This window comes from Melospiza melodia, chromosome 5, assembly GCF_035770615.1.
Source record: "Melospiza melodia melodia isolate bMelMel2 chromosome 5, bMelMel2.pri, whole genome shotgun sequence".
Lineage (NCBI taxonomy): Eukaryota > Metazoa > Chordata > Aves > Passeriformes > Passerellidae > Melospiza > Melospiza melodia.
Genome location: NC_086198.1, coordinates 10,395,339 through 10,645,466, shown reverse-complemented (window position 1 = coordinate 10,645,466; position 250,128 = coordinate 10,395,339). Strand labels below are relative to the sequence as shown.

The 250,128-nt window shown below is 38.2% G+C and overlaps 3 protein-coding genes across 7 annotated transcripts; all 3 read left to right on the top strand.

Annotated features, from left to right (window-relative positions):
- The first annotated feature begins 8,453 nt into the window (after nucleotides 1–8,453).
- Nucleotides 8,454–62,565, top strand: KLHL2 (kelch like family member 2). 4 transcript variants are annotated; one of them, XM_063156258.1, is made up of 15 exons: nucleotides 8,454–8,552; nucleotides 11,465–11,590; nucleotides 15,796–15,902; nucleotides 20,450–20,571; nucleotides 42,570–42,732; nucleotides 49,646–49,755; nucleotides 51,118–51,234; nucleotides 52,237–52,386; nucleotides 53,320–53,437; nucleotides 54,068–54,265; nucleotides 55,021–55,122; nucleotides 56,029–56,157; nucleotides 60,387–60,527; nucleotides 60,675–60,818; nucleotides 61,446–62,565. In XM_063156258.1, the coding sequence occupies exons 1-15, from the start codon at nucleotides 8,530–8,532 to the stop codon at nucleotides 61,472–61,474; spliced, it is 1,779 nt and encodes a 592-aa protein (XP_063012328.1). In that variant the 5' UTR covers nucleotides 8,454–8,529; the 3' UTR covers nucleotides 61,475–62,565. The 4 variants fall into 4 exon arrangements, 3 of the variants coding, with proteins under 3 accessions (XP_063012328.1, XP_063012329.1, XP_063012330.1); XR_010027746.1 differs by lacking the exons at nucleotides 60,675–60,818; nucleotides 61,446–62,565 and adding an exon at nucleotides 57,042–58,633 and having other exon boundaries at nucleotides 60,387–60,474; XM_063156259.1 differs by lacking the exons at nucleotides 60,675–60,818; nucleotides 61,446–62,565 and having other exon boundaries at nucleotides 57,042–60,474.
- Nucleotides 62,566–63,616: 1,051 nt separating this feature from the next.
- MSMO1 (methylsterol monooxygenase 1) lies at nucleotides 63,617–72,417 on the top strand. 2 transcript variants are annotated; one of them, XM_063156256.1, is made up of 7 exons: nucleotides 63,680–63,703; nucleotides 64,230–64,349; nucleotides 65,544–65,852; nucleotides 66,895–67,043; nucleotides 67,950–68,076; nucleotides 69,783–69,937; nucleotides 71,468–72,417. In XM_063156256.1, exons 3-7 carry the CDS (start codon nucleotides 65,598–65,600, stop codon nucleotides 71,673–71,675), a joined length of 894 nt encoding a protein of 297 aa, XP_063012326.1. In that variant the 5' UTR covers nucleotides 63,680–63,703; nucleotides 64,230–64,349; nucleotides 65,544–65,597; the 3' UTR covers nucleotides 71,676–72,417. The 2 variants fall into 2 exon arrangements, with proteins under 2 accessions (XP_063012327.1, XP_063012326.1); XM_063156257.1 differs by lacking the exon at nucleotides 64,230–64,349 and having other exon boundaries at nucleotides 63,617–63,703.
- Nucleotides 72,418–79,316: 6,899 nt separating this feature from the next.
- On the top strand, nucleotides 79,317–134,891 carry CPE (carboxypeptidase E). The gene is given in 10 exon segments (XM_063156255.1): nucleotides 79,317–79,422; nucleotides 79,425–79,952; nucleotides 117,868–118,064; nucleotides 119,680–119,847; nucleotides 120,766–120,883; nucleotides 121,902–122,084; nucleotides 128,190–128,329; nucleotides 130,354–130,453; nucleotides 132,748–132,866; nucleotides 134,184–134,891. Coding segments are annotated over 10 exon segments (1,758 nt in total). The 3' UTR covers nucleotides 134,283–134,891.
- Nucleotides 134,892–250,128: the final 115,237 nt, after the last annotated feature.

Here is a 250,128-nt window from a genome sequence, read left to right as displayed (position 1 = left end):
AAAGATGTAGTATGGCCCAACAATGCTATGCTGCCCTTAGAGAAAGCTCTGCTTAGGCATTAGATACACAGGAGTAAATGCTCTACTTAGGCATTACCTTTGCCATATCAGTAATAATTACAATATTTGGGGACTAGCTGTCACAATTGTATCCTCACAAAGACACGTAATATCTACTTTTCTTCCTCTCAGTTTCACATAAAATTTGGCATGAATGGAAACAGGATTGAGCTCACAAACTTCTTCACATTCAGCTATAAGATATAATTATCATTACTGTTTCTTTTTTCATACTACAAGTACAATTAGTACTTAAACTGCATTCAGTTCTATGTAAAGAATACAGTCTCTGCTTGGAGAATATGGGGTTGTGACAGATCCCAACATTACTTAAAATACAAATGGGAAGTGAAAAGGTAAAAATAATAGTAGAAAATTTTATTTGCATGAATTGGCTGTAATAATCCTGAAAGCCATACTGTAGTAAGTGCAGTCTATGTTCTAGCCTCATACTGCAGACACTTCAGAAGTACTCATTTTATTTCAATCTCCTGTAAATTTTTTAGATCCCCTGGAGGTTAAAAAAACAGTTCACTGCTGAATATGTTTAATACAAAGGAACCTTTCACTCCTTGTACACTTTTAGATTTTCACATCATGTAAGTGATGTGAAAATCTGAAATCAACTTTTTGTGTTGAGCAGCACGGGGCTATTTGTGCATGGTAATCATGTAATCAAAAACTGCCACTTGCTATGCAGACTTTGCTTCTTGAGTAAAATGCCCATTAAAAATTCTGTGCCCTTTAAATGCAAGCTATTGAAAAGAGAAGAGCATTACACTGGTAGTGATAAAAACTCTTTCAGTCTTTCACTGATTAATATACAAATTTGAATGCTGGAGGCTTAGTGTGCCCAGGGGTTACTTCAGCTAATCTGTTAGTACAAATGATTTTGCAAAATGATTCTGCAAAATGTCCATAATGAATTCCAGAGTTAGGACTGATGAAAAAGGGTAGATAATATGGCTGTAGAGAGAATTTGGACTGCTTTATGCAGATGAAACAAAGAGTGAAATAATAGCAAAGAGAAAAATTGTGAAAAACAGAATGGGCACTCTTGATTACTTAAAAAAAAATTTACTGATTTCTTAGATATATTAAAAAGCAAATAAATTTGGGTTAAAGAAAGGATAAAACTTTTCAATTTCATATCTACTTTTAAAAATACACACCAGAAGTATAAAAGTTCAGAATTAACTATCACAATGTATCTCACTTTGTGCTAAAGATGAGTTTGAGTTTTAAATTAGCACTTAAGCAAATGCCTAATTTGCAGGGTGAAAAGTTACTCCCTCTGCAGAGTTATTTTTTTCCTTTTTTTTTTTTCTGATTTTTCAAAATCACATTTCTGTTTACATTCTGTTATAAAGCTATCACAATATGACAAGCATTTATTTGAACTATATAAAGGGAAACACAGAGCTTTTTCTAAAAATATTTCAGTTTAGATTATATGCTTTCTAGGGTGATTTTCTTAAAAATGAGGTATGTTTAGGATAATTACCTTGGGAAAACTACTGATAAAATTGAAATAAAGAAAGATGAAATTTCAAGGAAAAATCAGTTTATTTTTTTCCCCACAGTTTTTTTTCTCAGTTTTCTCTACAGTTTGTCTGAAAATCTTAAAATTAACTTGTCAAGAACTAGTTTGTGTAAATTAACTTTTTAGGCTGTATGGTTAAATATTAGCATTGCAACAAATATTCTTTTGAATATTTTAAGTTCTGAAGTTACCTAATTTTTTACCTCAGTATATTAACCCAGATCCCAATCTTCTTTTGCATAGAAATACTGGCAAGGGACTGTCCTTGATACCAGTGAAAATTCTACTCCAGAAACACCATAATAAGCTACTTATTCTGTGAGTACCTCCTTATACCAGAATTATTGGACTAAACATTTTCATATCTTTATCTTTGACTTAAATTTCCCCTTATTTTTTTTTCCAGTTTACTAGGAGTCCAATTTTGATAGACATTCTGTATAGCTACAAATACTGATCCTGAGCTATTTTGTTAAACAATGAGTATATGCTTATAAATACTAGAAGTATAAATACTTCTAGTCTTTCTTACACAGAAAAGGTTATTCCAAATGAAGATAAACTAAATTTCTGGAACAGCAGCATGATATGCTTTTCACTTTCTATGAACAACCTCTGCAAAATTATGTGCAGTAACTAGACCTATGTGATTGTAATTGCTATACCTCCTTGAATATAACATTTTAGTATTTTAATGTTTTTGTTTTCATTGCCTCTTTGTACAACAAAGAATCTGTACAATTTGTGAGATATATCCCACTTGCTTTTTCCCAGTCTACAGCATTTTTCATTTTCACTGAATGTCCCCTCAAGTGATGCACTCTGCAAATACTGCTCCTCCTGTCTTGTTTATATGCATATGAAACAGTAAATAATCAGTTTGACTACTTTAGCATACTATGCTGCTTTTCACAGTGTAAATTGCTCCCAATTACTGCTCTTAGGTAAGCTCACAATGAGCACGACTGGAGGAAATCGACGATTTTACTATTGGTTTGCAGTAAGCCAATCCTGGATACCCAGGAGAGTCCATCTCTCTGTCTCGTTGTGCATTCAGGAAGCACTAGATGGCAGTACATCAGTTGTTTAAATGTGATTTTAATTTATGAGCTGTAACTGTTTTCTTCTGAGAAAGGGGCGTGTTGGTTGATTGACCTGGTTAGCGCTATCTCACAACGTTGCTGTTCGAGTGGGAACATGATGGAGGAGAAGTACACAGACTTTGATGGGCTTGCATGTAATAGGTACCTTACAGTTATTATCTGTGAAGAAAATCACTTTTGCTTCATTTTCAAGTAAACAACGTTTTGATGAGTTAAACAAGATGACAGAGCACAACAATAAACAGAAATCTTTTCTACACTCGCATAAAGTAAAATCATCAGGGAAAAACTCCAATGACAGCTTATGATGCATTGTTCACTAAAAACTAAGTGTTGCAAATATTTTTTTTTCCTGGTGCAGGCTGTACTCAAAAATGGTGCATAACTTATTTCAGTAATGTATAATTCTGTGTTAAGGGTGAAACTCCTCATCAGCTTTGGTCCAACTTTTTCCAAAACATCCTTGCTGCAGGTTTCTGCTGCTACCTTTGCATCATGTCTAACTAGTAATGTGGCTACAAGGTGAAATCTGGTAATTATTGATGGGATTTCTTCTGATTTGGTGAATGGAACCCACTCAGTATAGAGACCTGACTGCATTATTCAGTATACAGGAAACAACATGAGTCTGCAGGTACAAGAACAGGAATTGCTCCATCTCTTTCACAGTTATCTCAGGAATACACTCATATGTGAAATATATATAGCTTTGTAGCATTGGGCTTTAGATCTACTCAACAAGATATCTACTTGGAATCTTTGTAGTTTGCAGTACAAATATGAATCATGGCTATGACCTACATTTGCTTCCATTTGTAACTTATTTCAGCTAGGACTTTCTTTTGGAAGCTGTAATCTAGAAGGAACACAGCACTGACCAGAGGGACTTGGCTTCTCCATCAAGTAGAATTCAAAAGTGTCATATCATTTGCTTTTTTTGTGGCCTTATTTTCCAGAAATAGGATTAGATCTGTTTACTAGACTGTGTGTCATATTAAGTCCTTTTAGAAATTACACTGTATCTGGTTTTGAACACTGAAAAAAACAGTTCATAGTTACTAATTTTCATCATCATCATTATAAGGTCCATGAATTTTACAGAAGAAATCTTATTCCTTCACCTATTTTCATTAAGTATGTGTTATTCTTAGTGCTTCAGCAATTGTTCACATAGGAAAATAAATGCTAGAAAAGACAAAATATTTTAATCCATGCTTAATTGTATTTCACTGATTTTGGTCACAGTACAATTTCTCTTCGATAGCAGCTGCTTTTCTATTCCTTATTTCACAATCCCAATTTACATGTTTTATTTTTTCTCTCTCTGCCTACTCTCCAGTACATATTCTCTGCAATCTGGTCCCTTTCTCAGTCTGCTGCATGCACTTTCTTGCATTTCCTTTTCACATTACTTTTCAGTGTAATTCTTCTCAGCTGCATTGATGTCCTTAGCTCAATGGTTCTCTGAAACTTTAAATATTCCATGCTTCTGAAGCAAGAAAAAGGAATCTCTTCCACTAGAGTGAGGCCTTTTAAGATTAGGCAATGCTGGATTAATGCTGATATTAGTGCTGGTGTCTTAGACAAAAGAATGTAGTAGTGTCTGTGTTGAATTCAAGTCCTGCCATGAATTCCACAAAAGTCCTTGTGGATTTGTTTAGATACAGGTGCCTGGATTGCATAAAGGTCAGCTGCTGGATGGTTGAGTTATTGAGGGTGAAATGCATGGGAAAAAAATGCATGTGTGCCCCCATGTATTTTGGATAAATGCATACTTATCTATAGATTTTTGTACATAATTTACTCTCAACTCAACTCAGTAGGATACAAATATAATGGATAATCTCAAAGCTAACAAAATGAAGAAGCACATTATTTTTCTGTTTGAAGCAATAGGAGTACTGAGAGGTACTTAAGTATTCAATTGCAGAGCCCTTCCTTTCCTCTCCCCTGTTCATAAAAAGAATCCCAGCCTCAGCAGCATGTCCTCATAAGCATTCTCCCCAAATCTTTCAGGAATGATGACTTCTAACATCTTAATCAAGAGCAAATGTTCTTACAACCTTATATTCTGTCCTTTCTTGGAGATGTCTTCCTAGCCTATATTTGTCATTTAAAAATAAGTAAGAACTTATATCAGTGCCCTCTATGGCTAAACCTAAACCAGATTTCTTCTAAGGTGACCATGTCAGCATAGAGCATGATCTCTTAAACATGCTAATAAACCACCATGTATGTATGCAGTCACATTGACTTTTACCAGCATTAGTTATTCTGTTTGTAGGGCTGTGTAACTTGTGGGACTATCTTGTTAGCAAGCAGAGCTCTGCAAGCATAACTGCATTTTCACTGGATGCAATTCATTGATGGATAGTATTGGGGTTTCTGTATGAGTAAAGTATTTCTAGTGTCAATAGATCTGAAGAACCGTGTGATCCTAAGTAAGCATTGGCCACATTCTTTGTAACTCACTAAAACAAGTGGGAAAGTGCTAAGAATTATTACAGGAACAGCCTGAAACATGACAGGGAATTTTCTCAGTAAATGCAGTAATTTGAATTGCTGCAGCATAAACAAAAATGACAGCTGTTTCATCATAGATAAGATACATAGCCCATTTCCTTTCAAATCTACATACATACACCCACAGACATATATAAATAATTTTTTTCTCTGAAAGTTCTTTTCTAAGAAGAGGTATTGGATCAAGCAAAATCCCATAAAAATCTAGGCCTTGTATTTAAAGGATGTGTTTTCTCATGGTTAGAGATACAGGTTGTTTTGCCATAACCACATAATGTATTTTGGATGAAGTCATTTTTGCTTCTATTCCTCTTGAAATTACTGAACTATAAAGATATAATTTTCAGGGAAAAAAAATTGAGCCTTGCCCTATTTGTTTCTTTCTCATGCTCTGCATCACAGAAATTAACTGAACTAATGTTGAACATTTGGCTCTGAAGCCAAAACAACACTGCAAGAAAGTGAGAGAAGTCACAGGTTGGAAATGTTTGATGTTAAGAATAAATGTTTGTACTGGTTTTGGCTGGGGTAGAGTTAATTTTCTTCACAGTGACTGGCATGGGTCTGTGTTTTAGATTTGTGCTGAACAGAGTTGATAACAGAGATGTTCTTGCTATTGCTGAGCAGGGATTGCTCAGAGCCAAGGCCATTTCTGCTCTCTCTGGCCAGGCTGGTGGGGAATTTGAGGGTGCATGGGAGGCTGGGAGGAGACAGAGCCAGGACAGGTGACCCCAGCTGACCACAGGGACATCCCACACCATGTGACATCATGCTCAGCATATAAAGTGGGGAGAAGAAGGAGGAAGGGGAGGATATTTGGAGTGATGGTGTTTGTCTGCCCAAGTAACCCTTACATGTGATGGGGCCCTGCTCTCCTGGACGGCCAAACACCTGCCTGCCCATGGGAAGCAGTGAATTCATTCCTTGATTTGCTTTGCTTGTGTATGCAGCTTCTGCTTTCCCTGTTAAACTGCCTTAATCTCAACCCACAAGTTCTCTACCTTTTAGCCTTCTGATTTTGTTCCCAATCCTACTGTTGGGGGAGTGAGTGAGTGGCTGCCTGGGGGGTGGCTGCTGGCTGGGGTTAAACCACAACAGCAACATCACTAAACAGTTCTGCCGTGTTAGCATGGAGCAGGACCTGCAGCTGCCTACCTACTTGCAGGATCTATATGCAAAGAGTGTACAAAGCCCCTCAGCTTCCAGACCAGCTGACAAGTTCACAGTGGTCTCATGTGGACCCTTAAACACAACACAGTAGAGTTCAATTAGGTCTTACAGATCAGTAGAAGCTGGGATCCTTGTCTTACAAAGTGATGTGTCCAGGAGTTTAATTATAGAAACCTGGAAGTGTGATGTGACAGACATCATCCACTCTCGGATCTACCCAGGCCATACCTGCTTATGAACTCAGACCTCGGACATGGTTTGTTATGTGGAGCCAGCTGAATTTTAAACCTCCATTTCAGAGAGCATTATTTCTGGCTGGCTCCTTTGGAGCAGACTTCCCAGCAAGCAAGTTTTGGTATGTATTTAAATCTTTAGCAAGTACCTTGTCTTCTTCAACACAACCCAGAGGCAAATCTAGTTGTCTCTTGAGAAGAGACAAATTCTGTAGTTACAAAGCACAGACTTCATAAAAACAGGCACTGCCAATTGTGATTATTTAATTTAGAAAAACCTCCAGTGGTAACCCATTGAAAAAATTTTGAAGTGTTCCCAAATCAAACATCACTGTAGTGAAAGAGGATTGGTAAACTGAGAAAACTAAAATGACATTTTCCTACGGAGGAGTATTACTGGAGATTGGCAAAAATGAAAATAACAGATTAAAATACATTTAGTTTTAATAGCCAGTGATTTTATTAAAAACACTGGCGAAGGCTTTCAGTATCCGTCTATAATAAGACTTCACCCAAAACACTCCTGCCATTTTGTTTTGTGTCTTACTTGAAATATGCTGCCCTCAAACTCTTCTCACTCTTAGAAAAATAGTGTTGGTCAGTTATTAGTAGATTTATTTGTTTAGAGATACTACTACTATTTAAAATCTTTACTCCAGTGAAAAAGCATTTTAATTTTACAGACACAATCAGATTTAAATATCTGAATTGTGTCCAGCCTGCTAAATCCATTTTCCACTACACAATCTTCAAAATTTGGAAATAACTTACAGAGGTTTAAGTACAGTAAATTATTCTCTAGTGCCCCAAGTCAGAAGTTGCTAAATGTAGATTCTTGATTAGTGTTGTTTACAAAGACACATTTGAAATAGATGTCTGTTCGTTTTCCTTTTTGCCATTTTGTATCACAGAGGCTACTTCAGCAAACATTGAACCACAATTCAAGTACTGAATGATCAACGTCAGCAATGTTTGCAAAACACAGGCCAGCTGTTTTGAGCGGCAGTGCTCCTGCTGGACTGATCAAATAAAAGTCGATGACACCCAGCAGGTCACAGGGAATTAGACCCCGTTCAACTCCTCCGTGCCGACGACACTTCTGCTCTTCCCTTCGCCCCTGCTCGAGCAGAAACCACCTGCATGAGCTGGTGCCGGGCCAGCTCCTTGGCTGGCCTGCCAAGAAGTTGCGATGTCCCTCATGGTGTGCACCTGCTGGCGGATTTTCTCACTGTCAGTCTCACTGAGGAGACCTGGAACCGCTTTCATTTTTAATTATTTTTTCCCCCGTGGGACAGAGCACCTGTGTGTCCCACGCTAGCACCCCAAGCCACCCTCGCTGGCGCTGAGGACACGCTGGCCCGGGCGCTCCGCGGGACGTGTGGCGGCGCAGGGCAGCTCCGCGTGTCGCTCTCCGGCCCGCCCTGAGCCGCCGCTTTCCTGGGAAACGGGAGACGCGCACTTGGGCGCTAGACCCCGGCTCATCCCGCTCGGAGGCCAGGCTTCTTTCAGCAAGGGCAGCGGCGCCTCAGCCTCCTCTTCCTAAAGCCCCTGGCCGAGGCTGTCCCACCTCCAGGGCGGAAGACTCCGGCGAGGCGCCCCTGTCCCACGGCGGGTACCGGAGCCCCGGCCACCACCGCAGGAGGTGCCGCACAGGCCGGGCCGGGCCGGGTCCCGCCGCCGCCGCGCCTGCGCAGAGCGGCCCGTCCCCGCCGCGCCCTCCCGCGGGCGGGCACCCGGAAGCCGCAGCGCCGGCGGCTCCCGGCGGCGGCGGGGCTCGGCCGGGCGGGCGCAGCCGCTCCCCGCACCCCGCACCAGCGGCGGGGCAGCGCAGCTGGCATGGTGCTGGCGGCAGCTCGCCGCGCCCGCGTTGCACGGAGGAAGCCCGAGCGGAGCCGCGATGGAGATGCTGCTGCCGCCCGTGTGAGTGCGGCGGCGGCGGGGCGGGCGGGGAGGCAGCCGGGCGCCCGGAGCCCGCCGGATCGGCGGCGCGGAGCGGAGCGCTGAGCGGTCCGTGGGCTGGGGCGGCGGGGCGGGCCCGGCCGCGCTGCAGCGAGCGGAGGTGCCGCGGCTCTCCGCACCCGGCCGGCCCCGCCGGGCCCCTCGGCACCGGGGGAGCGGTGCCTGCGGACGGGGCACGCTCGGAAGCGGCCGCGGGGCAGCGCCGGCGGGAGGGTCGTGTCGGAGACCTGGTGGCGGAACGGGTGCCCGCCCGGCCGGCTCTCCTGCGGGCAGCGCGGCGCTCGGAGATGCCCGGTCGTGCCGCTGCGGGCACCGTGCGGCGGGGGCAGCGGGCGCGGGGCTCCCGCGGGCGGGCAGCGCTGCCGGCACCCCCGCCCCGCCGCCTTCCCGTGTGCCTTCCAGCCTGTGCGGACAGGCGGGCTTTTTCTCCCTCCTCCCCCTCACTCCTTCTGCTTCCTCCATATGTGGTCCCAAATTACTCCTCGTTTGACTCAGCAGTCGTGCTTATCTCACTCCCGGTTTTCTGGTTATTTAGTTAAGCATCTTTTTTAGTGGCAGTGCCCAGGCGATGCATTCCAGGCAACCATGTCCAGCTGCACCTCAGCTGGCCGCCTCAGTCCTTTCACGGGCTCCGGGTCAGTGCTACTTCATCCTATGCCTTCGGTAGGTAGATTTCAGGCGTGATGTGCGTGAGGTTCTTGAGAACAAACTGAAAGAAACCAGTTGCAGACAGCTCTGGCCCTGTGGGTGAAATGGTAAGAGAGATCTCAGTACTTCAGGCAGAGTGGCACTTACCAAAACAGAAGGTGTATGACTGATGGTTTTCTAGGGTTCATTACCTTAAAACAAAGTCCCCCTTTGTGACAAACAAATGAAACTTCAGCAAATTAATTTCTGCTTCATGTGAACTCCTCCATCTAATCCAGGTTGCTTGGCAGCTCTTTACGGACAACTCGATCACTTTTGTTTTCATTGCATAGCTGTATTTGGTGTGTACACAGCCTGTATATATATACAGATAAATAGATATCAGTATCTGATGCATTGCTTTGGGATGTAGAAAGTTGCAATGAAAGTGTTCTATCTTGAACTTGATAGGTCAGTGGTATGATTAAAAGCTGGGTCTCTTGGTTATAGGTCTTTGGTGTTTTGAATGTTTTCTGCAGTCATTCATTTCTGTCTATAATTTTTTGGAATTCTGATCACAACATATGTCACATAATGTAGAAAAGTAACCTTCAGTCTAAAGGAGTTTGCTAGATAGAAAGTATTTTTCTTTTACTTCTATGAACTAGCATATTTATGTGCTGAATAGCATGTAACTTGTTTGGGGTTTTTTTTGATTGATGCAGAATTCCTGTCATTTGTCCTTTTTCAGTAATGAATTATATAATTTTCAAAATTGAACATGAAACTTTTAATTTGTATCAGTTTTGTGGTACACTGTAGTAAGTTGGTTGTAGTCAGAGTTCTGTGGATGGACGTTACTTGGTTAATTTTATGGAAACTTTTTACATTCCTTTGTTGCTTGATGTAATTTTGTACTGCTTTGCTCCAAAATTTTGTAGCCAGTGTTGGGATAATGAAAAACAGAGCCAGTTACTTGGCTTTGCACAATTGTAGTGCATAGAACTTAGAGTTCTAGGTTAAAATCTTAAATTATTGTTGGCTTTTTCTTTTAAATTCATTAGACATGCCTAATTAAAAAGTTTCAGGTATAGTAGAGGAGAGGTTGCAATTATGTGAGTCACTGAATATTCTCAGTTTGACTGTGCTTACCTAACGCTGGTAAGGCTGAATTTTCACTTGCAGTCAGATTGTTGATATTCCAGGGTTTGTGGCCCACCAAATGATTTCTCAGTGCCTTTGCTTATTTCCAGTTTAGAGGTTGAGGAATACAGTTACAATATTGTAGAATAAAGCATCACTGATGCTAAGCATTTTCTAAGTGCTACAGCAACACAGTTTGCTTTGTAAGAACAACGTTGTGACTGTAAACAGGAAACTCATTGATTTGGTTTGGCATGAGAAGTCTGCTTGCTGTTTGGACACTCCAAGTGACTGAGGAGTGTAGATCATGATTTTTCTACAGGAGTTAGTGTCTGTAGAACTTGGGTATGTCTTACAGAAAGAATTAATTGTAGCTAGAGGTCATGATTTTTCACACTGCCTAGTTCTTCTCTTGTTATTTGGAATGGGGTTTTGAGAGTAAAAATTAAAAGGCTGGTCACTTATGTACATTATAGTTTTCAAAACATTGAGTGAATCTACAAAAGTACACAATTTTTCTGTCGCCCACTTCTTGTGCTGTGGCTAGGGAAAGCATGGATACTTGCAGTAGTCATTGTGTGCTCTTCCTGTCAGAGGAGAACCAGGAGCTGTGTGAAACAGTAACTGAGGTCCCGGTAGAAGGGCAGAGAGGAGCTCTTACCTGACAGGCAGTGAAGGCAGTAAGAGACTGGGGTGATGGTTGCTGCATTCTGCCATTGATCTGTAGGGCACTAGGTGAAAAGTGCCCAAAACTCTGATTCTGCCCTCACTTCACAGCTTATTGGAAGTATTCTAGACTATTTCTCCACTAAATAAAATAATATTCACAAAACCAGAAAACATCCTCATGTTTTCTTTAATATATAGTTAGCCTCTGACAATGTCACTACTATTAGTCACCAACTTACTACTTCCACTTCCATGGGAATTCTACCTATTCCCCTACACCTTTTGTAATAGGGAAACTAAAATTGCTCGGAGTAAAGGAGAAGTTTCAAGTGCAAATCTTCTTCTCCCCGAGACGAAGGTGGCCAAAGTAAGAAGCAACAGCACTGGAGATTAGACAGAAGTATTAACTTTATTTTTTTCTTCTTTCTTTCCAGATGTACCAAACTTTGCCATCAGAAGCCCTTGGATCTGAAAGATGATAACACCGAAATTCACTGTCCTATTACAGTAAATCCATGGCACATGAAGAAAGCTTTTAAAGTTATGAATGAATTAAGAAGGTATGACTTCACTGTATACACCTGCCTGGAGTCCAAAGTTCATTTTTGCTTTCATTTGCATTTGTTAAGTTAATAATAATAGTTTGTTTATTAAGAACATGGAATTTCAGAAGTGTAGCTGAGGAGAAGGATTAAATATACAATGAAGTGATAACTGAATGATAGCCATGTGATGATAACTGTAACGTATGCAGTATGTTTGTGCACTTCATAAGTTGGTCAAAACTAGTTTTGTGAGACTTGAAAAATACTTACAGGTTGTACTTAAGGAGTTATAGCTACTGATCTTCTCTTGTATGTATTTCATCTGTGGCAAAAAGTGACTCTGGTTGAGCCTTCGGCTCTCTGTGTGCCCGTTGTTGATTTTTGTGGTAGGCTGTGAACCAGAAAAATATTAAAATTTTCTAGTCTGGAGACATAGGTCACAGTGTAAACCAACTGACTGCACATTTTCTTAGTTATCTTTTGCTTGTGCCCTGGGAGAAATTGATGAACTCCCAAATCAAATATTGAAAGTAACTTTTCTCAATAAAATTTTGTAAGACTTTGAGGGATAATACCATCAGTTTCAGTGAAACTGGGAGGCTGATGCTGATGATGTTCTTAGCATCCATATTGATTTATGTTTTACATATGAGTAGGTGAAGTGATGTTGAAAACTGTGACAGCTGGTAATTAGAGCTCACAACTGAGCTCTGGAAATCAGGACTCACAGCTATCACTGATAGTAATTTAGAGCTACAACTTACAGCAACAATGGAGAAATTAAATAAATAAAAATACTTCTCTAGCAGAGACAGTAATGGAGGCTGTGAAAATCCTGTAGTTCTTTGTTATTTCCTATATAAAATTAAAAATTGGAGAGGCTTCACCAGAAAGAAACACAGCAACTGATACCCTTTAAAAGTATGCCTCTGCCTTTGGCTTTTGCTGTTCCGTATAGATAAATCTTTAAAAGTGTGTGCTGGATAGACTGACACTTGTTGCTTCACCTAATTTACGCCCTTGGCTTTTTCAAGTGTCCCAGTAACCAGATGCAGTGTCTCAAGGAGTGTAACAGAGCCTGGCTAGAGCCAGTAGCAATGACTTCCTCAGGATGAGCAAGAGTTTACATGGAGGAAGTTCCCCAGAATTAATCTTAACAATAGTTTTGGAAGTTAGAAACCTTACCTGCATTTTGCTGTGTTTTAAGTAAAAGATTCACAGTCTTCCAGCAGAGTGCGTTTTTGAAGCCCATGGATTATTTTCAGAATATACTTTAGTTTCCATGGTTACCTAAATTCAAATTGCTGTAGAAGCAATTTGAGCAATTTTGCCTTGCATGTATAAATACTTAAAGTTTGAACAGGAGCTGTGCCATATAACCTCAACTAGTTGCCATTTAATAAGGTACACCAACAATATTTACAATTTAAGCTGAATACAGCTTTTAAGATGGTAAGTGGTAATTAAATAAAATTATAAACGTTTCTAGTTGCATTCATTTGTTTGAAATAATAAACAGAAAATCTTAAAAATGTTTCAGGCTTCATTGCTCTAAGCAAAGATCTAATATTAATCCAGTAAATTTTTTTTAAATTTAGATTCAACTTTAAAAATATAGTGAATCTTAGTGCTTTTCATTAATGTAGCACAATACCCGAGTATACCTCGGGTGTTTGCCTGAGGTATACTCTCCAGGAAGTGAATAGCTAGTGAAAAAATAATTTGCTTAAGCATCTAAATACATTTGGTTTTGAATGCTTAAGTCTCTGTGCTTATGTTAAATTTTTGGCTGCTGTCAGGTTGTCTGGCTCTAGTAGCTTGTTAATGAGTTTTTATGTGCCTTCAAATTTTGACAAATTTTAGCAATTTTGTCCTTTGTATTTTTTGTCATTTCATTGCTCAGCATCACCTCAACACTGAATAGAAAGCTCATTAGGAAAACTAATTAGTTCTTGACATGTGACAAAATTACACTCTGATGCCTATCTTTTCACTTTATTATAATTTGCTTTTATCACAAAGGAATTTGATGTTACCTATATTTATCAAAATTCTCGTTCTTGCAAACAAGACTTTACCAAAACCTTTTGAAGATGGGGGTAATGAAAACTTTCACTGTATGAACCAGTGAAGAATAGCCTGCAAGCTGGTAAACAGTTGCTCAGTTATTCTTAAATGCATACTTGCTTAACCCCCTTTTTATCATTTTCCATACTCTGATGGTTTATCTCCCACAATTCTGTTCATTCAGTCACTCTATATAAGCCAATTGGTACAATACCACTTCAGAACACAGCCTTTTCTAAAATAAATTGATGGGCCCTCATGAAATGAAGGTGCTGAGTTGCTGTGGAAGCCACAAGATGCTTGCAGCAGAGTACATGATTAAGTTTTTAAGCTTGTTTCTGCAGTAGTTTCTCTAGCTTGTCAGCTCTGTAGTAGCTCAGAGCATATTCATTCACCTGATGCAGTTCCAGACTAGAGGTGTCACTCTGTCTGTGTATGTGCAATGTAATTAGTAACCCTAGTTGTGCATTGATGTAATCTGTTGCTTCTGGCTTCATTGTTACCTTTAGTATTTCTGTGCAACTAAGTATAAAACTTTTTGTTCCTGTTGTCAGGTTAAGTGCAGGTATCTGATAAAGCTGGGTATCTGATGCCCTTTTATGTGTAGCTTTCTGTTTCCATTTTTTTATAATAAATGTAATGGTTGTTTCAAGATCCTCTGAATTGTGTGTTTTGTCTGGTACAGTCATTACATTGTACATATTGTTTGATGATAACTATATTGCAAGCTAAATTTATGAGATTTACATAGTTGCTGTAGGTATTAAGAGTTGAAAGCAGAAAGATAATTGCCAGGATTGCAATATGGCCCCAAAGTTTACTTGTGGCCACCAAAAGTTTTGGTGTGTGACCTCTGCAAAGCCACCTTACTAGAGTCTGGGCTCATAAATTTGGATAATTGCAGAACTGAGAGATGACAGAGTTTTCTTTTGGACTGAGGTGAATATCTGAGCAGTTTGGCTGAGAGCTCTAGTTCTGCCCAAGCAAAATGCAGCTGCTCACCTGACTTTGCTACAACTCAGTGTGATAGTTGCAAACTATCTAAAAATCTTCATTATGTATTCGGGAAGGGTAAAAAATTATCTTTTTGATGGGACTGAGAATAGAAATCACTAGATTGGTGTACAGCTCTAGGAATCCCTAAGGAATTCCACCCCTAAGGAATATGTTCTGTTAAGTCGTGCTTTTCCCTCTTCCCTCTGTTGCTATGGGTCTGAGTTTTGTGGATTCCATACTACCTTCACAGGGACAGTGCTAGCATGAACAGGAAAGAAGAGGTGACTGTAACCCTTAGTTAGAAGCTGTGAAGTGCAGCCTTTGTGTTGTGGTGTGTTTTTCTTTTTTTTTCCCCTCTCCTTTTTCAGTCTAGAAAATTGGATTATAAGGGTTTAAGTGGAAGAGGTATAGCCAATAGCTGTAAACTGTGTTAGAAACACCTGTGTTTCTAATGGTTATAAATGAGATGTTACTTTATTGCAACTGAACAGGGAGGAAATATGTTACAGTCACAAAGGACAAGAATACAAATGCATATAATGAAGATACAAAGTCAGTCAAGATACCAAGTTAGCCATAATAAATTCTAAATTGTTCAGACTGGAAAAAATAATTGCTATTGTGTGCATGGGCTGAATATGAAAAATGCTTGGAAAACAGTGAATATAGAGAAGATTGAGTAGTGGATTTGTACAATTAAGTAGGCATAAGTTTCCAATGTAATACAGGCACCTCAGTTGAAATTTGGATTCTTTGTTGTCTGTAAAGCCTTGTTTCTTATGTAATTTTTTTTTAGTGCTTGTATATATTAAATTCTGTTTTTTCTATCATAGTTGTTCAAAGGGGCCCAGACTTCCAGAGAGAATGTTCATAAATTGGGCTGATACAAATTATGGTTATTCAATGCAGAAAACTTCTGTGCAATGAATCACAATTCAGTTGTTTGATTTTTAAACAGTTTTGTGTACCCAAGCCCCATCCGTAATCTGATTGAGTAACAGCCATGTGGTTGTGTAACACATTTAAAAACAATGCTTCATCAACATTGTCTGCCTGCCTCTTGATGGCATGGGAAAAGAAATTGTGTATGATATAATATATACTTTTCTGTTGTAGTTCACTTATGTGAAATTGCCTTCTCTGATATTTCTAAATAGTCAAAACTTGCTGTGTGATGTGACGATAGTAGCTGAAGACATGGAAATTGCAGCGCATAGAGTTGTGTTAGCCGCCTGCAGCCCCTACTTCCATGCCATGTTTACAGGTACCAAATGTTTCAATACTTACTATGTTGCAATCCAGTCTAACTGTATAAAGAATAAATTTTCATGACTTTTGCTTTTTAGGATCTAATCTGATTTTTAGATAAGCCAATAGGAACATTTGGGATTCTTAATGATTTTTTTTTTGCGGTCTAAGGACATACTGTCAACATAGCCTTTGTTAGCATGATGAATGCTTTAAAAAGTCTCCTTAATTAAAAAACAAATTAGATGTTAAGTAAGCCAGTGATAGTCAAGTTGTTATACCCTTTAAGCCTCTAGTAATCTCACTTGTCCAAAAGAAGGTTAAAATAACTTTCATGTGAATTTTGGAGTAAATTATGTCCTTTAAAAACTAGTGCTTCTACATTCTTCAGCCCATGAGCGCTCTAGGCTCTTAGTAGATATGAAAGCTTTCTGTGGCTTTGGCAGCCTGTAGCTGGCGTGCATGTTTCAGTATTTTTAGGGTAATTCTCCATGACATATGTACTCTGCATCATTGCCACTACTTTTCTGTACAGGCTTGATTCGACTTCTGCTCACTCCGTGCTGGCCAAGTTACTGCTTTACTGCTAGAGCGGGAATGCTGAAGGCTTGCAAGGCTAAGATAGGTTCAGGTTCATAGGAGCCTCCAGCTGAAATTCCTGTGCTGTAGGCTTAATTCCATCATGGTTACAAATCACATTGAAATAATGTGAAATTCCATGCCAAAGTAAGAATGCTACTAAATGCATGTTAAAATTAACTTTTGAGGTTTTGTCTGTTCATCCTGAAATCTTGTGCCAGCTTTGTAGTTAATGTCAACTGTCTGAAATGAAAAGACTTCTCTGTAATCCGTTGCTTCTGACCACCATCTCAGATGGAGGTAGAAATGTGACTCTTGGCCTGCCCATATGCAAACAGATTGGTGTTTTAATAATTTTAATTGTATGCAACAAGATGGATGAAATTTGAAATGCTCTTGTGTTCTGGCGAAGCAGCTGAGCATTCTTGATTTTATAGGCAAATATTTTGACATATTCACGGCCAGAAGTGGAGTAACTTCTACAAGAATGCTTTAAAATTGCTTGTAAAATTAAATATCTCTTCCTCAAGCAGTTCTTTAAGTTTGCATTTGTGGTTGAGGCAAACATTGTGGGTGACTGATAAATTCTTTCCTCATTTTTACTGCTGTCTATAAAATTAGAATAAAAAAGGCTGCTTCTACAGTTCCTTTTTATCACCTTAGTAGCAGAGAAATGCAAGCCTCTTAATGTTAGTTCTGTATTAAAGACTAGCTGTTGTTGACTATCACATTGCAAATACTCTTTGCTCAGCATATAGCTTTTTATTATGTCTTCTGTGATTAAGACATTTCTGCTTGCCCTGACTGCCCTTTCTGTGAAGAAGTTTATTACCCATTCAGAGTGCCAGTGCAGCAGTGTCTGTAGCTGCTCTCCAGATGGAATTACTAAAATCTTCCCTTTTAAGTTTTTTAACTTGTTTTATGTTTTTAAATGTAGGCTTTCTTTAGCCCCAGTGGTGCAGGAGGTGGGAGCACTCACTTGAGTAATGGGTGTGAAGTGTTTAACTAATATATCTGTGGTGAGGTTTGTGTAGTTGGTGAGCCAAATAGGTGGGAGCTTAAATAGAATTCAGCTGTGGCTTTAAGAGTTATCAGCAGATTTTTTACTAGGCTTATATGTTGCCCACAGCATGGCCCAGCTGTGGTATTGGTGCATTTCAGCCATTCCCCACACAAAAATTCTTGAATTTCATTGTGATTGTTCTCTCCATGAAGCCTGGAATCCACACTTCCTAGGTGGATTTTTATTCTCATTCAGTAATCTGCAAGTTCAAATAAGCAAATTTGATCCCTTAACCAGCCACAAACAAAGGGAGAAGTATTTTCTATCCAGAATAAAACACTGACTGAAAAGACAGTGGTAAAAATTGCACTCTTATCTTTAGGGTTACTTCTTGAATAGAAATTAGAAGCTTATATTTAAACATGTGTTTGCAGGTTGATTCCATCATTCTCTGAGTCATTAAATATTACTGCAGTGCAGGCTGGGATATGGCATTAACTGGGTTCAAACTCTCTGCCTGTTAGTTTTTTTTTTTTTTTTTTCCCTTTTCCTCATTTGTATCTGTAATGGTAGCCCTAATAATTATCAGGAAAGAAAAATTTACTGTCTTTTAAAGTTACAAAATGTAGTAAGTTAGTAACAATTATCCCATGAGGAGATGGGGAAGAGAGTCCCTGCTATTTAATCTATGTTAATAGGAATACTTCTTTTGTCTTATACAGTGGAATTATTTAGAAATACAATTTAAATCTACTTAAATGTTTAGAGGAATTGAATATAAAGCATCAGAGAAGGGACTCTTCAGTGGCTATAGGGGCTGACTTCAGATAAGGGTGACGATGGCAGTTATCCTTAGGGATTTACCTGCTCTCTTCACTTCCATTCTCCGTTTCTAAAATTCTCGGGTAAAAAAAATAAAAAAGAAGAAAAAGGCCTTCTTTGCATTACTTTGTGAGGAACCATGTAAGCTTTTTAGATAGCCCCTTTGTATCTTTGTAGCCCCTTAGTATCTTCAACTCAGCTGTTGCTTTGCTGCTGCTGCTTGGGAGGTTGGATCAGCTCAGTGCTTTCTTTCAGTTCATGATATTCTTTCCTGTCACTAAGAGCTCTGTGGAGACATGGTGGTGCTGCTTCCCAGTCATAAACTGAGTTCTTCAGCAGGTTGAATTCTAGACTGAGCCTGCCTGCTGAGTGCGTCTCTGGTTTCCTCTATATGATCTAGCAAACAGGTATGGGTTGATCTAGAATTGTATAGGATTGCACATGTGGTTCACATGAAAGTTGGAAGCAAGTATTTCTGGGATTATTTTGGTTGGATGTTTTTTTGTTGTTGTTGTTTGGATGTGGGGTGTTTTGTTTTGGTTTGGTTTTCTTTTTCTTGTTCAGGGTTTTTTATTTTTATATTCTGGGCCTGGTTTTTAAATAGAGAAGGTGCCTATCCATGACTCTAAAAGCCTTGACACAAAATCTGAAAACAAATCTAATGTGCTTGCAGAATATCAAAATCTGCTCTCCCACACACACAATTTTCCCAGAGGACCACCTCCACAGCAGCTTGCATAATAAATAAGTTGCAGCTTCCATGCTCTGAAGATCAATAGGTTTAATCTGTGTCAAACTAGAAGCAGGAACTTGGAATACAGGGCCCTGCAGGGTTCTGCAGTCATCCTTCAGAGATGTAGGGGAATGTTTCAGAAGTGCAGGTGAAAGGAGAAAGTTCTGTGGGAGCTGGATTTTGCTGGTTTTTATGTCTTTTGAACTTCCTGCCACTTAAAGGGTTGATTTGCAATGCCATTCTTTGCCCTTCAGCTCAAAAAAAGGTATGGTACCATGAATAGTGGTGACAGATTTGTCAGTGATGAGCTCTTTGCTGAAAGCACTGGGTAAAATGCATTGTTTGACACTAACCCTGGAGACCAGAAGGTAACAAGCAATGAAAATGTGTATGACTTCATAAAAAAAAATCAGCCATGGTTAGCATGTTTTTGTTCACTTCTCCATCCTATCTGCTTTTCTTGTTGTATACATTAAATTTATTATATCACCAATACCCTTATCTCTAGATGTCTATGCCCAAGGGAAAGAAATTATATCCTATATAGAAGAATAAGAAACTCATATATTCAGAGATTGGGATATACTCTTCCAAAGTGAAATTTTATATATCTTCCAACATCACTTTTGTAGTTCATGTTTTGTTTCTCAGTGAAAGTCAGTGCAAGAAGGTTTAAAGGTCTGAGATTACCTGATCTGGAAGTCATATAGAAGATTATAGTCATTACTTCAAAATATATATTTGGATAATTATTTCAGCCATAAAGAAAATATTGCACTTTGAGAAACATCATATTTTAGAAGGTGGAAGATATTTTGCAGGCCTTTCTATGAAGATGGGTTGTGGCATATGGCCAACATGTCAGCCTCCACAAAATGAGATCCAACAAGTTTTCCCTTGCTTACCATTTTACCTTAGCTTGAGCTGTTAAATTGGAGCTGCAAAAGAGGTGAAATCACCAAGGGAATAATAAGTAGGCAAGGAAAGAAATATGTATGTTAATTCTTCTGTGGGGATATAACTTTTCTTATTTAAATAAATTTACTCTGGACTGTGTTTGGTATGCTCCTTCAGCTAAGAAGTTAATAAAGCTAGAGTACTTTAATATCTTGCTTTCCCAGCAAAACGTTTTTGTATGCATTTGAAGTGTCATATTTAGGTCTGATAACAATATTTTCCTGATACTTTACACTGGAAAAAATAGGTCACCTGCACTAAAAGTATTAACCCAGGTAGCATTTGCATGATGACAACAAAACCTTCCTTCCTCATTGGAGGAAGGAAGGAAAGGAAGAAATTAAATTATTAGTGTTGAAGTTTTTCTACTATCACAACTGTTCATGCACAAAATTTCTGCTGCTGTTAAACTTCTACATTCATGCTGTATTTCTATCTTATTTACTTGATTAATAAACTGTGTTTGTAGGTGAGATGAGTGAAAGCCGAGCAAAAAAAGTTCGAATAAAGGAAGTTGATGGCTGGACTCTAAGGATGCTTATTGATTATATTTACACTGCTGAAATTCAAGTTACAGAAGAAAATGTGCAGGTAAGAGCGAGAATATTTTCTGCAACAAATGAGATGCAATGTGCAGAGTCATTTATTTTGTCATTGTAGTTCAACTCCAACATGGGAAATCTCATCTGTAAACTGGAATATTTTCAGACCTAGTGCTTACATAGTAAGTAGTCATGCTGTTTAAATTCTGGCTCAAATTCAAAGACAATTCAAGTAAATTAAGAATTAGTTGACTTTAGTGGTCTTTGCAACCAAACTTTATGTAACGCAATAAAATAGATGGTCTACTCTGCCTAAAATTAATGTTGTCAGCCACCTCTGTACCACCTCTTCTCTAATATTTAAGTGAAATTTACATAAGCAAAGTAGATTTATTCCTTAATGTGAAACCATGTTTTCCAATTAAGCTGTCCTGTTTATTTTTTTTACTGTTAGCCTGCACAATAAAGTACTTTTCCCTGTTCAATCTCTGTAACTTGCTAGTGTCCAGCTGTGCAGAAATGTTTAGCTACTGATTTTTTTTAAATTAAATCAGCTTATATCTATCATGAAGGTTTTGTCCATCCCACACAGAGGTAATAAGTTTTTCCAATTGGCTGTACCTGAAGAAATTAGAAGAAAACAAATACTAGCTTAGAAAACATAGCCTCCTGCATTTAATATTTTCTAAATGGAGGTGGACTTAAGATGGACAGAGTAGATTTTCCTTCCAGTATCTTTTGAGATTTTTTCTAGACATTTGATAAGTTTAAAACTAGTTGCATAAGGGATGATATATTTAATTCTCATGTTTTCCTTGTACTGCTGTGCTCTTCTTTCTATTCTTGCCCAATGCCAAATAACTGGTTATTAGCAGTTATTTTGCTGCTTTAGCAGAGTGAAAAACCATGTTGCTGTGTTTGTCATTGAAAACTTCTGTTGCAATTATGTATTCTGAAATTAATTGCTTTTACTGGACATTAGGCTGAAATTAATAGCAATTTTATTGGCTGCTGAATCCAATGGGGACACTGCTTGTTTTAGCCATGCTTGACTGAATACTTCCTGAAATGAGAAATGCTGCCAACAAAATATCTTGCTACTAAGACTTCCATATCTTAGGTCATAAGTCGTTTAATTCTGCAAGACTAATTTCTTGTCTTTCTTAATGACTTGTTTCTTAAGAATCTTCCTTTTTAAGGAATTGTTCTGGCCTGATGATGAATGTACACAGTGAAAAAAAAAAAAAGGGCTGAAATTCTGTTGTATTTTACCAATCTGGTGGTTGCCCAAATCTCTGCTGTGGAAGACCTTGAGCAAATCCAGAGCTGTCAGAGATTCCCTAACAAACCTTTTGCTGCTTGATCATTCTGGCCTTTCATCCTTAAAGCAGAATATTCTGTCTTGCTGACAGAGCTTGATGGCCCTAATCTTGTACATTTGATTCATAATATTGGAGGAGACAACAGGTGTGCTACTGTATTTTTGCTGTAGGTGCTGTCTAGGAGGAGGCATCATCACCTGTCCTTGGCAATGCTTGACTCTTCCATGTTAATAGGAAGGAAAAGCATTACATTCCTTCCTCATACAGAAGTCTTTGTAGGCCAGAAATCCATGGGTTTAACGCTTATGAGTGTGATCGGGCTTTAATTTTCATGGCTTCATGTTATCTGTCTGAAGATAGATATCTGATGATGCTGGGGATGTTAGTATAAATAATATGGCTTGGTGAGTGATATTACAAGTTTGTGGTTGCTTGAGTACTGAGAAGAAAGTCAGACTTCTAAGTGGGGTTTTGATTTTTTTCCAATATAGTTACACTTTATTGTTGATGGTGAATATACTTGTAATATGACTGTATTGTATGTAAACTTACTCTGTCACTTTCATCCTTTTTACATTATTATTACTAGATATGTAGAGTTTATTTGCATTACAGCAGAAATAAGCGCTGTGGATAAAAATAAACATGCTGATGCAAATTCTTTTCCTTATGCTTGAAAGCCAAGATGGGGAAATTGTTGCTGTGACTTTCTGGAAACCTAGAAACCTAGTGCAGATTGTCAGGCCTTAGTTAAAAATGTGTTCTCTCCATAAGCGTATTGCATGCTATTGAGATTAATTCTAGCTCTCTATTTCTTGCTATATGACCTAGAATATATTGTGAAATTTTGGTAGTTAGGAATCTATTTTGTAGGAATACAGAAGTGTGAAAACCTAAGATGCAATTTTATGTTTGGATTAATGTGTTGAACTGGAGCATCAGCTTCTAGTTAGCTCCTTATGATTCTTATTCTGATACCCTTGATGGGATTTCAAGTGTATTATTCCATCTCTCCAGGTTATACATAGTAAAAATAGGTATTGAATTAATTTCTAATACGTGATACAATGTTTGAAGAGGGTGTGCAAGCTTCATGTTTAAGTAATGTAGAATTGCTAAGTAGTTCTTGGTACTAAAATAGCTGCGTTGTATATTTATGAAAACTAATTATGAAGGAATACATAATCATAGCCCAGCTCATTGGCCTTTCTCAAGGGGCAGGTTAACTCTGAGCTTCTTTCCTTAGAATCTTACTTGATGTAGATGTGGACAGGAGAGTGCTTCCTGACTGTGCCGTTGCAGCTTGTTGGTGAGAGCTGTTCATTTTTCCTCCCCGCTGTCCTGTTCTAACTTATGTATGTTTTTGAGCAGGTGTGGAGTAGACAAATAGGGTGTAAGTGTGTGATTGAGGAGAAAACCGCATTCATTTACCCGTAAACTGTCAGCACGGGAGGCCCTCATCACTGGCTGTTATCGCTACATTAGTTAAACACAAAAGAACATTTGTTCTTTTCTTCAGTTCTTGGTTCAATAGGTTCCCCCCAGCCTGCAACAATAAGACAGCTGGTATATGAATGTGTACATTCTTTTAGTGTTTGTCCTTCATTTGGAACAAGTTATTTTATAATTCATCTCTAGTGGCACTAACTTTGCATAATGCCATACCAATGTTTCTGCTGTATTTACATATCAAGTCATATTTTTCTGCATTCTTAACTCTTTGCTTTTCCCTTTTTTTTTTTTTAAGGAATGAAATTAAATGTCAGACTTAGTGCAATATCTCATTCTTCATATTTTAAGAAGAGAATATCCGAGTTAATGTTTTCAGAAGGCAAATCAACTTTTTTCCATATCAAATTTTTTTGATATCCATATATGTATTAACTACATGCAGTGCACAATGTGGGAGAGTTGGTTACTATAAGGAGCTCATGCGTGAGTAACTCTCCCACACTGTGAATGCACTGCAGCCCCTTTTTAGTCAGCTGTGCACCTCGGGCCTCTCCTGAGCACAAATATATTGGAGGAGAAATTCCTGCAGTTGTTGGTGGGCTGTGGATTTGTTATGGGCTTTAGAGGCCAGCCTGATACAGGCTGAGTAGGATGTGATTTGAATAAATACAAGTTAGGTGATTTGGTTCATTTTGATTCCCTGCTACAGGTCTCTGTTCCTTTAATTGTGCTTATACAACTATTTGCTGGACTGTTTTATAGAGCAGATCACTGAACTCAAAAAAACATCTGACAGCATAAGACTCTGTGTCTCCACTTCCACCCCACATGGGTTTTTGGGGGACTTTTGAGTTATCCTTAACGTGGATCACAGCCCTGTCAGTTGTTTTCACCCAATTGGTGAAAGCAAGAATCCCAAATGGGATTACTGTATTAAAGTGTAGGAACAGACACCAGTGTTGGAAGTAGATGTTTCTCTGCAGCCTGGGTCAAGCATTACAGGTAGTTTCACTTTGCTGCTACTGCTGTCTTGCTTTTGGACAAGGTGAGTGCATGAGAGATAGAAGAGAAAATCACAATAGAATTGTATTTTTACAATTGTATAACTCTATCCTGGCGTATTTTTTCCTTTTAAAATTTTTGTTAGGTACAACAAACATGAAGTCCAGAATCTTTAATGGGGTCATACAAGAAGTATAATTTTTTCTTCTGATTTTTTGAAATTATTCAAGGACAATGTTTGCATAGTAATAAGCATGTTATGAACACTAATATGTATGCATTTTTTCTTTGTAACTCTTACTGTTCACACAGATTGCCATAAAAAGTACAACAGAGATGCTTCTATTTGTATGGTGTCATTGGGTGTGGGCATAAGAGTTGACAGCAGATTTGATTTAAGGTGCTGTCAAAACAAGGTCCAAAAAAGCAGCTGATTTCCCCAAGAAATCCTCAAAAAAGAAGATCCTAATGTCCCAGCTATTTACTAAGGTAGACATTCTACAGTACCATGTTTGGTAATATGGGTTTTGACTATTCTTGCTAAATATAATCACCTCTAGCTGATCATCTTGCAGGGTTGTTGAAACCCTGAAAAATTCTTAAGGTTGAAAATGAGCCTGTGCCTCCCACCAAAACCTAGAGAAGTTTAAGAAAACAGATGTGTTCTTTTTAAGATGGTCAGCTTCTGAATTATATTTGTGGCATGACCCACAAGCATTGGGTCATGCCATAAGTTGGACTGAGGGCATGTTAAAGGAGCACAAAGAAGGAATGTGATGTTACAGGGAATAGCATAAAAGATAATTGCTGCTGAGCTCTGTGAAGTGAAACAGTGACTGAATGTATCGAGACTTGGCAGAACATATTCAATTTAACAATGGAAACTGGATAATAATCCTTAGGTGGTTTATTCCAGTTGATTTAATAGTTTTCCTAGTTCAAAAGGTAGGTAGTACCTGACTTAAATGTTCCTGGTCTATATTAGATTAATAGTACTTCTTTCTGTCATCTTGTAAAGCAGCTTGTTGCTGTCTTGCTGCAGTAATCTCATGTACTGAATGACTGTTCTTATTCCTATACTTTAATTTTTTTCTTTAGACTAAACATCAGAGACTGTTCTTTGGAGACAGTAGTTTCTAAATCTTTTACCATTCTTCTTGCTCTTTCCATATTACCTATATCTACATATTTAACATGCATTGGGAAAATTGGTCCATTAAGGCCTTGTTACTACAGACAAGAGTGAAACTGTTATCTTGTGAATAAAAAATACAGTGTTTGATTCTTTATGTCATTGATTTTCTGATAACAAGACATTGATTCTAGTAGTCATTATATATTTGTGATGGTAGAGAGAGTAAGAATGAGAACATCAAAGTAGTCATACAGTGGGAGAAAGAAATTCTGGCCATTTTGAGGGATTTGTTGTTTTAAACATTTATGTTTATTAGCATAATACTTCTAATGAACCAAAACTGCAACCAGTGGAAGTCATTATCTGATTTAATAGTAGTAGCGTAAGTTCTTTCGGTAAGTTTAGTGGGCAAGACTTCAGGTTCACACCAGGAATTTCCTGTTAGGAAGAGATGCCAATTTGCAAGTCTGTTTCCAGAGTATAATCAAATGTTAAAATTGCTTTTAATACAAAAAAAGTAAAGAAATTAACTATTTTCATTTTGGTAAATGTTTAATTATATTTTAAGATTCACCAATAATAGAAAAAAAAAAAAGAAAATCTTGTAAAATTATATCTGGTTTTGGGGTGGAAGGGCAGGAGAGAAGCAAGATGTGTACAAGTCATTTTAAAACTGAAAGAAAAATGTAGAAGAGAGCATTGCACAAAATAGAATGCAAAATAATGAACAGTACAGACTGGTATTTGTTGAGGAGGACAAAAGCCCCCAACAAATCAGCAAGGAGTAGATATTAATTTATATCTATCTATTATTATATATCTATTATTATTATTAATAAAAATGTAGTAGAACTATGTATGATCAATAAGATGAAGTTCATGCAAACATAAGGTCTGCATTTACTGTGCCTAATCTTCACTGGATACTAATTTAAAGACAAAAATTAAATTCTGTGCAGCGTGAAACATTCCTTATTTGCTCTTCTGCTAAGCATTAGAATAAAATCAGATAAAAATATTCAGAATAAACTGTTGTATTGTACTTTGAATTGGTGTGCTTATGATGAACTTCATGCAGTTTTATGGGGGTTGGATGTGAAATAATCTGTTTAGGAGCTACAAGTTTGTTCTGAAACTTGTATTACCAGATTGTCAGATTTAGTAATGGAGTTGTTCTTTTTCCCCACATCTGTGTCTCGTGATTGTCTCAGATTCTTTCCTTCAGTACCCTTTCTACTAAGGGTCAGGTCCACCAGTTCACAGGAGTTTAATTTAAAAGAGAGTTCACATCAACTGAACAAACAGCAGCTAGTTGTGTGTGCTTTTAGAGGAAAATGCAGAATGACTTAATAAAAGCCATTTATAAGTTTATAAGACTGATCTCTTTACTTAATATTTGCCGCAGTCTTTGAGCACATACATGATCAAATTAATAGAGCTTATATTCTGGTAATCTTAAGAGCCATACTAACTTAGTGTCTCAGCTGAGAGTCAAAATGCTCCCAGTAACATTGTGGTACTTTTCAAGCTTTATCCTTGAAAACAGGTGTTTTGTGTATATGAACAGGTGACTAAACTGTCTTTATATGAGTTAACTCATATACTGTGATGTGTGAAGAGCATAAAGCATGTGTTTTGGAACTAGTTTCACTTTTCACTTTACATATCTAACTTGGAATGTTTTTGAGGAGTTTGTGAGCCTGCCAATAAAGTATACCTTCAAACACTACAGAACTCCTCTTTTCCCTTATTGGATCAAAAGATGTCCCTCCCTTTCAAAGGGATCTATCCAAAGGGGTATATTTTCTTTATGAATATTGGAAGTTTTCTGTGTTAATTGGGGTAGATTTTTCCTTTTTAGAATCCAAGGCTGACTTTGCAAAGGTTCTTTACAAATGTGTGATTAGGCATTGTAAGAGGAGGGAGTTGAATTCAGTGCTTGAACAGAGACATGCATTCTGTGTCCTGGAAGTGTGCCTGCTGCTGTGGAAGTGGGTGGAAGAGATAAAAGAAATATTTATTCAACTGAACTGAATCCTGTGAAGCTTTCAGTGAATCTTATAATGCAGTAGGTTCTGTTTCAAATGTAAAATACATATTTTATGTAAGAAACTGGTTTGAGAGAAGGTAATGCTGAAATTGCTTCTATGGGAATTGGCTATTTTCCTTCAGAGAAGCTAAGAAATAGATGTGTGGAAAAAAATGCCACACTTAGAAACCTAAAAGGGGCAGGAAGGGCATGTCTGATCTTGATGCATTGACAGATGTGCATCAAGATCACATTCCTCTTCCTTAAAAAGCTTTTGATAATCAGGGAAAGTGAAACAGGTTAAACAGAAGAATATCTTGAGAAGAGTAGGTGCTGGCATGCTGTATCTAGGCAATTACATCCCTACTGGTCATGATTAACACCTTGCATGCCACCAAGAGACCACTATTAAGTACAGGTCCTGTACATCTCCAGTTGTGCAGTCTACTGAAATGCAGGGCTCCTAAAGAAGAGTTTTTTCTAAATTAGCAGCAATTTCAAATAGATGATGATGTTATAGACTGTGCAGTTTGGTGATGACAGCATGGGTCATGATAGCAGTTTTTCTAGCTAGAAGCAGACACAGCATTCTAGCAGATGCCAGTAACTTAATAAAACTGTTGCTGCTGTACCACAGGCTAATGAGGTTGGCATCTCTGAAGTTTGCTGTCTGATTTCATAAAGGCCTTTTATTTGCTTGCATTTGCCTCTATTTACTAACCACACTTCCCTGATAAAGCATTAAAAAAATCATCCCTATAGTATTTATTAATTGAATAGAATTTTGAGGCATGTTTTAAGCTAGTTGGTTGTCATTGTGGCTGTCCCTGTCCTGTCCCCACTGGACAAATCTGTTCTTTGTACAGATTTCCTCTTGCATCTCCACAGTCCCTAGACAGTCACTCCATCTTGGTTTAGCTTCCAAAGTCTTTCCTGCAGTACATGGCTGCTTACATCTTAGGGGCTGGAGACAGGGTATTGGACCATGGGAGTGTTCTTTTGAGCTGATTTATTGCTAAAGTCTGCATGCTTCTAAAGAAGAATGCAGTTAGGTCAGATAATGCCAATCCTGTTGAAGTTAACAGCGATATTTTGTTGTGGTTTTTTTTTTTTTTTTTTTCTTTCTAGAGATAATTTTTTGAAGTAAATGAGTGTAAGTTGTTTCTTTTACTGCTCCTAAAAAAGTGTATGGTGTCATTGGAAATCTTTGCACTGATTTCCCTGTCAATAGCCACGGTAGATTCTTTCAAAAAATGAAAATAGCTTTGACTTTACATTAAAGTTTGTTGATAGTATCTTTAAAGGTGAAATCTGTGAATTTGTTTCCTGTGACTTAAATTTAACTTGCCAGCAACTCTCAGCAAAATATCCCAGTGCAGCACATGTTCTTTTAAACAGACTGGTAGGCCAAATCTTCATTAAAACTGTACAGCTGTCTTTTAAGCTGTTCATATAGTTTTATTTTTCTGAGCTGATACTGTATTCTGATTCCCAAATATTCTCCTATAAAATTTTGGACAGATTTGGCTTCCTGCCTTCAATATATCATGAGTAAGGTGCTAATTATTGAGCCCTGAGGTGACAGGTTACAATCCTGCTTGTTTCTGAGATAGTTAAAGTATTTGTCATGGGCTTTGGTTCTCTTTTCTTCCATACCCTGGCTTTTTCCAGACTCAGATTAATCTTGAAAACACCATATTTCCACCATCATATTTCATTTTACCATCACTTTTTGCTTTGCCTTCATGAAAACCTAAAATGTTCTGTCCATAAACTCGCTTCTTTCTTTCTTAAGAGGTTTCGAACAACTGCACAAGTTCTTGAAAATATTTTCTTTTTCAAAATATGTTTTATGTAATCGAGCTATTAGAGTGTCAAGAACTATTTGATGGTTGTTGGTCATATTTCCCTGACACAGATATTATTAAAGCTTTAGGAGGAGATGGAGTTCTTTATTGGATCATCTTATAGAGCCTTAAAAATAAACAAGCCTTTGGCCTTCCTGCTCATCTCCACTTTGGCTGCTGTGGCATAGATACTAAATGATGAAATCTTTGGCAAAGTCTGAAGTTGTATTCAGAGTTATTCAGGTTAAAATACTTTATGAAACTGGCTTATCCTAATGAGTTTATGATTAAAACAGGATTAGCTGATGTTTTTAAATTCTGATGTGTGTTGAAACTACATGGTAATCCAAACCTTCGCTTTTATTCTTTTATGACAGTACAGTTCTAATAATATTAGGGGCTTGCTGACACTGCAGAGAGGTTCTTAAATCCAAGCTGACATGAGTTTCATTGCAAACCCTATTCATAGAAACATGTTTGGGTCTTACTGGGCAAGAACTTAATGCTGGACTAAACAGCCTTATAGTGTGCTCTTTGGTTGTGTGCTGAAAGACTACCACTGAGTTTTGCTATTGTATGTATTTTATACTTAAGGCTTCAAGCAACCATCTGGTTGCCTCCTTTTGACCTGTTTTTGTATTTATGACAACAGCTTTGAGGATTTTAATAATATGAGGGCACAACTAATATGTGGCATAGCTGGAGGAGAGACAGTGGCACACTCCTTGAATTTATATGCATTGTAAGACACGTCAGGCAACAGTAAATGATCTCATTTTTTCCAGTGAAATAATCCTAGTTGGCATTCTTCATTTGCTTATATGTGCCTGCTTGTCAGGAGAATGAGTGTAGGAGGGAAGGCAAAAGAGGAGCGTGATCTCTTTACAAGCCTATTTTATTACAAATATAAGCTTCATTAATTTGCACTTTAAATGAATAAGCTTCACCTAAGACCTGCTGACCAAAATACCAAGAAAACAGCTTTGCTGGAAAATTTAATATTTTGTTCTCTGACAATTTTTAAATGCATTTAAATTGTGTTTTTCTCTATTTTTTTCATAGCATATCTTTTGTGATTTTAGCTATTATATATGTGCAAAGTAGAACTGCCTGGTTTTGGGGCCACATTATTATTCTGTGCACTGCAGAATTGCTGCAGTTGCTATATTGTCACTCCCCCATGTTTGTTTTTAACTGAGGAACTGGGTTTTTGATGTGGCTGAAGTTGTGTTCCAAAGCCTCACGCTTATTTGATAGATGTTTGATGCTCTCTTAAAGGATTTCCGTTTCTGATCTGGCTTGCTTGGTGGTATGTGACAGGAGGAAATCACACTGTGTGCTCAGTGTGAGGAAAGCATTAAGGGTTGCTGAAGCTGGCAGCCTGATAACAACTAGGTGGCTGCAGCTCTGTATCTGCAAGCTCCAGGCTGGCAGTGAGGCTGAGCGTGCCTTTGCAGTAGGTGCGTGCACAATCCCGTGTGTACCGTGCACACTGCCCACCCCACAGGTCTGTGCAGGCAGAAACACTCACCTGCCGTCTCTGCTCTCTCTCGAGCTGGGCTGTCTTCCTAAAGAGTCTCTTGCACTTGTCTCTTCAATATCTTTTGTATTGTCAAGACAAACTGAATAAATACAATTCATACTTCATCTAGGGATAAATTCTTTCGCATGTCCTCCCCTGGGTTATAGAAGTTAGTGAAGTTAATGAGGTAAGTAGCAAAAGGGGTCTGCAGAGAAAGCAACTGCTGTGTCTATACAGCCGTAGCTGTGGTCAAGGCAGAGGGAAAAATGGTGGCAGGACCACCAGAACCAGGAGAAGCAGATGTTGCACAGATATGGCAAATACTCTCTCCTGAGGTATTCACATTTTTATGTTCCTGCCTTTTTTTTCTTTCCCTTCTGCAGATATCGTACTGCTATTTCTCTCTGTCCTCCAAATGACGCTTTTTAATTTTTTTTTTTTTTTGGCCATCTGAATGGGGATCCAAGAACTTTTTTCATAAAGCAAATTGAGTAGGCAGAAGGGTATGAGCCTTGTAAGAATGAAAAGATGAACCTGAATGGACATTTGAGCTGTTGTACACTGGCTTTGGTTGCCAGAGAGAAGTACATAAGGGAGAAACAGAACTAGGAATGAGCACCAGAAAGAAAATTAATCTAAAATGTGGATCAAAAGGTATGAGGAGTGAATTGAAATTGTCCCAAGACTGTAAAAGACTGTCTTGGACTATCAAGTGCCAGTGTGTGTAGGAGGCAGAGAGTCATACTTTTTCCAGAGAGAGATTGTTGTCTTGTGGACTGAATCACAGATTTCCCCTGTCTCAAAATCTCTGTACCTTCAGAAGATGTTTGGGTGTTCTGTTTTTTTGTGTTTTGGTTTTGTTTTTTGGTTTTTTTTTTTTTTTTTTTTTTTGTGGGAGGGAGAATGTGGGTTGAGGTTTATGAAACCACTTGTTTCTGCTTATTTGGAAGAGACTTGTGGGCAAAGGCGGTGAAGAGGCTTGTAGCTTGGCTATGTCAGCATGGTCTAAGCAGGAGCCAAGGAATGAATCAGAAACTCTTGGAGGAGGTGATGGGGTGAGAGAGAAGTGGGGTTGAGGCAGGAGTGTGTTACAGAAGAGATACTGATCTGTAATCCTGTACTTCAGAAGCATGTGATTCTGATTACTGTGGGAGGTGAATGGGAAGTCACTGAGGGATTTAAACAGGCATGTTTAATTTAAATGATAAAAAGAATAAAACACTTTTACTCAGCACTTCAGCTCTAAATATAACATCTATTCATTTCCTGCATATTGTTTCTTAAATGAGTGATTTAGGAGAGCGTGTGGGCTGCCAGAGCCATGCACGAGAAAGGTGCCAAAAACTAATTAAGGTAGAAAGTCCCAGTTACGCCAACAGACTGTGCAAGGTGTGTCCTCTTACACATCAAGGATAGGCTTAGAGAGAGGGTCAAAAGATGAAGTGCAAAACCAAATGAATAAAAACATCCAATCACTAGAGCAAATAGGATTTTATAGACATATTTGTAAAAATAATCCCTGCATACCCACAGAAAAGAAACTTTTGATGAGAGGTGGCTGAGACTGTATGAAAATGTTATGGTCTGTAACTGGCTATTCCTTGGAATTTCAGCTCATGTTTTAGTAAATCACAATGTCATTAGTGATCCTGAGCCTTATAGAGATTATCAAGGATTTGTTTTTTTTTAGTGGCAGGTGAGATAAGGAAAGTTCAAACTTCTCATATGTTTCAGAATTCTATTCATGAGTTGTGCATAGCTACTAAAAACCTTCTGTAATTCTTAGAGTGGTCCAGAAATAACCATATCAAAGGCTTTTGAGAGTCAAGTTATAGTCCCTCCTAAATTGTCACATGATGAGCAATAAATAGATCAAAAATTCCTAGGGAGGAAAGGAACAAATAGGAATAAATAGTCGGGTTTTGCTGTATCAAAGTGATTGTAATGTGTCACAGGCTTCCAAAAGACCTATTTCCTTTAGTCTTGGAAAGCAGGTAGCAAAATATGTAGGTAATGAACTGGTTTAAGTATTTTTTCAAGATCAGACAAAAATAGAAAATCTCACTGCTTTCTAGCTAAGCTAGATGTCAGGCTATCATGATCACAGACCAAAATTAATGTTGGAAAGTGTAAAGTAATGCATGGAGAGAAAAAAATTGAATTACTCCTACATATTGCTATGTTTTACACTAACAGCTTTTCCTAGTATAGAATAACATACTGAAGTCACCTTAGAAAAACTTCTGCTATTGTAAAATAGTGTCTTTAAATCTGAGCATAAAAAATGGCACATCTGTATGTCACTGTAGAAATCTGCATTATCACCTGGTACACTGTTGGATGGTCTAAAATATGACAGGAATAGCATGCTTTGGGGAAAGGCTTAAAGCCATTAAAGGCATGGAAAAGCTGTCATTTGAGAGAGGAAGGGAATTTGGGCCTTTTCTAGGTTGACTGTGAGTTGACTAAAATAGAACTCTTATTTTTCTTCCGATGTCTCTTTGTTTCAAAGACTCTACATACACTTGTAAAGGGTAAAAGGGTGAGTTACTAATTTATGCTGAAAGATAACAAGCTTTTCTTTAGAGTAACTAAAGAGAAGTGCACAAAAACATACATATACATCCATGGAGTTGTTGGTATGTTTAAGGTGAGTGAGTGCCTAAATGAATAGAACATTGCTGCAAAATGCATGAGTGCATTAGGGTACCAAGGTGAGCAGTGCTGCTTTCTATCTGTGCTGGTTGGTTTGAAAATAATTACCTGTGAAGCCTGGAAATGATACCTGTGTCACCATTAGGTAGACCGTGTTTCTAAGCATTATCAAAGCAAAGATTAGATAGTGTTTCAAAGCAGGTATTTTCACCTCTTAAGGTTTACCTCCCTAGTTAGGTGAGACTATATGAGGTCCAGATCTGGGTTGAGTTGACCTGTTCTAATCTTCTCCATCCTAGGTTTCCTTTTCCTCAGAAGAGGGGAAGACAGGGGAAGGGATGGTGCTGGTGGAAGCAGAGCAGTGCTGTGAAGCTTCATTTCAGTAAATACCGGGTTGAACCACATGCTGGGGAAGGATGGAGGACATAACAGATTCTGTCTCAAACCAGATAAAAAAATTGCTTCCAGTGTGACTCAGAGATGAGGAGATCCTTAGCTGGTTGTAGCAGAGCTAGACAAAGGCAAAAATGTTGCCATTTCCTTCTGTAGAAGGAAACTGAGATTTCTCTTTTCTCTCGTGCAGTTGATTAGGGAGAAGTGTTTTTTTCTTTTTAGAAGGTCTGGATTTTACTAGTTATACAAATATTCTTCTGGAAAACTGTGAAGTTCTACACTAGCCTGGAAGATATTTTAAACTCCTTGTTTTATGGTCCACCTGGGATTGGGATTCCATTGAGCAGAATTACAGCAACAAGCTCTAAGTATGGTATGGCCTAAAAGAGTTTACAGACTTGAATAGACTCTTTGTCCAGAGAATTTGTGGCTGCCCCATCCCTGGAAGTGTTTAAAGCCGGGTTGGATGGGGCTCTGTGCAACTGGGTCTAATAGAAGGTGTCCCTGCCTGTAGCAGGGGTGTTGGAACTGGGTGATCTTAAAGGTCCCTCTCAACCCAGGCCATTCTATAATTTTTAAAAAAAGAAAAAAAAAAGGAAAAAAAGGAGTATCAGATATGATGACCATTGGGTAAATCAGAAGTAATCAGTATTGACATCACAAGTTTTGTGATCCCAAAACCTGATGCCTTCATCTTTCCTTGCTAGGATGTGGTTGCCCTTTAGCTAAACATTAATAATGGAGGTGTATAAACTGCCTTCTCAGACTGACAGTTTGTACGACTTTTCTGTGTCTTGAAAATCATCCCACTGCTAGGCAATGCTAGAGGTGCTTCTAGTCAAGTTGGATGAAAGCAGCTACTTTTGTCTCAGCTACAACTTTTGCTGTAGGCATCAATGTCTCTATTTCTTTGTATGGCCATAAAGCTACCTGTGGCAAAACCTGAAAAGTAGCCCACGCCAACTTAAAGTGCAGAGGTCATTTGCTCAAATGAATGCATGTGTGCTTGTCCACCTCCCTGTAAAATTCAAGGTGCTTATTATGAGTAAATGAAGTCACTTAAAGAGACTGCACAGTTGACCTCTCTTACCTGCAGGTAGGTTCAGGACATGCTGCAACATGTAAGATGGAAGATGCATAAAGGCTTCCTTGAAAATGTTTCTGTTTTCTTGATATTGGTTGTGCTTCAAATGGTGAAATGTACGTACTAAATGTGCATCTGCAAAGAAAAATCAAATGGGAAGCTGTAGATGCTATTTACTTTGGGAATTTTGGCTCTACATATCTGAATTTTTAAAGCACAACATCTAGATTAAAGCATTTATGAAATTTGTCACTAAGCCTAATGCTTTTTTTCCGAGGAAATCCTCTGTGACATTTCTAGAATGCAATTATGGTCTGTTGTAGGAAACTGAGTGATAAGTAAAAGATTATCTTAATAAACTACAAAAACATAATTATGGTAAAAGCTTGAAGTAATCAAATATGTTTTGAGTCCACTGAAGGACCATTTACTGCATATTAGATGTTAATCTTGACATAATTTTTGTATTGAAGATAAGCACCATGCACAGAAATAATTTCTACTTCATGCTATTTCTGTTGTCCTTAGTTCTTGGTTTTGTATTACTTTAAGACTTGGTAGTATATATCTTCTGTACCAGAGAATGAAATAATAGAGCAAGCAAATATTCACAATCTACTATCCCAGTTATGCTGCTGTTTGCTTCCTGCCCAGGTTTAGGATTTTGCAAATGGCTTTTCAAGCCCTCTCTTTTAAATTGTCAGAAAATGCTCAGTTATACTAGGGGAACAAATCTTGTTTGTCACAAGTCATTCTGTAACATACAAAAACCCCCAGCAAACCAACAATTCCTTCCTTCCCCTCTCCCCACCTCATCAAATGTTTTTTGTATTCTTCAGGAAACAGCAAACGAACAGTTTTAGTTTCTTGTCAACCCTTCGCATCTCCAGTTTCAGGCGATCCTTTGAAGACGTTTCTATCGTAGCAATATTTGGTGTACCCCAGGTGTCAGTGGGGTGTGGGCTGAGGCTGGTGTGGTGCTGGAGGCTGAGCTGCTGCAGCTCGGTGCCGTGGCAGAAGCTCCCTGGAAGCTCCGAGCACCAGCTGATGCAGCGATTCTTTATGTGGGTCAGCCTTTACAGGAAGAAAGCAAACCATGCAGTGTGAGTTATGTTATCCTGCCTACTTAATCTTTTCAGCTTCTTCTAATCCTTCTGCAGGGTAGCTATGTATATGATTTGACTGCATAGCACTTCTGGTGCTGTAATTAAAGAACAAATTGTCCAGTTCCTGAATGACACAATATCAGAAGTAGCTTTGTTCAGACTCGACTTAGTCTAGTTTAAATTATGCTGTCCCTAAGAAAATACGATGGTGTTTTTATGCAGCTGTGTAATCTTCTAAACACTGAATTAATTAAAGTATGATGAAGGATTCTGAGCTTTCATTTTAGATTACTTACTATACACATACTTAAATTCAGTGGCCAAACTTCAAATCAAGAACTTTGTTCCTATAAAATCAAAATGTCTGCAATTTTTTTCACTGAAAGAAAAATGTAAAACTTTAAAATTTTTTTAGGTTCATTATGTTTTACTCCAAGTGAGAGAATGTTTCATTTCTATTACCAGTACACATACTGGTAATATGTGAGAAGAGAAGAAAAGGATATGAAAGGTGGAGCTTCTGCCTATTAACAAAAATAACCATCAGACTAGGAAATCAATCTGTCTGTCTTGTGTGAAAGCTTATGCCAAAATGTGCTTTCATGTGGTGGTTAAAGCACTGTTCTGGAAGAGAAGATGTAGGAGAACCCTGAAGCCAAGCAAGACTGCATGATTCTCCCTTGTAGACTAGATGGATATCCCTCATTATAGTGTATTACTTAAATAAGTGACTCTTCTGTAATTTCTTTTGCTTCATAAATCTTGTTTCTGTACTTCAGCGACCACTAACTGGATCCTAAATCCCTCCCAAAACTTCCACAACTACCCCTTTCAAAAAAACCCCAAGAAAACAACAGAAAATCCACCTCTGTGCTAATGTTTTTATTAATAACTAGTAGTTCATTCAGACTCATCTTTTAAGGTGCTGTCTCTTCAAAAGCTGCTTTTTGAGCAAATTACTTCCTATCAATTGCATGTCATTAACTCAAGTGGACTCTTAAGTACAGATTATGATGCAAGTTAAAAAGCAGATATGTAAAACACTTAGTTCTTCCTTATCCTTCATTTGAATCTGTCACAATGATTTCCAAGCTGGGAGCTGCTTAGTATTTTTTAGATCATGTCAATAATTTAAAATACTGTACTTTCATGATTATTCAATCATTTTCTACTGAAGTGGTGCTCTACCAATTTGTATCTAGTACAAGGGGAATGTGAGAGAATGGGACTGTTTTGTGATCTGATTCCCTCCTGTGATACTATGAAACTGCCACCTGCACCTGATTTTTATTTGCATAGGGCTCATTAAGCTAAAGGAAAAATTAATACATCCATGTCTTCATTGTGCAATAGCCTTGAGGATGTTAAGATATCCAGAAGGTATACTTCATAGGCTTCATGATATCATGTTCTAAACTTGCAGCTCATGCATGTCTTTAATTCCAGTGCAACCTCTTATTTTAGTATTTTAATACTGGAACACTGTGCTTAACATGCACGTGTTGTTCAGACAGAAATTCAAGCAGGGCTGAATTTTCCAAAATTGAAACTTCCACATTTTATCCCACAGATGCCTTAAAATATTTGTGTCTATTTTAGTGTTTTTGTATGCATACTCCCAAATAGCATAATTTCAATGCTGTGCTGAATGATTTCACTAGAATTTAGATTACACTTCAGTTACAAACCACAGTTTTAATTACAGCACAGATGCATGTAGATGAGAATAAAAAAATAAGATCATTTGGGTTATATTTAACCACTATGTTAATTTCCTTCTTCCCCGTGCTATGATAATGTAAACAGCAAATGAAGGAGCTTAGTATGCTGAAATGGTTATTTAAAACTTAAAAATAAATGTTAAACCTTAATCTATTTCCTCAAGATTTCTTTATTACAGGCATTAACATAACTGCTGTTCTCTGAAATTTATTTCATTTTAATATTGTAACTGAAAATATGCAATATCTGTGATTAGCAGGGAGGTAACTTGCTCTTCTGTGAGCTTCTATGTTCTGTTGTAGTGTGTTTGGATTCTCATACATCTGCTTTCCTCGATTAGTATCTTTCCTAATGTCTCAGATCTGTTTTCTTTCTTCTCCATGCAATAAAGTATGGAATTTTTCTATTTTAGACACCACATTATTCAATTCTCTTGGCATATACTGCTCTGATTTTTATTGGCTTATTTGCCTGAAAAGTGCTTCAGTGTTCTGAGAAATTTTGGGTTTGTTTATATTGTGGGATCTTGTTTTCAAAACCTGCAATGTGATCTGTCACTATTTTCCTATTGACATTATACTTATCTTAAACTGGTTTTGAATTTGAGCTAATATTCCTGGCAGAAATGTTAAGATGATTACAAGAAATTTGAAAGCAGTAAAGAAAATATTGTCTTAAGCATCTTCATGGCAGGTGTCACAACATGGTCTGTCTAGGAGAACCCCATGGTACAAAAAGGAATGCAGACAGGGCAGCTTGGATTGATATAAAATTACTGGATCAAATTGATTTAAATTAAACAGCAGAAAGCTTTAATCAATTTAAATTTTACTTTTTATTGAGCTTTGTAAAAGCATGTTGAGAGGCCTGTTCCCTGAATTTTTAATATCTCCCAGGAAGGGAGATTCTGCAGCTGTTTGGTACAACCTGTTCTGGGGCTTAATCTGCCTCACTTTAGGAATACCCAGCAAAACGCAACACAAAACAGAAAAAGCAACCTAACTCCTTTTTTTCCAGTCAGATTTTCCTATGTTCATACTTTTCCTTGTTTCCTTCTGTGGCTATGCATCTTCAAGAACACTCTGGCTCAATCTTCTATACCCTCACAATAAGTAGCTGTGGACTGTAATAAGGTCTCCCTTTTTTTCTTTTATGGCTGCACAAACTCAGTTTTCTTAGCTTTTCCTTGTAACACTACATGCTCCAGCCCTCTGATCATCCTGGTGGCTCCTTCCACTGGACTTGTTCCCCCATTCTCAACCAGCAGGGCAGCCACTGAAACCTGGTGTGTTGAAGGAGTGGTACCAGTCAAGGGGCCGTGCCTGTCAGGTCATCTAGCAGCCCTCAGGTGGGATGAGCAGCCTTGTCTGGTATGGAGGCACTCCAGGGCAGCTGCTCTGACCAGCTTCTCCTGGATAGTCCTTGAGGGACATTTAATGATTGCCATGAAATTTGCTGGTTTGAAGATACTTGGTACTACATAGCGTTATGTTTTGATTTAGTAGAGACATACTGCAATATGCTGAAATCACAACACAAGCGTGACACAGCACTTGAAATATACATTTGGATCACTATGCAAAAGCGATTCCCATTTCTGATCTACATATGCCCACTGTCAGGATGAAGGGCATCTCCAGTTCACCAGGAAGGAATATGTGGGCTAAAGCCTTCTCAAGCCTATGGCTCTCTTGAGAGCTCCTTCTGTTGCTTTTTAGATTTTACACTTTTCATGGGACTGAGCCGTGTCACATACGTACTTCTCCCCCTGCTGGCCTGGCTCTGCTGGGGGAGACCTTACCTGTAATTATTTTAGAAAAGGCTGTTTGCATAACCTCATGACTTACTGGTACAGCCATATACCTAAAGGAGAAGTCATCCTCCAGTCCCCTTTATGTGGAGATAAATTTGACTTTAGGCCACTAGATGCTCATTCTTGTATTTCTTCCTTGAGTTCATCACCTGTGCCCATCTCCTCTGAGCCTTCTTTCCTTGTGGAGGTTTGCTCATCACTCAGGCAGCCTGTATCTCTTTGGGACTGTTGCAAATGTGTTCCTGGTGAGCTGGTGGGCCTGTGAGGACCTGGAGAGGTGCCTGCCTGTTCCAGCTGCTCCTCACCTCCAAGCTCCACACAGGTTTCAGTCACGTGAGGTGAATGTGTCCAGCTGCACAAAGATGAACAGAGTCGTAATGCTGTCAGGAAAAAACTGGAGAGAGAAAAGCTGCAGGCATCATTAGTACCCTCAGCCCCTGACATACCCCTTGCAGATATCTGAAGGACCACAAGAAAGGGCAGCAGCCTCATTTACAGGTTGATGATTTAATTGAGTTGTGAAGGGCTTGAATTTACTGCAGTGAAAACATGGACCCATGTTCCAGGCTTAAGTAGATCCCTCTTGACCCTGCAGGTGACATTGCAGGTGGATTTTAAAACAAATACTTGCACCTGGTCACAGTCCTTTTTTTCTCAGTGGGGTTGGAAAGATGTATTTGGCATGATGGGTGCTCAGAGCTTTGGGAATAGACATGTCACTGCAGGAAGGAGAACCAAAAGGAAATAACCAGGCAAGAGTCTTCACAGGCTCGTAAGGGTTAAATCATTTGCTCTAGGAAATCTAGCAGTCATTCTGAGATTCATCACCACAATTTTGACACAAAGAAAGAGAATACCTTATTTCTAACTTGCCATTAGTAGTAATAATCTCTTCAGTTTTCTTTGATTATAAAAAAAATAGCCACATTGAGAATATATTTTCATAGAACATATTTTCAAGAAAACGGAGATTTTTTTTCCCCACCCCTGCATTTCTTGCAGTACAAAGCAGTATGCGCATTACAGTATTTTTGATCTTTAAAGGAAAGTTATGATACCCTCTGCTGGCTGTTTTTGGAACAGATCTGAGCTATAACTGACCAGTTTAGAGTCAGCAGCAATTAAACTTAATCTGTACTGCAGTTTTAATGTAGTATTTTTTATTTTGGTTTTTTTTCTGATGGATTTGTGAGGAGTTTGGGCTGCTTTGGTATTTCTTCCCTCTTTAGTTCTGTCCCTGGCTTCAGCAGAGTAAATCTGACTGTGATGGAACTGTATTTTTGAATGCAGGTTGTTATGGCTTTCAGACCAACACTTCTATAGGTACAAATGAAAATAGCTAGATGTTATCACAGCTCTTGTTGCCTAGTAACCAAAGCCCAATGTGTAATTCAACGAGATAAATTTGATGCACTTTTCTTCTCTTTTCCTTTTTAGCAGCAGAATGTAAAATACATTTAGCCTTGAATGTTTTGTTTTGTGATAATTAAAATGTATTGAAATCTCTAAGTTTGCAAGCTCAGTTACAGTAATCTCAGAACTGAAGTAAATTTCCCATAATGAAGAATAATCTGGTTCTTGTAACATTCCTTTACTGTTCATATAGGTATGCCAGGGTAACTGTGAATACAAATATTAAATTATTTTCTCCATGCCATTCTCAGACTTCACATTTCCATTTTGTATTCTGATTTGATGATGGTTTTACAGATTTTTCTACTGGATCCATTTATGCAGTCAAGGATTGTTCTCAGAATTATTTTCTCAACTATACTGATAATGTGCCTAAAATTATCTAAGACTGTCCTTGAATTAGTTACTGAATTTGTGATCAGGTATGAAATGTTTGCTTCATTGGGGCAAACTGTGTAAATAAATACTTGTAGTAGATTTCTGGCATTGATTTTTTCTCTGTAAGTTAATGATTATATCTTATCATAGAATTAACAAGCAAATGAATTTATCTACTCACTGTTATAACTAATCATACTGTGTTCTGATAATATAAATTGTATTAGTGATATTATCTTAGCATTTATATAAACATATGCCAGAATAAAACTATTTCACTGTACTCTTTCAACCTTGTAATGAATAACCTTTAAGCTTACTAGAGTTGTTTGAAATTGCGTAACACTGACTTTTATCATTATTACATCTTTTCCACTTACTTTGTTAGACTTACTAAATATTTTCAAGAATTATCTAAGATTTAAACTAATTTTTAAGTATTTTGCTTAGTAATAGTCTATCTGAGTGCAATCACATTTGTGCCTTTTCTAAATTTCTCCTTCATTAACAGTTGATATTCAAACCAAACTCTTGTTAAATGTGCGATCCTTTATTTTTCCTGTCTATATTGATTGCCAGACAATCTTGAATTATTATTCTTCCAAGATGGTCAGAGACTTCTGGGGAAGTCTGAATTCTGTCCTTACTGGAATCTCTTGCATAAAGATGCTTATATTTGGTGGTGACAAAAAAAAATGGTAGTGTCCACTGCTTGCATGCAAATAAGATTTACATATTCTGTCATGGTCTAGAAAACTTTCTTTTAAAAATATCCAACACTGAAGGCTTGGACTAGAAAACTTTCTTTTAAAAATATCCATCTGAAGGCTTGGAAATGAGATGTAATTATGAAATGCTGGGAAATGCAGGAAGGGAACTTGTGAATGAATATTGGGAAGAGTTTAAATAAAGTGTGAGTTACAGTTTGTGGAACGAGTTCCCCAGTGAACACAATGGTAGAGATGTTGCTTGTTATTCTAAATGGTATCTGTAGGGAGGTAAAATCATGCTCCTGCTGGGTTTTAACTTCCTCAGTTGCAGAATGCTGAAATCTTCCTCTTTATTTTGGTCTTGGTTTTTTAATGGTTTATTTTGTTTCCCTAATATTCACAATACTCTTGTATAACATCAGAATTGAATTGGGACATTAACCAGCTCTTGCTTCTCCTTTCAGGTACTGCTCCCAGCAGCTGGTCTCTTGCAACTGCAGGATGTGAAGAGGACTTGCTGTGAATTTTTGGAATCTCAGCTTCATCCTATCAACTGCCTGGGGATTCGTGCTTTTGCTGACATGCATGCATGCACAGATCTCCTGAGCAAGGCCAACACGTATGCAGGCAAGTTCTCATTGCTGGAGCACACACTGATGTGTGTCAGTGTGGGTGGGCTCCAGAGGAACCTGAGTTTTATCCAGGGCATTGCAGACATGTATCTCCTGATGAAAACTGCATTTGGTCTGAATGCCTTCAAGAGAAAGAAAGTGTGCTGGCTGGCCCACAGTTGTATTTAAGTTGAATGGGGCAGCATCTTCTCAGACTATTCTGACTCTGCAGGGTCCAAGCCATTTCTAATCCAGAAAGAATCTAGCTTCCTGTTTAAAATCCTGCACCGTCACTGAGGGGAGGAAATCGGGAAAGAAGAATTAAAATTCTGACAACTACCATAAGTCAAAGTATGTAGGAAGCACATGGGGGAGGAAATAAGAAAAAGGCATTGGGTCTTAAGAGGGGTAGCCCCTGCACTGCACTAGAGAAGAAGCAAGAAATGTAATGTTGGGTATTATGTAATCAACTTATCTTCTGAAAATCCTACTCATCTAGCCAAAGACCTGAAATTTCTTACTCTAAAGGGTACCTATAGTCTCATCCACTTGAATCTTGTATTTCATCTGTCTCTCCAGCTCTCCTATTTTCATGCTTGGTACTAACCTTATCTTTCCTCTGCAACCAAACCACCTTCCATTTCTGTCAAATTCCCCCCAAAAGCTTTCCTTATTGTCATCATATTCTTGGAGTACTGCTGGCCTGTATGACAGGCTGCCAGCTCAACTCCTACTGTGTATTTGCTGTGTCTGTGGGGTGGATTTTAAAGCAATGCACAGTCTGTTCTTACTCTTGAGATAAATATGCTGTGTATAGTCAGAATGCATAGTCAGGTCCATTCTTTGCTCTGCCTTCTTCTTCCTAGCACTGTCAGGCTTAGATCAAGAGCAATAGAAAAAAGAGAATTAAAAATTAAATGTCCTGATAAGGCTGTAGAAAAAAATACGTATGACTGCATTGCTTTTCATAACTTTCCTTAAATGCACAGTGACCAATTAGCATAATTAAAAATTATTACAGAGTTAAAATTGAATATTTCCCTGAAATAGAGCACTAAGTGCTTCAACTCAGGTTGTAATAATAGGCTTTTTATTGCCTTGAATAAATTTAGAGCTCAGAAAGGCAAGGACTTTGATGAATGCTTTCAGTTGTCTTCATTCCTAGAAATGCTGATTTGTGGTATAGATTTTTTTAACTCACAGGAGATTATAGTATTTCTATCATGAATGATTGATATATCAATTAAAAAAATGCAAAAGCTTTTCAGGTTGTTTTTGAAAGTACGAGCTTTTGTAATGCCTGCCTTACTTGTGAAGTTGTGGTGTGCACATGACTGAATGACTTTGTGGTTTTTCTATTTAGACATCTATGCAAAAGGTTTTAATTAAATCCTTTTGTCTTTGAGTAATACACTATTAAATCCAAAAAGCTATTACATGTTTTTGAAATAGGAAGCAAGACATACATTTATTAACTAGAGTTAACGTTCAGATATTCAATATTTTAAGGAACACATTTTGATACAGCTGTTACTTAAGTTTGAGTTTTAAATTATTTTTTGTAGCTTCTGTTCTGACTGGCCCTTAGTTACTTCTAAACTAAACCTCTAAGCTACTTAAGTTACTTCTGAACAATCTTTGTTCTGTTTAGTAGTTGAAGCTAATATTTGTATAGATTACTTTCTAGAAATAAAGATTCTAAGACCCTGGCAAGACCTTGAGTGCAGTATTGGTTAAATGTGTTTTGAGAGCACAGGAATTGTGTCCACCTGTTAACTCTTCTTCCCTGGGTCACTTTGTTCAGGCACCCTTTGCTGTGCACAGAGAGTGTCTGCAAGCAGAACACAGACAAGTGAAAAGAGGAGGGAAGTTGGGACATGCAGGATACTAGACTGAGCACCAGAATGCTCAGTACTCCTGATAAAATAATCCAGGGAAGAAGCGTTGGCCTTCATTTCTCCTTGGAATTGGCTCATCATCAGTCTTGCTGAATTTCTGTCTACTGGCTCCCTGATTTCATTTCATACAGTTCTATACCTTTTCAGGTCAATGTTTTTGCTCTTGAATTTTCAGGCTACTTACTGCCTTTATCTCAATCATCATAGCTTCTTTTTTCCCCTGTTCTTATCTCAAATGGCTCTTTGTACTTTGTCACAGCTTTCTTACATATGAAAAAAAAATTCTCAAAAGTCTGAGCCAAAAATACATGGCTGTGCCATTTCAGAGTTAAGCTTTGTATCACAGGCAGCTTAACTCCCAGAGCACACATTTTGGGATTAAGACTCCAGAAATTAGAATGAGTACAGAAAAGGATTATTAGATTGAAAAAAGTAGTGAAAATATTTTTGTGCTAGTGAAAATGAAAAGTATTTTGTTTTGTAACTTCTCCCAGTCTTTATTTTGTTACACCTGCTATTTTAGATTTAGAAAAAGAGACAGTGAGATAGTTCTGCTAATAGACAATGATAATATAAAACCAAATGGATGCCAATGGATCAGAAGTTATTAGATAAGTGAAACTCTAGAACTTCCAGTTTTAACTTCCATTAAATTTGGAACTTCGTATTCCTGTGGTGGGTTGGTCCTTTGCAGCAGAGAGCAAGATCTCTAGGATAGTCATTTATATGTACCTGTGATCTGAAAATAGTGATACAGGTTACTTGGAATGAGCTTCTGTTGCAATTTAACTTGGAGATGGCACATGTCCTCATGATGTCCCAGCAAGCAGTCCTGCTCTGGGTCTTGTTACACTTGCACAGTCACAGACTGTGTACAGCTGAGGCCTCTCCTCCTCCTTTTGTGAGGATTCCTAGGAAGAGTATGTGGCATCAGCACTGCTAGTCTGTCCTCAGTTTGGGTCTGGGATATGTCTTATGTGGTGTTAAAGGATATTCACCAATTTACAATTTTTCCTGAGAAGGAGGTGCATTATATAGGTGTTGTAATGTTATGTTTCAACCTGAAGATAAATCGGTAAAACCTTCTAATGCAAAGGGGTGCGCCGTCTTGGGCTAGAGAAACCACAGCTCAGTGCTTATGTCCTGACACATTTGTTAGTTTGAACCAAAGAATAGTAATGTATTTCACCCACTGCATAGGGCAGTACAGGCATTGGGAGACCTGTGGCAGTGATGTCCTTGGAGGCGTGGCACAGTGAACTTTTTGGCTTTTAGCACTGAGATGTTTTGGCTTTTAGTGCTGAGATGTTAAAGATTTTTTTGTTAGGGAATCCTAGCGTGTTTTGTCATGCAGGGATTGCTGCATTGTATTTGGGATAACAGCATTCTTGATTCTGGTGCTCTTAGTCTGAAACTTGAGCCCTGGCGAGCCTTGGAAGCGTGCACGTCTTCTGTGGACTGTTCTTGTGTACATCTGTATGCCTGGCATACAAAGGATGGAGTTGTCAGAATCATTCCTATGATTCTATTCTGAGTAGCAACGTCTGTTGCTATGCTGCTGTTGCCTTGGCTGTTGTGAATTTCATGATGTTCTAAAAAACACTTATTTAAGTATAAAATTTGCAGATAAATCGGTTTCTTTGGAAAAAAATGTGATTCTGCAGTTTTAGCTTCTGCTGGTTCTCCAATTGGCAGAACTTGTGTCTATACCTCTGCAGCAAAGCTGGGCTTCCTGTTTGACCAGTACCTTAAAATAGGCCAATAGCAAAGGCCTTTTGTCCCAAGCCAAAAAATCTCAATGTGACATTGTGAATTAATGCATAAATGTTTAAAGTATAAAATGTCCTGTGCAGGTTTCAGATGTAGCTTTCCTTGCTATGTAATTGAAAAATATAAAGTAAATGTCACTATCTGTATAGCCAGACTTGTGTGCCTTTTGGATAGGAGAGGTGTCAAGTGCTTTTTGCTGAATGTGCATGTACAGCTCCGGACCCAGAACAACAAATACCAAAAAGTAGTACATTTACAGCTCCTATTTTCTTTCTATGCTTTCCAGGCTGGCATTGTTTATTGTGCTTCCAGACATTTTTGTTACTAGCCCTTTTCCTGTTGTTAAAGACTTCTTTTTGTTTGTCCCACCCTACTGGCACAGGGCAGACAAGGACAGATCTTTAGCTATTCAGATAGAAACTGACTCAGTGGCAAAAATGTGAAAAACTGTTTTTCATATGCAATTGGAACAGATATTTTAGAAACGTCCTAAAATTTATTTTATTTTTTTTGAAGTCAGAGATTAGTCTTGATAATAAAGAAGTAGGACTCTACTTTCTTAAGAAGTGGGAATTTAGAAGCCAAGCCTCTGCAGGTCCTAAGCCAGCTTGTTTTCAGGCTGCCAGACTCTAGAGCCAGCTGGCTTCAATTTCTGGGTAAAGAGGCAAGAAATGGGGCAGGATTCCAGTACAAATTTGTCAAAGTTGCATACTGTGTGGAAAATTCTGATTTGGGAACAAAATTATTTTGTTCTCTCATGGAAACTTCCATATGGGTAGTTCTCTCTTTGCTTCTCTAAGAGATGTTCATAAAGAAAGAAGTATGTTCTGTAATGCAATAAATAAAAACCATGATAATTTGAGATTTTACAGGGAACAGTTACATGAAATATTTAATCATTTAAGCATAACTTTCATCATGTTTGATGTTAATGTCTTCAGATTATCGAAGCTCTCAGGATGGGAGCTGTAATATGAGATAATAAAAGTCCTAACCCAGAAGGCAAAAAAAACCCCCACACCTCCAGTACTATTTCTCGTCGTTATTGGGAAAAGAGGATCCAAGTGTGATTTCTTGAAAATTTAGTACTGAATCATGTTATTTCAAAGATGCTAATATCCTTCTTGCTAAAAGGATGCAAAAAGTTTGAATTTCATAAGTGTGATTTTTATATATATTGAAGCCTTCTGTCTTCAACGCTTGAACCAGCATAACATAAATTGCTACTGGTGGATTTAATTGATTTTTACATTTCCTTATTATTTTTCAGTTTTTAATTATATTAAATAATTCATGTAGCTGTAATTGCAACTGGCTTCTGCCAGATGTTATCTATCAATCAGTTACGATGGTCTGCTAGACAACAAGGGATCTGATTCTTACAAGACAAGTTATTTCACCTTACCTCTTTTTTCAATAACTAGAATTTATGTGGAAATCCCCTCTATTTCTCTTTTGTCCATAATTCATTCACCTGCGGATCTGTAGCTGTTGATTGAGTAGTTTGGTTTAGTGTTTCTCCTTTTTTCACTCCTTCCCTTGACCATGTGCCATGCTTTATACTTTAAGAGGCTGACATCCAGTAAAACAGTTTTTGTTCAAGCACTGGGGTTTTTTTCTCTTCTATCGTTCTTATGTCTAGCATGAAAACTGGAGACAGCCTCACATTCATTGTATTACTTGGAAAGTTCTCAACTTTCACCTCTCCTGGTTTAGAGGGTGGATCTCTTCCTACTTAATGCATGACATAAATCTAAATAAACTTTAAAAAAGCAAGGCTTTTGTATGCGAGTCTATAAAATCAACCAGGTATTTCTGATTTATGAAATATATCCTGTTGGATGTGTTCCACTGTTGCATTGTATTTCTCAAGAAAAGATGAACAGTGCTTCAGAACCTCAGATTTGTTTGACATTTGGATGCATGTTGCTTTCCCTTGCTCTCTCCAAACTCAGCTTCTCAGTACAGTCAGGCATACTGGTTTGTGACACTGTCACCTAAAATTTGGAGTTTATTGTAAAAATAATCTATACAAATTTTCTTTCTCAATTTCAATTTGCAAACAATAAAACCCATCAGATACTTAGCTTGAGAAACTGCGTACTTTTCTGAAAAGCAAACAGATACAATTTGTAGAGTGGAAAAGTAATGGGGATGTTATAAAAATCAATAGTATTTCTTTTCATCCTTTCTTTCCCATTGTCTGAAGTATTGCAGAAAATACTACCTGTCCATCATGAGAGAATGTTGCAGAATTAGAGGGGCTTGTACTAATGATCATTGGATTTAAAACAGCTGTTTTCTTGTACACTGCAAAGTTGAACTGAAAAATTAGACTTCTTGACCTTAAGCATTCAGCATTCTTTAACTTTTTTAACATCTTAGACAACTTTCTCAAGTATGGAGCCTTAGTTACAGTAGTACTAATACAGTGATTGAAAAGGCTATAAAATGTTCTTTGGTTTGAGTATGTTTGCCGGCCTCTTTTTATTTATTCTAATTTTGAGAGAATTCTTAAGTTCTTAGTAACAGTTGTCCCTTCTGACTTCTGTTAATAGCAGAAGAAGGAGAAAAATAATTTAACTGAATGGAATGACTTTTTAAGCAAAATAATGCCATGAAAAGCAATTTTAAGGAAGGGAGGGGACAACTGAATAACTGAATGACAACATGGAAACTTGAATTTTTTCCAGTTTTATTTAAGGTGAGGTTTAAAAAAAGTTAGGAAAAACTACATACCTTCTGCACATTGTAGAGATTGCAATATGCAATATTTTATGACCTTGGAAAAGCTTTGAGAGATGCAACAGGACTTGCTGTATGACTTTGTTGGTTGGTTCTAAAGAATCAACCATTGTTCATGTCAAACTACCAATTTAAAATATGCTTGTCAACAGCATACACAGTATAAAGATTCTGGAGTCTTTTTTCTGTATTTTTGTATACAAATTTAGTAAAATGAGACTTAGGTAATTCTCAAGGACAAGTACTGAGATGAAGCAAGCATCTGAAAATTACTACAATACTTTTAGTATAATGTGCTTTAATATTTCAGTTAAAGACTGTTTAAATATAAAAGCTATTTGTGAGACCAAGCTTTAACCTGTAGAAGAGGTTTTGAGTCAATATATTGCTTCTAGACAAAGTAGAATAGCTTGCATATTGAATCATTTTCCTCTGTCTTCCCCTGCTGTGTTGATGCTTGTTAAACATGTGGAGACCTGTTGCTGTATGTTAGTGTATTTCTCTTCCCCCAAACAGAACAGCACTTTTCTGATGTTGTGCTTAGTGAAGAATACCTCAATCTTGGTGTAGAGCAGGTGTGCAGTCTGATATCCAGTGACAAACTCACAATTGCCTCAGAGGAGAAGGTAAGACAATCTGTATCCCATTATTTTTTTTTATCCTTTCATGTGAAAGAGTGATCTTGTGTCCTTTTCCAGATGTGTTCTGTGTGTCCATGGCAAAATTAGGCAGGTATTGTGCTCAAGTTTAAAGGATGTTTCCCAAAAGTGTTGACAGTCTGATGCTGACAACTAGTCTCAACTCTTAAAAATCCTACAACTATATTAAATCACGTCACCTTCTTTGGGAAAAGAACCCAATAACCAAAACTACATTAAATAGAAATTCCTTCTCATCTTCAAGCAGAACAACCAGAACACATGCTGAGTCATATCCACAGGAGTTTGGTTTACCAAGGAATAAATAATTTCAAGTTTGAAGAGCTATTATATGTAATTTAGTAACTTTAACATCAGCAGTCCCACAAAGGTATTAAAGCTCTGTGTGTATAAGTGAGCACATGTGGTTTGCACAGGAGATGACATGGCAGCTTGGTATTACCAAACCAGAGTTTAATATGTGTTAGCTCACCTTTAGCCTAGATCTCAATCTTTTAAAGCCATTTTTGAAACAGTGCTCTTCAGTGAGCCCAGGGTGTCCCTGTAATCCTCTAATGATTTTCAGGCTGTGGAAGTATTAATTTTGAGATTTTTAAATTCAGTTATGATCTATTTGAAATATGTTGGTTTTCTTTTTCAGAGAAGTTTATAGTTGTACTCAAATGAGGCTAAATTGTGTACAAAAGCATGTTTGAATACTCATTTATACAGTTAGGCAGTGTTTCATGTTTGAAACTTTGAATCTAAGAACTATCTCCTTAAACAGGAACTAGCAAAGCTATGTTGTTGTTCCTGTAATACCCTGAAGGTCTGGATCTATCACCTAAATACACGTGATGCTGCTTTCGTAGAGTATGACTAAGGTTTTAATGCTCTAGTGAATGATGAACTACTGTGCAATGCAGGCAAAATCAGGCTTGGGATCACTTGTCCTGCTAAGACTCAGTGATGATAGGTCATTTGAATGGGGATGTGGCAGGTCAGTTCTCCAAGAAAGGAAGAAAAATATGAGGACTGTAATATTCCTGCTGTTGTGTTGTTTGTTTGCCTAGTTTTCAGTTTCAGTGAAGTCACTGTGTGCATTTTGTCAATGTAGCACAGCTATCCTTGAAACCACAGTAGAGGATTAGATATAAAAAGAGACCAGATAATGCACCTTCATAATTTTAGAGTTGATAAATATGGAAATAACAGGAGCTGTAACCACTGTCATCTGTTCTTAGGTTAGGAATTTTAGTATAAGCAAAACTATTTTTGGAGGCACACTAATGTTTTCATGCTTATGAACTTGTTAGTCAAAGAAACTAAAATTTGTTTGTTTTCTGGAAGGTATTTGAAGCAGTGATAGCCTGGGTAAACCATGACAAAGATGTAAGGCAGGAGCTAATGGCACGTCTGATGGAGCATGTTCGGCTGCCTTTGCTTTCCCGGGAGTATTTAGTTCAGGTAAGCAAAAAGGAAAACTAATTATTCTGCATGTGAATATTTCTGTTTGTTATTTTAATGCCAGGTAGATAACTTTAAATTTCAACAACAGTGCCATTAGGATGTTAGTGATAGAAAAAGTAAACAAACAGCCACTACCACATACTCATGTGCACATCCACCCACTGAGGTGAGAGATTGCCACATAGAGGATGACTTATGTAAGTAATTTATCTGTTTGGCTGAGTGCATGTCATACTACACCAGGAATCTGAACAATGTAATTTGCTGAGATCAGGTTAGGTTTCATTTGTAATGCCATCTTTTGATAAAAGTTTTTTTCTCATAAGTGAGTTTTCCACTTCAGAATAATATCTGTTGTTTAAGCTGATTAGGAATTAATGACAAAGGAATCATTCTTTTACCTGGTTCAGATAAAATAAATTTTTTCAAATTTTATAAGCTCATTTGGATATTTTGGTGTCTGGTCAAATATTTAAGATTGACAATATGAGTTCAGTATTAACATTGGTTAGTAGGTATAAGTAGGTTGATAGGTGTTTATTTTTAAAATTCTGGTTTTGTGATACAAATCTCCAATTTGTGTGGGTTGTTTTGGGTGGGATTTGGAGTTTTTTTGTTGTTGTGTTCTGTTGTGGTTTTTATTTTTGTAGGGTGGCTTACTAGTTTGTTAAATCATTCTCCTCTATTCCCGTCTTAAAATATTCTGTACTGTCTGTATTTAAAAAATTTAAAAATGTGCCCAATTGTAAGAAAAGTGATTTACCTTGCTTATCACTGTTTCTTCCACTTGCTAATTAACAATCAGCATATTTTGATTTATTTTTAGTGACTGCACATTTCCAACACAAATTTGTGTCCTACTGGTAAAATTCCAATCTTAACAAGTATATTAATCTGCATTTGTGTGATAGATCATCAGCTTTAATACACTTTGTACTGTGATTTCTACTTTACTTCCTTAAAATGCTCAGACCTTGTTAAACTTCTATTAATAAACAGAGAGTTGAAGAGGAAATACTGGTTAAGAACAGCAGTGCTTGCAAAGATTACCTCATTGAAGCTATGAAGTATCACTTGCTACCAACTGAGCAACGGGCATTGATGAAAAGCACACGGACAAAATTGAGAACACCTGCCAGCCTTCCAAAGGTAAGGCCCTTGTTTTTCCAGTGTATATATTATTTCAAACTGCGTTTTAAAAACTTTCACGAGAGCATGACTGTGTCTGCAGGTATTCCTGTAAAAAAATTGTACCAGAAATATCTATATTTATAAATAAATATTATAAATAAATATCATAAAGTGATTACCTGTACACTCCATGATATTTATGATACAGATGTTTTAGCCTCCCACCTACACAGAGAATCATCACTACCTGCCCTCCCAGAAAACATGTTTTAGTAAGTGCTTCAGCTATTTTGAGAAATATACAACTATGGAGAAGTAAGCTTGTTTAAAAAAAAAAACAAAAAACCATAACAAACAAACAAAAAAACCAAACCAAAAAACCCCAAACCGAAACAAAGAATGACTGAAGCTTCTGTATTGAGATTTTTTATTTAATCTTTAATTTATTTTAGCAAAAAACAAACATTAGATACTTTCTTCTTTACAATGAAGTAAAGAAGTTTTCTTGTAATACTGTTGTGAAAATGGTAATAATGGAATAGGAGATTCAATTCAGCAGACTTAACACATTTTTCTTAGAAGAACAAGGTAAGGCTGTTACATGAACGTCACAGATGGTGAATTCTCATACCTGAGATCACAGTAGGATGTGAAGATAAAGCAAGGTCTCCCTCTTTTGTGGGAGCTTTACAAAGATTCTGATTGCTTGCTGTTTTTCTACGCTTGGTATTTCCTCCGGACAAAATAACTACAAATAACATTTGTTTAAAAAAAAAACACCTAGCAATTAATTTGGCTTGGTTCAAAAGACTCAAATTTCTATAGGAGAGCCATCCTTTAATTATTTCTTGTAGAGAAGCTTGCTTTATTTTTAAACACTTTTTTTATCTTTCAGGTGCTCTCATATATGCAGATAACTAACAGTTATTATTACTATTATCTCCCTGTTAGTTGATGATGGTAGTTGGGGGACAGGCTCCAAAGGCAATTCGCAGTGTTGAATGCTATGATTTTAAAGAAGAGCGCTGGCATCAGGTGGCTGAATTGCCTTCCAGAAGATGTAGAGCAGGTAAGGAAGCCTAATTTTTTGTTGTGGTTGGTAATGCTTCAGAATTTAGGCATTTTATGTTCTCTGGAACAGTACTTGAGATATTTATCTGAGAAGGGCTAAACGTTGACTTCACTCATCATTGAATTACTTGCTAATCTGGAACAATACAACTTTGATCAATTGTGCTTAATTTGAGCTTCAGTTTGCAATCTGTGGGATAAACTTTATTACCTCCCACAGAAACAAGGGATAAATAAATCAAAATATTAATGCATTGTAATAATGACTAATTTTGCTATTAAAATGCCCTAATCTTATTAAATGTGATAAAGAATGTTAAGCAGTGATAATCCACTACTGAAAACATGAACATGTGATCTTAAAGCAGCTGAGCAATTTAAGCAAGAAGAAATTCAGCAAGATGGTATTCAGGAACATGCATTGTTAGCAAAAAACGTTAGAAATTCTAGGGCCTAATCTGAATGAAGTCTGGTTCTAGGGGACTGTCAAAAGCACGACAAGTGTAGTGAATAATGTAGTTTGTGTCAAGTATCTGCATACTTAGGACAGTGCAGAACACAGTTACAGAATACAGTTAACTGGCAGGAGACTGAAACACTCATCTTTCCTCCCATGTCCCTGCTCTAGGAATGGTGTACATGGGAGGCATGGTTTATGCTGTTGGTGGTTTCAATGGCTCTTTGAGAGTTCGTACAGTAGATTCCTATGACCCAGTGAAGGACCAGTGGACAAGTGTTGCTAACATGCAAGACAGGAGAAGCACGCTGGGAGCAGCTGTGTTAAATGGCCTTCTTTACGCTGTGGGAGGATTTGATGGGAGTACAGGTATGTGCCCGAGACACTTCTGAACAGCTTTGACTACTCTTAACATAATTGTTGCAAATTTGAATGGCTCTTTTTGCTGGTACTTGTGGTGAAACCAAGCATGAGGGTAGCCCAGCATCTTGTGGTGTGGAGTGTCCTTAAGTGGTCACATCCCCTTACCTAAAAAGTGGACTGTTTGCTCCTAAGTGTTCAGGCTTAAAGACTAGTGAACTTCTGGCAAGTTCCTTTCCAGTATTCCTTCTTTAGTCAGAGTCCTTAACTTGTGGAAGATATGAGACAAAAATTATCTAGTCTGTTTAGTCCTCTTTGCATAGGAAATTGATTTCTGCATTTTCATGTAGTGTAAATAAGATTATAAACAGCTTTTTCTGACCTGTAAGAAAGCTTTAGACAAACACTGTTCATTCTCTACTTAGATGCATTAAACAACTAGTGCAGAAGTGATCTTTTTGCTGAATAACTATTATAGAAGCATATGTAGAAGAAAGCATGTAACTTAATTAAAAAGAAAGAAAATAATCCAGGGAGGAAGCTTTCACAGCTAGACAAAAATGTTCAGTAATTTGCCTGTTTTCAGACGTAAAGTTCGGTTGACTGTAATTACCTTCTAAAGGACAAAAGGTTGTGCTTTTTGTTCAGTATTTAACAATCCTTAAAATGCAATAATTTGAGTTTTCAGATATGAAGAATTTCCTGAAAGCTAGACAGTATGTTGCACCTAGGTTTATAGAGAAAATGTTATATTGTCTTCATAGGTTTGTCATCAGTCGAAGTTTACAACTTAAAGACTAACGAGTGGTTTCATGTAGCTCCAATGAACACAAGAAGAAGTAGTGTTGGTGTAGGTGTTGTTGGAGGTAAGTTAACAAATTATATTAAAAAAACCAGAGGGAAATGCAATCATTTACCCTACTAGTTTTTCTTGTTTCTGAAAACATACTTCAGATTTATGTTTTTGCTCAACCTTGTGATTGAAACAGTATGAACATTATGTAATCATTCTGCTTGGGTTTGACCAGTAGTAGTTTTAAATTTTTTTTCAGAGCTTCAGCTGTGGCTGAGGCCAGCTGAGGGAAACCTTGCTAATCTCTAGGTTATGTATGCCAACAAAGTCAGCTGACATGATGACCTTATCATTTGGTCTTTAGTGATGCAGCACTGCTGAATTGTCAGCTCTGTTATCTGTGGCTGACCTTGCTGGCTGCACGCTGGGGACAATCCCAAGGGCAGTGTTGGGAAAACTGCTGACTTTTCAGTCAGCTTGATGGTGAATAGTCTGGATGTCACTTGCACAATGGAGGCCTGGCCTGGCTCTTGGATCTTAAAACAGTTTTAGGGGTGGGTGTGTGCTTTAACTGCATAGGAACCACTGCTGTTTCTAATCTGAAAATGCAGACTGTGCAAGTGATTTTCAACTAAATTTCCAATATTCCGAGGAAGCCTATTTGTGAGCTTCTAGTATCAAACATACTTGAAATAGCTTGCTTTTGAGCAATGACTAATTAATGACTTACCTTTGTATTTTAGCTAGGCAATTTAAGATCTTTTGACTTGTATTGTTGTTGTTAAATACTGGGTGCCTTTACTTCCTAAAAACAACAAGATCTGTGGCATGCTAACCTCAAGTGTTTACAGTATAGAATCTCAGTCAGTGATTGACAGGTGCTGATTAGTAGCTAATTGGAGAGCAATGCCTTCCTCTTTGTGGTGTGGCAGTCTCTGCATGTGCATTATCAGCTGGCAGGCTCCTTTGGTCCCCCCAGGGAAGCTGTATGCTGTTGGTGGCTATGATGGAGCCTCACGGCAGTGCCTTAGTTCAGTGGAATGCTACGATGCCAACTCCAACGAGTGGAGCTACGTCGCAGAAATGAGCACGAGGCGGAGCGGAGCAGGTGAGTGGACAAGGATCAGCTGTCCTTGCAAAGATGAAAATTCGTGGGTTTAAAATGTATCTAAAACCATGAAAGGTAAGCTAAAGTCTGAATCTAATGGAATGTGCTAGTTCTAGATGCACAGCACAACTGCTCCACTGAGTAAGATTCAGTCTGTTAAGAGTAAATATCCCTCTTTGTTTTTTCATACTTTCATATTCCTCCTCTTCTCACAACTTCTAAAGGTTTTTAACATACAGACTAATATTTGTGGATTGTAATAATCACTGTCACCTCAATTCTTAAGTATCAAAATCTATACAGCAAGAATGAAAAAATGTCTTTTCTACAGGGATCTCTTTGCCAGTTAGGGCTGATTATTCTAACAGCGTTTCCAGGTTGACTACGTGTGAACTGTGACTAGGTTTCCACCTTTGTGGAGGACTTGTTCTGCATTCTGATTCACTGCAGGAAATTTTGTCCTTGTTCATTCCTAAGTTTGTATTAATGGTTTCATCCTATTACTTCCACTTATGTACCCTTTATTTCACCTTCAGTAATTCTTCTCATCACCTGGTGTTTGCATCCCCTGTACATGTACAGCCTACTACATGTTATCCTTCCTTATCATTTAGCCAAGGTATATCCATTTATTTCTGTATAATCTTAAAAATCCCTTCTCTTTTTTTTTTTTTGTGGATTTCTTTTTTCCTTCTTGCAATTCTGAGTGTGTATATTTCTCTTTAAAGACATCTTTAAAAGTGCCTATGGTATTCCACTTTTGTTTAATGAAATGGTGCTTCCACAGCTCCAAATTGACTTTAGCATTTTCATTATCTATTAATATTATGGACTTGAATCTCATTTACTGTTCACTGTCCTCTATTTGTCTTTTGGTATTTCAGGTTTTTTCAACTCGCAGAAGTTGTTTTATTTCTCTAGATGCGTTCCCATGGACTTTTTCAAGTCAAATTCCATTATATTATTTTCTATATTTATTTTTTAGTAGTTAAGTCACTTTTTTTGCCAAGTACTTAACGGTGGTTTTTAGCAACACCCTTCAAGTATCTACTGGTGATTGCAATAATGTGCTTCATAATGGGAAGAGATACTGCTACAAATAAATCTGAATGGACTTCTAGTATGCTCAGTATATGATTAGTAATTACCCCAACTTCTCATCTTACCTTCCATTATTCTTTGTTAACTCTGAACAGTTTTTACCTATGTAATAAATTAGGTTCAAATAATTTCAAATTAAATCTATCAAAGTACTAAATTTGTGATTAAATTAACATAGTCTGTGATACTTCCATCATATCTTTACGAGATCAGCAAGCTGATAACTCTTATTACTAGAAGTCACATTTCAATTTTATTTCTAAACTAAAACTTTGATGATAATGAAGGAAACATGATACAATATACCTCAAGAAAACACAGTTGCCTTGTGAAACTTCTAGTAACTCAGCCTGTGCTTCTTGGAAGAAAATTCTGGATTAAAAACTGGACAGAGTTGCAGTAAGGGTACTGGAAAATATTCCTTTCTAATATTGGCAAGTTTTGAGGAATATATTTATATAAAATGAGCAACTTACAAGAATAATTTTAAAGACAAATAGTGTTGGTGGGTTGTGACAAAGTTTCATTTTGCAGTCTGCCTGCGCACACATTTTGTTTCAGCATTTGGGGTTTATTTTTTGATAACTCTGTTTTTGCAAACTGTTGTTGTGCATGTAGCCTATTTATATAGCAGATGTTTTCAGATTTTTTTTAATGTTTAATTTCTTCTACAACTCCTTAAATATACTAACTACTGGGATCTTCCTGCCCCTCTCCTCTCTTCCCTTGTCCCTGTGTTTGCTTATTCAACTCTCTTCTGCCTTTTGCCTGGTCCACTGATAAAAAAAAAATGGAGAGGAAAACGAAATGTAGACAGTTATTCCAGTTTCATATAATTGAGTAAAATAATCAACAGCCACTGTTAAATACATGGAAAAATTATATTTTTGCGTGGCAGAGGAGTGGGTGGTAATGTGAAAATCGTGACTGTTGATTGAGCTTGGCTGTAGAAGCCAAATAGCCAAACCCACCAGAACTGTTTCAACTGGAAATCAGTCCTGATGGTGTTATGGGGGCTAACTAAAGAAAATTTTGTTCCTGTATTCAACTTTTGGATGTCTGGTCATCTCAAAGAACTTAAGCTCATCTCTTCTGTTCCTACTGCTTCAGCTTCACTCAAAAGCAACTTTTCAGAGGTTAACCCTCAGTTACTCTTCTTTAGTACCCACTGCTTCTCAGTTGATCAATACGGGGACAGATCTGTTTCCAGCAACATATTGGGAGGAGGAACTTCAGATCCAGATATAGGCCATTTGGGAGGGCTGAGAGATATAAGACAGGGTCCTGAAAAATGGGCAGGAAAGAAAAATAACAAAGAAAGGAGAACTCAGAAGACGGCAACAAGAGGATACAGACGGAAGGAGCAAGAAATAAGGTAGGACCTGGAAACTGGGTGTGGGATTAAGGGAAAATGAAGCACCATGGAGGAAGGGAGGACATTATTAAAAATAAGGAGCTATGAAAGAAAAAAGTGGCAATGTGGCAGAGGGAAAGCTCTACACGCTGAATAGGAAGGCCAGTAACTCTATTGAAGGCATGGGTGGGGGGATTTATGTCACATCCCATATTTAAACTGAAAATATTAGCCCTCCTTCTGTAATGTTTAATTCTACAAAAGATGAATGTTGTACTTTCCTTTCTAATAAAGTGTGATCAGAGTGGGAGAAAGAAAAGTTGTCATACTATACTGTGGCATGATAGCTAGAAATAATAGTAATAAAAGAGGAATTAAATTAACTGGGAAGGATATGGGGAAATGCTAGTAGTGAATATCACTGGTAAAGCCCTAAATAGCATGATTTAAAAGAGTGTCCTATCAAGAAGCTATTTTTCAGATTTACAGTACCAATTAGCTTCCATGTTTCCTTCCTCTCTTTTAGTTCTTAAAATCAGTCTCTTTAATAAGAAAATTTAGTCATTTCAGCAGGAGTCATTTCTCTTCACATTTAGAAGTGGCTCTTAAATACAAAATTAGTGATATGTTTTTAAAGATATTTCAGCTTGTTATTAAGGTCTTGGGGTTCTCTTCTTTTTTTCTACTTTTCTTTTCTACTTCCAATTTTTTTTTTCTTTGAGGGACTTACCTGATTTTTTGCATTCATATTTGTTGTTTCCCTTTAAAAAGATTTTAAATGGTTCCATGGAATACTTTATGAGCTATATTTGCAAATCTGTATCTCTGCTTTGAGTTTCATAGTCTTAAATGTAGCATTTATTAGATTTCCCGGTATACTTTCATAGAAGTGCTTTTTTAGTTGTCTTTATGGTCCATCACTCAGAAGTTTTAATGCAAAAAAACCCCTACATTTCTGAAATTTATTGTTTTGGCTCTAATAATACATTATAAAGGGAGTAATAAATAAACAGGCCTTTCTTTCTGCTTCCCCCATTTCCATCTTTTCAATATGTGCAACCCAAATAGCAAGTAGATAGATCTAGCTTTATTCACGCCTTCATTCTAAGCTCACAGATTGATAAACTTTTGTTGTAAAGTAAAGGAGACCTTAGGATTAAAGGACACCCTTTAATATCCTTTTGGATATTTTGATAACTGAAGCTTGGTTCAGAGAAGCTTGGTGTTCTTCAAATCCCAGAGAAGGTACTCACTGCTAACTGTTTAATTATGTTCCATCTGTTTACAAGGTATTCCAACACTTCAGTGGAAACATCCCTATTGTATAATGTCTATCCATTCAGCTTTTATCCTCTGTACTGCACAGCTTTTACTTTCTAAAAGTTCACTTACACTTTATCATCCTGTCAGATTTCTGTTATGCTGGCTGAGCACATTGTCTCATTTACTGTCACTTCTAATTAGTCCTAAATTTCAACAAGCCTCATTTTCCTGCACGTCATTTTTCGTCCAAAATTTTCTAAATCTTCTGTTGCAGAACAGCTCTGGTCTTTGTATGCTGCAATATGGTAGATGGGCATGCAAGGCATTTTATCAGTGTCTTGCTGTAGTTACTGTCTCTCTGCTTTAATGCATCCTGACCCAAATGTTTTCTGAAATAGTTTCCAACATTGACTTAACGGAGGATTTATGTTAGCTGACATATTTGTTGTTTCTCCTTTGTATCGTTCAAATAATTCTCTGGTTAATTCTGCATATTTTCATATGTTTGCAGGTGTTGGTGTGTTAAACAATTTATTGTATGCAGTAGGTGGTCATGATGGTCCTTTGGTAAGAAAAAGTGTGGAAGTCTTTGACCCCATTGCCAGTACCTGGAAGCAGGTTGCAGACATGAACATGTGCAGAAGGAATGCAGGTATGTGCAACAATGACTAAAATTGTGCCAATGTCAATTATGGATGGCATGTACCTGGATTTCTGCTGCTTTCATAAAAAAACATGCTTTTGGGGGGATGTGGAAGTCAATTACTAATTTTCATTCTGGTTTCCTGCCCCTTTTCAGGTGTTTGTGCTGTAAATGGTCTCTTGTATGTGGTTGGAGGAGATGACGGTTCCTGTAATTTATCGACAGTGGAGTATTATAATCCAACAACTGATAAATGGACAGTTGTGTCATCTTGTATGAGTACAGGGAGGAGCTATGCAGGTAAGCCACATAGATATTGTTAATACACTTTTTAAAGTATAACATTTGACAAAGCATCCAAACAGAGTCTTGTCTAAGGTAGAATCTAAGATAATAAAATGGGTAGGAAGAATCTGATGGTATATTTTGAATGATGACTTCAAATAATTACTCACTACAAGGAAAAAAAAGGGATTAAAGTGTAATCAAGAATGATTTAGCACATACATGGTGAGTCAGAAAGATGATTCTGGTATGACCAGTTTTTTTAACAAGAAATATGTGTCTCAATCTAAGGGACATAATTGGGAATCCCAATTCCAAAGTTCTTTGGGATTTGATATTTAGAAAATGAGCTGTTTCAGAAATCTTTTCCTTCAAAAACTCCAGTTTTTCAAATGAGTTATTTAAGTGAACGTTAAGGATATATTTCACTGGTAGCAAAATTAAATTTGATAAGCCACAGAAACTTTCATAACTTGGCACTGATTCAGACAGCTTTGTGTCAAAGAGAAATTAGGGAAAAATATGTGCATTGTTGCTGGTGCACAGTTAAATGCTATTTGCAATGTATCATATTAATTTTTTTCTTGATTTCAAAAACAATACTGCCTAAAGACTTATCCCTTTTTCTCTCCCTCCCTCTAGGTGTTACAGTTATTGACAAACCATTATGATCAGTAAAAGGATTTTCAACTTGATTATGCACTAGAAGCAGTCTTCAACAAGGGTATTTGAAGTGACTGAGTATCTAAGCACTTCTCTACTTGTAGCTGCACCTTGAGTCACAGTGGAAGATGTGACTGTCTACAATTACAGATGACAGATGATGAAGATTACTCTAGGTAGAAGCAATTTGTAGGATTATTCTGCAGTTGAGCAGAAGCTGATTGAACTTTTGAAGTCTGGTAGACCAATTTTTGTATTGCAAGGTCTTCAGAAAAAACCCAACACTCTCCTAAGGACCGGCTTCTGTCAGTCATGACTGAGAAACGGATTGTGAGTGAAGAATGGTGTGTATTCTGGTGAAAGTAAATTTTTGTCTTATTTTTTCCAGAGACTAATAAATATATTTAAGGAAATGAACTGTCAGTCTTCATTGTAGGTACTGAATCCCACCTCAGTAATTCAAACTGGCATGGGGTACATTTGCTTCCTTTTATAAAACTTTTGTTACGTAACTATACTACGTGCATATGTTTGTGTGAGCATAAGTTGCTCTCTATTGAAACTCTTCAAAACCTGATTTTACTATTTATAATTTGGCACAGTACTTTGAATATGTCAGTACTATGTTGTAAAACAGAGATGTATTTTTTGATATGTAACAATGCTTAAGACTAATTCCCGCTGAAGGAGATCAGAGACGGTTTGACACTTCTTGAGCAGGTGTAATTTCAGTATCTTTTTAATAAAAATGTTGTCTGTACTTACAAGGTTTTTTTTTTTTTCCTGTTCAATTTTGGTCACGTTTAGATGTTACTTCTTTTTTACCTTTTTATCCAAAAGGTGATTTGGCATGAAAATAACTGAAAATTTATAGTGAATGTATGCAATTGCGTTGAACTTGCATGGTACAAAGGCCTATTTATGCGTGTAATCTCAGCTTCTATTAGCCAATATCTGAATACACTGTATATGGCCATGCTTATACAGCAGCACATTTTTATTTGTTCTTGGATGGCCTCCTTTTAACATGACCAAAGCTACTGTCATATTTGAGACATTTTCTTCAAATAAAAGTTTGTACATTGTTTCCTAATGCCAACAGGTCGCTTAAAACTTGTGTTTCTCAATGCAAGTCTCAAACCAAATAATCAGTGAAATAAACTGGGGGACTGGGGCAGGGGAGAAGGAGCGGGGAGAAGCTGGAGCCTCAAAGGTCTGAATGCCACCGAACTGGGAGTTATTAAGGTTTAGGAACCAGGCATGTGAACACCGCTGTATGCCGCAGGTCAGTTTCTGGAAGCCGTGGTTGTCCTTGAGTGCAGGAATGGCCATCACCGGCTTCCCTGAGAGCGTCCGAGCTGTGGCACTGCAGGCGGCAGGGCTGGGAGTCACCGAGTGCCCCAATTCCGTGCGGCGAGGCGGGCTGTGAACGGGCATCTTGTATCGGAATTGTACACGTTCACACAGGAACCCTGTATGGAATTGTACACGTTCACAAAGGGAACTCTGTTATCGGCATTGTACACTTTCACCCAGGGCACCTTGTATCGGCATTGTACACTTTCACCCAGGGAACCCTGTATCGGAATTGTACACCTTCACTCGCATGAAACAGCCCGGGAATGTTGTATCGGAATTGTACACCTTCACTCGCATGAATCAGCCCGGGAATGTTGTATCGGAACTGTACACTTTCACTCGCATGATTCAACCCGGGAACGCGCGGGGGCCGCGGCTGCCATGACAACACCGCCGTCTGTGCACTTCCATCTTTTCATTACCGCGGAACGGGGAGCGGGCGCAGGCACCCGCAGGGGTGACACCGTGTCCGTCCGAAACCGCGGTGCTCCTGCAGGCGGGCGGCACGTCCCGGTGCCGGTCCCGGTCATGGTCACGGTCCCGGCCGCCGCACGGAGCCGCTCCCGGCGCCGCTCCCGCAGCCGCGCCCGGACGGGCCCCGCCTCATGGCGTCGTGCGCGTCACCGGCTGTCCTCCCTCCCCATTGGCCACGCGCCGGAGTCTCACTATCCTCACTCCACCCCTCCAGCCAATGGCCGCGCGGGAGTCGCCGCCGCGGCCCCGCCCCCCGCCCGCCTGACCCTGCGCCGCTGCCGCCCGCCGGCCAATGGGGTAGCGGGGGCGGGGCCGCAGCGGCGGCCAATAGGCGGCGCGCGGTGGCGCGGGCGGCCCGGCGGGTGTTGCTGCGCGCTCGGAGCCGCCGCCGCTGCCGCCGACAGGTGAGGGGCCGGGGCGGGCGGGGTCCGGCTCGGGGTGCGGGGCTGCGGGCTCCCCGCGGCGACCCCGTCTCTCCTCGGCGCGCCCCGTGTGGGTGGTGTGTGCCGGTACGTGTCCGGACGGAGGAGTCCCGGTGCAGCCCGGCCGCTGGCTCATCGGCTTCCCGGTGGCGTGCTCGGGGGTGGCGGCCGTGGTTAAGTTGCTTTACGCGTCTGTCCGCCCGGGAGCTCGGGCTGTGCGCTGCCTGCTGCGATGCTTTTGCTGTCAGTAAGAAGTGGCAGCATCGCGGTGCTGTTGCTAAGGAAGGAAAACGATAACTGATGTTGTTGGATAGTGGCCTGGTACGCTGGTTAGTGACACGCTGGAATGGGCTGCCCAGGGAGGTGAGGGAGTCACCCTGCCCAGAGGCGCTAAAGGAAAGGCTGGATGGGGCACTTGGTGCCGTGCTGTGCTTGCTAGGGGGGCGGTGGGTCAGGGGTTCAGGTGGGCCCTGGTTATGGGATCTCAGAGCTGTTTTTCAACCTGCAGCTATCTGATTTGTGTCGGATTGAGAAACGTGTTGAGGAACGACTGAGGAAGCTGGGGGTGTTTAGCCTGGAGAAAAGGAGGCTCAGAGGCGACCTTATCAGTCTCCACAACTTCCTGAAGGTGGAGTCAGCATCCCTGCGTGTGTTTAAGAAAAGACTGGATGTGGCACTGGGTGCCATGGTTTAGTTGAGGTGTTGGGGAGTGGGTTGGACTCGATGATCTTGAAGGTCTCTTCCAACCTTGTGATTCTGTGGATTTAGCCTAAGAGTACCAGCTGGGGATGGAGCAGTGTCTTCTGGCCTGTGAGTTGCCAACCTCTGTGAGAGGGAAGATGGAGTGTAAAGGGATCCAGAGGAGGGCACTGGAAGTGGTCAGAGGCACATCATCAGTGGGGAGAGGCTGCAAGAGTTGGGGTTGTGCAGCCTGGAGAAGAGAAGGTTCAAGGGACACCATCCTGTGGTACATAAAGGGGCTTTCTGCTAAGGCTTGCAGTGACAAAGCACAGGGCAGTGTTGTTAAACTAAAAATGGCTAGGTTTAGATTTGGCATAAGAATGATACTTTTTACAATGAGAGTGCTGAGACACTGGAACAGGTTGAGCAGAAAAGTTCTGTATGCCCTATACCTGGAAGTGTTTGAAGGCCGGGTGGGATGGTGCTTTGAGCCATTTGATGTCTTGAAAAATGTCCCTGCCCATCCCAGGAGGGTTGGACTGTAAATGATGTTTAAAGGTCCCTTCCAAGCCAAACCAGAAAGGAGCCTACTCTGTGGAAATGGCATGAGGTCAGGGCACCTGCAGAAATGCAGCTTCTGTGGTTTTGGGAGCTGTGAGGAAAAGTCCATTACTGAGGGAAAGGTGGGTTGCCTCAAGCCAGCTGGAGTGTTGATGTAATTTGCAGGAATTTTGGTTCACAGCCATGAGAAAAACAGGACTAGATAATCAAGAGATCACAACTAATTAAAAATTAAAACTAAATATTTTTTGAACCTTCCCGTTGCTCTTTTAGTACAGAATACAATTATCCTGCAAAAGCCTTGAAATAAAAATTTGGCTAGTAATTAATATTTCCTTATCCTTTTGCTCCCTTGACATAATCTCAAAACCTAGGAGGTGATTGCCTTTCAAATTGGCTTGCCTCTCAATCCAATCTAAAGGTTTGTTCTTTCGGGCTGTTCTGTATGAAGAGAATCTGTCTTTCCTGTCCTTTCTCAGCTTTTACTTTAAGACTAGGTAATGACTATCATGGAATGTTTTTTGGTTTTTTTTCTCTGAAGATTAACTTCTGTTTATTGCTTTTTTCTCATAATTTGCAGATTACTTACAGACAACTACAGAAGAGCTTAATTGTGATGTTTTAAGATTGAACCATGGCCATGAATGACAGTGTTAATATCTTGAACTCTGCTTATCTGGCAGTGGAATATATAGACTCCTTCTTACCTGACAATCCCCTGCAGCAACCATTTAAAAATGCCTGGAATTACATGCTGGATAACTACACAAAGTTCCAGATTGCAACCTGGGGATCACTTCTAGTTCATGAAGTTTCATACTTTTTGCTCTGTGTACCTGGATTTATCTTTCAGTTTATACCATACATGCAAAAGTACAAAATTCAACAGGTAAGACAAAGTTGTGAAGCGTACACTGACTTGTCTTTGAACCTGTCAGGCAGAGCATGCAATCACACTGTGAATCATCACAGTATCATCAATGTATATGGCTCCATTTCATCTGCCACTTGGACATCCTGAAAACAACAAAGTAAATTTACTCTGTGTATGAGGAGAGAAAGGGAAGTGGATTTTAGGGAAGAAAAGGAGTTGTTTTTTCTCCTGAGGAAGGGTTATGCTTTCCCCCATGGTGTTATAGAGAGGAAGGGGTATGTCAGTCTTACTGTTACTAAAATTTCATATACATAGTTCTTACATCAGCAAGGGAAGGTGAATAGAATTCTGGCATCTGGTGTTATAGGTGTGTCTTAGTAGCATGAAATAATTACATGGTGTGCTTTTTTTAATGGCAGTGCTCTCCTTCAGAGTACCTCCATGCACATGCTCTTGAAACGATTTTGAAATGTTTTGACAATGAAGAAAGCCTGGGATGGATTGCACACTCCTAATTGGAGGCAAAGGCATATCCAGTATATAAAGATAATTGGTTTCCCCATGTTCATTAGAATTTGAATTAGAAATTAATAACACCAGCTTCTGAAGTTATTGCATTAATTGATTGAATGTCTCCCTGCAAAACCTGAATGTTTTCAAGACAATTATTTCTTCAAAACCTTGTCTTTTCAGCCGCTCTTTGTATTATTTTAGCAATGGAAATGCATTCTGTGGTGTGAAGAAGGAAAGAAAACTTGGATTGTGTTAAACTGTTGAGTATGAAATGTTCCCGCTAACTATAAGCACTGAAAAAACAAAAATAGTTTGGAAGTGTCTGACAAGACAGCTTATCTTAAAACACTAGCCTAGAAAAATGAGATTTTGATAAAACTGAATGCAATCCCGTGTTATTTGTGTTGCCTGAGTTAATCTGTATTACTGGAAGGCATCTGTCTTACAAGATGAAATTAAACTGACTCCAAATGAATTTTTGGAGCACTTCACTTGTGTACAACAGAAACACGTAATAAAATCAATTCTTTTTGCTTCATTTTAGGATAAACCAGAAACATGGGAAAAACAATGGAAGTGTTTCAAAACCCTCCTCTTCAATCACTTCTTCATTCAGCTGCCCCTGATTTGTGGTACCTATTACTTCACAGAGTATTTTAACATCCCATATGGGTGGGAAGAGATGCCGAGATGGTATGTAGATTTTTCTGGCATGGTGATGCTGAGTTGCCTACAGCTGGAGGCAGAATATTTTACAATTAGTGTTGTCAACTCTAATAGGAAATAATTTTTTGGCAATGTAAGCTGTGCTTGTTAATCATCCTTCATTTGCTGCTTAGCTGCTGTAAGAGCTAATTAGAATTTTCCAAGTTTTTTTAAATGGCCGCAAGCTGTTCTAATCTTTGGGAGAGAAGGGGGATTAGGAGTGAGTTTATGGAAGCAGAGCAAGATTCCTGGCAGGGTGGGTTAAATGTTCGACTGTCTGGGGGTTTTATTTATCTAAAATTTTTTTGTTCCTCCTAAGTATCTCTGCCTTCCACCCTGTTTTGTATCATAGCAGAAGAGTGTTCCTCAAAGGAGAATGTACCACCTTCACAGTGTTCTTTTCTTGCACTGAGCTGATGGACTTTTGAACAAAACTGGATTAGCTATAAGTGCCCCCTTCTCCCCCACCCCAGCAACAGTGGTTTTTCATCACAGAAGGTCATCTTTCTTGGAGAGCTGTTTGCTCTCTGGTGTAGATGGCTGATGCAGCTCCAAGTTTTTTATCAAGGCCTCGCACACTCTGTGGTTGTTCTCTGTAGACTGCATTTGTAATATTGAAATGACAGCTTGTTACACTAACTGTGAGTTAACACTGGCTGAAGTGAGTTACCTTGTGCTAACTCACTTCAGCATATCAGCTGATGAGCTGATAAGCACCACAGCCTTTTTACCAAGTATTTAGTATTTTTTATGTTAAAAAAGTAGTGCACTGCTATTCAGTCAGTAATAGGTATAAACATTCCTGACCACTATTAGCATATAAACTATATTCTCTTTAAGAAACAGATGTCTGCTAGTATTTTCTATAACTAATAGATCTTCTGCTTTTTAAAGGTATGTTCTGGTTGGCCAGTGTTTTGGATGTGCAGTGATTGAGGATGCCTGGCACTATTTTCTGCATAGATTGCTGCATCACAAGAGAATATACAAGTATATCCATAAGGTTCACCATGAGTTTGTTGTATGTATTACTTGATTTTTTTCTTTAAAAATAGTTTTTAGTATATGTTTCATAGAAGTTACTTAAGCATCTTATTTGAAAGACCTGAGAATTTTGCATTCCTTTGACAGTGTGGTTAGATGCCTTTTCTTGGGCACTCTGTCAAGAGCAGTCATCCATTTTGTTTTTGAAAACACCTCCTGCAATTTGATTTCATTTCAGAGAAATAAAAGATCACACTCTTGCTAAGTTTGAAGGTGAAATGGACTTTTAAAAATGCACATATAGATCTCATTGCTAGGGGAAGGGAAACAGTAGATGTCTGGATTTGGTTGTTCATCAGTTCCCCACCACACGGGCTGTTGCCCAGAGCATGTGAATGCCCAGAATGTGATCAGGCAGCTCTTGCACAACCCCAGCGTGTGCATCGTGTACTTGGTTCAAGGAAAGGATTACAGCTCTGGATGAGGGCCTCTGGAATTAGCATAGCCCATTGTGCCATTCAAATACACAGATATATCAAGAGCATGCATTTTGGGTGGTTCTGTATTTAGTGGTGTTGGAGCTGGCACTGAGTGCCAGGCAATGAACCACACTTGGCTGGAGCCAGGTGGGATGCAGCAGTGCTTGCACTCTGTAAATGGTGCTGCTGTGTTTAGGAGGCACTGCCTGTGGAGCCCAGGAGTCAGTGCTGTGTGTTTCTGTGCTGCTGTGTATAACCTAGGCTGTGCCAAAAGCAATCTGCAAGCTGCTGGGTCATGGGTGCCTTATGCATGCTGCCAGCAATAGAGGAGCCTGGTATGGATTGATGCATGCATATGTACAGACACCTGCAGCAGCAGCTGCTCTCTCCCTCTTGCACTTGGCAGCCCCTCAGGTCTCTAGCTGGAGCAGCTTTTGGCCATTGTTCTTGAGAGTGGTTACCAGCTCTCACAGAAGTGATCTGTAGCCTAATGGCTGTTTCACTAAAAACTTTTCCTGACAGTAAAAAGAGATTTTTTTTTTTTTAAGTATCCCTTAAGATAAAGTGGACTTATTTTTTTTTTCTGGTGATCTTATTTATAACTTTCTGCCTTAGGTTAAAATTTTTTAAACTGTTCTCTGTGTATGGTGTTCTGTGATTGAAAACTCTTTAGAATGTCTTTTTTTGCTAAACCAAATGTAGGAATGACTGGTGTGTGTGTGTATATATATATGTTTTATATCAATCTCAAAATCACTTTTGAGGGGTACAGATTTATTTTAAAAAGTGGTCAAAGATGAGGAATTTTTCGTTTTTATTTTGATAAGAAATTTCTGAGTGAGTCCTGCTTCTGAGAATATTTTGGCTTCCTTCTTTCTTCTGCTTCCAAGCCTGGATGTATAGCAAAGCTGATAGGAGTTTGCCAAATATTTTAATACTCCTGAAATAATGCTTTGACCTGGGGTGATGGTAAGCCTAAACAAAAGTTTTCAATTTTTCAACTAGTAGTGTAGTGTTTGGAATCATTAATAGAGTGATAATCCTTATGACCTTGGGATACTGTTTTTCCAAAGAGGAGTTAAATATGTGTATTATGGCCCTTGCTCAGTCGTGCCATTCCCTTGGTCCACAGCATTGTTCCATTTGTCCTGCTGTAGTCTTGTGGGGTAATGGGAAAGGGAGAGCCTTGCAAAATGGTGCCTCTGGTTTGGGAGTACATAAAACTGAAAATGGTGACTGTTCCCTGTCTGTTATCTCTTTCTAGTCTCCATTTGGAATGCAAGCAGAATATGCACATCCTTTGGAAACACTCATCCTTGGAGCTGGCTTTTTTATTGGAATTGTTGTTTTCTGTAACCACGTGGTTCTTCTGTGGGCGTGGGTGATCTGTCGCTTGATGGAAACCATTGATGTGCACAGGTGAGATGCTCATTGCTTCTTAAGAATTGTTTTTTCTCTTGTCCCTACATCAGCCTCACCTGTCTCTGTCACTGAGATGTACATTTTATTTTGCACTAAAATATGTTTCTGTGTCATACAAAGACTGAGCCTACCTGGGGAGTTACCACACTTTTCTGTTCTGAGGCAGTGTTAGCAGCAGATCTTGCTGATTAGAGGAGTGTAGACTATCAGCTAGAGCATCTCAGAGGGTTAGAGAAGCTAGGCACCTGATTATGATGTCTGGCTATTGCTGTTTGGTGTGCAAGGGATCTTATGCATATTGGAATAGCAAAAATCAATTACCAAAGGTGATATTCCAGCCAAGAGTTCTTTCTGTTTAATATTTTGTCAGGCTGTTTTCTTGCTCAAGAGAAACTTCATGCTCTGTGACCAGTGACTCTCTTTAAAACAAATGCATACATTTCCTTTGTTTATTTAAAACAAATGCCTAGATTTCTTTTGTTTATTTGTTTTTTGTTTTTTTTTTTTTATTTATTGTAAATAAAAAGGACAAGTCTTCTTGTCACTGTAGTAGAACTGACAAATTTGGCTCCAAAATCTTAGGGCAAATCCCAGTAGGCTTAATTTAGTTCATCTATACTTGAATGAGATTTTCTTTCCTGTGTTCAAGAAGCAGGCGACCCTAATAGTTTATTTTTGAAATGATAGTATTAACACTTGATCTTGTGTTTGTAAATATATTATGAAGCACATAGTGTCTTATTGCAAGTTGAGTATCAGGTGTTTCAATGGAACATAAGCTGCCAGTAAATTCATGGTATAAAGCATTCCAGGTTTAGTCATGTTTTGCTTGTAGAGTTCTCAAAGTATATGTTGTGATATACCATAAATTAATTTAGAAAAAATATGAATTTCCTATTATAATTATCATTTTAGCTTGTTCTCCACATGAGGGGTTTATAATGAATTGCCTTGCACTCTCCCCACTAGGTGGTGGTAAGAGGCTTTCCAGCCCTACCAAGCAAAGGAGTTGAAATCCCTCTAGAGCACACTGTTCTGCTTTTAATCTTACTTTAATCAAATATTTGGATTTCAAATATTTGAAGAACTTGCAGTAAGGGGAAGATAAGAATAGACATACAGTGATGGTTTATTTGAGATGCTCTCTGATGAGCTGCTGTGCTGATGGCCATAGCTTGCACTTAATGTTACTTCTTGTTCCTCCCTAAAGTCACTCTAAGTGAAAACTGCTAAGCTGCCACTGTGATTTTTTTAAAGTTACCTGTTTAATTTTTTTTTGTATTGCTTAGTAAACTGAGCTGAAAAGCAAGTGCCAAAGCCATTGTGGGATAATTTACAGTCATTTGGCTAGGAGTGGAGGGAACTCATTTTCATGTTAAGCCAGTATCACAGTGATTACCTTAGGACCCAAGAATACTATAAAATATATTTCTTTCATAAAAATGACAAGTTAATGTCTGTATTTTGTAGTTTATGTCTCAGAAAAATCCTGACCCTTGTTGCTTTTCCTTTTTCCCTGCCCTGCAGTGGCTACGACGTGCCGCTGAACCCTCTCCATCTGGTGCCTTTCTACGCCGGGGCCCGGTTCCATGATTTCCACCACATGAACTTCATTGGCAACTACGCCTCGACCTTCACGTGGTGGGACAGACTCTTTGGCACAGACTCTCAGTTCATTGCCTATCAAGAAAAGGAGAAGAAGAAACAAAGCTTAACAAAGAAGAAGGCTAACTAAATTTCCAGTGTAAAAGTCATCTTTTGCTTTTCTGTAAAGCAAAATAGTGATTGGGTGTTTAGCATAAATCTTGTTCCCTGGCTACTAAGAGGTAGGGGAAAACAGCTAATTGAACTGCAGGATCTTTCTAATGGGAATGTTTTCTATTTTGTACATAAGTACTGCATATATTTTAACTACAGATTTAAAGATGATGGAAAAAACCAGAGATGACTTGTGTCTATCTTTTTTTTTGACAAGAAAAAAATCAGTTTTATCTATAATGTTGCCCATTTTTGGATCTGGGTAGAATTATGTACGTACACTGAAGTTGGTCTTAGTTTTTTTAAATATATATTCTTGAATTTATAATATCAAATAGCAGAAGTTATTAACTAGCATCAGCACTGAATTATTTAAATATTGGGTAAAAATTGCTTAAAACCAAAACGTCTGTTACTAGGAAGCTTGGACAGGTCTTTTGCACACTGGATAATGTGAACTGCTAATAACAGAATACCTGGCTAAACATGAATTGTCAGAGACATTCCTGATCTAGATTTATTATGTTAATTTAGATTACAAAAGAGTAAGAAGAGTAGAAATTTTTATTTGAAGACACTGTTTTTTGCTGCTCTCTTGAAGTCGGTCTGTCAGTGTACTTAGCATTTACATTACATTCTTCTCTGTGTTGTAATTTGCTGATCTGACTTGTTGCTATATTTGCACTTGTGACTGATGAAATAAACGTGGTTTGGTTTGATGCATGCATTATACTTTTCATATGCTTTTAAACACAAGTTGAGATAAAAGCACGTAGGATGCAGAGTCTTACACTTCATCTCTTTAATGAAGAAGCATTATTTGTTAGGATGGTTTGCGGCAATGCCATCTGCTAAGCTACTCACAGAGGCAGCAGTGCGAAATGGAAACAGAACATGTAAATTCTGCTGGTTTTTGTTTTGAAGGGCTTGGATACATATCTGATCAATGTATCAGCATCTTTTGGGATGAGTGAATTCTCAGGCTGCAGCTTGATCACAAGCTAGAATCTCAAAATCTGCTGCTTGAGTTGCACTAATCACACAGGCAGTAGTCTAGTATTTTGGAATCTACTCTTAAGTGTTTATCTGTTGCACAGGAAATAACAGTGAAGTATTTCAGAAGGGCTTAAACCCTTAAAAGATCTACTTTGTACTGTCATATCAGCTGCTCTTCAGACTTCTAATACCACTTCATCTACTCAACATGTTGCTTACACGACATTTCAGTGTTTTGCTTACTCAAGAACACACCTGAATTTTAGTATTGCTTCACATGCAATCTGGTATAACTGTCTAAACAGAATCCAGTGGAAGTGCAGATGAGATCAGGCTTCTAACAAAAAGTGGGGTGTTAATGACATGCAGAATGACCCAAATATTACTTGGGATGTGGAAGTAGTTCAGATTCCTTTTCTGTATGTATTTTTTAGGAGCTTTTACTTCTTTATGTGTATCCTTGTTGAAATTCAATATTTTTTCTCTTCCCTCTAAAAAGAAGTAAAACAAATATATTTGACTACAGGAGGTGAACAGAACTGAAATCCCTGCACTGTTCAGTTTTTAGCAGGGACTGGTACTTAGGCCTTGCTGAATCCATCTGCACTGCCTGCCTGAACTCTCCATGGTGGAAGCAGCCTCTTTAATCAGATTTCAAAGATGGCCATTATCCTCTGCTTTGTCAACTTCCACTCCCATCCTGCAGCTGCAGCTATACTTTGCTTTATTTGACTGAAGCATTAGCCTAAAAACAGAAGGAGCTTTCAGAGCTTTTCTCTGTGAACATCATTCCACTCACTTGTTCTCAGCCTGCTGGCTTAGCCTCCGCTCACACTGCCCCAAATTATGCACAACTGGGAGCGGCTTGATTAAATATTCCAGTAAAGGTATTTGTAAATGCTTGGTGTCTCCTCAGCTATTGGAAAGCTGAAGCAAAGTGCTAAAATTATGAGGGGATTGACTTACAAAGTTATAATGTGTATTCCAATCTTCAAGAGGTTTAAAAATAAAGAATGCAGTTTAAACACGCATCTAGGGAAGTGTGCATGGGGCTTTTTTGGGCCTTTTAAAATTAGTTGAACCTGTGTTTTTCTGACACCACTGCCATTTTAGTTTTTTGGGTTATTTTATGTACATCCTTAGTGTACAGTGTGATCACATCATTGCTTCTGATCTTTCTTTAACAAATCCCTAGAGAATTATGCAAGCTGTGCTTTATAAATTTATTTTTTGTGGAACAAAAATGTGCCTGCTGGACCCCTCAACACAGGAACTTGCATTTGAAAACCACAGGCTTGTTTTCTTCAGGACTCAGATGGACCTGCATTTTACCTCCACCCCACTGCTTTTTCAAATGTAGGACCCTGTATTTATTGCTGAATGTGATGCTAGTGAGTAAATGGCCTACCTCATTACTTTGTGTCTTTTATGCAAATGAAGAATTGTGTGAGGAAATTACATTTTTTAGATTTTAGGCCCTTATTAAATCAGACTTTACTGATTTCCCCCCATATTTTGTGAGAGAGTCGATAGAGTATGTGCAGATCTGAAAATAAAGAGGTTTTTGTGCAATAGTAAAAAATGATAAACATATGGAATAACAGTTTTGGGTCTTCACAATGCATAACAAAACCTTACACAATCAGTTGTCCTTTATCTTCTTCAACAAGGAGACAGATTTAAATAAGGTAGGACAGGGGAATTGGTGGGGGAGGAACATTTTCCACTACTTTATCTTTTCCTGAAAGTCTGGTTTAGTTTAATTAAAGCTCATCTGTGGGAAAATAACAGTTTGTGCTGTGCCTTAGGATATGACAATAATTAAGTCCTATGTAAACCATGAATTAATTTCTTGGAGTTAATGTCAAAAAACCCCATGGAAACTGTAAAAGTATTATAAACTATAATGATTAGGATTGCAAAATAATCAACTGCTTTTGGCAGCTGATGTGAAATACAAAGTAAGGTGCTTTATTTTACACTACAGCACAGTATGCCAGAAAATTTTAATATTGATTGATATTATGATTATAAGATTATATTACTTCATTTATTTTCCTCACAGTGTTATATTGCATGTTTTATGATAATTTTTTTAAACTGTGATATGTTTCTATATTTTTAATGTTCATTTTTGTTGAAAAATTACCTTATTGAAACTTTCACTATGGCTAGTGCTAGTTATTGTTAACCACAGTGTCTGGTTAATTGCCTCCAAATTTCTGCCCCAATTATGGCTACCTCTCTTGCTCTGGCAGCTGCACCCCTCTGGCACATCTTGTTCACTGAATCCTGTAACTGGCAGGTCCAGGGGCAAGGCAACTTTGTGCCATTAGTTCTTGCTATAATTTTCTGTCTGTGGAGGTAGTAAACACAGTAGTCAAGTCACTTTTCAATTTATTTTTCACCAGCTCACCATGGATGATGGTATCATCCTCCAGGGTAAGGCATTCCCTCTGTTTCTCAAATCACTGCTGTGGCTTGTCTCTGAATTCTCAGTCTTGTTTCAGCTGTAGATATCAGAACTGTGTGTCCATGTTGTTCTCTCTAAGACCACCTTGTGATATTATCACTTACTCCCACTTAACCATTATCTTTCTGTCTAAGCATTGCACTGGAAAATACAGTCATCACCCAGCTTTAGTGATCTCTCAATGCTTCAGGCAATGCTGCTTGCCAGACTGTCATCTGTGTTTTTCATTTCTTGCTCTTAAGTGTAATTCACAATTTGCTGCTCTGAGATATTTAAATGTGCTTGACTTACCAACTAAATCACATTCCAGAGCCGCTATATTCTTATTAATCACCATTCTTTGTCATCCACACATTTTAATCAGTTATGATTCACATTTATGTAATCACTGAATAAATTAACCCTTGGACTTGAAATACCAGTCCCTGGGGAAGACCAGAAGAATGCTCCTCTAAAATCATGATTCACACTTTTAGAAAGCCCTATCAGCCAGTTTTTCAAACCCTCACACTGATCCTGCATGGCAGTTTCTCTGTGTGAATACTTGGCACCATAGCCAGGCTGTAGCATCTCTCAGAAGCAGCATTCCAGTCCAATCTCCAGGACCTACCATCATCCCAGGAGCAGTTACTACTGCTGCAAACTTGAACAAGAGGCAGCAATAAGTCACTGCTATTTGTATAGGCGCAAATGTTAAATACATTTTGTATGAAATTGAAGTTGAAGCTTATGGAGTATCGATGCAGAATTGTTACATGTACAGGATGGTCACCACCCACCAAGGGAGCAGTTCTAAATACCTGATAGGGTTGGGTTTCAGTAACATGTGTGAGTAATCTAACAGCTGGAGGCAATAAAAGATTTGGTCTTGCAGTAAAAAATTTGGAAGGCGAGTGGGTTTTTTCCCTCTGCTTTTCTGTAACCCCCTGCATAAGTGATTTCTCTGTATTTTTATTATTAAATTTTTGATTGTGGTGGTATTTCTTTTGCCCTGCCTTACATTAATCATCTGCTCAAGGTACTGGAAAAGCCTCAGCTTCCTATATCTCAACCCTGTTTTGCAAGTCTATCCAAGAAATAGAGCCACTGAGTTATGAAAGACATTTTGAAGGTTGGAAATAGAAGATTCTGTCTTGAAGACACAGCTTCAAGTGACCACAGCTGTCACAGGTGTCATAGGTGTAGTATATGGGAATATAATCAGCACTCTGGTAAGTTTTGTAAAATCATCTTACACTTACAGTTACCTCTATTTCCTTGCCTGGTTTGTTAAGGCTGAGATCAACTGTTCTCTCTTTTAAATTGATGGAGTAATTTTATTCCTAGCAGTAAAATTTCTTTCCAAATACAAACCAGAGAAGTTCAGTGTTTCCATGGTGTGCATATTAGCAGTAATTATTATTAATAATGTAAATATCTGCTCTCAATCATAGAGTGCTTTTAGGATTTCTGATGTTCTTCAGTTGTTTGTAATGGACATAGATTTAGGGTTATCTTTCTGAATAATAAAAGAAAATAGTCACCTTAGCCTTTTTGTCCTGTCACACAAATAAAAAAAAAAAAAAAAGTGCAAAGGCTTGTAAGTCTTGTAGGCAAAACTCTGTGAGTGAGTTTATTTTGGAAAATACATGCTTCCTGGTGAATAATGATTTGCTGAAAAAGACGAATTCAGGCAAGTCAAAAGTATTGGAATATTTGATTCAGCAAATTCTATTTGGCCGAAGCAATGAAGTAATCTGGAAATTGTTCTATGTATGTGTGTTATATGTATGCTTTGTGTACATGTAGATTTGTCTATAAATAAGTACTTTTGTAAATGCTAATCAATTTCTTTTTGTAATTACCAAGTTATTTAGGCTGTGTCTGTTGGCACAATATAACTTATTATTTGCTGCACTGTATTCAGATATAAGAGACGGGTAAAGCAGATTTTAAATTTGTTCATCAGTAGGTTTCCCGGAGTACTTGTGCTCTACTCACTGCTCTTGTTACTATCAGCTTACAACGCCATGCCCAGGTGCCTGGTTATGCTTACAGGCTGGGAATGCCCTTGGGGTTGGAGCATTCCTCTGAGACTGAGGTAAGTGCCAAAACTTTTTACATATTACAAAGAAATTTGGCCTTTGAAGATAATCATCCCTGAACTAAGGAAAATAGGAGGAAGGATTAGATACAAAGGAAGACACCAATTTATTCCTCCTACTCAGTTCTGCTTATGTTTCTATGCTGTTTGAGAATTTAAACATTGCTTTTTAACCCCTTATTAAAAATAAATTAGTATGTGTGAGCTCAAATATTTGATAGTATATAAACCACCCTGCTTTACATAAGATACGCATGTATTTTTATACATACACATTGTCTTAAGTTTTTTAAGAGTGGGGGTGAATAAGTATGAAAACAGAAGTAAATCCATTCAGATCTAGGTGTGAGACTACTTTTATGTAGTGGAATAATAATTCACTGCTTGAGGAGATGAAAATAAATAGATGATTTCCCAGCCTACTTGCATCTTTTAGTAATGTACTTTGGTCAATCAAACTAGAAGAGAAGCCAATGACAGTTGCTGCAAAGAACAAACGGGAGGCTTTTTGAATCAGAAAGTTCTCCCAGAAAATGATAATGCAACCAGCATCAGCAGATTTATTTGTATAAATAAATATTTGTATATTGAGAGCAAGGAAAAGTGATGAAGAAAACAAGGAATATTTAGCCTGTGATGAGTGTAGCTAATACTGCTAAAGAAGGTGAATCTTTTGAATGTTAGGTCAGCTACCATTACTTGCAGCTCCTGTTTGGAGCACTGAGAAGGCTGCACATGTTGTTGCACATTGTTCTAAAGCAGTGTGATGATATAAACAAATTTTCTTAATGTAGTCCAATTGATGCTGTTAGAAAGGGGAGAAGTCAGAGAGAGAGCCCTTTTGTCATCCTAAATTCAGTGACCTTGGTCAGAGGAAACACCATATCAAGGAGTCTCTCTACGTCCAAGTCTTGCAAAAGAGTGCAAATGAGTGTTGTGATAACCTCAGAGCTAGTGGGACATGCTATGACAGGCATCTCCAAAAGTTTTCTAGCAGTAAGAATGAAGAGTTGAAGGCTACAAAGAGTGCTCTGAAGGTGCCTTTGCATGTGGTTGCTTGAAATTAAACTGGGCAGGGCAGCTTCTGAACCCAGTTGGCTTTGAAAGATGGTGAGAAGCGGAAGGGCTGAACTTTGGTTCTTGCTATGAAGAAACGCATCAAATAATTCAGGACTGGCATTCAGGGCCCTGGAAGGTAACAAGTATAGATAATGTGTATAGGTAAATAGAGACAGATATTCAAGTATTTATGTTGTACATTCAGGCCTGTGTTTCAGATGTGGGATCACTTTCTGAGCTGGTACATCACCAGAGGTCAGTGCAAACAATCTCTTAGAAGAGATTGTGTCCATTATCACCTTATTTGGAGTAGACACCCACAATTTAGGAAAATATCCATAATATCACCAAAGATTATTTTAAAAAATCTTCCTGAAAATTGATTCACTATTAATTGGTGATAGAATGAGATGTTATACGGGCTCACCGTTATAAATTAGGAGATCAGAATAAACATACGTTATATTATTGTGGACAAAATTCTGTTTGTAGAAGGATGAATTAGATGTGCACTTTTCAAAATTTTGAACTTCAAAATATTCCAGCAAGTCCTTGTGTCCTTAAAAAAAAAGAAAAATAATCAATCAAGCAAAAAAAAACCCCAAAGCCCAAATCAACAACCCGATATGGAAGTTGCTCTTTAGCATTTAGCCTTTTGCTTTCAGAAATCGTCCTTTGCAGGCTGTTTCAACATAATCTAAACAGCTGTGCCTATGACGAAAAGAACAAGGCTTCAGAAGTCCTGTAGTATCTGTGGGCTAGAAGAAACGGATTTATTAATATATGGTGAATGGTTCTTCACATGAGCATTTGCTTTGAACAGACTGGAGCGTGCTCTCTAAGTACTGTCAGTATCAGAAAATAAGTCTTGCTTTATCCTCTCCTTTCTGTAATGCAGCAAAGACACCTTATAAATGGGGAGCAAAGCGACCCTGAGGATGGCGGTTTATAGTTTTCCCTGTCAATCAAATGCATTTGTGCTGCCCTGCGATAGCACTGAATCCTTCATGGAGCACTCTGTTACTTTACGTGTGCGGCAGCGCGTTAACCCGCTGGGACCGCACAGACTGATGAGGCGGTGCGGAAAACACGCACCCGGATTCTCGCAGCGTTTTCACCGCAGCAGCTCCATGACAGCAGCTTGAGCGGCTCTCGCCGCACCGCGCGGCCGCGGCGCCCGCCCGCCCTCCGCGGGAGCGCTCGGGCCGCGGATCGGGGCGGAGCGCCCGGTCCCGCCCGGTCCCGCCCCGCCCCGCTCGCCGCCCCCCGGCTCCCTCCCGCTCCCTCCCGTTCCCCGCTTCCCTCCCTCGCTCGCTGGGTGCCGCCGGCGCTGGCGGAGCAGCAGGCAGGCGGGATGGCGGCGCGGGTGCTGCTGCTGCTGCTGGCGCTGTGCTGTGCGGTGCTCGCTGCCCGCGGGGCCGCGGCGGAGCCGGCGGCGGGGGCCGCCAGCCGGCGGCGGCGGCTGAGCGCCGAGGAGGGCATCTCCTTCGAGTACCACCGCTACGCCGAGCTGCGGGAGGCGCTGGTGGCCGTGTGGCTGCAGTGCCCCGCCATCAGCAGGATCTACACGGTGGGGCGCAGCGCCGAGGGCCGGGAGCTCCTGGTCATCGAGATCTCGGACCGCCCCGGCGAGCACGAGCCCGGTAAGGGGGGCGCGGCCGGTGCCGCCCGCACCTGTGCGCCGGTAACGGCGGCGGGCCCGGCCCGCACCTGTGCGCCCGGAGCGGCGGCGGGCGCTGTCCCCGGAGCGCTCGCTGCGGCACCGGCACCGGCACCGCTGTGAGCCGCAGCCGGCGCGGAGCGGCTTCGTGCCGCTGCCTTTAGCGCCCGTTGCGGCGAGAAACGCCCGGATTTCCCCAGATGCCCGGCGCGGGCTGGCCGGCAGGGCAGCGCTAGCCGCCCTTCCCCGCACGAACCGCAGCGCCCGGGGAGCGGCGGGGGCGGCCAGGCTGTCCCCGGGGATGGGTCACCCACCGCCGCACGCTGCGGGAGCCGGCACGCGTGCCTCGGCATTCGCGGGTGCGCGGACTTGGAGTTTGGGACGCCTCGATCAAAGGGAATGGGACCGATGCCGTGCGCTTGTGTTCCACCTACGACGGTGTCAATTTCATTGTTTCCGCTTTTGGAATCGATAGTGTGCTAATGTCAGTCTGTGACGGGGCTTATCCGTGAGGGCTGCTCGGTACCTTTGGCCCAGCCATCAGCCCTCTGCAGTCATGTCCTCACATTTCCCTCTCTGGGTTACAGCACAGGTCTGGAAGTCCGTGACTTTTAGGCGGAGGTGTGGCTTCTGTGGCTCTCCAGGGATTTGGCCAATACAATTAGTGCTTAATATTCTGCTTTAATGCCTGAATATAACCTTGCTTTGTGTCCTCAAGAGACTTAATGTTAGAGCTATAGTTAGAGGTTATAGGATATTGGACATAAGCTGGTTGTAGGAGGAAGGCAGGGTAGGAAAGCATTGTCTTGGAATGAAAAATGTAGGGAATGCAGTGAAATTTGAAAAATTTCTTTGTGGTGCGTTGCCATCTTGATAAGAGGGTGTGAGGATCCCAAAGCTGAGAATGAATCTATTGCTGCTGTGTAATTTGTACACTAGAGTGATAACAGTAATTCTGGGATTTTGCATTGCTGCCGGGGAACAGCAGCTATAGCTCATTTATGTGGCCGTTGTGTCAAGCCAGCTGAAAGGGACAAAAAGAGCAGCACACGGTGCAGCTGAGATGGGGCTGTGCCTCTTCCTGGAGACACACTTCTCTTGGTGTCAGTGATGTGAGAAAGGGCTTGTCATTGAGCCCAAACTAAAGGGAATCCAGCAGTATATGAAGAACATACTGCAAAAATGAAAAATTCCACCTACAAGCTGTAGACAGTGTCAAACATTTCCTGGAACATGCTGGGCGCCTTACTAAGGGAGCCCTATAGACAAAAATGCCACATGTTGCAATGTCCAAATCACATGTCAGGGAATGTGATGAGGCCTGGCAGTCTTTAGTGGTGGATGCTGAAAATGCTGGTTTTTGAAGGGGATTAACTAGGGTTTGAACCACAGCAAATTCATTGTTTTATTTCCATCCTCACTTTCATTCTGTGAGGTTCTGAACATTTCTCAAAAAGTGGAGCACTACTCCTCTCTGCAATGCTGCTTGGGAGAAACTTGGGGTCTTTTTGGGAGGGGCAGCAAGACAGACCTCATGCATAGTTACCCTTGCACTCCTTAGAAAGAATTGTAAAAGCATTGATACCATCCCTGCTGCTTTATTACAGAACCTAAGCACCTATATGTTGTGCCAATGGTTGCATTAGAGGTGTTTTCTTCTTAAAAATGTGCCCTTTCTTCTACTGTGTAGTAAAAGGCAGCACTGTTTATTTTTCTATGGGAGCTTTTTTAAGCTGTGCAGTAAAAGAAGTGGAGCCTTGTACCAGCCTTGGCAGGAAATGTGAGACTGATTCTGCTCATACCTGAACGGGGGACCCTGCTCACTCTCAGCATCCATGCTTGATTCTCAGGGCAACAACCAGAGTAAGGATATTTTGTGTGGCAAAGCTTGCAGGATCAGAATCTGATTTATCATCATCTATTATTATTAAAAAATGATGGAATCAAAGACACACATATACATACCGATAGTTACTTTTCATTTTTCCCAGACAGCCAAAAAGTTCTGAACATAATCTATTCCTGCAGGGCATCCTGAGTGTCACAGGATTTATTTTTTAAATATAGGGAAGTATGAACAAAATATATGCTGTGGTTCATAGGTTTTTAGTCTATAGAGAGCTCATGGTTCTGGAAGGCTGATGAGTTCACAGGGATGATACCTGAATCACCTAGTGAACAGCTGTGAAACAAAAAAATGTTTGTGTTCACTTAGTGAGCAAGCTGATGACAAAATAGATCAGGAAAGTGTCAGCAGAGCATCAGTAAAGACTCTTTGTACTGAGTAAAGAGGCTTTGTACTGAGTAAATCAAATACTGCATATACATGCAACCATTGCATAATCACATGTATTGCATGGCTGTGTAGCCTTGTGTGAATGCATTTGATCATGTGCAAGCATATAAATCAACTTCCATTTTTGAGTATCAGCTATTTTTGAAAATTAATTTGTAATATATGTGCAATGTTTGAAAAAAATTGCTGGAGAGAAATAGGAAAACTTCAGAAGTGTGCTTTAGACCTCCAAGGCAACTGGAAAAAATCCTCAGTGAATGAAGAAACTGGAACAAATCATAGAGGCCTCGTTTTTTCCTGGGGTAAATATTCATTAGGAGGGTTTTTTTTTAAAGTCCTGATGCTGCATTGGAAGTCAGAATGACTTCATGTGAGCCAGTCTGGTTTCTTGCAGAGTCATACCACTTGTCTTTGCAAATCTTGGGAACCTGAATTAGTCACTTGCAGACCGTGAGCTGAGCCTTTACTGAGCTCCTCCCAGGGACACGATAAATGCCAGGAGCGTGAGGCTGCCTGAAGGTTCTGATGCTGCATTAAACATGAGAGAATGTGCTGCCTTTCTGCAAACTTGAGCACCACAGCACCTGTGCTTCAACTGTGCTTCCTGCCAAACAGTGTTTGGACTAATATTTGTAATTTTGTGCATTTTGTGGGTTTTTTTTTTTGTTGTTCGGTTTTTTATAAAATGTTTGTTTGGGCGTTTATTGTGGCAACGATTTCTTTAGGGTGATACTGCATTTGTATGGGAGATTAGAACCTGCAGTCACTGATGGAAAAGAAGCCCTTGAAAAAGGAAAAGCACAACCCAGAGATGAAGGTGTTTGAACTTGATCAAGTTTTATACCAAGGCAGAAAACATCACTTTAAGTCACTGAGGACAAGGCATGAAGGCAGAGAAGACTTGAATGAGTCTGTGTCAGTGGTTACGTGTAGAAGGTGTTGCATGAACATAGACTGGAAGGAATCAAAATATTTTGGAGTAGCTTTGATTGCATGAGAAAACACAGTTTCATCCCTATGCCCACCAAAAATTGGCAAAGTTGACAGAAGCCTGTGGACAGCAAGGTCAGATAAAATGAGGAGAAAGAAATTGTGAGAAGTTGATGGTGGACCAGGGGAAAACAGGACATTTGATGGTAAAGCACAGATTTATTTTTGTTTTTTCTGGGACAATACTTTGCCTTAGTTCACATGCAGGAGAATACTGACTACTCCTGAGAGAGGAAATAGGCTCTTGCTGTGGATGTCTGATGTTCTGTTGAACCGAATGTTAATGATTTTATTGTTCATCCTTTTCCCCACAAGCATCTTTAAAAATACTTCAAATGGAAGGAAACCACTACTAATTTGTAGTAGAGTGAGGCAACTGGTTTTCTAGAAAATGACATAGTTTGCAGTTTCAAGCAAGGCATCCTGAAGTGGTGAGGCAGGAGCGCACGGTGTGTGAATTGAGCAGTGCAGCTGTGACTTGGAACGTTCACAGGGCCCTGTGGGTGTGACTTCAGTCAATTTTATGAGGTGCAACTCAGCTACAATAATTCTTGGACCCATCACTTTATCAAAGACTCCACTTGGCAGGGTGAGGAAATGAGCTGGGTTGGTCACTGCTGGCACTGAGCCTAAATAAGCTTCTAGACTTCCCAAATTGCAGCTCCTGTACTAGCCCCTCCAGAGCCCCCAGATGTGAGGCTCTCAGTTTTCTCACACCCCAGCCATGCAGTGCTAGAACCATTTCCTCCTGCAAAAAAATAATTAGAGGGTGACTAAGAGAGAAGTGAAAATCATGGCACTATATTGATGAATAGAGAAATCCAAGATCTGTCTACTAATACAAACAGGTTTTCATTCTGTCACTACAGTGCTCCTGTAGTCAGCTGTGGCACCGGCCATGCAATCTGGGGCTTTCAGTGGTAAGAAGTTACAAATTAAAGCTGATGAATTTACAGGGAGAAAAATTGTTTCTCATAATGCCTTTGTCACTGTTGCACAACACCCATTTTACAGCTGTTTTAAGAGAACGATGAGCAAGTGCTGCTCTTTTTCAAAAGAGAGAGCAGGGTGAAGAAGGAGCACACGTGTAGGAGGCTGCTGAGGTTTCAGGCCAGCATGGGCAGCAATCAGCTGGGCCATTGTAGGTGGCACCCGGAGTGGGGAGACCACGGGATGTCACCTGTGGGTATTATGGGCTGTCCTGCCTCAGAGTGGGTGCAATGCTGGGGTTGGTGGCAGGGTGTTGCGTCCCTGGTGATGTCAGAAAGCACACGGCCTGTCTCTTGGTTATGGAGGTGTCATCAGACACAGCTGTCCTAACCTCATTAGCTACACTTAATTGCACTTGATTTTCTAAAGGTCTTTCTTTTCCTTGCGCCCCAAATCTGCACATAAAAATCTTATGAGCTCTTTGATTGGACCTGTTGGTCTTTGCCATATTTGAAAAGCATTAATACAAATTGCACATGGCAAGAGCTTGCTATTAAATCTCGATATGAGAGAGCCAGCCCAATTTGTGTGCTCGAGGTTTAAGCAAACACCAGTTTTTATCAAGGGCCACTCTTGTAGTGTTCCCTTTTTGAAGGGAGATGTTACAGGGCTGGTTGCTGGTAAATGTGTGTGCACTATGCTCACACTCACCCGGCTGCACTGCAGAAAGGCCGGGGCTGTAAATAGGTCGGTGTCAGCAGAGCACTTTGTATCAGGAACACGGGAGATGCTGTGCTGACCGTGTTGTGCTTTCACCCTTTCTGTCAGCTGTGGTTGAGCTGCTCTCCTGGCTTAGGTTTGCAATCCTCTTTAGAGGTGAGCTGCTGCCTGGACACCTGCAGCCCCAAACGAACGACAGCAGGGCAGCTGCTGGTGTCTGTAGGGATGGATAGAAAATGCAGAGTAAAACATGGTTAAACTTATTTCTCGTGTAGCCTTCTGCATTTGGAAAATTTCTTTCCTTTGAGCCTCAGGGAACAGATTTTCTTTCAGAGCTTGTGAGGATGTTCTGGCTTTCTCATCAAAAACTGTCAGGGATTTGCTACTGCCTCGCCTGCTGGGAGTGCGGATCTGGGGCGGGCTGTACATCCTGCATTCTACAGAGGGCTGGGAAGCTGTAATTACCTTTCCAGCAAAATCCCTTGTGGGTTTTTGTGCCGGTTAGGGTATCCCTCTGAAGTCACCCAGCCAGGGTTTGGCCTGGGGTAGTTTCTGGCAGGACGATTTTAGTGCTGCCTGCACTCAGAGCGGGATGCTCCGTGTCCTTCACAGACTGTGCAGGTTGGGCAGGTCTCGGGAGGGCTCTGGAGCAGCACGAAGATGGCTGCATGTGCGTGCTGAGTGAATTCTTTAGACTTTTAGATTCTTCTTCCTTAATTTTATCTTTCTTAAATAATATTTCCTTAATAGTTCTGATTTCATCCTGTCTCAGTCCTCGTGTTCAGCCAAAAATAGAGGTGTAGAATACAAAGCGAGAAACGTCTCACAGAACTGGTGCAAATCAAGGCGAGGCAGACACATTTACAGATCTCATTCGCAGCTCGTTGTTAATGCCATTCACGTTCCCATTGAATCAATGGAAATTCCCAGTGAGTGTGGCTAGGCAGCTGTGCTAGGCAGCCTGCAGTGTTCCCGACACATACAATGCTCTCACTCCAAATCGCTTCACTGACAGGTATTTAAAGGCTTCCCTTTTGTGTTAGAACATTTAAGAAAGGGTTAATAGCAGCTGTGTGCTACCTGCGGAAACACAGTGCATCCCAGCTACTGCATCCCAGCAGTTACCTTGTATTTACTGGAATAACACAAATGGCAAACAAGCCGGGGTAAAAAGGTCTGTAATCATTAAGAATAAACATGGCTCTACAGAAGGCAGTTGTTCTACTTTTCAGACTTGAAATGAGTCTGAGTATGCAGACTATTCAGGGTTTGTTGGTCTGACCCCGACTGCTTTTGGCAGTCCCACTCTTTTTGAAAGAGTTGATTACTTTAATTTCTTTCAAAGAGAAGAGTTGTCATCACCTCCCACACCTTCAGATTGCTTTATCAGTTCCCAAAGAAAGCAGAAGGGGGCCTGTTTTGTTATTGTCTCGGCTTAAAGTGATGTTTTATTAGGGTGGCAATAATGTAAACTCCAGAGAATTCGTGAGAAGTCTATAAAGCATGGGTATTTCCCAAGATTTTGTGACGTGTATTGTCAAAGCCAGTAAGTTGGAGTTGAGTGATTTATCTAAAGTGTTCTCGTTATTAAAATATGTTAAAAATTTTTTTCAGGCAAAACTGTTTATTACTCTGTAATTTAGTAATCAATATCTCAAGACTTTAAATAACTTGGAGGGTGAAAAACAGAAGACAGGTGTTCTGATTTCAGAATAAACACAAATTTTTGGTTGTAACAGTGGAGTTACAAGATTCCATGATAATTATTATCAGCTAGACTCAGCTGATAATTTAGTATTCAAACTTGTTTGGAATTAGTTCTGTGCTCCTTACATCTAATTTCTGTTTTCAAAGATGGCATGTGATTTAGAAGCCTACATCCTGGGCATGCATATTCAGGCTGTAATCTCCCTTTTCCTGGTCGGCAGGAACACCTCTTGGCCAGGCTGCAGCCCCTCTGAAAGCATCTGTTTTCTCTACTGACTGTCAGAGGAGCTAACATTGGGTAGGATTCTGGCTTAGGAATGTGTGCAAGAGCTTATGGTTAAGTTCTGGTGAATCCCAGCCTTCGTGTATCATCATCTAATGTGCCTTGTTGTGCTTCATGTGCTATTTTTGCAAAACATACAGTGTATGAACCCTGTCTGAGCCTTTTTTCAGCAGATTATTTAAGTCTTCATATCTATTTTAATTCATGTTCCTCCTAAGGGAAAAAAAAAACAAAACCAAAACATCATGTCACATAATTTTTTGATCTACACTTACTCTTTAAACAAAAGTCTCATGCATGTACTACCATGGAGCCTTGCTGTTTTGGTTTTTTGGGTTTTTTTTTTTTCCCTCCAATTGGATAGGGAATTAAACTGTGAGGACTAGTAACTCAATTATCTTAAAATTTTTTGGAACTAAAAAAAGTGAAAACCACAGTATGTACTTCAAGGCTTCTGGGCAAGGTAATTGAAATGATTGCTGGGGTTACAAGGAGCAGAGTAAAGGGTGTAAACATCATTTTGGAGTGAGGCGCGCATCAAAAGCCAGCATTCAGTGAATTCAGTGCGAACGGGGTGTTATGTATTATTATTTTCTAGTGTGCTGGGGCTAAATGAAGACATCAAGGCTCTATTTAGTAAAAACGTTGGGAAAAAAATCCTTATCAGTAAAACAGAGTAGGCAGGTTTGATCTGCTGTGGGACAGGAAATGGAGCTCTTTAGTCTGCCATACATCAGCTTGTATCATCTCAGGATAAGGGTGAAAGCTGGTGGTGTTCTGGGAGCTCTGCAGAGCAACAGTGCTGAAACTGAGCTAGTCCCAGCTTCACGTGCTGGGGTTTTGGGTTTGGGAACAGAAGTTCTGTCACATTGTGAAGAAATGACAAGTGAAGTATGTGCCAAAGTGCAGTAGCTGCCCCTGGCAGTAAAGTTTTTGGCTCTCTTGCTGCTTTCAGGGGCACTGCTGGGGGAAAGGACACTGGACTAAAAGTGAGGTGTTGGTCCATGGTGCCCTTCCCTTTGAAATGGAGGTTTCCTGCAGGGTGCCAGCTCTCTGCTAGCTGAATTGGCACTGGTCACATCTTCCTGTCACAGCAGCAGGTATTGTCAAAGAGCTGTGAGGTTTGGGTCAATATGAAGCCATATGTTAGAGATATATCTATGCACTCTGTACAATGGCCAGGTAAGAGAGGATCTTGAGTCATAAACCTGTGGCTGGCAGTTCCAAGGCAGTAAACATTTGTTTTTAATTAATGTCCAAAGAGAGACATTTATAACTGCATAAGCTGGTAGTTGCTTCCTGGTAGTTGTTCATACTGAATTGTGAGGAGAACCTCACATCCTTGTTTGCTTGCAAGTGAAGTCCCATGGAGACAGGTGTTCTTTGCATGGAGCTGCACGTGGCCTTGGAGTGTGAGCTGCCTGATTTATGATCAAAGATACTGTTCTGGCTGCAGAGCCTGCCCAAAGCAAGAACAACCTGGTATAAAATTTCGATAGCCGAACTGAATTTCATTTTTATATCTTTTATTTTAAAGCAAGCAAGCAGTGCTGGGTGGCTGGGGAGTCACTGCTCCACTCATGGCACATGGCACACACCACTACAAGTTCACCAGAGCATATTTACTGTTTCTAAGCCTACAAAGCATTTTCCAGTGTGCTTGTGTTAGTCTGAATCAGCAAATATCAACAAGCTGGGATCAGCAATTTCATAATCTTTCCCGGTGGTCGTTGGCTTCCTGTCCCTCTTGTGGTCTGGAGGGAGGCCTTTCACAGGTGTCTGCTGTACTTGAACAAGTTCATCAAGCTTTTTATTACACATTAGTTGCTTTGTTGCAATATCCCTTAGCTTTACCTCAACTTCCTCTATTTTATTCTAAGCATCAGTTGGTTTTGCCATCTCATCTCTTTTACTTTACTATACTTCTGGTTTTTTTATTCGAATCTTTATTTGGCAATTTGGTCAAAAAGTTTCAGAACTGTTATTTGTAGTTATCCCAGGGAACATATCCACTTTCAACACAGCAGATAGAAGCATTTGCTGGTGCCATTGCTGATTGACACGAATCACAAAAGCATTTTTCACACAACCTGAATGCCATTTTGAATGCCTTATGCTTGGGGATGCACTTGCCTTAAAGCCAAATGAACAGAGTTGTTTGATCAGGGGAGACTGTCGGACTGGCCAAAGTTTATTGAACTGTTCTCTTGGCATCCTTGCTAGGCTAATGATCTGCTAGGTGTCTAGAAAGTATGGCATAGACATTTGCCATATTAGCTCTCCAAACAAAAGAGAAGACATTGCTATGAGAAATGCAGCTAAGGGTTCAAAGATACAAAGAAAGTGGAAGGAGAATGAGACATTTCAAAGGTTAAAACTTTCTTCATAGTTGTGTTTCCTGTACCATCACATTGGAGATATCTGGATAATACATGTGTGAATTACCACATGCTCGTCTCCTGACATTTTTGGCTGCAAAACATTAATCTGAATTTTATTTTTGGGTCCCTCAAACTCAGCATCACTGTCCTTCAGTTGCACATTGTTGTCCTTCAGTATTATAAGTGGTGCATTCCTTGCACATTGATCATTCAAAATGAAACTTTTTTCCTGTGCTAAACCAAATACTTTGCTGTTTTGGCAGCATTTTGGCTTATTGCACAGAAACACAATTCTAGAACTATAAGCAAAATTGGGGCGAGTCTAAGACATAAATAGACACTTTTTACCCACCTGAAAAATAGTGCTTCAAAGGAAGCCTTGTGACTATGCTAAGCTGACTCTCCATGTCAGATCTGCCCCCCATGCTTAAATTTTTCCTCCTACCCAGCTGCTGACCATCCATAAATCAAACTGAAGTCAGTGGGAGCTATTCATCTGAATTTAAGCAGGAGGCTTATAAATCCTGACAATAGTGAATCCTAAATGTTTAAGCCAACTTGCATGTGTATTCTAAAAAAAGAAAGCTAAATGTGACTCTAATTCTGTAATAGGCTGCACTTATGGAATGAGTGGTCCAAGTTTATGCTGCTCTTGATGAAATGTCTTCCTTCTCTTTGGTGACATCAGTACATAGAGGGATGGAGAGGAAAAAAAGCTGTGTGGTTGGGAGCTGGGCTTTCACATGCTTAAATTTTAAACATTGTAAGACGTTGTTTCACGGAGAGGAAAATCTGTTTTGTGGTAAAGGATGGCTGGCTGCTTTCCTGGCTCTGCTGGGAATTTTTTGTGGTTTTGGGTAAGAGCACCCTCTCCCTGTGACTCAGGTTCTCCTCTCCATGCCTGTGTTCTCAGCCTCCATGCTGGGTTTGCGTGTGGCTGTGCAGTGTACCAGGTGTAGAGGTACTTGAGAGATAGCATGTGGCTCAGCGTTTGATCTGCCTTTAACAGGCAGTTCCTACCTGCTTCCTGTCAGACTTTTCCTAGTAGCAAGGAGCCCCAATATTTGTGCTGACTTAACTATGCTAATGGACATATGGTGAGGAGTCTCTCCAAGAGCTTCTCTCCCTGTTTGCCTGCTGCAGATACACAGTTTTTTTGTTTTGTTTAAAAATCTGCCTTCATATTAGATAAATATAAAGAAGGGAACAAATCCTTTTCTTCTGGTGCTGATAGGGAGAGTCACAACAGAGACATCAATATTTGCAGGGTTTCCACGTGTTGCAGATATGGGAAAAAAATCCATAGTCAAAATAAATACTGCTAACCTTCAGTGGAAATCTTTCAGTACAAATCTTTAGTGGAAAAGCCTATAAATAAACAGAAACAGAGGAACATCTGTTCCTGATACTCCATGAAGCAGCTGATAAAAATAAAATCTGTATTATAACAGTAGCCAATGCAAGATGAAAAAGTACCTGACAATGGCATACCTCCTGAATAGAGAAGTTTAGGAGCCAAGAAGCTCATCTGACTTGAAAATTGAAGAATTGTCTGAAATAGATGTTGCCATGGAGACAGATAGGATTAGCAGCCTGAGACTGATTTCATTGGTCTGCTGCTAGCACAAGTTGCTTGTTTGAGTAGCATTAATATGTTGTCTCATGCTGCTTTATATGCTGAGACCATCTGGCATTAGTGGTATTTAAAGGTGCAGTCCTGTTACGGAAGGAGTTGGCCAACACAGTTTGATTTATGTCTGTAAGACAAGCTAAAAGAGTTACAGGGACTTTGAAAAGCTGTCTTGTGCACAGAAATATTCTGAAAAATCACAGCTTGTGCAGAAATGAAGTGGGGCTTTGGGAAGCAGCACGAGGAATTTCAGAAGTCTGCTTTATACTCAGTCAGCACATATTTGAAATATTCTCTGCACAAATACACACTTCTGCATGTTTCTTCAGGTGTGAATGTGAAGGCAGCCACGTGTTTTCAAAAATAAGCCTTTTCACTGCAAAGCTGCTCAGGAACTACAGCTCTACCACCTTGAACCAACACAAGATCATATTGTGTATTGAGGAAAAGTATGTTGTAATGTTGCAGTGTTAAATGAAGAAATTAAGGTCTAACCAAACAGGAGTTCCTTTAGCTTACTTCAGAGTCCATGATTTCAAGAAAAGCATATCTTCTTTTAGTTTGACTGTATACCTTAAAAACTCATTTTTTAGCAAAGGATTTGATAAGAAAGGCAGTTTGTAGAGACTAAGATAAACCTTATCTTTGATCTATTTATATCAATGAGTCTTCATCTGCTTTCCTTAATACCACTCTGGAGTGGGAGTTATCTTCCAAAGGAGCTTATATGTCACTGCTGACATTCCTCAGATGCTTATAAATTTTCACTATTTTTTCTTTTATAATTATTATCTTGGTACTTAACTATTCTCAGGACTTTTCCCCCAGACAGAGATGAATGGTTAGAATGACCAAATAAGAGCCAGAAGATATTGCTGTCTGAGTTTCAAGTTCCAGTGTGGAGGTTTTTCTGGAGGCTGGGCATGGTAAGGAAAGTGGCTAGAAGGAAAACTAGCTGGAGGCTTTGTTCTCCTGGATCCAGACTTAAAACTAGATGGAATTTGAAGTCAAGTCTCAATAATTATCCCTAAGCTTGATAGGTGTTTTTACATTTACATTATATTTTTAGAGCTTACTGATGTTCTGAAAGTACTGATGGGGAAGGCATTTCTAGCAGTGCTCTGCAGCAGTGTAACATTTGTCCTAAGGTATTGATGTGATTGATATTTCTTGGATATTAATGTGAAGTGTGTAGTACAGTAATAAAATGAAACAAGGACATGGGGTCTGTTACACAAATCTTTAGGCTTTAAGCTTTTATTCTGGAGCTCTGACTTTGGTGCCAAAACAAATTCTTTATATAGTTTTGCTTCGAGTGCAGGACCCAAGAAATACATAGCTGTGAATGTCCTCACTCCTTCAAATAGCTTTAGAATGATTATGTTTGGTGCTTAATGTTTTTACAGCTTAGTTCTGTTTTAACAAAATGAATATAGGGCACAGGAAGAAAGCCAAATAACTTGTATTCCCAGCCTGCTCCCAACCCCCAATTCCTAGTTTGCAAATCAGTTTGCTCCCTGTTTTGTTTGCTTGTTTTTTAATGCTGCCATTCAGTTCTGTGTGAAACAAAGCTTGGGTGCAGTTTTGGGTGTCAGTGCCCCCCAAGACCCATCTCATGGTGATACAGATGTTGCTGCCACAGAGCTGTTTGCTGCTGTTACCCCTGAGCAGCCTTCCAGCATTACCTTGTCATGTCTTGTAGCCTCCCATGCATCTTCCTGTTCTCACGACACATCACACTTCCACGGTGCGCCAAAGAATTAAAGTCACCCTGAGAGGCTGGGATGCTGCCCCTGCATGGTTGTGGGCCCTTTGGTTTAGATAAACCCACAAGTTAGTATTTCCTAAAGGCCCTGTGGGGCCAGGAGTATCCTCCTCCATCTGTGGGGGAGGATCAGGAGGGATCCTGGCCTGAGGAGCTGGGGTGTAACCGCCTACACTGCTTGGTCTTCTGGGTGCTTGTTGGTTTTCAGTTTTATTATTCGTACTTAAACACTTAATTTCTGAAGCTGCTGGTTTTGGCCAGATGCTACTCCATTCCTTCACATTATTTAATTTGTTTCAGTTCTCCAGATACTGACATTTGACGTACCAGTATTTATAGTCTAGGAATGAACTTTTGTTTTTTCTCCATTCCATTCATTTTCAGGGATAGAATGCTGCGTCAATTCTTGCTGCATTTCCATAGCATTTAAATGAGCTGACTGCAGCTGATCAAGCTATTCACTGAATATTTCAGTGTGAGAAAAGGTGATAGAATTGAGAAACAATAGCATCTGAAATAGCACCAGTTGTGCTACATAACATTCTGCTGAGTTGCAAAGTCTGGTGACTTGACTGTCTAAAATTGAAATAGTTGCAGTCAGGCTTTCTTGTCTGGAGTGTCCAACACAATTCTTCAAGTTTACTATTAATGTGAAGTGGAATGAATACTTAATTTTTCTAAAGTCTGTGATATATTTTGCCAGTAGCCCTGAAAGCAAATGATATGGCAATGTGCTTTTGAGACAACCAGCCATAGATGGCTAATGACACATTGTTCTCAAAATACCACTGCAATAGCACTGTAGATACAGTAGATTTATTTTAACAATAGATTTTCTATATTCAGTGGATTACTAAAATATGATTCCCTATGATGGGGCCAGAAACTTGTAGTTATAAGCAGCTGAATCATCAGAACATGGAATGTGTCCTGTATGAAGAATCAACAAAAGGCTCCAAAAATGCTTTGTTTAAATATAAACAGAGCTGTTATTAGACTTATGCTTCTTAAGATTTGTCCCAGGAAAATTGCTCCTTTGGATATCATTCCAGTGCTGCTCCTGTAATCCCAGTGAAATCACAATATGAGGTCAATCTGGAGTGCTCAGTTATTTGATGTGAAGGCCAGAAGAAGATTTGGTGCCCATGAATACCTCTGACTTCTCCTCAGAGCTGCAGAGTATTTGTTGTGCCTGTGCTGCCGCTCACCCTCTGGGACCCTGGGGCAGCAGGGCTTGCACAGCTTGAGGCAGCCTGTGGTAGGGAATCATTTGGTATCTGAGATGGCCAGACACCACAGAAACTGGAGATACTGTCTGGTGCAGTCCAGTCCATTCTCCATTTTCTCTTTCCTAGGAGCTGAAAGGATTAGGATGATCTAAACAAGAAAAAAGGGGTTCTTTAGTGTCCTCTCTAATGACTTAGTGGCATTTTCTGCTTAATACTCATCCGCTCTGTACAGACTTGCTAGCACTGAATATAGTGTGTCTAGGAGTTCCTTATTCACTTGGTATCAACATTTACTTTGTGTAGCTTTAAATATAAATTACAGATCTCATGTTGGTTTTATTATTTTTTTCTCCAGCATAAAACTCATTGATGTGAGGCAGGACATTGACCATCATGCTACTAAGTAAAGTCAGGAAGAGTGCTGCATGTTGCAAGGGAAAAATGATCATCCACAGCTGAACAAATTAAAATTTACTTATTGTTAGTGCCTGCATCTAGGACCACTTCCCAGATTATTGGTATTAAATATATGAACATTGAGCTAGAGAGATTGTACCCTATTGCTGGTATAAAACATGTAGGTCAAAACCTCTGCAAGCTTCCAGTTGTGGTTCAGATTCATTGCACCCTAGAAAATGGGGACTGGTATTATTTTTCTATACAAAGATTAATTTAAAATGGTTTTTCTTCCTTTCTCTTTGCTGCTATTTCTCTCCTTTTTACCCAGCTTTTTTTTAGTCACTGCAGTTGCCTTTTAAAAGCAGGCTCTCAAAATACAGCAAGGGTGAAACAGAGGTGAGGAAACAGAGAAGACTAAAAAAATGTGGCTTTGCTGCAGATTATGTAGAATTTCTGTTTTCTCCAGCCTTAAAGGCTTCATTATAGGGTGTATCAAGATTGTACTGTCTAGAAGGAAGCTGTAGTTGTAATGTACAATAAGAGCATGGCACATTAGTCCGCAATCTGTTTATAGCATTGTGGTTTAGAGCAGAAACCCTTTCTGTAGGAGATTCTCCAGCAGAATCTCAGGAAAATTGAAGCAGCTGCAGCTGTAAAAGGAAATGTACATTAAAAAGGCCAGGGAGAAACCACAGATAGAGATCCTCCTCTGTTATTTATAGCTGTTTCATTAAATGCCCCTTTCAAAACTTTGAACAGAGATAGAAATCACATTTACATTTAGATACATAAAAGGAATACACAAATGATGACATCAGCGGCTCAGCAGATGGCGAGATGATTGCTGCAGTCCCTTATGAACTGGGATCTGTCATTGCAGTTGTTGCCAAATGCAAACCTCTGAGCAAAAGAGCATGGGGTTACAAGAGATAGTAACTGTACAGCGTCTAACCTAGTGTCTAGGAATAGAAGCAAGCAAAAAGAATATTTTAATAATTTCACCATTCAAAAAACAGGACTGTGGATCAAACTCTTCCCTGTGATTACTTTAGGCTAGAAATAAGTCCAATTCATTTCAGACATCCTGCTTTTCTCTTATTTTCCCTTTGGTTACCCTTATTACTCTTTGTTATTTAAAAATACATTGAAATTAATGCAGAATAATTTCTCATTTTGTTTACTTGGCAGATTGGGTAGCCCTTGTTTAATTTTTGAAGCAGTTTACAAGACATGCATAAGTGCATTTCAAGAAATGTATGTCAGGAGTTGCTTCTTCCAGCTTTCCCATTAACTGCTTCACACTGTATCTTCCAGGGTAGCAGTCAAAATGATAAAGTGTGAAAATCTATGTGGGATTCAGTTCTGTATGCAGTGAAGTCAGTTGAAGCTTTGCCAGTGACATTATGGGATCCAGAGTTCGATATATTGCTTAAACTATTAAGTACTATAAAAGCAAGACTCAAGGGTGAGCTATATGTGTCTTCATAAGCCATTATTAATAATATGAAATAACATACCATAAATTAGAATAATGTGATTGTGTGTACATGTTCATGTGTATGTGCACATTTTGTATCAGAAATCTTCTGGAAGGTCCTCATAGAAAGGGAAAATCCAATCCCTCAACTATTGGCTGTAGAGAATCTGGTTTTTGGGCTCCGTAACAGAAATTTATCAATCTGGACGTGAAGATGCACCAATCTGTGGGGTAATTGCTCAGCTGATCTTTAAAGCTGCTCGAATACTCAGTAAGAAAAAGTAAAATTTAAAGACTGGAAATACTTAACTCTAGTCCTTGTCTTAGATAGGAGGCTACATTAAACCAGATACCTGGTAAGCTTTCCAGCCCTTCATATTCATGCTGCAAATACCTTTTCATAAAGCAGTGATATGAAAATCTGAAAAGAAGCACAACACCAATGGCTGTGAGATTTTGTCAATTCTTCTGTTTGATAAGCAAATGAATCCCAGATCATCTGAATATTATATGGAGATAAAAATTAGCACATCATTGTACCTGATGTGTTGGAAGCTGCTTGGTATTAAGTGAGCACAGCGAAAGCTTTAATGACAGATACAGTATGTGAAGCCCATGCTTTTCCATTTCTAGTCATCCACAGGAAATTGTGACCATTGTAACATACACAATAAATTGGGACATTTTGCTTTTACTGGTGTAATTAGCAAAACTTTCATGATCTTCAGCATGTGCGAAATCCATCTTTTGGTTGTTTTTCTTTCCTATTTGCTTGGCTATCACTAGCAGCAATTAAAATTTCAGACTACTTCAAAGACCAGGCTTTTTTGCTAAGCTCTTGGGGAAATCAAAAAAACCCCAACAAACTCAAAACCAAACACCAAAATCAAATGAGAAACTCTTTCAAAACTGCTTTTGATTTTTAATGCTTTGAAAAGCAGAAATATATTTTAAAAATTTATTTGGATATTGTTCTGTGTAAAATTACCAAAAGAGAAAAGAGGAAAAATATCCATCTGAAAAACATTACAGTCTTGGTGGTTAAAAAAACAAATTGACTTTTGAATTGTCGAAAATCAAAAGTCTGTTTGGATTCCTTGTTTTCCTGGTTCAGTCAAGATGCTGTGGAGTGGTCTTTCCTGCAATGGTCAAAATTCTCCAGTGGCAATATTTTACTTGAACAAAGATTTTTTTTTTCCCCTAATACAATTTGATTAAATAAGTTTTAATAAAAATGAATGAACTCATAAAATTACCCAATTATGAATCAGTTTGAAACGTGAAGGTATAGTTGAAATTCAAGTTTCAGTTTGCCATTCTTACATGGTGCATTGAAATTCACCAATATTTTACTAAACCTTTTTAGGTGATTTCCTGGCATAAATTGACCCATTTTTCAAAACATGAAGCATTATTACATATTATAAAAAAAGATCTTTTGAAATTTTTATCAACTGTAAGAAATTTACAGTGCACTCAGGGAAGGTTTCTCAGGCCAGCCTGTTTGCTTGACTTGCAAGAGTGAGGTCAGTATCTGTAACACTGTGGACACAGTGATCCCGTCTCACCAGAGGACCAAGGCAAACCAGAATACCATTGGTAGGGGGCCAAATGAAAGATACCCCAGAAAACAGTGTTTCAAATGTTCACATTAGGCTCAAAAGCTTCAAAGGTCTGCTACGCTTAAACTGTGTTCAAGTCAAGAGCTTGCTTTGTCTGCAATTCAGTAATTTCAAAGGAGAAAAACATAAATAACTTTAAAAAGGAAGTGGTCTTAAAGAATGGGAACAAAAATACCAAAGGTAACTTTCTAAAACTTTCTCATGTATTGAAGGGGTTAGAGCAGATAGGTTAGAAGGGATATGGTGCATCTTGAATAACTGTTTCATTTAGTTCTCTGCAAATAGAGAAAAGACATGAAAGAATCTAGCTAAAGTCTGTGAAAGTTCTTTAGATAAAAAGAAACAGAATTCTCCCAAGAGTGCTGATGTGTTGCTATGTGAACAATTATAGTGGTAGCAGAAAATGTTTACTGAGTGCCCACAATTCTAGGAAGGATTTTCTGTAGGCTATATCAAAAGAGAAAGAAGTGTTTTGATGCCAGTTAAAAAGATCTGTCTGTTTTGAGATCTTTTCAGTTGTATTTACTCTGAAGAACCATGGCAAGCCGATTTACCAAGACTCAAACGGACTCTGAAATTGCACGAGAGTTAACAAGATGTTCAAGGAAAGTTTCGTTCTTTTCAGTTACTGATATGTGGGTTATTGTATCGGTGGAGGACAAAGTTATTCAGAAGAGAGAGGCACAAGCCCATCCCTTCATAGGGTATCCACTAAATAACTAAAACTGCAGTTGTACCAGAAACTAGGAATGAAAATATGTTACCACAGGTCTGCCTCTCTGTTAAAAGAGCCTGAGGGTGTTGCAGCTGGAATTTTGTGGTGTTTATTTGTAGTGCTAGCCTGTGCTTAAACCTGCATCTTCATCACTGCTGTCACCCACTTAAGTAGTTGTACCCACTTGTCCATGCTGCTTTCACACTTCCATCAACAAGATTTTCTTGTGTAGTGGGGCTCTTCAAATCAAAAGTTAAAGGAAGGCCCAGGATAAACAACCCACTCATTAAAGGAAACATCACAGAATTTTTAATGAAGATAGATACGAATTATATTTCCTAATAATCTGGAGGTTGGCACCCTCAGGAAGAAATGATTTTCAGCAGTGTGAGACATTAATTCCCAATGGGATTGGAGGTATTGTAATATCAGGTATTCTGTGAAAAGAGGCAAGGAAAGAAATTTATGTTGAAATGATTATGACATTATTATTATTAGGTTTTCCTTGATATTTTTGTGTGAAATAGTGTCTCTAGCTGATATCACAAAGATGAAGTTGATTGTTCTCATTCTTTTTGATACCACTGTGTTAATAAACTTCTTAAAATGGATTCTTTTTCTTCACATTTCCATAGCAAAATAAATATAATTTTTTAAAAGTAGTCAAATTGAATAAAGCTATTACGATTTCTTTAAAAAAAATTCTCTCTTTGAGGAACACTTTGGAAATTAGTTATAAAACTTAATTATGATTCTAAAATTCTTTCTCTGTTCTTTACTTCTTTACATTGTTTTTATGTTGTTTTGTTTTGTTTTGTTTTTTTTAATCACAACTCTGGAGGGAAATTCCTGACTTTTTTGATTTTTCCCATGGAAATGCTGGACTGTGTTTGACATGTCAACTCATAAAGTTGACATAATGTCATAATTATGGTTTCAGACCTGTGTCTCTGTGAAATTTCCTCAGGAACCATGAATCATAAGTAATGTTTGTAGAAAGAGTCTGGAATTACATTTCACTGATAAGTGGAATGCAAACAATGAATTAAGAAGCGTCCCTGGTTAATTATCGAGTGTTAACCATTTTTAGAATGATCAGAAGAGAAAGAACTGGGCAAAACTCTTCATAATTCTAGTAAGAGCAAAACCACAGTATATATAATTTTTGTATTAATTTGACTTTTGAGAATAATCTGTAGTTGAAATGTAATTTTGGTCCGTATCATGGACCAAAACATCACTGTTAAGGATACTTCTTACTTAAATTAAAGTTTATTTCACTTACAAGAAAGATGAATGTTTTCTTCCTGGATAGCAAAGTCAGCACAGCAGTGGAAGCAATGAGCTGGCTTTTCTATGAGCAGTTACGCAGTGCACTGCTTTTCACTGATCTAAGTGAGGGTAGAAATTGGTCGCAATATGTTTTCCAGAGGTAAGAATACTGTGATGATGGATATAATGGAAAAAAGTAAGAGAGGAAGGCTGAAAAATAGCTCAGAGAGAGCACCAAGGTTTGAAGCACTGAGCCTGTAGAGGCAGCAGCTAAAATAATGTCACCTTTTGACACAAAAACTGGGACAGTGCATGTCCCAGCACTGTTCCAATGCGTGTGATGCTCCATCAGTTCCAGGCACTTGAATAAACAACCCCACTGTTATGGTGGGGGCTCTTGGAGGCCAAGCACTGGTTTTACTTGAGTGCTTGTCAAGGCCATCAAGAATATAAAAGCAAATACATTAATTTGGCAGTAGCCCAGGACACATAGCTGGTGCTGCTGCTGCTTTGGGTGTCCAACAGGTCTCCAGTGAATTGGTGCTGTTACTGTGCCAAATGGAATATTTTTCAGCATGGGTGGACAGAAAGCAAAGGGTAAGGATTAAGCAGTGGTGAGGTCACATATGGAAACACTATTCAGTGTGGAATACTTGATCAGAGATTTTATAAACGAACAAATCGATAGCCAAATTTATGAAAAATTTAACAACGATTTATTGGGTCAATTACAAAAAATAGAATTTTGAGCAACCACCACAGCCAAGACGGCGTCTGTCCCAGGAACAGGTGCTGGGTGAAACCAGAGGTTCGTCTGACAGAGTGACGGCTTCCCCTCAAAGGTTCACCCTGAGTGTTTCCAGCATCCAGCTTATATACAGTTTATTCTGCCTGAGGCAGAAGTGACTGCATAGTTCTTTTGTGTCCCTTTGCATGTAAAGTTGGATCCATACATGTGTAGAAACAGACAAAGAACTGTCCACAGCCTAGAGGAATGTCTGATTGCTCAGGAAGAGGAGTCTTTTCAAATGTAGTAGATGATACCATCTTCTGAATGTCCAAGACTTGACTAGTCCAGGTGCAGGATCTCATGAGCTGCCTGGTGATGTCCCAGTGATCATCACTCAGGCAGTTCCTGATGGTATCTTCAGGGGCTGGTGCCAGGAGAAACCCTCTCTGATGGCTCCAGCCTGTCTTCTTCGTATGGTAACAGGTCTTGGTATTGTCCCAGAGCTGGTCCGGGAATTGATTAACTCTATTCCCGTCAGACATCCTGGCTCAGGCTGCACCATTGCTCTATTCACATGGAGAAAAGGTCTGGTTTTATCTCAACGCTGCCCGAAATTAGTTACAATTTGAATAGAACTCTGCTCCTGGCTGGGGAGGTTGAAACATAACTTCTACAATATTTTATACCTACACATATATCTACTACATGAATTAACTCTATTGCATATCACAAGAGAGAAAGTAATTAATTGTTTAAACTTAGTAGTGAGGAGATGGTTTAAAAGAAAAAGGCAAATGAAGACATGAAGTAAGAAAACTGTCATATTAAAAAAAAAAACAACCAAAACCCACAGGAAAAAATCTAGTAGGATTGAAGCAAGAAAGTTAAATTAGGAAAAAAGTATGAGCAGTGTTCATTCTCTGCTTGTTCTTAGTCCAGTGCTAGGTGGTGTTGTCAGTGGCATGAGAAGTCAATGAAGATGTCCCACCTCCTCCCCTTTTTGTCCTTCTTACTGCCAGTGTGGCAGCTCTTTGCAACTTTCGATGGTGTGAAAACAGCAGGATGCTGTGGCTGACTGGTCTGGGCCCTTGGTCTCACAGGAGGCATGATGATGAAAAGCTGGTTGTTTCCTTTGGCAAGGCCATGGAAACATGAAGGTGGTGTCCCAGTGCTGCCTGTCTCTGTGTGGGTGTGAGCCCAGCGCCTGGGGAGCTGCTCTGTGTTCCATCTCCAGGAGCACACAGCACTGAGGCACTGCCGGGCCGGGGGCTGTGGGCTGGTGGCTCCACATCTGGCACCTCTGTTTCTCAGGCTTCAGGGAATAGCACTGTTTGAGCTCAGGCTGCCAGTTTGCACCTTTTTCCTGTTGCCCTCTTTCTTTCTGGTCCCTTGTAATGAAAATTTCTTCTCCCTCGCCCTTTACTTTAGAGGACCTTCAATTTCTTCAAAGTATTTCTCTGGTGTTCTCAAAAACATTACCTTGAATCATGGACTGTCCTTCTGGGCAAGTGACTTAATTTCCAAGTGCTGTTTTCCAGTCACTGCAATGCTGTGAGGCTGCTGCCTTTGTTCACTTACAAGCCTTGCAGCAGAACTGAGCTTGTTCCTTTCAGAGCCTGACATGGTGTGTTATTTCATAATTCATCTTATTGTCTGCTTAGAGTAGCTTACGCTGGTCTTGTATTTTTCTCTATAATTGCCCTTATTGTTTGACCTCTTATGGCAGCTTAGCTCTTAACTCATCCTAAAATCCACAATGACTTTGGAAATATTTTGATTTGGTGGAAAACTCAAGAGTGATTATCTTCTGTATTTAATTTTAACCTCAGGAAATCCTGGCCTCCTGTTCCCCAGAATGAAAGATGTGTAAGTGCTACAGGAGCACAGCATCATTTGTATTTCCACAGTGATTTGCAGAGGAAATCTTAGCACATACTAAGTATTTTCTTCATTTTTTTTTTTAAAAACTTCTCTTTAAGTAGTTTTAATAAGCCTCTGTGTCTCCCATTTTTAACATTCTGTAAATGGTAAGGTAAATTAAAAATGCACAAGTGTTTTGAAATAAAGATAAGTTCTAGGAAAAAGACACTGTCTTAATGCTATATTTTGTGTATAGGATATAGGTTTATGAAAATAGTTGCAATTCCATAACCTTAAAATTTTTAAAGGAGATAAAGTGTAGTTTTTTTCCCCTCTTCAAGCCTGTATGAAGAGAAATGAAGCTTTTGTGCACTGTGATGTAAAGTAGGATTTATGACTTTGCTGTGTAGACATTGATTGGATGCTTTTGGCTTGTTTCATTGCTTTTTTGGATGATTTTTTAAATGTGCAGAAATCAAAATTCAAATCTCTAGTGGAGAGATTTGAACTTAGAAAGTAGTGGGGTTTAACTTGGTCTGCTACCCAGGATTGTGCTTCCAGAATAATTCTTTGAAATTACCTACATCAGAGTTTCTGTGAGAAAAAAGTAACACTAGGAATTTGTGCCAGCAAAATGTGTCAGGTTCAGTACCCAGTATCTCCAGGCAGAGAGTATTGATGCCAAAGTAAAATCTCAATTTCCTATATTTGGCAGAAAAAATACATCTATCAGAAAATGTGCTCTGGGGGGGATCTTTCATGTCTTTTCAGACCTCTGAAACGCACAGTGTCACTGAAAGCAGTGTGTCTTCAGAGTGCATTATTCATGGAACGCACGTGTGTTTTACCTGGTGCTCATTAGAGCAGGTAGTGGGGCTGTTTCTGGGGTTTGCTGCCACCCAAACTTGGCTGTGCCTGTCTCTTGACATCTGTTATTCCTTTAGAACTAATCACAGTCAAATCTAGGAGAGAGAGAGCAATCCCATTCCACAGAACTGAATGAGGAAACCCACCAAACTAAACTAAATAAGTCCAACACAGAATATTTTTAAAGATCAAAACTATTTTTCTGTATGAAACAATATATATAGCTAGGATCATGTGTAATGGAAAATAAGAAACAATAAAAACCAGAAAATGTTACTTATCCAAATCTTAACACTTGTTTCTTTGAGATGTCCTTATGCTTTTGAAGTGTGGAGATTTTGCACTATCAAACATCTGGGTTTTAATCTTTTATCAAAATGTGGGTACTGAAGTTAGACTAAATGGACAAATAAATAAATAAATCATGTTATAAATGGGTATGGTGATCTTTATGCCAGCTCTTCAAACTTATTTCAGGCTACTTTTCTGCCCATCAGTGACTTAAGTGCAGTATTGTAGTCTGATCACTTCAGACATTAATCCTTCTTCAACTGGTGGGCAATTTGGCACAGGATTTGGAGCAACATGGTTTGACATTGTTTTGTCAAATCTCAGAAGTGCTGCAATATTTCTGTATTCTCTAGAGCTTTGGATTTTTATGAATGAATGTTTCCAGCCCTTCACAAAGGCCAGAAGTGCTTTTTGAATTTGCATGCTCACAGAGGAACCATAACACTCTGAGCTCTGTATCAATAAAGGTGAGAATCTGAACTGTCACAATACGTTTGAATATCAACATTTAGTCCCTTACTGATGAATTTAACAGCCAGATTCACTTTAAAAATAAAATTATTGTGTCATGGACCATTGCCTTTGACAGGTGCTTGGATGGTGGTTTTCCAGGATGCTTGCAGTCTCTTACATCATTCACTTTTGGGGAAAAAAAATAAAAATTGTCTAGTTCTGCTTCAGAGCAAAATCTTCTGGCAGAAGGAGGAGACAAAATTTCCATACAGACATTGTCAGCTTCTTTGTCTTTCTCACTTAACTGGTTAAAAAATAGCTGTCTTTCACTCTTGTAAATTGATTTAGAACATTCATGGGATTTAAATGGGCCTACACAGGAAGGGCACAATAAAAATGCTTCTCTAGTTTTGTGTAATTTACCTGAAAAACGTTACATTCACCAGTTGTGACATCATTTTCACAAACCTTGTGTTCTTCTTTGTAGATGTATTTGTGTGACTGTAATCCCAATTCAGCAAGCCTAAAATAAAGCCATAAAATAGGACATTTCCTTCCTTCATGTAAATAGAATCATGTAGCTATAAAGCCAAATGATAAGCAAATAGCAGCTGAACATCACGTGTCATCCTGCTTTCCCTTGTGTGCATTGATGTGATACCACAATTGCATCTGTTAGGATATTTCTGTAGCAAAAATCCATGAAGAGAAAGCTCTGCTGTACTGCTGCCTAGACTTTCAAAAATATCATAAGACTCTTATTTTGTTATTTTTTTTTAGTGGAACCATATTAACAATATACTCCAGAAAAATTTCAGTGTAATGAGAAGTGAGTGCTGTGTATTTTTTTTCTCTGCCATTATTCACTTGCTTTTATACTAACTGTTCAGTGAAGTGATGTCATTTTGCTCACTCTTGCTTTTCTTACACCATCCTGTCTGCTTCTTCATTTTGAGCTGTTCCTATAAAAAAATTACACTCATATTCATTTTTCTGTTTGAGCTAATACTGCTTCTTCTGCCGGTTTTGGGAGTTTCTCTGAGTCTGAAGGCTTTGAGTATAATTTGGGATTGGTACTTGATTTTGTTGCTGTTGAAACATTGACAAAGTATTGATAGATGTTAAAACCTCAGTGTAAGGTAATACAATTAGTAGATGTTAAAACCTCAGTGTTAAAATATTAATTTGTACTTCTCATCTGTTAATGATCACTTCTGTTGTCCACTGAGCAAATTTTCAAACCACCTTTCTTGTGTTCACTCTTGTGACAGGTAGCAAACAAATTCCCCCCAGCAGGGTCAGAGGCCATGCTTGATATTTGTCCTCAGATCTCTCCTCAGTGCTTACTTTTGTCACGGCAGTTCTTAAAGGTAAGGGAGGAAAAGGGGTTAATGAGGTCTGTGGTAAGATCACAGCCTGCCCTGTGCTGGCCATTTGCTTCTATTCTCTCTTTTTTGGTCTTTTTTTTGCCTCCATAGCAGATGTTCCCAGAGCAGGTACATTCATTGTTCAGTGGTGGCACAGTGGTGCCTGTCCTTCCTGGGAGTGGTACAGGCTTTGTGACAATGACATTAATCCTTGTTTGGCAAGTCTTGCTCTGCTGGAGTGGCAGCTTGGAGTGAACCATGGTTAAAATCCCAGAATGGCTTTCTGCACTATGACTGCCCCTTATAATTATGCTTGTTGGCAAGGAGGGACTATCAGCTCTCACTGATGTGTTGGTTGTTTTGGTGTGTGTTTTTGGGAAGTTTTTTTTTTTTTTTTTTTTTTTAATGTCTATTGTTTAGTGATCAGTATAGTAAAGTGATTTTTTTGTATTTCTTTATCAGACTCAAGCCACTTTCCATTAACAAGCAATCTTAAACAGGAACCTTTCCTTTTCTGGGGAAAAACATCATTTTTGCCTATTTGAAAAAGCTGTAGGCTAAAGCATGAGATTCCCATAGAAGGTGTGTGCAATGCATAGGTCAGAAACCCTGATAAAGTCTGGCTTGCTATGTTGCAGTGCTATCTTTTAGCTTGGTAGTTTTTAAGTTATGAAGCCGTGAAAAAACAACATTTCCTAGTCAGGAAACTCACAGTTCCTGAAATTATCTCTTGGACTCTTTTTTTTTCCTTAGGTTTGCCCTCATATCCTGCTTCCTTTGACATGTTGAGTTGATTATTTGGATGTAATGGGGCCTTCTGAGTAGTGTAAGATGTGAAAGCAGCATTGTTCCCAGTGTGAAATCTTTTATGAGCAGACCTTGGTTTTGAGTTTGTCATTTTCATGGGGTTGCAGTACTGGCCTTCCAGGTCCAGTGGGGGACAAAAAGCTTATCCTGGGATCCTGGAATGTATTTGGTCCCAGCATAGCCTGCTATGTGCTGCTTTGGTTTCCCTCTGTGAAAATAAGTGTAATTCTCTAACAGGGGAGAGTTTGAAGTATAGCAGTAGTGGAACATGGATGTGATTTTACCTTCTGTCTTCCTTTTTAAGCAAAATCAGGCAATTAGACATTGACACCCCAGTACACCTGTGTGCCCTTCTGTGCACTTTTTCTAGTAGCTTTTCAAATAGTGTCAAGATTCTAAATCTCATCTTCAACATGGTGTTGTCAAGCTTTGTATAATCTTTTGGTTTCATACCTGGTTTGAAGAGAAGGTTTCGGTGAAAACAAGCCACCTGGAGAATTCTAGTGTAAAAAATTAATTTTTCTAGGTACATAACTGGAAAGAAAATATCTTTTAAAATAAAAGAGTTGTTGAATTGGGCCTATATTTTTCTACCCTCAGAGGACTTATAAATAGGTGAAAAGCTTTTGCTTAAAAAAATTGTTAAATGTGGATAGAAAAATTGCATCTGGAGAGGAACTTTTCAGAAATAAAAACTTGATTGAGAATTCACAGGAGTCTGTGGAAAATCTTTTCTCAAAGTTGCTTTTGCTTGAGTCTAATACCTTGTTCTGTCAAACTCCTGAGCATATGCTCAACGTGACATTCCAGATGAACTCCTCGAGTGCTAATATGCTGAAGGTACGTGTATGCTTAATGGTTCAAGTCCTACATAAAGGGAAAAAAGACAAAACTGAGCTCTCAGTGCAATTTCAATGGTAGCTTTGGCTACAGGTAAAAGGGAAAATGTCCTTGTTGGATACCTAGAAGAACAATGTTTCTATGGTTAGAATCAGGTCAAATATCACTTCGTTGTTTGGGGAGAAAAGCATAGTTTCTTCATGTAGGGTTAGTAGTTGTCTTAGTAAGTTATGGGTTGACTGCTCTTTGCCAAATTTGTTGCCTTTTATTAGGTTCAGTATTTAGTGTTCAGTGTGGTAATATTCAGTCCCTTTGCCTTCCTGTGTTCCTAAAATCTGAACACATTTTTTTAGATTACTTACATTTTGTAACTATTTCTTTTTTCTTTATGGTTTAGCAGACTGCTGGAAAAAAATATCCCGAAGCATGCTTTTGGCAGTCATCACACTGTGATCATGAAAGTTAAGACCAGGTTGAAAGAAAAAGTGACATACACATAAAAAAAAAGTAGAAAATGTGTCAAATACTGGAAAGCTAATATTTTATGAAACAATCCAAACAACTTTTTCTTTTAGCACAAAAAAATAATCATTTCATTAAAAATATTTTCTTTCAGATTGTTTAGTTAAATAAGAATGATCTACTGAATCGTAAGGTGTAACAGGGTTAATAAAAAAAGGGAATACTAGGTCGCTTCCCAAAAGGTTTTTTCCCTGTCTTGTAATCATGTGGTTTTGATTTTGTTTGTGAACTGTGCCAAATCTGTCTTTTCATATGATTTTGAGTACCTGCAAATGCAATTTCTTTAGTTAAAATTAGAAATGTGCTTTAGATCAAAGACAACGTTAGCGAAAAGAAACACGAAAATAATTTTCATGACCTGGGGATGACCTCCTTGTTGCTGGAGTCTCTCAGTGAGGGATGTTCCTGCTTTTTTGTGAGATGCATGTGTCCACAGATGAACACAAAGGTAGAGAAGTGCTTGTAGAGCTAGAAAAGATTTTGCAGCCACACTACTCAGTACTGTTCCTCTGTTTGTTGTATCACTGTTCTTGAATTAAGAGCTTGATAGATGTGTTTTGGATCAGGCATCACATCATCTTCCTATTTGATTGGCATTATTATTTCCTAGGTTTTTTCTTCATTTAGAGAAGTCTTCCTTCTCAAAGTGCCCCAAATGCCTCAAGTGAGAATATTGCTCTAGGGCTTCTCAGGAAATGCTTTTTGGCTGTGTTATGCTCTCTTCCATGGGCTGGCTAACCACATTCCAGATATTATTCATGGCTAACTTGATGCCATGAATAATGGCAGTATGTCTGAGAAAAGTAGTTTCACAAATCTCAGATTATTCTGAATAAATGTACAAAATGTATGAATCCAGCTTTTAAACATGCCAGATTTAATTATGCCTCTCTGCTGTACTTTGCCAGCTTTCTACACCTGCATAAAATGGAAATAAAATGCAATAAATCTGAAAGGTAGGTCGTTATTTTCCTCTTGGTTTCAGTGCTTTAATATTGTTCTGAATCCCAGAAGCGTGGCAAAATCTCAGCTCCCAGTATTTTATTACACTTACTAAAAAATGTAAGTGACAACACAGGAATTGTGGTGAAAATGCTCAGACTGACGTCAGATACCACTGACAGAAGTAACAAAAGCCCTTGGACTTTTACTAGTGAACAAAATTGTCCTTGGATAAGATGTACTTTTTCACTAACATGATGTTTCCTCTGCATTGTCAAAAAGGAGCTTGTCTGATCTACTGCTAGTAACATGAAAGGGAAAGGAAGTTTCAAGTGAGATGAAAGGGACCACAAAAGATGGATTTTCTGTAGCTGCTTTGTATTGCTCAGAGGAAACAGTAATTGGACAGTGCTAGGAATTACTCCTTGGTCGCTGACCTGCTGGTCATTGCCCTTTAATGCCCTTGGCATATTGGGCATAATGGTAGAACATGGCTATTCTTTGCCCTTTTGAGAGGAACGTGCCTTGTTACTTTGAAGTAGCCCTTCTGTGTGTAATTAGAATAAACCCTAAACCCTTCATTTTATACCAAATCTCTCAGAGCTCCATTGCCATACATAGAGTTCATTATGAAGTAGGTGGGTGCTCAGCTGCTGAGTGACTTTCTGCACTTACAGAGTGCTCTTCAAGGTCAGGATTGCAATTTCTATTGTTCTTGACTGAGACCATGTGCACAATGCATGTTGTAAATGTAAATGCAGAAATGTCTTACTGCTCTTTGGAGGGAAAACCCAGTGGAAGCTCTGACGAAAACTGAGAAAATAGAAAGCATTACATTTGTTCCCTATATGAGGAAAAACACCTGCTTTTAGGACACTGCAGTGTGTGCTCTGAGCAGACCTAAAAGCCATTACAGATTTTTTTTGTTAACCATTTCTACCTTAGGAGGACTATTCTGTGTCTCAGTTATACAGCTGTACTGTGCTCTGCAGTGTCAGGGTCAATGTCCATATGTGATTTTTTTTGTCTGGAGCTCCCTTATTTAAAGGCAAAACATCTCCTGAAAGCCTTCTGGATGCACTCACATCTGCTGTGGAGATGTAGGATTTGTCTGGTTCAGTTATCTCCATCATTACTATTGAGTCATGAATCTGTTGTATGATTCACTTCTTCCTCTTACGCAGGAAGGTTGATTTTATTAGTCTCTGCACCAGTTTAGCTTCCTCTCCTTAAACTATTACACTGTCTTGCTAGGAGGAATAATAGCTTGTTTGCTTTGCTTTTTATTGTGTAAGATGATGTGAGGGGCATTTTTTAAAGAGTATCCATATTTCAAACATATATGAGTGTGAACAGACAGACCTTCTCCAAGCATACAGGTCTGCATTTCTACCAACTGACTGTCAATAAATTATTAAAGTACAATACCAATTTTTCTTGAAAATTTTCACATAACATTGAAAATTTCTGGAGCCAATATTGCAATGTTTGGATATGTAGTGTTGCTCTACCAGTGTTGATCACTCTCTACCCATTTAACCTTCATTTTCTTCTGCTTTATACTAACATGAGTTAACCACTCCTTCTGAAGCACAAGTACAATTGTGATTTACTGCTGGTTATCATATAGGTTTCTTACCTTAAATGCAGAAACTTGAGAGAGCATTAGCTGCTAAAATCAGGCACTTTCCTATCAGGGTTTCACAGAGTTTGCCAGGTTTTTAAGGCTACAATGCAGATGTATTTTTTCTGGAATCCACTCCCCCCCCTCTCCCTTCCCAGCATTTGAAACGACAGAACTCTGTTAGAAATTATTTATATCAAAAGCATGATAATAAAATGATTTTTAAGGCTAAAAGAAGCTACCTGGGTATCTATTGGTTTGTGAGAATATTGATATAAATCGGGTTGGCTGTGTTCTGGTGTAAATGGTGTCCCTGTTAGTCAAAGACTTCTCACAAGTCAATTTTTCATTTTTTTCCCCCACAAAGGAGCAAATTAACAGCATAATTAACTTCTGCACTTTGCCTCTGTCCTTCTGTCATTTTTATAAAAGGTCACTTTATAACACTTTCTGTAACTTCCATGGCCAATAATCAAAGAAGGTAAGATCAGCAAATATTCAGGCTCATCTGAACAAGGGAAGCTGAATAAATATGCCAGTGCAAAAGGAACAGTTATTTTGTAACGTGGTGTCTACACAAGAGACTTGTTGGAGGGGTACATTTTTGGGAAAATTTTATCCCTTTCCCTCTGTTAGCAATGACCAATGCACTTCAGCATCATCAGCCTGAATCACAGCTCTGCAGCCCACGGGTTTTTTCACACAGTGTCAGATTGTGACAAAATAGCAGTGAAATAAAAGAATGTTCCAGTTACCAATCAAGAAGGAACGTCCAGTACCAGGAGGCTTGGTGGAGTAACAAGTGCCACTGTGATGCCTCAGGAAGGCTCCTGGAAATCCAGGAAACAAGTCTGGAGGCTTGCCACTAGTTATTTCTTACTCCTCTCAAGAGAAAATATATATCCCAAGGACTCAGAACATCCTTGTGACAGAAATTGTGGTACTTTTCAGTCAGAAATAGCTCTCCTCTATGGAGAGAGCAATGCAGGGAGTTTTGCTGGGTGAAGATGAGCTCTGTGCTTCCCTCTCACATGCTGGTGCAGCCCAGGGCCCAAGGCAGTGCAGCCCTGAATGCTGCCCAAGCTTGCTTTCCTCCTGGAAAATGGCCTTGCAGTGAGTTCTGGGGAATGATGCTGCAGAGGAGGAGCCCTGGCCTGACTTTACTCCCTCAGCTCTTTTCAGATTTGCTGTATGCTCTGGGCACTGCTGGGAAAATCACAATGTTCATCATTTCCAGCTTGGAAGTTGCTGCTGCACAAGCTCTTGGCTGCACTTCTGTGTTTTTGCCCACCTCTGTGGCAGGGGAATCACAGGATGGTTTAGGTTTCAAGGAGCCTTAAAGATCATCTAGTTCCAGCTCCCCTGATGTGGGCATGGATCCTTACACTGGACAGGTTGCTCACAGCTCCATCCAACCTGGCCTTGAGCACTTCCAGGGATTGGGCATCCCCAGCTTCTCGGGGCAACCTGTGCCAGTGCCTCACCATACTCACAGAAAATAATTTCTTCTAATCTAAACCTACATAACAATGTTTAATTTGGCCTGTATAATTTACTGAAAAATAATTATTGACATGTTTTCATTGACTTTTCCCCTGTTTGTTTCCATTTATAAGGGAGACCTTATTTTCATTATTTTGATTATTTGTCCAGCATTCTCGCCCAGCTCTTTAACTTTAGAGTCTGGAATCTAGATATAAATGTTGTGGGTTTTTTCTGATTTTTATTTCTTGTCTTTATTTCTCATGAAATGAGGATGAGGAAAAGCAGAGCCCAAATGTGTCTCCTGCTGGCAGCAGGCGTTTGAACTAGCTTAGCTTTGAAATTCCCCACATAGTTGTTACATGCAAAAGGAATGAGATAGTTGAGCTTGGTCCTTTTGAAGTGCTGTGATAACTGGCAAAGTACCTTTGTAGCTGAAGTGAAAAAGCTGATTCTAGAGTTTGCTGAAGAGAGAGAGCTTGTTAAAGTGAACTTGATGAGGAACCATCATGAATACATGTCTAAATTATGTGTCAACGTGCTCATAACTGGGTTTATTTCAATGATAAAATGATAGACTGAAAATAAAAAAAATCTTTGCTCTGTCTGCCAACTAAAACTTGAGGGATATAGTGAGTGCTTTTGAAATGAAAATTCACTTGTTATAAATGGAAAATCCTCCTCTCCTACTGAGCACAATGGAAGAGATGAATCTGTTACATCCCAGAGGCAGCACCACTGCGGACAGTTACTCATGGCATCTTTGTAGTGCCAGTGTCCTTTACAAAGAATGCCAGGGTCTGTTTTGGTCTGTGTTTTTTCCTAGCAGTGAGAGCAGAAACTGGTAGGCAAAAACCCCTGTTTTGTGCTCTGCCACAGACTGGTAAGGGTGGTTCACAGATTGGTAGGGGTGAAAACCAATTTCATGTTTGGTTTTTTAGGAGCTTCGTCTTCAGTGCTGAGCTAACAATACTTGCTGCTGTAACACTAAGGAATTCTGTAAATGCAAACTCTTATTTAGTTTTCTTAGGGCAGAAGAAATGCAATCTGTTATAAAACGAACTTGGTTAATCCAGATGTAGAAGGTTATTTATTGCTTCTAAAGTTCTGATGATTTTTAAAATCTGCTTTGAACTTGAGAGGCCTTTTTAACACATTTACATAAAATGAGGGGGTTTTGTATCTCACATTTCAGTGTTTCTTACTAAGTTAAAAGTGTTTGATTAAATAAATAAACTTGTTTTCCTTTACAAGCTGTTTGTTATGATTTAAAGAATCATCGCCACCTGTATTGGATGGAACCATCAGTTTGTGAGCAGTAACACCAACCTAGTTGGCACAAATTGTTGTATTCTGTGGTAAAGCAGGTGGGCTTTTCCCACAAGGCTGGATGCAGTGCTGCATTGTGCAACACTTGAGTGCAAGTGCAGCATATTGTGGAAGGATCACAGGGATGTGCCAGCAAAGAGCTGTAGGTGGGGACTGCAGGAGCTGAGCAGATGCTTTGCCCACTTTTTGTGGGAGGCTGTGCCAAGTCCTGTAGCTGCCGGGGTGAGAGTGGGATGTTGGAAACCTGGGGAAAGCACTGAGTCATCCAGAACTTTTGTGGTGGAAATAGCTGTCTTGGGCATGAGGTAATCTGTCTGGAGAATTTCATTTCCAATGCAAGGGCACGTAAGATCCTAGTTTGAAGCCCAGCTCACAAGCTTTGTACTCAGTAGAATGGAGATTGCATCTTAATTTTTATGTCAAGGCCAGCAGAAACAGCTGCAGCTTGTGAGCTTTCACTCAAAGTTTAATCTGTTGTACAGATTTTATTGTTAACTTTGATTTTAAGCAATAGTGTTCAAGTAATTATGAAAATTTCCAGAAAGAGCTTGAAACTGATTTTAAATCATAGCTGTTAAAAGTACGTGTGGTTTTTTTAAAACAAGAGGTTGCCAAAAGATCCTTCTTTTCATCTTATTTTCTTCCAGTGTGTTTTCCAGCAGCCAGTGGCAAGAAAGGGAAATATTATTTTTTTTATAAATCTTTGGTGTTGACTGTTGATCTGTTTCTGCTTTCATGTAGTCCACCTGTGAAACTTCCAGTAGTTTCTTGTTCAGCAAGGTTAGGCCGATGCTACCATCTTAATAAATGTTGTCCTAAGTTTACATAAGGCCTATCCAGTGATTAGGAATCTAATACTGGATTGTGGCTCTGTCTTTCAATGCCATTTTCTCCACAAACTGGGGAGATCAACATTTACATTGAAATGCTGTTACGAGGCAGATTGAAGACATTTATTTTACAGGGTATTCGAAATCTAAATTTTCTAATTTGTTCACTTTTCTATCTTGCATCTTCATTTATTTTACTCACTTTTTTCATATTTGAGAAGAGAACTCATTTGAGGAGAAACTCATTTTATAATCTTTGGTTTTCCACGTAGTTGATCTCCAGATAATTTCTTTCTCTTTGAAATGCTAATAAAAATTTGGAGTGTAAAAAAGTCGTCAATAACATTTAATGAATAAATTTCTTGCCAATGAGGTTCTGAGATTTATTCTGCCAGTTATCTACAAGAGAAGTTTGCTGGTTGCCATATTAAAAATGACAAGCAACTGTAAATAATCAGAAACACTAAATTTGTTATGTCAGGAATGTTTTTGGCTTTTCTGTAATAAATACAGGACAGCAGAAGGACTCAAATTTTTAAGGATATCTGAGGCTGGTTTGCAAAAGAGTTCCTTAAGCACTTAAACTTCCTGGGACTTAATTGTTTTTCTCCCATATGGCTTGCAGTTCCACAAGTGAAATGCTGTACATTTTCAGGCTAACTGCTTGACATTAGACTATGGCTGGTAGCATGACGTTGCCTTGACTCGTAGGGTATATAATTAGTAGGTGGCAAACTTTTTGTCCCTCTGTTTTAGAAAATTACTGTCTTTACTGTACAAATACAGCCTGACCTGAAAATGGCAGTGGTTAGTCACTGTTAATTGGATGACCTGTCTGGCATTAATGATGTACAAGCTGTTCCTAGGAAACTGTGGAAGACCTTTGCTGACAGTCACTGCAGAGGGGAATGGTGACATTCCCAATGTTTGCCAGGCACCAGAAAAGCATGACATTTTAAAATACTTTTTTCCTCAATTGTTCATCGGTTGTAATGAGTATACCACATATAGTCTAAGAAGGATGTAAAAGCCTTCTAAGAGCCATAATGGTGTGATGCCTTAGGTTTCACCAGAATGACTAAGATATTTACAAACCTGATTGCTGCATTTCATTTCTTATGTTAGAATTCAGTCATTATCACAAATTTCTGTATCTGAAATTGGCTCTGAGCTGAAATGAGGTGTAAGCATTTATAAATGCCATACGTTGGTTGCAAGACATACTTTTTCTGCTGGGAATAACAGACTATCATTTGTCAAGATATATCATCAGAAAATTAATAAAATTCATTAAAGAAGAATTTTAAATATTCGGACAATGTAAATGTTCTTTTGTGTTTATTTTATCTTAGACCCTGGGAATCCATGAAAACAATCTCTTTTCTCTGGGGGTCAAAGAAATGAGAAAAGGCAGCTATTATTTCTTCAAGCTTCTTCTTTAAAGCCACTTCCAGTTCTGCAGTGGCAGAGAAGTTTTTCTACTGGTTGAAGACACCATTTAAAAGTTCTTCGTCAAATTGACACTTACAGAATCTTTTAATTAAAAAAAAAAAAACTTTGAGGCAATTGCAGTTATGGAACCTTACAAAGGGTGATTAAGGTCTGCATTAAATGGCTCATGAAGGATTAATGGCAAGAGCAGCTCTTCCTCTGGCTAAGCAGCGTGCTGGCAACAGGTGACCCAGAGGCTGTTTTCCAGAGAAGGCTGAACCTTGTGGAAGTGGTGTGGCAGGACATATTCTATGACTGGACCAGGGAAACCATGAAGTGCTAAGGTTCAATGAGCTGACTGCTGGCACCCTTGGCTTTTGAGGTGTCTGTAAGCACATGCAGTGGAGGAGCAGCAGCAGCAGCTGGTTCTTTCTGGTGCAGTAGTGGGTGTGGGATGCTGGCTGCATTGCACTGATCAAATGAATGAGTTTTCCTAAGATTTTTGGATACAGTATGACATTCAGTACTTATATTGAGAAGAAACACAGTGTTTATTTGCTTGCTGTGCCTAGAATTAAGAAAGTGTTTGGGCTGGGGGCTAACCAAGGTGTGGACTGGTGGGGACCAGGCATCCTTGTCTTCTGCAGCCAGAGGATGGATGGGAGATGGGTTTCTTGGCTTCAAAGACCAGGATAAGAAAATGCCCAAGGGAGATAAAATATAAATACAGAATTTACATTTTGAAGCAGGGCTTCAAATGTTATTCAGTTTTCTGTTATCTTTTCCTTTTCATTCTTTTTACATTTGCTTTTCGATACTTTAATCTTTAACTCTTGATTTGCCAGCAAAACTTATGAATTGTGCTGACACCTCATTGCTAAGAGGATTCTTTGAATACTGGTTTCACATTTTGTGTTCTGAGTTGTGTAATTTTTCTTTATCACCCCAGAAGCTGCCATTGCTTCCTTTCACTGAAAATCAGTCCCCTGTTGTGGTGTTGGGAAGTACTGTTCTCCTGACCAAGCCCTCTGTGACATGATGATTGGTATGTTTGACCTAAGGAAAATGGGGCTGATCTCTTCAATCACTTTTCATAGGAAACACTTTCTATATTTCCAGTGACTCAGTACATCTTCCTGGCTTATTTGGGATGGGTCATTACTACTGAAGATCCAAAGCTGTACTCTTGGCTCACTGTGGACCCCGTGTGACTGTTTCCATGAGCCCTTACAAACACTGTTAATGATTGCTTTGGGGGAAGGCCCAGTAATACCCTATGGGAAACATATGTTTCTCTACTCATTTGAACCAGGCCTGTAAAATTCAAGTGGGTGAGAAAAGTGGGAGATTAATGCACAGGTCTGGGAATCAGAAGAAAAAGTTTCTCCTTCAGGCTTGCTTAGGTATGTCCTAGGGAAAAGCACAGGTGCAAAATGCAGCTGTGGTGGTATTTAGGGGAGTAACAATTTTGCCTGTTAACTTGTGAAGCATTTTCCCCATAAGTAATATGCCAGTGTACATGTGTGTGAGTATTCTGAGTTCATGTGATGTGCAGTGTTGCATATTTCATTATACAGATCCATCTGTTTTATGGGATCAGGTTGATTGCATGGTCTGATTACTCTTGTTGATTAAAGCTCTTGCATTCCCTGGTATTAGCAGATAGAAAGAAACAGTAAATAGGATCTTAATGCCAAAAGAGGAAATGGAGGGGTTTAGTGACAGTAATGGCGTTCTGTCTGTCAGATAAAGTGAAACTGTTTCACACAAATTAGGAAACTTTTAAACCTGTCTAGCAAAACATTTCAGAGATGAATCCATAGTTATAAAACCGATTTAACTGGAAGGAAAGCTGTGGTATTAATAGCACTGTATGTGCTAGCATCTTATCACTGGATTAAGGTTAATGAACACAGACTGAAGGGTTGTAAGTAGACATGGCTGCATGCTTGATTAGCAATTACTTAGGTGTTGTTTGTGTAACATTTTTCCTGCCTTGAATTTGCCCCTTTAATAGAGCTAAAGGCTATCACAAAGTGTGGTTGAAGACTTTCCAGAGTCTACAGTTAACTGAATGTTTGATTAAAGCAGTTACAACAGAACTACATTTCCAAATGTAAAGTATAAGGGAAAAGGAGCTTCGGCCTGGAAAACAGCGTATTCCTCATTTTAGTTCCTCTTGATCTTGTTTAGTTATTTATATGTACACTAAAACCTCTCTGGAATGAGAGCCCAAAATGTAGTCTTTTAATAGGCAAGTTCTTCACTGCTCCAAAAGACATATGTTGTGTGGTTTTCATGTCCATGGTCATAAGAATGATAATATTTAGCAATTGGGAATATTGGATTTTTTTTTTTATACAGAGAATATCTATTTGTTACACATTCTATATGTTCTACAACATATATATATATATTACACATTTAATATGTGTATTGCATGGTTATGTAATATGTACAAAATTTACATTAAATATACACATAAGCATTAAATATAGGTTATTTGTATGGAATATTTAAGCATGGTATTTAATTCTGTTTATTAGAATGTTGAATGGAAATTGTTGATTTTATGAGTTAGGTTTTGCACTTGGCCCGTGAAGTCTGAGTGAATATTTAAAACACCTGCTGAGTAACATTTTTCAATGACTGTGATGAACAGCTGGTTGTGGCCTTGCTTTCATGAAAGAATTGCAGTTTGATGCATGTGTAGTAGAATAAACTTTACCTAATCTTGGAGGGAACAGTTAAGGTAAGGAGCCCTGCTAGTGCCAGTTTATATATTTTAAAACTAAGTAATCAAGACACGCTTTTGTAGTATTGATGCATCAACTGCATTAGATCTCCACAGTAGCAGTGTTAATGCTGGTGCTTAGCATTTATTTTGGCACACTGTGTTGTTCTCTGTGGCTCTCACTCTGCCTTTGGCAAACAGCTGAATATTAATTAGCATTTGTTAAGCCATGGTTTAGAAGGAGTTTTGGAGCTTCCTGGGGATGCCATGCCCAGCTGTAGTAATAGTCATATCCATATCTCAGGGGCGCCGCGTGATCCGGTCCATGGGTGATTTTTATATGTTGTTCTAAGACATGTTCTTTTTCTTGCAGGAGAGCCAGAATTTAAATATGTTGGGAATATGCATGGGAATGAAGCTGTTGGAAGGGAGTTGCTCATCTTCTTGGCGCAGTACCTGTGTAATGAATACCAGAAAGGAAACGATACTATTATCAACTTGATCCATAGCACACGTATCCATATCATGCCATCTTTGAACCCAGATGGCTTTGAGAAGGCAGCATCCCAGGTTTGTAAGGCTCTGTGTGTAAGAATACCTATCAGTGTCTGCCAGCTTTATCATAATGGCTCTTGGACTAACAGTTTTACAGATACATGGACTCCTGGTGGCAATTGTTGGATGGAACAACAAAACCAAAGTATTTCCGAATAGTACTGTAGGCTTGTTATGTTTAACAAGGAGGATTTATGCTTGACTTTTCAACAAGTAGCCTTCTCTCCTGTGATTTAAAAATATAATTATGCTTATGTTTCATGCATATTCTGTCACTAAGTTCACTGATTGAACTACTTCTTAAAGACTTAACTTCCTAAATAATAAATAAATGATTCCTAGTAATAAATGATGTTTCAAAAGTTCTAGAAAAGTGCAAGTTTGTTTTCTTTTAGGAAACTCCTATGCACATGCACCTAAAAAAATTATTCACGTTCACCAGAGCTTAGTCCCCAAACAACAAGCATTATGAGCCATCTTATTAACATTAATTACTTTTGATTCTTAATTTCATGCATGAAATACTTTAATTAAGGTATTAGTCAAGAAAATTTAGTATGCATTTTAGGGCGATGACTCAGTCAAGAAACATATAATGTATTAATGCATAATTAGCAAATGAAAGTCAAATACTAACACTGTTATACAGATTCTGGTCAAAATACGGATTCTTATTTTGTTATAAACAAAAATAAGAATTTCCTTGCTTACAAGGTATATTTATTTTTTAAATTAATATTGAAATGTTGAAAGTTCTCAAGTTCTCTGTTTATGATTAAATAAGTCAAACCTTATTAAGATCTTTATTAGACTGATTCTCATGAAGTCTTTAAAAATATGCACAGACTCTTTATATTCGGTCATACATCTCCCTCTCGTGGCAGTGAAGCAGAAGCTGTCTTCAGATTGATGTGACATTTTACTACTTTGAAATCTCTCTCTCTCTAGAGGTTCATAATATTTTTTGAAACTTTCTCCCCTTAGCCAAAGTACACCTGCTTTTATATGGTTGCATTAAAATTTAAACGATTAAAATTTAAATATTATAAGACTCTATTTAGTACTGCTGTTCTAATTTAGAAAATCTTGATCCTGTACACAGAGTATGACAGTATATTCAGTATACCCCAAAATAAAATCAGTAACCAAACAACCTACATTAAAGAGTACTGACAGCTTACAGAGAGAAGCTAGGAAAAACTATATATTCTGAAGGCATTTCCTTAATGAAATCCAAAACTTGTTTTAGAGAATCAGTTTAAAGAAATAATTTTGCAAAAATTCTAATGGCTACCATTTCAGTGAACAAGGCTGCCAGACACAATAAAAGATTCAAGTAAATCTTAAGGTCCTTCTTTACCCTGGAAGTTATTTAGAGGAGCTTGAAACAAATGCAAACGTTCCTTTGGCTTCCAGATCAGCCTACAGGTGTTGTGACTCTCGCTACAATGAGATCTGTAATTCACAGTCAGGGCATGAGGCAAGGGGGAAAAGCCAAATCTTGTGGGGAGACACCCCTGGCACTGAAAAATCTGATATAGCTGGTAATTTTACTCATCCTTAGTCCAAGTGTGCCATTCTCCTGAATCTACTCATCTCCCTTCTCTTTGTGTTACCTTTCCTCATTCAGCCTGGTGAGCTGAAAGACTGGTTTGTTGGTCGAAGCAATGCCCAGGGGATAGATCTGAACCGAAATTTCCCCGATCTTGATAGAATAGTTTACATTAATGAGAAAGAAGGTGGCCCTAACAACCATCTTCTGAAGAACATGAAAAAAGCTGTGGACCAGAATCCCAAGGTAAGTAGGGGCTGAATGTTGGGTCACTGACATGCCCATCTCTTCCTTTTATGTAAGCAAACAGTAGTGACCCCTAAGAGCTCTTTATTGTTCATGTTGTTCTGAATATTTTTTTCATTTTGTTAAGTTTATCCATCTGATGCTTCTTGATTTGTTTCCTCAAAATGGATTGCTGTAGTGTACTCTTTTGATCCGTCTTAATCCTTAGACAATTCCTCAGTCAAAAGGTATCTTTTAATTTTTTTTGTATCGCCTTCTCTCTTGATTTTAAGCTGATTTTCCAAATATTCTGCATTTTTACTATTGCTAGAAATTCACTTGTGTATTGTGCTTAATTATATTGGTAGCCAGATAGCTATTCCCACATATAACATATGCATTTTTGTTAAGTTTAGGCCTTGAATATGCAGCTGTATATCTGGAGGGATTTTTATCTTCTTGTGTTTACCCCCAGAGGAAGTTCTAGAAAACTGACTGTTGTGACTGCAGTCCCATAGGACTGTGGCCTTAATAGCTGTGTTCTGGCTTCAAATTCAAAATATTAATAAAGTAATTTTACCTTCCATGCAGAGAAAAAACTGCACCAACATTTTAAAAAAAAATTTTATATTCCTTTGTTTAAAATTGAGTAGGCTTTTTTATCCATAATAGGAAGAAGTAAAAGATTGAGATTGCTTTTTTTTGTAGTCTCATTCTGAGATAGCTGACACCAGTTTTGGACTTATATTAATCCAATTAATATAATTATAAATCTAATGTAAGGACTGACTTATTTTTCTCTGGAGCCAGAATAAAATTGCTGTTCACTTAACTGTCTTGCAGAGTTTATGTGGTAATAATTAAGCCCACTGTATTTAATTGAATGTTTCTACATTGGATTATTGATTTGTAACTGCTGGTAATGCTATTCTGTTGTAGCTTGCTCCTGAAACAAAGGGTGTCATTCACTGGATTATGGATATTCCCTTTGTGCTCTCTGCCAATCTTCATGGAGGCGACCTTGTTGCAAACTATCCTTATGACGAGACTCGGAGTGGTATGTAAATAGAAGTTAACAGGAAACAGTAGGAGATAGAAACTTCATTCTGTACTTATTTCACTGGTAGCTAAGATCCACTTTATAAACCGTGCAAGCGAAACCATAAAACACTGCAAAACCATATAAAAATTGAAAAAAAAAAAAAAGTTATTTGTAGTCATTGCATTATGATGACTTATTTTATCATGCTAATCATGTGATTAAAGCTAGTCACTGTATGACCATATTTTCTAGTTTTGAAGATGATAGTTTGTTTCAGTACAAAAGTGATGTAACGCCTGAGGGAATAGTAGTCCCTCAGATATACTAATCAAGGCAGCTTAGCTCTTAAATTAGCTGGGGTTGTTTGTACCCTGTTTAAATGAAGTGAGAAAGATGTATCTAGGTTAAGGTTTCTTGCACCTGTAAAAAATGAATTTCTGAAAGCAGTAGTGTGCTGACAGAAACAGCTATCACTGTTTTCAGTATTGGTCCCTTATAAAAAGGATCACATTGTGGCATAGATGTAATCATAAAGTATACAGCAATATTAGTTTGGTTTTTTATGCTACTATGGGATGAACACATGACCAAAGTTTCATGAAATGATATTGTTTTTGATTCTCTTCTTTCAGTTGACTTTATTGCGTTTTAATTGCAAATTCTTCTAATATCCAACTGTAAAACTCTTTAGGTAGAAATCTGTGTTTTTGAACTATGTGTTCTTCTAAAAATACCTAAAGCCTAGAATAGCTTAGGTTTTGCAGTGCACTTTTAAAGTAGTATTTTCATAAATATTGAGACTCTTGTGATGAGCCACTTTAACAATAGGGCAATAATTGCTGAAGTAATGAGGAAATGTTAACATTAAAAAGATAACGCCATGTTATCTTGTGATGCTGTAGGACATTTCCCTGTGTACACAGTATTTTCAGGCACAGTTCTGCTGTGCAGTGCTGATGGTCTAAATTGTGAGCCTAGTCACTATGACTGCCCTTTTAATAATTCTTGTTCCTGGGATTTTTCTCCTCCCTAGGCAGTGCTCATGAGTACAGCTCCTGCCCTGATGATGCTATTTTTCAAAGCCTGGCTCGCAGTTATTCTTCCTTTAACCCTGCCATGTCTGACCCGAACCGACCACCGTGCCGTAAAAATGATGATGACAGCAGCTTTGTGGATGGGACAACTAATGGTGGTGCATGGTACAGTGTCCCAGGAGGTGAGCCCACCTACAGCAGTCCGTGTCACTGCTTATTCTGGCCTTGAGTTATGTTATCCACAACTTTTGGTCTGGCTGAGGCTAAATCAAAGGCTGATCACTCACCACATCTATAAAGTCTGATAAAGCTCACAGTGATAACTATTAAAATACTCCTTTTTATGGCTTTTTCTACAGCGTTTCTTCAGGCTCCAGGTCATTGCAAATTTAATAGTTCCACAGTGGGCAAGTCTCTGCTATCATGAAATATTAGGAGAGTTTTTTTTGGCGGGGAGGGGTTAAGAAGAAGAGTGAAAAATCCCCTGACAAATCCTCAGTAGAGCAGGCTATTGGCTCATTTGAACCTCAATAATGAAGGCATCCAAGCTGAAGGAAGCAGGGGAGCCTGGTTGCCTGATTTTGGAATGTCATAGGAAATGGGAGTTTGGCCGTGGATTTTAATGGCAACAAAACCAGCCATGAAGATGCTTACATTTGCATCTCCATGCTTTGTGGGTTGGTTAGTGTCTGATTCCTGCCCAGGTGCTGTTTTCCAAGGTTTTGGTAGAGCCTTCTGTGCTCAGAGGAGCAGCAGGGCTACTGCAGGCATGTCCAGACTAATTTTCCAGAAGTCCAGAAGAGGAGCATGAAATGAGACATTTAATTCAAATGAAACATTTTATTCCTTTCTATTAAGAATTTTGATATCTTTGTAAACTGAGCCAAATAAGTCTTGGGATATCTAAATCTTGGAGTGTTCTGCCTCTGCTCAACTTGGAATGAAAACTGAGCTGAAGATTTCTGACCCAGCTTGTGTTGGAGTGATTTGCCTGTTATTTGGCTTTTTTGATTTATGCTGGATAACTTTGAAGACACATAACTGTTTAATTCTTTGCTTTTCTCTTGATATTCAATTACAGTCTCTGAATGAATTTTAAATTTTTACCTGAAGTGAATAGGAATCTCTCAAAGCATTAGACAGCCTAAGTGGTAGCCTAACTCTGCTTCTCTTACAGTAAGGTGGTACTAAAAGAAGAAAATATTTAAGCTCCTGTGAAGAAATTAGAAACAGAACAACTGCTAGTGCTCACACAGCCAGTGATCACCAGGGGCTGAGTATGAAGTAAAATACTGACATTTCTGAATGCAACTAAAACCTCAAAATATCTCTTTGTGTGAGGCTTTTCAGACTTTGAATTGGAACCATTAAAATTCTTGAAAAAGTTCTTGGAACCATTAAAACTTGAAAACCGAAGTTTGCAAAAGCTGAAAAATATTAATATAAACAGTTAAAATATAAAATATAAAAATAGTTAAAATTTGTTTAAATCAGTTTAAATTTAGCCGAATGAAATATTAAATATTATATATATAAATGTAGATATATTTAACTTCAGTTATTTTTCCTTAAGAAAATGCTATGAAAAGCAGTTTTTCCATTGTTTTGATGAAATACTTTGATTCTGATTAAACGGCGTATGGCAAAGACACATTTTTCCATTGGAGAAAGTCTTTGGAAATTTCATTTCCTCTTTTTGGAACTTATTTTAAGCTAGATTGCTAATTTCCCAAGTGAGGCCTTTCTTTTTCTCATATTTGTTAATAGGCAGGAATGCTAGTGCTAAGCAGGATCTCTCATCCTAATACGAGGCAACTAATAAAAAATAGAGAGACAACAATATACTTTGGACCATACAGATTGAATCTGTTATTGGTTTGGGGTTTTTGTTCAAGTGCAGAAATCAGCTGGCAAGCTGTGACTTTTGAACAAAACCTCTGTGGTGGTGTTTGCTGACTTAAAAAAACAAATATAATTCAGTGAGAACAGTTCTGCTCTTTCTATGTCTAGTCCTAAGGAAAATGACTAAACACTGCTCAGTTCAAGTGAAAATTTTCTGGGAAGTTTTAATACTAAAAGTTCCATCTGAAACCGAAAATGTGGCAATTCAGTTATTGATGGTATCCGTGATCTTTTGCTGTCCATATGGCAATGAACTTAAAGTTAGCAGCAGCATAAACTGTTGAAAAGCCATTTATGTTGCTTTAGGGAAAGTATTCCACTGCACATCCTTACCAGAGTTAGGAATATATCAAAAGAAACTGTGAAGGCCTTGTCTCCATTGCATCGGCTCCTGTTGGAGCTAAGCTGGTACTTCTCTACCTTGGCACCCTTGGGCTCCTTTGGGCTTTTGTACCCCACTTTCCCCTTTTCCCTTCCTTTCTCACTCTTCTACTGAAGATTCCTTTCTGCACCAAACACAGCTCCAGTATCCACTCCTGCCTATTTTCTGGCCCATCCCTGGCCATCTCCTAGGTTCTGCCTTTGACAGTAGGAAAGGATGATTTTTCATTTGAATTAATTACTATAGATGCTGTTGCCCTACAGAGCTCATTATGATGCCCCAGTTGTGCAACATCACTTCTTTGCCATATAATTGATCCTCAGGGCCTTGTACCTTTTATAAAAGACAGGTGGGCCAGCAGCCATCTCCACTGGTTCTTCAGTCTGCAGGGGTGGTGTGTGGATGGCTCTCATGTCACTGTGGCTTGCTTTTCATGGCTTTCTGAATACCTGGATTCTTTCAGTAGGAAGGCTGAACATCTGTGGCAGAGACATCTGGTGATAGTCCTTTGCTCTAACTGGAAGTGAGGAGGAGCTCTCCATTGCATTCATGCTCTGCCCTTCCCTTTTGTCTGACCTCAGGATTTCCTCACCAACCTCATGCAAGGTGGCAATTCCCCTTTCTGGCTTTTTGGGTGTGGAGAGGGTGGATGACGTAGAGGAATATTTGACTTTTTCTTCTCTCTCTCAATTACACTTTTTGTTAGGTTTTTCTCAACATTACTGTTTGGCAGTTACTTCCGTCTGCAGAGCAGGGGTACAGAGAAAATTTTCCCCCAAGAGCACCTTTGTGCCAAGGCTGAGGCCATGATGCTGTTACACTTGTAGTAGTTGTCATCTGTAATCAGCTGATCCCTGGAGGTTTTTCAGAGACAGCAAGCCAAGGCAAAGAGGTCATTCTTCTGTGCTCAGGAATGGCTCTTTTAGCCATCAGACTCTGGGGAGAAAGAAGTTTGTACACAAAAACCACTATGTTTTTAATGGAGTCCTTCTCTGTATCAGCATGTAATTAATGATTTCACTCATGTGCGGGAAAGCCAAACTAAATTTGCAGAAACAGCTTTAATTTTTGGCATTTCCTTAGCTGCTGACTGTATAACTTTTCAACATCCTTAATGACTTTTTAACGTATCCTTTGTGTAGACTACCTATCTGGAAGCAAAAATGAGAAGAACAAATAGTAATCAATTACTACCTAGCCACATGCCTGCTCTGCTTTTTCTGTCATTACAGAGTCACCTGAGTCTAATCACATTCATGTCATTGCAAAAATAACTTTTCAAAGCAGCTTACTTTGCTGTACCATTAGGCTATTGTTTTAGTGTCTTTTTTAAATTTTCAGGTACTCTCAAATCACCCTTGGCACTCAACTAATTCCTAACTTGGATTACCAGTTTTGCCAGCAGTGTTAGGGATTTTTAGGATTTTGCTCAACACTAATGTAGGAAGCATTCGTGTTCTCCCCACTCAAGTACATCCTGTCCTGCTAAAGGTCTTTTCTTTGTGAAGAAGCTGATCTAACTTAGTGCTGTAACTTGCAGCTCAAAGCCTTAAGTAATTTTGATGCCTGGATACCAGGGGCACACCCTGCATTCCACTTCATTTATGAAGCTTGGTGTTCCTTTATTAAAACCTGAAGAAATTAGGTTTTTTCCTGTATTCTAAGCTTACTTTTGTAAGCAGTAACATAAAGACACTATAGTCTCTCAGCCACTGGAGCAGTGCAACAGAGAACTTTTTGTGTTCTCAGTTTCAAAGTCCTACTCATGGTCAGCAATAAAGGGCATTCATTGTTGAATCTCAGTTATATCTGATGTATCTAAGCCTCTCTGATCTTCAGAGGGCAGTTCCTGTTAAAGTGTGAGAAAGTCAGTGCTGCACTTGGTCACAGTGGGAGGCTTTGGGAGCGTGATGATGTACATGCATGTGATACATGCCATGGATAGGGCACTTCAGGGACTTGACCAGGGGCAGCAAAGTTGCTGCAATATTTGATAAATCTTTAGAAATGTTTTGGTTTCTTGTGTGTTGCACCTAATCACCATTGTGAATAGGGAGGTAAAGAGTGCACAGCCCAATGCACTCCAGATTGCACATGTGATAGGCTGTAGTTGGGATCTTGGCCAGCTTCATCCCATTCTCTGTCTCAGAGATGCAAAGGATGAATTTTTTCAGGAGCAGCACATAAACCTTGGGCAAGGCCAGGCTCTGGGAAATAAACTACAGGATATGGACATTGTGTGCAAAACTGAAAAATATATTTCTTCTTTTTTCTGTTCTTGAGAAACTAGGGCATCCCTGAGTAATACTTTGGGAGGAAAGAGAAATTTTCTGAGAATTGGAACAGTAATGGTCCAGAATTACTGTCACTACAGTAAAATTACATTGTGCCCTTCGGCTCCCTGTTCTCCTCTTCATGCGTTCTTTCTGTCTTTTAGAAGAAGTACAAAAATCAGCAAAAGCAGCATTATCTAGTGTCCAGAACAGATATATGATAGTCAGCCCTGCTGTCAGGATTTTACTCATGACTCCACTGCTCTCTTGCTGTGTATTGCTGAATGGACCATCTAAGAGTTCTGCCTGCTGGAACATCAGAGCCATCCCTCCATCCCTCCCAGGAGCCTTTGCCTTCAGTATCCTCATCCTTCTAAAAAAAAATTCTTTTAGCAGTCAGAAAAATCCCTATGCCTGTCAGTAGTTGGGAGTCTTGTTGCCTGGTTGGCAGAAAAGAGTCTCTTCACCTTAGTGTGCTGGCTAAATCCCGCCTGACTCAGTGTGTTTGCCATCCTTGGGGTTCTCTTTGGGGTGTGACACCAGCTCTCTGGGCACTTGTGGACCCATGAGCAGCTCTGGTGCTCAGTAAAGTGCCTCAGGTCTCATCTGCAGCTTGCATGGGGGAACACAGAGCTGCATGAACAAGCTGTGCTAGGAACACTCCTGAATCCCTCAGTGACCTCCATGGGGCTGCTCAAAAAGCTTGGTGGCTGCTCAAAAAGCTTGCTGGCTGCTTTCTTTTCAGGCCTCCATTTGAGAATCCACTGACTCTGCTAGCTAGACAGACTGGGGAGGGGAGGGATGGTCCTTCATCAGCTTCTGCAAAACATATATTTATCACCCTCCTGGGGATGGCCACTGTCCCTCTACAGTCGGTTGATCCAGCTACAAAAACCTGGAAACCTCCTTCTATTTTGGTTGACCAATTTAGGCAAAACTATTATTTAAAACTACTTATGTTTTAAAATTTCAATTATTAAAGTTGCATTTATAGTGATGCTTCTCCTCTCTTTCAAAAGCTAGCTAATATTGATTTTGCAGAGGCATTGAGTTGGAGAAACCCTATCCATAGAAAAATTTTAGTATAAATACATTTTATAGGAAGTTTTATTTTGTATTTTTTTGGTGGAGAATATTTGAAATCTATGCAGATGATTGAATCTATGCAGCAAATCTTGACAAGGAAATGTTTTCCATGTAAAATGTTATAATTTCAGAAAAAACTCAACACATTTTTGACCCATCTTTATAAATCTTTTTTTCAATGTCACTTTATTATGTTTAGTTTGCTTTATAATTAATTGTCATTCTTCTTGGCTTACAAGGTGAGCATCTTTTTTGGTTGTTTTTTTAATATGGAAATATTTTAGCCATAGTCTAAAATAATTTTCTTTCCCCAAGAGAAGAAATGTAATTTATATGTCAGCTATCCAAAAATGTGTGAGTTAAAAGTATACTGGTCACGTGCAGCATCAAGTAGAAGTATACAGCCTATTTATCAAGGCCTTTTTAAACTTTCCCTGTCAAGAAAATGTATTCTGGAATTATTTGTCCTATTGGTTTCTCTGATTTAAAGCTTCTGAATTCAAAATTAAACAGATGGATTGGAGCTGCATCAATTGTATTAATAACTGTTCTTTTCTTAGTAGTCCCAGCATTTCATGTGTCCCCCCTTACTTACTTCAGAGTAACACAAAATGCATCACTGCCTCTCTTTTCTGGCATTGCAGGAATGCAGGATTTCAATTACCTCAGCAGCAACTGCTTTGAAATCACAGTGGAGCTGAGCTGTGAAAAATTCCCACCTGAAGAAACTCTGAAGGGCTACTGGGAGGACAACAAGAACTCTCTTATAAATTACATTGAGCAGGTAACAGAGAAGAGGATGGCAAAACCAGCTATTGTGCATAAAGCTTCTAAACTTTGTGGTTTGTGAACATCTAATTCAAAATATCATATTAATCCAGATGTTGCTTTAATTCTTATTTGTCTCTGTGGTAATAAATCCTGTGTGATATTTCTATATAAGTGGAAGAAGAGTGGAAAAGATAGATGCATTTACAGTATGGAATCCTTCTCACCCTACTTAAACTGTTGAAGACATTTGAATTAAATTATTTGTGTTGGGTTCCTCAATGCAAAAAAAATACAAATCTCCACCGTCTATGACTGACTGCCCCAGTGCTGGTGTGTGTGCTCAGAGAGATGGATTGCCCTCTGCAGATATTCCAGTGTGTTTGCTGATGTGGGAAGGATCATTCTGTGCATGTACAGGAACCTGGGCAGCTGGATTAGACCATAGAGAATTTCTGAAATCTGAATATTGTAGTTAAAAATTACAAATAAATCTGATATCATTAGTGGTTGCACACCTGAGATTGTGAAATGAGGAACACACTTTATTAGCCCAGCCCATCAATTAATACATTAATTTCTTTAAGGATTTAATTATGCAGAAATGCTTCAGTTAGCCAGAAACCTGAAATATTTGAATATTTGAAGTGTTATACTGTTCTGTTAAAACATTATCTGTAGGCTAAGGGAAAAGCTGTACTTGTCCTGCAGATTTTTACCCATTCTTTATGGAATCCATCTCAAATTGTTCAGCTCCCCTGCCTAGGGGTTAATTTTCTCTGACTCATGGAAAGCTGTGTTGTCACAGCATTTTCAAAATTGCTCATGTATAAGATACTATTTTGCCAACTTCCTTTGCTCCTGCAGAGCTACCAGCTTTATCCTTGAAGTTCAGATGGTCTCTTTGGCATTGGTTTTTATCTTCTTGCAGGATAAGGTGACCAGGTCTATGCTCCAGCTCCCCTGGGAGTGCTGGGGACAGTGCAAATATGTAATTTCTGCTTTTCTGAGGCTTCTCCCAGAGTGTGTTACAGGAATCTGAACTGAATCTGTCAGCTGAATTATGGTGCAGCTGAATGCACCATATAGGTTCATAAAGGGGAACATCAGTATCTCAAAATAAAACTTGGGATCCACAAGCCTTTTCAAAGGACATGGAATCAGAGAGAAGCCTGAACTTCACAGCACTTTGCTGCTTCGTTTCCAGGCTCACAGTGAGGAGCATCTCCACAGAGGTTCCCAACATCCCCTCATCCCCAGCACTGAGTTCCCTGTTTCTGGAGAAGAAAAGGCAGTTGATCCTCAGTCTCTTGCTGCTGAGGAGTTTGCTTTCAGGCTGTGCTTAAGATACACTGGTCCCTCTGCACACTGAGGTCATATTTTAATTTCATATATAGTGGGAGCAGACGGATTAGCTGCTGCTGGGGCTGTTACCTGGAGCACGAAGGAGAAGGACATGACCCACCAGTGCCCTTCTCCCACAGCCCAGGAGGGAATGTTTGACTCTCTGTGGTCCCAGCTCACAGAACTGCATGTTTGGGGTGTGCAATAGAAAGCTCAAGCACCTCACAGAGGGATTGCCCACTGAAGTGCAAGTGACTTCAAAGTGCATTTACTTTCCTAATGCTTCACCTTTAAGAAATAATGTCATTAGCTCTGCATTCTTACAGTTGATGAAACTTTAAAAGAAATGTTTCTGTAGGCTGTTCTTTCAAAGCTTTTCTGTGCATTCATTAATTCCCAATATGACAAAGATTTGCAAGTCAATGTTTACATGTATTATTACTTGCTGTGTATTTCTGAGAATTACTTGCATTGAATAGATATATTATTATAACTACTTGCTGAATTATTTTCCTCTTCATTCCCTTTTGCATTATGGTATTTAGTATTTTTCGTTGATAGTGGTCAGCCTGTAGATTGTGGGATTCATACCATGCTTTGTTAGATATATCAATAGATATAATCCATTGCCAGGAAACACCATCTTTTCTTAAGAATTTTTTATTTACCATTTGTTGGTGACCTTATTTATTTTAGATTCATCGAGGAGTGAAGGGGTTTGTTAAAGATCTTCAGGGCAATCCAATTGCAAATGCTACAATTTCTGTGGAGGGGATAAGCCATGATGTTACATCAGGTGAGTGTGGTACCTCAGCAGTGCTTCTCTTTGGCTTAGCAACCTGGAGCCATTTCACATCTTTTTAACTGCAGCTTTAAGGGAGCAAAAGTTCAAAACCAGGATGGTACGTTGTACCTCAAGAAGTTTGTTGCCCAGAAGATTTTACGAATCTTTCACTTGTATTTTGCTCTCAGAGTAGCTGAGACTGGTTTTTTTTTTACTTCATGGGTCTCTAGTGTAAATTGGTTTGGGTGGCTCTTGGTTATTAATGCTCTAATCTGTCTTCTACTTTTGAAGCAAATAGTGTTTCACAGCTCTGATGGGATTTAAAGCTCTGTCAACAGTGCTGCCTTCAGTTTGAAGGCTAAATTTAAGTCCAAAAGTGTTATATTTTTCACAATGCAGTCATACCTTTTGGTATGTAAATTCTTGACAGATTTCCAATTTACATAACCTCCTTCAGCAAAGATAAATTCTCTCTGCTGTTTACAATTACGTGATGTTTTTTCAGAAGGGTGATTCTAAAAGATGAAAGCATTGTGTTGGTTGGTGTTGACAGAAAATGATGTGTCACCTCTTCAGTGATGATGTGCTTTGTTCTAGGAGTGAGTTCAGAAATAGCTTCTCAGTGTGCCAACTTTCAGCCTTCCCTTTACACCTGTGCTCTCCTATCCTGAGATTTGCAAAAGATACCAATTAGAGAAACAATAAGTAAATGTCACTGCTTTATGCATGAGCTTATTTTATGTTCATTTTCTCAATGAAATGTCTCACTGTACTGTCACAGAAATGCAGAATATTATGGAACAGGATTGGTAGGATATTTAGTCACCTCTGATTTGTGTTGGTACATCACCTGCAAAGAGACCAGCAGCTCTTCTGCCCAGCAGGAGAACAGTCTGTGAAAACATGAGTTATCTTCTGTCACTGTAAACAAGGAGGCAAAATGTATAGAGACTGGAAATAAATTGTCAGGCATAATAAAAAGGGGATAAACTGTGCAAAGAGGTATTTGAGAGAGAGGAGCTCATGCTTCTATGACACAAAAATTGCATCTAATTATAAATCTTTTCACATCATTGTGTGTGTATAAGACTTAAAGTCATGTATTGTCAAAACAGGGATGAAAACAAGTACTTGAGTATTAGCACAGTCAAAATGAGGGAGAAATATTCTTTGGCTTTTCTCCTGCTCTTTATTCATGAGTTGAAATTCTGCTTTGTTGCAGTGACAGAAATTATAATAGATCATTGCTGTAGTTCTACAGCAATTTTTTTCCCATTCTGTTTTATGAAGAGAAAAATCTGGGAACAACTGGACTGCCTACTGACATTTTTTTTGACCATGCAAATAGCAGATATTTAAGTAATTTTTCCCTTTGTACACTGTGTAGCTGCAGATGTGGTGAAAAAGCATTTAAGGGACTAGTACAAAGAGCATGGCCAAATCTTCTAAATGGCACTGCTCTAAAGCTGAACTTTAGAATAGCTCTGCAATCTTTTCCGGAGGTCAAGAAATTCAAATTATTAGCCTGTGACAAATTAGATAATTGCCTACTGCTGGTGCAGGGAAGATCTGAGTCTTTGTGAAAATGCAATAGGGTCATTTCTAGAGAAGATTATGATGAGTTTTGATTCTGTGACTGGAAAACATAAACTGTAGTAACAGTGTGGGAGGAGCCTTTCTTTGACCTGAGTGGATCAAGCTTCCATTTCTTTGTTTCTCTGAACCAAAGAAAAAACCCCTGACAATGCCTGGAAGCATGTAGATAGTGATGCTTCAAGGGTGATACACATGCAATATTCTAGGAAATTATGATTTGTAGCTTTTTCTGAAAGATGAGAAAGGTAGTCCCACTTATTTAAATTTGACGGGAATGAAATTTATTTACGCTTGGATTATCAGAATACCGAGGAACATTAAAAATCCCTATCACATTGCAAACAGAATCTCAGACATTTAGCAGGGACTTTACATTGGCTGGGCAGTGCTTCTGAAGTGGAGTAATGTCCCATAATGTCCTTTTCTTCAGTGTGATGCAGAGCCTTCAGCCTCAGCGGGCATAATATTTCATGGGGTCTCCAGCACAACTTCAAAATTAAAATGTTTTTGATTACCCGAAAGGAAGCAAATATGATACATACACACACACACACACACATATATATATATATATATATATGTACAGCCTTTCAGGCAGTCAAAAAGAAAGCACTGACAGGAATATAAAAGATTGACATATGAGCCTTGCTTCTTAGCTGTGTAATTAGTCTTATACATATTTATTTGGGTTCTTTTCTTCTTCTTTACAGCCAAGGATGGTGATTACTGGAGATTGCTTGTGCCTGGAAATTACAAAGTTACAGCCTCAGCACCAGGCTATCTAGCAATAACTAAAAAAGTGGCTGTGCCCTTCAGCCCTGCTGTTGTGGTAAGTGTTCACATGTGTTCATTTATCCTCTATTATACATTTAAAAGGTCCCTTTTTCCTTCGTGGTATGCATCTAAGGAGGAGGTGATTTTTCAGAATATTCTAGAACATATGAATTTAGAAAGTCTGGAAATTACTCTTCTAGCACTTGATGCACCAGCCACTGAGAGCAATCTCACTGTAAACTCTTTAATATCTTGGCATTATTTATAATAAAAAGACACAGAGAAGGGAAATATTGAGATAACATGTTATTGGTACATGTTTTAATAGAATATTATGGAATATCTTTTAATAGCACAACATAAAAAGTAGAGATGTTGAGGTTTTGATGTAGACATTTTTTAAATTTAATTTGTCAAATGAGTACCTGCTTAGGTTCAAACCAGTGGCCAGCTCTGTGCAGAAAGGTAGCAATGAGCTACTGCTTTCCATGGATATCCAGTGTGTGAGGTTGATAAGATCTAGACTCCATCTAAGGTTTCAGAAGCATTTTAAATTCACTGTCTGAACAGATGTGGAGGTATTTAAAGTAAGTGCTATTTCAATAGTCTGAATCACATATTAAGATATACTAAAGGAAGAAGTTTTTTATGGAAAGGGTGATAAAGTTCTGGAATGGGCTGCACCATGGTTTAGTTGAGGTGTTAGGGCTGGGTTGGATTTGATGATCTTTAAGGTCTCTTCCAACCTAGCCATTCTGTGAATTCTGTGAAACTAGCACATGGTATCTACATTAATGAGCCATGTGTTAGGAAAAGCTCCCTGGATTTTTTTGATGGCATAAAATTGAATACATGTTTTGAAATGCTGGGGGTCTGCAGTGCTCGGCTAGTGTTAGCTGAGATTAGCTCAGCTGGTTACACAGTGGAGCTCATAAGAGTTGGACTTGATGATCCTTGTGGGTCCCTTCCAACTCACAATATTCTGTGATCGGTGTTGGCAATATGCTGATGATACCTTTTATAATACGCCACATGATTTATGTGGCTGGCTGTTATTCAGTTTTAATTTCATTGGCCCATACTTTCTGAAATTTTTAGTCAAGTTAAATACAAGTGGACAGATGTCTGGTTCTTTAGGAAATTTTGCTCACCTGTGTGTATTTTTAGATAAGTTACTGTACTGATATACTAGTATTGCATGTATTTTAATCAGCTTTGAGACACTTTGGAATAAACCCAGCCTGAACCAGAAGGTACCTCTCTAAGCCCTATGTTTGTGTTAAGCACCTTCTTTCAATAAATGACTCTTAAAAGCCTAACTATTCCCTATCTGTAAGTCTTACTGATGTTTCTGATTGTTTCTCTTAATCAGGTTGATTTTGAGCTGGAGTCATTGTCTGAAAGAAAAGAAGAGGAAAAAGAAGAGTTGATGGAGTGGTGGAAGATGATGTCAGAAACACTAAATTTTTAAATGATGATTTTGGCTTTACAGCTTTTAATCTATTATATGTTGACTTAGTATAATGTACTGTGGAAAATCCCTATATTCTAGATTTTGTGCACTTCACAATAATTAACTTTGAATTTTTCAGTCATCTTTTGATTAATATGATTACAAATAACTACTAGCCTCCTAGATAGATAAATAAGTTATTAATTTTCTTTCATATTGTTATAGAAAATTTACTCTTCTATAAAAATCAGAAAAAATGAATGAATATGCAGCCTATATGACAGTAAAATCTGTTGTGTATTATTTGCAAGTTCAGAATATGTAGGTTAACACTTGATTTTAAAAAATAAATATGCTGTAGTTGATTACCGATACTGCCAGAAATATTTGACAGTGCATAGTAGTAGACAGTGCTCTTTACTGAGTTCTATAATGGATGCTATTGAAAAGATTTATAATAACAGTGTGTGGTGAAATAATGTTTTGCAAGGATTAAAATTCAGTATAACACTTTGTATGTCTCTGGTGTTGGAGCTATTTAAACATGTAAGAAACACAAGCTGACTTCATTTTAGTAAGAAGAAAGAATCTGTGTAAACTCTTTAATAAAAGATGGCATGGAATGAATTCAGGAAAAAGCAGAGCTTTATTCCTTAAACAGTTGATAATATTTGGAGATCAGGTTTTAAGTACTTCTCATTAGTTGTTAAACAAATTAGAAATTCTGAGTGGAAGAAGAAGATCTAGTGCATCTCATTTATAGGCTGCTTGTGTTTGTTCAACGGCAAGAAAAAATAATTTCAGGTGTAGTCTGTTTTAATTAAATAATTACCTTTTCAACAGTCTTTACTTGTATCCATGATGTCTAGATAATCAGCTAAGAGTTCATCTTTTCAGTCAAGGCTATCAAAATATTACAGTTTAGACAATTAGCTGGAAATCTACTGAGATTGTAATTTTAGTGTTGCAAGTCAATAATGGATTTGTTTCAAGCTCTGTTTCTTCTGCTGGCTAGTCTTACCTAAAACTAGAAACAAGACAGATAAGTGAAATTTTTTTCAGTGTGGTGAAATTTTCAGAAAAATGTTGAAGTTGATACAAAAGCAACTTTGGTTTAAAACCATTCTTTTTGGTCCCTTTTTGATTTTTTTTAAAAATTTAATTAACATGCTATAGTATTTTGGCCAAGATGAGTGAAATTTGCAGAGCCAGAGAATACACATGGACCACAGCAGGTGCAAGTTTGGTGTAATTCTTCGGAAGTGACTCCTGGTATGCTACTTGAGATAAGCTAGGCATCTTGTCTGTTTGAAAGCTTACATATATTGCTAGTCTATTTTAATTCAAGATCAGATATTTGATAGAGATTTCCTTCCTCTGTTTCTTTAATACCACTCTCTGTGTTTTGATTAGCATATTATTTTAGCTGGTGCTCATTTGGAACCAATCAAGAGTGGACTATCACACTCCTGCTGTAAGTGAAAAATCACGTATTCAGGTGCAGGATCCAAATTTACCTCCTTTGGGTATTAAAAAAATTAATGAAAGTACTGTTTTCTGAGAATTTTAAATTCTTTAATTAAAGTAGCACTTGATCCTTTTAAAGAACAGGCTTAAGGTTAGACACGCAATGGTAAACTGAACAGCAATAAAAAAGCATAAACTTTTTCTCTCTGATGAAGAGTTTGTGATGCAACCTGCAGCTCATTGGGGTTGTAGATGTTTAACTCCAAATTTCAGAGGAAATTTACTTACTCTAAGTCATTATATAGTGATGAGCTTTGGTTCTCCATTGCAATGAAAAACCCCAGTGGCAAATAAAGAATCTTATCTGAATGTGTCTTAATAACACCCTGTAGCTAGCTGTGCACAAGAGCATGCATAAAGGATGCCTGGTTACACCAACTTGGATGTCTATGACAATTTGAAAGGCCAAGATGTGGCACAGAACACCTTCTATGTCTGTAAGTAATGACCTTGTTTTTAATTGAACCAGGTAAAATTGAAGCAAATGGTATAAAAATGAATTATAACAAGATGTTGCTGTCACATGGGCAAATGGCTACAGGAGTGTAAACTAATGTAATAAGGCAAGTGTATATTTGTACAGAACACCCTGGTCTGCCTCTTCCAAACCTAAGAATTTCAATCCAAATGACACTTCATGGTACGGTGCCTGTCATGCATCCAGTCTTCCTGTGGCATAGTTAGTGCAGACATTGCATCAAAGTGATCTCGTAACAGGTTTCTAATCCACACCTGTGTGATGTGTGTGAGATCCCCTGGTCTACTGTTTCATACATTTGCAATTAAATGTGCTGTCCCTTAAGTGATCTGTTTGTTGTGCTCTAGGTGACTGCTTGCTATTACTGTGTTGAGAAAAGGTAAAAGTGATTAAATGTTTCAGCACCAGAACCACTGCCACTGTTCTTGCTCTAGGTAAACATCCTTAAGAACAGCGTAGCCAGGACTCTCAATAAATTAATTCATTTTGTAGCTTGCTGAGCTGAGCTGTGTTGTAGGACTGTGTATGTTTAATGGAAGATTAAAGTGTTATGTGATGCTAAGCTTTTGGTTAAAAAGGCACATGCTGTACTATTGTACAATAAATCTACAGTTTTATTTAAAATGTAAAACGTGTGAGTAATTTGCAGGTTCAAAATGTGACCTCTTTGGCCGTGCATGTCTGCAGAGTATGCCATAAACATCCTCAGTGTGTGCCAGTTAATTTGCTGCTTGAACAGAGAAAGGAGACCAGGATTTGTGCTGATATCTCTCTGAGAGCCATCCACAGCCCCTTAACTTTGTGCCAGAACATCCTCCTTTTGGAGTACGTGTCTTTCTGAGCGCTTCTCCCATGGAGGCTTTCAAGTCAAGTAAGGGAGATGAATGAGATGCTCTGCCTCCGTGCAGGCTTGGTGGGGACAGGGCATGCACTTGTGTGCGTCTGCCTTACAGTGTTTCCATATTGATCCTTAGGATTAGAAAGCACATTGTGCAGTGTGTTTGCAAATCTGTGGTGCTACACATTCCTTATAACTGCAGGGGTCAGGATTACAGAAAAACAGAAGTCAGTCAAATTAAATCACTGCATCTGAATTGTGTTTGCCGGTTAGGTTGTGGTGTTCACATCCATATACGTGAATTCACATACAGCCTTGGCTAGTCCTGAGCTGCTAATGACATAATTAAAGTGTAAACTAAAACTGAGATGGTAGATTAGAAAGAATTGCTGCCAGATTTTTCTGAGTTTCTTTTTTCTAACAGCTATAACAGGTGTCTGAGGAACACTTAATAACTAGGCCATGAAACTAAGAGCTTTCAGAGAAGATAGGTTTAGAAGAGCTGGAATTTAAAATTAAAAGATGCTGTTCCAATGAGCTGATTTTCTCCCGTGTGTTTAGTTTGACTCATGTTTGTGGAGGCTGTAGAATAGCAGCAGTTTAATGATGGCCTCTCTGAGTTAGAGCAGCTCTCTAGAGCTGCTTCCCAGTAAACCTGCTCCACTGGAGGAGTGCCTTGTTTCCTGCTTGTGGTTTGCTCTGGAAACGCAGGACTGAGAAATGCTATTGCAGTGCTTACTTTCTACCTTCCTGAATCTTGCAAAATACTTGTTCTGATCATCTCCTTGCAAGTATTTTATTCCCTGTGTATGTTTCTGTTTGTGTAGAGCTATGTCTGTTATGAATAATTTACTGCTTGTTGAGCTAGATCATAGGTTTGGCCATTTACACAGCCTCTCTTCCATTATTTCTGACTTAGTTAATTAAACCCAGAAAACAAAAACACTCAGGAGATTTTCTGAAGTCCGTGGCATTAAAAACCCCAAAACAGTGGGTTTGTTTGCCTCTTAGCTTTGAGGGTTCCAAGTGAATTTGCTTCAAGTTTTTGTTCCTAAAGCCTGCTTTAGGGAGAGAAGTGGATGACAACAGAGAAGTTGATGTAATCCTACATATCCAGAGACCAAGGCTTTCAGCAGTATAGCAAGTACTGAAATCAGCAGCAGAAAAATGAGATATTTAGAAACAACTGCTATTTGCTTTCATTAACTGTGATAATGGGAGTATATTAATTGAGTTAAATGGCTTCACAATGCTGATCTTTCTTCATCTCTCCTTATTTTACCTCTCTGCTGCAGGCACTCTGTTTCAGCTATGACTTAAACACATCCATGGTTAGGCATCATTTATCACACTGCTACATTTTCCCTGAATTAATGGTTCATAATCCAAGTTATTTCATCCTGGTTCTCCTTTCATATTCAGTTAGGCCACTACACATTTTTGTAATCACACATCCCTGTTCACAGTGGAAATCGTCAAAGAGAGAAGCTGAAGAATTTGGCTCCTGTATTGGGAATGTAGAGGGAGTTCGACATCTGGAAATGCATTGGAAGCAGTCCGGTGTTGAGAAGTGAGTGGATTTTACTGACCTTTTTTCTAATTATTCTTTAGTAAAGGCTGGATGGGGTTATGTGGCTGTGGGATTCTAGGAGTGCAGTATGTCCATGCCTTCAGTGTTAAGATAAAGCTACTCTGGAAAGGTTCCTTTTATTACAAGACCTTTAAGCCTGGAATCTGAGTAGTCAGAACTATCTGCTGTCACGGCTGCTCATTCTGCATGAGCAGCATCTTTTCTGGGAGAAAGCTGCAAAATAATTAACAAGAAATGAAATCTACTTTCACAGTGTGCAGAATTGGTTATGGAACTTAAGTTCCATTGCAAGACACAAAGTAGAAATCATGGAGGTGAGCTGGAGCAACCCTCAGCTCACATAAGCCTTTGAACTGCTGCTCAGTGAAAGGTAAGGTAAATCTGGGTGCCATTTTTGTTACATTCACCCAATGAGAATGTGATCAGGGCCCTAATTTAGAGACAGAATACAGAGCTAGATGAACATCTCACCTGCCAGTAGCATGGCAGCAAAAGAGGGGTGCACAGTGTTGCAGGACCGTGCTGCAATGGGAGATTGCAGTTCATGAGCTTAGCAGAGCACCGGCTCTGCAGTGTGCTGTGGTGCACGTGCTGGTGTCCAAGGGTGTAGAAACAACATCCTTCCCCCGTACTGCAGCACCCCTTGCACAAAAGGTAAATTAAACACATTTCAGAAACTATGGACAGCACTCCAGAGAGGACTTGGCTGCCAAGAACAGTACGAAATTACAGTCTGACTTCCCTCCCTTCAGCTCACTAAATATCCGCTCATGTGGCTTTTCTTGGCTGCTTCCAGTTTGCTCGCAGGGTGTGTCAAGAGCTAGCCCAGCCTGAGAAGCTCAAGGATCACTTGTTCCAAGACCCATCAGGAGTGGATTACAGGGTTTTTTGGGGTCTACAAAGAGTCCAAGTTTGCACTTAGAATTAGAGAATCACAGAATGGTTTGTGTTGGAAGGACCTCAAAGATCCTGTAATTCCAACCCCTCTGCAATGGGCAGGGAACCTTCCACTAGACCAGGTTGCTCCAAGCCACATCCAGCCTGGCTTTGAACACTTCCAGGGTTGAGGCTGTCAGAGCTTCCACACCATAATTGGCACAACTGTGAATTTGTTGGTGTTCTGCAGTGTCCTGTTCAGTCAGGTGCCCTGGCATGGCCTGAATGAATCGTGAATCTTCTGGTCTCCAGAACAGGGACCCCACCCGGGGCTTGCTTTCAGCCTGTGTGCTTGGGTTTCATTCAGCAGAACACAGCTGCTGCAATTTCCTGATGGTATAGAAGGGATGAGCTGGCCTGTGCCTGTGACTCCACACCAGAGTGTGGGAGGCACACATTAAGACTTGGAAGCTGGGAGTTGTTCCTGGATTCCATAGGTTAGACATGATCGAGACATGGTTTCTGAGAAGTGACTGAAGAAACTCAAGTCTGTAAAGGAATATCAGCAAATGTGATATCGCCTACTTTCCCCTCCAGATTCAGGTAATATATTTGAAGGTTTATCATGTTACTCGTATTTATCCCTGTATATGCATATATCAGCATATCTGCTTTGTTTCCTGTATGGGAGGGAATACTTTTCAGTTTAAAGAAGTTTTGGATGAAATACAGAAGCAGCTTTGGGAGCAGGAGTACACTGAAAAACATCTGACTGGCTTGTGCTGTTCAGCATTTATTATTAATGTGTGGGAAAGGAGGGCATTCACTCCAGTCCCAGTGCTACTAGGTTTCAATAGACATAAATAAAAGTTTTGGAGGCCCATTTTTGCACACATTTAATGCAGAAAAACTTAAGACCCAGAAAAGTCTTACTGCAAATAAAAGCAGTACGGCAACGTTTATCTTTTGGATTCATGTGTGCATACATACATAAGCATGTGTGGAAGCAAGGGAGCAGGGCAAGAACGTACGTCATCTTCCCTAGGCTATTTTAGTCATTTTACTGCCCAGAAATCCTTAAAGGCACCTACTCTGTTTGCCATAAAGGAAATGCAGGCTCCTTGTTTTATGAATGGTGTCTAAATTAGACTCCTATGGCAGGCAAGTGAACCCCAGGCTGACCCTTGTGTTGGGGGCTGGATGCTCCCAGGGGGCCAAAAAGTGCCCCTGACTGGGGAGAGCCAGGCAGACACCTCCAGAAGGGGCTGTGCAAGCCTGGGATCCAGCTGGTGCTTACAGGAATGTTCTAAAATGCATATCATACAGCTCTGGGGTAGCTGTGACCGAGTCAAACTGTGTGGCTGCCCCGCATTGCCTCTCAGGCACCAGGTGCTCATCGTGCACTGTGATGAACCCTTTGTGGATGTAGAGCTGAATCTTTTACTGCATTTTGACCTAAAAGTCTTACCAGATGTTTTAGCAGGGCTCTTTGCAAAAGAAACCTCTAAAGGGACTTCTTTCTTATGCCTTCTTCTGGAAACTGAAAGACTAAATGAAGAGAAACTTCTTGTTATACCAGGACATGATAAATGCCCTTCCAAATAAATACAGATTCTGTCTTCAGCTTTCTATTTCCACGTATGTCTGACAGGACTCAACATCAGATACTTGTTAACATATGTGGTAACATGCAAGATGTTAAACATCTGCAAAATCTTCTGATCATTTTTGTAATGTCTGAAAAGTTAGACATAGCTTGCAGGGAATTTCCACTGAAAAGAAACAAAATTTGGAGGACATCCCAAGTTAAGTCATTCAATATTTGTTTGCCAATGCGTTGGATGGTATTATAAGATGCCAAGATAAATTCAAATTAACATGAAAAATATGCAGTCATATTGGTTGTAGGTTTACATAAGTTGCTGGCACACTATGTCAAGAATTCTCAGATAAATAGTTGCCAGGAAAACAAAGTTCAAATGAAAAAATAATAATTATATATAATAGATTTGAACAAGTGGCACAGAAGAATGAAATTTTTATTCAGTGAGATTTTTCTTCAACAAAGCACTTAAATATGAAGATGTATTCACAGACTGTTTCCAAATTAATTTATCTCAAACCCCTTATTTAATATTTAAGGAAATTGGAGCCAAGATAAAAATAGAAAACCCTAGGAATTTCAAAACAAAACCAAAAATTTTTAAAAAGTAGAAAAATATTGCAATGGATATTTCTGTACCAAAATAATTCATTTATGATAAAGCTTCCTAGATGCCTTAGATGCCTTTGGAAACTGTGGGTTGAAAAATAATTTCTAAAAATAGCTATTGAAAGATAAAGAGTAAAATTTTGAAAAGCAAACTATTTTGCTTCAACTTGATTCTTTAATCCATAAAAATGAAAATTTAGATTTTTGATATTTTATAGTATAATGTTTACACTTAAAAGCATTTTTACTAGTTTTGTAGCTTTTATTAATGCAGCCACATAATTGAAACCACAGTCTAGCAAAGAAAGACTGAACAAGATCAAATAGTTGGCAGCTGGAACTAGGCAAACTTAGAAGCAGAACTAATGTTCAGTATTTTCTCAGTGAGGCTAATTTACCTTTGAGATAGTTCATGTAGCTGTGCAGTAGATTTTTCATCGCAGTAATTTTTTTGAAGTAAGATGGTTGTCCTTTTTAAAAGCTGTTTAAATGCTTTTGTGTTCCTTGGCTGAGCTACTTTATTCTTCATGGGGTACGCCCTTACAGTTGATTGTCCCACCTGGTTTAATTGTTTCCTGAGATTTTAGATAATCACACATCCCTTTGAGCTTCTGCTTCATTAATCTAAGAGCATTTTTGGATTCACTAATTACAGGGTTCTGAAAATTTAGGCTTGGATTCCGTGGGCAGTATTTGTATGCTGTTAAAAATATCTGGGTATTGATTTTCCGTGCTTGCATTGGAGTTACTTCCCTTAGTGTCTGTGATCTGAATGAAGCTAAGTGAGATTTTTTAGCTTTGATTCTGGGCTGAATTTTCAAACATTACAGAACCTGGTGAAGTGTTACAGAAATGCATTTGGTATTCAGATCAATTAAAATGCTCTGAAGGGCTTTCTTTCCTCCTTCAGTCTTACATGCTTCTTGGTTTTCTTGGAATTGTACTTTTCCTAGAATTTAGTAATTAAGACTGGCTTGCTTGCATGATATTTTTAATGTTAGCAGCTTCACTTCTATAATATCTAAGAAAATATTTTGTATTGCAAGTCTGCATTCCTCAGAAACACATCTACTTCCATGGGGAGAGATGAGATGTCAAAGCTATACATTTTTTCTTCCCCATTTCAGTATTTTCTAATTTTTCTTTCTCCATACCCTCATTTTTTCACTCTAAGACCCCCTGAGATGGATGCTAAAATACTGATAAGACCTGTGCACTGTAAAAGATGCTGATTTCCAAGTCAGTAAATGTGAAAGAGGTTGCAATATGATGATATCTATCACCTAAAAGGTGAAACTGAGCTGCTGGTAGCAATGGAAAGTCATAAAGTCACAAAGCATGCACAGCTTTATCATTTCTGTTGAACAACATCATTATTCTGGGCTTTTAGATAGAAATTGTTGAAGGCAATGAGTTCATGTTCTATCAGATTTTCACTCAGGAATTATCCTTCTTGAAGATGGGGCTAGAAAGGTGTCATCATAGAATGTAGTTCAGTTCCTCTTATGGTTAAGTCTCTTATATTAGACCAAACTATTCCATGAACAGCTTTTAGACAAATGGCTGCTTAGGTGGATACTGTGGAAAACATGAAAAAGCACTCACAAAAGGAAAACAAAGGCTTCTAAAAGGGTGCAAGGCCCAGCACTTTTCTTGGCATATTACAGTCAATTGTAGTTGATTCTCATGGTTTTATTCAATTTCTCATTTTGCCTTGCCAGGCATATTTTTCCTCCAAGAGAGGATGACCCATGAAATGGTTTTGCTTGACCTACCCTAATCCCCACCACAACAATTTCGATACTTAATAAAGTTACTCCTCTAAATAGTTGGAACTGCTGCTTTATTGTTTTATAGTCTTGGATTACGACCTGGATAGTCTTAATCTTAGAATCAAAACCATGCTTGGTAATGAGAGGAAATATCAGGATAAGCTTAATTAACTGTAGGCGAGCAGCTAAGAACACAAACATCCAGGAGCACGTCCAGTGAAAAAACTCTTTCTTGCCTACAGCTGGAGTTGAGAACTGGAAGGCTGTGTGTTTTTGGAGACACTGAACATACAGTGAAGGAAAATAACAAAGTCACACCACACTTTATATTTTAAACCACATAATTTTGTGTCCCTTCTCTGGGCACAACTGTACTATGGATTTTCACACCTGACTAGTTAATTGGTGGGGAGGAGGGGAAGCTTAAAAAGGGGATTCTGTTTGATTTATTCTTCTTTACACTTCTCTGTAATCAAGTAAGTAACGACAACTCTTTAGTAATATTTCCTCTAATATCACACTCACAACCTATGTTACTCAGATTCTGCCAATCTCAAGCATATATTTTCATTTTAAGTTTTCCAGATATTTCTTCTAGAAATGATGTTGAAACCTTAAAACTTGATTATGCATTGAAACTTTGGGGTACTGAGATTAGGCTGAAGGTCCACCATGGCCACCAGTGGCACTGCTGTGGGGATGGTAGCAGAGATGTTCCAATATGTACCAGATGTGAATCTGTGCTCTGTGCAGCCAGGCAGGAACTTGCTGGAATATTTTAAAGCAATACTTCAATTCATTTTGCTTATACCAACAGTATAATTTCTACCTCTGTGGAACGTATAATGATTTGTTTACAATGAGGTTACTAAGAGGCAACGTGAAGAGACTCAATGGGAAATAATAGCTGTGTGGAGATGACAGGCCCTATCCATACAAACTTGCAGCTCTCATCTGTGTTCAAGTTCAAGGAATGTATCGCAATTATTTTCACATCATACTTTTCCAAAGAATGTTTTCCCTTTAGAAGGCTGCTGATCAAAATAACCAAAAGATAAAAATCAAGTTGTGCAATCATTTCCAGTTACAGCTTCTTTTGTTCCCTCAAAGTCTTTAATGTTTGAAAACCTCGCTTTAAAAAACTAAAAAGCAAATGAACAAAAGCTACAAAACCACTTGGAACTTGGATTGTATGTATGTGGAATATCTAATCATAAAATTAAGAAATGTGCAAATCCCTAAATATCTTTTAATTATTACTTGATGAACAAAATTAAAGAGGATCTGGATATCTATGCCATTATGTTTCCACCTTGAAATTCTGTGAAGGGAGAAATATGTTATGTCTTCCTGCTGGGCAGGATCCTGTGCTAGAGAGATAAAAATATAACTGGATGAGATGATTACCCCCTGTATCACCCTAATCTAATGTTTTACAAGTCATCAAATCCAGGTATTTAAGCACCTGTTTGGCCCTTATCCGAGGTCTCCTTAGAGAGGAGGAGAGACTAAATATGTGCTGAACTGGCTGCCTACCTCCCATTGTGATTAAAAAGACCTAACTGCCAGAGTCCATTTTCCACTCTGGTTTCAAAACCCATGAATTCAGTGGAATCACTCTGGATTATAAATGTCATCCTTGGGAGTAGAAAATGACCTTGTGTCCCTTTTCTTTCCACCACAAAGATCCTCTTTCCAGCTTTCCCATGTTGAGCAAGGACAGATTGGCACGTGCTACCACTGCACATTTCCCTCCCAATTACCCATTTCCTCTCCTCTGTGCATTTTTGGAACAATGTGTCATGTTCTGAAACCTCACATACCTGAAACATTTGGAAACACTGAGTTCTGGACACATCTGGTTATTGAATTTGAGATGGCTGCCTCTTCTGTAAGTAAAACCCTCACAACTGCCATCGGAAATTCCTTTAAATTTTCCCCTCTGTGTTAAAATTTTGCCTCAAATATTTTACTGCTTTATTTATTAATAAATAAGTTTTATAGTAGCCATGAAAAACACCACAGAAACTTATATGAAAAATGTTATTTTTAGGACAAGGATGTAAAATCATCTTCCAGGTGACAACGTATCCCCCCACAGCTAAATTTAGTGGTAGAGTTTGCCATCCACTGTGGTGAATGCTCAGTGGCAGGTTATGGCCTTTGGGAAACAGAACTGTAGATGGATAGAAATAATGTTTTTCTGAATACTTTCGCTGTGAAAATTTGTGTGTGGCCATATGATCAGCATACAGTTTCTTGTAAAGTTGTAGTGTGAACAGCTTGATAAACCTGTTGGTTGACTTCAGCCTACTGATGTTTGACATCAAACTGACATACAGAAGGGCTCTCAGTACAAGCTTCATCCTCTGTTCTTAGGAATTAGTAGAAGACTGTCTTTAGAAATGTCTTGACTCTCCTCTACTTGCTTGGAGTAACATTTTTCCTGTGCCAGCAGAGTGTAAATGAGAGGCTGGCTGCTAACTTAAATGCTGAGTAGCCTTGCTAGAGCTAGCAAAAAATAAATGAGGCTCATCAATTGTATGCCATTGAATTCTCTGTGTCTTCTATCAAGAGGTGTTCTTTCTCCTCTGAATTTTAAGCATCATGCCATTTCCACTTTGGATAAAAAGCCCCACCCAACCCATTAAAAGTTATTAGAAAATTATCAAACATCCATTTGTATATAATCTCTTCCATTTATTATTTTTTTTCCTTCAGTTAAGAAAAATTTACTTCTCTTTTTGAAAAATAAAGCAGATATTACAACTTTGTATAAATAGAATTACCTTCTTTTTACATCTTACTCTCTGAAAAAAATTTCTGTTTACTTTATTAATTCATTAGGTAGTAAGCTAGGGATCAGGTAAGTGATAAGTAAGGTAATAATTTGTAACTAAGTGCTTTTATTTCTGGTAAATGGGTGGGGAATTGATCTCCAGTTACAGCAATGGCAGCTTTTACTAACTACAAGCTAAAAGGCTAAGGATATGTCTGAACTAACTTGGGTGGTGCTGTGCCTGCCTGTGACAAGTTGTGAATTTAGGGCTGAATAAGTTTAAGGATGGTGGCAGAATGAAGAAAACAGTCCACAGAAAACAGGAGGGGATGGAAGAGATGTACTAGAATCTTTCACTACTTCTGTAGCTATAGATTATTACAAATTTAAATTTAAAGACAACTGAGTTGCTGTTCTATTGAAGAGAATGGAAATATTTACACAGTTAGTGATTGTACTGTATCAGTATCTTGCTGAATTAGTGTTCAACATATTTAGGAAAAAAAGGAATTATTATCACCCTGGAAGTCTATTTACACTTGCTACCTTTTCTCATGGCCTAATGCCCAACAGCTGCACTAACACGAGACATTATCAGCCCTAATTGTCCTTCAGCTCCCTCCCTGCTGGAAGGGACCAATCTGCTGACAGAGCCAGTGTAGTGTTTCATTTTAAAGGGCATTGGTTAGCTCAAACAGTGGGGTTTTGCTAACTTGACTCTTTTAGACTGAAATTAATTAGGGTGCTTGCCAACCTTCACCCCTTAGGCCAGCTGCGTATGGGCTCCATGTGTGTTCACATCCTGAAGCACAGTGTAAGTAATATCCATGGGTCAATAGCAAACAAAAATTGAATTTGATAAAGGAAATAATTTGAATATTAATTATAGTAATAACAAATACAAGAGGTAACACAGTGGCAAAATAACAGGCTAGAGTCTATTAAATGCATTTTTTGTTGCTACACATGGTGCAAAGTATCATGATAAGACCAGTAAAGTGAACAAATGTGTTAACAAGGAGATCCAGTAATTTAAGCCCAAACAGCTAGCAAAAAAGAAGCTAAAATCTACTTTATTCATGCATAAATTATCATGCATTAAAAGATCTTTATTTATGCATAAAATTAGGCCCTTGCTATATTGTTAAAATAGCAAGATTCAGGAAAAAAAACCAGCTGTAGCCAGTTCTTGTACAACTTGGTGTTTGTAACTGTTATTGGGGCTTAAAGGAGCTTCCTCGGTTCCATAATGTGGCAACTGGATTTTGAAAGCAGAGGACACTTCCTTTTCTGGTAATAGTAAGGATTTTTTTCCTTGTTCTTCCTTTCCAGTGAAGACCCTGTTTCTCTCTCATGTGCGCTGGCAGATGGGGTAAGTGTGAACACATTTATTTTTTTCTTTTGCACTCAGCATTCAGTGCAGCATATGGGAGCCAGGAGAGGAATGAGTGGAAGGTGAGAGTGCTCAGTGACAGAGTGGCCTCCTGGAGAACCTGGTGGCCAGGGCCTCTCATGCACTGTGCCAGAGCAACGTGTTCCTTTGTAGCTTTCTCTGTCTTATAAGTCAACCTTTGCATTCTGGACCCGGGTCAGTTTGTGTCTTGAAAGAACTCCTCCAGAAAAGATAAATCTTACCATAAATAATGGGGAAATGTGCTTCAGAGGTCTAGGCCTGAGTGTAAAAGCTCAGATTCTTAAACTGGAGTGAGGCTGGAGTGTTCAAAGTGGTGGGGGATTGCTCAGCACTCAGTTGTTGCAAGACTTCGAGATGGCCAAGCTCTGCTTATAGAAGCACCTAAATGTCTCCCGTTCTTAATTTGGGTGTGCTGTGCCTCCAGCAGTGCTCACAGCTGGGGAATTCAGCAACCATTACCAAGTAATGCAGAAGGATAGTGTTCAAAGTGCGGATATGTAGCTGCTAGCAGCTCACACAGAGTGGTGAGCTGTGGGAAACACCAGTGTCCCAAACTTTCTCTCTTAGAACAGGATTGGGAATGTGCCATGTGCCTGCCTGGGACAGTGACTCATGGCTTGGGGTGCATGGTAGGAACACCCTGCAACTGTGGTGCGGAGCAGTCCTTAGCCTGCACAAAGTGGACTCTGCCTCCCTGCCATCCCAGGACTTGGCAGTGCAGTTCAGCTGCTCTCCCTGTCTCAATAACAGATTAATTAGTTACTGAAAGTGGCATCAGAAAGACTGGGATTGCTCTTCTCTCCTCCACCCAGTGTTGCTCCAGAGTGGGGTAGTGTTGCTGTCAGGGATGAGAGTTCACATTCCCTTCAGGGGATGACCATTGAATCCCAATCACCTGTTGCTGCATGAGAACAGTTCCAAATCCTAAAACTTTCAGCAGATGTACCTGCCCAAGACACTGAGAGTCAGCAAGTGGCTTCTTCTGGAATAGTGCTTTTTTAATGGTGCTGAATCTCTCATTGGCACCAGTGGCAGGTTTCTTGGGATTGAGTAGCCTGGAGGAAATCTGTTCTGCTTCAAGAAAAAAATGCATTGAGGAAAGACAACTAAGGGGAAAATTCAGGTTCTTTAGACGGTGTAAGCCCCGGGAAATAGAATTACAATATATACTGCATACACTAGATGGCAATGTAATACCTGCATAACGAGGTTACCCAGACATTCAATAAAAAGTGTTGCCAGGTAGGTGTTACGAGCTCTTTCAAAGTAATAGCTCTACCTTAACTCTTTTAAAAACTGTGAGCAAATATTCTAACAAGGGGTGAAACACAGGACCAGTCTGGATCAGTAAATTGGTCCACTGTGTCGTGCTTGTCGTGCTTGTTCTCATTCGTTTATTAATTTTCAGAAAAGTGTATTTATTTGTCGCAGAGCTTAATAATAATTTCAGAATGTAAACTCTGTTAGTATGTAGTTTGACCTTTGTTAGGTTTTGCGTCTCCTATCCCGGTTTGACCCTAGCTCAAATAGCTTTGAAACGTCCTTCCCGTATATTCCCTTTAGAATACTTCAGACACTGCAGATGTTCCCTTTTCATTTCCTCCTTTTTTTTTGTCCGATGAGCAAAAGCCTGGGTAATAGCTTGGTAATGTTTCTGGGACATAAGGAAGTTTTGTTGCATGTATATATCAGACTCACCTCCACCTCAGACTTTGCTGTGCCTCTCTGGATTTAGCCCAGCTGCGGATAATCCTGTGATAGTATTTGATTTAACATATACTGTACTGTACTTTAGCTTTTCATATATTTAGGTGATTGCCTCATTCATCCAGAACCATGAATATTCAGTAAGGCTTTGTACTATAATGAGAAGCTTTTTCTCAACTGTTTTGTGGTTTTTTTGTTTGGGGTAATTTTTTTTTTTCAGTTGTTACTATTTATTTGTATTGTATACTATTTAAATAAAATTCAAGGGACACCTGCTCTCCTGAGCTCATAGCAGAAATTCTAATTGATTCTTTTGTAGCACTGCTATCACAATAATCAAACAGGGAAATTGTGTTGCAGCTTTTGAATGCTAACAGAAAAAGTTAATATTGCAATTTGAACATGTTGACCTTTTAATCTAAATTTAGATTCAATTCATCACCTTTGCAGCTAGTTTTGTTGTGCAATCATAACTAAATGCTTCTTAGTGAAGCTCTTGATGTTGTTTTCAGTCAATGAAAGATTAGTGGGACACTCCAGGTGGTTTTCTTCAGTATTTGTGGTGTCTGTGTTGAAGAGCAACAGTAGCAGAAGGCAACCATCAGTAATCCCACATGACCCTCAAGAATCCACAATGTCAAATATCAGTCTATATTCCCAATAGCTGCTCAACTTTGTTTTTCAAGTTTTCATTTTCTATCTCCCAATTAATTCTTCTAGTATTGCCCCCCCTAAATCAGTCCCCTCTCTCTCTGCTTATTACTTCCATTTTATTCAGCCATCTGCTTTTTTTAGTTACCTTTTCCTTCCTCCTTTTTCACTGTATAGAACAGACATGGAACAGGAATTTATATATTGGCTTAAAGGGACTTAACAAAAATATTTAGATTTCTTTTTCCATCCTGGGATGGCTTTGTTTGGTATTACTATTTCTTTATATGCTTTGGCCCTGTCACATGTTCAATTGATCATTTGTTTTCTCAATAGGGCAGATGAATGTAAACATACACATGAAAACACAGAAACGTGCAGCACTGCATTTCATGCAGGACTAATTGCTGTCTTGTATTTACCCTGACTGTAAAGGGCTTGGGTTGAAAAGGGCCTTAAATCATCTTGTTCCAAGCTCCCTGCCATGGACAGGGACCACTTCCACTGGACCAGGTTGCTTAAAGCCACATACAACCTGGCCTTGAATGCTTCCAGGGATGGGGCATCTTTCTTCTTGTGGTCTAATGTGATAAAAGCTCTCCTGCCATGCTGCCTTAGCCACTTTTCCAGCAAGGACCTGCTCTTGCAGTCAGAGTTGACAGTGGACCAATCCTTGAACAGGGACCTCTATTCCAAACCAGCATGAGTTTGTGTTGTGCTGCAGTATTTCTTGCCTCAGGGATTTCTTTTAAGGTGAAGCAGAAAGTGAAATCTGAATTAATTCATTAATTTATGGAAAATGCCTTCCCTAGCTTGGTAGTATGGCCTTAGATAAAAGTCGGCTGAAAATTCTCTGTGAAATCCTTTTGGTGTTTTTGATTGCTGAAGGGACCACAGAATAATTTCCTCCCTTCTTAATGTTGTACATACCACTGGGAATCTTTCATTGGAGACATTTTATTACTGTCATATTTTAACAAGTTAAAAATACAATTTTTTAAAGCCTATTATGTATATAATAAAAATATCTCTTCTTTGACCACAGCTGGTTAGAGAGTGTATTTTAGCAATCTGTTATTTGATTTACCTTTTGATTTGACTCTTTGACAGAAAGTTGTTTGTCCTTTTGGTTTCTGAGTGAGAGATTATGTTAACAGCCTTGGGTAATAGATGTCTTCAAACCTGCATACAGAGCAGAAGATGACTACATTAAAGGGATTAATTTTACACAATTAAGTTTTTCACACAACTGAACACCAGTGTTTGCCTGAGTGTAGAAAAACAAGGCAACCTATGAGAACTGATTGTTTCACACTATAATTTTGGAGCTATAATCTTATGTCATCAGAATATTCTATATCAGACCAATTTCCTTGCTTTATAAGCTACTGCACAGTTCCAGGTGTTGGAAAAGAGCAGAAGACGTTCCATATGTTATTATATTTCAACATAAAAAGAATGTGTATTAGGTAAGGAGGGAAAGGTCAGTGTAATTGGTTTAGCCTCCAGACATAAGTCTTCTATATAACTAATTTTCACAGTTCTTACTAGAAAATTCTGCAAAGTGGTTTTCTTAAGGAAGAGGGGGAAAATTTTTTCACTGGTAAACTGATTTGATTCCAGAATTACTGACTTATTGAGATAAAAATGAAAACTTGTGTGTGTCCCTCTTTGATCAAAAATTCCCAAGATAAATCAAAAGTAAGAACCATCTAATAAGCCATGGATTAATGAAATGCTAAAATAACTGTTTTGCAGTGGAATGTCAGCCCATCTCTGCGGCACTTAGAGAATCTCAGCCCATTTAGTGCTTTACAATTTCCAGCTGAAATTTTGTTTTCATTCTGTTGTTATTTACAGTTCTTTATGTGAAACACAACAAATCTGATGTGAATTGTCTCTTTCTTTGTTGTAAGTTAGGTAGCCAGACTGTGTTGATGATTGCAGTAGTATGTATTTGTTTTCTGTTTAGGCTGGATTTACACCGGCCCATCAAGTGTTAGGGTTGGTTGTATTTTCCTTTCTTTAAATTCAAATTCTTCCCCAGGAAGGTTTTTATTTAATTATGAGGTTCTACTTCCTAAGATGAAAATAGTTGTAGAGATAGTTCCCGCTGCAAATCTTCTGCATTTTTTGTCTAGTTACCATGTTCAGACTGGACAGCTTTCCTATCTGACTTTCTGTTCTCTAGATTAAAATGCATTAACTGTGAAGTGAGTTAAAAAATGAATCTTGGCCAATTTAGCAAGAAATGCCCACAGTCCTCACTGTGCTTTGCAGAGCTCTTAAGCTGAGTAGATGCAGCAGCTGACTGAAATTCCCGAGAGAAAAGCCATATGACCATTACCTCGAAAGCAAGTCATGTCCGAAAAAAATCTAAGTGGCAATAATTGTCGTGTTCACATTTCCAATTATTTGACCTGTGTGTTTTGGAAAAAGCTCTTGCAACCCTTTGTTGAGCAATTGTTTCTTTAAGCATTTGCGTTTGCCTCCACGTCTTGGCTTATTGGGGGAGCCTGCTTTGTGAATGAGCTCATCAAAAGCCATGGCATCTGGAGGCCTGACTTCCATTAGATGTGCCTGAGGACACCACCTGGGCTGTGCAGAGCTATGGGGCGTTGTGAACCTTTCTCCAAAACGATTCTTAAAAAAAACCCACCTTGTGGAGCTGCTGGTGGTAATGGTTATGCTCTCAAAGTGAAAGAGGCGTTCAGGATTATCTTAAAAACCTCATTGACATTCTTTGATCTTTATGCCTTAAACACAAGAGAGAAAAGGATGAAACAAAAAAACCCCTCCTGCCCACCAACACGGAGAAAATGCTTGTTTTCCTTTGGCATACAAATATGTGGCTGTTTTCTAAAGTATAAAAATTCTTTAATTTTTTGTGTATGTAGTACACTGATATATAGAAACTAAAGTTTATTGAAAGTACATCATGCCTATGATGCATGCTGAATTCCCTCTCCCTTACCCTAAGCAGTGGTTGTGTTTATGCTGCACAGAAAGCTAAACTGGCACAGTCAGCATGCTTGCTAATTCTGTCAGTGGAAGGAAATCAAAATGCAAAGAAAAAGAATTAGAGGTGGTAAAAGTAAACAATAAAATATTAAATTTTGCTCAAGTTGTGATATAATATGGATGGATTAGGTGAAAAGAGCAATTTTTTATTGCTTGCAATTTTTTCCTCTCTAAGAAACCATGTTTTGTGTCTGCTGGTAGCTGAAACATCTGTAGGATTATGAAAAATTTGAGAATAAGAGATAATTTGAGTATTTGTAAAGCTCTAGGTAATTAAACTACTTTGAGTCAGGTGAAGAAAGAGTAGTGAGTAAACAAACATTTCTCATTGCATTTCTGGGAAGCAGAACTATCTTCTGGTATCTCGTGCAGATTCATTGCAATAATTAGATGAGAGAGAAGCAGTTGCTATTGCAGCCAGCTACTGTTGAGAAATGAAACAAAAATCTGAGGACAATGAAGTAATGGAGGGCACCTGGGAAGGCAGCTTGGGGTTTAGGAAGGAGTTTCTGGTGAGTGATAAGGCAGCGATATTGCAAACTCAAGAAGGAAAAAAAATAAAAAGTGTGTTTAAATTGGCAAGAGATTATTATATGAGAAGGATAAAGGTTAGGAGATATATGAGAAGGGAACATCAGAGGTAGTGAGTTTAGGGGTGGAGGAGGTACTAGCTAAGGAGGGAAAATGGAGAGCAGCTTTTCAAGGCAGAGAGAGAACTTGGGAACTTAGAACAACAACAAATTCAAGATGAGAGGCAGCAGTGTAAGCACAGCTCTGACAAGATGATGAAGGGAAGAAGGGGCAGCCTGTGCTCATTCTGGCATGTGCTGAGCTCTTCTGGCAGAACTGCCATGCTGGTTTGTGAAACAAAGCATGGTACAGCATCGAGGGTTTGGGGATGGGGAGGTGTCAGCTCCTGGTACCCTGATCCCCAAAGAACGCAGACACAATTTTAGCAAACAACTTCTGTGAAGGACTGTGGAGCAAACAAACCCGGGAGGAAGCCAGGGTAGGAAGCCCTCAGGTAGCAGAGTGCAGAGCTGCCTAACTCAAAACTCAAGCAAACACCTCTTCAGACAGATCTTGTTTGCACTTCAACTGGTTTCTGATGTTGCTCGAGGCTGTATCCTACTGAACTTGAATGGTGTAAGGCAAAGAAAAAAAAAGTGGAAAATCTCCAATTCAGAGTGCTGAGAGAGCGTTTACAGGAAGTGGTTAATGGGAGTGCAAGGTCTGGTGATTAAAAAGCTTGCTGCAGCCTCCTGTCTTTGATCTTACCACGGTGCTTGTCCCATCGATCATTCCAATTTATTGCCCTATCTATGCACATTTGCTCTTTGTGAGACTATTTACACAGTCCATCCTCATCAGATTATCAGGTGATTTACGCCCTGTCTACACAAAACCAACTCACAATGGGTGATCCCATTGATGTGCAAGTGGGTTTTATACAATTCAGTTGACACTGAAGTAAATTGCACTGCCATAAACTCACAGGTTTATAGTGTGTGTGTGCACAAATGTGGATTAAGGGGTTGGCAGAATATCAATTAGACTGATGTGGATTAATGTACAGAACAAACTTTCAAAATAGAAAGAAACTTAGGTAAGAAATATTCCAAGAACTATTTTGCAGCATGGTGATCCGGATTAAAACCCACCCTGAAGCAGATCATGTCATGGTTTAAAAAACATCTAAATCTGAATATTTTTGAATTGTTAAAAAAAGGGGTTGAAAAAAACCTAAGAAAGTTGTTTAACATTTGGGGTACTGACTTCCCCCAACCCCCCCACTTATAAATAGAGGGGAAATACTTGAAAATATTTTTCAATAAAGGAATCATTTAGATGAAACACTACAGTAAAAACATGGTTCCTACTCACTGCACCCATAAAATAACTTGAATACTACTAAGATACTTTTAAATTCCCCAAGAGCCTAAACTACTACTCAATTTTAAGCATATTGGTTAGTGAAAAGAGTCAAGCCTAAGAGAGAACTCAATAGAAGAATTACTGATAGAAGTAAGATAAGGAAATTAAAAAAAAAAAAAAACACAGACTAACACATGTTGTCACATCAGGGCATCTGCAGTGAACTTTGCTCTTATCTGGATATTGGGGGATGAAGAGCAGCTCTGCAAGCCAGTGAGTGGTGATGGGAAGTGTGGAAGCAATACTCTCTTTTCTGTCTCTGGTGTGCTTGTGCTGCTCAAGAGAAAATTTTCTTTTCTGCGTTTGAGGGAAGTGTTTCCATACTTAGTTTTTACATCTACCTGAAAATTGAAACTATTCTCCCTACCTGGTTTTCTGTTTGCATGGGTACTGCTGTTTAAACCTTGGGCTCTGGTTTAAGTGTTTTAAAGCTACTTGATTCTTTTAATATTGAGTCTTATCTTCAAAAGAAGGAGCAATAATGATTAAAAATTAAGTATGGTATGCTGAAAGCAACAAGGTTGAAGTGTGATTTCTTTGACATCACATCAGTTCAGGTTACTTTACCAGACACCCCAGCAAACTGGTGCTGATGTTGGATTGGCTTAAGCTGATTGATTCTCTATTTGGGAATTAATGATAAAGATGTAAACATCAGCTCCAATGGTACTAAATATTCTATGTCATTGTCTCCCTTAGGCAGGGTTCTAACTTCCTATAAAAGCAGGGAGTGAGCTATAGGCATTTAGCAGTTGCACTCTGAACTGTTTGTGTTTAGCTAGATTTTGAATGAATGTGCAATAATTTGCTCTTTGCTTAGTACTCTAGCTGCTCATTTTTTCCCAATAAAAATATGGGAGAGCAATAAACCTGCATCTTATAAACTACCAGGAGCAGAAGCCCAGCTTTCACAGAGCAGTCTCCAGTAGGAGAAAATAAATTTTCTGATAATGGCATTGCACTTTGTTTCTGCAGACAGCAAATTCAAAGAACACTTAGAGTAAATATCGAGCCATACAATAAGTCTCTTGAGATAGACATTTATTTGAATCCTGAATGATGTATCACTCTAATAAAGTCAAAGTCAGACAGAACTGAATAAAGGATATCCTTCACCTGCTGCTTGGCCTGTCACACATTTTGGAGATGAAGTAGTGGGTTACATTCACACAGCTACTGAAAGGTCTTAACAAATGAGAGAATATGCTAAAGAGACAGGGCAGCAGGTCTTGCTTCAATAAGAAACCAACTGTTCCTAAAGTGCTCTTTTTCTTTTGGTCCCTTCCCCCCGTGATTAATCCGTATTTGAGACTGTTGACCCGAGTGATCGCTCCCAAATGATCGTCTTTGCTTCCGCTCTGCTTAGTCACTATTATTCCAAAGCTGAGGCTCTGTGCTTTCCTCAGACAGTTCCACTTGTTCTGCTTGTCTCTATAGGTGTTTTCAGAAGATGTGTCTTTAATTAAGCTCAAGAGGAGTTAAACTAAAAATTCCAGGAAGGGTTTTAACACAAAGAATGAAGAACTGCTAAAGTTTAAATGTTGAAACATTTTGGCAGAGATAATAAAGTATGTTCATTACATTTGCTAGGAAGGGGAGACTGGAATGCCACACTTGAACAATTGCAAAGATTTAACACTTGGGTATAAGAACATTTTAGAAATAAATGTATAAGGTGGTGATTTTCCAAGTGGGACTGAAAGTTAAATTAAAATCAGATCAAGATGCATGAAAAGGTATTGCATGCCATTTTAGACTGGTGTTCTGTGATATGCTGACATTATTTTGGCAATATCAAAAGTAGCACTTTTATAAGTGAGTTCACACTGCCCCAGTAATTTCAGCCACAGAGCTACAACAACATAACTGGTGAAGAAAGATGAATGTGATTGATTGGATAGAGTGCATGGATTAATAAGTGTCAGAGCAGAGAAAAAATGTGCAATGAAGAGAAACGGGGCATGGGAGGAGAAGGAAAACAGGTGTTGTGGCTTACTAGAAGGTTTATGGAATTTGGCACAGAGTATTATCCCATATTTAGTGAAGCTGATGGCAAAGCTCCCATTAACTTTAATCATCCAGAATCCAGACATTTCCCAGGGTATCCAGGAAAAAAAAAAGATTGTAGAGGGGCAAAATAATAATGAAAATATGGGAACTTGGACAACAGCAACCCTGAACAATACAAGCTTGTCAGGAGCCAGCCAACAGAGAAAAGTGATTTATTAATAATAATCTTATTCTATCTTATTGACCAACTGAATGCAACTACAAACAAAGGTAGAACTGCTTCGAAGAAATTTCTGTCTTCTGCATCTACCTAAATAAATGTCCAAATGTTAACTGTTGTGAATTTCCATGGCTCAGAACAATGTCTGTTATTTGTTGGTTCATTGTGATGATTTATAAAAATCCTCAGTTATTCTGTTATATCTCAACAGGTTTGGTGGGGCTCACTACAAGATATCTATTTTGAATGCTACCCATTTCAGTAGGAGAATAACTTCAGTTTTCATGCTCCAACCACAGTTCTCTCAGTCTGTTCAGAGAATATGTCTTAAGCTGTTCAATTTGCCACATATTGGTGAAAATGTCTTCAAGATACTTTTAATTATGTCTGAGACTACCTGGCTGTAAATAAGCTATGTACACTATGCAGAAGGGAGGAAATCTCAAAAACAGGTTCAAAAGAATCTAACCTGATCTGTACTTAAATTATCACTCTAATATTTTTTTTTTCAGTAGAAAAATCTGGATCACAGAAAAAATGGAAATTAAAAGTGCTCTGATTAAGATATTATTAAACAAGTTCCTTGATGCTATCTTGAGATATGGGACTATTTAAAGGAAGGTTTTATGAATAGCAGAGAAAGTGGTGTGGTCTTTATTGTTATTATGTGATATAGTCACATTCACTGGTATATACCATTTTCTTTATTGGATTGCATGATTCTGGGTTCAGTGATCCATGACCAGAAAAGGTCTTGGATTAATTTACTTCTAAAATTCAATTGCCTGCAGTCACAGCACAATGAACTGTCTATAATTATGTTTGAAAAGTGCTTGGACATAGGAATAAGATGTTTTTAATGAATGGATTTTTAATTCTGAGCAGCAGTTCCCAGAGTTATTTTCATGGGCTATACCTAATAGTTTGGACTTAGAATAAGGGCCTTATAATAAAAATAATCTGTGCCATAGTAAGTTTTTGTTCCAAGTCAGTTACAGGATGTTTGTATGCAAGGGAGGATCCAGCAACTTTACTGAATGAATCATTGAGAGGGACAAATGCAGCTGAATTTTCTAACAGTCATTTCAGGCAATATAACTTTCTGTCTCTGGCACCTGGCTTTGCTCTCCATCAGAGAGCAGTTGGGGGATGCCAGGCCTGCTCCATAAATCCTGTTTCAGAACGTACGTGGGAAGAACTTTGCTGTGCAGCTCAGTTGCTGTCACAGCCAAACTGGTTGTGTTGGGATGGTATCAGCAGCCCTGATCTTGCTGTCTGGGATGGTATCAGCAGCCCTGGCCTCCCTCTGCTTTATCACAGAGATGGCCACTGGGCTTTCTTGACTGGCTGTTCTTGGTTTGCAGGTGGTGCATCAGGCAGAATCTCTGTTATCTCTGTTAGCAGCTCTGGGAAGCACTTGGTGGCTGCAGCAGCTGTGGTGATCAGCAGGTTCTGCTGAGATCCACCACAACTGAAAGGCTCATGTATAAACAGCATAACAAGAATTTGAAGGTCGTAGTTTTGGCAACCTTGGCATTTCAGCAGAGATTATTTGGCGTTAATAGTGATTTAATTTTTTTCTATCTTAGAACTTGCAGTGTAGTAAAATCATTTGAGCCAGCTTAAGGTGCAAGAAAACTCAGTATTAATCATTACAAATGTGCATATATTTTGCATTTATGTGTTCAGCATCAATGATTATATATGCTTATCTAATTATAAGAGTTACTATCCAGTTATTTCTCTGCATCTGAAAAACTGGTACCTTTTGACTCAGGTATTGAAACTCAAAGTTCTCCAGTTATCATCACCTTTAAAACATGTTAATTACATATATTTCTGTCTTGTTCAGCCCCTGGCTTTTACATCCCCGTTCAAATAAATTCATGTTGTCAAAATTCCCAATATTCGGCACAGATTTTATAGGTTGTTTTCAAATAGGGTGATCATGTGTTTATCTAACCAAAGAGGAATGAAAAGCAAAGGACATGAGCAGTACCCACATGAAGATTTTTGAAGCTGTATTTGCAAAGATAAAGAGCCCTGGGCATGAGAGGATCTGCTGGTAGCCAAGCAGAGCACTGAGTTTGTGAGAAATGGGCACTGGTGTAGAGTAATATCTTGAAGGACAAACCTGTTAACAGAGATAATTATTTTTACATTAATGAAAACCTTATTTGGTGTCCGCTTATTTTGCTAATTTCTCAACATTTTCATCTTTTTCCAATTCAATATAAAATCTATAGATCTATAATTTAGATAGCTATAATTTAATAAATATATCCACCTTTAAATCTCCTTAAATGCTACTTTTCTATCTGTTACTTTTGTTAAGAACTTGACCCTTGACCTCAGTAGTGCTGACAGAGACTTCAGCTAGCTGTGTGTATACCAGTACTGACAAGAGACTGATTATGGACTTTTCTGGGATTTGAGTGAGACCTAAATCATGGATCATAAAGGCATGGATCATATTGTCAGTGTTTGAGATTGTGTCTGGATGTTTGATTACAAAGCTGACTGTCCCCAGCATATTCTATGGTCTATCGCTGGAAAGCTCAGCACCATGAATAAGACAGTTGCAAAATTCTGCAAAATCCAATCATGGATTATGAGTTTAATACCATGTTTCATTTTAACTGTGTCCAATTTAAATCTGTGAGTCTGTAGAACTTAAGTTATGAAAGGTCATGCGATGAAATATCATTAATCTGCAGCACTCAGAATAGGTATGTGAATATAGGTTTTAGTTTAGTGTTGGGAGCAAAAGTCTTTTGAATGTGGTGAAGCAATGACTGTCATGGGATTTTGAGTAACACTTTAAACTATTTCTGAATAACTTCTCAACAAAACTGACTAGAACGCTTCAGAAAGCTTGTCTAATTTGAAACTTCTAAAATGTCACTGGGGTATTGATGTCTATATCTATGGAACCAAAATAGTTTCCTCTTTCTCTAGTAAATAAAAAGGTTAAACATTGACATGCCACTCATTAAAAAGTGGCTCGATTAAGGTGCTTCTGACATAAAGTGTGTAAGTAATTTGGGACAATGTACTATCTTCCCCTGCTCAGGAACACACTGGGAAATGTGCTGATGGCAGGTGTAACAGTCTGCTATTTAGAAAGTGCTGCTCAAACACTTTGTCTTATCCCTACTTCTCAATTTGGAAGTAAATGTGCTGCTCCTTCTCTGTCTGCCTCAGACCTTATTTCGCTGATCACAGTTGAAAAACAGCATCCAATACCCTAAAATGGCATTGCAGGGTGATACCTGTGCTCTGAAGTGGCAGCAATTGTACTTTGTATTCAAGATTTATGTCAGGGAAACCTGGATTTCAGGCAACTATTTAAATATTTGGTATGAACGTGCATGATCCAAAATCATTTTTGCTTTATATTACCTACAATGCCTCATTCCATCCTGCTGTAAGGATCAACATGTAACATCTACATCCAGGGAATTATTTAATGATACTGCAGATAGTTCTGTATGGAATTAGCAGTGTTTGTATAAAAATGTTAAATATGAGTCCCTGTATGTTGTAATTGTGCTCAACAGTGAGCTATTTTTCTTTTGCTGTACAATTAATCTACTAGCAAATGATAGATTTACAAACATGCCTCTTGTTAGAATTATGATTCTTAAAGTCTTCAGTTTAGAAGTAGGATCTCTTATTCTAGGAGAAGCCAGTATAGCAGAAAATGTAGTCTTAAAGGGAGGGAAATAGACAAGTCACAAAAAAGCAGAAGGGAGAAGGTAGTGTTATTCTAATCTCAGTATTAAATACATAAAGAACCAATCTACTGAAACTGAATGACTTGCCTCAATGTAATCCAATTTTTTTTGTAGTAAAGCCAAGAAGATGATTTTGATTTCCCTAATGCTTAACCCCACCCTTCCTTCACAATATTCATTATTTTACAGCAATCCCTAAATCCTGCTCATACCAAGTGAGAGTAAAAGAAATCTTTGCATCTTGACAGAGATATGCCATTAATTTGCAAAGAATGCCCAAAGGTTTGACAGTATAAATCCTGCAATACCTGATGGCTTATTGATGGGTTCCTTGTCCCCAGGGTCTTTGATGCAGGGATAAAGGTTTTTTTTAAAGTTCTTCTTCTACCTACATGTAGAATGCTATCTATATGTTAAAATCTTCAATCTGCTTACTCATTATTGGCAAGAGAAACAAATTTTGAAACTTCTTTGGCACATCTCCATCCCTAAATCTGCTGCATGTAGCTGTTCTAACATTTCCTTTTTTTCCTCCAGAGTAGGCACAGTCACTCTTTGTCCTCTACAGAGCAGATCAGTGCACAGGGAAATATCATCTCAGCCCCAGCACAACTTGACTCCTGTGGTGTTTCAGTACTTTATTCTGGCCATCTGTGTCTAACTGCTTCAGCAAGCTTCCTCTTAGTATTGTCATTAAGCATTTTCTGCACGCAGACTTTGCACTTGGAAATGAGCAATGTTGTGTTAATCTAATTCTAGTGAATCAGCTAGACTGTGTAAATTTGCAGGGATATGTTGTTTGGACCAGAATACATATTTCCTCTCCCCCCCACCTCACCCCGTATTTCCTATTTTCCTTTCTTATTTTTCTTCTTGCTACTAGTCTTCTATCCACTTTCTATTCAGATATCTGTCCTATTGCCCATTACTAGTTACTTTACTCTGAAAAGAAACCCTGACTTCCTCAGGAACATAGTGCCTCTTTATAACTGAAAATTATTCAGCTATAAAGGCCAGTTATCAGGCCTTCTAGATCCTAAACCATGATGCAAAGACATTTAGGCAAGAGGAAGGGTTCACAAAGCAGTTAAATTTTAGGTGTTGATCTTGTTTTCCTGTTACCTGCTGAATATTATATACATAATATCCAGTGGTGTAAGAATATAAATGTGCTTTTGAAGAAGGTAAAGAAACTTCTTTTCTAGAGACTTTGCTACTGGCATTCTGCAAAGGTGTGCCGTTTTTCTCATTAGAGATCTTTAAAATAAAACACAAAAGCAGCACAAACAAAAAAAAAAAAAGCCAGCAATACATTTTCTATTAAAAATATATAAAAGAAAGGCAAAGCTTCATATTTCTAATTAATAGTGAGTAACAATCAGATGTCTGTTCATGATGGGATGCCTGTTTCATTAGCTATTCTTCACAGCAAACAGATGCTTCCTACCATAAAACATTTAACATCGAAATATATGACGAAAAATGAGCAGATATGCAGTCAGGAAACACAAAGAAACTTGTTGAGCTGCAGTAAAAGCAGGGAAAGATGGAAGTGAGTTGTTCAGTAAAGAAAGCTGACAGCTTCTGCAGAGACCAAAGTATCAACTGGATCAGGTTGACAAATGCAACAGAGAACAGAGAATTTTGGGCATAGTACCTTTACATTTGCAGTGCTACAGGATCTGGAAAGAGCTGGAAATAGCTCCAAGTGCAAGATACATCTAATTCTGGAAAGTCAGTGTTCCATCTTCTATGTATTGTACAACGTATTTTCCTCTTTTTGTTGGCTTTGACTTCAACAGAGGGAGCCTTAACAATTCAGGAACCATAAATCCATCTGTTTTTGAGCTTGTGAAGCCTGGTCCAAGGAAAAACACCATAGTGAATGTGTTCACATGTTTTTTTTCCCCTTGGCTCTGGAGCACACTGTATTTTGCAGGATGACTGCAGAAGTGCAGAACAAGTGGCCCACTGCCACTGCTGCAAGGACAAGTGGAGTCATGGCAGTGATGATGAAGATGGTTGCTGCCATACAGCCCTGATGGGTGTCACATGGGTGCTCCCAGCAGCTGGCTGGGCTGGCAGCTGTAGTTTTGTGTCTTTTAATCACTATTACAGTCCCAGAAGCTTGTTTCCTGGTTACTTAAGGAAAAAAGTTTTGTTACTATCTGTTGTCTTTTCTCGCCTTACTGACAGCTTTCCACTGCTCTGTTGCATGAGTAGGTTGGTCAGCTGCACACTTTTTATTTGTCTACTTTTTGTGGACACGAGTTAATTCAAGTTAAATGTTCACTGGGATTTTTTGACTGACTGTGGTGCACAGATGCTGCCTATTTATTGCTACCCTTTTGTAGCTGGGAGTGACAGAGACCCCTCTATATTAGGGAGCAAACAATTCTTAGCCTCATTTAATATCTCCAATGTACAATAGGCTATATAGCCTTACTAAGGTGAAATAACTTGCCTAACAAAAATAAAGGGAAAGAAATGGCCTCATGAGGAGGATGTTCATAATGACCTGCATGAGATTTGCACAGCAGTGATTTAATCTGAACAAGACTGTCCCTATTTAAAAAAAAATCCTCTTGGATGAGTGGAAGAATCCTCCCTGATCCCACTCCATGTTGGATGAAGATATTTGTAGATGAAACTATAAAGTTGTACCTTGAGCGTTCTTTGAATCTCCCAGAATAGGAATTGAATTTAATTATTTTTTTATTATCTTTCATGTCGTATGAATTTGCATATTTGTTTTTCACTCTGAGAATGAACGTGTCAGAAAACTAAATTTGTGGTAATGGGTGCTCCACAGCAGCTGAAAGTCCTTGGGTGAAGGACTCCAACTGCTGGCTTGTGCTGTGGTCTGGCACCTGTGAGCCAAGTGTGGTGAGAGCCTTGGATAATGAGGGAGGTTGATGAATGTGGGATAGTTTGACATCTTTTTTTTTTTTTTTTTCATAACAGCACAGCAGTTCTGAAAATATACAAATGCATTCTAAATGTTTGGCTCAGGTTGTCAGATTTATTATTCTTTTAGGGTATTGCAGATGGTAAATTCTTTTTGATCTTACTTTTTAGTGTTATGTACATTTGTTTGTAAATTGCTTTACTTAGGAACATCTGTATTTTGTTTTCTCTGGTATTATTAAAGTTGCATCATATTTGCACTCAGAATATCATTATGTGCAGCAGTGCCACCAGATTAAAGAGATTATTATGATTATGAACTCCCTGTGCATTTAGTTCTCAGTTCTGTGCCAGTCTGTGAGCTGCCTGAGTGGATCTGATTTGCAGCCCGGCTGTTTTCTACAATATGCAGATGATTAAGGGCTATAATTAACTAATGATTTATACAGCAATTTGACAAAACCTTTTTACTCTCGTTGTCTACTCCCAACAGAAACCTTTCTGTACCTTCCGAAAAATTTCTGCTCCTGTATCCTCTAAACCTCAGCTATGAAACATCCTTTAATTTATAAAGCAACTTAGCGTTCCTTGTTGTAGTGGTGGAGATGGCTGTGCGAATTTCACAGCTTAGCATGGAGCAGGAGGGGAAACACAAACTTTAAAAGCCACTAGGTCAGAGAAGAGCTTTTTGCAGCTATCCTCCAAGTGCAGCCAGCAGCAGTGGCAGCCAGCCATCCTCTGCAGAGAGTAAAGCTATAAACATGGCTTTTGAGGGCAGAACAACCCATCATTTCTGAAGTAGCTGTACATGTAACATCTCCTTTAAGTGACAACCTGAAACAATAATAGTGTTTAGGAACAATGCCTTGTTAAGAGTAAGTGATGCTGGAACAAGGGGACCGTAGCTGCCCTTGACTTTCTGACAGCCTGGGAGCCAGTGAGGAAGTGCAGATGGAGCCAGTCTGCATCAGCCTCTTCACACTCACTTCTTTGTCATTTCAAACAGCAGGAAAATATTGAGCAGTGCCAAAGTCCAAATGAGCCACTCTGCATACAACAGGAAAAATCATAGAGCACTGAAGATCACCTTAGATGTGAGTTCAAAAGAAAAATGTGTATACACATCTTGCATGTATTGCTGATACTCTTCCTTTAAATCCCCACTATGAATTTCCAGGAAAACGTGGAACAAACAACAAAGAGAAAGTTCTATGATTTATGTTCTCTTCTAGAATGGAAGAAGAGAATGTTGGAAAATATTCAGAGTGTTGTTTAGAAAATGAGGGCACATCTCAGAAAATGGAATTTAGAGCCCTATCAGTCTCCTATTTAAATCAGTGGCAAACTTCCAAGTGGCTTCAGAGAAAGATTCAGCATTGAGAAAACAGACTATGAACATATTTTTTAGCTTATTCTGTCCACCTTCCCTTTTAAATGACTGAAAATATAAACCACATTTAATGCAAATGGTTCTCACTGGTAATATGAAATGCATCCAGTTGTGTTGTAACTACTTTGACAATACCAGAAGCTACAATACCACTCCATCCCCCCAAAAAATTGCAATAACTATGAGGAACCATTAGAAGTTTCAACCATTAGAAGTAAAAAAGAAAGCTTGTATCATCAGTTAGAGGAAAGGCTTGGAAGAAAAACTGATTATGGCGAAACAGTACAAAGGGTAAGAAAACTGAGGTTAAAACTAAAGACCATCTGTGAGAATGGAAAATACTTGAAGATCAAATTTCTTGGGACAAGTAAAATCTTTTAAATCAAAGGAGATGTGCTCATTGTTTTCAGTGGCTTTGAATTCAGGCTTTAAATTAGATTGAAATTGTTATGTCAGAACGCCTATAGCAGTCAAGGTCTAAAACTAGGTTTTTGCGAGCTGGTGGCCTGCTATGTGTAAGGAAGTCGTGGGGCAAGTCAACAAATCAGGAGAAGGTTGTATTTATCCTGACTATTGAATTATATTTTATATTTTGGTCTTCAGACTGTTTTGTCACACCTTTGTACTCCCTCAGCATTAACTGAAAATATATTCATCATTCTTAACAGTTGGGGGAAAATTGAATTCCATCTGTTTCTTCCATAGTAAGTAACAGGAATGAAGGTCTTAACAAAGAACTCCCCCTTGCTAAACACCACATCGATGCTATTTGTGGTGAAATTCTAGCTTAATGTATTTGGGCCCAGAAAAACTGCTTTCTTATGCAGAAGTCCATATGATCAGACAGCAGTGACAGCTGATCATCCAATCTGGTTGAAAATGCACAGGCATTTCTGCTGTGTAACAGCTTTTGGATTTTTTACTGGTATATCAAGGCAATTTCAGTAGGATAAGTTTTATATGGAAAGTTGTATGAATGAGAATTCCAGGTCTTTCTAATGAGCACTTAATTTGTGGCACAGTCATCCAGAAATCTCTATAGGTTTATTAAAATGTTTCTCATTCTTTCATAGATTAGACTCTTTCAGGTTTTTCTATCCAAACTTTTTTTATTGTTTTACATTGTACTTGCTGCTGATCTGCAAGGCAAGTAAAAAATGTTTTATGCAAGGATCTAAATGTTAGGATTTGGATGTTGAATCCTATCTGTCATCACAAACTCTATCTAATACAACAGTCAGTTCTATTACTTGGATATAGATAGCAGGGTAATAGAGAAAATAAACCCAGAGAAACTGTAGTCATAGGCATTGAATATCCACAGCTCTGGTGACCCCTGGGGCTGGGGAAGAAGTAGATCTGGGGTGCATCAGAATGAACACAAAGGAATGGCTAGTGAATGTTGTACTAAAATATTTTTGTATGTCTGATGTAGCTGGGGAGAATGTGAGGTGAATTTTAAATGGTATTGCATTTCAGCCACCTTACATCTGCTTACTTGCCCAAGTTATTGAAGATTATTCCCTAACTTAGGAGGAAATTGGCACAAATTCCCAGACAGTTTGTTCTGAGTGGCCCTAGAAATGGGTGCAGAGTGTGTAGGTGTCTGAAAGCAAGTGTTGGCTGCCCCTCTGGACACAGAACCCACCAGTGCAGCTCTTGTGTACCAGTCATTCCCAGAGATGTACACCTATCTCTAGGAGCAAATAACTCTGCTGCTAGAGGAGATGCTTGTCATTACCACAGATAAAACAGAAACTTGAGCTGAATATAGTTGTTCCTGACCAAAAGAACTAAAAGGTGGAGTCCAGGAGCTCTGCACTATGCTGTTTTATGCTTTTCCTGAGAAAATAATGGGTTGGAAATTATCATGTATTAATCGTTTTCATTGTATTTCCTTTCCACGTCCCTCTTATATGTCCTTTTTGCCCAGTTTATGACTTCACATGCAATTAGAGTCTCAAAGTGCAGGTCACCATGTTCAAAACGTTACACCCGTTTCTGGCAGCATCCTCATGAATAGCCTGGAGCATATGCTTCCTGTGTTGTCCCCCTCTCTTAGGGACAGAGGCTGTTGCTGCTGATAACAGATCAGCTCCTTGGTGATTCATGGGAATTAAAGGCCAAGACAACCTGAAACATTTCTATGTTTCAGCCTTACCACTTGATACTGTGTCCTTACTCAAGGCCTTCCTAGAATGGTGTGGTCACCACCTCCTGAGGCTCTTTGGCATGAGCAAAGTCTTCCATGCCCTTGGATAAAATGACTTTGCTCTTTGGAACAAGATTTTATTTTCTACATCAGTAGTTTTCATTGATTCCATGGAAACTACTTGCAGGACCTTGTCTATTTTTCACTTGTATTTATGGGCAATTTGCCATTCAGCATTTGGATTATTTTTGCATTCAAATGTTTTTTTCCCTGTGACTGTGTATAAGAAAAAAAATCATTAACAAACTGACTTCTAAAAGACAGAGGTGATTAAAAAATAGATTCTTCTCGAGACTTAGATCCTCTGGTACAGTCTGCTCCTTAGATAAATTGTTCTGCACATCAAGAGTAGTGAAGGAAAATGCTGAATTTAGAACATTTGAAGCTCATGGAACATGAAGGGCTCATTGGCTGAGTTAGGAAATGCTTTTTCAGACAGAATTTTCATCTATGTCAGTCCTGCATAGTGTGTCTTGTGGATCCTTCAAAGCTGGAACTGGGTAGTACAACAAAAATTTCTTTGAACTTTGTCAGAATCTCTCATATTCAGGACAAGCAACCCTTTACAGCCATCTTTGTTACAACTAGAGCTTAAAAATGCAAAACAGAACAAATTTCAGCCTAAAGCATATTGCAGGTCTGTTTTTCACCTATAAAGCTGTATTGTTTAAAACTATGCCCTACATGCAAAAAAAAAAAAAAAATCTGAATGAGCAAGTGTGAGTTTGATCTTGAAAAGATACAAAGAAAAAAACCTTAATAAACAAAAGTATAATCAGAAAATTATTCTAATGCTGTGCTTGAAAACATCCTATCAGTGCCTCCCCCTTTAGAGTCAACCTAGATGATATCCAGTTTGAGAATCTAATCTATCATTAATTATGGTTTCCAAGTAGAACTGGTGCTATATCCCTGCATTTCTCCATGATCAGCCTCACCTTCTGAAATCCTAGGATCATTTCACAGCATATTGCCAGGATGGTTTCTATTTACAACTCTCTCTCTGCACACATATATATATATATATATATATATATTTATATGTATGTATGTATTTATATGTCTGTATGTATTTTAAAGCAAAGGAGACTGAAAAGTAAAACTTCAGTGAAGGCAGTGTTTGAAGGGTCTGTGTCTAGCTGTTCTGGAATTGCTTGAAGTCTGCACTTTTTGTATCTGATTTGTCTGGGGTTTTCTCCCATTCTCACAAGCACATCTGTGTAGTTGTCTGCTTCCTCTGGATTTACAATAGCATGTATTGCAAACTCTAAAATAAATTTGTGGAAGGTGTGTAGCTTTTAAACAAAAATGTCAGGCCATCAGTAAATTTGCTGTATCTAAGAAAATATCTGTGCCTGAGGCACAAATAAACTCCTTGCCATATCTTTCCATGTCTTATGGATTTAATTTTATTTAAAGATGTTGTGGAATGGAAAAAAAAAAAATCAAAACCAAAACAACCCAGGAAACTCAGCACTGAAGTCATTAAGGTTGTTGATAATTACTATCACATTCTCAGTGTTTTGCTGATTAATTAAAATACTTCAGTGTGTCCAATGACAGCATGAATTTAGCAGATCTAGGAATGACTTTCTGAGCAGGATATGTGAATGTCAGGGTTATTTTCCACCTTTCTCTAGTAGTGATCCTACATGGTGCATTATTTTTAGAACATAGTCTGTTAATAAAAAGCTCAGTAAGGATGGCCTTTATAGAAGCCAGGAATATTCTTTTCCCCTCACACAACAGACTCTGCCTTCCCTTCAAAATCCCAGCTCAAAGTAGGCATTCCTGGCCCTTGATGTTAAAGGGTGTTACTTCAAAAAGAGAGAAGTCACTATCTGACTCACAATATTGTCATTTTTGGTTTCCTAAGGGTTATAGGAAACATTATATATATTTCTTTGTGGTGTTTTTTTCCACTGTCTTCTTTGTGCTACAGGTTTTTAGTTCTTTTCTGATGAGAAAGCTGATTTCCCCACATTGGTGCTTCTGGGGCAGGGAATAATGCCTGGAGTGTCCTCCCAGCACTTAATTTAAAAGTAAGCTTTAAAGAAACAAAACTAACCAGCAGGCTTTCTGCAGTGCATTAGTGAGACTATTTGCTTGTTTTTTCTGTCTATTTAAATACCTTTTCTGGTAACCTGCAGTGGGAGGGATTTGAAGCCCTCCCTCAACATCTATTGAAGTACCTAATGGGACAAAGCAACCTTTTTCCTCCCTCTGTGCAGGGAGGAAGAGCAGTGCAGGTGCCTGGCTGCTGATCCATGGGCTGCCAGACCAGCAGGGTGTAGCAGGCAGGAGGCACCGGCACAGCCCAAGGCTGCACTGCAACTCAGGGTAGGAGGGATCTGGTGTGCGGGGCTGCTGGGGTGAAATGGGCTCTGTGGAGCAGCCCTGCAGCTTCATAGGAGCCAAGGAGAGCAAGCTAGGAGGGTTGCTTGGCAATTGCCATTCAGTCTGATCCTGAAAGAATCTAATTATGCAAGTTCAAGCATTCCACAAGATGCATGAGCATTCAGCACCTCAACATGTCAGGACCAGAAATGGGGAGAAAAGGGAAATTACTGCTTTTCATGACTGCCAAATCTCTGTATTTGTACAAATCTAGCACTCAATAAATAGCAAGCTATGTCCTCGTAACAGTTAATAAACTATAAACATTCATTTCAATGTTTTCTAATCTAAATGTGATGATTAGCTATTGGTTTGTGGTTTTTGTTTTTCTTTTGAAAAATGTAACACATATTCATTAGTTAAAATCTTGATGGAAGTAGAGAACTGTTTTTGCTTATGTCCTTAGGGAAATTGGCCCATCAATTTTCAGCTCCTATAAAAGGGGATAGAAGAGAGTTCCCAAGGACTAGACTTGAGCAGATTGTGAAGGTCCATCCCGTCCTACTTAATGCAGTTCAGATGTAGGAGTTTCCACCTACTCCAAAAGATGATTAGCTTCTAGTGATTTTCCATCACTAGCATAATTTTTAACGCTGTGCAATGTCTGTCTGCAGTCCAATGATTCTGGTGAAAGCACCGACACAGACCGTATGTATCAGTGAATGTGTGCACCAGAAATTTGTTTCTGTCTCTGTCCTGACCTCCCTCCTCCAGAACTGAGATTCCAGACACACCCAAATGTATAGTGATCCTTAAAAAACCCAAGCAATTATATTTAAAGGAATACAGAAAAGTTGTTCTATTTTTATCTGACTCTTTGTCACAGACTGTGGGGGTATCATAGACTTTGAGGAACTGTGGTGTGAGTCATTCCAATAAGAAGATTTGTAATCACAGGCTGTGTATCTTGTTAGTTAATTTGGAGTACAGGAACAAAGCTTCATCAAAAGTTTGTAGCAGCAAAGGTTTTGTCTCTCTTAGGCACCCAGCTCAGGAGAATCTGAGATTGGAGAGAGTATAAAGTGCATCTGACAGCGCTCAAAGCATTTGTTTACCTCACTATGCTTACTATTTAAAGTCACCACAGTTTTTGTTACCTTAAACTGATTGTAAAATGTTGCTGTCACAGAGTTTTGGGATTTCTTTACAGTGTTTCCAATATGCTAGTTCATATGACTTTAATGCAATTTAATCTCCAGCTTCTTTGGATCTAATGATATGCCTGTGTTACATTTTTTGTTTGGATCAAACATATCCTCTCAAAGGGAATTTTCTGGTCATCCTCTCTTTTCACTGCATTTTGGTTTGTATTTGGGAGTATGTGAGTTAGGATGTGTTGATTGGCCACTGTAAGCACCCCAAAGCCCAGGGCATAGATCTCCAGTGCTGAATCAGGTGTTCGCAACGCTGGGCAGCATCCTGGGGCGGTGCTCTGCTCTCTGTAACCACTGAGGGCTCAGTCTGGCTGGCTGTGCACAGCTCCCTTTGTGCAAGGATGGAAGAATGAGGAGTCAGGCTGTGAGCAAGCCATGCTGTGCAGCACACAGCGTGCTCTTCCCCGCCGGCTCCTCTGTGCGCGGTGGCATGGTGACTGCTGCCGTGGAAACTGCTGCCGTGATGGCCAGAGCCCCAGCTCCCTACCTCTGCAGCAAGCTATTCCACTTGCACAACACCCAGTCGCAAATTCGCCTTAATGAGTAGGACAACGTGAGAAAAGTGAATTTGCTAAGTGAAGTTCTGTTGGTAAATGTGAATGCTTCTTCTTTCAGTGTACATTAGATCAATTTCACCATTTCTATCTTTTTATAATCTCCATAACACCCAGTTTTGCAAGTAGTCTCCCAACATCTATCTGAAAAGCTGCTGGCAATGCCCCCAAAGATTTCTCTCCTATCTCCTCTCTGAGTCCTCAGTATTGAATCTGAACATTGAAGGTGGTACAGATGAAAAATAGAGAAGGGAGAATGTGAATATGTAAGAATTGATAAAACAAGCATTGCCAAAGTCCTCTGCAGAATGACAAAGTGAAGAAGCTTGGTAGAAATGGGCACTGTGAGGTTCCTTTTAGTTTTTCTCCTTTGTCATACTCCTGTTGGTGTCACTCTGAGATATGTTGGGGAATCTTCTGTGTAATTCAGGGCCAGGGAACTGACTGAGTGACCAGCCACTTTACTGGCTTGCTGTGTGATCTTTTATTGTTTTACTTCTGTGTCACAGCACTCTTCCCTCCCTAGAGATTGTTTAAAAATAAAATTTTAGTAAAGGATTCCTGAACTGTAGCTAACATTTGCAAAGGATTTTGCTTCACACAAAAAGGCAGTCTAACAGCACCATGACATGACACTTATTACTTGGCTTTATGCATTTTTTATTTTTCCACAAATAGCTTTTTGGCTCAACCAAAAGGAGTGCTGGATGAAAAAATTCAGTGTCAGCAACTTCATATCCTCTCTATTGCTTTATTTACTTCTTTCATGAAAAATCTCACTTGTGTTCTTAATTTTACTGGGCACTTGCTGATCAGTTTTCTCATCACAGCAAGACAAATTGCTCTCTGCAGACATTATTTTCACATTCGTTGGTGGCAGGGGAGGAACCATGTGGGTTTATCAGATTGGCAGATGTGATCTAGGAGAACTTCAGTTTAACTTCATAATCTCTGTTTTCCAATTACTCTTTTATGTTTTCTTAACTGGCCTTTTAAAGAGCTGGATTCTGTTTTGTCTTGTTTGTTTATAGAATAAGTAAAACTAAGAGAAAAATAATCTGGCATGAGACTCTGCTCTGCTTAGTGCTGCTGTATGGAGCAGTACTAGCAGTACAGTACTGCTAGATCACCTCACAGAGAGGATGCTGTATCCCATTGCCTCTGGGATACAGAGACACTCTACAAAAGCCATTGGATGATCTTCAAAGTATCAATAGCAAGGTCATTAAAGACCTGCCAAGTGCAATGTCTGTTGGACTCTAGAAAACAAAACACTATTTCAGGGCTAATGGAAATTTCCACGAAACAGGAGGGATGTGACAAAAAGCCCTGCACACACCCAACCCTTAAAAGCATTGCAGGTTATAAAGTAAATGAATTAGTAATGTTTTGTGGACCTATAGGAAACTTTCCACAAAAGGAGTATAAGGTGATGTCACGGTATGTGATGCCTGAAATATAGAAAAGTTGGGGTTTTTAACGCATAATTATATTTACATATGTATGTCAAGTTTTTATTGCATATCATATATCAAGTGAATTCCCTTTATTTAAAATATTGCTGCAGCAAATAAAAAAGTAAGAACAAACACAGGGCTTGGTTCTCCAATAGAAAAAAAAGTTTTGTAAACCAATAGTTGTCCTTTGCTTAATGAGAAGCGAAGCAGAATACTTCTGTCAGCTCTGCTGGGGTAAGGGATTCAGAAGCAGTGTGTGGCCAAGGAACATAAGGAAGAATGACCTTGGTATCTTTAAATATTTCTTTGTTTTTCTTCTCTGTTTCAGTGAAGCTGTGCTAATTTGGGGAATCTGTCTTATTGTGATCCAAATGATAAATAATGTACTAGCAAAAGCTGCAAAACAGAAATGAAATACTTTTGAAGTTGTTCAAATTATTTTTAATACAGTTTGGAACATTTTTTTAGTAGTTTTACCCTAAAGAATAAATCTTGAATATGATTAAGTTGAAGAAACACTTTAAATCCAGATTAAATAACAGTTTGTTTGTTCTACTGACTCTCATCTGTCTTTGTCTTTGGTTGGTTTTTTTGATGTTGTTTGCTTTGGGTTTGTTGGGGGAATTTTTGCCTTTTTTAATGCTGATTTTTTTCCAGTTTTCTTCTTTTATCTTACAAATTAATTTCTCTTTCGCAACATGCTTTCTTTTCTTAATTTCATTTTACCTGGGATCTCCTAATACATAACTATTATCATTATTTTATGTTTTAAACTCTCTTTAAAAATAAGTAGCTGTGTAGAATGTATAGAATTATGCCCATATATCTAATTCTGATTAAAGTGAAAAATTAAAAATTTCCTCTTTGACATGCTCTAACAGAACAGAAAGAGTTAATTGACATAGTGTAAGGAATCTGAGCAGAGGATTTGTAAATACTTGCAATTTGCCTAGCAGGAAAAACTGTGGTTTTTTTTTTTTTTTTTTTTTTTTTTTTTTTTAATATCAGGATCATTGGATATTACTCCAGCAGGATCTCTCCTCTCTTGTGACCAGTGGCAGGAGTCTAGGAAATGGTGTGATGCTGAGTCAGGGGAGGTTTAGGTTGGATATCAGGAGAGGCTTTTCTTGCAGAAGATGGTTGGGCACTGGAACAGAATCCCCAGGGAAGTGGTCACAGTGCCAAGCCTGTCTGAGTTCAAGAGTGTTTGGCCCGTGCTCTCAGGCACGTGGTGTGACTCCTGGGGATGGTCCTGTGCAGTTGGACTCAATGATCCTGATACATCCCTTCCAACTCAGCATATTCTATGAAAATGATAAAGCTAGTGTCTCCCTTTAAACGGACTGAAAGAGAGTTATTATTGATGAGTCAGCTTTGCTTCAATCCATGGAAAAATACTGGAACTAAAAATTAAGCTAAGTATTTGTAGGTACTTTGAAAAAGAAGAGTAACAAGAGGAGGTAATATATATATAGTCAATACAATAGATTTAATGTCAAAAAGACATTCAATCTAATTAATTTCCACTCAGGACTGGCTAATACCCCTAGTTAGTAGAGGAAAGGTATTACATATTGTTACAATAGGGCTGTAGATATTTTCATAAGCAGAGGAGACACAGTCTAGACACAAGATGAATCATTAGAGGATTAATTCAGACTCAAAGACTATACTCAGCAGTTTTGTGCAGTCCACTATCAACCCTTTTAATTATCTATCTGGATAGTAGGTTAGGGAGTGTTCTTATTATCTCTGCAGGCAGCATCCTCCTGGGAGAGCCAGCAGAGGCACTCTCAGGCCGGGCTGGACTTTGAGATAAGCACTGTCGTGGGGGGAGAATCATGGTGCCCCTCAAGCACAGGACAGAACCACTGTCTTTGGCAAGAGGTCAGTTTGGGCTGCAGTGACCACAGATGAGCCTGGTTCACACTAATGCCACACTGGGATCTGTCAGTGGGAGTGCTGGAGGTGTGACAGGGCGTGCAACAGCTTCCCCTCAGGGCTGGGAGAGCCTTGGAGCTGCTCTGTGGGGTCAGCCTTGGGACACTCCTCTTTCTGCAGGGATTGGCTCTTGGAGACAGTCAGTGGCTGGTTCTGAAATTATCAGAACCTGCGAAACTTGGAAAACATTGTTGAATCTAGGGGAGACAAGAAGGAGGCACGTTAAGTCTTCAAATAAGTAAAATGTTTCCACTAAAGCCAGGTAACACAAGAAGAAATTAATTAATTAATTGTGTCGTGAAAGATTTCTGTTAGATTTTAGCAAAATGTGATGGCTACTCATAAGGTTAAATAACTGCTGGGGTAGATTCTTGGAAAAGGCTTTCATTACTAAAGGCCTGAATAGCCAAGGTAGAGAAGAGTCTATTTGCCATGAACATCTCACATGCACTTTGATCCTGCCTGGTGGAGATAGAGAGTGTAATGAACGACCTTTTAGCTTCCCTTCCAGCTTTATGTTTTAAGATTTTATGATAAGAATATAGATTCCAGAGCAAAAAGATAGCTTTATATTTCAGTCAGTGGAGAATGTTCTGAAGAGCCAAAATTCACATTTTGAAAGTAGGCACATGTGAAGTTTATTTGACAAGATCCAAGAAAATTGAAAGATGGGCCCATGCAACCTTTAGAAGATCTCTATCTCCTTTTCTCTAATATGCTAGCAATTAGGCTGACTCTTCTTCTCCACAATACCATAGCTTTGTCTGATTTATGGACTGGCTGATGTTTTCCAAAGATCTTTCCCCCCCTCTTAATCTATAAAAATGGCTCCCCTGGAGGTTTTTGATTAACAGGGAACAAAGAATTATTATTTCACTTGTGAGGATTTTTTTGTGGTACTAGAAATTTTCTCAGGACTGTGAACTTTATGGGGAGTGTTTAACAACATAGATTCCACCTATTTTCCCACATTTGCTTTATAATATCGAGCCTGAGTTTAAAAAAAGCTTAAGCATTTCCACTGAACATTTTCTCTAGTAAAACCCTATTAAAACCATATTTCTGAAACAAAAATTACAGTATGACCAAAACAGTTGGAATGTTCCCACTAAGGCGTATCTGCAGTACTTGATAGTTATTGGCATTTCAGATTTATGAAGGGCCAGCTGCGAGACAGTCACAAAACAGAACTTTTGATTTATTTATTATTAATAACAAGCAGAAGTCTGCATTGAAAAACAAATTGCACAATGTAACAAGCTAAGGAAATGAGTAAATTGCTTGTGCCAAACATGTGATTGTGTATTTGCATAATGAATTCATTTTCTCATAAATGGTCAGAAAAAGGCCCATCCCCCACATACAAAATATTCCACACTTTGATTTTTTTTAAGTTTGTATGATGAATAAACATAGTGAAAATTGCATTTAAGCATATATCAGAAATTAGTTTTGTTGGTTGCTAGTAATCTGCTGTCAGAAAGCCATCAACTTATCTATGTGATCTTTAGCTTTGAAAAATGCATTATTTTTCTCTTTGCAGATATGCATGGCTAATTATTGTATAATTGTTTACAGAACTAGCAGGGGAACTACTGAAATTCATTCTGCTTTTCAAGACAGCTTGCGAGCTCATATACAGATATTGACACTCATCCAGCTTCCCACTCATAGGGAGTTTCCCTTCTATTTATCAGTGGTATTTGCTTCTACCAAATATCTACCTGACTCCTCCTTGAGATTTATCTAGAAATTTAGCAATACTATTTTGATAAGTCATAATTTCAGTTTCTTTTTTAATACATCTGTGGTATGGTTGAAAGGTTGTAGCATTTGATAATGTAATAGTCTATTTCTGTGCAAGGGAAGATGTTATTGCTGGCACTGTGATAAAACAAATAGTTTATTAAATGTGTGTAAGTCCAGTTCATTTAGGAAGGAGCCATTTGGGAGACCAAAGCACTCACAGGTTTCTGGTTTCAGATTTATCTAAGTGTTCTTTTTTTATTGAAGGAGAAGCTATGTCTGATCTAGTGCAATTCTACCAAACTGCCAGGGGCCCAAACTATATATTATGGCCCAAACCTAAAAAATAGAATCCATTGTTTGACTGTAGTTTAAATTCTGAGGCAATATGTAAAAAAATCATCAGCATGTTTATGTACCACAAGCTATATGAACAATAGAACTGGACTATATATTCAAATGTGCTAGTTCATTAGAACATGGTGTTTAAAATTGTGATATCACAGAATAATACTATCAATTTATGATTGCAAATTTGGTAATAAATAAAAAAAATTTTGTAGATATGCAGTATTTTCTGCAGGAACTTACTCCAAAATGTAGTAAGTCTGCTTCCTTACCATTGCTGTCCAATGACATTTTATGATTCTTTTGTTACCCTTCTGGTTGAATTTTAGATTAAAAAGTAGGATCCATGGTGATATTGCTTATGTTAATGACATGGCTCCCTGTGATGTCAATAAATCCATACCCCATTACACTTACACTTCTCTTTCATTTCCCATGGGTATGTATGATATTGCATAGGTAGTAATCTCACATAGGCCTGTGCTTGTTAATTATGGAAATGTAAATTTAGAGTATAAAATCGCTTTAGAGTATAAAAGTTTATTAAATAAAAAAAAAAACAATTTGAAAAAAATAAATTAGAACTATAATCTATAGGACCCTCTCTTCAAAATCGGTAATCTAATATGGCTTTCTACATTTGAAACTGCAACATCAGCAAAAGAATGAACCAGTGCTCATTCTGACTCAAGTCCAAAACCATTTCAGTGAATCAAATGCACCTGTTGAGATCAGTGACCTTTGGCTCACACTCTGCCTCATGCCTGTAGGGGCTGAGATATATAAAATAGGTGAATCTATACTTGATGGGCCATCACGTTAGAAAAACATCACCCTACATGGTTATCAACCAGCTATCAATTTCTCACTTATGTGGTCTTTAAGTCTCTAAAACCCTCATGGATGTGGCATGAAGGATGCAGAGCTTTCCTTTCTAAGTGTTTCAGCAAAATGCTTAAATTGGGTAAAGCTGCAAAATAGTATCTGACAGTTTTGAAGCCCATTTAAAAAATCTGTATGAGTTTTTATTCATTTGATGACAGCAGTCAAGGCTGTTTACTATAACATGGACAGAAAAATCAAATTTCATTTAAAAATGAAAGCTGACTCTTCGATAAAGCAGGTAAAGAAGTAAATTCATCTCAACAGGAAACTTATAGTGAGAAGTCCTGAAAGTTAAGTAAACAGAGCAGTCATAAATATCTAGTTTTGCCCCGTTTTCAAAATTCAATATCCCTCTCTTTTTGGGAAAATGTACCCATTTTCATACACCATAAATGTACCCATTTCACCTGAATACTCTGGTGAAATTCGTGTTCCTATTTCAGGATTAATTTTTAATGTCTTTCTTACATGCTAAGTCCTTAATGTAAAGTGCTGATCGTGCTTTCTTTTATCTACCAAATCTCTGAACTCCTTTAACTATGAACAAATCAAGATGTCATTTCTGATAGGACTGAGAATTTCCTGACAGGTCATTTGTCTGTCAATAATAACATCTGATCTTTCTAATACAGGCCAGATTCTACACTGTGGATCAAATAAAAATGAAAAGCATGTGATAATGCTGGCTTTTCAAAGATGAAATAGCAATCGAAATCCTGACAGATATTTATTATAATAAGCTTTCTTTTCTGGAGCAATATTAATACTTGCATGAATCAGAGTTATTTCTCTAAAGAAGGTTCTGCTCTACTTCCACCTCCCTTGAGATTTTGAGAAGTTAAACATGCCTCTCTCTTGCTATTTTTCTTCATTCCCTGTCTTGGAAGAAACTGCTTTCTAACAGGCCTGTATTCTTTTTATGCCAGAAGAAAAAGAGTATACTGGGGAGCAGGGAGCATCTTGAGGTATTTGGAAACCTACCTTTGTAGACTCACTTCTCTCTGGGTGAAAATAGCTTGATGCAAACTACTTGTTTGTATATTATGGTTACCTACCAAAAGATAAAATACATTAAAAATACAGTTCAAAAATTTTGTTCAGATAGTTAACAAATTGAAAGGAAATCTCACTGTTATGATCTACTTAGTGACAGATGAAACCAAAAAGGTGTCTCAGGAGGTCTGGTTCTCTGCTAGCAGCTTTCTGGCTGTTTAGGGTTGTAATTCTCTCTTATTCTGTGACTGATTTCCACAGAAGTATCCCACTCCCTGGGAAATGTGAAATGTGCTTCCTTTTATAGTCAGATTCTTTCTTGGAGCCTTCCAGGGATTCCATTCAGACCCAGATTTTCTTTCATGTTTAAATTTTTGGTGGAAGGTTTTGAAATATTTCCCATTAAATTACTAAGAGTCTGTCCTTCCTTTGTATGTACAAGTCATGTTTGCATCCCATGTATCTGACTGGCTTGCAGGTGACTGTGGGTGGAAGGAAGGCCTGATGATCTTGTCAGTGTCCAAGGTATCCTCTTTTTCAAGGAAACACTGATGTGAGAGGCTTTGCTTGGTTACTGGAATCATTCAGACAGGATTTTCACTTTGCTATCATCTCAGATGTGGTTACAGCGTTTTGTGTGGATGTGTTATAAAACAGGTCCACAAAATAGTTCAGGTTAAGAGTAAGCTCCTCAAGGTCTTATTATTCAACAGTAGAATTTCTTTATAAAGTATGTTCAGTACAAAGGGAATCCATCCTCTGAAACTTGTAACTGAAAACCTATATATTATAAAAAATTCACATAGACATCTAGGTGAGGTTAATGTATACAACCACAATATGCTCTTAACTGAGCCTACACATATCAGTAATTAAACACTGCAGTATTATAACATGTATGAGGCAACTACAGTTAAAACCTATATTGGAAAAAAAAAATTATTGGAAAATATTCTGTATAAGTAAATTCTAACAGTGATTATCTCTGTACTGTAAATCTAAGACCTCTGAGTACACAAGAGACTGCAAATCAAATAAATATGCATAAAATAGAAATTATATTAGGTTTTTATTTGTTTGGTTTTTTTCTGTTTGTTTTTGAGCATCAATGGACCTTTCATTTGGATATATAAATAAGATGAAGAATGAAATCAATATGCTGATAAGAAATCCCCTATCAAATTGCTTTCAGAGTCTGGATAAGCTTTCTGCAGTACATTGGTGTGGATGAGTAGTTTTTCAGTTTTTTTTTTTTCCTGGTACACCCACATATCTATTTCTGTCCAGCTTCCAAATCTTGTGCAGTCTCAGAATAACATCAAATCAATACACATCCAATACTCTTGCTTTTGCCTCAACAGTAAAGAGCTAATGGTGCTGACAGTCTTTGAAAAGCTTTCCAGTTGGCCCAATATGGAATAAATTATCCTGAAAAAGTAGAAGTCTTTTCCAGCTATGCTATTATTGTAGTATATTCCATCAACAGTATCTATAAGTGTTTAATAATACATTACAGCATTACAGGCTAATGGGCGATACTACCTTTAGTACAGAAAAACTGGTACATTGCATCTTTTTTTTTCCTAAGAAAATTACTCCTCAAAGCAGGAACTGTGGACTTTCTATTGCACCTTCAAACACTGAGTCTTTAAGAAATAAACAAATTTAATTTAAAATGCATGTGTAATTTCCTTAGGAGGCGATTTAGGGAAAAAAAAAGGAGTGTAATATTTTGTTCCATTTTCTTAACACAGGTGCTAGCTGTGACTTTTTTCAGGAGGGCTCTTAAGCCTGTGTCTCATTTTAATTCTGTAAATCTACAGATGCTGATATGACTTCTCATGTATGAGCATGACACACACATGTGCTAAGGGATGCTCTTTTGCCAAAAAAGGAGAAAAAAAATCTAATGGTGTGTCTTGTTTCTGCTTCCCTGTTCTATTTCTTCTTTGCAAATGTCCTTGCCTTTTTGTCCTCCTCCCCCACAGATTTGATTTCTTATCCTCTGGCCTTCTGGTACTTATCTATCTATTTACTTCTCCAGACAAATCATCACACACATTTTGGTGATCAGAGACATCAGATGCAATAGCAGCTTGCCCAATACCCCTTACCTCATTAATGTCCACAACCCTCCTGTTCTGCTGCCTCTTCAGCAGTGCCGACACAGTTGTTTGTAGAGTTGTGTAGTGAAACACCTCGGGGTGAAAAAGATTTAATAGGTGTCATTAACAAATTCTGTTCTGAGGTTCCCCATCTGGCTCACCATGCAGTCTCAGCTGTGGCTGGTGTGCAGTTAACTGCAGATAAACACCACAGAGCAGTGGAAAGAGAAGGGCAGTCATGGCAAGGGTCAGGGCTATCACAGGGCAGTGCCTAGCGTGGTGTTTCTGACAGTGCTTCCTATCTCGGATAAGGCCTGAGGACAACACTGCTTTGAGAAATGAACACAGCCTGATTTCCAGATGAGAAGTTGTAAAGTCTGTGGGATAACTAGTGATGTAACTGGGGACAGCTTGACCTCTTCTATTTAGGAGGAAACTGTCTGTACAGCAGTCAAAATTCAAAAGGTCGTGTGTACTGATGATCATAAATAGTTTAAAAATATTATTAAATTCATAGGAATGCAATCTATAAACAACTGGAGTTTGCTTGTTTATAATGTCTTTAAACTTTTGCCTATAAAAAGTTGAGATTCATACTGTACTTATAAACACTTTTTGAGATTCCATGTGAAGTCAAACCTTGATACTGTGATTCCAAGCTATTGAATTGCGTTGAAAAATCTGGAGGGCTGTCATAGATATTGTAGATCTCACATAAGGGGGGCACTATCATGTTATGTCAATCTTTAAACATGCAGATTTTGTTCCTACTCTTTTTGTACATTTTTTCTGATGATATAGTGAGGCCATCTGTGTGTGCCTAAAGAAATTCACCTGAAGCTTTTGCTAGTAGTACTATCTGCACTGGAGCAAGATGGAAATTTCCTAAGTCTAAGGTTTTAGAGTGAAACTCCCCAGATAGTTATATAAAAAAATATAAAAAAGGATTGTTACAGTTAAGAATCAGAAACTTTTCCCACCAAATGTATGATAATTTTTTTTAACAGAAGAGGAATTTTATTATTTGTGTGTTATCAACAAAACAATTATTTTCAAACTTGTATTTAGTTTGGATGTTTAGAAAGGAAAACAAACAGTCACTGGATCAAGTATTTATTCTGGCCAATTTTCAGCTAACTTTATTCTGTATACTTTTTTAAATAAGAGAAAGATTTTTGCAGATACTCTGTTTTGTGGTTTTAAGTGCTCTTGGCAGGAAGGATAGGTATAGAAAGAACATTCTGTATGGAGATGTTTGCTCTCAAATTTTACCATTTATTCTCAAGAGCTAGGTATACAGATTGGGAGTGCAAAAAGAATAGAAGGAAATCAACCAAAACCCCCAACAGACACACAACAGAAATGCCCTAACAAGATTGTTTGTGGGGATTGTAAATCACATGACTGACTGCAATTAGCACAGGGCTATTGTTCTTTATCAGTTAGTGGATGGAAAACATCTAATTTCCACTTACCTAACATTGCTTTACTTTCGGTTTGCAACCAGGCCATGGCTATACTTGACAAGAATAAAACTCACCTGAGTAATTACAGCCTATTAGCAAGGCTAAAAGGGCAATGAGAAGGAGAGTTAGAGAAATAAAAAGCATCACTGGTGCTTTAGTACCAAGAAGGGATGGGAAACTGCAATAAATTTACAGTGAAACTGGAGTATAGCCAGGAAGATGAGGGCAACATTCTTTCTCTTTTCCCTTATCTAGGATGAATACAATTCTTTTTCCCATTATGCTTTTTTCTTCATTTTGGGAAATTCTTGTTCATTGCACAAACCTCCACAAATAGCATACCTTATACCAGCTAATCTAATTTCAAAGATATTACCCTCTATGATATTATACACTAGTATATGCCATACTCCTACATTGCAAGTAACTGGAACAACTAAGACCTCAGAGCAAGAGAAGTCAATAATTTCCCTAATCTCAAATATGGAAACCTTGCTTCTTTCATATTTTGGTAAAAGGGACTTCCTAGACCCTTTAGAGATTTTGATTGATTTGAACCTTCTTGCCTTTGAAACCCAGCCCTGGGAGCAACATCGAATTAGTAATGAGTAACTGTGATGGCTGACATTAGTAGAAGAAAACAGAAATGGGTAATGTGGAGGTACTTTTTGAGGTTCCCATTGCTATGGTTATATATTATTATCACATAAATGGAATCATAACATTAATGCTGAGCTTGCTTTGGTTCTGTGTTTCTGTTGCAGTTGGAGTCTATTGTTTGTAGATAAGTGACCCTAATAACTGTGAACAGAGCAGATGCCCCAAGGTGCCCAGTGCTTTTGGCAAGCAGAAAAGATGTCTCCTCTAATCAGGGAGCTCTAATTATATCCAAGTGTTAGGGGGAAGAGACTGCTAGCTGAGATACATAGAGGTCCAAAGAATAGAAGATTTAAACTCTGTAATGAATCAATTTTAAAATTGCCATATTTGAGATTTTCAAGTTTGGAACTAAATTTTTGTCCTTTCTTTGGATTCATGAAGGGTTCTGTTTCTACCAAGTGCATCTGTATACTTTCTCCTCAAGAACATAAGTTTAGTTTAATAAGCTAGCTATCTCTGAATAGCAAAATGTATCCGTTTCCCCACACCTTTTCTAATTTTTTCAATTATTCTAAAATTGCCACAAATTAGAATCCTCTTATAGGTGATGATATTAAGGACACAAAGTACTTCTGTAGTGTTGTGTTTTACTTATCCTTCCAACAGTTTCCATAGTTCAGGATTATACCACTTATTCTTCCTCATGGCAAATATATTCATTTATTATTATTTACTACGGATGTTTTAGGGTTTATTTACTAGGGTTTACAGCAAGGATGGATGAAATTGAAAAGATTGACATCTGAGGGAAGACTAGCTGTACCTATTTGACTATTAGCATGGACATGACTGAAGCTGTTTATAATTTGTTGAAATACTTGGAAAAATTTCTGTTCAACGTTTTTTATTATTTTGTTGAGAAAAAGCATTGAACCAAACAAAACAAATTACTTTTGACTAGCAACAAAAAATGGTGATGAATGAAAAATAGGAAAAGGAAAGGAAATATAACTGGAGAGCTGGAAGCAAAGAGCTGGAAAAGCTGGAACAGAAGCAGTTTCTGAATGTTCTTGTGAAATTCTCTCAGTTCCAGGGTTCCACCCAGATACTTAGCAGAAATGTGATCACATTGTATTTGCTAAGACATATGCTTGCTATTTTCCCTCATCCTTTTTATCTGCCTAACTGTTGATAGGAAGAACAACCTCTGTACTTGGTGCTAAAGTGAAGCTGCAGATCTAGCTGATGTTTGGTTTGGTAGTGATGGCTGCCTTCCATTTCCCCCAATGAGAGTTCTCACTGCTCTGATAAATTATAGTTGTTGCCAATGGACCTTTTCCTTCCCTTTCTTCAGCACTGCAGTCCAGCTGTCTACTGAGTACAGGGAAAATAGCTGACTGCCCAAGGTTAAAGCAAGGACTTTTTTCTCTTGCTGGAAAGCTGACAGTGAGCAGAGTAACTCTGCCTGAAGAAAAGGACTTATACAAAACACTTCTATTAAAAGATCTTTTAATTCCACTTGACATTCATGCATCTACTGGTGGTGGTTATTGAATAACTAAATCCAAGGCAACCATTTTAAATCAAATTAACTCTAGCGGAAGCTCAAAATTTTCCGGACATTTTTGACATTGCTTTAAGGCATGTGCGTGCCTTTACTAGCAGCCTGTTAGACACCATTTTGTTTCAGGAAAGAAAGTTTCTGTTTAAGATGTGAATAATCAAATATCTTCTATATAATTTGTATGTCAACTTAAAGAAAAATCTGAGATTGATGCTGTTGAAATAATTCCAAAATTTGATTCCTAGCCTATCATCTAATCTTCACTCAGCTGGAAGATCTTGTCGTGAAAGGTCAAACCTCAGTGCACCAGAAATTCAGTTTAACAATGACTAGCAACACTATTAGATATGGAATTCTAAAACTTCAGTACTTCAAGATACTGTCAAGTATCTTGTGGTTGTAAGAAATACTGTAAAAATAATTATTTAAGTAGGAAAGAAAATTAAAGGGTGACTTTGCACTTGTCCAGTGTTATTTCTGTCAGTGAATTTTTCTGGATCCTAAGCACTTGCTATAGGTTTTTTCAATCTTAGAGTTTTGTCAAGAAAGTGGTAAATATCCTTTAAATGTCAGAGCAATCAAGAGTCAAAGGAAAGACTCCAGCTGATTCCTCACAGAGCTGAAAGTAAGAATAGCCTCTCTTTGTGCTACTGGTTCACCTATACCCTGCTGCTGGTCATCTTAATATAAGTTTGAGCTTCACTGATCTACATCAAAAATTTCTTCTGAAGATCAAGAGAGCCAAGAAAGATTAACTTTCCAACATTGTCATAAAGTTTTCCTGCACCAGACATACAGAAGCAAATTGCTTTAAAGTTGTTAGCTCTGTTAAAGACCTTCCAATGAGTTTTTTGGTCTGAGATCTAAAAACATCTGCCAGAGCCCAACCTCAAGTAATCCCAATCTCATACGACATTTTCAGTTCTTTTATTAAAAACGCCAAAATGAAATAACATTTTAGCTTCACGAACATTTTAATATTTTAACTTCACTACTGTAATATGCAGAAAGCAGGTGTAAAGTTAATTCAAAAAGAGAAAAGTATAAATGTAAAGACTTTTAGTATGGGGTTCAAGAGTATGTCATTAGTGAAAAAAGGTATTAATATAGAAACAAGGACAGAGCAATTTGTATTTTTTTGCAGTGGCTTAGCATGAGGTTGATTTAAAGATTAGCATCCACATCAGATTGAAATTTGACCATAAACTTATTATTGAACTGATGTGTGTGGTATTTACTTGCTAGTGCTAGACCTGAATTCTATTCCAAGTGACACAGCAGTTGTAAAGGCGGTCCTGCAAATACAGCATTTGAAAGGTATTTCGCAAATTTAGAAAGTAAATCAAAATAGCAGATCGGTATAATTTTCTGTGTGATTGAATTTTTCTCAGACTGTACCTTACAGGAATTGAAGGACATTGAAGGTAATGATGTAAGACTGGCTGCTGTTACCTTTACATTGAACAATAAATGTTTCTTTTACAGATTGAATTTCTAGTCCTATAGGACTTCAAATTCTTGCCAGAGGGTAAACCACTAACCTATGTGTCTCATGCAGAATTGACATTTATTCATATTTTTAAATCAAAGCTGATTGTTCAAAAATCTCTAAACAATGCTCTGTACACAGGGATCATGTTATGAGCAAGCTTTCTGCCAGAAAAGTATTGGTTTCTCTCGTGCTCTTGACATTATTTGGGACTGACTCTCCATTGGGGATATATTTCCCTAATCTCAGTTCAATTTCTATTAAGAATTAGAAAATTGTGAAGTTTCTTTATCCTCCAGTTTCAGTGAACAGTGGGCTAAGCACATACAGCTGTTACGCTTGCGTAGATGCTGCTGGATCATATTCAGGCTTTCTTCTGCTTTTAAGTAGTAAATCCAGAAAATGTAACCCAGTAGAACCATTACAATTAAAAAGGAGTTCCTGTTGTATCTCATTATCATATATCTTGGTTGAGTTTTTAAAAGATAAGCCAGTTTAAGTCAGATAAGGTTAAAGACTGAACTCCTACATCAGAGGAGCTGTATGTGACTCCACAGTAGGATGCTCTTTGCCCCATAGCTATCCATCTCCACTTAAATTACCTGCCAGCAAATACATGCAGTTCACATTTGTTACCATGAAAATGTGAATAAATATTAAATATTGCTTTATTTCCATCCCTTGCTTGAGGCTCAGCAAGCATATCACATTGCCACATGCCACTTTTCCTGAGCTTGTATCTTGGAGAACTTTGAACATCTTAATGGCTAAGCATGAATGATGCACAGCAAGAAAAAGTTGGTCAGTCAAGAATCAAATGCTTCTGAAAATGACACTGTTATGGACAGTGAATTATTTTCATTTAGTACCATTGCTATTGGTGTTCTGTAAACCAGCTGTTGGCAGTTTTACGTGATCAAACATTTCTGAGGAATAAGCATGCTAATGGAGTTGAGCACATAGCAAAATTACTAGGTATACCATATTTTAGAAATTTGATTATCACAAAATAATTATGATGAACCCTTATATCATGCCAGAAGCATAAATACTAATGAGACTGGCTGCTTGCAGTGAGTTGTGACCCATGTATAGATAGATCTGGCCTTGAATGTGGGTAACTAACTTAAAACTTGAATTTCAGTTTAAGAATGTAAAAGCTCCGCAGGACATTTCTGTCTCCTAGAGAAACAGGACAAAACAGGAACACAAAGGACAAAATTTCTCATTGGTTTTCTACCTGTAAGAGATGAACTTTTTCGTCAAATGGGAAAAGCCCAGTGGAAAGAACATGTTGAAGTGATTATGGTTTTAGCCATTTCTCCCTGCAGCCTTCTTAAAAATTCAAGTGGTCAGTATGAGCACTATGAAGTAGTGTTGTTGTTATATATATCTTCACAATAGGATTAATTAGTATAGGATCATAGCATCATTTAGATTGGAAAAGACCGCTATCATGGTCAAGTCCAACAGTTAATTGATGTGAAGAGTAAATTTTTTACAGTAAATTCTTCATGGTAGAAACCGTAAACATGTAAGGGTTATGTAATACTAAAGTTCATTGTAGAAACAGTAAGTACATTCAAGAAACATTTATTTTTTTGTGCTCTGAATGTAAGTTAATACACAGCAAAATGCTACTAAAAGCCAGTATGATTTGTTCATCTAATTCATTTGGTATCTTATTAGAAAGATAAAATTCTGGATAAAGATATACTTTTGGTACCTTTTTATACCTTTATACTTTCATGTGAATTTAAGCGTATAAAGTTCCAAAAGAAACCCAGGAATGTAAAAATGGACCAGTTACTCAGTGGTGCATTTTTTGTATTTCTTCTTTTTATTCAGTACAAGACAATAAAAGGGCTTATGAAATGTCCTTCTTGTTTTTAAGTCTCAGACACTGTGTAAAAAGTAGAACAATTGAACATGTTGGAACATGTTGTTGACAAGTCAAAATCTAACTTTGATTTTTACTTGGAAAAAAATGCATTTCAATATGATCAAATATGCTGGTTTACTTAAAAATCGTGGCATTATTTATATACTTCATCACATAAAGAAATCTAGTATTTATTAAACAGTAATCAATTATATCAATCAGTTATATTAAGACTGTTCACAGAAAGCTCAAGTCAAAAATGTTAAATGAGTTCATGCTTCCTCTTCAAATACCTTTTCCAAAGCTTTTTGTGGTGTTCATGCAGCTTTACTCTGGACCTTAAGGCTGCTGCTCATGCCTTAGCTTTATTTAGCCTCTTCAAAGAAGTGAGGGGAGAAGGATCAGACTTCTCTGCTGAGAGTATAGGCTTTTTTCATCTTGCTGTACCTTTGACACAACTCACAGGAAGAGTCCAAGCTGGTGAGGGAAAAGTGCTTTTGAAATTTCTGGGTAACATCTCCTGTGCTGTCTATCTTGTTCTTTCATCCCAGCCACTTTTATTTTCAACATGAATAACTGCCACAATAAATAATCTTCACAAGTTTCAGATAGCATTATTTGCTCGGTTGAATCTTCTCAATGATCTTGACTCAAATAGCAAAACCTCTTCACAGAGGTGGGAAAACCTTTTCATTCCCAAACCAGGGAAACAATTTTGCTGGTATAGCGATCGAGCCAGCTCTGCTATAGAAAAGAATGCAGTTCTTACACCGCTATGCTGGGAAAAAAAAAAATCCCAAGTAATTGTTGTCGTTCTTGCGGCTGTGGTTTCTCTTCCATGGTTCTGTTTCAATCTCTGTGACCTTGCAGCTGCTGCAGCCATGTTGCTTTCTCTCAGCAATGAGGCTTTAGGATTTTTTTCCTTTATGCTGTGAAGACCGTGACCCATTGACTTGTTATGATTTTTTTAAAAGCTCTCCGTAGAATTTAATCCAGTTGTTCACATCTGGAAAGTAGAAACATAACTGCCTGAATATTTTTTTTTCCAGTGGGGGGAATGAGGAGGGGGGGAGAGGTAAAGGAAAGGATCAGGATTTGAATTTTAATTGCTTCTACTTCTTGCAGAACTGGTTTTATTGATTTGTAGAAATTGAATCTACACAGTTTTATTCTTCAGACAGTCAAAGTCTAACTTTTCTGTACAAAAATCTTAATAGAAACAGGCAATTATGCGGCTGCCAGCTAAAGAAAATACTTCTACGTTACAACACGCCTTCATCTTGTTTAAATGCAGATTTTTCTAGTTACCAGGGGTTTCTGTTGGTTGGAATAGGCTTTACAGGTTGTTGCATTCCAATCAGTCAGATTCTTCTATTTTTTCCAGAATGGATTTGGGGAGGTAGCATTAAAAAAAGGCTTTTTTTTTTTTTTTTTTTTTTTTTTTTTTTTTTTTTTTGTGTGTGTGTGTTCCAGTTTTAAATTTTAAAAAAATATCATTCATTGATCTAGCACTTTTCCAACCTGTTCTCCAAGCTCCAAGCCCAGACATATTTCTTGTGAGAGAATTAGCTGCAGTGGGAGCTAGTGACCTGAACAGCAAGCGCACATATTTTTACAGTCTGGATGTTTTCATTGTGCTAATTTGAATATAAGACTTGTGAATGCATGATTGTTTATCTGTGTGTAGCAGTACATGACACCATGACATACTTCTCCAAGTATTACAAAAAACAGAAACGAGAGAGAAAAATTATTAACAAAGGAGTAATCTGTGTTTAGTAATGGGATCTATAAGCTGAAGCAACCTATAAATCTGCGATGTTGACGAAGATTTGTTTATTACTGGGCAGTCAGGGTAACTAGTTATGATCTGGGCAGTAGTTTTCTTACTGAGGCAGTAAGAAAATTAGGTGCTTTTACTGGCAAAAAAACTGGATCACTAGGGAATTATACAATGAGATCTGGGAAATTTAACATTTTCTTGGTAGTGTAGGGGTGGTGGGGTTAGTCTGAGAAAATGCAAGTCAACATAAACTTTTCTAGTGAAAGAAAAATTTGTGATACAACATGGAGATTAGTGCTCATGTATGGCTTGAACTTTAACTTGTGATAAGAAGGGACAGGATTTATTTAGCTGCAATGATGGTATTCACTTCTGTATAATTATATGTGATAATAGCTACATGAATCCATTTTGTTCTGAGCAGCAGGAAAGCAGAAGAATGCTGAAGAAATTCCTTAAGAAGTAAAGAGAATGGTCAAATCTAAGGGTATTTGTAGATACAGCTAGGTGTCAGATACAGTAAAATCAGTACAGCTGCATGAAGAATGCCACAGCAAAAGAAAGAATAGTCTCTTCTATTATACTATTGAAATTTTTGTCAGCAGGTTCATTGTGAGTTTTCTTCATCCACCTAGTTCTCTGAAAGTCAATGAGTTGTAATATGTCTTAGCAACAATAAAGTGGCATAACTTAAAGAAGTGAAAATAAACTGAAGGAAAAAGACAATATTTTCAAAGGTTTTGGTAAATGAATAAATGCCATTATAAGCATCTTTGAGCATCTGGATGTGCATTAAGCAAATCAGCCTTTTATACTTTGTATTTTGACAATTTATTAATTGTCATAATTCCACAAGTCAATCTTCTTGACTTTTTACACTTTTGAGGTAAGATTCCTCAATATGTTTTCCATTTGATGGTCTATACAAGTTCTGACCATGAAATCTTCTACTTATTTTACGTTTTACATTGCAGCCATACTAAAATGAATCATAATGAAATATAATGATTAAAAGCTGATGAATTTGTCATAATGGCTGATTCTAACTCTTTCTAGGAAACCAGTTCTACACGTATTTCATTAATTCTTAATATTTTATCATCTGATTATTTCCAAGACTTGTCTCGTATTAGTTTGTTCTGAACATAAGAAAACTTATGGATAATTTGAAGTTGCTCTTTAGGGAAAAAGTACTATATAAAAACTATTTTCTAGTAGTTTTTATCAAAAAAACTATGGAGGCCCGACACCTTGATCTTATGCCGATTGTGCCTGAGCTATGACTGTTTATTCAGGAAATCGAAACATTATTATAAGAGGGGAATAGAAACAATTTTTGAAAAGACACATAAAGTAATTGGAAGGAAATTAAAAGCCAAAGGGTTTTTTTGTTGTTTTTTTTTTTTTTTTCTTTTGTTTTAGATAAATCTATTTTTTTGTTCTCTTGCTTGTGAAAAAAAGTGCATAACTTTCATATGAAGCAACGTGTTCTACATGTTAACATTGCTAGGTAGTAATATACAATCTATTTGGACAAGAAAAGCTCAGAAATTATATTTCTAACCTGGCATTTCAAAATTGTTTAAGATTTTTAAAGATATTTTTGTTCTGGCACTGTTCACTTTTCCAGTAAACTGGACATCAAAAGTACTGTAGCTGCATAAACATGAGAAATATAAGGAAAATATTTTAATTTCCTTTAAAAGGAATCAATAAAAAGTGGGTTATGGATATGTTTGAATATATGTTAGTGAGTTTCAATTACATTTGAGTATATCTTACTGGGAATATGGAATATAATTTGAGAGCACAGCATTTCTCAAGTGTATAATTTGTTATTTTTAGATTGTGCCTTTATTAATGGGAAATTTGCTGAGTGAAGATTTTTACCAGAGCTTATATAAAACGGTCAAAGGGTACCCCTTTTCATTTTACCAGTGGTGTAAATAGCAGGTTTAGTTTTTTGGGATTGATTTATTTTTGCTTTTTTCCTTGACGGCTGGATCAACTCGCATTCGTGGTGCGTAGAGTAATGCTATAAAACTACAGGTGTGGTCAGGGGTGTCTCTGAAATGTCAGATGGTTTCATTCAGATAGGAACAAATTTCTACATATTAAAGGTAGAAGCATTTCTCCTGGAACCAAGTTTGTGAATAGCCATTGTATCTTTAGTGGTTTGAATACTTGAAATTTTGAAGGAAACGAAAAATGTTACCAGAATTTGAAGTCTTGGTTTATCAGTACTTTTTCATAACAGCAAATTCAGATTTAGTAAACTGATTGTGCTTAATAATAGCATGGAAATCACCTACATAATTTCTGAGTCAGGAGGATAAGACTGAGCTGTGCTGCTCATAATAAAAGCCGTGAATTTGCTTTCTGTGCGTTTCCAGCACAAGCAACAAAAGTTTAGCATCATATCTGTGATATGATCCTGAGCAATTTTGCTTATTTCAGGTAGTTCTAGGTTGTTCCTCTCTAAATAGAAAAGGGCATTGTAATTTCATTGGGACGGAGCTAGGGAATTTCAGTTGCCTGGGAAAGCATTTTGTGCTGCTTTTGGTTTTGCTCAAAAATAGGAGTGACCAATTCTAAAGGGAAAGGGCGTGTATTCTTTTATCCTGGATGGTAATTTTTTAAACATGTTTTATAAAAGAGTAAGTTAATAAGTGTTTTATTCAATACACAATTGTAAAGTTAAAAATTAAATTCTAATCTAAAGTCTATAAAAGCAAGCACACATCAGAGATTCAGTCCTACAGATGAACACTCTTACCACTGAAATGAACAAAACTGAAATAATTGTTGCTAGTACTACGGCAGCTTTTTGCCCTTGTGAGGTTTCTAAAATAAAGACTTGTGCAAGAATTTTTGTATAAAAGTCTAACCACAATTTAAAAGATGTTCATGACTCACACCGACCTTTTCATCTCACGTGTGTTATGACTGTGGCTTAGATGAACAAACTCAGATGTAGTATCTGAGTGAATAACAGTGGAAGTGGCCAGAAAGGCAGGGGCTTGGACCATCAGTGGGAATTGTGTCTTTCTGTTGCTTCTCAAGGAAGATGGATTTTGATTTTGAACATATCATAGCCCCTTCAGAATGATCCAACTTGCTTTAAAAACCAAAGAGCTTTACTGTAAAAGTATTATATTGTCTTTACTGTTTCCTGCTTTTTTATCAGTTTTGTGGCTTTTAGATTTTTAACTCTGAGGTTTAGGATTGGCAATGATTGAGGAGCAGTCAGTTTTGCTTTGTTTGTTTTCAAATAAAATCTCCTGGTTTGAATACTTACTTCCTGAAGATTTCAAAATACTGATCACTATTGCAGCATGGCACCTAATAGAGGAAACACTCTGCTGTGAGGACCCTGCAGCCAGAGAAGGTGCTGAGCACTACCTAGAGCTCTTCTCTGGCTGGGAATGCAAGTGCTCCTGCAGCACAGAAACAGGGGGAATATGCCTTTTAATAAATGGAAGAACTTGCAGGAAACAAAATGACATCTGCGTCTTTTCGGTACTGCTGTTGCATATACAACAGTTGACAGTCCTCCAAAAAGTGAAGCAAATGTTTCGGAAGTCTCACTGTAAATTTTATCTGCTCATTTATGGATGGAACATGAATTAAATGAAGCGAGTCCTTCCAGTCTGCGGTTCTCCCATGACTAGATAAATAACAATAAAAGAATTAAAAACAGTGTTGCCCTGGGGACAGTAAGTCTCTCAAGATTACTAGTTTGTATTTTTACTGTGTCAGCAAGGATGTAGATTTGTAAATATCCCAGACTACCCAAAAGGGCAATAAGTTATTCCCCTTTTGTTGTTTTCTTACGTAATATACTTCCTTATTTTCATAGAGGAGGAAATATAATGCTGAGAACCAGTGCTAGAAGTTGCCTACTCAGAGTCTTTCTCATAAATATGAGTGAGTCAGAAGTTGCCAATTTGTTCAGGAAAAGCTATGTAAGACCAGCACAGAGAGATGAAAGAAATGTATTTTCTTAAGGATGCCTTGTACTACCAGAGTTTTAAGGGCTGAATAATTATAAAGGTCAGAAGTTAATCTTTGTTTTCAGGATAAAAACTCTGCTTTGGGAAAAAACTTGAGTCATTTACTGTCAGTAGTGACAGCTTGGATTACATTCATTTATAGCTTGTATTCTGCCATACAATGTTGTGCTATTATATTGAAATGACAGCGTCATAGGAAAGCATGTGTAACAAAGTCTGTGCCAAAGGATGTAGGTATCATTGAGGAGTCATTAAAGTCAAAAAGTGTTCTACTGTTAATCTCACTGAAGGTATCATTTCCACCCAGCCCATCTCTAGACCACTGCCAGTTTTAAAATGATGGATTGGGCTGGGGTTTCCAGTAAAACCTTTCTCAATTTGTAACTAAATTCCTTATTTGTGTGTCTTGTTTCTGCCATCATCTTAGCTGTTAGTTTCCAGGAAGCTTTTCAACTGACTGGCTGCTGAAATGCTTCTCTAATGCCTCTTCTCTAGACTCTGTGGACTCAGTTTGGTTGCCTAAACTTCCCTGTTTGGTGCCATATGGAGTGCTGTGATGTATGTAAAGCACTAGTGCAAGAGATATAGAAGGAAGATGAAAGAATTTATGAGAATTTAGTTCAGTGAGCTCTTGGTTACACTATGGCTAGTTTATAAGGATATTAAAACACCATCCCACAAAAAAAAAGCAGTTTCAGAAAAGCCTTTGTATTTTATTCTGTCATTTTCTGATTTAGCGTCTTTGAAGTATTTGTTTTGAAAGCATAATTTTGCTATTAAAATGAACACTAATTATTGCAAATAAAAATGGGGCTTAAATTCTATACATAATATTGAAATTATGGAAGACAAATTCTTTTATTTTATGAACTTCAAAAAATATTTATTTTGTTTCAGTCTGACCACATCTCCTGTGTTGTGTTCATTATTTCAAGACCTGAATTAATATAAATTCCCCCCTTTTCCAGCCCTTGACTTTCCCACAAAAATACTAATGCAGGATTTCTTTCAGAGTAATTCTCTTACAATTTCTTCCAGTCTGAATGACTGGTGGGGTTTAAAACACCCTGTTTTCCTTTGCATCTTGTCAAGTTTGGAGGCCACAGTTTGAGCCAGTGCAGTGCCCCATGGTGTTGTCAGACCTCTTAATCCTACCCAGTCTTGTATTACTGATCTGGGCTCTGGCAAGGATGTGTGGATTCCAGGGCCTGCCAGGTAGTTGAACATTAAAACCAATTTCTCAAGAGTTATTGAAGCTCTTATCTTCAACGTTATCTCCCACTCAGCTCTGAGTGCTTGGGCTTGAACTGGATGGGATGAATTCTCTTGTCAGGAAGCGAATGGCATGTCAGAATAGTTCTGCTCTGGATAATGGCATTTTCTCACATTTTGTGGCCTTGGTCTGAAGTTCTGATGCCATTTAGTAATAATTTGCCTTCAACTGAGTTGGCTCTAGATTTGGTCTTATTTTTTTTCTTGGGACTGGAGCTATGTCAAGTTTTCTATATTTTTCATATACAAACTTTGGTCAGTGCTTTGCCAAGATAAATAATTCTCTTAGGGAACATAAATTGAAATGTTTTCATCTCCTCTGACTCTAAACGATCTACTGATCTGTTTATCTAATCAGCCTGTTTTCTTTCTTATCTATTATGTTGACATCTGAATTTTCATCTGTTATGTGATAGATTAAACTTAAACTACTGCCCTCTAGCACTTCAGTATTCTGTCAAACTTCCCTCTCTGTTTCTAACCTACAAGAGATGTTTCAACAGTGGACTTTGAAATGATCCCAGACTGACTTATATTATTTTTTGATTCAAACTTGAGTTTTCAAAACTAATGCCCATTTAGAGGGAATTATCTTTCTAGTAAGTATCTCTAAAAATCAAGTTACATTTAGGTCAGTGCTTTCAACTGGTGACACTATTCCATAGAAGTGCCAGTGTTATTAAATATTGTATTCAGATTTTTGTATTTAAAATCAGTCTTCTTATTAATTTTATTTGCAAAATCAGAAGTAAAGCACTCAATTCAGTCTTGTGGGGTGACACAAAGTTATAAATTCACACCAAAAAACCCCAAAAACCAAAACAAAAGAAAAGCAGGACAGCAGAAAAGTTTGCAGTGAAAATATTGCTTTCTCAGTGTAGTTTTACTACACATTAGTCATACTTTGTCATCTTAGTTAATGGGCATCAACTGAAGGGACCTGGATTACTGTCCAATAGGTACAATCGCTCCTATTGCCCATTTCTTACAGTGTGGGGTGTTTTATTTGCTATGTTAGAACTGTAAGGTTCCTGCTTTCTGACTATTTTACTGTGCCCTGTTTGAGTAACCTGTAGGATTGTCCCCATTCAGGTTACTTACATAGGTAAGCACAGTTTAATCCTTCTGAAGTGCTAGAATCCCATTGTATTCAAAAGTTTTTTGACTTAGTGGGCTTTTTTCCCGATTTTATTTTTCCAAGGAAGTAAAATATCTTCATGAGGAAAGGATAATTCTGTGATTGAGGCAGTGTACTGCAAACCACGGTGATTGGTCTAACCTCTGTAATATCATCCTCAGTCAAATTTGTTTGGGTTGTTTGAGATTTTTTTGTTTTTTTTTTTTTTGTTTTGTTTTTTTATTAAGAAGAAGGTCTTCTGATTAGATAGAGAACAGGTAAGGGCTTTACATCCTCTTTTTCCCACAGTTTTCTATGACAGCTCTGTATGACTCTGTATATCCTGCCTCCTAGTGCCTCAGAAAAGGGGGAATCAATTCACCGAGGCAGTGGTAGAAACTTCAAAGAATGAGTCCCCGGCACAATTGAACTGAGAAAACTTGAATCATGCTTGAAATAGTTCAGTCATGGCCTGGATACTGGCATCTGTATTTACTATTCTTAGTGTGCCTGCATATATTTTTTCTAAATAAAAGGGAATAAGTATTATGTGCAGGATTAAGGTTAGTAAGAAATAATGAGATGAAAGAATCCATGGAGCTAAAAATTGTTTTGAGTATAGTTAAGTCCTGATTTTTATTTTTTTCCCCCTTGGATATGACTGAATTTCCCTACTAGACTGAAACTAGGTCAATAAGCAGATAATTTATTCGCATAAGTATTTTTTAGGGTTGTTGGTTTCACTGTTTTTCTTGTTTGTCATGATATATATTAATGAGATTTTGATATGTTCAGCCAATTTCCATTGGCTACTAGATTTTCTCAGTTATCTATTATGTGCATAGTAAAGAAGGAGCAGGTCTTGCAAGGTACTGAATGGTGTAAAATTTCCCTGACACCAGTAAAGGTCAGCATTTTCATTGCCTCCCAGGATTGTAAGGGAATATTTGAAAATATTTTATTGCTCCATTTTAATATTTATGGTTTTGCCTTTCATGCGTGGGATTTGAAACCACACTACAAAGTGACAATGAAATGTGAAACTTTCTGGAGGTTGATTTTTGTGTTGAAGGCATTGTAGTGTTCCTGTTGAAAAAAGTGGTAATGGACTCCAATTAGTATCTGGGCTGCAAAGAAACAGAATTATTCTTCTGAATCCAGATGGCTCATAAAAAATATACAGTCCCAACAGTTTTTATTGGTTGGTGGCCACAGAACCTAATTTTTCCCTGGATCAGATCTAGGCTGGCTTTTTGATGCTTTTTCTTAATACTCTTTAACAGTTCAGTGGTAATCTAATTTTGATGTTTAATATTCCTTTGTTTAAACAGTATCTCATTTTAAGAAAAATATTTTAAAGGGCATAATTGCACTCTCAGGTTTACATTAACATTTTGTGAAATCAGATACATGTTAAATTAGTACTGGTCAGAAATTAACTATTACCATGAGGCCTCTGTGTTTCCTTATGTTTAAGCACTAAAATGGTGAAACTCAAGAAAATATCTAACTTCCACCTCTTCTAACAACACAGAAGTGTTGGCTGTGCTTTCAGCCAACCTTATGCTATTTAAAAAAACTGAAGAGAAATACTATGTTTATTGCAATTAGTAGCAGATTGAAATAATTTCCTGTAGAAAAGCTACTCATGAAAGCAGACTACATCTTCAGAAGCACTGAATCAAATCCCCTCCTGTCCAGCTCATAGGATTTCTTCCTGGAATCTCACTGCACCCTATGATAAAAATCCAAAGACTGAGATATTATGTGAAGTTTTTTGCCTGGCATCTTTACTCGGGGGCCACCAAGTTATCCATCAGCTTATTTGTTACTGGCTACAAATTGACATTCAGAGCATAGAACAAAATCATAGAATAGTTTGCATTGGAAGGGACCTTTAAAGGTCCAAAACCCCTGCAGTGAGTAGGGCCATCTTCAACCACGCCAGGTTGCTCAGAGCACTGTCCAGACTGACCCTGAATGTTTCCAGGGATGGGCAACCACCACTTCTCTGGGCAACCTATTCCAGTGTTTCATCACACTCATTGTAGAAAAATGTATTCCTTATACCTGTTCTAAAGCAACCCATCTTCATTTGAAAATTATCCCTTGTCTTATTTTGGCAGACCTTGCCAAAAGTTTTGTCCCCTCAGTACTTTTATGTTATTTTATCCAGCAGCTGACCAAACTTTACTGATTTTATAGTATTTTTATCCAGCAGCTGACCAAAACTTACTTGCCAAACCTGCTTTCTCTCCTTCCCCTTCTTCCCATCCCCTAAACTAGAGTAATGCTTTTCCAGGATGTTAGAAAATATTTCTATTATTGGAGGAGAGTTTTGGAGTACAATCAAAACCAAATTGAAAATATTGAATCTACTTTAGCTTTTTTCAACAGATGTTTCAATTTTTTACTTGAAATCACAAAGGAACTTAAGAGCCATTCACATGGTGAGGCATAAGGCATAAGATGTGCTTATATCCTTTAAATTCTTAGGCAGTATACAGACCAAAGCAGATATCTAAATACAAGTGTGAGGAAGGCGTTCCAATTTCCAGAATTTAGAGTAATAAGACATTATTGTTTCTTCTATTAGTAGTAGTCCTCCACTATTCAGTGATTTAGAATTTGAATTTACTTTCTGAGAACATTATCTTTCAATATGCTAACTGCTTCAATTCAAACCAGAGTTAATGATGAACTCTGTACCCTTTCCGCAGGCTATGCTGCTAGAGAAAGAGATATTATCCTGCCCTCTATCCTCACCTGATTTTTTTGGGGAAGAGAATCATGCTAATATTTCTTTGTATGTTGGCAGCAAAATAGAAAGAACATGCAATCTGGGATCTCTTTTGTATATATGCTAAATACACTCAATATTTTCCTTATATATTGTGGGCAAAGTAGATGACTTACAAGGAAAATTTTTCCAATTTTCTATGAAATAAGTACTTTCAAATGAAGTTGTATTATTTTTTATCTCATGTACATGATATTATGTTTTAAATCGGAGAAAGGTAATAGCAAACTCACTGTGTTATGCAAACCAGATCTTTTAAACATGCAGAATGATAGTAGAAGGATCCTCTGCTTTTTAATTTGGCTTATTGAAGAGGTCAGTATTTATAAAGTGGACTAAACGTTCCTCTGGCAAGGAATTAAATTTTCCCTTTATTTTTGGCTTCTCTTGTTTCATTAACTGCTATCAATTCTTGAGGGTGCATCTTTAATAACTCTTCTCCACTAGTGCTCAGTGCAGATCACAAGCAATTTAGCACTGCAATATTTGAATGAGGGCTGCAATTGATGGGAATAATGTTCAAAGAGACCTGGCATAATCCTCAAGGAACTGTGTGTCATATATTCTGGTATGAGATGCAGGCCTCTCAGACCCAGCCCTGCTCCTTTGCCACAGATCAAGGAACAGACAAGAAGAAATTCAGGGTTAGGGTCTGTAGAACATAGAAGGTTATATGTCAGAGTAAAGTGTAATTTTTGTAGTTTTATAGGGGTGTCTTCAACAGTTTGACTTATGGTATTAGCAGAGTAGAATCATTCAGTGTGACTAATATTTATATTTAGTCTGCATTCTAATTTACGATGTCCTATCAGCCTCCTGACAAAGGGACGTTGCAAACTTATTTCTTTAGGTGAGAAGCATAAGGAGGTACTTCAGTATTGTACTGACACAGAAATATGGAAGGGTATTAGTACTAATGTTTAAGAGATAAAAATCACTGAATTATTTCATCCCTATCTAATTTGCTCAATAGAATATGTCACACAGAACAAAATACTAATTTTCCATGTTACTTCTGCAAAGAAATTTCTCACTTTAAAAAAAACCCCAAACCCCACTGCTCTTGTTTTAAGTATTACTGACTCAAACAAATGTATGAAAATGAAATTGTCATGAATACTCTCTTGCTAAACAGACTATGCTCTTTGTGAGTTCAAAGGCTAAACTATTGCCAGAATGAAATTTAAACTTGTCTCTGCTAAACATCTGTGCTCTCAGAGTTACCAGTGACACGTCCCTTTGACCTGTTTCATTTGAACTTTGCTGGAAATGAATTTCCAAACTACTAAATCTAACTTCAGGGTGTGAATCACTACTGGGTGATGATAGGTAATTGGATGGTGAACTCACAAGGGGCATGAGAGTACCGGAGCTCATATGTTCTCAAATGAAAGAACAAAAAAAGTTAGGGTTGCAAGTTAGGGATGGGTGAGGGTGGAGTTTCTCTTTATTGTAAAGAAAGCAGATTTTTGCAGTGTGTTTGTTTTATGACAGTTAATTTTTATATCAACAGGTGAAGTTTTTTCATGCATCATGTATTAATATAAGTGATGATAACACTGAAACATGCTGGATGGATGAAACATTCTTATTTATAGCAGGCAAATATACCTCTCTAAGCAGATTTTTTGAGTGGAACAAGCATGAACCTATTCTGCTGTTGCAGTACTTGTAACACTCAAGAATCCTTAGGACCTCTGGATGGCCTGACCTGGAAGAGGGTAATCCTTGCCCACAGGCTACCAGGCAGCTCATCAGGTGCTGTGTACTTAGTGCAGAAAATAGCAGAGTCTGGGATAGACTATGTGATTTACACATACTCATCTTGAAAACATGAGCTCTACTCTAGTTCTGCTGCTTTTGTTTCTACGTGAAAGAGGCAGGATTTGCCTCTGTGCTGATGAAATCTGCTTGTAAAATCATTCTTACTAGAACCATCCAGTGCTGCTAATGAAATAGGTTTTCCCTGTATTTTCTGAAACTTGGGAAAACTCATCAGGCTTGGGTTTCCCCAAGGTTATTGTAGTTGTGTCAAGTTTTCCTTTTGGTAGCAGTCCTACCTACACGACGGGTTTGCTGGTGTTTTGAAACAGAGAATCTATCTGCTATGTGTGTTTGCAACCTTGTTTCCATCTGAAATTACTTGTGTTAATGATTTTTTTTGCCTGATGCAATCACCAGTCTTCTGCTGGGAATGCATGATCAGTGTGTTTCTGTGTAGATGTAGGTTCTTAAGCAAAGTGTGTATTGCTCCACAGGGAGCCAGACGGGTGAGAAGCGGGTGAGGTTTATTGTTGCAGTGAACTATACTAATGGGGATTCAAAACAGAGCGGAAAGGGACGCTTTGGGATTCATTCAACAACATGCATAACCTTGGCGCAGATCCCAGTGTATCGGTGTTGAACTGAATAAAACAAATATTGGATTGCTGAACAGGGCTTTCTGAAGTGTCTTGCATGTGTTTCTGCTTTACATGGTAAATATTTGTAGATCTGTTTTTAGTTAATATTATTGACACAGATTAGGTGAGGAAAAGAGACCCAAACTCAAAAAACATTCAGAAGCTTGCTTAAACTATTAGTTTATCCCTTCTAATGCTCTGTGATACTACTTCAGTATGTATTTATTTCTGTGGAAATACCAGAGTGTCTGATATGTGTTTCCTAACTATACCGTATTTAATAGCACTTCTGAGAGACAAGCTTACTGTATGATTGATATCATATTTTTTTCTGAACACACAATGAAAAACAAGAAAGAAAAAGTACGAAAACTCTTAGTACAACTTTGAGACATTTCTTTTATGTTGTATTGCATGATTGGAAGAAAAGGAGGATGAGAAACTATGTCCTGTCTTCTAATTAAAAAAAAAAAATCTAAATATTCCACTGAAACTCCTTTTTAGAGCTCTTCTTCTTTCTCCCTGCCCCCCTGAAGAAGTTCACTGCACTCTGGTCCCTAAATATTAAGGCCAGTGCAGGTTTTCCTATAAAGGAAGCCCATCTGTACAGATTTTTAATCAGTAACTGCTCTTTCCTAACCAAAAGGCAAAATGGCTTCAGCAGCACCTCCCTCTCTGTTACCTTCTCCCACACAGGCAGGCTGGGCTGTAATAGCATTTGGCACTTTTTTCAGATGTTTTTCTGTAATTACTTGTGCCTGTTTTCTTTCTCATGTTAGCCTGTGTGAGAATGGCTTACAACTATGTTTATAGGAACAATGCTTTGTAGAAAAGACCCAAAAATAATGCAGATGTTATGTTACTAATTTATGAGCTGCTATTGTGAATTTGGAGGTAGAGTTTTATTAAGCGCACTTGTGCAAATAGTCATGGTTGATACCATGAGGGCTGAAGCATGGTGTCTTCAAAGCCCCTAAATACAAATGGCACTGCTCGGCCTGTTGCTGCAGACTGACCTTGGGAGCTTTGGCAGCATATGGCTTTTAAAATTTCCTTATCATGGACGTTAAGCTGGATAATTGAAACACTCCAGCTCTTCTGCAAGGGCAGAAGAAAATTACCTCAAGCTCTAAGCAGAGACCAACACTTAGTGTGTCCTGCCTGACTTTGCTCAGCAGCCTCTGTGCCGCTGTGTAAATAGCGCTGCTGGAGGGGTAGTCCTACCTGGACAGCAGTGCCAGTGAATAGTTCACAGGGAGCTCTTCAGAACACAGAAGCAGACAGCCCTTCTCTGTCTCTGGGATTGCTCTGCAGCAGCTGTTGTTGATAAGAAACTCCTGTGTTCTTGGAGGTAGAGCAAGCATTACAGGTGGTGGATGGATCTCCCTTGAGGGATGTGCACAAGAGGGCGTTGAAACATGACCTGTCCATTGCAGAACCTCCTGAATGAGAGTCTAAAAAAAAATCCCTTTCCAATCCTATTTTCAAACATGCAGTCAATGCATGAGCTGACCAGTGAGCTGGCAGCCTATGATTCTCTTCAACTGGATCCTTACATCTAAGAAAAAAAAAAAAAATCAAACCCCATCTGATTTTATGAGAAATCAAAGCTATCTTTTTTTGAACACACTTCTTTCTCTACTGAGATTATCAGGACAAATATAAGGCAGACAGAAGCTATATTAAAAGGTGCTCATATAAGAGTAAATATTAAACATAAATCATATTTCCATTTCCATTTTTCTAAAACTGCTAATGAGAAATACCTGCTAAGCTGCCTTCATGTTACATTCAGATTTCCTTGTTCAATATCCATATCTCATAAATGTTGTGTTCTGAGGTTTAGAATCTAGAAACCTAGAGTCCTGGGAGAAGTGCAGGTTTCTGGGATGCAATAGTAAGCAATACATCACAGGAAAGTGTGGCTATGGAGTAGAAGAAGATAGAGCTCATGAGGAGAAACAAACAAGGCAGGCATATGTGGCATCTATACACATTCACAACACCTGACCTTGTCAAACTCTGATCTCTATAGTGAAAAACTTGCTGAAATGAAAACTAATTTTAAATTTCAGTTAGATGTATGTAAGATTGCACCTTAAAAGATGAATATTTTCTGTTTTGTAAATTGATTAGTCTTTTAATGTGCATTTAGCATATCAGACAGGGCATAGTAATGGTTTCTAGCACTACTCAGGCTATTATTATTGGCATATTCTTTCACCAGTATGTAATCACTTTGGCAAACAGTGTGGCCAATAGTGATTCTGGCTGATGAGTGTAGGAAAAGTTCATTGGCTAGCTAAATCCTGTCAAAATTTCCCTTACACATAATTTGGCTGGTAGGGTTTTAAAAATTGCTCTGTAATAGATCCTTTTGCACCAAGCCATGCATGACTCTGTGTTATTTACAATTAAAACCAAGTCATTTGGGATCTGAAATACCATTTCCTGATTCAACTTGTATTTGTACCTACACATGTCTGATTATTATTGTTATTATTTTAACTTTATACATACAAGTTTTCATTTTGATTGAAATTTTATTGTCTAAAGCCCACTCCCAGGAAAAGGGAGAAATACTGATTTTCCTATTCTTTGTTATTTTTTTCTTTTCTTTAAAACAAAACTCAAAGTAGTTAAGATCAAATGGGAAACCTTAATAAATTTCGTTTCCAACTCAATGAGGAGGCCCCTCACAGAAAAGTGTTAGTAAAATGGAAGTTATGAGAGGAACAGTTTTCTCGTTGTAGTACCTTCCCTCAAAAGGGACAACAGCACACAGTGAAAAGCAGTATCCTTCTGTAAGACAAGCAAGAAACGACAAGCGAGTTCCTGTGGTGCCAGAGCAGCAGTGGAGATCTTTACCTGCACCTCAGCTGGGCCAGGACTGAGCAGTGCTTGCCTTCAGTGGGCTGCCCAGGACAGGGAGGGCTCAAGGACGTGTTGGAGGTGTGTGTCCTGCTCCCTGCAGAGACTGACAAGGCTGTGGGAGAGCCCAGGGAGCCTCTGAAAGCCTCATTTTATAAGGATGGGATCCAGCCTTATTGGCTCTGGTGCTTTTGGCCATCAGCTTTCTCATAAATTGTTTCAGAGGAGTGGAATGACAGGAAGGTGGCTTTCTACCAATTGAAAAATGTATTTTCTGATTCAGTGGTGAAATACCCAGAGAGCTCTCTCTTCCAGGCCTTGATGTTGGCATGTGGACCTCTAGCCTCAACACAAATGTTTATAGATTATGACAAGCTACATCTCTACCACAGGAATTCTTGGAAATTTTGAGCTGTACCTCACTGGTGACTGATATCCCTTGGCCTCCATGTGGCTTTCAGCTTCAGACTCACACTGGTGTTGTTGAATGGTTTGTGCGTGCCAGCTCTGCTGATGTCTTCTCATTTTGCCACTTGGAAATGGTCCTAGAAGGAAACCTCTAGATGCAGGTAGGGCCTGTTGTGCAGATCTCTGATCTCTGTCAGCCATGACAGCAGTATGTGTGAGGGGAAGGAGCCTTGGTGGATGGCTCTTTTGGTTGTGTCCTGTGGCACTGGGACATGAAGGGCACAGCATGTTTTAAGACACGCTCACATATTAATTTTGGGCAGGCTGTGCAAAAAAGAAATTGCAGCAGGTTGTGTTGACACCTTCTGTAGGTTTAGGACATCAGCACGTCTTCTTAGCACCTGGTTTTCCTTAACATACTATGCCTGTATTTCCCCTTAGAGTGGAGTCCAGACAAAAAGGAACAGAAAAACATTGGGTGGCTGTGGAGATGGGCAAGTGATACTCTACTATGGCAGTGTAAATGCAGCTCAAAGCTACTGCAGCAGTTCAACAAATGTATGCACAGGCAGCAGCTGAACAGTGGTTGGAGGATTCTGCCTAGTTCTTCTTATTTTGCCTCAGATGCTTAGAAAAATTTCACAGTTATTAGGTTACTGAACTGATTTTCAGCTGCCATTTTGTCTTAAGTTGGAACAAATATCATGGAAATCAGCCTGACACTAAGCATTTGGTCCCTCAGCAGAACAGTTTAACAATGTCTGTGGACAGTCAGAGATAGATGGCTGTTGTATGTGCCATGCAGGAGCACCAGAATACACCCCTGGTACCGAAATGGCTCAGAGAATCTCCCATCATACAGCACTGTGCACTGCAGATACACCCAAAGTATCTAGGCCAGGGCAGGCAGTCCCTCTTCCAATGTTTAGTAAATCTGTCCCCCTGTGTTTTGACCAGTGCAGAAGTGTTTAAAATGCTGTAGTCTTTTGGGGTTTATCGAAGTATTTCATTTTATAAAGCGTGCTCATGGAAGGCAGGTTTTGCTGTCATCACTACAGATGCAGATCTCATCACTGCATCACTGAAGGTTGCTCTTGGGACTTGTACCAGAACACTTTGTCCTTGCATTCCTAAATAGAGATGCAGGAGGTTTCAAAACTCCTCATTCACATCTTAATGTATTTAAACTCCTTGCTACCATATTTTTAGTGGTACCACATATGAAATGAATACTCCCTGACACTTTCTGTATTTATGTATTCCCAAGCTTTGAACACGCTTGGAGCTAACCTTGTACTTCAGCATCCAATCCATTTAAAATATATTTCACAGTCTTATTTTTCTTCATCAGAAGCATCTAGCTACTGCTTGAGGCATTTATAAATTATTCGTAGAAGCACATGCAAAAATTATATTGGATCAATATTCACAAACCAGCAAGGTTTCAAATAACATGTAGGCATTTTGCTCTAAGCTATTAAAGTCTGTTCCAGTTTTGAAGGAACTTTTACTTTTAAATCCTTATAAATCTGTGGGAAATGATAATATTGATCCTTTTATTTTTGTCTTGCTGCACATTTAATTAGTATCCTACAGAGTGCACTATATAACTTTTCCTAAAGTAAACAGGACAGGATCATCTATACAGAAAAGAGCTGTGATATATTGCATGTATAAAATAGCTTTAGAGTTGAACAATGATTAAAAATAAAATGTGCATTGGACCAATCTCATATTTCTGTGTTCCTACACACTGTCAAGAATCCCTAAGAAATGCGCTTATCAAGAATTGACAGAGTATTATGCAAACATTGACTTTTTATTGTACCTTCAATCTGGATTTATGCCTGAAAACCTCTGCTATATTGTTATTTTGAGTAATGAGAGGCATTTATAATGCACTGAAGCATGAACAAATTTTGAAGGCAACTGTTATATCTCTCTGAGGTCTTTAGCATGCTGAGAGCCTGCAGTTGAAGTCTTCCAGGCCCAAGGATTTCTACAACAGCTACATTTCAGATTTTTTAACATGTGAATTAGGGATTTTGTTTTTTACTCTATTGGGATATATTTTAAGCACTCTAGTCATTCTGAACATGGCCTGGGATTTGAGCTTAATTCAGATCCAGATTCACAGTTTCCTGAACTATACACATATGCAGAAAAAAGTAAGGAGGTAATCTAGAAGGAAACCAGGTACATTTATGATCAGACCTGTTTTTCCCAGGAATTTTGTTGGAAAGACATATTCCTGGGAGGTAGTTAATTTTCAAGTAAGTAGCATTTTTGTTTAGGGCAACATTCTGTCAGAAAATGAAGAGCTGTCATCACCAGGTTTTGCTGCCGTGCTTAGAAATGGCTGGTGAAGGTCTCAACATTTCTGTGTAGAGAATGGCACTGTTTTCCTTTGCAGCATGAGTTAAGCACAGACAAAAGCTTCAGTCTCCTTTAGAGCAGCCTGCTGGGACAGCTGAGTAGCCTCTCTAGCTCACACTCATGCATTTGGAAAACACAATTTTCCCCACATCTGCTACAGGGAAGACAAGCATGTTGTTAGGCATTTAGCTCATCATGTGATAAATGTCTGAGCAGAAGAGGGGGATAATGGCTTACTCTTCCTCTTCCAATCTGTATAAATAGTTCCAGAGATGATGATGGCTCTGTGACCTATATCAATAACTGTTTTTTAAATTTAAATCTAAGGGCAAGTGCTGTCCTCTTTTAATGCAGTTCTCATTTTTACTGACAGAATTCTGGACAGAAGGAAAAAGTAGTATTGCTTTAATTTGGGCCTAGACTGGAAAGACAGAACAGTCTTTTACTTTTCTTGGTAATTCTATTATCAGTCCATATGATGACTCTAAATGCTTTTTTCCTCAGCTTCACGAATGCCCTGACAAATTGAAATGATTTACACCAAAAATTATCTATGTTACTAGACCTTTAGGGTAGGACATATGTAATTTTTTGTTTATACACACTTGGGTATTTGTGATGTTCAAAGAAAAAATAATATATCTGTAACAGTTTGCAGTGACACATCTGTAAGAAGTGTCACAGCAGAGGAAGTGTCAAAATTCCCTGAGCTCTCATTTGAACAAATCCCAGTATAAACCTTTTATTGAAGAGTAGACCAGTCACAAACTCAAGTTTTATATTGGATTCCTGTAAAAAAGGCCTGATGGCTTTCTGCACTGGAAATTCAAATGCCTGGTAGATGGACTGTGCTCAATTTCCAAGCCAAAGAATGGGGACTTTCTTAATTGCCAGTAGTGCAACTGAGGCAAGTGCGTATAATTCAGGAAGAGTCATAAAAGTGCTGACCTTAGAATTAAAATAGAGAATATTTAATGTACAACTAGAAGGAAAAAAATTTTCTGTTGGAGTAAAGGAAACATTATTTGGTCTTCTTTTATCTTATTAGTTAAGCAAGTAAGAACTAAAATTCAAAGGATGAAGGCATCAAGCACTGTTTGATGAACTACCTGGACAGTATCTTCACAGTGCTGCATTTTCACACTGATACAGACATAATTTTCAATTTTGTTGGTGTATGTGGTTGAATTTCATAGTAGCTCAGGAGTATTTTGCCGATGAGGACAGATAAAGAATAATTTAGATGTAGTTGAAAAGGTAACTGCATTTTTTTCATGGAATAGTACAGGCTTATGTTTTGGAAATATCTTGATAAATACCACTTTTAATTATGTTTTTTAATGGGAAACTACAGTAGAATGTACATAATTTTTTTTAAAGCTCTGTGTTTTCAGTTTTAACTTTTTTTCAGTTTTAACTTTTTATTTTCCTTTTCTTCTCTCATTAAAAGATGAAGGAATTATGTCATCTGGGACTGTTGTGTATATATTGCCTTTTATTTGACTTTTCAAATCTTTACCAAGCTTAGAAAAATAATTATGGGAAAAAGTGGAAAAAACCCACTTTTGAAATTTTGCCATTGTGTACTGAAAGTATGGAGAGATTTTGAAAAGACAAATTGAAGGAGAAAACAGGAACATTATTCATTTTCTTGTAGCTAGTGTCAAAGCAATGGGAGCACAACACAAATGTAAAAGTACAAAATATTTGTATTTCCAGGGTTTTGTAGTTTCGTGCAAACTGTTGTTTGAAAAACAGTACCCAGCTTTAAAATTTGCAAGTATTTTCTAAATAGTTTTGCAACAACTTAACGAGTTCTAGATGAACCATTTTAAGGTCATAAGGTATGAGATTAACTTGGTCACCTTGTTGTTGTTCAATTCTTCAAAGACCACAAAGTACTCAGCAGTGACCACTGAGTAAAGTAGCTCCATTTTTACCAGTTAAGCTATAGAAATCTATCCCTGCTGCTGATCTGACCTACATTTAGTGCCTGTCACTAGCAGCTATGAACAGGTTTTATTCTCGTTACTACTGAAGAACCTCACAGTAAAATTAAATCTGTTGTAGCTTAGAAGGCCCAAGAAATTAAATCACTCATGTGATGGAAAACTTAGCTGAGTAATGGCTTATGAACTGTGAAATAAATTATATTTGGTTTCATAGCAGGACACAACAAAGTGATAAATAATTGAAATTTATTTCTGCCAAACAGTCTCAAAAATTTTGAAGACACTTTTGTTTCTGACAAGAGAAGATCACAAGGAACTGTGTAACTTGTCCATGTCTGTTTTTAAGCAGCCTATTTATGTGGTGTACTGACAATTGATACAGCTTTTGAAGTGGTGTTAGCTGCTTAGTTGAGATGAGAAACGCTTTTTCAGTTTCTTATTTTGTTTCACAAAATGCAAATTATTTTCTCTGAGGAATCGGGTACATGTGTGTTTTGTTTATCATGGAGTTATTTTGCTCATTTAGCCTGATAGTTTTTTTAGTTTCATTTCTAAAGCCACCTCAAACCTAGTCTTAGCAAAATTCTGTCCACAGTTAGGTGTTGCAATGTAGAGTATTAGAAATGTAGCACATTGTTAGGAACTTAAATAGAAAATGAATGTGCAGTGATCAATATTGACCACTTATGTTGTGCTTAGTTTTGACTGGAAAAATGTCTCCCTTAAGAGATTCAGAAATGGAAATGTTACTGACATTTTTGGACTTTCCATTGGATTTTTAAGACATATGGATCAAAAGTTGAAGGCAGCCATAAAACTCATGGAAAGTGGCAACATCTTTCACAGAATTTCAATACAAGTAAGCCTTATTTGTTCCTGCAAAATTCACCAGGGCTATCTTCCCATGCAGAGCCAGCTCCAGCACAGAGCAAAAGCTCTATTCTGTATACTTTAACTCCACCCCACACCAAAATCCCTGAGTACAGTATTCCTTGGCTGTCATTCAGTATCCAGAAGCCAAATCATCTGTGTTTGTGTAACTTGGTAAAAGAGAATTTTTAAAGTCCATTGAGTTTAAGGGAGCTTCTGCTTCTAGGTCAGACAGACAATAACTCTTCTCTTTACTATAAAGCCTTACATGCTGAATCAGTAATTCTAGGCCATCTGAATAATAATATCTGAACATTATGGTATCATTTATGTATTCCCAAGAAACTAAAATGATTGCTTGAAGAATGTTTTTCAGGCAGTTTTTCCCTGAATAATTCTCCCTTGAAAATTTGAGGCCACGTAAATGAATTGCACATGTAAAGTCTCAGATTCACATGTCAGCTTATCTGAGCAAGCACTTAAATCTCAGTTCATTCTCCAACAATCAATACGCAAATGTAAGAATTCATTTGTCAGTGCAGGTGTCTCAGGGAAAAGTGCCTACCTCTTTGAAATACTGCACAACTATTTTTTGCACTAACTTTCTGTAAGGTGTATAGGTGATGTATTAGGTCCAGTATTGACTAGAAGCCAATTTTCTTTTGATATTCTCTAAATGTTGATATTCTGTAAATTGGTGTCCACACTGGTGTTACCAAATGCTTGACCCCACTCAGAAAGATGGAAAAGAGTTAATCACTGACTTAGAAGTAGCAGTCAGCCAGGTACTTGTGATCACATTTCATGCAGATCAGTTTATATATTTGCAATTTTAAAAGTAAGAGTTTACCAGAATTTTATGCCTTGCTGCTGTAAGTGACAACGAATATGAATTCAAAAGAGAAAATATTCATGGACACTGGTGTCCAATTAGACAACTCATTAGAAGCCCAAAAAGACATGAAGAAATTGTACTGGGCAGAAAATAGTCTAGTTGTAAAAAAATCTTAGAACAGTACTGCAAAACAGAACACAAAGCTAAACAAGTGTTCTGATGAATTTAAATAATTAGTGTCAATTACTATAACTTAGAAGTTTGAAAATGTGTCTGGCTAACAAGAAATTTAAACCCAGATTCATAGCAAGACTTAGCAGAAAATACTTAAATGACAAAGGAAAAAAAAAAAACCCAGGAATTCAATTTCTAGACGCAAATGTTAAAATCAAGGATCATCAATCCAAAAATATAATCAATAGTTACTCCTATTCTGTATTTGGAACCAAGCTTCAGGTATGAAAAATTTATAGAATAGAACAGAGTAGAATTACATTTTAAAACAATTTTAAAGCTTGCTTCCTGGGGGAAAGGGAAGAATAAAACAGTATCCGTTTCCCCCACCACCCTTCCCAACCCCCAATCAATAGCTGAGTAACTAACTCTCAGAAACATTAAAAGAGCTTTACAGAGTCATGTGAGAAACCAGTGATGTTTGTTGGGGGCTTGTTTTTGCAAACCTTAAAATTAGTAGACTATTATATGGTTTATCCTTTAGTCTAGCGCCAGATTCTATGTATCTATTTCTTTTTTAGGAGAAGTTATTCTAAGGAAATTTTATTGAGAAGCACAAAAGAGTTTTTTATTATAGCTATCCCATCCATTGAGGGATATTGCTCCAAGTGGTTGAGGGACTGAAAAGTTGGATAGGTCAGTTTAATGAGTTTTGCTGTTCTTGATAATCTTTCAATAATTTTCATTTAAAGTTATTATTCTGTTCTAGGAATATTTTAGGGGTAGGGAGTAGGGAAGGTTAATTTCTCTGGTCTGAAGCTGGAGAATTTCCTACATGGTTTCAGAACTGAGACATTGATTTCCATTGGGCCATGGACTGTAACCAGTTGGCAGATGTCAGATCACAAACCCCTAATAAAAGATGTGGAAGTGCTAAATTGGCCAAGATTGAGATGAAGTCACTGTATTTAATTGAAGCTTTGCCATAACATCCTTACAGTCCGTGATCAAACATATCCCAGTGCATTATACAGCTGCTCAAATATATCACTGCTTAGACAGCAGTATGTTTTTATTGGATTCAGCCCATGTGAATACCCTTTCTAGGGGTAGCATTTTACACAAATTATGTTAATTTCTTCCATGAGTTGTTAGGCTGAAAGTGAAATCTCCTGTAGGAGAAATAAATATGATCTAACATCCCTGGTTCTATTTACTGCATCTCAGTCAGGAAAAAAAAGCTAAAATATGTTTATTACATTACTGAATAAAACAAAACAACTTTAGAAATATCCATGCCACAGAAGTCTCCATTTTTCTAGACATTTTAGACAGAAATATCCCTGCTATTTTTTGCTTAGGCCTGACCTTCCTATTTTTTATAATAAAAGTATGTTCTTGTCATTGATCCTCTATTCAGCATGAACTACTGCTAAACCTTATTTCTACTGTAAGAGGTTTCTTTTCATGCCTGCCTGCCATGTCTTTTTGAGCCACTGAAATGTACTCTGTAATCCCTCATGGCTCATGCTTTATCACCAGGAAAAAAACTGAAATAGCTCTTCACCTAATTTTGTCTGATGAATTTTTCTGTATTCTGCTGAAGTAAAGAAATGGCAAGTTTTAGGTGAAGACACTATATTGAGAAGCATAAGCTGGTCAAGCCACTTATATTCAGTTATTAAAAGATTATGAAGAGTTCTTTTCCTGGTGACAATAAGAATGAAATTGGACAGTGGGAGTGTCGTGAGCTGGTAGGCAAAAGACCTCAAAGTTGCTGTCATGGAAGAGAAGCAACCTAAAGAGAATATTCTACCTTGCTTGTAAATGTTCACTGGGGACAGTGACGCAATGCAGGCAGCTGTGTGCCATCCAGCTTTGACTGGCTCTGTGTGGAGCCTGGGAGTGTGATGGATCCATGGCCACCAGTCTCTTACCTATATGGAGCTTTGTGTTTTGTGGGTGGCTTGCAAACTGCTGCTTGCCCAGCTAGGATTTGTGATTGGCTATGATTTTGGAATGCTCCCAAGGTACCTTGCAGCTGCATTCACAGGTAATCATAATTTCTGTATTGTGCCAGTCACATGTTTTATACAGCGTGGTGTTATGTGCCACTGCTTCTTCAGAGGTAAGGTGTAGAAAGTTGTAGGGTAGAAGAAAATGAATATCTGAAGGAGATTTATTGGGTTTAACTTGGGAAATGCTTACAGGAATTCTGTTGCTGGAGGTGTCATATTGAGGAATATAAAATACTGAAATACAGGTGCAGGAGACTTGCCTGGGCATGGCCAGATTCCTAGGTCAGAAATTTACCTGTAAACAGGAACATTGCCAGCATGGATGTGGCCATGATCTGCACGTAGGGGTGGACTATGGGAAACTGAAGGCAGTAATGCCTTTTCCAACTGTAGGAGATGTGTTCTTCCACAAAAAAACTACTGTAAAGCATTTTGCTGCAGATAGGAATCTTATCAAATGCTTACATAGGACTTCAGACATAACTTGCTTTCATAAAAGTAATTGTGCTCAAACAAATAAATATGATTTTTTTTTAAAGGCTGAAAGTACACTGACAAAAGAAAAAGTTTGATTGGTTATTTAAGAAAGCAGTTATTTTTTTATCTTAACTACCACTGTAGAACGTAGCAAGTGGTATGATTTAGCTGGTTTAATATTCCACTTTAAGAACTTTCCAACAGAGTCCCTTCCTGCCCAGCGCACTCTGCTGCGGTTCCCCTGGGTTGTTTGATTCATAGCTACGATTGCTTCTCTGACGTGCCTCACGTCCCTGGCCATAGGAACCTTTGGCACTAACAGGTACAATTCCTTCTGAAGCCTGTGAGATATGCACTCAAGCGGAGAGCTGGGTTTTACTCCTGAGCTGTACCAGAACAAAAAGTTCCTGCTACAGTGCGGCTGAGAACACATCACGTCTTGAATCTTGTAACTTTGCCTTATAACTAGAAATTGTATTTGCAGCTTGCTGTGAATTTGTTAATATGGCACAGACATATTATGGAATTGCAAAGACTGGGTGTTGTCTTCACTGCTGCTTGGCTTTCATGGTTTTACAGACATTATTACTTTAACAATTTTATCTTGTGTATTTGCCCTTGAATTTGATGCTAATGTATACAACATTGTTGTGGCTTTTTGTCCCAGATGAGGAAAATTTTTGTTACAGAACAGGAAAAAACACCACAATTTCTTAAAAAAATATAACTTGGCTTTGATCCACTCAAAAAAACCCAACAACAAAAAGCTGCTGTCTTTATTAGCAAACCCAAGGGGATCATTAAATTGTCACTGATGCCCAGATGAAAACATTTGCTTTGCACTCAAGTTGTTATTTTAAATCAGTATAAAATTTAAATTTAAATATGTTATGTCTGGAAAAAACTTGTTGAATTGATGTTTTATTTAGATGTTCCTTATCTCTTACTGAATAGAGATACTCCATATTAATGATACTTGTGGGAAATAGTTTATTTTGTCTCTGAGGTCTTTTGCATTTAGGACATAGAATAAAATCAGTAGCAGTTCTGCAAAATACCTGTTGCAACAGGACTGTGGTTTATTTTCTACCAGGCTATCAATCAGTACTTTCAGGATTTAAAAACATACTTCTAACTTTAAAAGGAGGTTTAAGCCATTATAAATAATTTCATGAAGTCATTAGGCTTTCCATTTAGCATTAAGAAGTCAACATTGTGCTTCTGAGAAAGTGACCTCAATATAAATTGGACCAGAAAGAGCTAGAAGGAGAAATTCTCTGGGAACAAAAGGCATAAAGTAGGGAACTTCTTTCTGGCAGAGCCAATTGCAACAAAGCTCCTAAAACAGGCTGATGAAGTCCACCAGATGAAAAAAAAATCCCAAACCAGAAAATCCCCCCAACCACTAAAATAACTAACCATTAAGCATAGAATACCTCTTATATTTTCAATACTAATTACTTGCCTCCTACCTGCAGAATATATTGCTTGTCCCTTTCTCCATTCTCTATCTAGAGCATCTCAGTTTTTGCCTTTTTTCTATAAACTCTTCAGGCTGTTATTTGCACATAATTTTTAGAACATGTTTGCTTCACTGGGCCGTTTCTCCCAATTGTGCTCTCCTGTCATTCTTATGGTCTCAAGGACTCTGTACACGTCCTCCTATCCAATAGAATCTTTTCCCTCAGAAATTTCTTTCAGCCTCTTATCGTGATAAACTTAACTAGAAGGATGGGCAGGCAAAGGATTTTATCACTTTTTTAATGTCAATCAAACATCCAGTCTAGGCTATAGAAGATAAGGCTATTTTTTTTCTTTCTCTATTTGCCTCTTGAAATTTGTAGGAAGGACTCTGCACTAGAATCCCAACATTGATCACAGATGTATTCAATAGCAGTCATGGGCAAGGCTGGTGAGTGGATGCCCATTACAAAACTATTAGTGGGGATTTTCACCTTTTTGTGTTTCAGTACAGAAGCTGTCTCTGTGTTGTAACCAAAGATCAGCTAGGTAGAAGAGAGAGATTTTAAAACTGGCTGCAGAGAGATTGTGTCTAAAAGGTCTCAATGTTTTATATGTTCAGCTCTTGTTTGATCTAATATCATATATACAGGTAATTCCTGCAAGAAATGACAAATTTTAATTAAATTACAGCATATTCCTGAGTGGAAACCCATGGTTTTAAGTTGTTGTCCAAGTAAAACTGGTCCTTAGAATGTAAGTCAGAAAATACTAAATTTTTCTCCTCTGATAGATTGATATGGAAGGGCAATTGGAACAGAAAGGTCCTGTCTTGCTCCCACCTCAGGGACTTATTCTTATCACTTTGCTTTGGAGATGGATGTGGTTAGGAATGTCCTGTTTTCTAACTCAGACCTTCTCTCAGTTTCAAGATACAATTAGTTATTATGAAAACTGGTAAATAATGCACATTGTTTTTCAACATGTAGAGCTCTACTGGAAAATAACTAGCTATCATAGTTAATTATTTTACGTGATGACACATTTCCAGGGATAATTCCATGACACTTGGTACATCTTAAGTGCTTGTGCTTGTAAGTGGAGAAGATATTTTACAGAGTACACATTATATGTGGTATTTCTTGGATAGCAAAATTAAATCTCCTTTGTTCTGGTTGAATCACCTCTTCCGAATTTCTAATAAGAGTTTTTGAGGAAAAGTCTCATTTGTAATTATCACTTAATGAATTAATTAATCTTGAGACAACATAGATAAATCCTGCCTTTTATTTTAAAAAAACTTATCTAGTGTGATTTTCCAGAGGAAACTAAACCCAGATGTAGAACATCCATGTTCTGCATGATTGTTTTTCATTATGGCCTTTGATGGCTAAATGGGATTTTTCTTTTGGTGATTACTACAGCCAACATTTGAAATTAATCTTTTCAAATAAACAAGTGGCTATTGTTATGTTCAAATTTTTGTGTGGTCAAACCCTTATCCTGAATAAACTTTGTTTAAATTTCTGTCACTTTTTTATGTGCATTATGAGCATTGGATCTCTGTAGGGCCATCTTTGATGAAAAACTAAAAACAACCCTTGGGTCTTATTTTTAATGATGGAACCACTTCACACATGAGTTAGATCTCTTTTTCAAAACAGAATGCTTGCTGTAGCAACTCTTGTGATTATAAATGTGTTTTGAATAATTATACTTTCATTTGGGTAGAGTTAAATCACATTCTGTAAGTGGAAGAAACTTCTCCAGTAGCAAAGGCACAACATTCAGTTAGCAGAACTGGGCCTGAATAAGGCCAGTTGTGTCTTAATGTTTTTGCAAGACACTGCTAAGTTAAGATACATTTCTCCTGTTTCCTCTGACCAATCCAGATCTGCGAGTAAAAATTTGTAGCTTAAATATTGGCTTGCATTAGTTCACACTGCATTGTTTTGCTACTGTGAAAAATTAATTATTTTGCAACACCTGACAGTTTCTTTACTTAGTCTAATCACATTTGTCAGAAGGTAGAGGTCTACCAGCAGTTTTCAAGACATACCTCTCAGCTGCACTATGACAAAGATAATAATGGTGAGCGCTAAAGCTGGCAAGCTCTTCATTCAAGAAATAATTTTTTTTTTTACTGTTATCCAGTTATTTGGCTAAAACATAAAGACCTGGCTTATAAATAGTTTCTAATATATATTACAATCCTGTAACTCTTAGGCTTTTACATGTTTGTTTTGGGTTTTTTTAAATTAATGGATGAAATTAATACTGATGTGAACACTAGCACTTTGATGGAAGGGTCCTTACACTGCAAAGGCTTTCAGAAGTTGTCCAGCTTGCAAGAGGGAGTTTACAGGGCACTTAGAAGAGAAGTTAGCAGGGTTGTTTGATGTTGTGTCAGAACATCTGGGTTTTGCACCAACATAACACATATGGAAGCAGTACATCTCCTTAAACGGGCTTTTGGCTTTGTTTTACAGAATGCTTGTTACAGAATTTATAGAGGATAGTAAACATAAAAGATCTTTACTCTGAAGCTTAGTATAAAAACTTCTGTATGGTTTATTTTACTGTGTAAATTTGTTTTCTTCTCAAGTGCTTTTAAAGCAACAACATTGTGAATCTTTGCATTCAGACATAATTTAGAATTTTTAAAAATATCATTGACTATCAATGTAGATTGATCAAAGTTGTAGATCATCCACTGAGTTTTTCTGTTTGTAATTAGAAGGTCTTAGGAGTGCGTTTTTTTCAGAAATCATGCAAAATAGTCATCAGAGCATGGTCAGAAGATAAGTTTTTTCAGTGACCTGGACTTGCTGTCGCAGTAGGAGGAAACATTATATTGTAATCTAATGCACATTGCCCAAGTCCAAATCTAAAGCCAGGCTACAAGGAACAAGTGTACGAAGAAATAATTAAGAAATCCTTAATGCAAGTTTGCTGGCAGATTTTTTTTTCTGAAATGTTAGAACTAAATGTCACTTTCTTACTTTGTCTCTTTTTTCATCTTTCTTCCTGCTGTATAACTATAATAAATAAGTAAATAATGAACATGAATAGAAAAATGTACTAATGTACTAATTCAGGTATGCTGCCCCCTAGATAGTGTCATGTTTTTGAGGGCTTTCCCTGCAAGTTGGAAAGTTTGCTCTCTTTACATTTCTCTTGCTCACAGAAAATAATGAAATAAAATTTTTACTGTTCTTAATGAGCAACATAATATTTGGATAATCCCTATTTTAGAGGCAATCTGTATCAGTCTTGAAATATTGCTTGTGTATACAGGAAAGTGGACACTTAAAAGGCATTTGAGGCTGAAAATCAGAGTGCAGTATAACCAACCAGTGAAGGCGGCAAAACCTGACTTTCATTTAGACTAGGGAGAGGTTGTCCAGCTTCTTGATTTGGTTTATAGGCATCTGGTTTTCATCTTTCCATTTCTTCTTTTATTTTTAAAAGTAAGTTTTAAACGCCACCTTTGTTGTGTGTGGGTGGAAGGTTCTGGATTGCCCTTGTTAGGATCTTACACTATTTTTTGCCTGTCTGGGGAAAAAGACTTTTTCTGTTTGTTTGTTAGTTTGTTTCAGGCTGACCCAGGATGTTTTCAGTTTTCTGCCCAAACACTAGAACAGAAGTCCTTTCCAGAGCTGCCACACAGCCTGAGTCCTTTTGTGTAACTTTATACCAGAACAGAAGTGTAAGCCAGTTTGCTTGGACCATATTCCCATGGACAGCCTGCTATTTTTCAAGCATCTTCACATCAAACAAAACCAGTAACAAAAGAAAGATATTTTTTTCTCTTTTAATTCCAACAAAGACAGAAGAAGGGCAAATGAAATTCATGTGTGTTGAAGAGCAAAAACTGATGGGAGAGGTAAATAGTCCTCCAAGTTGGCATAGATTAGAAACAAGGTATTTTAACAAAATTATATATTTACCCATATAGTTCCTTGAAGCTTCTTGCAGACTTGAATTGCAGCTTCAGCAAGGCTCAAGAAATCTTGCTGAATAAATGTTTCTTTGTGTAGTCTGTGACAACAGAAAACAGCAGTATTAATGAAAAGGAATTATTATAGAGATAGCTCATAATTTTAAATGTTAGAGAGGAAGTAAATCATGGTCATATGTATCATTTGTCTTGCTTGAAATTATCTTTATCATGTTGGAAGTTTTTATTCGGAAGTCTGTGTTGACTCTCATGATTAGGGACAGGAATCCTACAGCTGACAGGAAAGTGACCTATAAATAATGGCCCATGATGGACTTGTCATATAGTCACTAAATGAAATATTCTAGTACCTGTTTCCTTTGTCTTGTTTCTCAGTTTCCGTCTTGTTTAAGGTTATTTCTCTTGACATATCCCACTAGCTAGAATAGGTAGGAGTGGGCTTGGGCTTTCTTTGTGTTGTAAATGTATTCCATTTTCATCAGAAAAGTATCACTGAACATATTACTGGAATTATTTTTTGTGAACAAGCACTTAACTTGAATATACAGTTGATAACAGATTTCCAAGTCAAAAATAAATATTTTTTTAAAAGTTAAGGTTTATAATTACACAGATACCAATATTTTATAAAATAGGATTAGAAGGATTCTCTTACATAGTATCACGAATTGTGGTTTTTTGAGCAAATGAAAATGTTACCGTTTAATGACAATATAAATGTACAAGGCCTCAGATACACTATAGCAATAATCTACATGCATTCCCTTACCACCACACAGTAGTAATAGCTGTAGAAAATCAGCAAGCTCATGATACCAGCCCATTTACACTCTCTGAGTCAATAAAAAATACCAATTTTCCAGCAAGGAATAAATTATTTTATTTCATTTATTAATGATGAAAAGTGTGCATATGGGATGATAGCCTCATGTAGCAGATGCGCTCTGACTTTGCATCATAATTTGTGTAGTCATGTCTCTAATGATAAGAACCTGATGCTTCTAATTGATAGTTACAAAAAGGATCTGTGCTAAATCTGTCCTCAGAAAGGGGACATTCCTGTTATTGAGGTGAAGAAAGATGTTAGGAGAGAGGAATCCTGCCTCCACTCTAGCCCATGGGAATTTTACCTTTCAATTCACTGAGGCCAGGGTTTCACCCCAAACTTGTAGTTCAGATGTCCTTTATTTACTCATGAGCAAAGAGGCAAGCAGAACCAGCCATGCCAAATGTGCTTGGTTGGCTTTCAGCAAGCCTGCCAGGAGTGAACTCCCCTTGCAACGCAGCTCAGTCAGTATTGCACACATCACACTGGCAGCTGACACTGCTTAGAAGTCTACAATAGAACACTGCATGAAAGAATAACTATAAATCTGGGGTTTGGGCCACTTATATTTCTGCAAAACTTGCAGAAAATTTATGTTGGCAAAGAAATTACGCTGTGCTTAATAAAAAAGTAGTAGCTCAGTTGTTTTGACCTTTGTTTTGGTTTATAAGATTATGACATCTACAAAAAAAATGATATGACAGCAAGACCCTCATTGTTGTGTCTCCCAGTCTCACCTTTCCTCCCTTTTGAAGTCAAGGTGATTTACTACAGGAACAGGAATAATAAATATGTCTAAGTGGCTTAGTGGACCAGATACTTCCACTTGAGATTATGCTTGGTTGATGGAATAAATTACAGTACTTGGGGTTTTTTCCAGTTGAACCTAGAGGATAAATTTTATCTAATTTCTAATTGAGATCACTGTTTTTGAGTAACTCAGTACATTGCTTAGTCATACTGAATTCAAGCTTTTGAGTCTACATCATTTTCTAGAGTAGAAAACACGCTGTGGTCTGTGCCATGACCATTACTTGTAATGTCTGTGAGACAACTGGAGTGACTAACACAGTTCTTTGGAGACTACTCGTATATTCAAGATGTACTTATGATTTAATTTGCTTTATCAAGGTTGCACATCTGCTCATTAAAATGTCACATCTTGTCCAAGCTGGAAATGATGTTTTTCCACTGCAGAGCTGCAGTTCGTCTACTCATCTGCCTAGTCACACACTAACCACAAAAAAGAGGAATCACAGTTCATAACTGGAGATGGAGCTATTCCACTCCTATTTCTCTTTTGATTAATAAACTTCAACAATTGAGGAGATACAGCAATAGATGCTGAAAGGCATGCCTGCAACAGTGCTAATAGTAAAAGCCCTAAAAATACCAAAAATCAACTTGCTGTTTCTTTTCTTCTCCAATCAGCTCTACAAAACAGTCTTGGAGAAAGAGAAACAAAATACAGTAGTTGAAAGAAAGTTGATAGAAACACAAGGTAGCTGATACAAACAGAGTGGCCTTAAATGTGTAAAATAAGGAAAACAATGGTTTCATACTTATACTGCAAAAGTTTGTTTTATTGGCCATAATTGTATTAGATGGAGTTGGATGCACGTCAGTCAAACTCTTCATTGTGGGCCCTATTTACATACTCATTTTCAGTAAAAAGAGTGTAGATTCCACATTATTGTCTGAATGGGCTGAATAACATATTGATATTGAAAAAAATTACTAATATTGAAATAAGTTATGATCACTCTGTGATGGCAAACGATTGAAAGCGCATCAATATTCTCAATGCACCAAGTGTGTCCTTTCAGATTGTTCAGGTATCAGCTGGGCAAAAAAAGTGCCCACTGCATTCATTGCCTGCTTTTTGTCTCCTCATCCTTGTGTAAAAGAAACCTCTTCACAACATGACAACCAGCTTGCTATAGTGAAAGCATCCTAAATCTGTAGCTTCTTATCCAGACAGCTAGGTAATACTGAGAGTATATAATAAAGATATAATTAATTATATATTATGAATTAAGAGCCTATAATGAAATGAATCATTGCATGCATAATTCAATCTGTAAAAATCCTCCCACCTAAACAACAATAGGAAATAAGGCCTTTGGATTTATCACTATTTGCCTAGTTGAGAAGATTTAAATGTGTTGAAGCTTGAGCTCTTTTTAACTTTCAGGATAAGATCAAGCAATTAATTTTAATTTAGAATATTTCTATAAGCTCAGGATCTCAAAGTAATATAGGCATTGTATAGGCTTGTTGTCCATCTATTAGTAAATAGCACATTGTTTTCTTTTCCAAGTTATGGCTGGCTATTTATTTCCTCACTTGCTCATCTGCATTTTTAACTTTTTATGACAGGATTCAAAAAATCCATTTTGTATGCTTCGTTAGGAAATCTGAGATCCTGAACCATTTCTCAGACTCCTTGAAATTCATTTAAAAACACATGTGGTAAACTGTTCAATGTGAGTAGCACACCAGGAACATGTAGATTTTCAATGATGCCAGAAATAGAGTTTTGATTTCTTGGTCTTAGCATTTCACAGTTTGTTTATATCAGCAGCAAACATTTGTTTGCAAAAAACCCTTTCTTTTGCAGATATGAATTTTAAGGTGGCATCAGTACAAAAGATTTGAAATGCTGTGCCTTTTTAGCGAGACAATTTTAAGGGATGATTTTCTGATGAACTTCCAGCACTTCCTTTTGCATAATTCTTCAGTTCTAATATACTTGAATGAATAGTAGCCTGTGGAGTAATGTCAAATAAACACATATTTTAAACAAGAGCAGGGGGAAGTGTAATTTTCTACGCAGTAACAGGCTGACCATATATTCAGAAGAGGTATTTGGCAGGAGTGTGATTCAATAAGTTATGAATAGCCACTACCTGCTGTTTTACTACACCCCCCACACAGGGCTGCATTGAGGACCTGCAAAGTCTACAATTGCAAATGGGACCTAAATTCCAGGGTGGTAGGAGTCCAATATTTGACCTCAGCAGGAGAACTACAAAGCTAGCAATGGCCAAGGAAGAAACAAAACTCTAATCAAGACTGAATTAATGTTGACATGATGATTTGAAACCCAACATGAAAAATAAAACAATAGCAGATCTGGCCCTATATGGTCTGATATTGCTACCCAGCCTGAATTGCTGTTGAGAGCTCATAATTTATTATACCAGCATGCCTGATTGCTGTCATTGTGCCAGAGGTTTGATACTCCTGAAATCTGAATGGGGAAGGAGAGTAGATCATATATGAAAATAAACCATCAAACAAAAATTTCTGTGGCAGAGGCTTGTTTACCATATCTTCAGATAAGCAGCTGGAGGTTGCTAAGTATGAATTTCATAAGGATCATATGGTGATAATACTCAGAATTTTTTTCTGTAAATCTATACAATGAAACTGAGCATTTTTTTTCTCTACCTTAAGGCTTTAGAAACCAAATTGTACAAGTCTAGGGAGAGATTTTGCATGAAAAAGGAGCTTGAATTCCAATTCTCTCTTGTGGCAGAAACCCAACTCCACACAGGACTTGATCTAGAGAAAAACCAAAACAAAATAAAACCACTGGAAAATCTTCAATGGATTACAATTGGATTTGAAACAGACCACAAGTCCTCTGCATCGGAGAGGTATAAGAGAGCCCTTTCTATGTCCTCTAGCTAATGGCCAAAGTAAAACAGTGCAGCAATAACAGGTTCAGACAGCTATGATTTAAGTCAAAGGACTGATCTTCCATTGATTTTTGTCCTTTCCACACTGACTGAATCAAAGACTCACTGAATCAGAATGGGTATGGTCGGAAGGGACCACAGTGGCTCATGTGGTCCGGCATCGCAGAGAATAAAGCAACATTACTGTGAGCCTGTAGGCTGATTGCACTGAAACAAACGTCTCGTTAAAATTTGTATTGCCACTTGTTCTCCTTGTATGTCTCAGCAGCCAATGAGTCTGTCATTTTGGCTCTCTAGCTCTCAGTGTAAGGCCATCTCCAATCCTCAGGCACTGTTAGAAGTACTTTCCTTTAAAACAAACTTCCACAGAATCACTTCTGTGTCTACAGGTTCAAGAACCTCGACGCTGTGTTGCTGACATTTTAGGTTTTGGCAATACAGTAAAACAATTACATTAGGTGGGGTTTCCCTTCTACTTTAGAATCTTGAGCACAACTTCTTCCATCCTGACAGCAGCTACTTGACAGTCAAAGCATACTAGGAGCAGATAATGTGCTAAGAACAATGACAAATTAATCCAAAAACATTTTGGAAACGCAATGAATAACAGGCTTTAATTTCTTCAACCATGTTGGTAAAAAAATTCCCTAAATCTACTAAATCTAGATTCAACCACGCCCTAGCCAGTTGTTTCAAGATGGCAGGACCAAGCCCATTAGTACTGAGTCCTCAATTTATATTTTTATGGTAGTACATGGTTCACTTCACCTGTTAGTTTATTTATGTTCAAATATGTAATAGAATTCCAACTGACATGGCATACAGTCCGTTTAGATTTGAGTAAGCTATATTGAAATCAGGGAGGCATTTGAGGTGCAACGTGCTATTTGGATAAGATAGAAGAGAAAGTCCAGCTAAAAAAATACAATGAAAAATGTTTCACATTTGTTTTCAAACTTTTTCTAATGGTTTGATGGCTTTGTCTCCCTTCACGGCTCATAAGAGTGACATCTGTTCTTACTGATAACCTGCAAACTGCACATCTGCTATCAGAATTTCATATCAGATACCTTCTGTCTTCGTCGTGGCTTGCTTGTTTACATACTTTAAGTGCTATGTTTGGTACTGAATATATAAGGTCTTTGAAGCAGATATTTTTACAAGATCTTGAAGTGACCTGGCTCTGGACTTCAGGTCTCCTACTCTCTATCTAATTATATCTCTATTAGTATGCGTGTGTGTCTGTAAATACATATAATAAATTTATAAGCAAGTTGCTGGAGCTGAGTTGTAAGAAAGTATAAGTGAAATTAATTTAAGTAAGTTTTTCATCCTTGAGTTGGTCTGACTTTGAGCAAACATGGGGCTTAAAGCCCGTGTCCTGTTGAAATCTGACTGTTCTTCATCTACAGCAGGTGGTTCAAAGAAAAACAATCCTTAGTGTACTTTAGCTTTGGGCTGTCTATTTCCAGAGAGATCCATAAACTTTGCAAAACAGATGGCTATATTGACAGCTTGCCAGAAGCCTAGGGACCACACTTAGTCTAAATAGAAACATGAACAAAATCACTATTTATTTCTACTCATGACACGTCTAGTAACTGAATTAAACTGAACTGCTGCTGTTTAAACCTAACAGTGATGAATTTTATTGTAAAAAGCTGGGGGTCAGTGCTGATGACAGTCCTTGTTTAAGACCTTCTCAGGTAGTATCTTAGATAACTCTTTCTTGATAAATAAATAAAAAGGGACCTTAGTAGAAGCCATTTAATCAAGCTTGCTGGCAATGCGTGCTTCTGTTCTCTGAAGGGAGGAAATGGGATTTCCTGGCGTGGTGTGCCAATGTGAAATGCATTACATGCTACTGAGGGAGCTCCTGGCCCACCCAGTGCCAGGAGGCTCATTTAACAGTTTTGCTAACGTGGTTTTCAGTGCAAGATACCCTGCTTCTCTAGCTCATTAACCTCTGCTGTGTTCTGAATACATGAGGTGCAGGCAAAAATAAGCTGCAAGCAGCGGTGTATATCAGTTATGTGTAAGATCAACAGCTTTTCCTTTATTCAGTGAGAGTCAAGCAAAAACCAGAGGATGCAGTCAGCAACCCTTGCTTTCTATAGCTTTCTGCTGACATTCAAATGTAGAAAGTTTTTTTTAATTTTGTCTTCAAACTTTGGGCTCTCCATCCGACCTTGAATATCACCAGGAAGAAATGCCACCTAAGTCTGAGAGGAACATACAGCAGAACAGAACATATTGTAGCTGCAGTTCTTAGCAGGTTTTTGAGCAGCTGCTGAAACTGAAGGAATCAAATGTCTATCAAACAAATGCATCAACACAGACCAAAAAGTTTTGTGCTAGTAGGAGGCTGAGTACACTTTGTATCATACATTTTACTCCTTCTGCTTTCCCTCTTGTTCAAACAGCAGGACTTCAGGGCAAACAGCCAAGATGGATTCAGCCCTTTGCCGAGGCTGATTCCTCAAGCCTGACATCCTTCCACAGGCACAAGAAAACAGAATACAGCTTGATTGACACTTCAGTGTGATGACTCATAGAGTCATATTCGGATGCTATGTTTACCGGTTGCATGAAAAAATGAAGATTCCCTACTAGTGTCTTCTGAGCTGCTTGAAGCCTCAAGTGCAGCTTGACCCAGAGCTAACCTTAGGAGCTGGCAGGAAGGGTTTCTGGTTAGTTTATTAGGCAGCAAAGGGATCTGTCTGTAGGGTGAGGTTTGGGGCTTCTGTGCAAAGGGCTGTTGGAGAAGGGGTCTTTACTGAGCTCTTTCTTTCACTTTAAAGTCCATGTGTAGAGATTTATCTTTTAATGACTGATGGGATTTGCAAGGAATCCCATTGCTATCATCCTGGACATATATGCAGTCCTGGCAGGATAAAGTACTCTTGGCTGCACGGATGGAGCTCACGATAAGCACCTGCTTTTCCAGTATACCACACGGCTTAGAGAGCTGGTTTTTCCCTCAGTCTCAGTATTATGAATGGTCCTCCTGAAGATGAGATAAAGTGTCTCTGAGCCGTCCTCTTATTAGGTGGGTGCCTGGGCCTGCATCAGAGGAGCCTTATTACTGTGTTGCCAAGAACTGATTGGGCTGGGAGTTATCTACCAGATTTTACAACTGCTATCTAGTAGATAATAATTCCTGTCACAAGTGCTGTGACCCCTTAGCTCCCACTGCCCTCTAAGCTCTATAAGTTTTATTGTTAAGGGATTTCCAGCCCATCCCTATTCATTACCCTGGAAACATAAACAGAAGCATTACTGAAAATGTCTAATAATGAATTTAGCCTAAGCACCCTGCTGGGAGGTAGAGGAACATTATTATCCCCTTTTTACAGTTGAAGAATAAGTTGCAGAGTTCAAAGCTGTCCACCAGGTCTCCTTCTGCCAAGTCTGTTCTGCCTATATGACTAGGCTATTAACTTGAATTCCTCTTCTGACCACTAATACAACAGAATCAATTGCAAGATAGGTGGTCTCTCATGTAATCAGATTTGAAACCTTTGAGGCTTACTCCAAATTAAAAACAACAGTTTAAATCCTGCCCATAAACTTGCCAGCATTCACTACAGGTTTCTGCAGCATCACTTTAATAGACTCTCTCTGTAAAACACTGATTATTAGAAGGCAGAATGCAGCTGCTGGTGCTTAGTGAGTATATCATCTCTATGTGCAGCTTCCTTGAAAATCCCAGAGCAACAGTTTAACGTGACTGAGAGCCATGTTCTTCTCACTCTTTCACAACAGAGATGAAAAAGTCATGGGTATTTCATTTTTCCATGTAGTTACAGCTATGCTTATTTTAAGCATTGAGAAATCAAGGCATTGGCTTTAAAATAATGAGATTTTAAACAGAGACAGTTCACTGAACCTCTCCCTGTTTTGTGTGAGGGGGATTCATGTTTTTAAGTATTTCTTCATGAGCAAAACAACTTCAGGTTGGGTGGGGTTCTTCAATATAGGAGAAAATATTTGTATAATCTCTTGAATCCTATTGCGTGGATTTCAGCAAACCAGCACAATTCTTGTAAAGTTGAAAGATATGGAAAAATCTCTCTTGCAAGTGTCTTAAACTCTGAGGTGGTTGTCACAGAAAAGCTGATGTTGCCAGTGGCATAGAAATTAAGAAAATATCTCATGTGGGAGAATGGAACAAATAAAATCCCATTTTAGCTGAAACTTTTTGGTAAATTATAAGTCAAGTAAGGCAAGTTCAAAGAAATCTTGATTCTATGTGCTCAAGCAATGAATGCTACTCAGAAGGAAAATACTGAAGGAAATGTTATTTTTTACAGTTTTAGTCTATGTAATACTTGTCTGTTAACTCAGGCAGATAAAACAAACTGAAGTTATAATATTGTAATCTGGGTAAGGAAGCAATGTGGAATGCAGAAGAGACAATTTGAGAGGATTGAAAGGAAAAATTCTATTTGGAGCCTATGTCCATGTGAAAAGAACTAGCAAAGTCATTCAAAGCTGATCTATGTGGAGCCAGATTTCAGCATGGCAACCAACACCAGTTGTGCAAGTCAAAGATGTGCAAAAAGAAATACACTGGATACAGTTTGTAAGTTTGGGTAATGTTCATCATGAACAAAAAGGACAATTGTGCCACTCAGATGAATGTTTTTTAGCTCCAAGTAGGTGCAGTTTCAGTGGAAGATGAGTAGGCTTTCCTATAAAATAGAGGCTTTAGTGTGACAGTGAAATACAAGAAAACCCTCAGAAGATACACAGGTAGATTAAAATTCAGGACACAAGTAGGAACACTGCCACTAGAAGAGTACATGAACCATTTATGCATAGTTATTTGCTTAGAAGACACACAGGAAGGTGCTAATGATGAGCACATCCAAGGTTGGATTAGAAGTCCATAAAACCTTTGATCTCATGGAAGGGAGGTGTGCATTAGAGTGGAAGACAAAGATGGTGAGTGAAGAGCCTTTGATAGTGTTTTCTTGGAATGAGTGATAATCAAGAAGAGAACAGAAGTATTTAAGCTTTCAATGCATTAAGTTACTGGGGGAAAATGAATTATGAAAACATTCATAAAAAAGAGGAACATTTCTGAGAAGGAAGGGTGGTGAGGATAGGGCAAATGCCACTTAACTGTGTGTGCTTGATAAACCTGCAGAATTCTGGTAGGTATTATTTGAAGAAACAAGATCCATCCTTGTGCATGCATCGTTTACTAGATTTTTTGGTTTTTCACTGTTGCTTGAACAACAAGGTGTTTCAAAAGGATTCACAGAAAAAAATAAAATTCAAGGCACTAGGAAAGCAGTTTCTCAGTGACAGGAAAACAAAGTAAAATGGTATAAAGATGGATTATTTTGGAAGGAATTTGAGCTGCTGCATAAACAACAAATCCAGGGTGCACTTATAAGAAAAATTAAGACTGGGTTTTATGGTTAAGGCTGGTGAAAGGCAGGGATTCTGTGGCTATCTAAAAAGGTTCTGTGACAAGCTATGCAAAAAAACCATGAACAAAAGTACTTACTATGCTTGCTTTAAAAAGTAACCTGAATGTGCTATTTGGAATAGATATTCAGAGTACATGAGAAACAATTCTTAATAAACAGTTTGAGAGATGACAGTTAATTAGGCTGCAGCCAGGAAGGATGTGGAATTATGGCATAAGGAACCTTATTCTATTACACTAGTGCTGTCAGCTAGGTCCAGGAAGAAGGCTTGGGAGGCACTGGAAAGCCTTAGGAAACACAAAACTTGTCCCAAACTATTCCTTGCTAAATCAATGGGTCTTGATGTTTGGATGAAAGTGTTAGGATAGCCTATTGCAGTTGTGGGTTTGACTGTGATAAACCACTAACCACTGGTTAGGCCAAGTATTTATTTGAACTGTGCTTCTTTAAAAATCTACTATGCTTGAGGGATTTGAACTCCTGATTAGGAGCAAGAGCGTAGGTGGAGTGGATGGGGCAAGACTGAAACTTTGGAACAATGAGACAGCTATTTTTTTTTCTTTAGAGTAATTTACCAAATTCCTATACATTACAAGTGGGTCTGTATTTTTCTCCACTTTCTGGTGGCATTGCAGAAATGTGCCAGGATTTTGCTAGGTCTTGAATGGGACCTAGGAGCAGCTGGTCAATATTTGTAACCCTGGTCCACGGGCAAACCCTGCCCAGGGGTAAAGGACTCCTTCTAGACAGGCACAACCCACCTAAAATATAAGCTTCTGCTGTTTCAACATTTTGGGGGCATAACTATTTCTAGTGTTACAGTTCTAAAGAGATATCCAGGAGAAATAAGGTGCTGAGCTAGAGATGTGTTGCTAGTTAGAAAAATCAAGGAACTGTTGTAATTTCCTGTGTTTACAGAGCAGTACACCTTATGTATAAATTCTACATTCATGGCATGAAATGTGAGGAAGTTGATGGCACTGGCTGGGAGCCAGAGGTGCTGTTCATGCTCCTCCATGGCAACACTTACAACAGCCCAGTGAATAAATGTTCATTAAAATATTAGAAACTTACCACAAGAACTCAGTGTCTCCAACACTTTATGCCAAATTCAGGGTAATAGTTGTTAGCAATGCCTTCCCCTAACTACCCTGCTGCCAGGCTCTCTAGTGGGAGCTTTTCTCAGTTCCTGCAGCATGAGCTCTATAAATCTGCTTCAAAGCTATAAATACTAAGATATACATGTGGCCAGGTTGGATAGGGTATCTGTTTAAGTGCCTCACTAGATGGCCAGTCACTTGGACAAACAAGAGTGTTACTTTCTGTAAAGAACAAGGACAGCTGTCACCACTACTGTCACCAGCACAGGTCAAAGCAAGATCCTTTCCTCCAAAGGTGAACATTGAATCCTGATCATCACTCAGATTGAGTCTTTATTTTGGCTTCTCTTATCAAATAGCTTATCCAATTTACTCTTTTCTGTTCCATAAATCTAGTTTCTGTAAAACTAAAGCTTTTCTGGCTGACAATTTTCAGTATTTTAGATCCGAACTGATTAGTCATTTGGGATGAACAAAACCACACCTTCTTGGTAAATGGGTTGTTTTTCAAAGTTACCTGCCTAGATCTAGCTGTGAGCATCTTACTCATATTTTTATTGACAAAGGCAATAATCATGACCTCCACCACATTGCTCCTCGTGAGGTAAAGGCCCTTACCATGTTGTGTGGCAATTACAGCATGTCTTTCAAAGCTATTTCCTTGAAAGCTGTGTCTGGCAAATCAGCTCCTTCAAGCATTTGCAATCTAAAAGGACAGACCAACCCCAAAACTGGAGGGCGCTAGTCTTTGCACTATTTGCACTCTACTGCAGAAGCTGTAAGCCTCTGACTATAGCTATAAGCTGTTCACCTGTAAGCCTGCTGATAGCAGGGAGCTGTGGAAGCTGAACGAGGAGAAGTGACGATGCACGCTGGCAGATGATGCACAGCAAAAGGAATGGAAAGCTCAGGGGGGGGAAATCATCACATATGGAGTCAAGAGCAGAGCTGAGAATCTGGCACTTGCGGAAAAGCCTAAATGAATTGTGAAAGTCTCCTACCGTAGAGGATGCAGCTGTCTTATGTGATCCACCTAATCTTCCATCTCCTGGAGCAAAAGATCCTAAATGAATGATGCCAAATTTGTTCTCCTTGCATGTAGAACACAATATGTAGAACAACTCTCATAAAATGGAATCTATCCAATATTTCTCTTTCTGAATGTCCTACGTTAGTCTTCCTCAGACTTCATTTGATCTTCCTCTGGAGAAAGTTGTCCATTTGCCAATGTCACCCTCACCAACAAAGTTATACACAGAGGTTAGATCCACCAGTATCTCTTACAATTTTTAGATGGGAATTAAAAAAATTCAAACTATTGATAATGCATATTCTGTCCTTCCTTATAGCTTCAAGATCTGTTTCCAAAACAGCAATACCAACTAAAACTGGATTTTGGATAAGTCATTAACAGGACTACAGTTGGGCCACATAAAAAATTCACCTCATTCATTTGATAGAGTGATTAAAGGAGAGTGATTTAAGATCATTTTCATGCAGGTGGAGATACTCTTCACAATATTGATTCAACTGCTTTATATGCTGGTAACTCTGGGTATTCCTGCTGTTGTCAAGACAGACATTTGCAGCAATGCAGATGGTATTCTAAAAATTAGCAGGTTATTAAACAGAGATAAATTACTGTCTGAAACTTATAAGAGAAATATACCCCGTGTTCATGTTAGTAAATATTATTCTGAATTATATCTAAACTCTTGGTTAGTGCTTGGCTCAAAATGGGGGGAGGATGATCTTAAATCTGAGTGCAAATAGAGTTGCCTACAGTAAGTGGCTTTATCTGAGCTTTGAAAATGAACCCCTTTCTTAAAAAAAAATTAAATAGGGAAAATAGACTCTCAACTGGGTTTGGATTTATTGAATGACTTATTCAGTGATGACATAACATACATTATTAATATAGATTTTAACTTTATGCATCTAATTTATTGCTGCTCAGTCTCCTCTCTCTTGACCATCCCCACACAGTTTAGATATACTGAGAGTATAAAAGTGCTGTGTATCAGAGGCTGTCATCTCCTATTTGTTTCTTATGCAGATAAGTAGGTAGCAAATTTTGTAAGTAAATTGCAAATCAATTTATCATCTTTGGTACTTGGAAACCCCCACATAATATATATATCTGGCATTAGTGCCACTTTTCATTAAGACCCCCAGGGTCACGAAAGGCTGTGGAAACTCTGAACACTCATGATAGAACCTTTAAATGAACAGCAGAAAGAAAAACTCTATATACTTTCAATTCTTTTTACAAGTCTGCTTGTTTTAAAAGAAGGGTTGGCCAGAAAACAAGAATTCTATTTGCAAAACTATTTGAGGTTTAAAATATACAACAATGTTGCTGTGGAACATTCACATGACCTTTTAGAATTTCTTATAAGTATTGATTCATTCTGGCATAACTAATTTCTTGGGCAGATAACTTTTCTTAGACTGTAGGGGATTTTATACTCAAGGTTTCTTTCCTCTAGTGCATAGTGTTTTTTCTGTCTGTCTTAATATTGGTATTTAATAGAAAAATACATAAAATGGATAAGATAGTACAGCTCTTACAGACCAGAAAGCATTGAGTTGGGTACAAGACAGAGTCTGAAGCCTGAGTCTTCCAGAATCCCTTCAAGTGGTCAGGCTCTTAATTGCTTTGGTTTTGGCCAGCCAGGTCATTCTGGACTGGAAAAAAAAATAATAAAATAGCTAATGGTGCTGACATAGAAACCTGAATGATGATTTGATAAATTGTCAATGCCCTAAGAATTTTTGATGCTCTTGCACAACCTGGAAGTGGTTGTCTTCTGAAATCACAGTTGAGCAAAATTTAAGAAATTGTTAGGGCTTGAATGATTTTTTTTTAAAAAAAGTATCTTTTCTTTCCTGTTTAATATGCCTTGAAAAATATAGAGGACAGAATTCTTGTCCAAGCACAAGACTTGTAACTACCACAATTCAAAATCAGAAATTAGATTAAACTATGCTTCTAAAGTCAGCAAGAAAGTATATTGCCCAAGGCTTACAAAATCTTTTCCTTCCTTGCTACATTCAGTAAGGATTTCTTTCTAATTATTGGCCACTGTAAGTTAATTGCTGAGTGTGTGAGGAAAGAAAAGAACTACTTAGAAATTACAAACTGCATTAAGTTTATGGTTTATTAATCCTTTTAAACACACTGTAATCATTCAGTATCCAAAGTGCTGATGTGCTCTGGAAAATTCTCTCCCTCAAAGAAAAATAAAAAATAATACTATTAGTCCTTAATTGTGGGTGTGGAGTACTTTGCAGTTCTGGCTCTGACCTGAACTCCATTACACCTAGTGATATTCATGCACTGACATATGGATACACCCTCACATCAGCATCCTATTTCTATTTGGCCCAGTTAATTCTTAGAAAAACAAATATTTCTAAACCAGCATAATTTTCTTTGGTTCTGGCATGAAATAACTGAGGCACAGCATCTGATGATGTGAAAGTGCTGTGCTTTCCCTGCCTTGCCCATGTCAAGCGTCAGTCTCCCACATGTTTGCGTGACACAGTCTTGTAGGAGTCAGCAGAGTGCTGTATAGACTTTGGCCCAAACAGCTGGATGACTGACTGGATCTGCTCACTGACTTCAAATCACATGTTATCAGTGAAACCTTTGCTGCTGTGTTTCCTTTCATTGTGTCCTTAAGCTGACCATTTCCTGTTCATGTCCTTTAAGCAGAGAATATGCAGAAGATCAGGGTCAGCCCCGACGCTGCAAACGCTTCACTTATGGTTTGGGAAGATAAAAGTGTTATTTTAATAGGGTTTGAACAAACATAAAAGTTGCCTACATTTCTTTTTTTCCTAATCAGTCACAAAGAACTGATCATAAAAATTGCCTAACTCATCAATTTTTAGCCAATATTGAACTGATTTTTTAAAGTATGGTGTGTAGTTGCAGCTGGATACACGCAAGCTATTGCAATCTAGTGGAGAAACCAGAGTGTTTTTAAATGACCCTACACTGTAACCTAAGCCAAGTAAATATAATGATTCACCCCGGGAAGATAAATTATTGCCTGGCAAAATGCCAAAGCATTTTAATTTGTAACTCCAACATGTCTCTCTTGGAACTCATTGTAGGGTGTCTGGGATACAAATTTATTTTCCAAATTGTTATATAACTTCATAATTCATTGTGAGGTTTTTTCCCTTTCTCATCCAGCACACAGATACATATGCTTAATTTAGACAAAAAGTTTGCTTTAAATAGCCACCTGAAAATCTTCTGCTGTAACGCCATGGGGGGAAAATTACTTTAGTTGTGATTATCAGTAACATTTGAGATTTCAAATTAGAGCTGCAGCAGGTGTCAGGGGGCTACTTGTCACCACAGCTTGGAAATGTGACAAATTGTCAGAGCTGGTTGGATGTCCTAGGCTGTTATTAGCCATCTGTTTGCAGCTCTGGGAGGGTCAGCTGCCTGGACTTGACCAATGTCACCCCTCAATTACAGAATTTACAGTTTCAGCCAATTTAGAGCTGATTTTGTTTACTGTTTATAAAAGAAAGATGCATCACATGGTGCTGGGCAGGCTTGTTTCTGGGATTTTATGGGAATTGTGGTGTACAATTTAGGATTCAACTGCCTGACTCTCCCCTGGGCACAAAGTGGGTGTGAGTCTGTGCCCTGCTCTGAGTACCTTCTCTTCTGAATGTCAAGACTTCCAGCTGGGAAGGAGAAGTTACTGTTTGCCTGTTTGTGTTCATTGTGTGCCATCCTTACAGCAACCCGACTCAGGGTTACTCTTATGAAGTCCCTTCTCAGCTCCCAGTGCTTTCAAGAGCTCATTTGTTCCTGCAATGGTTCCCAGAGAAGTCAGTCAGTCACTCCTCTGAAATTTAAAAGTTCAGTGGCTAAAAAAGGTTAAAATACTGTTGTGTCCCGTTCCTTTAGCAGAATGCTAAAGTTTCATCATGGTCCTACCATTTCCAAGACCAAATTAATGCTTGAAAGCAGAATAGTAAGAACTGTATTTTGAAAGCTCTAGCAGGCTTTCCTGTTTCTTTTTTTCTCCAAAACATGTTTGAAAACAGTCTATAGCTAATTGGGGTTACTCCTGCAAGCCAAAGGAAGTTGTGATGAGGTTAACCAAAACGAAATTATTTTACTGCATTGTATACTTTGTTAACTATCTAAAATATTTCATGATATTCATCAGAATAGAAGGATAATAATGATTCCACTTATATTTTTAAAAATTTCTTAGTGTACTAACATGTCTGAAGAAATGGTACACTTAAAACCCTGAAAAATAACTATAAATTATATATTACTGTGCTGGAAGAGAAAAAAAAGTTCAGTACATTTGGTTCTTGCTTTCTGTGCTATTAGCTTTTTACTTGGGAAGAAATATGGGCAATGAAAATGGTCTAATAAATTTTACCTTCTTCTATTGTTTATAACATAATTTGCTTGATAAATAATAAAAATGGACAGGAACATGTACTGTGTCTTGGAATGTTAGCATCTGACACCTCTTTGCCATAACTGGCCTGCTCCACAGTTTAAAGTAGCTGTCATGAACTGAGTCTTTAGTATCACCTCCTCCTTCTGTAGTCATAGCCTTTAGAGTTCTGTCAGAGTGAATATGAATTGACATGTGCCCCATAGTTTTGTTGGAAGACCAGGCAAGAGAAACCCCTTCTGCTCAGGAATTGTATAGGACACATTTCTAGAACAAGCCTGGATCTCCTCTTGTATTATAGCGCACCTCTGGACATCAGAGCCATAAAACCCTTAGAAATCAATAAAATCACACTTTATGTGTTTTGTATATGATGTATATCAAAATATAACATGGACAATTCTGACTAGAGAGAGTTTAGTTCCACTGAGAGTTTCTGCTAAGATCATGCTGTAAATCAAGAATGGCCTGCAGAGTTTGAAGAATATTAAGCTGGCATTCAAGATCCTTAACTGGTTACCAAGGTTTTACTTCAGCAGGGAATGGATTAGACCTATATTGTGTGTACATGTGTGCCTCTGCACATGTCCTACCTATGTCTCAGTGCAATTCTTGGGTTTGTGAAACTATATGCAAGATCTGGTGATCCTTTCTGTAGGGATTGAAACAAAGATTTCTTTGAAGTGGCATCTTTTTCCTCACTGAAGTAACTAATTTCCCATCTTTCCACCTTCTTCAGCATTTCACAGAAGCAGTTGTTGGGAAATTTCCATTAGCCTGCACTGTTTGTCTGTGGTAACAGAATATGACTGCTGTGTTATCACATATCAAGCCAACCAGGTTTTCCTTGGATGGTAAGGTGGGAAGATGCAGCTCAATGAAACTTTAGGAAAAATCAGTTGCCGAAAAAAGTTAGGGACAGGGTGAGGGGTAATAGTTTTAGACTGAAAGAGGGTAGATTTAAATTAGATGTCAGGAAGAAATTCTCTGTGAGAGTGGTGAGGCACCAGGGCAGAGGAAGCTGTGGATGGCCCATCCCTGGCAGTGTTTAAGGCAGGGCTGGATGGGGCTCTGAGAAACTGATGTGCTGGGACAGGTCCCTGGCCATGGCTGGGGGATTTGGAGCTAGATGATCTTTAAGGTCTCTTCCAACTCAAACCATTCTGAGATTTTATGATTCTAGGATAAGGTTCTTAACAAAATTCTATAATTTTGTAGTAATATGTTCTACAGCTTTTTACTAATATATGGAAGTGAATCGCAGCTTACGCCTCAAATATATTGTCTTATCTCTTACTCTCCATCTATACTAAATAGCAATGGAGATGCATATAAAGCATATAGTATTCAGAGTTTGTCCCTATATATCTTGGCTTTTCCCAGGGAAAACAAGGAGGGAAGAATTTTATAGTAAGTGTCAAAGTATTAAAAGAAATAACAAATGAATTTTTACTTGTATGCCACTTGCTGAGAAGTTGGCATTGAATCAGTATACATAATCTGCCTGTATAATTCTCATATGCATTTAAAAACATTCCTTAAATTTTAGAAAATCTTCTTTCAGTGGAAAGGGCACAAGTAATGAGTGTGTCACACAAAACAAGTAACTGTCTTGCCTCACTGGGTATTGTGGTATATGTATTTGTTGATTCGCAGGGATTCATGGACATGCACTCACTTAAAATCAGTATGACTGATCAGAACTGCAATTGGATGGATTTTTTTCCTTGATTTCTAAACTAAGAAAAAACTTCCAGGGAAAGAGAAAATTAATATATAAGAATAGAGGTGGGAGAGAGGTTGATCTTACATGTGTGTGTGTATGCCTGTTAAACTCAGTGTCTTTCATTTAAAACTGAAAACTAAAGAAGTGGGGTTTTTTTGTTGTTGCTGTTATATAGTAAATAGAAGTTTTCCTGGTTTTAAAGATCTGGTTAGTAAAAGATTTTGACTTAATTGGAACAAGGAGTGTCCAAAGTCGTCTTTTGTCTGTGGAAGGATAACTAATTTGTAATACACTCTCTCCTCAAAGGGAGCAGATTTATATTTCCTAGCAATAGTGGAATGTCTGGACCACAGAATGAGTCTTAAAAACCCTGTTTTGAAGAAATCTCTGCCAATACTGGATTATCACAGTAATGTTTCTTTTTCCTTCTGTTTTTCATGCATTATTTGGGAGGACCACACAGCATAGGGAGCAGTGGTGTACCATTACTGCCACTGAAATAACTGCAGTCTGAGAAACTGTGAGCACAAGGAAATAGAAGATATTTGGAGGATATACTGAGGATTTATGCCTCAAAGGCTGCAGAAATGTTTATGTTTGTTTACATTTTAATAATAGTGGGTTTCCAGTTTCTGCTGTGATCAAGTATTTTAACTGCATGGATACTCATAGGATGCTACCAGGCACTGGCTATGCTTAAATGTTATCCAAACACAACCACTTGAGTACCTGTTACTGCTTGTTCCGTTTTTTTTTGCAAAAAACATAGCTTGGTCTGCTAGGACTCCATAAATATAAACACCAGATTTTAAGGCTTTTACTCTGAGTTTGGAGTTTTTAGAGAGTAGAACAAATTTTGTTTTAAAACTTGGTAATACTGTTTCAAATCTAAGCGTGGGATACTTTTCTGGAGAACAGCTAAGTTTCATTATTATCAACAATAAAGACCCTGTCAATCAAATTCAGCATACTAGAAATCAATGAAGAACAAAACTATTACAGCATCAGACTGTGCCAACAGTGTTAGGCACTAATTGGCCTAATTTCTATGTTATGACATTAATTACAACTTGACTGTATCTGCCAGGTTGGGCTGAACAAATACTACACATGGCATGACTGAAATATCTGCTACAAACTTATTTGGCTTTTTATTATTTTTAACTGTTAAGTTTACAGGAATATAAAAGTCAAGAGTAGAAGCTCACATTTCATAGTTGCATTCTCTGTTTCAAGTAAGAGCCACGCTGAATGTTTCAAAGTTTATTAACATCTGTCAGTAATTTGTACTCTAAATTTTGACCATATTGTAATAAATCAGTGAACAAAGTAAAGGAATATAGATGTCTCCATGTGGTGACTACGCTTAGAAGAATATTTACATATGAATAGGTCAATCTTTATGCAAAAACGTACCTTGAAGTGCACAAATTATTCACAAGTGCATTTTATGAATTGAACCTCATTACTCTAAATGATACTGACCCAAAGACACTTCACATTGAATTTTGCTCTCATACCCTTATATATACATATATTAAAAAATGGTTATATTTGGCAGTTTCATATGGCAATTAAGACTTTAAACATTGGCAGCCTTCAGGTCAATGTGTATTTCAGAGCTATGTGTGTTGTGCTGCTCTTACATGATGGGGAAGCAATTTCAGTGCTGGATGTCTGTCTCTTCATGAATTTGAGCTGAGGCATTCTCTTTATGCAAACGCACACTCTTTTATTCTCCTTTTGTAGCCTAATTACACACTGCAGTCTTCTCCCCAAATATCTAATTTCACTGAAATTGTTAGTAATTCTATCATGACATATGCAGATATATTGAGGAAAATACACTGAATGTTTGGAATGTCCTTGTTAGTGAACTGGAAAACTGAGGTCAAATTTATCTTTTGAAAAGTGTGAATTGTGAGTTTAAAGTGTAAAAAGGATGGTTTAAACAGTCTAGTTAATTCAAGTCCCTTGAACCAGTTCCAGTCATCTTGTCATTTTTTAAATCTTTGCTAAGATTAAAAGGTTTTCATTAAGAAATGCACTGGACAAATTTTGCTCAAACTGTCAATAGCAGCAGCTGCTTTTCCTTTATGAATTATCTGTAAAGACAGACACATTTGGGAGCTTTCAACAGAGGAGAAAACGTATTACTTGCTATAGTGGCAAGTTTTCCATTTCACTATGTAGCACCACTTAAGGATCATCCTGTCCCCTTCCAGAGCTGTGTTTGCACAGGAATTGTTTAATGCAAAATAATGGGACAGGGAATTCTGTATTCCTGCTTTGTCTGAGTGCAGTGTAGCAGATGAAGTAGGAGTGTACTGGGTGACTAGATGACTCTCCCTGAAGACAGAAAGGAATCTCTGGACCAGTTATGGATTACAGGCCACAGGCTACTGAACAAAGGACGCATTTGAGCTATTCATTTCAGCCAAGATTTAAGATTTCTCTTTGTCTCAGCTAACTCATGGCCACCTAATATTTGTGGTCAGTGACCATATGACTGAAGACGGAAAATCAGAGGTTTGAGAAAGGCCTAATGAACATTCCTAGGCGTGAGCCTTTGTACAAGTACTCATGAGACTTCTTGTTTTCCTCAAGCATTTTGGCTAAAAAAATACTCACATGTTTTCTGAAAATAAATACAAAAGGTCATAAATACCACTGAGGTGAATTCATGGTTTTACTGTAATACATATCTCTGAGTACTTTTCAGTATTCACCCATGTCTGAGTAGTAGCAAGGGAACTCTTGGAATGCAAATGTTCTTTATCAGCTGGGAAACAAGGAAAAAAAAAATCTATGTTACACATAGCATCGTGCCTCTAGATCTGAATCTGCCACACATGCAAAAACACAGAATAAAAGTAAAATTGTGCAAGTAAAATTTCATTGTGCCTGGGAAAGGCTGAAGTAAAACATCATTAAAAGTAAATCACATTTAAACTGTGCAAAAAACCTGCTGTATAGACTGCTAAATGCTACTGAGGGACTCGATGTGTTACAGCTGCAGATGTTGATTTGTAATAATAGGCCATGCAAATGTTCTTCTAGGGACGAATACACTGTAGAAATGAAATGTGACTAAGTTTAAAAGAAAAAGGTATTATATAGTACAGTTATTTGTTTATGGTAAAAGTCTCTAATCTGCAAGGAAAATCATTAGAGAGTTATTCTTAACCTAACATTACTGATGCATGCAATCTTAGAAAATGATCTTCAGAAGTGTTAATTTTAATAGAACTACTGCTATTCACTAGTTCCTATGTATATTTTAAATGATTCATCACAGTCCTGCAAGCAGAGCAGGCAAATAGGAGCTCTGGGGACTCACTGGACCTCATTGACTGAACAGTGAACACCCAGTTTTTCCTCATTCTGTCAGATGTTTTGTAAAGAATGCTGAGCTGCTTCTAAAAATTAAATTAAATGGAAATTTCAGAAAGCCTGGACTTTCAAAACCAACTTACATTTCATAAGAGGCTGTTAATAATTTTATGTATTATTCTTTAAATAATTTTATCTATAAATGAGTATTCTTTTCTTCCTCTTTCAAAAAAGAAATGAAAATGTAGCATTTGCTCAAAAGAACTGACTTGGTTTACAGAGATCCAGAATGACAGCTGTTCTTTTACCCCTAATAAAAGAGAAGTTCATAAGATTCTTTTAAAGTAACTTTTATGAAAACAGATTAAATTAATATCTGTAGAAAATATTTGACACGATGTACAAAATGGGCAATTCCATAGCCTGACATTAGAGAAAGGTTGCTATGCACAGAAATTCTTATTCTCAGAAAAAATCTGCTGTTGAATTTTTCAAAATCTGACACGTTATGGCATTCTTTCCGCTATAGTAATATATTGGTCGTGGGTGCATTTTCTGAATCTTGCCTTAAAATTTCTGTTGACTTGGAAAAACTGAAAGTTAAAATCATCAGGGTGACATGGAGAAAATGATTTACACCTTCTATTCAGATAAGAACAAAATAACCATTTCCTTTTGACATTCTTGCCATTTTTTGTTACTTCACTTGTAGCAAGGGGTATTCTTATTTGAACACCCTTTTAACACTACTTAGTATGTCCTTCAACACATGCACCATTGATATCAAAAGTTCATTGTTTTAGAAACTTTTATTAGCATTCATAGCCTTTGAACTTTGTATTGTTATCTGCCAAAACAAAATGACAATCAAATAATTCTGCCACCCCCTTTTTTTCTGTCCTTCCACTTTTTTTCAACTTCCTTGCTTTTCATTATTACTGTTACTCTGAAACTACATTATCACAGTGGAACATAAACAAAAGATTAGGTATCTCATCTGGATTAGCTTCACGGCCTCTCTCCTTTTCACCCCCAAAAGCTCGATGACCTGCTAAAATATGATATCAGCTGCGTTTTCTTTGGCCAGCTTGGTTCACTTGACTTGACACTAGCAAGATCAAACTACTGCAGACTGTCAGCATAAGGGATATCCTTTGAAAAACAGAAGTTTTTCTTCTATAGGGTCAGACTTTTTTCCTAACTCCTTTCTCCTTTGTATTTTGGATTCCCCTTCCCATCTTCACAGAATGAAAATAGGTCATTGTATAGTGACAGTTGCCCTTGCAGTGTTTCTCTGTAAAACAGCAATTATATATTAAACATTCCAGCAGAAATTAAAAACCTATTACAAAGATAAAAAGCAAGTAATGTTTTTCCTCTATCTTAGAATTCAGATCTCAAAATTAAGAACATTTTGCTTTTCAGTTTGCAGATATTTAAGCGAAAGATAACTGAAGATAACTGAAAGATAACTCCTGAAAATTATGCTGGTTTCAGATTCTGATATTACCATTACTTTCTTCTAAACTCCATTGCAGAAAAGAAAGAACTAAATAGTTTTGAAATACTACCCTTCTAATAAAGCTAAAAATACAAGCATGGAAAAGCTCTTCTCAATGGAAGACAAGACTGTTCTTTAGTGGGTGAAAATGTGTAATTGCATGATACTGTCTGTCTTTACATGCACATTCAGAAAAAAACTGTTTGCATGGTTAATAATTCCACTTGTTGTGATAATGGCCAGTGCAGTAAAGTTCTGTCCTTGCATCAAGGATGCCATCTCCCCGCCCTTACAGACATGGGTCTGAATATTCCATTTGGTCCCGGGGGCATCATGAATTCTGAACAGGGTATGGTTTTCCATTTGGTTCATTCGTTCTGCTGCTGCGATTGCTCTGATATCAAAGGATTTTAGGGAACAGCTTAGCTTATGAAAGCTGACTATGATGAATGTTTTCAAACCTCTTCCACAAGTCTTGTGGAAGGAGAGGAATTATGACCTAGTAATTTCTTTTTCTTAATTAATCTGGAAATGAAACTGTGTGTCTCAAGAGCTTGGAACTCTATAATGATAAAATATGAGACTTGATGAAATGAAGATAGCACTACAGTTCACAAATTCAGGGTTGAAAGAATCCAAATTAAAAATGGAGGTTGAATAGGAGGTTGAAGCAGATTTTGCTGCTTCAGGCAATTCACACAGATTTCATGCATCTGCATGGATTGAGTAGGAACCCAATGGCATTACTGAAAATTGACTATTTCTCATTGACCTTTTCTGGATGAATGCAGGAAACCCATTTCTATATAGTGCTATTTCCATTGTTGTTTTGAAAGATACACCAGCTTTATCAGTCTGCTTTGCTACTGTGTGGGAGACTGAGCTGGATACAAAAGGAAGATCTATATACAAACACATAGCCTGAGAAGCTCAGCAGGGTGTCAAAGAATAAGTTGACCCACTAATAAGTAAGGGATATGAATTTTATAGCTGTGATGTCTATCAAATCTCTTCAGTGAACTGTGTGTGTATGGCACTATTGTGTACTGGTTATGAAATATTCAAGTTCCAGCCTTTGGAAATATAGTTTACTGAAAAATAACTTCAAAATAGCAGTTATTTTAGATTAGTAGATAGAAAGACAGATGGAAACAATATTGCTATAAAAGAAATCTCAATCATAGAAATAGAATACAAAGAACTGCCATATACACATATAAATAACATACTATCTGTGTGTTTACATCCTGTGCAACTCCAGAGGCAATGTTATATGATCCCAGTTTTTTGCTTATAAGGGACTTTTTAAATTTATAATGACATTTCTCAAAGATATTATCTGTACTTAGGTATGAGGCTTGGTGATTGTAAGTGTAAGTTTTACATTTTACAGTATATGAAATTACTGTGTGAATTGCAGTCAGTGAGCAGCTCCAACTTCTGAGTGCTTTTCTGCAACACTATTCTAACAGTGTCACTTTGTGACAAGTCTCTATGCACATGAGAAAGGAAAAAACTGGGGAAAAGCTAATAGTTACTGGGGCTCCAAAACCCGCAGTTAACAAAGGCTTCTGCCCCAAAGCCACAGCACTGACCGGCAGACACCAGGGGTCACCTGGCAAATGTCTTGGGCTGTGCCCCCTGTTCTGTCACCTGCAGCCCCATCTGTAGGGCCCATTTCTATCCAGCTCCTGCTGTGGCCCACTGGGCTGGCTTTGCTTCATGCTCATGTACACTTCTTTAGCAGTTCCCAGTGTTGTGCCTATTTTCCCCCTTGCCTGCCCTTGGGCTGTGCTCTTGACTCGCTCTTCTGGGGCACATGGATGTGCCCTTCCACCTCTGGCAGTAACCTTGCCTTGCCTTCTCCCTCAGCGTTTCAGCTCAGCTGTCGGTGCAGACGTGTCTGAGCCTTCAGGTACCTGTCAGCAGCCCATCCTTAGCCACCAGGCCTACCTGGCCATGTACTGCTGCAAAAAGCGCTGTCCTCTCCCTGAATGCCAAAACTAATCTTGAGCTCATGCCTCAGTGGCTCACTCTCACAATAAAACAAGATTTTACACAGGTAACTGCAAAATCCCATGTGATGGTAGACTCACAGAACAACTTTGCATTTATTTTTGTCAAAAAAACCAAACCAAACAAAACAAATTTGCTGTTTTTCATCATCAAACTTGGTGCACAACAGCCTGGCTGCAGAAAGGAGCTGGAGTCAGACCTTCCACTCTGCTCAGCATGGAGAGTCCTCCTGTTGCCCAGGCAGCTGGAATATGTGCTTCTCTGCACAATATGTCATTGTGAGCAGGAATTTCCATCATTATAAATGCAATTTAAAATGCATTTCCATATTAAATTCATTGCCAAAAGTTGTATTAGAGATGTTTGTTTCCCCTCATGCAGGCTTTCCAGACACAGCTTTCTCGTTCTGAGATAACCAATACTGGCTGTGAACTGCTAGTGTACAATGGACTTGCACTTTGCTTGTCATATCATTATAGCTAACACAATAAACATTGAAGTGGCTTGGATTGATTACAGTATGCTGCATACACAAAACCCAACAGTTTCAGGGAATAATATATTTTTAAGAGATTCTGTCTATTCAGTGTATCCACTGAAGAGCCCACTGAGCCAACAACTGCTAACATAATGTACTTCTCAATTTTTATTTTTATGATATACTTTATTTTATGACCTAGTGAGCAGCATCCCTCTCCACAGGTGTGGAGGGTTGGAACTAGGTGATCTCTAAGGTCCCATCCAACTCAGGCCATTCTGTGATTCTATATGTTTATATGATTTTTTATTTTTATTCTCTATAAAGTTACAGCAAAGTGCAGAGAAGCAGAATGACTGGGAATAGGGATAGCAAATCTCCCTGTTGTAGGCTACTGCTTCTTAATCTGGTCCTGGAAATGAACTTCAAGAGGAGAAAATCCCTGCTGTGAGCCAGCAGCTGTGGTGTGAGTCACATATACCTTTCCAGGACAGTTGGACTTGTACCTCAGTTGTAGAGGACCTAAAAATGTAATATTTTAATTATTAACGTGTTCATCTTGGAGATTTTAGAAGTCAACCAAAAGGAGAGTCACACATTCATTTCTGTTGCCCATATGACGTAATGGCCTGGCATAATTTGGTCAGCAGTTGCATTGTAGAGCAACTCAGTCACAATATTGTTTTGGAGTCTTTATGAAGACTATTATGAAGTAGTTCAGATTTGGGGAAAATTTGTTCACTAAATTGCTTTTGGGTAGTAAAAGCTAGAGCCCTCACACTAAACACTCACAAAAATGGAGGTAAACTTCTCTTTGTTTTTTGATAAACTATTAGAGTTGAGATCTTAGCTTCAAGAAATTTTTGATTACAGATGATGCAGATGGGTGATCAGATACTCAACATGTTTTTCAATGTGAAAATGCAGCCCATAATCTACATAACTTTTGAGATAACAGCATCTGTGGGAGAGTGATCCTCTACTGACTAAAAATAATACAACCTTTCTCGCTTATGGGGAGAATTGTAAACAGTGAGAGAAATTGACAGAGACATAAACATGGTTGGGGCTTTGATCTGTGGGGAGTACTCTAATACAAGGAGCAGAGGCTATTCATAAATATCATTGAGCAAGAAATATTGTATCTGTTGTGGACACGTGATATTCTGTTCTCCCTTAAAACTTGATTAGAGCTGAGTTCTCACTTTCACTTGACTGGAAAAGATACTTTGATCAGAAAAAAATTTACTACTTCTTATACCCCTGGCATTCTCAGATACTTGGAGAATGACCACAGTGGTCCACATGAAAAATGTAAGGTAGAAAAAGGAAATCAAGTTTTTGCTTTGTCTTTGATTTCTGTGGGACTGGGTCCTTAAAATAAGCCTCCTCACAGCTGTTCTTAGAGGAGGAGGAGGAGAAATAGTAACCATGCCCCATAGTTACTGGTGTCCTTCTAATTAAAAAGTATAGCAGGGGCCCCAAGTGGTTTGTTGATTGGCCTGGCGGCCGATCACCCTAGAGGTGATCAACCCATATCCTTCTCCCCTTTTCAGCCAAGTCTGTTATGGCCACAGAAAACAATGCTGAAGACACAACTTCTAAAAATATAATTCTGTCACAAAGGCAGATGTTTCATTTGTTCCATTCAGCAACTGTTAGCTTGATACATTTTATTTATTCTCTATTAAAAGAATGGAAGATACAAAAGGAGTAGCTTCCTGCATGATAGTTATGCCAAGCTCTGATGAAGCCTCTTATTTTCCAAAAATACCTTACAGCTGAGCAGATTCTGAGGCTTTTAGATGAGTAAGACATATATATATTAAAGGTCAACTTCATTGAATTCATGGCACTTGGATAATATAAGTAGATAAAGGGAAGGAAGAGAATCCCATTTGAAGTAAAAGTACTTTTAATAAACACAATAGGGTCTAGAAATATTGTACTTACTAACCATGACATAATCAAAATGACAAATAGATATTTGGCATGTTACTGATTTAATGCAGTTTAAGTTCTCAAATTTCATCTGCAAAACTGATATATCTGTAAAATATGTGGATAAGGAAGACAAATGTTTCTGATGCAAAGTGCTTTCAAGAATGACTATAAAAATTTTACTCAGGCAGTCATAAGAATAGTATCACAATTTATGCAGTAATTAGCACAAGTTTTAATAATATTACAAGTTTAATTGTATTCCAGATGCTTTTACTCACAGAGTGCTGCTAGTATTGTCCAGTTACACGGACTTGTAAAATGACTTTTTTAAACTATAAAATGAAATAAGGCTCCTCATTTCTTGCTGTCCTTTACTATGCCCATAGGTGAAAGAGAATATGTATTTGTCATTATAATAATTTTCATTTCTTAGCTATATGGATGCTCCAGAGCCTTTATTGCAGACAGATCTGGCCTGTTGCTGCATGCTGGAGAGCCTCCTGTCTAAACCATTTTCCCCTTGAGCATACTGTTGGGTCAGCTGTGCAACTGTTCAAGACTGGTGCTTCACCTCAATGTGCTTCCTTTTCCTTCTGTGTCATTTTGAACATGTTCCTGAGGAAAACCCAGTTACCAGCAGTACAATTCTACTTGCACCATGCTACCAGATCTAATCCTGAATAGCTCACTTGCTAGTTTTGCCTGGAAGAAGCTGGTGGGGGGATACCAGTGGGTTGTAAAAAGCCAATTTTCTGCTATTGGTGCTCTTGACAGTCTGACTCTGGTGTCCTGTGTCAGGCTGCACCCCTGCAGGCCCCCAGTGCATCATCCCTCACCAGGCAGTGCAGTGAAGGTGTTCATGTTACAGGGCTGTAAAAGTATTTATAGTTGTAGTTACTGAACAGGTTTTCTGGTAAACCTTTTGCTGCATTTACAAAAGAGGAAAAGAGAAGGCAAGTTTAACTTAGCTACAAGGAGCATATATTACCTGAGGATGCTTTCCTGTGCTGGTTTCTGATCATAAGGGAAAAGCCAAGGAGGACGAATACATAGTTTTGAAAGAGCTGAAGAGTCGTTCTTGCCTTCAATTCTGCACTGTTTTCTAATGGTGCTTTTTTCTTTTTCATCTGTATTACAGAACCTTTATAATTAGAGGCAATTTCTTAATGTTTAAAAGAAGTGGGAAAATAATGTTCAGAGGAAGAAGCAAGTATGTTTTAAGGCTCTCCTCCGGTGAAGGTAGGAAAATACAGGATCAGAATTTGGAAGTGTCAAACAAAATCTGTGCATGCAGGGCAAAATTTAAGCAGTATTATAAAATATTGGTTAGAGATTTTAAAGATTCCACTGTTCTGATACTGAGCATGCATGCATGCTTTGAAAGTAGGGATTCGTTACTTGCGAAATATTTTCTTTTCTTTTTCCTCAATATCACCCCCTCTAATACATATGCAAGAGATATCCTCAAGAACTTCCATTTTTAAATTACACATGGGGAAATAATCCTGCCAAGAACTTTTCCATCTCTAAGTGTTAGTGTCTCAACTGAAAGCATGGCCAGTCCCATTGTGGTCAGCCTTGTGGCCAGCCTTCTTTCTCTTTCTTCCCCCATTTCCTTTCTATTGTGGAGGAACACAATAGAAACTTCATGAAGAGGAAAATACTTGTAGTATTTAGGGTGGACCAAACACTAATACAAAGACCAAAGAGGACATTCATCCAAATAGCAATATATAAAAATTATGTCTTAACTAAAAATAACTATGCTTTGACTGGATGTACCATGTAGGCAGTCTGTGCTAATTCTTTTTCCCAAGTTAAGATAATGATCATAAATCATCACAGATATTCTAAAAATATTTGAAAAACTAGCAATGGGGCAGGCTGCTGTTTATGGTACTGTTTGAACTTCTACCTTTCTTTCCCCTTTTTTTCCACTTTTCCTTTCCCTTTTTTATTACCTTCATCACAGATTGCACCCAGGCACCAAACACTGGAAAAATATTCTCCCAGAAGCAATAATGTAAGATGTGGGCTGAAAGCCTCCTTTCCTCAGCAGCTTTGTGAATTGTTTTCCAGATGCCTTTGCTCAGTCCAATCAAGGTGTTTGGGTAATGTGGACACATTACAGTTTCATAGAGGTAGACAACTACAACTGGCTAAAGATATTTTGCTAAACTGCTTAGTATTTTCAAGGTATTTAGTTCTTAAAACTAAAAACCATATTAATCAGGACAAAACCATGTTAATAAACTCCGGAATTAATTTGCTGATTCTAAAGAATGCGTGAGCATTGACCACTTTGATAAAGGGCACTTAGAGAAACCTCTTTTTGGACATGCTTCAGATTTTGGTACTACAGTGCTTTGCTCAGTCTTTACTCCTTATGTAAGTGTGCATGTTAGCCTCTAATGGAGTGTGAAATGCCACTGACTGTACAAGGAAATAGTGAGGATTCCATCACCTGTGACAAAGGCAGGGCTCCTTGCAGCCAGGATATGTCATACAACAGCAGTGTAGGAAGGAGACATGGATATTATTTGGTACAGAGTCAGGGTAGCTGCAGGGAACTCTGAGCTATCTAGGTCATAAGAAGAACAATAGTATTTCTACTGGTAAACAAGACCTTCATCTCTTTCCAGCTAATGACAGAATTAGTTTGTTTCACTGGCAATGCTTCTATGGGGAGATTATAACCACAGTCATTCTCACCTATTCATGTACACTCCTGTAAGTTTTGTTCATTTGTTGGTAAACAGATTGTCCCATTGTAGTTACCATTCTGTGAAAGAACACGTGTGAGTTAATTAAGACAAGCTTTGTAACCTCAGCTTCTATTGCTGTAATCCCAGCAGCAAAAATACTGGGTTTAGAAGTAATAGTGAGTCAACATTTCAATAGTTTATTTTGTCTTTCTTTTTCTTTTCCCTATAAAGAAGGTGTATATTTTTCTGGTTCCCTGTTCCTTCCAACAAGGATCTTAGGAAAAAAAACCCAAAAAACTGTGTAAATAAATATCTTTTTAGAAGAAACCATAGGGAGTCCATCAACATATCCTTCACCACTCCAATGGCCATCAGATCTGCTTCCATCAGGAACTGATTTTCACTCCCTACTTCAAAACATTTTCACTATTTTTTTCCTTGTTTACAGAACACCCTAAACTTAATTTTGCTGCCTTTGCAAACCACTAAAAATTGAAAATGATTTTTAATATAACCTTGACTAGCACTAAAATATGCAAAACAGTGTCAAATTTTAAGATTATTGCATTGAAATAAAAGCTGAAACTTTCAGGAATTGAGTATTAAGTAGGTATAAATTGCTTAGTGAAAAAGAAAAGGACTTCAGGAGAGCAACTGGTTTTGGTCTGATGTCTACATATTTTTCATAGTTTGGAGGAAATTTTTTTTTTTTTTTTTTGCTGTAACAATTTTGTAGGTGGACAGCTGACAAATGGATAGAGCAAAAGGACTCATGCAGTGTCAGAACTGAGCTTACTTGTCTGCTAAAGCACTATGAGCTCATATAGCACAGGCCAAAGCAGTGTCAAAGCTATGGTATAATTTAAGAACAAATGTGGAAGGAATATGTGAAATGCATAGAAAATTTAACACTGAAGTTATTAAAATAAATGATGAAAATTAACTGTCTTTTAATTAAAGACAGAGAATAAAATGTGCCAGAGATTTGACAAAAT

What these genes read in the sequence shown, in the direction of transcription:
- KLHL2 (XM_063156258.1), top strand. Translation starts at nt 8,530, where the DNA reads ATGGAGATGCTGCTGCCGCCCGT. An exon ending in CCCGGGAGTATTTAGTTCAG is followed by an intron (nt 51,235 to 52,236) that starts GTAAGCAAAAAG and finishes ATTAATAAACAG; the next exon opens with AGAGTTGAAGAGGAAATACT. An exon ending in AGGATTTGATGGGAGTACAG is followed by an intron (nt 54,266 to 55,020) that starts GTATGTGCCCGA and finishes TTGTCTTCATAG; the next exon opens with GTTTGTCATCAGTCGAAGTT.
- MSMO1 (XM_063156257.1), top strand. Translation starts at nt 65,598, where the DNA reads ATGGCCATGAATGACAGTGTTAATATCTTGAACTCTGCTTATCTGGCA. An exon ending in AAAAGTACAAAATTCAACAG is followed by an intron (nt 65,853 to 66,894) that starts GTAAGACAAAGT and finishes GCTTCATTTTAG; the next exon opens with GATAAACCAGAAACATGGGA. An exon ending in TGGGAAGAGATGCCGAGATG is followed by an intron (nt 67,044 to 67,949) that starts GTATGTAGATTT and finishes TGCTTTTTAAAG; the next exon opens with GTATGTTCTGGTTGGCCAGT.